The sequence below is a fragment of the Sphaerodactylus townsendi genome, linkage group LG01 (assembly GCF_021028975.2).
Source record: "Sphaerodactylus townsendi isolate TG3544 linkage group LG01, MPM_Stown_v2.3, whole genome shotgun sequence".
Classification (NCBI taxonomy): Eukaryota; Metazoa; Chordata; class Lepidosauria; order Squamata; family Sphaerodactylidae; genus Sphaerodactylus; species Sphaerodactylus townsendi.
The window spans coordinates 73,672,924-73,961,281 of record NC_059425.1 but is presented as its reverse complement, the minus strand read 5'-3'; the positions used below and the strand labels follow the sequence as shown (position 1 = coordinate 73,961,281).

The 288,358-nt window shown below is 43.1% G+C and overlaps 2 protein-coding genes across 5 annotated transcripts; one reads left to right on the top strand and one right to left on the bottom strand.

The window, feature by feature from the left end:
- Positions 1–182,302: 182,302 nt before the first annotated feature.
- Positions 182,303–201,845, bottom strand: MRPL14 (mitochondrial ribosomal protein L14). Of its 2 annotated transcripts, none has more exons than XM_048483429.1 (3): positions 201,740–201,845; positions 194,428–194,521; positions 182,303–183,635 (listed from the first exon to the last, which is right to left on the bottom strand). In XM_048483429.1, the coding sequence occupies exons 2-3, from the start codon at positions 194,499–194,501 to the stop codon at positions 183,269–183,271; spliced, it is 441 nt and encodes a 146-aa protein (XP_048339386.1). In that variant the 5' UTR covers positions 194,502–194,521; positions 201,740–201,845; the 3' UTR covers positions 182,303–183,268. The 2 variants fall into 2 exon arrangements, with proteins under 2 accessions (XP_048339386.1, XP_048339375.1); XM_048483418.1 differs by having other exon boundaries at positions 201,703–201,835.
- Positions 201,846–201,958: 113 nt separating this feature from the next.
- On the top strand, positions 201,959–286,772 carry TMEM63B (transmembrane protein 63B). Of its 3 annotated transcripts, none has more exons than XM_048483393.1 (24): positions 201,959–202,121; positions 241,355–241,553; positions 242,187–242,266; positions 248,992–249,030; positions 257,380–257,470; positions 260,921–260,958; positions 261,733–261,875; positions 263,920–263,971; positions 264,160–264,268; positions 265,513–265,583; positions 265,936–266,016; positions 266,851–266,974; positions 267,613–267,746; positions 269,319–269,456; positions 269,802–269,955; positions 272,145–272,251; positions 273,744–273,830; positions 274,005–274,070; positions 274,710–274,872; positions 278,369–278,474; positions 278,852–279,019; positions 280,425–280,540; positions 281,761–281,844; positions 283,815–286,772. In XM_048483393.1, exons 2-24 carry the CDS (start codon positions 241,377–241,379, stop codon positions 283,977–283,979), a joined length of 2,493 nt encoding a protein of 830 aa, XP_048339350.1. In that variant the 5' UTR covers positions 201,959–202,121; positions 241,355–241,376; the 3' UTR covers positions 283,980–286,772. The 3 variants fall into 3 exon arrangements, with proteins under 3 accessions (XP_048339350.1, XP_048339343.1, XP_048339359.1); XM_048483386.1 differs by having other exon boundaries at positions 283,812–286,772; XM_048483402.1 differs by lacking the exon at positions 248,992–249,030 and having other exon boundaries at positions 283,812–286,772.
- Positions 286,773–288,358: the final 1,586 nt, after the last annotated feature.

Genomic DNA, 288,358 nt, shown 5'->3' with positions numbered 1-288,358 from the left:
TGGCAAATGCAAGTTCAACTGCAGCAAAATGTAAGAGGTGATGCACATGAGGGCAAAAAAATCCAAACTTCACATACTGCGCTACAGGGTCCGGTGCTATCAGTCATGGTGACCAGGAGAGGCGAGTTTGGGCATCTTAGTTGATAGTTCCATGGGAATGTCAACTTCAATGCATGGCAGCTGTGAAAAAGGCAAACTCTATGCTGTGGGGATCATTATGGAAAGGAGTTGATAATAAAACTGCAAGGATTGTCATGCCCTTATATAAAGCAGTTGGTGTGACCACACTTGGAGTACTGGGTGGTTCAGTTCTGGTCGGCTTAAATCTCAAAAAGCGACATCGAAGAGATAGAAAAAGTGCAGAGAAGGGCGCAACGAGGATGATTGAAGGATTGGAGCACCTTCCTTATGAGGAGAGGCTGCAGCGTTTGGGACTCTTATTTAGTTTGGAGAGGAGACGTCTGAGGTGGGATATGATTGAAATCTATAAAATTATGCATGGGGTAGAAAATGTTGACAGAGAGAAATTTTTCTCTCTTTCTCACAATACTAGAACCAGGGGGCATTCATTGAAAATGCTGGGGGGAAGAATTAGGACTAATAAAAGGAAACACTTCTTCACGCAACGTGTGATTGGTGTTTGGAATATGCTGCCACAGGAGGTGGTTATGGCCACTAACCTGGATAGCTTTAAAAAGGGCTTGGACAGATTTATGGAGGAGAAGTCAATCTATGGCTACCAATCTTGATCCTCCATGATCTCAGATTGCAAATGCGCCTTTAGCAGACCATGGGTGTGCTCAGGAGCAGCAGCAGCAGAAGGCCATTGCTTTCACATCCTGCATGTGAGCTCCCAAAGGCACCTGGTGGGCCATTGCGAGTAGCAGAATGCTGGACTAGATGGACTCCGGTCTGATCCAGCAGGCTATTTCTTATGTTCTTATGTTCTTAATTTCTGCTGAATGCCAGCTGTCGAATATAGTCCAGTGTTGATTACCAAAATGCCAGCTGTCGAATATAGTCCAGTGTTGATTACCAGAGTCAAAATCTTAAGATGTCAAATACTTCTGCCAAATAGTCAACAAATATTTGCACAGCCAAAGAATATGTTACAGTATCTAAAATACCTGTACACATCTTGAGAGCAGACAAGTAGATCAAACTGATCTAATCTGACAGCTGCTCCTCCCAGCACCTTGTCAGAACCAGCTGAAACCAGTCAACTGTTCTTCATTATGATTGGTTACTTGTTATATAAAAGAAGTGCTTGCTTACCAGCACTAGCTCTTAGGGATTACCTATTGCTGCAGGGCATGCTGCCCGTTTGTTGTTCGAGTTCCTGTATGCACTGTAAATATCTGTACTGTTGATAAAGTTTTTCCTCACAGTAAAACTTCTGTGTGCAGTGGTAATTGCTTTCAGCTGTGCTCAGCCAGTGCTTAGCCGCACCTTGCTGGCCTCTGTAACAGGCTTTCTCTAGTGTAAACCCAACTCTGTGACAGAATATTCACCAACCAGATTCACAGAGAAGAATTCAGGGGGTCAGTTTGAACTGCAAAGTATGTAGAGAGATACCTGCAGAGAGCCAGTGTGGTGTAGTGGTCAGAATGTCGGACTGGGATCTGAAAGACATAGGTGTGAACCTTTTGTCAGTTACACCCGCTCAGGTCCCTGTTCTCTCCAGTTTCCACCCCCAAATCTCCAGGAGTTTCCCAGCCTGAAGATGGAAACTTTACCTCCCCCATCCTCCGGGGGGATCTCGCAACCCTATTCATAGGGTTATTGTGAGGGTAAAATGGATTAGAGGAGAACAGTGTAAGCTCCTTGGGTCCCCAGTGTAGAGAACAGGGATCTAATGTTACAGACAAGAACCTGGAAATCAAAACATCCAGTGGTAAAAATATAAAATATAAAGGGAGAAAAATGTGACAAATCAGCTTCATCTGCACATTGTGTAGACCATTACTTACAAAAGGAGGTTAAAAAGAGGGCCTGTTGTAGGCTTGGGGGAAGCGTGTGGAGTCAGAACTTTCCTTGTTTTTGCCCCGTTAATTTTGAGATGAACTGTAAAAAGTTTTACAATTGAACAGCACCCGTGCCAACCAAAGGAATCAAATCCAAAACCAAACACAAACCTTGTTTGCAAGTTAGGACTCAGCCCTAAATCCTTCCAACGTCCACCCAGTCTTCAGACATTGTTTTCTTCTAGTCTGAGAAATCCAAACATTTACCATTTCCCCACACAGATGGTCGGTCTCTGCGGTAGGTCTCTGGGTATTGTTTCTTGTTTTCTCCCCTTTCCCCTCCAAACCTTAACTTGAATTTCGCTAGATATCTTGTGCATGTTCAAATCTTCTTGCTGGCCCAAATGACTTGGAAGATCCTCCTTATGAACATTGCTGAATGTTGTTTATTCCTTTGGAAACAGGAAAAGGGTTATCTTGAAAGCACATGAGGATGGAGTTCTGTACTAAGACTGGGGAGATGAGGGTTCAAATCCCAGTTCAAGCACCTTGGCTCAATATTTCTTGGCCTGATCCACTTCATAGGCTTGGACAAAATAAGATAACTCCAGGTACATTGAAGGAACGGTCGAATCCAAGTGTGAGGGGTTGATTTTGTCATTATTATCTCCTGCGTTCCAATGAGAAATTTTGAATTTTGTGCACATAATGCACAGAAGACATAGTGTGATAATGCACATGGTTGTCTGTGGACGTATTAAATATATTTTTAAAAATTCTCAGAATCAAGAGGGAGAAGAACATCACAGACATAAAAAATAGAGAGGTCCCACTAAAACATCGAGGATCTCAACACAGGAGTTTTCAGCAGCAGCAGCAAACTTTTATTGGCATAGAGAACACAGGAGTTTTGATTTCAACAGATGCTAATATCAGACACTTTTACTTAATGGACTATTGCTGCGGACATGTTTCTTAAAAATCAGGCTGTCCTTTGTTTCTTTCTGCTGAATGTTTAGCATGTGCCACAGTTTTAGGGCAAGTTCTGTCACCATGATTTAAACAATGACAAATCCTTAAAAGTTGAATCCCACAGAAAAGTCACTATCAAATATTGTGACTGTGAACTAACTGGTGGCAGCTCCAGCAAGGTCACAAGCTTGGCAAAGTACCATGGAATGTTTCAGTGACAACACAGATGCACTTATTGGTAAACAATTCAGTCATCTTTTTGTACTGATAGCAAAAAGCTGACATTGCCAAGGATATTCTTTTTCAGAAGTACATCCACATTCATGTGTCTTTCTAGAATAGGGAATCCCCTGAAGCTACACAAAGAAAACACAGACATGTTTTGAGTAGGTCTTTTTAATTTCTCCATGATTTTTTTTTCAATAATCAAAAGTAACACGTATGACCTCCCCACAAAAGGAAACAATTTAAAACATTTAAAATCACCATAAAATAATCTGTAGTACAATTAAAATTATGCTGTATTTATCAAACAATTCAACAGCTATTTAGAAGCCTTCTGCAATTGGGATCTCTCAACTTTTTGTGGAAAGCCTGAAGTGCCAGCCTCACTTCCTGAATGAAAGAATTTCTTAAACTGGGGGGGGGGGGGAGGTGGCCCTCCCACAAGTCTTGCCAGTCTTACCTCAGACAAAGTAGGTTCCTACAGGAAGGTTGCATTAATCCAGGGGTAGGGAACCTGCGGCTCTCCAGATGTTCAGGAACTACAATTCCCATCAGCCTCTGTCAGCATGGCCAATTGACCATGCTGGTAGGGGCTGATGGGAATTGTAGTTCCTGAACATCTGGAGAGCCGCAGGTTCCCTACCCCTGCATTAATCAATCTCAGGACTACATAGTTGTTACAGAAGGAAATGATTTCTCAGATACCAGGGACCCAAGTAATCTAGGCCTTTAAAGCTCAAAACCAGCACCTTCTTTATAATATACAGATGTGTGTATTATAAATAAAGATGTTTGTATTCAATGTAATGTGCACATTTGTGCCGGTGTTTGTAAAATCAATAGCACACTCACAAAAGCACCTTAACTTGAGCTCGGAAGAAAACTCGCAACCAATGCAATTGAAAACAAACAGGTGTTACCCATGCAGGATGATGTATTTCAGTGAGACCCCTACCTAGCTGCTGTATTTTGCACAATTTAAAGGTTCTGAACTGTCTTCTTGGGAAGTCCCACATCAAGAATCATGCAATAGTCCAGTGGTGGCGAACCTACAGCACGCGTGCCAGAGGTGGCACTCAGAGCCCTCTCTGTGGGCATGCCCCACATACCCCCCCCACACACATATATCTAGACTGGCCTTGCTTCTGAGTAAACCCTCCTAGGGTCGTGATACACCCATTCAAAGCATTGCACAGTTGCTTCACCAAGCTTACTCCTGAGTAATGCGCACCTTGGAGCAAACCATTTTTTCTAAACTAAAACCTCAGTATTTAGGTTAAATTGCCATGTTGGCACATTGCAATAAATGAGTGGGTTTGGGGTTGCAATTTGGGCACTCAGTCTCAAAAAGGTTCACCATCACTGCAATAGTCTAACCTGCATCCTACCAAGTCATGTGGGCAACTTAGCTAATGAGAGCTCATGGAGTCAAAACAGAGCCATTTGGCTCACTTCAGCTCCAGTTGGTTGGCATCATTGCTGGATTATCTACTCTTTTTGATGGGTGGCGCATCTCAGTGTCATGTTCTTTTGGTGTCAACCTGAATGCAAACTGTCTGACCTCCTTCACAGTTCTGCCATTCAAATGCAACTTTTCAGTCATTACTGAACATTTAATGGGTTAGTGTCTCTTTAGCCTTTTATTAGCTCTATTGTCCATGGCAGCTGAGCAATACAAGATCTATTTAGACCCTTGGTAAACTGACAACAGGTCTATCAAGTGGCTTGGCTCTGTGTTCCTGTTCTCTCAGTATCTGGGCCTGTGATAAATGACTTAGGGGTGGAAAATCTCAGAAGTCCAGCCACTTAAATTTTTCAATTCACCCTTTATCATTAAGTAAGCATCACTTCACATTGAGATGCTCATGCACTTGCCAAGCGTTGGCAAGATGCATTGGCGAGAGCCCTTAGATTTCACACTACAATCCTGGGAACCAGCAAACAATTTGTGTTGTGTAATCAAAGGTGTGAAAGTCTGTTTTGGCCAGACAAAAAAATTTTAAAAAGGAAAAATGAAAAGAATTCCTTTTGACTGCGGTGTTCTGGAACAGTGATATTGTTTAGTTTGTACATATCTTCCATGCAAAGCACTGTAGATGCATGCAGGGACTTCGCAGGCATATAGAACTTATCTAGCATGGAGTGACTTGTTCAGGGCAGCTGTTTAAAGTTCAGAAACTCATGGCTCTGTTCCCACAGCCTAAATAATCAGCTAATCCAACTCATGTTGATCCCAGTGGCAATTTTCATGGATTTCTAAAAATGAAAATGATGAAGTGATAAAGGGCTCTAATTAATATCCACCAGGAAAAGGGGGTTTTTTTTGTATCAACTGACCTTTCCCTGGTTATCATATCTGATTTGCTCCTTCTCCTAACCCCATTTAAAAATTCTTGCAACAGCTGTACAATCCAGCCCTGACTTTAATTCAATCTGGCAGCAATCATCTTTCCCAGAATTGTGCAATTCAAAAAGAACAAAAAACCCCTGCAAATATTCCTGGTCGTTGGGTAAGTTAGGATTAAACAGGACCAAAACAGGGGAAATGAAGGGATATGCACTCATCTACAACAAGGTAACATCCTAATTCTGCAGTAGATCCTCTTGGCCTGAATCATATAATCCCTTGGTTGTAAATATCAACTACCAAGAGTAATTCAGACCAATCCTGCTTCATGATCCACGTGAGGTAGTTCACAAAATAGAGAGTAGGGGATGAATTCCACATTATGTGTTCATGGTCCATTTTACTACCTTTTAAAACTTTCTGACAGCACAGTCACTAGAACTGTGAGAAGGGGGGGGGGGTCTTCAAGCCCTTTAACTCTGTTTCCATGCTAGAACTAGTTCTAATTTTTTTAAATCATCTGGTAAAAATCTATGAATACACTTAAGATTTTTTAAATATACGTTTATTTAATCTTTTCAATCATTACAGTAAACTGATTAAATTCAATCTTTTTAGTCATTACAGTAAACTCATTAAATTCTGTACAATCAAATCAGTATATCTTAATTACAGTATGTAAGTACATATATGAATTATATACAGTGGAACCTCGGTTTTCATTGGTAATCCATCCGAAAAGAATCTATGAAAACCAAAACCGAGGAAAACTTTTCCATAGGAATCAATGTGAATCCAATTAATCCATTCTAGGCACTCCAAAAACATACCAAAAACACATTTTGGGTGAATAAACATAGTGTTTAATGCTGAAAACAGTAACAAACAATAACATTAGGACCAGCTTCAGAGCCAGTGGACCAGGGTCCAAAGAAGTCTGTTTCTGATGCCTCTTTAAGATTTGTCTGAAATGGGGCAAGACATTGTCATTAGACAAGTTGTAGACACGGCCTGTAACAGCTTTGTCTGGGTGATTTTTCTCCACAAACCCCTGCACCTTACTGCAAATCGATGAAAACCGAGGCAAATCGATGAAAACTGAGACAAATTTTTCACTGAAAAAATCGATGAAAACCGAAACCGATGAAAACCGAAGGCAAGGAAAACCAAGGTTCTACTGCATATGAATATATAAATTATAAATGCATTACCATGAACAAAATTGAAATGAAGGAAATCAAAAGAAGGAGTTATCTTGCCATTAAAATAGTTCACCAAGTCATGTACATTAAATCCAATATTCCATAAAAAATATACACTTTGTAAGTGTCGACAACATTTCGCAAACCAATTATATTCCCTTGTTTATTTTAATATTTTATTAACAAATCCCAATTTTTATTAAATTTTTCAGGATTGTTTCTTATTTTCCAAGCCAGTCTGTCAAAAGACATTATGGATGTTATTTTCTTTTCCCATTCTTCCAATTTTGGTATGTCACTTAATTTTAATATTTTTGCAATCTCCACTTTTGCAATTGTTACTAAATAGAAGAATAAGTTAATGTTGCTAATTATTACTTTGTAACTGGACATCCCTAGAAGAATCGTTTCAGGATGTCTTTCTATTTTTGTATGAAATATTTCATCTAGAATGTGAATTAACTTATTCCAAAAGGTTCGTATTTGATGGCATTCCCACCACATGTGGATGAAGGAGCCCACTTTCTTTTTGCATTTCCAACATTTATTTTCCTCTGTTTTGTTAAATTTGGCTAGTTTAGCAGGAGTGTAGTACCATCTATGCGATCAGCAGAGGCGAATCTACTGGAGATCCCTGGCCCCTTGATGACCCGGCTGGCCTCCACACGGGCCAGGGCCTTCACAGCCCTGGCACCGGCCTGGTGGAACACATTACCACCAGCTATTCGGGCCCTGCGGGACCTTGGAGAGTTCCGCAGGGCCTGTAAAACCGAATTATTCCACCGGGCCTTTGGAGAGTCCAGCCGCCGATAATGCCCCGCCCCCCCCTGCTAGTAGGGTCCCCTAACATCATTGGGACCCCTCCTCATTTTTGGAAGAGGGTGGTATATGGGTCTCGCGGGCCCTATTGTAGAATGTACCTGTTTTAAGATTTTTATGTTTTTTGTATGATTTTATGTTGTTCACCGCCCTGAGCCCTCCGGGGATAGGGCGGTATAGCAAGTTTAATAAATAATAATAATAATAATAATCTATGGAATATTTTTATAAAAATCTCCTTTAAATTAATAGCAAGGGTGAATTTGTTATGTCTTTCCCAGCATTTGTTTTATTCTTCTAGTAATATTGGCCCACTGCAATATCTGTGGCCCACTTTATCATTACTTCCTTTACTGTTTCATGTTCTGTTTTGTATCCTAGTAGTATTTTATACATTTTATTTATCAATTTTGTATCATTTTTGCATAGCACTTCTTCAAACTCATTAGTATTTCAATTGAAGTCTTCTACTTTTAATTTTTTTGTAAATTCTTCCTCTAACTTTTTGTAAGTATTCCAGTTGTTAAGAATACCTTTGTTTTGTGATTCTGTTTTATCCTTCATTAACGTCTTACCATTTGAACGTCGGAGTAAATCTCTGTAATTAGGCCAGTTTTCTTTTTCTAGGAAGTCTTCAATTTGTAACGATTCTGCCCTAGATAACCATAGTGGTGTTTTGTTGTAAAATTTGTCTTTGTATGTTCTGTATATTCATTTTCTGTATATTGAATTTCTGATTATGTGTCTATTTAGTGGTGATGTATTTTTTGTTGTTCATTTGGCCAAAGGTAAGCATGCCATCCTTTGTTTAGATCAAATTTTTCCAAATTCATTCATTTTTTTTTTCTTTTAAAGTTATCCATCAGAAGTAAGTTTCTCATCAGAAGTAAAGGCAGATTGGGAAAGCAATTTTTAGCAGGAAAACATACTGAGAAGAAAGATATCCCACCACGTTAGTCTGTCTGTTAACATTCTAGCAGATGCAGCATAAAAAAATCTAACATTATTTTGAAATGATAATTCGTTATAGGTGTGTTGTAGTAATATGCTTGCAGGCCAAAGGGAATGCTGCTAGAGAGAGCAGAAACACCTTGACAATCTGAAGTCACTTTGAATGCAAGTTTCTCCAAGAAGATATATAACTTGGAAGCCAGACCAACAGGGTTCAAAATACAGTTTTGATGGGCAAAATATTTTATCATAGTTATTATCTTTCTTGTGTGTCCACACAATCACTGATTAAGGTAGGTCAGCCTCATTTCCAGCTTCACCCTGCAAATGGCAAATGAGAATTAATGATGTGCCCAGGGCCATATGCACACTCCTATTCCAAAACTGACAACTACCTATAAAAGTGCTAATTGGATCCATGAATTCTCCAGTGGCAGATATCTGGACAGAGCATTCATAATAGGAACAAGAACTGAATTCTGGTCTCCCTTAACCCTCCGCTTACTGGTTGGTAGCCTTACCTTTTCAGGGAATTAGGTGGGGAGGTATTACAATTCTGATTCAAGCAAAGAGGAATTGGAGTCAGTGCAATGTGCTGCTGAGCTAGGTTGCACTGTGTTGCAAAGAAGTATGTTCTCCTACTGCCGTTCCCCCTTTTCATTGCTTTGATAGTAGCCAAATTCAGACTCACCTGACTCAGGAATTTTGATGGAACTGCATAAATAGTTAAATGGTGACAATACTAATAGCACACAATCATAGTGGCACATGCTCTCAAGTTGCAGCTAACTCCTGATGAACCCTCATGAGGTTTTATGGCAAGAGGAGAGGTGGTTTGCCATTGCCTTCCTCTATATAGCAACTCCAATCTTCCTTGGTGATCTCTCATTCAAGTACTAACCATGACCGCCACTATACTTGCATCCTTGAAATGTTAATCCCCAGACACTGACTAGTCTCAGCCACCTGATACTTTAAGATGATAGATGAGTGGATGTTCATCCCACTATACCTCAAAATTCATAAAATAATGTGTCATGTGGACTATCCATGTGGAGGCCCACAAGCACAAAGGCCTAAATTCACGATATTTTTGTCCTTCAAAATGAGAAGTGGAGAGATTCAATGAACTGGGCCTCCAGACATGCAGCTCCTCAACAGTCATGACACATTTTATTTTAGGAGATGTGGGGGGAGGGGCATTCAGTTATTTGTTTGTTTATTATTTATTTAAAGTGTTTATTAGCTGCCTTTCTTCCTTGAGGAGCTCAGGGCAGCTTACAATATAAATAAAACATTATAAAAACACACAATAATGGAAGTGAACAGTTAAACAACTCCAAATAGGATTGCCAATAATAAGAGCTAAATCAATTGAAATGTGGTCTGTCATGAGTCTGTATGCCGATGTCTCCTCAAATGAAGAGGAGTCCAAGACAGCTGGCCGCTGCCCACAGATGCTGCAGGAATACCCACCACACAAAGAACTGTCTTCATCAGGTGCAGAAAGACAGTCCTGGACTGAAACCCACAAACCACACCCCCAGTCCTACATCCCAGGACCTGAAGCAGAGATCTTGTAGCCACCAGCATCATCCCCAGGCTTGATGGGCCTGGCACTGTAGTATGCAGCTGGCAGCGCAGCACCACTCATCCTCTGCCCATGTGTTTGAGTCATCACAGGATCAGACTGCCCCCATAGGCTGCTCAGCCATTGATGAGCTGCACTTGTCTCTGGATGACTCAGCAGGTGAACCTGGTCCTGAATGAATCAGCAGGAATTTCCTGATAAGAGCAACCAGAAAGAGGCACACCAGCGTGGAAGCAACTGGTCCACAACTTTGTGTGTGTGCTGTTGTGCTATGCTTGTTCCAGATCTCAGTGTGTTTGTTGTGGTGATCTGGCTTGTGCTCTTTGGATGTGTACTTTTGGTTTGATGCTTGGACTTCTGTATACCTGTGTTTTAACCCTGGACTGTGTTTTGACTATGTTTGCTGCCTCTTGTCTTAGGTGCCTGCCTGACTCTGGGCACAGTCCTCAACAAAATTGTTTTCTACTGCCTCCTGAAGATTGACAGTGAGTGGGCCTGGCATATCTCCCAGGGGAGGTTGTTCCATAACTGTGGGGCTGTCATGGGAAAAGACCTCTCTTGTGTACCCATCAAATGGGTGTCTGACTGATGAGACAATCAGGAGAGCAATCTCCCTATGATCTTAATTCCTGGGCAGGAATGTATGGGTCTCTCATATACCCCAGTCTCAAGCCATTTAGGGCTTTAAAGAACAAAACCAAAACCTTGAACTGGGCTCAGGATCAGAGCTGTAGGGCTCAGGATAATTGCTGCAGTATTGAGGATATATGCTCCCAATAGCTACTCTGAATAGCAGTCTAGCAGCACCATTCTGCATTAGCTGCAGCCTTCAAGGGAAACCCCAAGTCCAGCAAATTGCAATAAGCCAGTTTAGATGTAACTAAGGCATGGATCACTGTGGCTAGATCTGACTGAACCGGAAACAGATGCAGCTGACATCCCAGATGGAGTTGGGCATAAGCACAACAGCCACAGCAGCCACTTGGTTTTCTAAGATGCCTGCTGGGTCAAGCAATACCCCCAAACTGCAAACATGGCTTCAGGGTGAATAGCCCTATCCAATACAGGAGATAACTGAAATCTTTGCTCTGCCTTTCTGTTAACAAGAGAACCTTTGATTAAGTTAACCCTTATCCAGGCCATTACTGATTTCAGGCACCAATTGAGAACATTAGTGGCATCCTCAGAATTAGGTGAGCAAGAAAGACAAGAGCTGAGTATCATCTGCATGTTGGTGATGCTGTAGACCATACCTCCTGACTTCATATAGATATTAAAGAGCATGGGGGATCAGATAGGACTCTGATGAATTCCAGAGATCAATAGCCAAGGGGCAGAGAAGGAATCCCCCAACACTATCTTCTGCGATTGGCCCCCCTCCCCAGATAATATGGTGCCTCTTAGTCCGAGGGCTGATAGGTGGCTCAGTAGGATACTAAGGTTGATAGTATCAAAGGCTGCTGAGAGAGCCAGCAGAACTACAAAGATTGCATTCCCCTATTTGATTCCTGATAGAGGTCATCAACCAAGGCAACCAAAATAGACTCTGTTCCAGATCCTAGCCTGAAGCCAGACTGAAATGGATCCAAAAATCCAGTCTCTTCCGAGAGCCCTTGGAGCTCAGTGACAACAGTCTGTTCTCACACCTTGGAGACTTGCTGGCAATTTTCTAACATATAGTAGGGTTTGGGGATTTCCCCCCCCCCTCAAAACAGGTAAAATCAATGTCTCCTTGAGCACAGGTGGCACTTTTGCCTATTCTGTTCTGAAATCTTCATCAGCGAGGAAAAGGTAAAGACAGATGTACAGATAAAGAACGCTCATAGCATTTCCCCCAGCTGTGGGAGAAGCCCAACTCTGCAATGCATTGTTTATATGGAAACCAATAAATGAAATGATATAGTGGTCAGTCTGGTCTCTCCTCACATGCTTTGGATGAGAGCTCTACTTTTTATTTCTAAAGTGCTTCTTGAGTATTCATGCATTAATTCATTCCATCATTGTCCTGTTGATTTTTTTGCAAAAGAAAACTGTGTTTTTTAAGTGGAAAACTACTTTGGGAATAGATAGAGTTTCCTGGGACATTACCAGTGGTGGGATCGCACCACTTCAGCAGAACCGGTTGTTAAAATGGTGCTTGTAAACAGCCAGTTGTTAAATTATTTGAATCCCACCACCAGAACCGGTGGTTAAATTATTTGAATCCCACCACCAGATATTACCAGTGAACAGTGAACATCTTCTGAAAAAGTTTTTAAAATTTCAGCATTTTCTGGATCACTATAGCATTTTAACATTACAACCGTCTATTGCCATGATCTACTAGTTCCTCTGAAGTCTCAGCTTTTTAAAAGAAGGTTTCAAGTCCTATTCATTGCGCAATAAAAAGCACACACAACTCCTATGTGGAGGCGACATATGTAATAGTTGGAATTATCATCCTGGAGTGTCAAAAACTGACTGCTCTGATGAACAGTGTGAGGAAGAACAGGAGGCATGAACAGTTTGCCTCATGATGAGAGAGACAATCCCAAATTTACCACAAGAACCAAAGCAGAAACAAAGAAGAGAGTGGGAAACTGTTATGAATATCCTGTCAAGAGGAACAGAATTTTGCTGGAGGCATGAGAGGTGCACAGGTGGAGGTGATGCTGCGCCAGGGAATCAAAGCCAGAATAAATTACAAATTCAGGATGTTAACACCAACTGGTGCCCTCTTCCTAGGGCCTTTTTCACATGAGTCATTTACTACATATCTTGCTGCCAAATGTTTTTTTTTCCTTTAAATTTCACATATTTTTTTCCTCTGTTTAGTTCCGGAAATACTTTTCCTTTTCCTTTACTTTTCCTCAGTTGTTTTTCCAAACATTTTTGCCATGATTGTTTTCCTGTTTCCAAGCCAGTTTCCACTGAGCATGTGATCACATTGTAATGGTCTTTATCTCTCTGCCCCACCAAACATCTTATCCACACTCTGTGTAGTCACCCTCCCCCTTCACACATTTTCTCCTCTCCCTCCTCCTTTGTTTTGAAAAGAATTTTTTTTCTCTTGTCATATCAAATATGTAATGGAACCTTCATGCAGAGAAACAAACGTGAAGTGTCAATTTTGCAGGGAAGGGGGGGGCTATGATGTAAAATTAGAATAAAGACATAAGTCAGGTCCATTTTACCAGTTTTGTCAATTTCATCTTGAATTAACATGTAACAGTAAGGTGAAGGATCTGTGACTGCATTTTAAAAAATGACGTGGAGAGTTGCTTTTGCAGGAGGAAACTGACAAAGGGACTGCTATAGAAGCAATCATGTGTTACTGCAGCTCTAATTTGGCCAGAAAATATGGTCCTTTGCAGGGAGGCTACATATTTCTGTTCCTCCAGGAAACTGCACTGTTCTAGTAGGGTTTTTAAAAAAACTTTCATTTTATGCAAACACCTGGCCCTTATCCACACCCTGTTGGAGTTGCCCAGCCTCCCCTTCACTCATTTTATCCTCTCCTCCATTTTCAAAAGGATTTTTTTAAAAAAATTGTCTTTGCCATATAAAGCTAGTGATGCGATGTTGGGGCACAGAACAATCTTGACCATGGGGCAATTGAAAAGAGTACTTGGAGTAATAGCTGTGTGTAACTGGGAACTGCTGCAGTAACAATTGTCCATTACTGAATATCAAATTTGGCCAAAAAATGTGGTTCTTTGTGTGGGGAGGGGAGGGATACATGTTTCTGTAGTGGTGCCTGCTCCAGGAGTTGTTCTGGCTTCCATTTTGGTAGTTCTCAATAGTAGAAATGGAAGCTGAGACATTTTTGAATGGCCACTTCAAAATGTAACTTGCACAGTAACTCTAGAGCACCTACACAAAAGAAAAAAGGGGAGGGTTGTTTTGCATAATGGATCACATCCCACCACCGTGAGGAATAATACATTTTCAGCAGTACCATGTGGAATAAATGCAACTGAATTGACAAGGGGGAAACCATTGTGGGCAATAGAAGTGTGTAGAATGATTTCACAGAAAATGTTTCCAAGACACAGTGTTAGACCACTGGGAAAATCTGTGGTAAGCTGTGCATGCGAAAAAGACCTAGGTTTGAAATTTTGCAAAATGTTTTCATTATTATCTTTAAGAACCACAGAAGTAGACATAACATGGAAGGTAGAATTAGCCTAGAACTTTCACATGGGGAATGAATACACACTTCGTGGAGAAAACAAAATGGAAGTGTTATGATTTAAAAGTTAAATGTTATAATAAAGCAGGGAGGGAATTAAGCTCTGGCAAAGGTTCTGAAACATGCATAGTAAAAGAAAGAAATTAATAAATTCCTGCCTAATGACATAACACTATTTAAGCACTTATAGTCACAGAGGATTTTAATTACACTTCCCACATCTGAATCTGGAAACACATATTGTTAAACACAGGCCCCTGAGACCAGCCCTCCCCCAACAGTCCCTTTCCTTCCTTGGAAGAGTTCAACACCATTTTCTAATTCAAAGCTCTGAAGAGACCAAGCATGGCATTTGTATTAGGGAAACAGTAATGGGATATGGAGCCTTTCACCTCAGGGGTCATTCTGTACTGACCCCAAGTTATTACCATCTGATTGCTGTTCACAACTTCTGTGTAATGAGGTGGAGGGACTTGGACCAGCTCCTAGTGCCCAAGCACCTAAATATATCACAGAGACACATCACCACAATAGGCACTAATTAGCCCCCTGCCTGACAGATATCCTCCACAGAGAGGCCAAGGACGTAGTGAACCATGGAGAATGAACTCCTTTCTGCCTCAGTCCCTCAGGGCTCTGTCTTTGGGCCAGATTGAGAATGAGATACACAGTAATAGTTCAGCCTGTTTTGCCACTTGAGGAGTTGAACGAGGACATAGCAACAGGATAATTGAGTAATTGAGAGCCAAACTACACATTACAAAGCAGAGCTGGATTTTCTTTAATCTTGTGGAGGCTAACAGCTTGGTGGAGGAGAGAAATTTAGATTGAAAATAGAATAGAGGATTGACCCCTCCCACCCTGGTATAGTCTTTGTGATAATACAGCCTGATGTTACAACATGAATACCCATTCATCAATATAACTTGGAGAGTGGCCTGCCACACACATGTTGTCTTCAGGCATCAATGGGTTACAATGCCCTGTGAGGCATCTGAAACAGGGAGGAAGAGCCATATTTTTTCCTCGGTTTTCAGAACCGATGAGTAGAAAATGCTACACTGATGATGAAAATGCTACACTAATAAAAACTTCGTGTTAATTAAGAAAACTTGATGAAACCTCCATAAGTGGAAGTATGCCTTGCTAAGGAACAAGTAGTGGGGAAGGGCTGCTGCCTTCATGTCCTGCATGGGGGCTTCCAGAAGTACCAAGCTGGGCATTGTTGGAAAAAGGGTACTGGACAGCTGGTCTGACCCAGCACACTCTCCTGATATATATATTTTCTTAAAAGTGAGGATATTAAATATAAAGATTGCCACCTGTCCCTTAGAAGAAAGGCAAGTCTTGTTTCTTTCTATCAAATATTTATTTTAAGACAACTGAGAAAAAATACTAACACATCTATTAAAGAAGTTACAAAATTACATAAAAGCAGCCATAGCCCAAATAACCATTTTTATCACACACTATTAAACCCTAAATAATAGAAAAATATAATTGCTTTTGCCAGGCACCTAAAAAATCACTAATGTAGGCATCAGTTGGACAGATAAGAGGAGAATTTTATACATCCGACACCACTTCAAAAAAGACCCAGTCCTTGATAGCCACCCACCTAAATCTCAGAAGGCAATGGCTTGCAGAAGAGAAATGTTGTTTAATTGCTGAGCAGTTGAAGTTTCTAGATGGTATAGCATGCTGTAATAATATAACTTAGATGTCGTCAGAGTACAGATAACTGAAACCAGATCCATTATTTTCCAGGAAAGACTAACTGGTGCATCTTCATGGATTTACTAGAATGTAGGACTTGGATGTGAACATTACAGGTTCCTATTCTAACTCAGCTATGTCTAGCCTTAAGTAAGTCACTGTATTTTAGTACTCCCTTTTAAAAATAGAAATAATAACCTCCCTTACAGGACTGGTGTGAAAATGAGCTCACCATCTGGCTAAGTAGTAAAAACTCAGCCACCTGATAATTCTAACAAGATTTATTCATGACAACCTGAATGCAGCTTGCAAGACAAACCAGAGGCATCAGTGGCCTCACTGGGGATCAATGGACTTAACCTGGTTGTTTTAATATGTATTCTGTATATGAATTTATAGGCCAGATGTTACTGTGAAGATGAACCGAACATCCCTGATGGGTCTTTACAGAAGCCTATAAAGCCTTGGAGGAAGCCAGAAACATTTGTCTGCTCCTTCTCTGTAGTGCCAAGATTGTTGAAAGTGCAGCATCTTTCCTTCACTCCTGGGAGGATTAAGGACTGGTTGAAGGGAGGGGTGGGAAAGAGAAAACCTATACATTGTGCTCTCTACCTCTGAGTCACATTAGAATTCCATCTTCCTGCCTTTCACAGAAATGATAATAAGGGGAATGGGGGCAGCAAATAGGACAGAAGAAAACTGCTTTTTGCCTTTCCCCTGAATGTATTAATTTTTCTCACACAAGATGAGGGGGTGAATGTACATTCTCCGCCTACAGCCGTGGTGGAAAATGGTGACCCTTTTCCATTCCCTCCGGGTGCAGCTGTACCATTAAAAAGACAGGAAAACACTCCTCCTCATTCACCAGCAGACAAATGCAAATTGCTTGCCTTGGGGCTAGGCTGCATCATAATTTTGTACCACTAGTTCATACAGGCATCTCATCTGTGTAGAGCTGCCTGCATCCATCCCACTCATACTTCTCTACATTTCCAACTTTCCGAGTCATAGTTCCACAGAATTGGGGATGGTAAGAAAGTGTTATTCATGTGTAATGATGAATGCTTTATTTAAAAATCTCTTTCCTCTGAACTCATGTCTTTCTTAAGAACTCTACTTTCTTTTCTTCTTACCTGCTAACTCCAGTATTTAAATATTTATTTATTTGCAGGACACTACATTTAGTTGGGGGAATTTGTGCTGTTGGCAAAGAATGTATGTAGGATCCCTCCCCCTCCCCAAAAAGACTGTACTAGGACCATTTGCAGCCCAAAGGCCCACATTTATTTGTAGACAAAATGAGTATATTTATAAAAGGATCTGGGAAACTCAAGTTCAAATCTCCATGCACAGCATAGATACTTACTGGGTGACCTTGGGCCAATCAAACACTTTCAGCCTCAACCTTGGGAAATATTTGGATGGGAGACCTCCAAGGAATACCAGGAGCATGAAGTGGAGGTAAGCAATGGCAAACCACCTCTGAACAATGGAGGTAAGCAATGGCCTTGAAAACCCCACCAGGGGCTGCCATAAGTAGCTGTGACTTGATGGCAAAAAGGTCAGATTTTCTCCAAAACTCCCCCCCCCCACATTACAGTGTGTGTGGTGTGTATGTGTGGTCTCTGCATGTGGGTGTGCGTTTGGATCCATTGCCCCCTGTGCCCCACAAGAACCTGGATTGATGCCACTTTATAACATTATAACATTATCTTGCTTACAAATAAAATGTTGAATCTTGATGTTTAGATGGGCATGAATACTAGTTAAGTCCAAGCCATTACAAATACTCCTTGGCAATGGCACTAGTTTTAAAGATATTATTCTTTGTTCCTTTAGATTCAGCATATGAACTACAAACCTACATAAAATTGTTCTAGTCTCAGCCCATTAAAATCAGTGAGACTTAACTGAAACAATTCTGCATATGTTAGTATTGTTAATTGCTGTCCCATCCACATATGGTGAGTGGAGATGGTGACTTGCACAGCATCAGCTGTCAGAAGGAAATTCAACTACAGTAAGCCCTTTTACTCCTGCAATTATCTGTCACTTTTCCACGTAGAAAAAACCACCTAGGACCTTAGCAACTATAAAGATATTTTATTTATTAATTTACATTTTATCTTTATTTCATGCAGTGTGGATGTGTATTCTTGGTGTTACTCCACTCTAGCTTCATAACAGCCTTGTGACACAGATGAGCCTCAGAGACAATGACTTAACAATGTGTACTGCATGAGCTTCATATTTGAGAAGGAAATTGAACTTGGTTTCCCATGTCCTAACTCCACCCTCTAGCCACTGTGTGACGTCAAATAGCAAAATGATGGCAATTCCAGATTTTCTAAGAGGGCTGGACTGTAGCAAAAGCTATTACAGTAAATTATAGTTTCTGTGTGATCAACTGCATGAGTCAAATGATTGCCCATTTTGTGTGAAGCAGTTACAAGGACTGCTCTTTCTCAATTATTTATTTATTTTTACTTCCCTTTATTGGGTGACTAACAGTGCCATGCTAACCAGAAATTACACCCTTCTTAGTCCATTGAGTTCAAAGGACTTAGACCGTAACTGTGCTCAGGATGTTATTGCAAGGAAATGATCCTAAGCAGGTCTCCTCGGAAGCCAGTCCCATGTTTGTCAGTGGGTCTTACATGGTCCCAGGAAAGAGTCTTCAGGATTGCAGCCTCAATTATTCTGTGAATTGAATGAAACCTTTAGTAAAGAGTATTTTGTTCACATCAAACAACCCATAGATGGTTAGCATGTTATGTGGATGTGATTTAATGCAGATTAAATGTGATTTAATCTGTTGTATGAATATGATATAATTCATGGATGTTCCAAGGCAATGGAAAAGCATTGCAAGTATAACTGTGGGAGGGGTTGGGTAGGAGATGTGTCATTGTAAGGTAATGCAGATGTCGTGGAAGGGAGGCAAAACGGATGGTTGTTGGCATTTCCAGAATCCCCCTCTCCAAGCCTTGGGGTGATGGCATTAATGCCAGTGCCCTCCTTGCCCTTCAGCTCCAGCTAGTTGATGCCAAATTGGTCATTAATAAAATATAAACTACCCCTGAACCATTTGGGGATGAGGTTTATGAACTGATGTATCCTGTCAAGCTCTAGCTGAATGAGATCTAAAAGTCAGTGTTAAACCACAAGCATTTGTGTGGGCACAGTGCAGCATTGAATGCATCTGAGAGCCACTGTGGCATAATGGTTAAAGTATGGGACTAGGAACTGGAAGGCTCAGGTATGAATTGTCACTCTGCCATGGAAGTTCACTGGGTGACCTTGCCCACCCCCCTCTCTGCCTAAGCTTCCCTCCCCAGGTTGTTCTGAGAGTAAACAAACAGGAAGGGGAAATAATGTTGTCGAATGCTTTTTGTCCCAACTGGGGGGGAAACTGGAGTACAAATATCTAAATAAACTAAATAAGCACCAGCATAGTGAAAGCACATAGGGAGGAGTGGGTCAGAAAATACTATATCTCCTTTTGTATTATTCCATTTTTATCATCTGGCCATTCACAAAAGCATGTCAACAGAAATAGGCTAATTTCTGTTTCAACCTCTTTGCTTCAGTCATCTGCAGCACTAAGTGTGCTAACTCTCAAATAAATCTGGACATAGAATTGCACTCAAATGACTCGTTTGGGGGAATTTCAGCAATCAAGTTGAATATTCTTCTCTAGTAACGCGGTTTACAACTTCAAAGTTACCATGATGGCTATTTTTAAATGGAATGGTTTGTTTCTGTTCCAGAAAGGTTGTTGTATCTGGATTTTCTATCTGGATATACAGCTGTTATCTCCTCTCAGGAATCTCTTTCAGGTTCCATAAGCTGTGAAGGTTTCAGCAAATTCCAATGATCCATGAGGATTTGGCACTGCAACAGGTAGCTGTGTTCAGGTAAAGAGCCTCCAGTTTTTACACAGCATGATTGTGCTAAGTTGTCACAGGAGATCTCTTCAGATGTGAGGCCTGGCTTTTTGAATAACTGAAGAAGCAAGAGCCACTGGAACATACCAGAGTTTTCTCATTTAAAGACATAATGTACCTGTTTACTATAAACTTAGCTATACTGCAGAGGAAACCATAAATTTGCTGTCAACTTATGTTTGCAATGGACTGGACCAGTTCCAAGGTGGAGGGGGCTGGGCAGAGTGTTCAGGGCCCCCACCTCTACTGCCATCGTCAATGCCACTCCTTCCCATGCAACTGCTCCCCCACTTGGATAGCCCTTTGCCACTGTCCAGTGATGTGTCCTTCCCCTGTAAGCCCTCCTGCCAGTTGCGCTCTCAGCCATATGCATCACCTGCATGCCCTTTCCTCAGTGGTGCTGGGCAGCATGTGCAGCCATGTGGCAGTGGGCCCTGATGGAAGGTCTGGACATTGGCCACTTCCCCACTCTTGCAGATGTAACCTCTGTTTGTGGGTTCTGTGGGGCAGAACTTGGAAGGAGTTTGCAACAACTACATTTTAAACAAAATGGTTTACTTTTCCTTAACATATGACACTTATCAAACATTAACATTTAACCTAACCCTTCCTGTTCAGGTTTCATTCCAAGTCCTTCTAATTACAGTCTGATAATGCCAAGTCCATTTATTCCTGCTGGTGATTGTCTCATGAAGACTCCAGAGGTTTGGTGAACTGGATTCGAGATGATGAAGGTCCCCAAAAGAACTCTCACCAATTACACACACAAAGCCCTGAAACAATAAATTCCAACGTTTACAATATAGCCAAATTAAAAATCTCCCTTCCCACTAGTTCCCAACAACATTGCAGTTACCTTAAACAAGGTGTTAAGAGCTTATAATAATATATCCAGGTCCCAGCCTGGTAGCCTTGCTTCCTCCAACCTCATGAGTTCTGCAGCCTTCTGCTTCTTTCAGACTACCCCTTTCTGGGTCATCCCATTCTTAAAATAGGGGTTACACAGACTGCATCTCTAAAGAAAACTGTATCAGTGTCTTGCTGACCCAATATATGCTGGATGATATTTAAGATGCAGTGAAATTTGCTGCAAACACATCTGACAGTTGAATTTATATGGATCAGTAGCTAGAAATAAGGTGAGCCAATCCCCAGATTTGTTCACTTTGACATCAAATGGCTCAAAGGACAACTAGCTTGCTACTGCACATTAGCTTCATCTGCTAGCATGTATTTGCTTGAGTATGTGAATGCAGCCAATCAGAGCAGTCCTTGCTGCTGATGCAATCTTTTGCTTAGTAGAAACTAAAATGTGCAAGAAAAGGCTTGTCCAAAACAACCAGTCTTCTATTATTGTTGTGCAGCAGTTTTTTGTTATTGTTTTACCCAGCGCAGTCAGGGTACCCTGCTTTATATTGTACTGCGCTTTTTTGTTTTTACAATTTTACTTCTTTTTTTAAGATGTGAAAAAACAAATACAAGAGGGAAACTACAACTTCTGCAATACTTTGCAAAACTGCAAACGTAAAATGTTCCTAATCCAAACAGATCAGCAGGCATGGCCATCACTAAAGGAATACAGAAAGGAAGACTGAACTTTACAACTTTAACAGGAAAAGGGGTTGATTTGCCAGTAGTTATATGCTTCATGATTAATTTAATGCTATGTTTTAGTTGTGGAGTGAAGCAGCATGTAACGCTGACTGGGGGAAAGTTCCATTAGGCTGTGTGACAATGTGCATGCATAAAAGACAATCATGCTTTATTGTGCTCTGTTGGAAGGAGTACAGAAACCCTTTTATCAGTCACAAATGAGTCACAAGAAGTCAAATCAATAACTGAAAAATCAGCTGACTGCTTGCATCTGATTAGAATTGATCCAAACTGGCTGTTGTTCAAGTATTCATAGTAATGTGCCTCATTGCTTTGGGTGTTCTCTGAACACAAAAGCAGGAAATAAGTTGTGTAAATAAATGAAAATAATTAAATCTGCTGCATTTGGTATTTTGCACTTACCTGGAACTGGGTAAATTTCCATTGTGGCTTTTCCACTTCCTATCCACTACTCATAGCTGCCAAGCTCACATCTGTGAATCCTGATAATTTTTGTCGGGTGGAGCCTAGCAGGGGGAGATGTCATAAACACTGTGATGTCATAGCCTGCCCCCTACCATGACAATGTAGGGATTCCCCTAATCTCTATAGTACAGACCACAGAAATTGAAGGGATTCCTAAAACATTGTGGAGCACTGTGATGCTGTCCCCCCCCCCCCCCCCAATTATTCTGCAACTCATCTTCAGTCTGGAGAGAAGTGAGTAATGCACTTTCCCCTGTGGAGTGCCACAGGGTTCTATCCTGGGCCCAGTGCTATTCAATATTTTTATCAATTACTTGGATGATGGAACAGAAGACATGCTAATCAAATTTGCAGATTACACCAAATTAGGAGGGGTAGCTAATACCTCAGAGGACAGGGTCAGAATTCAAAATGACCTGGACAGATTAGAGAACTGGGCCAAAACTAACAAAATGAATTTCAACAATGTAGGATGCTACGTTTAGGCAGAAAATAATGAAATGCACAGATATAGGATGGATTGACAACAGTACACCTGGATTGACAACAGTACCTTGACAACAGTACCCTGGCTTGACAACAGTACTTCCAGGATCTGGAGTCTTAGTAGATCACAAACTGAACATGAGTTAGCAGTGTGATGTGGCAGCCAAGAAAGCCAATGCAATTCTGGGCTGCATCAACAGGAGTATAGTGTCTAGATCAAGGGACATAATAGCACCACTCTGTTCTGCATTTGTCAGACCTCACCTGGAATACTGTGTCCAGTTCTAAGCACTGACGTTCAAGAAGGATATTGACAAGCTGAAATGGGTCCAGAGGTGGGTGACCAGAATGGTAAAAGGTCTGGATTCCATGCCCTATGAGGAGTGGCTTAGGGAGCTAGGTATATTTAGTGTGGAGACGAGAAGGTGAAGAGGTGACATGAAATGTTTAGATATTTGAAGGGATATGCTGAAAAGGGAGCAAGCTTGTTTTCTGCAGCTCCAGAAAGAAGGACAAGGAGTAATGGATTCAAAGTACAAAGAAATTCCACCTAAACATTAGGAAGAACTTTCTAATGATAAGGGCTGTTCGACAGTGGGATACACTGCCTCAGAGGGTGGTGGAGTCTCCTTTGGAGGTTTTTAAACAGAGGCTGGATGGCCATCTGTCCAGGGATGCTTTGATGGTATATTCCTGCATGCCAGGGGGTTGGGCTTAATGGCCTTTGTGGTCTCTTCCAATTCCATGATTCTATGAAATTTTCCTCTTTGTGCACATAGAAGTTCCCTGCAAATCCAAACCATTATATGGTAAGGACCATTATTCAAGACTCCAGAGACACTAAGGCCGTTTCCGCACGGCCCTTTAATGGCGCCCTAGGGACGGGATAAACGCCGTCCCAGGGAGCCATTCACACAGGCGGCGCTGCTGCTAAGCAGCAGCGCCGACCTGGCATCGCTCCCCCTTCCCCAGGGCAGCGTCAGGCCGCCCTGAAAAACAACCCTTTAAAGGGTTGTTTTTCCCCCGACAGCGTGTTCCCGGCAGCGCGGTGCAAACAGCACCGCCGGGAACACGCTGTTTCCCTTCCCCATCCCACTCACCTTGTCCCCGTCGTCGGCCTGCTGGTTACTCTGAAACCCCGCCGAGCTGTCCTCCGGCCCCTGGAGGTCGGAGGGCAGCGTGGGGAAGAGGCGGCTCCATGCGGAGCCGCCTGCTGTCTGCCGGCCTCTCCGGAGGCCGCCCGCATGCTTGCATGCGAACGGCCTCCGCCTCCACGCCGGCAGAATTCTTGCCGGCGTGGAGGCGCCTCGACGGCCGTGCAGAAACAGCCTAAAACTATATAAGAGATAAGCTGATTAACATTGTAAATTCCCAGGAAAGCCTGGATTGTGGAAATTTAAATTCACCAGCTCTAGTCACTTTCTTGTTGATCAAACTGATCAACTTTGGAACAGGGAACTGACTTGGGCCAACAGTAGAATTATGCCTATTGGAAAGCTTCTCGCCTTTTATAGGAAACTGACCTATCCCCTAGCCAGGACAATAGCTAGAACATAAGCACAGAAATTTCATGCCACATGAAGTAAAACATGACATAGAGACCTTATTTCAATGTAACCTTCAACTTCCTGTGAAGTTGTTCCTGTAAGGACTGCAGGATGAAGTGAAGGAGTGAACCCCTTGTCTATTTTAGCTCTTTAAAAAGTGGGAGATGCAATGATGAATGTTATGTTGTCACTCCTAGGATGCTCAAACCTGTAGTTTAGCTCACATCCATTCACTGTTTGCAAATAAGAAGCTGTTATTTTTATTGCGTGTCAGGCCCCTTCCGCACATGTAGAATAATGCACTTTCAATCCACTTTCAATGCACTTTCAATCCACTTTGCAGCTGTCTGAACGTACATCTGATCATCATATTTCACCATAGTCCTTTCTAACAATGCAATCTGCCTTTTGCATATGCACTTGTGTCTTAGCTGAGCAGGCAATCATTTAAATAGACAGTTAAATCAATCAAAAACCATACAAATCAGTCATAGATAAACAGTTGTTGTTTTTCATTCCACCTCTCAATAGACACCTAGGTAAATTAACCTAGGTTAATGGCTGCCAATCTATTTAGGTTGGCAGCAATTTTGTGCAGTTTTAGGAAAAGGATATTAACCTGTTTCTCAGTGTTCGATCTGTTCATTGCCAGACCCAATAGACCAGGTGACTGGCTCATTTCTGGTCAGCATAGTTGAACTTACTAAGTTTGACTGTCAAGCATATTTCATATGACAAACTTAGTTTTGTTGAACACTGCAGATAAACTGAATGCAAATGACAGACAAGCCCACACTTATTTTACTTGTTCAGATTAACTTCAGCAGTTGGCTGAGGTAGCTCAAAGGTCCAGTTTTATAAAATCTAAAATAAATCAGAAAAATACTTTGATACAGTATCCATTGTCAAACTACAAAAGCTGATAAGTGACTATTCTGAATGGTTCTGAATGGTTCTATTACTAATGTTAGATGTATTCATCACAACATTTATACTCCATCTTTCTGTCCCCACAAGGGCTTTCAAGGTGGTTAACAAATTACAGCATACATCACTAAAACCATTTTAAAACAGCTCCCCACACACAAACAAAAACACATTTATTAAAACAATAAAGACAAAGACAAAGACATAAACATAACAATTGGGCAGAAAAGAAGGATCACTGAGGGGCCCTTTCTGCACAAACCTTTTAAAATGTTTTGAGGCAGGAAATAAAATGTTTCCTCCATGGAGTTCTGCATTGTTATTTCCCTTTGGTTCTGAAAACATTTTATTTCCAGGCTCAAAATGGTTTCAGTGAATCCCCTTTTTAAACAATTCTTTATTGTTTTCAGGATGTTTTCCCTTGTTGTGCAATCATATTTACTTCATTTTATCTTTCCTGCTGCTGTTTTCCATGCCTCTGTGCCATCCCTGAACTTCCTCCTCAGCACCATTTTATCATGACCCTGAGCTTACTCCATTCCCCCTCACCTATTTATTTTTGTGGGGTTTTTTTATTTGGGGGGAGGGTAAAATCTTCAAAGCATTGGTTATACTTTCCTATAGAGAATCACAGCTAGGAAGCATTTAAGCACATTCTGATTCTACAAATAACTCAAAAAGTTGGGGAGACCTCTCATGGCAGCCATGAATTGTTTTGAGGGGGTGAATGCAAACAAACATTGTGGGTAAAGTGGGGGACTGAAAACTTTTTAGGTGATTTGTGAGGAAAGAGCCCAGGGAACACCAAATGAAACAAAAATGTCTTCACTCACTGGCACAAGAAAGCAACAGAAGGGAACAGATGAATCTTTTTGGGGAGAGAGTTTCAGAATTTTAGTGCCATGACCAGGAATCCCTCTACTGAATTGTCACCCACCTCATTTCAGAAGGCAGAAGCACCCAAAGCACAGCCTCCAAAGATAAGTATAATGCTTTGAGGGATTCATAAGAAAGTAGGCAGGACTTCAGGTATGTTAATCCCAAACAGAGGTGTATCTATGGAAAATGTAGCCCGGGGCAAAATCTGAGTTTTCCGGGGGGCTGCCCCCCATATGGATGGCCACCCTCCCCCACCACGACCAAACAATGATTTTTTTGCACCAAGTCCTCTCAAAGTCACCATTACATTATAGAACATGCTCCAACTCACAAATCTGAACACAGCAATGGTTCATGCCACACAACGGAAATAAACAATGTTGACAACATTTTCAAAATGCTTTCAAAATTTTTATTACTGCTGTGAAAACATTTTATGGTGTTATATCCAGCACACCCAATTCCCCCCCCCCCATTGGAAACACAGCACAGAGCGAGGGAGGGAGGGAGGGAGGGAGGGAGGGAGGGAGGGAGGGAGGGAAAGGACAGGGACAAATTTCAACTCATGTTTTGCACAGTAGTTGCACACATTGAATTTTAATACTGACAATATAAGGCACTTACTGACATGAACTCACAATCTTTACAAAATAACTTCCCTTGTAATACTCAGAATAAAATACAAAGATTTCTGTAAGATAAGTTAGAAGTAGTCTTCCATGATATAGATTTGTTAAAGTCACTTGCCCCAACTAACTCAGGAAATATTTTATCCTTTGTGAACTCTCTGAGATCTGAAGATCTCCAGGTCTCCAGGTCTTCTGAAAATGCCAGCTTTCCAGAAGCTGCAATTCAGCTAGAGGAACATTTTCATTTCATCCCCAGTCTTCCTGTGCCATCTCCCTTGTTTTTTCATCACCCTGGGCTCCTACACTTAAGAGTGCATGTTAACTGCCCAGGTTATTTCATCATTCCAGAAATCAACCAGGGCATCAGCAAGGGCACCAACCTTATCAACAGGAAAATCTCCTAGATCAATCAGGAAGGTGTTCAGATTTATCCGATACCCAGGGAGATCATTTTAACAGATCACCCACCCCTGTAGAATCCTGGTATCCCTGTAACTGAACACCAAAAGAATCATGATCTGGCCATGAAAAAGGAACCATTAAGTACTCTTACTTTCAGATCATATTCTTCCTGCTGAGAATAAAATACTAGATCAAGAGTGTGACCCATAGAGTATGTGGGGTCTATTGTTACCTGACCCAGGTCCATGGTTATGATGGAGGCCATGCAATCCTGAGCTGGTCCTGGCAAGACAGCCTCAGAATGGTGAAAATTTCCATGACAACTAGCCCTGGGGGTCCTCAATATCACTCCCAAGACCATCTCTGTCAATTCAGGTGGGAAGACTGTTAGGTAGTGGGGAGGGTAGTTGGTACACTAACAGAATTCCAGTTCTGCCTCTCAATCCCAACATTAGGTAAACAGCCTCAAAATCAGTAGTGTCTTGGATGGGGCACCATGCCAGGGAGATAGAATCCTTATAAACTGCAGCCACACTGCCTTCCCACCAGCCAGACCTATGCTGATTAACACCGAGTACATGGAGGGCACTTTACCTACATTGTCCCTCTTGTCCTCGAAGGACCAGCACAGTGGAAATACATAGTACATTAACAGTGCAATTTAAATAGTTTCAGAGCATAGAAATTGTTATGCCTCCGGAGAAGCTTTTATTATTTTCTTATTAAGCATCAGTTATCCCTATAGTTATAATGGCTTAGTTCCTTGTATAGTATTCTAACAGAGGAATTTTTAGTGGACCCTGTCCCTTTAAGAAATCTCACTAGAGGCAGTCTTCCTGTTATTACTCAGTAATCCCCCTGGTCAGTCAGTCAGTCTAAGGTGCCTAGGGTAGTTGGAAGGCTGCAAAATATGTTACATCCAAAGTGTATAGAGATAGCATAAAGTTAAGGTGTACAGAAAGTAGAATGCAGATAAAGGACACTCAAGGAACCCAGAAGAAGCACAGACAAAATGGACTTTCTTGGAAGCAGTCAAAGAAAGAACAAAAGTCTCAAGCTTCCAGTCAAGCAAGTACTTTATTTTAATCAGACCCTGGGACGAGTTAGGGTCTCAATTCTTCTAAGCAATAAACCTTGTTTTTGAACTTTTACACCTTGCTTGTGTGTCTCCCACTCTGTTCCACCCAAGAACAGGGCACTTTTACTTGGGGAACAGACCAGAAATATTGGTCTGCAGTTGAACAGTTAGATTTGTGTTCAGTAGCACCTTAGAGATTAAAAATATTTTCAGGGTATTTCAAGAGTCAAAGGTCCCTTTGTCTGACACCTATTTAACAGTTTTAAACAGTTAAATTTGTTTAAATCCATTGAAGGCAACGGGTTGAGAAGGATGTAACTCTGTTTAGGATTACACTGAGATTACTACAACTAAAACATTAGAACAGGTTTCCTGTTGTTTGTCACTCTGGCAATAATAATTCATGAGCACATGGAGGAAGAGACCACCAGAGCTGAAAGAAACAGCAGCAGCAGCAGCAGCAGCTATATATGACTCTCAGTCTGGCATCCTTAAGCAAGGAGTAAAATGTGTGTGTTGCCAGAATTCTGATTGCGTTGTGGCTTGCAAGAAAAACTGGGCTCTCAGGACTATGCTTAGTTTGTTTTTGGACTGTTTTTGGAACCTAATTCTGGCTGCTACCATTCCTTCTCATGGTTTATATCTGTAAATAAACAGATTAGAAAGATACCATAAAACTTCAGCATCCTCTTCTCTCAAGAAATTTAGCGAGCATTCTGTTGTATTCTAGCGTAGTGTTAACATACTCTAGTCTAGTCTATGTTCCTTCAATAGAATGACAGCTAGGAATGAGACATCTGATCAAAAGTAACAGGATCTCAATAGCATGGAACTGTTAACAGATACATTCAGGGTCCAGCTGCAGGTCTGTTTCTCATTCACATCCAAGAACCACATGGTGTGTGTAGAATTACCGTGTGTTTTTTTCAAACAAACAAATTGGGCTCTTTTGGGGGCAGCATAACAGCTGGTGCCATGCTGACCAGCTGTTTGGCTTTTGGTCCTCTGTAGCTGGGAACAAGACCCAGGGAACATTGTGTCAGAAGTCCAGAATCTTCGAGATTCGTGTCACATAAACTTTAGATTGATCAAACACATGCCATATTTTGCCTTTAATGTTTCTGATGGTCCCCTGTGCACATGTTTCTCGGGATAGCTACATCAGTACTTTATGGGATAAATGGCTTATAGGAAAAGGGAAAGCACCATTCTTCTTACCCCCTTTCCCCTCAGGCTGCCATTAAGTTTGTTTGCCTGTGATTCCTTCCAGCTGACAGAGCCAGTCTGTTACCAGTTAAGCTAAACAGAGCTTGTCCTGTAATAACCTCTGCTTCATTCTGCTAATTGGTACCAGCACCCAGCCCATGCCTTGGCCCATCCTCCAGCTAAGAATTGGTTGAGTGTAGTTCTAAGATTGCCAGAGAAAACTCCTCCTTCAGTTGCTGAGCCAAAGCCCATCTTTTCCCTATTGTTGTTTCTGAGGCCAAAGCAGCATGTTTGGCAGTGGATCTGAGCCTGCGCCAAACAAAGCAATGGTAAGGGGCACTTTTCAGCAAACAAGAGAGTAATAAATTTAAAAAATAATCCCCTACAGAAGTGGCATTGCCAATAAAGTTTAGCCCACACACATTTTGACCATATAGTTTTCTAAATAGTTTAAGTAAAATAGTTGACTGTCTCTTAACCATACCTGGTCCCCAAGCCAGTCCACAATACAGGGTAAAAACAAAAGCAATACACATTTATACACCTTTAAACATCTCCCAGTATTTAAAAGAAAAGTCACTCGGTATCAAAGACATTTCAACCAAAGTCTAACTATATGCTACAAACTGCGTGCATTTGCCATAGGGACTTGCAGTTATAATATAGCTGCTAGTTCCTTGTGGCAACTTGTGAGTAGACAAGCAGCAGCTTTGATCCAAGTCAGGCCAAGTTATGCATTACTAACAGTGACAGCATAGCTGTATAGTCTTCACGGCAAACTCATGCAGTTTGTACCATCCAGAGAACGTCCTGGTTTAGAAGGTCCCAAGAGATGTAATCATTCTCAGCAACCCAAAGCTCCAGTCTCTAAAGAAAGAACAATGTAGGAGGGAGTGTGGAGTGCTTCTTTATCCCATTTACTTGTTAGAATGCCACTTTCAAATACCTTTCTCAGTGGTGGCGAACCTTTGGCACTCCAGATGTTATGGACTGCAATTCCCATCAGCCTCTGCCAACATGGCCAATTGGCCATGCTGGCAGGGGCTGATGGGAATTGTAGTCCATAACATCTGGAATGCCAAAGGTTCGCCATCACGTCCCTAGATGCTTTCAACCCCTCACAGGAAAAGAAATGGATATACCATAAACTGAAAGCCAGTTCCTGTTCTCATGCATTAAATTATTCTTCAGTTAAGTCCAAGTTGAAGAAGTGTGGTCACTTAATTAGATCCACCTACATTAACAATACTTATTTTTATGTTGTCATTGTTTCATTAATGCAGCCTACTCTGAACATACCACCATTAAGAATTGCCTTGCCAGATTAGACCAAGATCCAATTATCCCAGTATTTTGTTTCCAACAGTGATCAATCATACAGCTTTAGGATCCTCATAAAACACATAATGACAAAAGAAATCCAAGTCTTTATTCCCAACATCTGCTATTCAAGTGTATGCCATTTCTAAACATGAACTTGCTATTACAACTAATAGCCATAGATATAGCTATTATCCATGAATTTGTGTAATCCTTTTCAAAGCAATCTAAGCTAGTGACCACATGAAAGTCAAGAGAGAAGTGCTGTGATTTAGTTCCCATTTCCACATATTTGCAGGGGCAACACTCTGCAACTTTTGTAAAAATGGTTGCTCCACTTTAACCAGCAGTGAAACAGCAGTATTGATCTTTAGATGTCATGAGCATGCTTCAGTGCCAATTTTTGATGCAATACAATACATAAAACATGACTGGGACACTCCTTGCCAGATCCTGCTTCTTCTAAGATGTTTACAGATTCAGGGCCAGACTACATGTGACAGCAGTCTGCATCTTGGAGTGTTGCTCTTCTCCTATAACATATGAAGTGGTTGATATAGTACCACTGAAAACAAAAGAGTGGCACATCAGAGAAAGGGTACTGAATCCAGCTATCAGTGCCTGCCTACAAAGCCTTCTTTCTTAGCAAGACTCATTTCTGGAATTGGAAGCCAGAAGCAGCACAAATTATCTTGGAAAGAAGATAAGTTATTTTCTTTTGTATGTCTCTGCTAAATTATTTGCCCTCAAGTTCCCTACTTTGGCTTTTTGAAGGCACAGTCTTAAATTTTTGTTTGTGTCAGTGTCCTATACTTCAGAGTTCATCCTCTCTTCCTTGACTCTCTAGGTTGCGCCACTGAACAGGGAATCAAAGTGCCTTACTTCTCATAGTCACACATATGCATTCATGTACATGAAGATCATGTGCCATGCTCAGCATGCCATTTCCCACAATTATTCATTTAAAACATATCGACCTTTCCACTCACCTAGGGTCCTCAAGGTGGCAAACATCAAAGCATTAATATATTTCAAAACATCAAGACTTCAAAATAGCATTTAAAGTATGGGTGTGTTTAAAATATTTAAATAATTCAATAAACATAAAAATGCAGAAACACACATAAGAACACAGCTAGGGAGGAGGGTTAATAACAATTAATGGAGGATCACTAGACCAAACAAAAAAGTCTTCATTCACTGGTGGGAGACAACAATGCAAGGAGACAGATTAATCACCCTGGAGAGGGAGTTCCAAATTTTGGGTGCCACAACCGAAGAAGGTCCTTTCTTGGGTTGCCATCTGTCAAGCCTTAGAGGGCTGGAGCACCTGAAGCTGGGCTTCTGAAGATAACTGGAGTGGGCAAGTAAGTTCATATGGGAGCAGGTGGTCACCTGCATTACAACTACACAGCTATAGTTTGGCCTACTTTAGGATACCTATGTAATTATAACACAAACCAAAAGACCAAGCACTCCCTCTTCTGGAACGCTACTGATGGCAAAATAAATGAACTGAGCATACAAAGGGTAAAATAGAACCTCCTGGAATGTATAGTAGTGGTAGAAGGGGGAAACCTTGAGCAGTGGTATTTGATATGAAAATTGTGATAATCCTATTGTACCCCTGTTTTGTCTGCAAATAGTTGGAGCGTATACACATCAGCTCAGCAGACTTCTCTGATTCAAAAAGATTCAGGTCAGTGACATTCAAAAGGTGGTCTTAACAATCCTAATAATAAGATGCCATTTTAAAAAAATGTATTTAAAAGTCAAATTCAGATAAGGAAGCAGTTTTCAAAACAAAATCATCCCAGAAAGCCACAATATCTATCTGTGAAGAAAATTGGAATACCAGCAAACAAATATTGTCGGGGTGGGGGAGAAGGTTGTACCTGATAAGACCTACAGGTATCAAGCAGAGCCCCGATAGTACTGCCAGCACCTCCCCTTCCACCCACCTGATGGTTGTGTGGGCTAGAAACAGTGAGGTTGTACTCACTGCCATCTTTCACAAATGTTGGTCCCAGAAGCAATGCCAGTGCCTCAAGAGCTTGCCTTCGTCATTTGGGCAGAGAACTGATCCTTCATGCTGAGCAACACAGTCTGACAAGCTGCTAGGGTTGCCAGATCCAGGCTAGGAAACTTCTGGAGGTTTGGAGGCAGAGTCTGGGGAGGACAGAGACCTCAATGGAATGTATCCAAAATATCCATTTTCCCCAATTGAACTGTTATTTGTAGTCTGGAGATGAACTGTAATTCCTGGAGTGTAGCATTCCTACAAGCCCTTGTTCAGTCCCCATGCCAGGGCTTGCCTGCCCCTGTACTTTCCTCACAAGGGCCACAAGAAAACCAGAATTAGAGAATAGGAAGAGTAAGTCTTGATCAGCCTTTTCTGGACAGGCAGCAAACAAAAGACATAAATAAATAGTGGCTAGTAAGGGGAGACCTCATATCTGAGTGGTGTTTCAAATCCTGCATGGTTTAAAGCCTGTTCTTTGAACTGGCAGACTTCCCCAGATAGAGATTCCTACTTTTTTTTAATCACCTTGTACCTAGAGAAATTGGAGCTCTTGTTTCCAACTTCAGTTCCCAGCCATTAACTCTATTTGACAACCACAGGAAAGAAAATTACTCGATCCCAAACATGAACAGGCTGATGTGAAACAGATCTTTATTGGCCTGCTTTATCTCCAAATTGTTATAAAGCATAAAAGGAGGGAGCGGGACGCATAAATAAACACAAACTCAGTAAATCCACATACAAAAATGCTGCTGGAATTATTCTTTGCAAACTATTTGGCAAATTTAGTTCTTGTTTATTAAATTGTTTGTGGTTACATTGAGGGTTTTTTTTCCTGTGTAGGCATCATAAGAAATCATTCCCACACATGGGAATACATTCAATGTTTTGCCTGTTTCAGGACTAAAATTCACTGTGACAGGACACATGATGGGGTATGAACAGCACCAGCTTTCTATGGATCATCTAGGTATAAATCATACAGAAAATAACTAGTACAGACTAAGCCTTGGTCATTGTTTTGATCGATGACTTCCTCAAAGTCTTTTGCATTAACCCCTAGAAGGCCTTTCCAAGTTTAACAACAGACCTGTAAGCCCTGTCCTAGAACAAAACCTATTATAGTGAATGGGGATTGTTCCAGAACCATGTGGGATAATGGGTCTTCAGGTTTTTTCCAGTTTAAAAAGATATTGGGAAATAGCATCTAAAGATATTTTTAAAGCCTTGCGGGGGTGGGGGGCACAAGCAGAGGACTGTCATGCAGAGGCAGCCATTTATTTGGCCTTTCCCACACAAGCCATATCTTGCCGCCAAATGCCACAGTTGTTTCTTTGAATTTCACATGATTTTTCCTCCATTTGCCGGTAGTTATGGAAATGTTTTCCCTTCAATTTCTTTTCTGTTGTTTTTCTGAGCACTTATACTGAGAATTTTTTTTCTATCAGTTTCCAAGCCAGCTTCCCTTGAGCATGCAATCATGCTGAAATGGTCTCTATTTCTCCACCCCACCAAACACCTGCCTCTGTGTAGTTGCCCAATTTCCCCATCAGCCATTTTCTCCTTGCCCTCCTCCTTTGTTTTCAAAAAGATTTTTTTAAAAAACATCTCTTTGTCAAATCAAACTAGACATGTAGAATGGAGGCAAAGATACAAAGAAGCTGATTTGATAACATTGATAGGATCAGCTTTGTCAATTTCATATTGAACTAACAATGCAATGTTACAGCAGAGAGTGATTTTGAAGCAGATGGCAATTGCATCAGCAAAAGAACACTGAGACCCTGGGGTGATTGAGAAGAGTACTAGGAGTAATTGCTGCACATAATCAGGGTCTGCTGCAGTAATAATTGTGCTTTACTACAAATCAAATTTGGTCAAAAATGTGGTTCTTGTTGGGGGGGGGGCTGCATTTTTCTGTTTCTTCAAGTAATGGCACCTGCTCCAAAGGTTGTGCTGGCTTCCATTTTGAGTTGGTAGTTCTCAAGTGCACAAATGGAGACCGAGACATTTTTGAATTGCCACTTCAAAATGTAACTGCACAGTAACTCTTGAGCGCCTGTGCAAAAGAAAAAAGAGGGGGAAGATTGTTCTTTTGCATCACAAATGACAGCCCATCACCATCAGGAATAATACGTTTTCAGCAGAAGCATGTGGAACAAATGCAACTGTAGAGAGAAGGGGAAAAACACCAAAATAATGAGGAGAAAAGAGCTGTGCAGATAAATTTCACAGAACATGTTTCTAGGACACAAGGATTGACCACTGGGAAAATCTGTGGTAAGCGGTGCTTGAAGAAAAGGCCACGCCTGGTGATTGCAGAACTGATCTATATTGATGTGCAAATATAAACTCATGCATTTACACATTTTATTACTCTGCTAGTTGTACCAGTTGTACCAACTGCACCATTCTGTCTGGCTGAACTTCAGGACAAAAAAAAAATTGCCATTTAAGACTGCATGACAAAATCATTATGTAAAAGCTACATAAGCGAAACAAGTATATCCAACCTCCCACAAGGGACATACATCATGCTCTGCACACCACTGTAATATGCTTCTGTGCTTTATGGCCAGCTACTTTCAGGACACCCCTCATTTCTTCAGGACAAATGTTCCTCAAAGGAATATGAACTGCAAGCATTCAATTGCATTTCCATTCTATTCAGCACAGCTCAGACCTCAGCTAGAGCATTTTACTAAAGTTTTACTCCAAGAAAAAATACAAGCAAATTGGCAAGCTTTTAAAAAAGCAATGAAAATGATAAATTGTTTTTTTTTAAATAAAATTTATTGAAATGTTAAAAAAAGGTGGTTTACACAGATATGTAACAAAAACTTATACCATATTTGGTTACAATACCACACAAATATCTAACATTATAACTCATTTTATACAACAAAATTAAAGGACTTCCTTGCTGTACTTCAGGAGTAATTTTCCTTTGATTATTCATTAATCCTTCCTTAATGGATAAGTTCTTTGATCAACTTCAATAGTATTGTTACATTCTTAAGTGCTTTATACATTTGTATTTAACCCTTTCAATTTTATCTTTAAACTTACTTCTAAGATTAATTAAACTATTACATATCTATTTCCTAATTTCAAATATAAAAAGTATTGATGTGTTTAAAAGAAACATTCAAAATTAATTGTTATTCTTATTAATATTTTTAAATTAAAAAATTGTGTACATAAAATATATATGTCAAACTATAACAAAATAGGACATCACGTTCTTAGAGCGCCTTTGCTTACAGAGTGACAAAGAAAAAAAACCCTTCCCTTAATCTATGGGGTTTGTCTATTCAGCGCGTTGTATAGACAGTCTGATTTTTAGTGATTTCATTGTGGCAAAGAGGAACAAGAACAGATTAATTTTAACTAATTTTTCCATCTTTTCTCCAGGTATAAGTTGAAGTTCTTCCAGGTTTTTTCATATCTTGAGAGTGGTAAGTCTTTCAGGTGAGTGGAGAGTTTGTCTATGTCCTTGTATTCAATTAACGCCTCTATCCAGTTGTAACAGCTTGGGCCTTTTTTGTTTTTCCACCTTTTGGCAATCTGTATTCTTGCTGCCGTAGAAAGATATAAAAATAAATTAATATTTCTTACTGGTGGGGTATCCTGAAATATACCTAGTAGGTAGTTTTCCGGCTGCATCTTGAATTTTTCACCTAATATTTTTTGTGGTTTTTTGTGTATTTGAATCCAGAATTTCTTGATCTTAGGACAGCTCCACCAAAGGTGGAAATATGTACCCACACATCTTTTACATCTCCAACATGTTGAAGAGCATTTTTTGTCAATTTTTGCCAGTTTTTGAGGAGTTATGTACCACCTATGACATACCTTATAAAAATTTTCCTGTAGGTCCGTACTAAGGGTAAATTTTTGGTGTCGTTTCCAAGTTTCCTCCCATCTATCCAGGTATATATTTTTACCAAGGTCTTGTGCCCATTTAATCATGGATTCCTTTATGATTTCCTGTTCTAGTTCAATTTTTAGAATATGTTTGTACAACCTACTGATCATCTTTTTTCTGGGGCCCAGTATAATTTGGTCAAAACTATTCGGGGATTTTTCTAGTCCTATTGTTTGTTGGTCTTTTATGAACGCATCTCTCAGTTGGAAGTAGGTGAACCAATGACATTTTGATTCACCTATTACTATGTGGTCACGTGCTTTTAATTCAGGGCATCCCTTGTTCCACATAATTACATCCTTATACCTCAACCAACCACCTGTGTCAGCAGAATCTCTATTTTGTATATTTTGCAGGGCTTCTAATCTCGATACCCAAGAGGGTATTTTTTGATACAATTTTGGTCTATATTTTTGCCATATCATAATTAAGGCTTTTCTAATTGTGTGCTCTTTGAATCTCCCGATCTCTTTGTTGTCTTTTGGCCAGAGATATTGGTGCCAACCCCAACATTTGTCTTTACCTTCTAAGTTAAGAATTTGGTCTTCTTCTAATAGGATCCATTCCCTGATCCACAACAAGGCACTGGCATCATGGTAGATCTTTAAGTCCGGGAGAGCAAGACCTCCCCTTTCTTTTGCATCTATTAAGGTTGTATATTTAATCCTGGGCCTTTTATTTCTCCATATAAATTTAGAGATTGCTTGTTTCCAATTTGTGAAAATCTTGGGTGATGTTATTATGGGGAGATTTTGGAATAAATATAAAAACTTGGGCAAGATCATCATTTTCACCAATGCTATTCGCCCTAAAAGAGAGAGTGTTAGGTTATTCCATTTATTTAAGTCCTCCTTAATCTCACTCCATAACTTTTCATAATTATTCCTAAATAGGTTCTTGTTCGATTTTTCTAGATTTATTCCTAAATATTTATATTTTGACACTGCCTGGATCCCTGTTCGTTGTTCTATTTGTGTTTCTTTTTCTTTTGAGAGATTAAGGAGAAACATTTTAGTCTTACCTTTATTTAATTTATATCCCGCTTGTTCTCCAAATGTTTGTATTAAAGTCAATATGTTGTCTAAAGATTCTGTTGGGTTTTTAACAAACAGGACTACATCATCTGCAAATGCTTTCAATTTGATATTGTTTTTAAGGATTTTAATACCTTCAAATGTACTACTTTGTCTTAATTTATTAAGTAGTACCTCTAGTACAACATTAAAGAGAAGGGGAGATAAGGGACAACCCTGTCTTGTGCCCTTGGTAATCTTAAAGCTCTGCGTCAATTTACCATTTATTTTCAACTTCGCTTTTTGATTCTGATATATGCTGTCTACTACTTTACTGAATTGATCACTGTTCCCATTTCATCTAGGAGCCTCTTCATAAAGTCCCAATGGATGTTGTCAAATGCCTTTTCGGCATCAAGGAATACTATTGCTAATTGGTCTCCCAGTTTATTCCCTACATTTTCTATGATGTTAAGCACAGTGCGTACATTAGTGTACCCACTTCTCTCTGGGACAAAGCCCACTTGGTCTTTATGTAGATATTCCGTCATTACTACCTGTAGTCTTTTAGCTAATATAGCTGTAAAGATTTTGTAGTCATTGTTTAGTAGAGAGATGGGCCTAAAATCCTTGGGATGTGGATTAGGTGCTTTTCCTTTAGGGACCAGGGTAATATATGCTTCCTCCCATGATTCTGGTATTTTGCCTCCATTCCATATCTTATTTAAAATGATTAACAGCTGTGGCGCTACAATGTCACTGAACACCTTGTAGTAAAGAGATGGAAGGCCATCTGGCCCAGGGGATGAGCCTCTTTTAGCACTTCTTATTGCTTCTAAGACTTCTTCTAAGGTTATTGATTTATTTAATATTTCCCTTTGCTTATCTGTTAAGGTTTTTACTTGTTCATTTTTCAGATATAGTGGAATTGTATCTGTATTCACTTTCTCTTGGTCGTACAATTTTTCATAAAAAGCTTTTAATTCTTTTTGAATTTTGGTTGGATCTGTTGTTTCTTCTTCTCCTAATTTTAACCTGTTTATTATTCTTGATTCCTTTTCTCTTCTTATTTGTGAGACCAACCATTTCCCTGGTTTGTTTGCTAAGACAAAATGTTTTTGTTTGATAAATTTCAATTTGTTGGTGAGTTCCCTCAACCATTTTCCTTGTATAGTCTTTTTAATAGATCTATTTTGTCTTTAATTTGCTTATTTTTAGGTGATCTTTGGAGCTGCTTTTCCAATATTTGTAAATCCTTAACTACATTTTCTTCTTCTTTCCTTTGTATCTGTTTAGTCTTATTTACCTTTTGTGCTAGTACGCCTCTTGAAAAGGCTTTGCTAGCTTCCCAAATTGTATTGACATTCTCTACTGTATTTTCATTTATTTCGAAAAAGTCTTTTAATTCTTTAGCAATTTCACTTTTTATATCTTCTCTTTCCAATACCCATTCTTTCATTCGCCATGGGAAGTCCTGTTTTTGAAATTGTGACAGTGTAATTTCCCAAGTTATGGGGCCATGATCTGAGATCGTTTTGGGTCCGATTTCAATTTTTTTTGTTCTTTCTAACATCTTCCCATTTGCCCATGCCATATCTATCCTGGAAAAGGAGTTATGCCTTCCTGAGAAGAAGGTGAATTCTTTAGAGTTCCCATTTTTCTCCCTCCATATATCTTTTAGTTGTAAAATTTCCATTAGATCTTTGAAGGACTTTGGTACTTGTCCTGTTCTCTTGTTTTTACCTTTTATTTTTTTAATTTTACTTGTGTACGAAAGTTTATCCAGGTTGTCATTTATCACTCCGTTAAAGTCTCCCAGAATTAGAATATTATCATATGTATAGTTTAATAAAAGGTCTGTCATTTTTTTGTAAAATTCTGATTTTTTATTATTGGGAGCATATACTCCCACTATTAACATCGTTGATCCTTCCCATTGTATTTCGATCCCCAAAAGCCTGGCTTCTATATCAGCAAATACTTCTTTGGGCATTAAACTGTTTTTTACATATATCGCTATACCTCGCTTTTTTCTTTTAAAACAGTTGTGGAAGCATACTCCAATATTGTCTTTAATTAAGTATGGCTCATGGTCTTTCTTGATGTGTGTCTCCTGTAAGCATACCACGTCATTGTTTAATTTTCTCAAGTACTCAAAAACTAATTTTCTTTTCTTTGGGTTGTTAAGCCCGTTTATATTGTTTGAAAATATTTTCAGTGACATGTTTTCTGATTATGGTAAGAGACTATGTTTTGTTTGCTTTCTTTTCTTTCTTCCCCCCCTCTTTCTTAGTTGAATTATTTCTCTGAGATACAGTACTCACTACTGGAACCCGTAAGATACGATGTCAAGATCCTCATTAGCTGCAGGGGAGAAGATAAATTGTTTGACATAAGGGACCTACATGAAGGTGTTTAAGGATTTTAGCATACTTTGCTCAGATTAGAATATATGAAGCTGCACTATACTGAGCCCACTTTTGAAAGCACACTTTAATGTTATGAAGGGGTTTGTGTGTGTGTGGGAGCAATATTGTAACAGGTCTAGTCTCTGTCAAAAGTCTCCTAGCAGAGGTACTCAAGATAGAATGGTCACAACCAGGGGTGTAGGTATAGATTTTTAGGGGGGGTTAGGGGGGCACACACCCACCCACCCCTAGGGCATGGCCACGCCTCCCCAAGCCTCGCCCCCGGCCTAGCACTTATAAAAGCAGCTCTCCAAGGCCGGGGACAGCAGACTCCCCCACCCTGCCCTCCCCTGCCCCCCACTAGCTGGGCTCCCAGCCAGCAGTTGGCAGTTCCTTCTGTCCTCCCCTCTGGGCAGAGGCATAGAGGGAAAATGGAGCCTGGTGCAAAAATCTGAGTTTTGTGGGGGGGGGGCCCGCCCCCCCAGGCAGCTGCTGTGATGCTGGAATCCATCCCCAAACAGCATCACTTTCAATGGTGTTTAAACTAGAGAGCCCAAATTCTCCTTTTAAATCCACCTTAAAGGATGAATCTGGGGTCCCCAGTTAAACAACATTGAAAGTGATGCTGTTTTGGGGTGGATTATCCCCCACCCTGAAACAGCATCACTTTCAATGTGGCGTAGTGGTTAAGAGCAGGTGCATTCTAATCTGGAGGAACCGGGTTTGTTTCCCCGCTCTGCCGCTTGAGCTGTGGAGGCTTATCTGGGGAATTCAGATTAGCCTGTGCACTCCCACACAGGCCAGATGAGTGACCTTGAGCTAGTCACAGCTTTTCGGAGCTCTCTCAGCCCCACCCACTTCACAGGGTGTTTGTTGCGAGGGAGGAAGGTCAAGGAGATTGTAAACTCCTTTGAGTCTCCTACAGGAGAGAAAGGGAGGATATAAATCCAAACTCTTCTTCTTCTTCTAAATTGAGGACCTCAGATTCTCCCTTTAAATCCATGCCAAAAGGAGTGGATTTAAAAGGAGAATCTGGGGAAATTTGGGGGAGTGCCTGCTGTCAGGGTGCAATTGTTAAGCTAGCAGCACCAAACTTTTAGGGTATCTTTAGGAGACTCTCCTAATGATACCACCCAGGTTTGGTGAAGTTTGGTCCAAGGGGCCCAAAGCTATGGACTCCCAATGGGAGCTAATAGAAGATGGGGGCTACACCTTTGAGGGTCCATAACTTTGGACACCCTGAACCAAATTTCATAAAACCTGGCAGGTATCATCAGGAGAGTCTCTTATTGATACCACCCAGGGTTTGTGAATTTTGGTCCAGGGTGTCCAAAGTTATGGACCCTCAAAAGTGTAGCCCCCATCTTCTATTAGCTTCCATTGGAAACAATGGAAGATGGGGGCACCCCCTTTGGGAGTCCGTAGCTTTGGACCCCCTGGACCAAACTTCACAAAACCTGGGTGGTATCAATAAGAGACTCTCCTGATGATACCTGCCAGGTTTGGTGAAGTTTGGCTCCGGGTGTTCAAAGTTATGAGCCCTCAAAGGTGTAGCCCCCATCTTCTATTAGCTCCCATTGGAAACAATGGAGGATGGGGGCACCCCTTCATAACTTTGGACCCCCTGAACCAAACCTCACCAAACCTGGGTAGTGTCATCAGGAGAGTCCCCCAAACAATCCCTGAAAGTTTGGTGCTGCTAGCCTAAGCAATGCGCCCCCTGCAGACCAGAAACCGCAAAACACTAAAAATGTTTTTAAAACACACAAACGGGTGGGCGGAGCTTCGGAAATGAATGGGGGGGTTTGAACCCGAGGGAACCCCCCCTTACCTACTCCTTGGTCACAACTGAGACACCACACTAACATGCATCTACCAACCATTAAGGATCAATGGCCACAATCGCAGAAGAGAACAGACAGTTCCAGTGATGATGGAAACAGAGGAATCTTTAAAGGGTAGCCACTGGGCAGCAGCAGTAGTGGAAGGTGACTCTGGTGGAAGATCTTTCTTAGACAATTGCAGGGTCACAGCTAACCCTGGTTAGTACTGGGCAGAAGGTAGCAATGGTATACCACTTCTGACCAATCTTACCTCAAAAAGCCTATAATGAGACAATCCAAAATGGAAAAAGATATAGTGCTGGAAGATGGTATCCCCTGGTCAGATGGCACTCAATCAGCTACAGGGGAAGAGCAAATGACAACTATGAGTAGCTACCCAGTAGCTAAGCTTTTAATTATTCCTCTGCCCCATCATCTTTGGAACTGTCTGTTCTCTTCTGATGTGGCCTTTGATCCCTGGAGTGGGCTGGGTTAGGACATTTTCAATCAGAAAATTGCAAAGTTTTTTACTTGGGAAATGACAAAAACAGAAGAAATTGAATTGCTTTAATAGTGAGGTGAGATGTAGTACAGGCATGTGGATAAGGGGGAACCAGTGAACATTGTCTACTTGGATTTCCAAAAGGCTTTTGACAGAGTTCCTCACCAAAGACTATTGAGAAAACACAGCAATGAAGGAATAAGAGGGGAAGTCCTTCTATGGATTAAAAACTAGTTGAGGAACAGGAAGCAAAGGGTGGGTGTAAATGGGAAGTTCTCGCAATGGAGAGATGTAGGGAGTGGTGTCCCCCAAGGATCAGTTTTGGGACCAGTGCTCTTTAACCAATTTATAAATGACCTGGAAGTACGGGTGGGTAACGTGGTGGCCAAGTTTGCGGATGATACCAAATTATGTAAGGTGGTGAGAACCACAAAGGATTGCGAAGAGCTCCAAGCGGACCTTTATAAATTAGATGAGTGGGCTAAGAAATGGCAAATGCAATTCAATGTAGCAAAATGTAAAGTGATGCACATAGGGGCAAAAAATCCAAACTTCATATACACGCTACAGGGGTCAGTGCTATCAGTCACAGACCAGGAAAGGGATTTGGGCATCTTAGTTGATAGTTCCATGGGAATGTCAACTCAGTGCATGGCAGCTGTGAAAAAGGCAAACTCTATGCTGGGGATAATTAGGAAAGGAATTAATAATTAAACTGCAAAGATTGTCATGCCCTTTATAAAGCAGTGGTGCGATCGCACTTGGAGTACTGTGTTCAGTTCTGGTCGCCACATCTCAAAAAGGATATCGAAGAGATAGAAAAAGTGCAGAGAAGGGCAACAAGGATGATTGAGGGATTGGAACACCTTCCTTATGAAGAGAGGCTGCAGCGTTTGGGACTCTTTAGTTTGGAGAGGAGACGTCTGAGGGGGGATATGATTGAAGTCTATAAAATTATGCATGGGGTAGAAAATGTTGATAGAGATAAATTTTTCTCTCTTTCTCACAATACTAGAACCAAAGGGCATACATTTAAAATGCTGGGGGGAAGAATAAGGACTAATAAAAGGAAACTTCCAGATCAACTTCTCTGCAAGCATGCACAGAACGACTCTACGTAGAGACGAAGAAACGGGCGATTAAAGCAAAGCCCTGTTTCTGCGCGTCTCCATGTAGTCAGATCCACATGGATATGACATGTAGTACTGCTTTGTATTGCCTTCTACTCAGTCATTCAGTCAAAAACGGCCCCATGTTGCTTCGTATCCACTTAGATCTCCAGTCCACGAAATAAAAAAAGGCTGTGTGCACATCGCACACAGCCCACTGTGTTCTTATTGGATGGGAGCAGAGGTGGGATCCAACCAGTTCTCACCACTTCTCTAGAAGTGGTTACTAATTTTTTCTGAGTGCCGGGAAGGGGTTACTAAAGCAACCTCCCTGCCCAATAGGGACTGGAGGTGCGTGTGTGCGGCGGCGCCACTGTTTGAATCCTACCATCATCGGAACCCGTTATTAAAATTTTTGGATTCCACCACTGGATGGGAGGCTCCACATCACTACCAGCGGCGGGAAAAATGAATCCAGATTCACCACCACCCCCAACTTCCCCACCGCTCCAGAATGCCCACACGTTTTTTGAAAAGGTCTACTTTCTTGTAGGTTCTAAAATAACACATGCTTGGGAGGGAGCAACAGAAACGGGATGAAAGTGTGTTTGGCGCTGGTGAAGTGGGGAGTTCTGCTGGAAACCTGGATATTTTGTGTGACGAGCAAGCATCTACTCCTCAGTGGGGAATCAACCAATATCAGACTTCAGGGAAAGCTTATCAATATTCATTCATTCATTCATTCATTCATTTTTATCCCACTAATTACCCAAAAGGCTGGAGGTGCTTACAAAATAATTAAAACATAATAGAATAATTTAAAAAATACAAAAATATAGAAATATATAAATGTTAAAACCAGTTTTAACAAGACGGCAAAAAAATTCAAAAGCATGAAAAAGCATGTGTGTCACATCCAGCTGGAGGCCAGAGGATGATTTTAAGAGGAGAAATGCCTGGCCAGCCAGACTGAAAAGGCCCGGCGGAACAACTTCTTATTACAGACCCTTCAGAACTGAGACAGACTCCACAGGGCCTGGATGTCATTGGTGAGCGTGTAACCGCTGTGTCAGAATGGGATGACCCAGAAAGGGGTGGAGTCTGAAAAGAAGCAGAATGCTGCAGAACTCATGAGGTTGGAGGAAGCAAGGCTACCAGGCTGGGACCTTGATTGATTTTATTAAGCCCTTAACACCTTGTTTAAGGTAACTGCAATGTTGTGGGGAACTAGTGGGAAGGGAGTTTATTTTTTTGTGCTATATTTTAAATGTTAGAATTTATTGTTTCAGGGTTTTTGTGTATGTAAATGGTGAGAGTTTTCTGGGAACCTTCATCATCTTGAATCCCATTCACCAAGCCTTTGAAGTCTTCAAAACCAACCACCAGCAAAGAAGAATTGGACTTGGCAATATCAGTAGACTGTAAATATAAGGACTTGAAATGCAAACCTGAACAGAACCTTGAATTGTAAATGTTAAATGTTGATGTTTAATGTTATTTGTAAAGAGAAGTAAACTGTTTTGTTTAAATTTGGTTCTTTGCAACTCCTTCCAAGTACTGCCCCACAGAACCCACAAGCTGAGGTTACAAATTGGCTCCAACCAGCGTGGGGCTTGGAAGTGAGATTGCAAATATAAATTGCTTGCAATGGAAGTGTGCAATAAGTTGGGGTTTGATCCCCATAAAACTGTCTTGTTATGTGACATAAGTTCAAGGGATGTTAATGAGGATATTCAACATACTGTGGAAACTTATGGTGCAGTTGCTAAAATGCACAGGATAAAGGGCAGAGGGAAAGACATGTTGCTGTGTGAATTTGAAACACATAATTCTGTTTGCAAGATAGTCAACCAATGTATAAACTGTAAGTTGCAAGGGAAATGGGATGTAATCCCTATTGATGCAGAGTTTGCAACAGTTAGTTGGGAAGAAGCAAAAACCTGTGCACAGGGAGAAAAAGGAACACTGTTTGGCAGTTCCATGAAGGAAGGGATTCCAGTTGCAACCTCTACCCCTTTTGCAAGCTCATCCTCTGGATTGCAACAGCTTCTAGAAAGAGTTTTGCAAACTGCCAGTACAGCTAAGTTTCCAGCAGTAGATCTGGAGTTGCAATTAAAAACATTTTCCGGTATTTTACCTAAACCAGCAGGGGAAATAGAATACTCAGTTTGGCGAGTTCATGCAAGAGAATTAATTGCAGATGACAGTGTTCCTGAAAATATTAAAAGAAGGAAAATTATAGAGAGCTTGCTGCCTCCTGCATTGCCCATAGCTTTGGGAGCAGGGAAGGATGCTCCTGCAAAACAATGTTTTGCTATTTTGGAAATTGCATATGGCAATATTGTCTCAGTTTCTGAACTGAAAGCTAAGTTTTATGAGACATATCAGCACATTAATGAACCCCCATCGGCATATTTAAATCGGTTGCATGCTCTGGCTATGGAAATATTAGAAGAAGGAGGGATTGCTGATGAAGAGCTTAAGTTCTATGTTCAGGAACAATTCTTTAGGGGATGCTGGCATGAAGCATTGTTAACAGCCCTCAAAATAAGGAACATAGAGTGCAGTAGTGAACTAAAAGAAGGTCAATATGTTGCTCTCCTTCATGCAGTGAGATCCTTAGAGAAAGAAATCTCTAGTAAACAGGAAAGAAAACTGAAGCAAGAGATGAGGGAAAAGGGAAAGCCTTCAAATAAAAGGGTGGGACTGTTTGATAAAAATACAGAAAAGGCTGAAAAGAGTGGTACTAACAAAGAGATAGACTGGAAATCTAAATACTTACAATCTGAGAGGGAGGTGGCTAAATTGAAGACTACCCTTCATCAAGCAAGGGATTGTAGCAATTCAAAGCCTCAGTTCTCCCAGGGTCTGAGAGAAAGGAGAATGGTAGCCTCTAAAGACCCCAGTAAGGTATGGTGCTTTAACTGTGGATTAAAGGGTCATGTTAAACGTGAATGTGTCAATCAGCCAAATCCAGAATTGGTTCATCAAATATTACTAAATACAGTTGGTAACCAAGAAAAAAATTGTTTAGATGGACCATCTAAAAACAGTATAGCAAGTCAGTGGGCATCTGGAAAGCAGACTATAGGTATGGGTGGAAAGAAACAATTGCAAGGTTTGATAGGACCTGTATGCTATGACTGTGTATATTTGGATGGAGTGAAATGCTGCTGTTTAATAGATACAGGTTCACAAGTGACATGCATTTGTGAGACATTTTATAAAGCCCATTTATCTCATCGTGAACTGCAGCCTATTAGGGATCTATTGGAAATAGAAGGAGCAGGAGGTCAGACAGTGCCCTATTTGGGATTTATATTTCTAGAATTGCACATTCCAATTAATACTGAAGGTATAGAAGAGAAATATGAAATTTTAGCTCTAGTGTGCCCAGACCAACGCATGAATCAACAAGTTTCAGCCATTATTGGTACTAATGTGTTAAGACGTGTGACTTATGCCAATATTGATTCAGATGGGATCAGTTTTGCAGCTAACGAAGACTTGCCATATCGTTGGAATGAAGCTTGCAGCTATTATTTAGAGAGTCAAAGGAAGAAGGGTGAAGTGGAAGAGGGAAGTGAAGTATGGCTGCAGGGTGGAAGGCCTGTACATGTCCCAGCAGGAAGAGCATGCACAGTGACAGGTGTGTTGCAAACTTCACCACAGAAAATAGGAACAACAGTCCTTTTAGAAGACCCAGAAGTGGCAGCTGGACCAGGAGGGTTATCCATCTTTCCACAAATAGTAAAACCTATGGTATCAAATATGAGAATAGGGGTCTGTGTCAAGAATTTGACACAAAAGGATATTGTATTGAAGCCTCATACAGTAGTTGCTAAAGCTTCTGAAGTAGAATGGACAAGAGCTCTAGCCCTGTCAGGTTTGGACCTCACAAATATAAATGGAAATGAATTCCCAGTTTTAAATTTTGAAGCTTCAGCATTAAGTAAGTCAGAACAGGAAAGAATTTCACAACATATAGCAACAGAAACACCAAGGGTCTTTGCAATGCATGATTTAGACCTTGGGAGAGTTTCAGGTGTCGCCCACAAAATTTATTTAAGAAGTGATGTGCCCTTTAGAGAGAGAACTAGGCGAGTTTCACCTACAGATTTTGAAGACCCTCTGACAACATTTGAGGGAGTTGACTACACTAGGTGTAATTGAAGAAACCAACAGTCCATATGCATCACCAATAGTATTGGTAAGGAAGAAAAATGGGGCTCTTAGGATGGTAGTGGACTATAGGAAATTAAATAATTTAACAGAAAAGGATGCTTACCCTCTGCCAAGAATAGAAGAAATTTTTGCATTACTTGCGGGATCACAGTGGTTCTCTGTCTTAGATTTAAAGTGGATACTATCAGGTGCCAATGGACCCAGCAGATTGCCAAAAGACAGCATTTACCACCCCATTTGGTAATTGGCAGTTCAAGATGATGCCCCAAGGGTTAACAAATGCCCCCTCAACCTTTCAAATTTAATGATGGAAAATGTGATGCAAGGCTTAAACCTTACTGAAACGATTGCCTTTTTTTAGATGATTTGATCATATTCTCTGCAACTAAAGAAGAGCATGAAGAACGTCTCCTCAAGGTTTTGCAAAGACTTCAGACATATGGATTAAAGTTGGCCCCTTCTAAATGTAAATTATTTCAATCATCAGTGAAATATTTAGGTCATATCATATCAGCCTCTGGAATAGAGCCAGACAAAGAAAAGACAGATGCCATTACCACCTGGCCAGTGCCTACAAACCTCAGTGAACTTCGGAGATTTCTTAGGTTTGCTGGATATTATAGGAGGTTTGTGTCAGGATATTCAATCATTGCTAAGCCATTAAATTCATTGCTAGCAGGTAGTTCTAGAGGAAGTAAAAATAAAGGAAACCAGTCTCTCAAAGACAAATGGGATGTAGGCTGTCAAGAGGCCTTTGAGACTTTAAAGTTAAAGTTGACCACAGCACCAGTATTGGGATTTGCAGACTGGAAGTTGCCATATATATTGCATCACGGATGCTAGTCTCGCAGCATTAGGTGCAGCCCTATACCAAGTGCAAAATAACTGTCTCCGTGTCATCGCGTATGCCAGTAGAGGTTTAAGCCGTAGTGAACGCAATTATCCAGTGCACAAATTGGAGTTTTGGCATTAAAATGGGCAGTTTGTGACAAGTTCCATGATTTTTTTGTATGGATCAGAGTTCAAGGTAATGACTGATAACAACCCACTGACTTATGTTCTAACCTCTGCCAAATTAGATGCTGCAGGGCAGAGGTGGGTGTCAGCATTATCTTTATATAATTTTGAAATAGTCTACAGGTCTGGAAAAGCTAATATAGATGCTGACTCACTTTCTAGGAGACATGAAGAGCTCACTGAGGATGAGGAAGGAGATAAACAACTAGAAAGAATTTCTAAAATGCTCCTAAAGATTCAACATGATCCTAATGCACTAAAGTCATGGGATGCTGAAGTCTGTAAGGCAGTTATCCAAGTTCATAGTGTACGCCCCAAACATCCAGTAGTGCCAAGATGTAATGAAGTGGACCACAGTTATATTGAGACCTTACCTTCCTCTGAGAACAGTATTCCAGAAGAATTTGCAAATGAAGGATGTCATATTAAATCCCCTTCTGATCAAAATGATGAGTTTCCTGACTGGAAGAAGTTGCAAAGAAGGGACAAATATATAGCTAGAATAATACACTTTTTGGAGAGAAGGCATAAACCCACCTGGGATGAAGTAAGAAAAGAGGAGTATGAAACTAGACTGTACTTGAGAGAGTGGCCCCAACTTTTTCTGTTAAATGGAGTTCTATATCGGAAGGTTCAACGAAAAGGAGAAGATGTAGAGCAACTTGTGATCCCTTACACTCATCGGAAGAGAGCTCTGGAAGGCATTCATGATGAAATGGGTCATTTTGGAATTGAAAGAACTTTGGAATTGGCTAGGGATAGATTCTTCTGGCCTAAAATGGCACAAGCTATAGAACAGTAATTGTGAACGCTGTGTAAAGAGGAAAGCGAGAGTAGAAAGAGCAGCTGAATTAGTTAACATAAAAACATATGCTCCTTAAGAGTTAGTCTGTATAGATTTTTTAACTCTTGAACCTGATGTAAATGGCACCAAAAATATTTTAGTAGTTACTGATCATTTTACCAAATATGCACAAGCATACCCCACTCGAGATCAGACTGCAAGAACAGTAGCTACAACTCTCTGGGAAAATTTTATATGCCATTATGGATTTCCTAGAAGATTCCACAGTGATCAAGGAGCAGCCTTTGAGTCGGAACTGGTTACAGAACTGAGTAAAATTGCAGGGACTAAGTCCCATACAACACCATATCACCCAAGAGGAAATCCTGTTGAGAGGTTCAATCGTACCCTTTTGGACATGTTGGGCACATTAGAGGTAAATAAGAAATCTAATTGGAGAAAGTACATAAAACCATTAGTTCATGCTTATAATTGTACCAAAAACGATACTACTGGAGAATCTCCTTATTTTTTTTAATGTTTGGAAGACAACCATTACTACCAATTGATTTGTGTTTCGGGATAAAATCGAAGGAGCAAACAGAAGTAACTCATCAAGACTATGTAAGAGACTTAAAACGCATGAGCTAGTTATGCATATGATTTGGCCACTCAGGAAAGTGAAAAGCATCAGCAAGCCAACAAACGAAGATGGGATATGAAAGTCATCAAATCAACCATTTCAACAGGAGACAGAGTGCTAGTTCGTAACTTAAGCCATCGGTGGAATGCAGAAATTAGCTGACCGATGGGAACCTGTTGTGCATATAGTTCTGGAGCAACCTGATGAAACCCTTCCTGTATACAGAGTCCAATCAGAAGATGGCAAAGGTGTTGTTCGAACTCTGCACCGGGATATGCTGAGACCATGTGGTTTTATTTCCTCCTCTGAGGACATGAGTGATTTGGACAGTCCAGAGAGTCCTATTAGTGGCAGGGCCAGAGACAAAAAGTTAGCTGATGTGAACTCAGTAGGAGAAGATTTTGCATCCACATCTAACTCTCTTCCAGACCTCAATCCCATGGCAAGGGAATTCACACCAAGCTCCCCACTCTGATGAGGTTACTCCAGTCCGAAACCCTTGTAAGAAAACACAACCGAAAGAGAAGGTTGTGCTGTCACATTCACCAAATGTGGTTCCTACCAGTACAGGGATCTCTGGGAAATTAGTAACCTACCCCCTAGACATTAGAAGAGTTAGAACCCAGCCTACTAAGTTAGCTGATTATGTTCTGAATTTTTCAATGGGGTTAATTGGAGTCTACACTCCTACTGTAATATATCATTGTTCAATCATTTCAAGAGTTAAATTGTAAATACTGTCGGGACGACAGAATTTTAGTGGGGGAGAATGTAACCCCTGTGTCAGAATGGGATGACCCAGAAAGGGGTGGAGTCTGAAAAGAAGCAGAATGCTGCAGAACTCATGAGGTTGGAGGAAGCAACGCTACCAGGCTGGGACCTTGATTGATTTTATTAAGCCCTTAACACCTTGTTTAAGGTAACTGCAATGTTGTGGGGAACTAGTGGGAAGGGAGTTTATTTTTTTGTGCTATATTTTAAATGTTAGAATTTATTGTTTCAGGGTTTTTGTGTATGTAAATGGTGAGAGTTTTCTGGGAACCTTCATCATCTTGAAACCCGTTCACCAAGCCTTTGAAGTCTTCAAAACCAACCACCAGCAAAGAAGAATTGGACTTGGCAATATCAGTAGACTGTAAATATAAGGACTTGAAACGCAAACCTGAACAGGACCTTGAATTGTAAATGTTAAATGTTGATGTTTAATGTTATTTGTAAAGAGAAGTAAACTGTTTTGTTTAAATTTGGTTCTTTGCAACTCCTTCCAAGTACTGCCCCACAGAACCCACAAGCTGAGGTTACAAGCGCATTCCACCAGGCCGGGACTGGGGCCGTAAAAGCCCTGGTCCATGTTGATGCCAGCCAAACATCCCTGGGGCCAGAGGTGGGATCCAACCAGTTCTCACCACTTCTCTAGAAGTGGTTACTAATTTTTTCTGAGTGCCGAGAAGGGGTTACTAAAGCAACCTCCCTGCCCAATAGGGACTGGAGGTGCGTGTGTGCGGCGGTGCCACTGTTTGAATCCCACCACCATCGGAACCTGTTATTAAAATTCTTGGATCCCACCACTGCCTGGGGCCTGATACCACTAGCAAATTCCCCTCTGCAGACCGGAGGTGTCTTTGAGGGCAATAAGGGGAGAGGTGGTCTCGCAGACATGCAGGTCCAAAACTATTAATGGCCTTAAAAGTCAGCAGCAAGACTCTGAAGACAACCTGGTGCTCAATAAGCAGACAGTGTAGGTCATTTAGGACAGGTGTTATATTGTCCCAGCTAGAAGCTCCCATTAGGAGCCTAGCAGCTGTGTGCTGTATGAGGTTCAGCTTCCAGCTCGACCTCAAAGGTAGGCCAACATAGAGCAAATTACAATAGTATAACCTAGAGGTGACTGTTGCATGGATTACCCTGGCTAAACAGGCCTGAGAGAGGTAGGGAGCCAGCCACCACACCTGGCATCTGGGCCATCTGGGCTGTCTTTGTCTCCTAGTCTTCCATCAAAAGAATGGAGTCCAGAGTCACACTCAGGCTCCTTACCGATGAGGCAAGACAGAGAGTTGTCCAGAGTCAGCAGCTGGAAATTCCCCAGCCAATCCCACCCCCAACCAAGCCACAGAATCTCCGTCTTCATTGTTACCATTCCCCACCTGAATATTTTACTGCAAAACTGACTGATTTTGTTCCTCTGCCTGTCAATCATCATCTTTCCAAACTGTGCTGCTTTTCCCAGGACACATTCCCCCCACCCATGGGCTGTCTCTGGACTTTTACATTTCGTTACCTTTCCTGAAGCTGTTTACAAATGTCCTCCTTGCAGAATACAAATTTCTTCCTGATTGCTCCAATCCATTGTTCATGGAACAAAACAGAGGTACTGGCATGGCAAAATATTTGGGGGATGCTTGCTGCTCTAATATTTACACAAAGAGGCATGCAGGTAAGAATTGCCACGTGTGATCCGCTCAGGGGCTATCCTGATTGGCTGCTGCGTTGTGCTGGGGGGGGGGATTTTTTTAAATTTTCAAACTGATGGATCCTTGTCTCTGCGAACATGCGCAGAATGACCCTATGAGGGAATGGGGAAACAGGCGATTAAACCAAAGCCTCATTTCCACGTGCATTTCCATGTAGTAGTTTTTAAGTGAATGCAAGGTAGACACAAACACACTCCCCCACCACCCTCTCCACAACTACAAAAAGATTAAAGTGTCCAGAGGTGGGGATTTATGCCTGAAATCATGAATGTGGCGCAGAAGGAACTGGACTTGCTCCAGCATTTTAAGGGGCTAAAATAAAATGAAAACAACTTGTCCCTTGGTGGGCTCAAACTAGCAACCTCTTACCCAGCAGCCCAATGCTCAATCTACTATGCCATAGAGACACTGCTGGCTTAAGGGTGTGGGAAATGCAACTAAAGTTTTCTTACACAAGTAGAAACAGGGAAATGTGCCCTCTTGTATTTGTCTTTAAGTGAATGCAAGATTTACTGCTGCCTTGTGTTGCTATGTATGTCTTTAGTCAGAAAACTGGCCTCCACTTTGCCTCAGATCCAAGTGGATCTCTGGTCTGCGAAATGTAAAAAAAGGGCTGCGCACGCATCGCGCACAGCCCACTGCATCCTGATTAGATGGGAGTTCCACATCACTCGCAAGGGCGGGTAGTTCAAATCTGGATTCACACACGCACACCTCCAACTTCCCCACTGCTCCAGATTGGCCACCCATTTTTTGACAAGGTCTACTTTCTTCCAGGTTCTAAAATAACACGTGCTGGGGGGGGAGAAATGGGATGAATGAGTGTTCAGCACTGGTGAAGTGGGAAGTTCTGCTGGAAACCTGGATATTTGGAGTGACGAGCACGCATCTAATCGTGAGTGGGAATCGACCTATGATTAGTTAGGGACTATCAAACTAGGATCAGAAACAATGTTTTAAAGTTGGTTTATTAACAACAATTAGTCTTCACTATGACTTTGTGAGGTGTACAAATGTAGAGATTCTGGCTTGTTCCCTAGAGGTAGCCTTGCATATTCCCCAACCTGGCCAAAGTAAAGGAGATGAAACTAGAAATTGTCCAGCCAAATCAGGATTTAAATTATTGAACTGCAAACCAACTTCAAGACATACTTTCAAATCCTGGCTTGATAAACCCCAACAAATCATAATTGTTAATGTAGGCAGCATTCTATGATTACCCTAATCATAATTAGTTTTCTTAAACCACGGAGTCATATTATGTCTGAACAGAGGCCTGGTGTATATTACCTTACCTATCATAGAATCATTTGATTTGGAAAAAAAAGAAGTGATACAAGTATAAAATTGAGCTGTTGGACCAGCAAAATAGAAGGTATTATTGAATTATCAACTTGGAAGCATCAATTAACTCCAACAGTTTTCTTGAAGGATAGCTCTTTTTATCTCATGCTTTTAACCAGCAAGCACTTAGTTAAGGCTGTTTGATTTGGCTTGGCTGACTGAATGATGGCAAAATTTCTTCTTGGACTCAGACTATCTGGCAAGTCTCTCCTATGGACATCTAACGCTATTCACTATACCATGCCAGCTCCCAAGGCTGGGGAAAGGGTTCTTTCTCGGGTATCATATCATACTTCAGAAATACCTTGTCAGGAGCCCTGAAGTTCATATATTCCACCATGAAGCAGTACTGTTACAAATGACAGTAAGTCCCAAGAGGTACATGCTCCTCTAAAACTCTCTGAATTTTTATTTAACATCCCACACACTATGCCACGGGAGGCCTCAGGCCAAGGGTTGACTTCTCTGAAATCTGTTTCATTTCTCTAATTGCTGTGTGCTCAATGTCACATGACATACATCCTCCTTATTATCAGACTTCAAAGGCAGCAACCTTGGCAACTAAGAGTCACATGCTACCACTTGCATTCCACAGCAGCACCTTGCAAGAAAGTAAAGGGACAAGGGGCCCTTGGCATTTATCCTAGCCAAGGCATTCTAGAGAAAATGGGCCAATAGCTCCTCCATTTGTCCTTGAAAGTTAACAAATGCCATTGTCTTGTCCTTCCACTTAACTTCATCCCACCCCCTTAGGGATGCTGGTGAATAATTATACGTGTCATTGACAAAATCTATTCTCTTTCTGCTTTCCTTTTCCATGTTCCTTGGAATCTTCAGCTCTACACTTGTTAAACTGTCCATGAACTGTGACCGTCATATACTAAATAGCAGGCAACAAATGGATCAAGGGGGAAACTGAAATTTGGGAATACTGAAGTGAAAATTGTGGTCATTTATATGAGTGTGAAGTGGTAAAGATATTACATGGGCACATTTCCATTTCAATGTTTATCTGGTATTGTATCCTATATCTAATAGCAAAGTGTGTCACAATCTGCAAATACCTAAACCCACAAATTGTGGCCATTTACAAAGAAATAACATGTTTTAATAAACTTGAGGGAACTCTCAGGTTTGCAGATACATTTGAAAATATTTTTAAAAGTGTGTGTGGGGCGGGGGGGGGGGGGTCCCAAATCCTCCAAAGGACAAAAACTTCATCTGCACAGAAGCACACCAGCACTCCTCCTGCTACAGGTTAGAAGGGAAGAAGTTGTTGCTGTGGGCTGTTCAGGGGCAGTTTGAGGACAGGAGGAGGTGAGAAGATCTAAGCTTCATTCCTGCTGAGAGAGAAGTAGAAAAGCCAGGCACCTGTCCAATCAGTATCTTCCTTACCCTGCCCTCCCCCCCCCAAAAAACGCTCCCACATTCTCAGCAGGAGCCAACCCAATGTGGTTGCTGCAGAAGCCACAGTGCCAGGGAGGGAGGGAGGAAGGGAATGGGAGTGGGAATGCGGGGACCTGCCTTGCAAAGGGATGCAGAAGCATTGAGGTAGCTGAGTTGTAGCTGAGGGAAGAGAAGCTGGTGGTGTGGTGGGGAAATCACCAACTGTCATGCTGTCAGAAGAGGAGCCACGTTTGAGCTATGGCCTTGTCAACACAGGGTCGGGGGGGGGGAGAGAAAGAGGGGGAGAGAGAGAGAGAGAGAGAGAGAGAGAGAGAGAGAGAGAGTGGGGAAGGAAGAGAAAGAAAAAAGCAACTGCTGTAGAAATAGAAATAGAAAAAAAAACACAGAGAAGGAATGGCAGTAGCTGGGGGAAGAGAAGGAATGACATTAAGCTTGAGTGAACTGAAAAAAGAGACATACCGGTACATACAAAGAGTAGACTGAACGTAAGATATGGCGTGGTGACAGGAGAAACAGAGGCCCTTTCCACACGGGCCAATAACAGCGCCCTAGGGACGGCAAAAAACGCCGTCCCTAAGGAGCTGTCCAAATGGGGGCGCAGTTGCATCACAGCTGCGCCGGGCCTCCTCCCAGGGCGCCAAGTCAAGCAGCTTCCCCAACCTCGCTCCCGAAGCGAGGTTTTGGGAAATACCGAAAGCTCTAACCGCTGCCGTCTGAACGGCAGCAGCTGGAAGGTGCCATTCCCCCCCCTTTCCCAAACGCCTTACCATGTCCTCTGGCCTCCGGTATGTCGCACAGGCCAGGGGACACGCCCCCCTGCCCTGCAACTTCCGAGCTGTCGTGCAGGGCAGGGGGGCGTGTCCCCTGGCCTGTGCGACGTGCCGGAGGCCGGAGGACATGGCGTTTGGGGGGACGGGCGAGCTCCGCGTGAGGCTGCGCTTGTCTTCCTCATCGCAACCAGGACCGCTCGCGCAACGGCCTTAGGGGGCTGGGTCGGCGTAATGTATGCCGACCCAACCCCCAGTGTGGCCATGCGGAAACGGCCAGAATCTGAGAGTCTGAGAGAAGAGTTGAGGGTGAGAGGAGGAAGTAAATAAGGGGATTACTGCCCACACAGAATGGGATTACTGCCCACACAGGTTCCTAGTGAATCCATGCGTTTTTTGCCCTAAACATTTCCTATCACAAAAATGAATGCAATATTTACTGGTTTTGAAGCCCAGTATAGTCATTTCTATAGCATTTTGGGAGTGATTAGACCAAAACTTCAATATCTAGGCCACCCGGAATGACATTAGTAGGGTATGGGATCTGCTTTGAGGTGCCCTGCAGGATTAAACTAGTGGTTCATCTACATCAGCCTCTTAGCCCATACAGTGGCTAGGCCACCCTCCTGCCCCAGAAGGCCAACAAACAAGATAGAGTATGAGGGATCCTCATGATGCTGCTTTCTTGGAAACTGGATGGATCAGTTACCGAACAGGCAAAAACATGTGTGTGCATTTAAATGGCAGTAAAAGGACTACCTAAAATGTCAAGTGGCCATACACATGCCTCTGACAGATTCTTTAGCAGGGCTTTATCCACCCTAAATTGTTAATCTCCAGCTTCTGGTACATAAAGAAATGTGTCCCTTGAAGGCCCTGTTTTCCTTATAATTGTCTAATCCATTTACAAACCCATTTCAGCTTCTTGCCACCCAACACCCTATTGAGCTGTTTCCCTTAGGCTGATCATGTGTAGAAAGCTGTCTGTTTTATTTATTAATTTATGTAATTATATGTATTTATTATTTATACTTGTATCTTGCCCTCCCCCTGTCTCAGATGTGCTGTTTATCAGTTTTAAGAAGACTGGATGTTTTCATATTTTGTGAAAATGCTAATAATTTCTTTTTCTATCTTCCCGTGGCACTCATAATTTTAGAAACATCTGCTGTGTGTTACTTCAATAATCCTTTTTTCTGAGATAAAAGCCCCAAATGTTTAAGCCTTTCTTCCTGAGGAAGATGATTCATCCCCTGGATCCTGTCAGTTGTATATCTTTTAAAACACTCAAGTGGAAAAAACGCCCCGGAATAATGTTATATGAGAGTAATTCTCTAGTCCAATCAAGAAAACATGTCTCCTGGTTACAGAATCCGGAATTTTCTTAATGCAGAAATTAAGGCCCCCGAGCATCAGGGTGACACAGAATGGTTCTTGCTTCACTTCATTTTCCCAAGAAAATCTGATCTAAAACTTAAAAATTATAAGATAGCTCAGCGTGGTTGAGGATCATCATCTAGTTTTGTCTATTTGAGGATTGTGGTGTAAATGCCAGCAAACATTTTGCAATAAGCCCTGCTTTTTCAGGGCATTCTTTTGGTTGCAATTACTTCTCAGCAAAACACCAGCTATGGAAAGTACCATTACACCAACAGGTAGGAAAAATACTCCCTGTTGCTTAAGAAAGACACCATGCATTTATAGATTAACTAACTGGGCCCTTATTTTAAGTGCCAACAGATGCAAATACAATCTTTTCATTGGTATTTCAGTGCAGTGTGTAATTTTCTTTTTCCCATTCAAACGCAGTTATATTGAGTCAAATATTTTTATGGTCCAGCAAACTATTTCCCATCAGAAAAGGAGAATCTGAATTAAGCAGGAACAGAAATATACAAGACTGAAACGACAGAAGAGGCAGGGGAAATGAAGAATTTAAGCTGTGCTGTACAATAACTGGGAGGGAAGGTAGCATGATTGTCTGATCTCTTCAGACATCAAAAGCTAAGCAGGGTCATTACTTGGATGAGAGAACAGCTAGGAGGAATCTGCAGATGAACAGCTAGGAGGAAGGCCATGGCAAACCACCTCTGGTTCTCGCTTCTCTTGAAAGTGCCTTGCTGGGTCACCATATGTTGGCTGCATTTTGATGGCATTCTACATGCACACAAATGTAGAAACTGATGGTTTTGCTATTTGCCATTTTCCTTGTGAAAGGACCTCCTCTGAACATAAATGCATTTTTCACTATTTTAAATTAGTATGCATATAAGCTGAGACAATTTGCCACCAGGTTATGGAGAAGACATTCGATGGTGGTAATTGCTTTATATAGATGGTGGTGTCACAGTAAACCCAGCAAAATAAAGCTAACATGGGAACAGTACAATGAAGAACTCTACAGAAGAGATGACAGGATAACAGATTCCCTTTTGAAGAAGAACCTACAGTTTTAAAAGTGAAATGAAAACTTCAGTGAAAGCTACTGGGAGACACAAATCACCAGGAGTAGATGTGGTATCCTATGAAAAATTGACTTAACTCCAAAAAAAGAAGACCCTGTCCTCTTGTCTACTGGAAACCTACCTGAAATTTGGCAATGAGGTGGGGTACAATTCCTAACAATGTAGTCCTAATTGAATGGGAGGAAAGTTATAGCTGAAAAACTGTTTCCTATTGAAACCATTGGAAATGAAAACCATATATAATAAAGTGAATGCACCATGTATAATAGCTCTAATAATAAAAATGATAATTTTAGAAGACTAAAATGAGCCCTAAATAAATTGTTTTGGCAGATTCCTACTTATACCAAAACTGAAGAAGGAAAGTTTGCAAAGAATTGTGTTTTTCAAAGTTTTGTTTTCCAAGTCATTGATTTACTAATAACAAACCCTTTAGTTATTAATATGTTCCTGCATTTAAACACTTCATGCTTACCAATGTACTTATATACTCTGCTGCACTTTTATTCAGCTTTTTATTTATACTTTAAAATCAAAATCCAAAGCATACAGAAAGACAAACTTTGACTAAGTATTCATTTCATAGAACCAGTTTTTTCCGCAATGAATATTAATCCTTAAAACCTAAACTTTCAGCATCTGGCCATTAAACATCAAAATAAAATAAAATCTTTAACATCATTATTGATTTTAAAAAACCTTACTTTTTTCTATTGGATCTTGTTTTAGCAGTCCTTAACCTCAAAACCACTAGTCATCATTTTTTTCTATTTTGTCTAGATATACTATCAAGGGCTCAATTGTCAATAAGTTATTTTCTTTAAGTAACCAATTTAGCCATCTTGGTGAGTCTCACAGCCCAATCCAGACTGGGTTTATGGGCAGAGATGATGCCCACCCCCTTCCAGAGGGCTTTCCCACAGCACAGGAAGACCAAAACGTTTTTTTTAAACCTACCTGAAAGTCCCCCGCAGGAGAAAGTGGAGATGCACTGCGGAAAATGTGGCATATTTCCGAGCATGAGCCTGCCAGTGTAAGGGGGCTAAATGGGCAATAGAGACTGACTGAGATTGGCTCCACCCTCAGAAATGCCCCTGCCATGCCCCTGCCACACAGGCACAGCTTGGGACACTGTGGAAGTACTTATGGAGAACTGAACAGTGCGGCCAGACGTCCCAGGACCCCACAGTAGCTGGCCACCAGTAGATTTGCCCCTCCATAGGGCTAAGTGTCCTGGGGAGGGCAAATCGGTTGACATAAACCTGCACTGCCTTCAGAGGGGGATTCACCCACCTATCCCTTTGCTGGACTGTGTTGTAATACTTTCCCCACCATTCTTCAATTGTAGATATATCTGGAGTTTTCCAATTCTGTGCAGACAGTATTGTTGCTCCTGCTGTTATACATTTAAAAAGTTCCATGTTTTCTTTCCAGAGATCTATCCATAAGTTCCAACAGAAAAGCCTCAGGTTTCATTTGCATATTAGTCTTTAAAATCTAAATACTCTGTTGTAAAAGGCCTGTTAGTTTTATTGTTAGACATAGAAGCATTCCAGATGCCTAAAGCACATGGAACTAGGAAGGCCATAATGTGACCAAAGTATAATAGTTTAGTTGTTTTTATTTCTAGGGGGAGTTTAGCCTTAATTTGTTCTAGAACCTTACCAAAGATTATTATTAATGAATTTACCATTATCTAGACCAGGGGTAGGGAACCTGCGGCTCTCCAGATGTTCAGGAACTACAATTCCCATCAGCCCCTACCAGCATGGCCAATTGGCCATGCTGACAGAGGCTGATGGGAATTGTAGTTCCTGAACATCTGGAGAGCCGCAGGTTCCCTACCCCTGATCTAGACTGTTTGGAAAGGAGATCAGTTGATTGCCCACAGATAAGGAAAAACATTTCAAATAAGACAAACGGACTTTACTAACTTCTGAAGTTCTAAAAGAACAGTAAGTGTGTCAAGCATGCTAGAGTCACTGAGCCAGCAAGAATGAGGCCTGATCACAGAATTGCAGGCCCTGATCTTCCATGACAGCCAAGAAGTATCCAGGAAATGCCATGGGGACCTGTGTTGTACTCCTGCAGACAATTTGAATGGTTGAAAGTGAAATGTAGCTAGAGATCGGGGAGTAGATCCTGAGGAAGGCAGGGTTTGAGGAGGGGAGGGACCTTAGCAGGGCACAAGTGCCCTACAGCCCATCCTCCATAGCAGCCTTTTTCTCCAGGGGAATAGTTCTCTATTGTATGGAGATCAGTTGAATTGTGGGAGATTTCCAAACCCCACCTGGAGGTAGCACAGAAATTTCATGAGATCTGATCTCTCTCTATCTTCTATATCCTAAGGTGAAGAGTAATCAGAAGATAATTCTTCTCCCAGTAATATATCAATTATATTTGATATACATGGAAAATATACTTTGGAACAAGTATCTTATTGGAATCTTTGGAACCTTTGGAACAACTATCATTAGATCAAGTATTTATTCATATTAATCATCTGGAGGCAGGAAAAGGGCCTATAGATTCAGAATGAACACAAACATTTATGATTTTGTAATGTATCACAGCCTGGGACCAAATCCGATTGATTCATTGACTGCAAAAGCAGCACACCAGACGCAAAATGAGTGATGAAGGACTCACAGGTGCACAGTCGGAACCAACTGTGTTTAGCTGTCTGGGAAGGAAATGTAGCAGAGCAAGAAGTGTCAAGAAGGGCCCATCAAGCACTGTGGGTTGGCAGAGTCTGACACACCCCACAAGTAGTCATTGATTAGCCCACTGAACATGAGCCATAAATTCTGATGCAGACTTTCTGCTCGAGAACCTGAAGTATTACTGCTTGTCATGTTAGGCAGCAGGAACTGCTTGGAACCCTGATCTAACATGGCAGCTTCTTATGTGTATCCCACAAGTGAGTGTCCATACAATGCCTTGCAGATAGATATAGATATAAAAGCAGCCTGGGATGCATTTTTTTTTAATTCAGGAGAACTCTGAATTTTCAGTACTCTCAAATGCCTAGTTATTCATCGATCATGTAAACAAGGCCTACCTTTTTATTTACATCTGGTATGTATTAAAATTGCATTCACTATGCGCAGTCTAAATGGGATTTAACAAAAGGAATAAGACTCATTCTGGACTCCTATGCAGGGCGCTCTCCGTTGCCAGAAATGGCAGTCCCATTTACACCTGGAGGAAATTAAATCTTGCTGTTTTAGGCTCAATGGGAACAAGACATACCAGCCATAATTCAAAACTATCAATATGCCTTTATCCCCTAATCTAAAACATCCTTTAAGAAGCTTCTTCTGGAATGTCCTATGTTTTTTAAACTAAACTGTTACAATTAACATCCTTAGATCAAGGATCCAGAACTAAAAGAGCAGGATTTGGCAAATGCAAGGACACACATTAAATTGTGAACATAATATCATTAAGCTGCTATTGTTTTAATCTATTTATTGTGTTTTTAAATGGAATTGTTTTATCATTGTTGTAACCGCCTTGAGCACTTTTGGGAATGGGCGGGGTATACGTTTAATAATAAAATAAAGAAATAAAAATAAACTCTCTGGACAGAGCCTGGGGCTACCCATGGCTCATCCACATTTGTATAATTAATGACAATGGAAAAAATACAATCAATGCACAACTGTAATAAGCAAGTTTCATCCAGATCCCTTCAGAAAAGTATACTAAAAAAAAACCCTCACTTTTAAAACCAAGCCATATTTCTGTACAGCAGAGAATTAACAATGTTCGATTGCAATAATATGTGTGCGTGAGAGAGTTCAAGCCATGATGATTACATACCACTTTTCCAAGACTGAGTGTTGAATCTCGCATAGTATGCAAATCAGCTGATATTTTTGTCAATTAAGCACATTAATATGTCTGTTTTCTTTGCCCACCACTTTGTGTCAAGTCCCAGCAAGTATCTCAAGAAGTTGGGAACTTGTCTTGTTGTTTTCTTATGTCAAAAAGCAGCAGGATTTCTCATCTGTTTTGACTTCTTAAGAATAGGGTTGGAGATTCAGATGAAACAAGTACCAGATTTGGCCCCAATTGGGCGAATCTGGGCATATTTGGACAAAAATTGTGTCCTGCCCAAATATGAACAAATCCAAATGCAAGGTATTCGGGCTTTTTTTTTTTGTATTTTTGGGTTTTTTTGCATTTTGGCCTGCAGGGGGTGCATTTTTAAAGCTAGTGGCAGGGTATCATCCGGAGGCTGTCCTGATGATACCACACAAGTTTGGTGAAGTTTGGTTTGGGGGGGGCAAAGTTATGGACCCCCAAAGGGGGTGCCCTCATCCCCCATTGTTTCCAATGGGAGCTAACAGGAGATGGGGCTACCCATTTGAGGGTCCATAACTTTGGTCCCCCTGAACCTAACTTCACCAAACTCAGCTGGTATCATCAGAATAATTACCGAATGATACCCTGAAATTTATGTCACTAGCTTTAAAAATGTACCCCTGATAGGCACCCCAAGAAATTTGTCCAAGATTATTTGTTCTGCAGTGCCTTGACTCCATTGTAGCCAATGGGGAATTTCTGAGTGTGTAAGCAGGCTGCACATTTTTAAAGATAGAGGCACCAGACTTTCAAGGTGGCTCCAGGACCCCCACCCCCCTTCCCCGGTAATAGCATTCAGGCTTGGTCAACTTCTGGGGGTTCAATTTTATGGGCCCCCAAAAGGCTTATTTTGTTTCCCCACTCCTGCACGTGAAGCGTGCTGGCTGAGTTTTCTCAGAACTCTCTCAACTCATGCCCCCCACCCACCCCCAGAAGCAAAGCTCACCAAACTTGGATGCTATTACCAGGAGGCCTCTTGGAATCACCTTGAAAGTCTGGCGCCTCTATCTTTAAAAATGTGCAGCCAGTGCTTACACACTCAGAAATTCCCCAGAATCTGCCAGGCTCATCAGCAAGTTCTATGGGGGGTGGGGAATTAGTTTTCCCACCATAGACTTCAATGGGGCTTTCTGTTATGCTCAGCTGGCTCTGTGGTAGAGGTTTCAACAGGAGGCCCTCTGGTGGGGGTCTTGCTCTGGGTGGGGGCATTTCCTGCAGGGCTGCTGGTGTTAGTCTCCTGAACAGAACCAGCCAACTTTGCTAAAGTTTGCTTGGGAGGGGCAAATGCTGTGGGCATCAGGTTCACCTTCAACTGGGTTGAGTTATGGACCACACAATGGGGGATGGGGCACCCCCTTTGGGTGTCAATAACTTTGCCCCCCCCAAAACCAAACTTCACCAAACCTGGGTGGTATCATCCAGATAGTCTCCGGATGATACCCTGACATTTTGGTGCTGCTAGCTTTAAAAATGCGCCCCCTGTAAGCTGAAATGTGAAAAACACTCCAAAAATACAAAAAAATTTGAACGGACCCAAATTTTTCAGATATACCCAAATTTTTGGGTATATCTGAATATGTTATTTGTCTTATTTGGGCATACAGATAATTTTATGCCCAAATAAATCTGAATCTGAATTTTACATAATGTTTAGGGTATTTACCAAGCCTACTTGAGAATATGGCCAAATATTTTGGTGAAGGTTATTGTATCCTACTTTTTCAGGCACAACATGGTTTTTTGCATCTCATTCTCTCTCTGAATTTGCATATATATAATGTGTCCTCCCATAACTTGGAGAGGTCTCTCAGGCAATTCTTTCCTCTACAAGACATCACAAAGGGACACAATCATCCCTTGTGATCTCACCAATTCTCCACAATATCAGTTACACCTATAGCAAAGTAGATGTACACCTAAACATCTAACAGTTTGCCAATTTTAATATGATATAATCCCCCTCCAAATAAAAAGTTAAATACATAAATGAATAGGGTTTAATCTGTATGTAGGTCCTTTATGCAAGCCCCAGAGCACATTGAATCTGCATGAAGACGTTCACATGTGAAAACATCCCAAAACTTTAAACCAGGGGTTCCCAATTTTTTTTAGCCTACGGGCACCTTTGGAATTCTACTTTGGGGTGGTGTGCACAGCCATAAAATGGCCACTGTGGGAAGTGGGTTACAAAATGGGAGGAACCAATCACACCACAAGACATAACTTTCCAGATATCATGACATAAAGGATCAAGAGGCTGAAAGACAAATGTGGATCATCAAATGGTACACTTTTTCATCAGTGGTGGGTTTGTTCAAGAATAAAAATGTTTTGGACACAAATTCATAAAGAAGTTCAAAGAATGCTTAATATATCATTAAAATGTAAACCTGAATTGTACTTGTTGGGAATGTGCAGTAAAATAACAGACAAGAAGAAGAGTTTTCTATTTCAATACCTAGCTACAGCAGCTAGATTCTACAGCTCGCAAAGAACTGGAAAACCTCAAACATTCCAACTATATTTGATTGGCATTTGAAAATGTTAGAGTTAATAAAGATTGCTCAAATACAAGGGAATGAAGAATTGAAAAAAACTTATAATTTAAAAAATCAGTGCGATCAATGGATTAAGTATCTAGAACAAAAATATGCTGTACAAAACATGTATTTCGGTTAATAATTTTATTTGACTTTGGAATATATATGGGAACAAATACAATTAGAAATTTTGACATAATGTCAAGAAACCAAATATGGCAAGAAAAACAAAAAGATATGAAGTGGATCTGGACTATAATACAAAGACTGGTTAAACGAAATTGGAATCACAGAAGAAAACTGGAAAAGACGATTAGAAAGAATGGACCTGCTGCTGCACATTTAAAGAAGAAAAGAAGAAGGGGAGGAAAGGGGGTAAAAGGATATGGAAGATGAAATATAAAGATGTATAACATAAATCTGTAACAATCCAAAATATCAATAAAAAAATTTAAAAAAATAATTTTATTTGACTGATAATAAAGTATGTACAGATAGAAGACAATAAATCTTAGTTATAAAGATGTTAAATAGTCATATTATACTGCTGTAAGAAAATGTATGGTGGAAATTAAAATTGAATTTTTTTCTTTTCTCACTTTTCTTTTCTACTTTAATTTTGTAATTAAGAAATATGAATGATAAGAACACTGTAATGTTCTATTTAACTGTATTTTCATGAAATCCCAATAAAGTAACCTTGAAAATAAAAAAGAGGCTGAAAGACCTTGATACACAGGTTGTCATTTCATCTCTCCTATCATTTGAAGAACACAGCACAGGGAGGGAGGGAAGAATTGGGGAGGTGAAGAACCGCTTTGCATATGGTGCTGCCAAGAATTCTTTGGCTTCTTGAACCATGGTCTGCGGTTTCATGAAGATAAACTTCTGGCAAGTGAATTGTTGTGTCCAGAATGGCACACAGTATTCCAGGTGAGGTCTGACCAACACAGAATAGAGTGGTACTATTACCTCTATTATTTCCTTTGATCTAGACCAGGGGTAGGGAACCTGCGGCTCTCCAGATGTTCAGGAACTACAATTCCCATCAGCCTCTGTCAGCATGGCCAATTGGCCATGCTGGTAGGGGCTGATGGGAATTGTAGTTCCTGAACATCTGGAGAGCCACAGGTTCCCTACCCCTGATCTAGACACTATACTCCCATTGATGCAGCCCAGAATCGCATTGGTTTTCTTAGCTGTCACATCGCACTGTTGATTCACATTCAGTTTGTGTTCTACTAAGACTCCCAGATCCTTTCGCATGTACTGTTGTCAATCCAGGTGGCAGAGGGTTGGACTGGATGGCCTTTGTGGTCTCTTCCAACTGTGATTTTATTATTCTAGATCAAACCACACAGAGAGGAAGTCAAAGTGCTGGGGACCAGAGGAGTAAATTTATAAAATTACACTTGGAAAGGATAGTCAGAAAGAATAAAACCAACACTGTGGTGATAACTGTTGCTGAATTGTTATTTTCATCTGCACAGCCAATCAGATCTCCAATGGACAATCAGAAGCCCTACTGGGTAGGAGCTGACCTGGCTCCACCCACTTTCTAAAAACACTTGTTGGGCACCAGGAAAGCTGTTGGCAGGCGCCATGACGCTACCAGTCACCACACTAGGGACCCCTGCCATAACCTAATGTGCACAATAGATTGAGGGAATAGCAGCTCAAATGGAACAAGACAAACTGAAAACAGGCCCACTGATTTTCCATCAAAATTCATTCACTCAGTGTTTAGTGACTGGAACATAAAACTGAAAACCTCTAGACATTTCCTTCTCTCTAGACACAGCATATAACAGTCTTCCCTCTGTGATATACCACTGAAGATGTCAGCCACAGATTCAGGCGAAATGTTAGGAACAAGATCCACCAGACCACGGCCACACAGCCCGGAAAACCCACCAGAACAAGTTGAATCCGGCCATGAAAGCCTTTGGCAATACATTGAAAACCGAATGCTTTTCTGCAAACCATTATATACTTAAAAACTAACTTCTGATATTGTTGTGTGATTCTTTGACTAGGTGATCTTCCTTAAGAGTTTGTGCCTGTTGACTTCTGCACAAGTTACACCAGCTCATGTGGTTTGCGGTTCTTACAGTTGCGCATGTTTACGTCCCATTGACTTCAAGGGAACAAAGCATGCATAACTGTGGGCTGGACTTCAGCCAGCATCTGCATACAGCTAAGTCTGCTGCCCTTGGAGCATGGCTGATGTCTGGGACATGTATTAAAATGCTGCCACTGAATGCTTTGGTTATGAAAGCAAGTGACACCAGAACTCAAATGCTCCTACTTAGAGATGTCACCGAGTATAAATAACATGCAGGGTAAACAAAGCACTGACAATTACAGGCTGCAATTCCAGCCTTAGCATGTAGACAACTCCTGTTAATAGGCAACATTTACCAGCTTATTTATTTCCTTTCAAAACACGAAGTGTTTACAAAGATAAACCCCAGAATGACAGATTGATTATTTTAGGTGAAAATGTTACCCCTTAATGAACACTTGTATATATTTTCATAACCTACTATCCTGTATTTCATTCTACATCTTTCATTCCAGTAATTCTCTTTAAGACACAGCAACATACCAAGGATGCACAGAGGCATTGCTTCAAATCTGAGAAGATAATAAACACACATGATATCCGTTCATTGTATTATTTTAAGCAACTCATGTGAAGGTATCCAGCAATGGAACACTTAAGAATGCTAGGAACAATGCTAGAAGAAGATGCAGCTTTAGGCTCTCCAATCATTCTTATGGAGTCTATATACATAGACAGTTTGTATGCACTCAAGCCAGCGTGGTGTAGTGGTTAAGAGAAGATGGATTCTAATCTGGAGAACCAGGTTTAATTCCCCACACCTCCACCTGAGTGGCAGAGGTTTATCTAGTGAACCAGATGTGTTTCCACACTCCTACCTTCCTGCTGGGTGACCTTGGGCTAGTCACAGTTCTTCAGAACTCTCTCAGCCCCTCCTACCTCACAAGGTGTCTGTTGTGGGGAGAGAAAGAAAAAGGAGCTTGTAAGCCACCTTGAGTCTCCTTACAGGAGAGAAAGGTGGAGTATAAATCCAAATCTTCTTCTTCTTCTTCTTCTTCTTCTTCTTCTTCTTCTTCTTCTTCTTCTTCTTCTTCTTCTTCTTCTTCTTCTTCTTCTTCTTCTTCTTCTTCTTCTTCTTCTTCTTCTTCTTCTTCTTCTTCTTCTTCTTCTTTCAAAAGTTATGCTGAATGCATGAAGGAAGAAGGATGGAGCTAGCAGGGGAGGTCATGCCCATCCCTTACTTGATTCATTGTACTCACATATAATGTTTAATATTCTTCTGCAATTAGTTAATTATTTTAATGGTTTCTGCTGGCAAATATATTCAAAATGCATCATTATATTATAACTGTACTTCATTGGCTGATGTGCTTTTCCTACTATCAGTGCAGCCTTTTTCATTTTCATAGCATTTACCTGCTGAGGGTAACTAGAATTGGCCCCATAAAAATGTGTGTGACTTACCCCAGATAACAGTGTACATGTGGTCTGCATGCAGTTTGCCTACACAGCAATGATATCCCAGCATAAGACTGCTGTGTGTGAAGTGACCTTATGGAGCCTGTTCTGGATAACTCGAGACCTTTTGTTCTTTTAGCTTTTCATTTATTTCTTGCTGTTCCTTACCTTTGCAATGATAATTCAACAAGAACTTTGTTGTGTAATAATTCTCTGTTGTTATTATTATTGCCTGGCCTGACTGGTAGGAGGATGAAGAAGAAGAGTCTGGATTTATACCCTGCCTTTCTTTCCTGTAAGGAGTCTCAAAGCGGCTTACAAACTCCCTCCCTTTCTCTCTCCACAACAGACACCTTGTGAGGTAGGTGGAGCTGAGAGAGTTCTGAAGAACTGTGACTAGCCCAAGGTCATCCAGCAGGTCTCAATGTAAGGGTGGGGGCTAGTGCGCTCACCCAGTCGACTCGTCCTTGGCACATTTCTCGTACTGGGCTCACTGCCCGGAGTATTGACCTTGCTATGCTTATGCTTATCATGTATGTTTGAAGCTCACTCTTGCTTTTCCTGTGTGAGACTTTGCTTGAGAACTGTGCAAGGGGGAGGGGCAGTGTCTTCGTCTGTAAAAACGACAGTTCTAGCCGAGGGGGGTCAGTTCTCGCATGGCGTGTATTGAGACCGTTGAAGTTTATGGAATAAACGAACTGATTTAAGTTGCTTTGTTTCAAGTCCTTCTGAAGTTCCTTACATTATGCGAGAACTCACTAATCACCACCCAAGTCTGGTATGAGTTTGAGCCTCCATACTCAACCACTCTGTGAATCTCTGGTGTCCTTCAACATGCAGAGATTGCCATTCAACGGTCCGTTGAACGATGAGTACGAAGAGATTGCGGTAGCCCCCATAGAGGGCTCCCTTTCTGCCATCCATCTTTTTTACAAACAAGGGTGGGGGCTTTTCCTACCCCCCCCCCCGACCTACGTGGACTCCTGGGGGCAACTGCTGGACCCACCAAGGATTCGCAGCGGGGTTCGGATTTAGACCCAGACAATTGGGAGGAACAGCGCGCAGCTCTGGCCAGAGCCAAACAGGACTGGGAGCTGGAACGTGAGACTCTTGAAAGGGAGCGTGAGGCTCTGGAATTGGAACGGGAACAGTTTCGCCGCGAACGCAACGCTGAAATAGCCCAGGAGAAAGAACTGCTCCGAGAACAATTCCTGAAAGACCTCGAACGCTCCCGCATGGTTTTGGACCACACCAAACAAGACCTTGAGCGCCAACGCGAATGCGTAAAGGCACTTAAGACCCAGGGGGAAGTCGAAGCGGCCTTGCAACGACAGGAACGCGAGAGGCTCCGGCAAGAACGGGAAACCCTTGCGCGCTGAGAGAGAGATTTGGCGGACAGGGAAAACGCTACTTGACGTGATGTCAGAGCACCGCCGGCAACCGTCCCCAGGACCGACGGAGCTGCTCGCCCACGCTCACCCCTTCCTCGCCCTTCAGCTGGGCCTGAAAGGGGAGCCCCCGTGCCACAGCGAAGAATCCTTCCCCCGCCGCAGCTTCCGCCGCCCGTGTTCGCAGCCCAACCGCCTCCCGCACCTGCCCCGGTTCCTGCGCCCCAGGCAGCCCCGATTGCTGGTAGAAGCCATCCTCGACCCCACATTCCGGCACGTTTTGATGGCACTGCTTCCCGATTGCCCTATTTTATACTGCAATTGGATGCACACATGCTCGAGTTTGATGACCTTTACCGTTCCGAGGCGGAAAAAGTGCGGGACATCGGATCGGTATTGGATGGAGACGCTGCTGAATGGTTTGTGGAACTCCATGAAATGGAGGGAGCCCCTGAACTTCAAACTGTAGCCGCCTTACTCCAAAGTCTTAGACTACGTTTTCAGGACCCCGAAGAAGTAAACAAGGCCAGCAGGACTATTAAAACCATCAAACAAGGGAACAGACCCTTTGCCGAATTCGCCCGTGAGTTCCGGTTAGCGGCAAATAAGCTTCCAGACTGGCCTGAGCGTATGAAATGCGAATACTTTCACGATGCAATCGATCCTGAGATCCGCACCTGGGCAGACATGGTGCGCCAGCCCCAAACCATCGCTGAATGGATTACAACAGGTAACTTCATTGCATCCCGACTTAACCGATCCAAGACGGGAAAAGCCCCACCAACCAAGCCAACAGGAAAACCCGCAGCAGCCGCCACCGCCTCTCTGCCAAAAAAGACCACAACGGGACCCCCCTCCACCGAGTCCATATCCGATCGTCGCCGTCGTCTTGGCTTATGCTTGTATTGTGGGGGCCAGGGCCACTTGGCAGCCAACTGTCCAAAAAAACCCAAGGCTCCCGTCCCCGCGCCACGAAGATCCACAGCCAGGACCCCCCGTAAACCAGGTCCGAAAGAGCCTCAAGGAGCTGCCCGCAGCCTGGCTGATGACGACCAAGAGGACAGCGAAGGGACTGACTTTGGAGGAGTAAGCCTGTCATCAGGCCCAGCTGACGAAGGGACGGCGCCTGACGCGGTGAGTGAAGGGGGGGCCCCATAACCATTATGGCCACTTTAACTAATTCAGCGAAGCACACCCATATCTTGGCCCGGGCTTTAGTGGACTCAGGCTGCTCTCACTGTCTAATGAGACCTCAGGTAGCCGAACAGTTAGGACTCGAACGGATAGCGCTAGCCAAGCCCATCCCCTTTACTCAGATGGATGGCAGCCCCTTGGGAACTGAGGATCCAGCTCGTTTCAAAACCCAACTGGTGCTTCTACGTTGTGCCGAGCACTGAGAGAGGCGCAGCTTCATATTGGCTCCAGTCGCCAAACACCCCATCGTTTTGGGAATGCCTTGGCTCCTGTCCCATGAACCCACCATTCTCTGGGGGCAACGCATTGTTCGATTCACGGATCCACCTTGTGGGGGTCATATGCATGAGGGGGAACCACCTGACGAACCCCTAGAGACCCCAAATTCACAAAATTCGCTTGCCCTTGAACTTGCTCCGAGCCCTGAACTGGCTGGGATCCCAAAGCAATACTGGGATCTGGCCAAGGTTTTCGAAGAGCGGGAATGCGATCAGCTTCCCCCCCATAGAGACACAGATTGCAAGATCCTCTTGGTCCCGGGGGCACAACTGCCAAAAGGAAGAATATATCGGATGAGTCCCACCGAACAAAAGGAGCTCCGTGCTTTCCTTGATAAAAATCTTGCTAGGGGTTTCATTCGGCGGGCAACCAAAAGCACCCACGCTGCCCCGGTCTTGTTTGTAAAAAAGAAAGATGGTTCCCTTCGCCTTTGCACCGACTATCGGGGTTTAAACGCCGTCTCACTTTCCAACAAGTACTCCTTGCCTTTAATTAAGGATTTGCTCGACGCTCTGGGTACGGGACGCATTTTCACCAAATTGGACTTACGTGAGGCTTACTACCGTGTAAGGATTGCTGAAGGTTACGAACATTTAACAGCGTTTAATACTAAATTCGGACAATATGAATATTGTGTAATGCCATTCGGATTAGCCGGAGCCCCAGGGGCTTTCATGTCTTTGATCAATGATGTTTTGCAAGACTTTTTATTCAAGGGAGTAGTGGTATATTTGGATGATGTTCTGATATACTCGCAAACAGTGGAAGAGCATGAAAGGTTGGTCAGGGCTGTGTTGCAACGTCTTCTTGACAATTCTCTGTTTGTCAAGTTGTCAAAATGTGCGTTCCACCAGACATCCCTGGATTATTTGGGTTATCGGATATCGCCCGAAGGACTAGAAATGGACCCTGCCAAGGTAGCAGTGGTCGTTGACTGGCCCATCCCCACCACTCGTAAGGAACTCCAATCTTTTCTGGGTTTTGCCAATTTCTATCGAGACTTTATTCCCCAGTTTGCTCAGCTGGCCCTGCCATTAACAGATCTGCTACGCACCAAAGGAAAAGGTCCTCAGGCATCCAAACCCGGAGCTCCCCTTCCCTGGACTGAGGATTGTCAAGCTGCCTTTCAGTCCCTTAAGGTTGCATTCACTACTGAGCCCATTTTAAAACACCCGGATCCCGACTTGCCTTTCATAGTACATGTCGATGCTTCGGATAAAGCTTTGGGGGCTGCCCTCCTGCAGAGAAATAAAGATAATAAACTTGTCCCGTGTGCTTACTTGTCAAAGAAACTTTCTGGCCCTGAACTGAACTGGACGGTGGGGGACAAGGAGACGGCCGCCATTAAAGAAGCTCTTTCTACTTGGCGGCACTGGCTGGAGAGGGCTGCCACCCCGTTCCAGGTATGGTCCGACCATAAGAACTTAGTTGCCTTGTCTACCCCCCTCAAAATGTCGGCTAAACAGCTGCGGTGGGCCGATTTCTTCTCTAGGTTTGCGTTTACAGTCCATTTCTTCCCAGGCAACAGCAACAAGTTGGCCGATGCTTTGTCCCGCCAGCCAAAGGGGGTGGACACCTCCTTGCGTAACACCCCTCGGACTATCCTTTCACCCTCCCAGTTGGGGCTGGCGGTCACTCGATCCCAAACGGCTGCCTCCCTGCCTTCCCTCCCAGTAGGTATTCCAGACGTGGTTTCGCCGTTTCTCTGTCAGTTAGAGGAGGAGGGACAACAGGACATTCCGAAAGGGGAGTCGGACCCTCTCTTGCAGTTGCGAGGCGGAGTTTGGAGGCGGGGTGGCTGCTGGTACGTGCCGCCTTCCCTACGCAAGCAGGTTCTGCTGGCGGGGCATGATGCTCGCCAAGCGGGGCATTTTGGATTTTTGAAAACCCTACACCTACTTAGGCGGCAATTTTGGTGGCGCTCCATGCGCAAGGATATTGAGTCTTACATTAAGGAGTGTCCCAGGTGTGCAGAAGCCAAGGGAATCCCTGGGAAGCCCCATGGACTGTTGCATCCCATCCCTCCAGCTGCCAGACCGTGGCAGATCATATCCATGGACTTTATAACAGATCTACCTGAGAGTCATGGGAACACGGCGCTCTGGGTAGTGGTAGACCTTTTTTCCAAGCAGGCTCACTTCGTTCCCTGCCCCACCATCCCGTCGGCGCCTAAGCTAGCCAAGTTGTTTATTCAACATGTGTATCGTTTGCACTCAGCTCCGGAGAGAGTAATTTCTGATAGGGGTCCCCAATTCATCTCTAAATTTTGGAAGGCGTTTTTGGACATTCTGGGAACCACCTCAGCTGTCGCCGCCCCCTACCACGTTCAAAGTGACGGCCAGACCGAACGGACCAACAGAACATTGGAACAATATCTACGTTGTTACACCAATTACCATCAAAACAACTGGGTCGAGCTGCTCCCCTTCGCTGAATATGCTTACAATAATGCGGTGCACAGTAGCACCAATAAAACGCCTTTTGAAATAGTGTCTGGTCGCTCGTTCCCCCCTTTACCTGAACTCCCCGACTCTGCGTTGCAGCCCCCGGAATTTGGAGACTGGATTAAGTCCCTAGCGGAGGGTTGGAAATCTGTTTCCACCTCCCTTGCTCAAGTGCAAGAGGCTCAAAAATTCCAAGCAGACAAACATAGGGTTGATTTCCCTTTGCAAGTGGGAGCCTGGGTTTATCTTTCTACCAGAAACTTGAGAGATGTGCACAAATATTCCAAGCTAGGCAAGAAATTCATAGGGCCATTCAGAATCTCCCAAGTAATTAACGGGGTGACCGCGCGTTTGGAACTGCCTAACTCATTAAGTAACATTCACCCTGTCTTTCACTCTAGTCTACTCAAGCAGGCTCCCGCTTCAGATGCCTGGCACGACCCAACGGAGGTTCCCCGCCGGTGATCGTTGATGGCCACAAGCATTACGAGATCGACGCTATTCTGGACTCTCGTTATGTTAGCAATCGGCTGCAATATCTGGTCTCCTGGGTGGGATACCCCTCTGGTCATAATCAATGGATTTACGTGGAAAATATTGATGCCCCCCCCTTTGATTTCTGCTTTCCATAAAGCCTTCCCTCGCAAGCCTGGGGGGAGGGGTTTTCTTAGGGGAGGCGAAATGTAAGGGTGGGGGCTAGTGCGCTCACCCAGCCGACTCGTCCTTGGCACATTTCTCGTACTGGGTTCACTGCCTGGAGTATTGACCTTGCTATGCTTATGCTTATCATGTATGTTTGAAGCTCACTCTTGCTTTTCCTGTGTGAAACTTTGCTTGGGAACTGTGCAAGGGGGAGGGGCAGTGTCTTCGTCTGTAAAAACGACAGTTCTAGCCGAGGGGGGTCAGTTCTCGCATGGCGTGTATTGAGACCATTGAAGTTTATGGAATAAACGAACTGATTTAAGTTGCTTTGTTTCAAGTCCTTCTGAAGTTCCTTACACTCATCTGTAATAGTGGGGAATCAAACCCAGTTCTCCAAATCAGAGTCCACCACTCTTAACCACTACACCATGCTTCCTCTCTGGATGCACACATTACTACCTTTTGTGAAAATCTTTATTGCAAGCTTTGCAAAATGCAAACTGTTTACAGTACCATCCTAAGCACAGCTATACTCTCCAAAGTCCATTGACATCAGTGGCTATAGAAGCAAGAGCTTGACTCTGCTTAGGGTGATGGGGTGTGTGTTTTAGTGGGACTATTCCACAACACTGCTGTTAGCCCTTATTCCTGATCAAAACCCTCTCCTGATTTAGCTTTGTCTTGTTCATCACATGTCCCCCTCCAGTTGCCCTTCACTCCTATTCTGCTGCACCTTCTGCTATTCTAGATTTTGTGTCTAGCCCTCCCCTTGATTTGGCCATCTTTACCAGTCCCTTTGCATTCATCACATTAAAGAGAACATTTCATGGCCATCTCTTTTATGTCCTTCAACTGAGCACTTAATCAGAAAAAAATGCTTTCAAGTTGCTAAATCAAGGCCAGTGGGCAAAGTAGGACTGACAAGAGACATTTCCTTCTATCATTAGTCTGGCCTAAATAGTATTAATTACACAGGCTGGCCTTTGATTGTTGGAGTGTGGAGTGCATTGGGGCTGGTGGCAAGTCAGTAAAGACTACAGCTTGTCGTCTACCCCCACCTTCACTCTCTTCAATGCCAATCTCAAACTATTTGCTTCTATCATATTTGGACTTCAGAATATACCCACTTATCTCCTACTGCTTCTTGGCTTCAAGTGAAAACTGGTTCAGTAAAACACTGACTACTCCAATAAACCTAATTCTCACAGAGGTGGCCAAACTATATCCATGTTCAGATTGCTAGTGGGGATTACATGTTCCTCCATTCTGGAAAAAAAAAATCCCAGCTCAAGAGCAAATGTCAGAGAGAAAAGCTCATTTCTCCTGGATCTGTTCATGGGTGTCCCAATAGGCTGTTTCACTTTATTCCTTTCTAACCATGCAGTACAGTGCAGCTGGCTTTTTGTGCTTGCAGGTTCTCTCGAAGCCTTGTTGAAGTCTGCTGCCTCCCCTTTCTACATAAGTGCTCTGCTGAACAGGCGATTGTTTCAATAGGAAATTGGATTGCTCACAAATCATATAAATAAGTCACATAAACCAGTCATCAATAAAAGTTATGTTTCCATAATATCCTATCCTTTAGTGTTCAGCTAAGAAGTCCTTACTCATTCTGATGGCTGCCAACCAGTTTGAATAAACAGCATCTTTGCACATACATACAGTGAGTTTGACCATTGAACTTGTTGGAAGCAAAATGCACAGCATTCCTAAACTATTTTAGAAACAATCTTGTGGACATGAAATGCTACGTAGGAGCTGTTTGCATACATTCACTACCAGAGAGAATAATGCCCTGTTTGAATGGGAATGTCAGCTTCTGGAATGCAAACTCCAAGTGTGATCTGGAACATCAGATACTTCAGGGATTCCTTTTACAGGTTCCAGAAAGTCGATGCTACATTACTGCTGATTCTTTCACTTCTATAGCTGTCAATAAGAAAGTACTAAATTTAGATAAAGATCTGATCCTTTCAGCTGAAGCCAATATTTTAAATTTTACAACCATCTACTTCTAAACAATCACGTTTATTTCACAGGAGTGCTGCCAAGGTTTGAAGACTGCAGGTTTTCATTCTTCTAGCACTGAATGGCTCAAGACAATGTGTTTGGATGAAGAAAAAAGCTCTTAGTGTAGGCTTCTATTCCACCAAAATCTGGAAGGCAGCAGAAGAAAATAACTCAACTGGTCTGAAAGGGAAACAAAATAAACTAAATATGTCGGTCATTTTTGTGGATGAATGACATCCACCCATACTAAGACAATGGCATTAATACTTATCTTGCATTTCTGAAGCATGCCGAAAATTCCATTAAGGAGCTGCAGCCAGCAAAGGTTCCTTGTATCTGGTTTGTTGATACAAGATAGGCAACATGCTCTTCCTTATTATTGAGCCATTCTGTTCTCCATACGGGCCAATTATGCATGAATTACTTACCATGCACTTTAGAAGTGGTCAATTCAAAGTCTTTGATTTGCAGTGTGTGGGGTTTTTTTTAGCTATTTGAGGCCATCAACACGCATTTACACCAAACACAAACACACCAAACCAGCAAAGTACAGTGTTCCTGCAGGCACCCTCTGAGAGTGAGCGTTGTTCGATGTCTGTGGGCTGGAGGGAGCCAGTGACAGCAGTGCAATTGCCCCTGTTTTCAACAACTAATGTAGTCCCCAGTTCTTTCTCCTCCCCCATCAAGCCAAAGAAAACCTGGGTCTTCTTGGAACAGGAGCAGTGGCATCAGTTCTGAGCACTGAGGAGCATCGAAACATTTTGCATGTTTGAAGGAATGACACCTCCATTTTTTGTATTTTGTATTTTTCCCTTCAAATGGCAAATTTCATTCTTTCCAGCCAGACACTATCTGTTGGATTGCATGCAGTTACCACATTTATTCTTATAAAAGAAAATCCACTCATGTCTAAGTAAAGGCAACCTCTGGAAACAGGTTTTGGTGCATGTCTCTGTATGTTGGAGGGGGGGTTCAGCAGCAGGCATGTTTCCTCCAGTTTTCCCTCATTGGCATTCTTGGCTGATGTGACCCTACAGTCACCATAATCCTCATAGTCATTACAAGTACTTTGAAGCAAAATACTACTTTTAGAGCAGCTTTTGTCAATTTTATTACCCATAGGGCATTAAAACTGTTCCTACTAGCCAATAATCTGTTCAGTTAGAGGGTTAGATATGAAATGATTGGCTAACTCAAATCTGAACTTCACTGGCCCCTTCTATCACTCATCCATTAACCATGATGCCTCCCAATAGAAGGGGTATGTTCTGGCAGTAGGCCAAGGTTGACCACATGCTATGATAGATTGAGTGCAGAGGGTATGCAGAGAAGCTTATGGCCAGTGCGCACCTTGAGAACTTAAGGCCAACAGAGTTTGGATAGTAGTTTGGATAGTAGTATAAGGCCAATTAGGCACAAGTTGTCCGCTGAACATTGGGGGCAAATGTTTGTCATGGCAAGATTTTATGTACAGATGTATTTCCTCAAGCCCTGCTTTCAATTTCCATTGTCTCAATGACAAGTGAGACCATTTCTAGCACAATTTTAATTTGTTTCGCTGCCAGAGTGGGACAGATTTGCCTGTGATGACAGCTTTGCCCCAGACATCTTCCCTCTGCCCATGGTAATCTTTCCCACTCCCTAGCATCGCCATCCAGGCCTTCCCCTTCCCCACAAACTTCCATGTTGCTGGCTGCTTCAAGTCAAAGAGAAGAAGTTCACTTACACAGGCTAAGCCAAAACACACCAATCTCTCATTCTCATATTGATATATCGAAACAACAACAACAACAACAACAACAACAACAACAACAACAACAACAACAACAACAATAATAATAATAATAATAATAATAATAATAATAATAATAATAATAATAATAGAGAATGCTTGGAAATAACAAGCCTCTCTGTCCTCCAGTGGCAGCAGGAGCAGAAGCAGGAAGTGTGTATGTGTGTGAATGGAGGGAAGGCGAGGGGAGGTGGAGAGATTATCAGCTCTAGGACAGTCCAGGGGTCCAGGGAATTGCTTTGCCTCTTTCATTTGGGGGGGGAGTTATTTTTGGAACAGTAATAAGTGCAGCTTAAGTGCAACTTTAAAGGCTAAGCCAGCAATCTTGAGATCTATAATGAGGTTTGTGCCTTTAAGGATCAGTTGATGGGTGGAGTTAAGGGTACCAGGCTCAGGAGAGTTCTCTGCAGAAAAGCTCCTTGTCAGGAATACCTCCCATTGCACAGAGAAGAGCTCCAAGGTAAGTGTTCCATGCATAATGGGCTTAAGTTTCCCTGAACTATCTATCCACACTGCCTCAGCTTTCCTGCTGAGCCATTATGTATGCAAATGGAACCTTGTAGCAGGAATCTTACCCCGGGGCATCATTTGCTCAGTGCTGCCAAGCAAACCTTGACCTGCATAGAGTCCAGCTGCCCGAACACCAGTACATGAATTTTTGTTTCTTGGACAGGGCTTTGGCATTGTCCTACACATATCACAGGACCATCCTCAGGCCAGATGCACACATCTTTCTGAATCCCCCAAGGTACCTGGGTACCAAAATTCAAGACATTTGTCTGATCTTTCCCATAAAATCTGTTCCCTTGCAAACAACCAGAACAAGTCACCATATCGAAGTCTCTACCCCTCGCACAACATAGCACATGAAATCCTAGTGTGAATTTCAATTTGGAATCCACGCAAGACCTCTTGTGAAACACTCTGTTCAGTGAACACTTTGGTGGCCAATGACACCGGGCCAGGTTGTGCGCAGTGACTTGGAAAGAACACAGAACGTCTCATCATCCATTAATCGCAGGCAACAAGCAGAACACCAATACATGGTACGCCCCTAGAAGAATTATCATGTGATCAGCCATTTGAGAGCCACCTGGACCACCACCCACATTGCTGCTGGGCTAATGCCATAAACTTCTGTAACAGCAAAATCTTGATTACTTGTACAATTTCCAGTCACAACAGCACTTGAGTCCTGGCAACTTTCTCAACTCGACAGCCACTGCTTGGAGAAGGGGGTGTAGCCACACTCCAGGAGGAGGCCAAAGCCCTGGAGGAGGGGGTGTTGCAGCAGGAAGCAGGTTAAGAGAGCCCTGGTACCACCTCATGGTACATCATAACAACATCCTGTGGACCAGCTGTCTAATAGGCTGCATACACCACTGACCTACTCTTTTTGATGTAACGGTCACCATGTAGAGTGCTGTTGGAACATTCTACCTATGCCAACCTCTGCTTAATGATCACTTTCTCTGTATGCTTTGCAGCCTTGTAGACAGCAGCCTACCCAGCCCCCGCCAACCCTTGCTCAGATGAACTGATTGGAAGCTATGCAGCATTTTCAGTACCTGGAGACACTTCCTCTCAACAAGTGAGTATTTCTGTTGACAGAAGAAACATAGATGTTCCAAGGTGTGAGAAGGAGCAAACACGGCATTTCCTATCCAACACATTCAGTGTGCACCATGATGTGCTCCCTCAGAAGATTAGAGCATGAACTCTAGTGGTAGAGAAATGACATAACAATAGGGGTGCAGCAAGGGGACTTCTAGTTTCATGCATAGTTTTTTGTGTGCTTTCCTGGGTAGGTGTTGGGTGGAGGGTCACAGGTGTTCCTGCAAAATTGTTATCTTATTTGTTGACCAATAAAAATTATTCAGCCATTTGCAAATGCATCATTGAATGGTAGATAGCATAAGGGCAGGAGGTGGGACAATGTTCAATCAGGCCAACTGTCCAACACATCACAATATGTTGCAGGGTAGTCAAGGCCAAATTGCCTGTTAAAAAACCCTTTTGACCACAGTTGACCAAACTAGAATGGAAAATAAGGGCTGGGGTATAAATTCAAACTCTTCTTCTTCATTGTAGGTCTTCCAGAGGCCACATTAAATTGTCCTGTACTAGACTAGACCCATGGGACACTGCTTGGCTCTCCTTGGTTAAGGCATTAGGGTACTACACTTGCATTGAGGCAATTGTTTCATTTTCCAGGTTAGTCTCTGACCCTTTATTTAACCAAGGGAATGTCTTTGCACTACTTTGCATTCAGTCCTTTGAGAACTAATGTTAAAGGCAGGATGGGCAGAAGCAAATACTTTTACCAGTAAATTACTAGTAAATCTGCTGTGGATCCAACCTGGCTCCAATCTACAGTAAGTGGTCCTGAGGGAATAAATACCCAATCACTTCCTTTTTATACATCTGGGGGTGCAACATCTCCTGTCTCCTGCAACATTGACCTTTGGAGGCTGGGAGAGGGATGGCACCACTGCTGTGTTTCAGTCTGGCTCAGATGCCAGCCATGACCCTGGGCCTACTGCTGCAAACTCCCCAGGAATTGCAGGCTGCCCAGAAAGGCCATGGTTCTGAGACATGGCCAGGAACCCTTACATCTGGAGGTAAAGGCAGGGTGGCAACTATGCAGGGCCTCTCTAGAGGCTAAAGAGCCAGTGATAAATAGCCCCAGCAGGCTGGAGCTCCAGAAAGGAGGTGGGTGTGGCAGGATTGCCATGCTCCCACAGATGGCAAGGAGGAAGTAGAGCATGAGTGCAGGTGCAGTTACAGGACTGGAATGGGTGATGGGATTAGTTAGAGGAGAGGGTAGCAACTGGAGGAAGGGGATAAAGGGAAAGGGAATCACCAGTCAAGGAAGAGAAGGGAGCATGGAGCAGCCCAAGTTGCAGAGCATAGAGACGCAGAGTGGAAGGTGATTGTAGAAGAGAAGAAAGGGGATGTGAACTGCATGGTGTGGAGGTCAGAGTATGACATGATTCTGTCTCTTGAGGAGGAGACACAGGGCAATAAGTTCAAGCTGCACTGGCAATATCCTGGTTAGAATATGTGCAAAAATGTTTCTCCACATATTAACAAAACAAAAACAGTCCTCAGAAGAGTGAATCATCTCATAGATTCTGGAGCATGTGGGTGAAGGATGGACCCTATTTAGACTCTGTGTGTCACTTCATGCTTCCGTGCACCCACTGAGGCTGAGCTGAGGGTTTGTAAAGGAACCACAGCTGAAATGTAAACAGCAGCAGTTCTTCATTTGCAAGACTATTCACTGAGGTTACAGCTGGGAATCGGATGGAAAGGAAGAAAAGATGTCTGAAGGCCAGACTAGAGGTGTCTGTAGGCTCAAGGGCAGCAGAGGATATCTCTAGTCTGTTCCCCTAACGACAGCATATCCCCACAGGCAGTTGAAAGCTGGCCTTCTTGAATGTATGACCTATCTTATCTAACCTAGCACGGTATACTTTGATGAGCAACAACTGCCCAGGTCTCAGGAAAAGAAGGGTTTTTCTAAATACTATGTCAGATCCTGAAACTAGAGATGGCAGGAACTCCGAATTGTGTCTATGGTTCTCCCATTATAGCAGGGATGGAGCGAGAGGGAACTACGCCCAGGGCATGCCTGCATCCAGCACCCCTGCCACACACACCCCACTCCCACTCCCACCTGCCCCTGCCCCTGCCCACCCCACCCCCAGGATTCCTCCAGAATGCCCACGGCCCTGCACCGGCACACGCCCACTGCATTGCGCCCTACCCCATCCCCTTGGCGCTACACCACTGCATTACAGTTTCCAAAAACCTTGTAAGGCAGATTCAGTTAAATGAAAATGATTTGTCCAAAGTCACTCAGTGAGCTCTGTAGCTGAATAGGGATTTGAACTCTGTCTACTTGGCATGCCAGTCATTATATCACACCGGCTGTAACAGGCACAAGAAAGACAAGAGCTGCCATCACCACCCCAATGCATGTCACTTTATTTCAAATATCCCATGTTCAGTGTTCTGAAATAACGCTGAATTTGCCCAACTTCAACTATTCATTTGCACACAGACCAACACTCACACTGAAATCACTGTCCCGGTGAGTGCCAAATGGAAAGGAAACAGGTGACTCTGGAGCTGGGGCCATGTCACAAAGAGAGTTGTGCCAGTTCAGAAACAAAACCCACTCCCCTTAAAAATGATTAAACAGAATCAAACTATCAAGTCATCTGCAGATATTTGTGCTAGATGAAAGAAAGAATGATGGCCAGGAAGATGGACATTTTTCCAGACTATGCATGGAAATATTTCCTGAATATGAGATGCTTTGATTCAGTTTATTGGACATCTGGAATTTTCTCACTGTCATACATACAGACAGACAGACAGACACACAGACACACAGACAGACAGACAGACAGACAGACAGACATAGTGCCTATCCCAATATTGACTCCTGCTAGAACATGTGGAAGACTAAAAAGCAGAAGGATCACAGCCAAAACTCTGCATTAGCTAGCATTATTATTTACTCCCCATTTCCTGAAGTGATGGCACATTCTACGGGCAGCACTACAGGAGACTGATAGTATCCAACCAGAGCACAAGTGGAAGAAAGCAGTCAATTCCGTACCTGAAAGCAGATCTTTAGAGAGCTGCTCAAACTGAATCTCACATTAAATCAACCCCAGCTTGATACTTTTATGTCTCTTTCTCTGTCCCTTTACCTCTATCTGTTCAGTGCTATAAATGGCTGTTTCTTACTGGTAAGTTACATATCACATTGGGGATCCGTGACAGTATTCCTTAGCATGAAATTTGCTCCCCGAAGTGGTCATGTGAGACCTGATGTTGTGGAAGGTGTTGGGTTTTATTATATATATATATTATCAGAGTAGAACAGAAGAGACAGATTCTCAGTTGCTTTTTATATGAGTTTACAAACTATAAAGGGAAGGTTTCATAGAGATAAAATAAGAACTTTCTTTCCTGTTACACATCTACATTACTGTACGCTTGGTCACATCTTGGCAACTATCTGCTGTCTCATCCTCATGGTCGGGGTGATGGTGGTGTTGGTGTTGTGTCTGCTCAAACAAAGCAACAGAGTTAACTTTATAACTTTCAGATGTATGGGCTCACTAACATGTAAGACATGCGTATCTGACTGACCAATAGCTAATCAATAGATCAGGTCATAAACAGTGACTTCAGCAACTTGTTTACATACAAACAGTTAACCCTTTTATAACTGAGTTGTGACAGACACTTGCAAAATCATGCCATTTCCCTCCACATGAGGCTTTAAGCTGGAGGGAACACAATATGGGCATGGGTTTTTTTCCCCCTCTTAGTGCTAAAAGCAGCTAGTGCCATTACTAATTGAGGAAAGGGCACAGAGGAAGAGAGAATTAACCTCCTTCTTCCTCAAAGCCACATTTGCAGTTTGACACCCACACCCACATCCCATCTCCTTACGCTTTCATTTAAATTGCCCATTGTATAAGTACTGACTTTCCTTAGCTAGGGGATCAAACTCATAACAAAAAGGCCCACCCTTTCTGATGAAACACTGCATCACTCAACTCTTCATGTGGTAAGTCTTATTTGAACAAACCCTACCTTTTGTATGAAGAGTAGCACAGAACACTATTCAGATCTAATGTGGCTGGTTCAGGCTGGGAGTGGGGTTTTTTCTCTTTCTGTCTGAAGCTTACTGAATTACTCTTCTCCATAGTGCCAAACTGTAGAGGTCTAGAAGCTGCTTATTACCATATAGATCCGTGCAGGTGTCTATGACATCTGCACTCCAGGAGTGCACTTCTCTAGGGACTGTTGGTGCTGCTGTGCAGCTGCTGCATGTGTTTGGATGGACACAAACAGGATGTTACCACTTCCACACCAAAGGAGAAAATATTTTAGTGGAATGTAATGGAAGGAGGAAGCCATGCTCATACAGGCTTTTGCCGACAATTCCATATGGGGTGACAACATCAGCTTCTTATGCTGTTTTCAGAAGCAGATTTCACAAAAGGAAAATGGCATTGATATGCTCAGTAAATAAACATTGCAAGAACTTGGCAGAAAGCACCATTATGGCAAGCTGTTTCCAGAGGCGTATCTGCCCGGGCGCAACCATTCCGCTCACGTGGGGGGTGCAAAATCGGCTCCCCACATGACCAGAGAGTCGGGCCAAGGGAGGCAGAAGTCTGATGAAGCTTCGGCCGACCCCAGCCCCGCCCTCATCATCCTCTTTGACACTGTGGGGTGGGGCTGAGGGAGGATGAAGTCTACAAGAGAGCCTCCTCAGACTTCGGCTGCCCCCCAGCCCCGCCCATGTCATCCTCTTTGATGACGTGGGTGGGGCCAAGGGAGGACAAAGTCTGACGAGGGAACCTCCTCAGACTTTGCTCTCCCTCAGCCCCGGCCCACTGCATCCTTGTTGCTGGGCCGAGGGAGAGGGTGGGCGACAGCAGCCTGCACCGGGCTCAGAACCTGGCAGGCTCTGAGTCTGATTCTAGCACAGGCTGCAGCCAGGCTTGCCCTCCCCACCTTTATCAGAGGCCCTGCAGGGTCTTTGATGGAGGTGTGGAGACCGCTGCCAGGCCGGCTCTCCCCCCTCTATCTGAGGTGCACAGATGTGGGAGGGTCGCCCAGAGAGTGAGTTGTATCCGGGCACCATTCCCTTCCCCCCCTCCCCCCGCGATACATCTCTGGCTGTTGCCAGTACATATCCCACCCCTGCTGATAGTTTTGAGAGACATGGACCCAGGCTTACTCATCAGACCCCCATCAGTACTTCTTAGCTCTTCAATCTGTAGTTCCCTTTACAAGGTGATAACTCTTCTTTATTCTTCTACCTGCAAAAATTCTATCACCTGCCATAGAGAGTTAATAAAACTGCAGAGTCCTTTCCAGAGTTATACTCCAAGCGTGACCCACTTCTGAGCTTCTAGGAGTCCTTCCAAAAGAATTTTCCAGTTTGGAGCAGCACAAAAGCTCAAACTTAAAAGACTGGCCAAATCTCAAAGACCCGTCATCAGGTACTTGAAGATCAGTGCACAAGTTCTGAAAATAAAGAGCCCTTGCAAAATTTAATACACCATATATTTCCATTAATTTCCAAAGCATTTGAATGAATTGTGGGAGGGGGGCTTCACTTTTGAAAATGAGCAGTATCTCAAAAGGGGAAATAAAAGTACTAGGATTGATGGTTTTTTTTGGCATTGTCTGAGTAAGAGAAATGCATAAACAAAGCAGTCTGCATCAGAAAGAGATTCTTTCCCCTATATACTTATTTATTAATGTTATTTATAGTCTGTCTTTCTCACTGAGACTCAAGAAGGATTACACAGTGAAAGTCAATACAGCAAACAGGATGGAACATCCAATAAACACTGCAGGATGATTTGGATTTCAGAAACATGAAACCAAGCAGAAATCTGGAAACAGAGCTGAATCAAAGCATAAGCATTAATATGACATGCTAAATGATGCAGAAATTAAACAGTAGGATCATACTTACAGCTACAGACAGTATTTTCTATACACATTAGTATAGCCCACAGTCCCTGTCCCTTTACCAAAGCATTAGTATGAACTATGTGACTTTTTGCAGTACAGTCCTATTACCCGTGTAAAAAAAAGTCCTCCTGAATCATTTAGGTTTAGCAGAATGTTTAGCAGAATGCCAGGACAGTGGGAGCTTTCCTTACCTCACCAGGCAGGCCATTCGATACAGGGGAGCCACAGAGTTGCCAGACAACACAACTGGTGGGACACCAGGGGCAGGGACATGAGGATGCCATCTGTGACATCACATTTCTCTAGGTATCTCCAGAAACTCTGTGGACAACCCATAGATTTTGTTGCATTTCCTACAGAGGATGTATGTTACTTCTGGGCTTCCCCAGAAGTGATGTCATACTATCAATTTGATAGTGATGTTTTGTTTATTTGTTTTCTGTTTCTCCTACGGTAGCAGGAAAAAAGAGTTCCCAGCAGGAGGTCTCCCCCATATCAAGAGACCTGGCAACCCTAACTACAACACAGAATGCATACGTACAGGCAGTTGTTGCTGTTGTATGTTTGCAGGGTGTCCACCTTCAGAAGGCCCTCCTCAGATGAGTGAACACAGGAGGAGAAGCAGTCCTGCAGAGATGAGGGACCAAGTCCATGAAGGACTTTTGAGTATGATAGCCAACACCTTGAACTGAACTTAAAAAATATTGTGCAGCCAATGGAATGAGCACAGAATGGAAGTAATATGTATGCACTGCCTAATTTCTGATAATACCCTGAACAGTGGAACTCTACATAGGTCTTTCCTTGAAGTCAACACAGACACGCCAGTTGATGCAGAGTGCATTACAGTAGTCTAGACTCAGTTTTATTGTGGTATGGATTTAGGCAGCCAGTGGAAACATATCAAGGTAGGTGGTAGACTGAGTTGGAAGAAAGTGATCTCAGCAGCTGCATTAACTTGCTTCTTCAGCAATAATGAGCAGTGTGGTGGAATGGGACCCCCAATTTAACCACTGCACCACACTGGCTCAATAGTTGTCACTAATTTTTAGTCCTGTGAGCTGGATGGAACATCTATATTCGGAAGCGGTATCCTTTTGATTACCAGATGTTAGAAACAAACAACAAGAGAGGATTGTTCCCTTTATGGCCCACATAAAAGATTTCCAGAGGCATCTGGCTGACTGAATATATAAACAAAATACTGGACAAGATGGATCTTGGGTTAGATCCAGCAGGGCTCATCTTATGTTGTTATAGCACTATGGGGAAACCAATTTTATTTTATTGTCTGGAAAAACTCCATGAAGCCACCTGCTTAGAGAGTGCACACACATACACACGCGCACGCACTGCAGATGGCAGCGTTGATGGGCTGACATTCTCAGGTAGCTCAAGAAGAAGCCATCTGAGTCAGCAAAGAAATGAGGTGACTGTTGAGAGCAGAGTCATAGGACCGCTTGGGTTGGAATGTGTGAAAGAGGCCCCCTTGCTTTGCAAAGGGGACTGAGAGATGGTTCAAGCTCCCAAATGCAGTTAAATAGTCTATGCTACAAGCTACTCTTGTGCTTCATATGTCAATGGCCAAATCTCACCCACAGCAGGGGTTGCCATGGAAAAACTCAAACTTTGAAGTGAAGAGTAAGAAGAAGCAGAGAATTCTCATTCCCAAAGAGTGGAATACCTATATCCCATGTCAATAAATGTGGGATATTTGAGATCATGAACATTTATAAGGCATCTTATAAGCCTGGTGCCAACATCATCATAGAAGCCGGCGAGCCAACAAAAACCTTTTCTGAGTAGCCAGTGTTATGGAGATTGCTGCTCCAAATGCAATGGAGGGACTGCAACCAACACTTCTTTGGACTTGTATAATAAGGACAGTAGATTATTGTTCACCCCAGTCTGGATGGTTCAGACAAGCCTGGCCTCATTAACTCTTGAAAGCTAAGTAGTGTTGACCCTGATTAGTACTTGGATGTGAGACCACCAAGAAAGTCCACAGTCATTTATGCAGGGGCAGCAAACCACCTCTGTTCATCTCTTGCCTTGAAAACTGTATGGGGTTGCCATAAATCATAGAATCACAGAGTTGGAAGAGAATCATCTGCAATTTAAGAATCACCTGCAACTTGTAATCACTTTACACACAAATAGATTATAGTTCAGATAACTGAGGATTGAGTCTGAAAGCTGCCTAACAACATACTTAGGAAACCTGAATTCACCAATATTTTACCACTGAATTACCACTCCTTGGCAAAGTATAAGAATCCCCTAGCCCTGTGTCAACTAAAAGCTTAGAGAACCCTATGGGTTCTCCCTTTCCAGTATTCCAGTTTACAATAATTTTAAGCAACATAATAATTTTTTTTAAATTGAAGGCAAGTTAAAGAAAAATACCCTGCAACAAATAGCAGGATTTATATTAAGAATCTTTCCCTCTTCCAAATCTTGGTTGAAGGCTCAGAACATAATTTGAATTTAGCCTATGCTTGATATAATTTCATGATCAAAGGCTGGAACTAGAGGATATCTGACTAGAAATACATGAGCCTAGTGTTTGCTGAAACTTCCTTCACTACAGGCCTCTTTGGATTAGTATGAATGAATTAACACCTTCTTTGATCAACTGAGGATTGATTCATCAGTGTTCATCTGAATGATGTGATATTTTTGAATTGGTGCTGTATACATGAATTAATTATTAGGCTGATTTGATCTATACATGGGTTGAATTTTTGGATTAATGAATGCATGATTAACAGTGCCACCCTCAACAGAGTTACATCCTTTTAAATCCATTGAAATTAATGGGTTCAGAAAGGTTTAACTCTGTTTAGGATGGCACTATAAATTGGTCTGAATTACACTTTAATAACATTTTCCTTTCTTTTCCTGAATTTTTCACTCATTTGAAATCTAGTAAGAAGAAAATGAATTGAGGGGTCCTGAGTAAGGGTTGATGCCCTCCATTGCCTGCAATGTTTACTACTGGTGACAGTTCTAACATCCAGGAGCCACCAATACAATTGATGAACTCTGAAATGAAAGGGACAGAACAGAAGCTGTAGAGAAAACTTTAAAATTTAAACGTTTTAGGGTGCTGTCCAACTTTACTGGGTAAACTGCTTTAAGGGCTTTTAATTGAAAGAGATTATAGAAACACTGTAAATAAATACAAGAAATCAGTGGCACAAAAATCTGGACCACTCTGACAACCGTTATGTAAAACTACACAGAGAAGCCATTGAAATCCACAAGCACATGGACAATTTTCAACAGAAAGGAAGAAATCATGAAAATGAACAGAACTTGGCTGCCAATGTTGAAAAACACTAGAGTCAAGACAGTGACTAATCAGCTCCACACAAACACAGAATGACTATAGACAATAAACAATCAAAGGGAACAAAGGCCAGACTACTTCTATTCAGATGCCCTCACCTATTGACCTTGTTATCTCCATTGTTACTCACATGCTACACTTCATTGTTACTCACTTGCCAGGCCACTCCTATTCAAATGCCCTCACCTATTGACCTTCACTCACAGGTATTTTTACTCCACTTGCTTTCCTTTCCAACTATCACATCCTCTGAAGATGCCAGCTACAGATGCAGGCGAAACGTCAGGAGAGAATGCTGCTAGAACATGGCCTACAGCCCGGAAACCACACAGCACCCCAATACTTACACCTATCTCACCTGGTCCAATTAACAGCATCTATATACCTGTATGAGTATCTTGCCATGCTAATATCAAATAGCTCAAGGCGCATCATATCCACCACAAAATAAATACATTCCCTCAATCCAAAACTATACAGCTCACACCTGGGAGAAACCACTGAACAAATCATTCCTCCATGATTCATTAACAAGTTCTTAGAACAAACTCCACAGAAAAAACCAGTTTAAGTATACAAAGGTTTGCAAAACAGACTTTCAAACTGTCAACAGCCAATCACTTTCCTCATTCAAGCCTTGAGATCCAAATCGTTTCCCTTTTACATAGAATCTAATCCAGCTGGAGTGTTGGAGTAGACACCTTTTCTGTCATCCAGGCTCTTAATTGTTTGTCCAAATACTTCAGGGCCAAATGTTTCACTGGAGGAGATGGACTCTTTCCAGTACACATTAAGAAAAGATAATGGTCACATTAAGAAAAGATAAGAATCACTGGAAAAGACAATATTGCTAGTGAAAATTGAAGGCAACAAAAAAAATAGGAAGATTCAATGTGACAGGGACAGGCCAGTGAGGGAACCCACTTGCTTGAGGTCAGGAGGGGCACCCCATGAAGAAAGCCCTGAGGCATGGCTGGAAGCAAAAGTGGACAAACAACTCTGAGAAGTCCACTTGGGAAAGAAAAAGCAAGTTTCAAATGAATACATATTTCTTCCTCTCAGGTTTCATAGCAAAGATGAATATCATGAATTATCTTGATTTTGGTTTCCAGCAATGCTTCCTTATCATGAGCACTATATATACAAACACAATGATAAACCAAAATATATAATATAATATATATTGGTTTCCAGCAACATATATCTATATCTATATCTATAGATAGAGAGAGAGAGAGAGAGAGAGAGAGACAGACAGACAGACAGACAGAGAGAGAGAGAGAGAGAGAGAGATGATATAGATAGAGATATATAGAGATATATAGAGATATATAGAGATATAGATTGGTCATCTTTCATTTTGAAAAATTGAGTCTGAGTCAGTTTCTTTAAGAAATCCCCCTTGAGTCTTTGTTAGAAAGGCAGACTGTAAGTGAATAAATAGTGAGTACTGTTGGATTTAAAGGCAATCATATCAATCCAATATTGGATCCAATATCAATATCAATCCAATATTTTTATTGGTTCTGATGGGAAATTAGGAATATGAAACATTATTAATCAAGATCCAATCTGAATGACACCCATTCACAATTGCAGTAAAACAATCTATCAATGGCCATTTCCCCACTGAGAATTTAAAGCCGGATACAACCAAGTTTCAAAAGGAACGGCACCTTTTCATCACAGTTTCACCTTCCCCACTGCAGCATGTGTGTGATGAGGACATCTATGTCTATCACAGTTTCAAATATTGCAGCACTCCCCTCATCCTGATTGGCTGTTGTGCTGTGTTGGGGCGGGATTTTAAAAAAACTTGTGTGCAGCTACGTCACCATGCACATGCATAGATAGAGAGATAGCTGTTTTTCGCGCTAAGCTACATTTATGTGCCGCTTCAGCACTCTTTACCCAGGCAGCTGTGCTGGCACAAAAGTCTAATTTTAGCTTACAGTTGGCACAGAAATCACATTCCATGCAGCCACATTTCAACATAGCCTCCATCGGCGCAAAACAGGGGTGGAAAGGCTGCACGTGCTTCGCGCACAACCCACTGTGCTCTGATTGACTGGAAGGCTCCACCTCACTCCCAATGGCAGAAAAACAAACCTACATTCAACCCCAGGAACTCCCCACCGACCCATCTTTGGCGTGTTTTTTTAAAAGGTGCACTTCCATGCAGGTTCTTAAAAACACGTAATAAGGGGGAGCAGGAGCACCAGAACCGAGATGAATCTATGTTCGGCTGTTGAGCAGTGGAGAGTTCTTGCTGAAACCTGGATATTTCGCGTATCAACCGATTAATTGACCATGGGGATTCCATCAGCTGTAAAGAATGAGGGGGGAGCATTTCTATGAGTGTTTGGGCTGGAGTAGAAATTACTCACCATCTTTCTCTCTTTTTTAAGCTGTTGCAAAGCTGCTTTCAACATTCTACTCCTGGCATCTTTTCTGTCCTTCTCAGGCCAGTTTTTTAGTTTCTTCCCTTTGGATAATTTAGAAAGTTGTCTTTTTCTGCGTATCTGGAGAATCACCAAAGGAGATAGTCACCTGACTTGTCTGTGGCCCCTTCCACACAGGCAAAGTACAGTGGGTTGCAGCCAGGGTAAAACAACCAGCATTACTGTCAGGGCATTTGCATGCCTCCATGCAGGAAGCAAACGGAGCCCGCGAAGACAATGCAGGCTGCCACCACGCCCTCGCATGGAGGCGCAGTTTTTTCCCAATCACCTCCCTCCACTGCATAGCTACAGGGCCAGGCAGGTATGGACCTCCACAGGCATGCTGTCACCCCTGTGCCCTGTATAGCTTCACAGCAGAAAGGCGGGGACTGGGAAATAAAGGGAAGCGTGGCCAAGTAAGACGCTTCCTGGGGCAGCCGTTTGTTCACGAACACCTACTACCGGCATTAAAACAAAAGAAAGTGTGATTCTTGAAAAATCCAGGGTGGGGAGAAAAGACAGAGTGGACTTGCAGAGCAGGACCCATGCGAAGTTCCCCCCCAACACGGGTTTTTTCCCGTCCCCAGCCCGGGTTTACTGGCCCATGCGGAAGGGGCCTGTGAGTGGCTTCACTTTGCTGCTTTTGTGAATGTTATGGCGACCAGTCACTTTATTAAAAGATTCTAGTAGTAAAGCCCATGGGGGGGGGGGGAATGGAATGGCTTCTAGGAAAGAGGGGTGAGCAAGCCTTTTCCCGTGTAAGGGGTTTTAAGACTGGGGAGGAGACCACACAAGTTCCTGGCCAATCTGGAGGCCCCCAACCCTCCTCCCCATCCCATGCCCTCTTCCATCTCCACCACCACTTCACCTTTCCCCCTCATGATTCTTCTCAGGGTTCAGAGGCTGGGTCTTAGTGGCTCTGGCTCTTCTCCTTCCAAGGTTTTGGTCTTTGTGGGTTGGGAGATGGCAGGTGGGGGAGTGGGAAGGTTGGTCCTGGATCATCCATGCCCCACCAGGCTGGCTTGGTCTTTTAGAGTTGGTAGAGGGCAAGTGGGGGAATGGGGATGGGGGTGCCAGGGCTGGTGGGGTAGCAGGCACCAAGCTGCAGCTGCCCAGCAAGTTGAGCTTGGTATTTGGGGTGAGGGGAGGGTGGGTGGGGGAATGGGGAGGGTGATGCTGGGAATAGTAGGCAGCAAGCTTCCACTGTCCCACCAGCCCAGCTTGGTATTTGGGGGGAGGGGAGGTGGGTGGGGTAATGGGGAAGCTGTGACCAGTGAAGAGGGTGGTCTCCTGCTGCCCACCCAACTCCTGCCCAGATGCTCCTGCATCAGGGAGGAACACAGACGAGGATTAATAGGGCAGTGAGGGACGCACTTCCCACCAATCAGCACACTGGACTCACTTCCTGGAAGTGAGCCCTGCACACTGATGGATGTGAAGTGAGTCACTGATTCATTCCATCTCTTAGTGAATTATGTCTAAGGGTAATGATGCTCCAGATGACAGTCAGGGATATTATTCAGCCAATCTTTCCACTTAACAGGATCATCCTGATAGGCACCTCTGAATGCAGTGATTTCACTTTCTAGCAATCATTGGCAACCACTGGATGGGCTTTCTGGTTTTTTATAAACATAGGCCCTGCATTTGTAAAAATAATGTAACTGTTTGATAGTGAGAGACAAAAACTTTGTTTGTAAAGCAGGGTGTATGACTGTTAAAACTGGAGCATGAAAGCAAAGACATTAAACCTACCAATTTTTTTTTTTACAACAAACAGGATCCATTCTTATCTGGGATCAGAAAGGTCTCCTAATGACTGAGAAAATAAAAAGGTGGTTAGAAATGTGATGTGCCCTTATAGGCAAACAAGGACAATCCTGTTTGGCAGGAAGCTGTTCTGGTTGGATTGTGTTCCTGTCAGGCACATTTCTCCTGAGGAATTCTTTCACTTTGCTGACCCTCCTGCTGCCTGGGAAAGTGCAAGCAGACAGTGAGGCACCAGAATAATCATCAGATTGGAAAGTTTCCAACTGTTCATGAATATTGGATTTTTTTTTAATTTGAAGCATTTATTGTACTGAAGCGTGAGAATAGTTCCAGCTGGATCTAGATAAGTAAAGTTCTGAATGCCCTTTTTCCTTATCGGCCATTTTACAGGCCAAGAGAGGTGACTAAACCCACCTACAGACCGTGTCCACGAGGCATGGCATCAAAACCCAGCCTAATTTCATGCTCCATGCTTAGAGCCCACACCAGTTCCCTGGCCTTTTTCCTCCGTTTGCCTCCTGCTCACTTCTCATATTCAGTTTCAAATCAGATAATAGCCCCATTCCTATTGGTGCACTATTCAGTTAGCCTCTCATTATAGTCCCAATGACACTTGTCATTTAAATTTTGCATTAATTACCAGGAGCATGCGGCACTAGCGATGTGCAAAGCATTCATATATCTTCAGCAGTGGAGGCTTTTTACAACCAGGATCAAAGAGTTCCTCCTGTGCTCTTCACAGATGGCTTTAAAGAATCCATTCCAAGGACAATAGAAAGAAGAACTCTAGTAACCTTTCTGCTGTGGAGACCTGCCAACTCCAAAGAGCAGTCAGTCTGGTGACCATTAAAGGGGATGCCTCTTTGCTTTAGTTTCCTTTCCAGTCTAATTACCTTTAACTGGCTGCTGCACCTGGAAGCAGAACACCAAGTGCTCTCCAAGGATCACCGTGTCAGAGCGGCTTGCACTCAAAGAAAGATTGCTGCTTCAGCCTTTTCCCATTTTCAAGCACTGAAATACAATAGCTGTCGTGATCAAAAGATAGAATCCTGAAACCATGCACTGCTGGCCCTGAGGTTTCTTGGCACATGTGCACATCTCACCATCTAGAACCTTCTGCCAATTCCCTGTACAGCATTCATGTCCCTCTCTTCCAGCTCCTCATATACCAGTAGAACACTCTCTCTCTCTCTCTCTCTCTCTCTCTCTCTCTCTCTCTCTCTCTCTCTCTCTCTCTCCATCCTCTGCTCAGCTGTCCCCAGCAGGGGTAGCATTACCATGAAGCAAATTAAAGCAGTCACTTCAAGCACAAATTCCAGAAGAGGTGCTGTTTTCCAACTTCCATTTTTGTGTGCCCTTTCAGAAAAAGTGCAGAAGAGGGGTGCTGATCTTTACTATTTAGATCAGCATTGCTCTTCAAAACTGTCCGCACAAAGTTGAGGGCTACTGTACACATGAAACTGCACTATACTGAAGCATAGTCTACTCATACTGACACCAGGGTCTTAGGAAGAGGCTTTTGACATCACCTGATACCTGATCCTTTTGACTAGAGATGCCAGTGACTGAACTTTTAACTAGAGTTGCCAGTTACTGAATCTTCAGTGTGCCAATCAGTGAAACATTCCCTCTCCCCTACCATAATTCAAAGTAATCCTCTGGTTTCCAATCTCAAGGCAGGGCCTGATTTTCTTCTGGAATTACAACTGATCTATACACTACAGGGGTTAGTTCTCCTGAAGTCTAGGATAAAGAGATGTCCTAGAATGGTTACACAAGAAAAATGCTCCATGACTTTCATTTCTTCTAAGAAACTTTCATTTCTTCAGAGAAACTGAATGATTGTCACTGGTAAAGATACCAGAGGCTGGTTGGGTTTGAGAGAGTTATGGTACTGTTGATGGCTGGTATCCTTTTATGGGCTTTCACAATGGATTTTTTCCCTTAAAGCTCAGATAATCCTGAAGACAGTTTTAGTCATTTCCACAAGATGTTTTTGCTCCAGTGTGGCTCTTAGGAGAGCAGCAGTGGCGTAGAAGGTTAAGAGCTCGTGTATCTAATCTGGAGGAACCAGGTTTGATTCCCTGCTCTGCCGCCTGAGCTGTGGAGGCTTATCTGGGGAATTCAGATTAGTCTGTACACTCCCACACATGCCAGCTGGGTGACCTTGGGCTAGTCATAGCTTCTTGGAGCTCTCTCAGCCCCACCTACCTCACAGGGTGCTTGTTGTGAGGGGGGAAGGGCAAGGAGATTGTAAGCCCCTTTGAGTCTCCTGCAGGAGAGAAAGGGGGGATATAAATCCAAACTCTTCTTCTTCTTAACCACATCTTTCCCACTTAAACTTAAGTGGGAAACACACAGTATTATTTGCCTAACATTGCCTTGCCAATTTCCTCCCAACTTTTCCTTGTGCTCTTTAAGACCACCTTTTCACTGAAGTTTCTGGAAGGAATGCACCTGAAGCATTTTTACGGCATCTCTACAGTTTGCTATACCTGTAAAGATCTGGCCCACATCCAACCACTTCCATGCCCCACTTCCTAGCCACCTGCTTCCCCCCCCCACCCCCACGCCGGATCTGCTGCTGTTTTCCCTGGCAATAACCACCATTTTAAAAATTCCTTTCAACTATGTTGATATACTTCTGTAAGATTACCATAGACTGATTTTCTTTGGGGGAATGGGGGTCTTGCCTTAAAATAGAATGGCATAGGAGGTTAAGAGCTTGTGTATCTAATCTGGAGGAACCGGGTTTGATTCCCAGCTCTGCCGCCTGAGCTGTGGAGGCTTATCTGGGGAATTCAGATTAGCCTGTACACTCCCACACATGCCAGCTGGATGACCTTGGGCTAGTCACAGCTTCTCTGAGCTCTCTCAGCCCCACTCACCTCACCCCACCCACCTGTTGTGAGGGGGGAAGGGCAAGGAGATTGTAAGCCCCTTTGAGTCTCCTGCAGGAGAGAAGGGGGGATATAAATCCAAACTCTTCTTCTTCTCTTCTTAACCATTAGTTTTTTCTTTGAAGGAGGAAGAACTGATTTTTATATCCCACTTTTTTCTACTTCAAGGAGTCTCAAAATGGCTTGCAATCACTTTCCCTTCCCTTTTCCAAGCAGGCACCTTATAAGGTAGATGGGGCTGAGAGAGTTCTGAGAGAACCATGACTAGCACAAGGTCACCCAGTAGGTTTCATGCGGAGGAGTGGGGAATCAAACCTGGTTCCCTAGATCAAAATCCCCCCTCTTAACCACTATACCATGCTACTTTAATGTGCTGATTGATAACAGGCTGCTCTGAGCAAATCAGGCAAAGGTGCACTCATGAGTTATCAAACATGTCGGGGAGGCAGAAAAAAATCCAGCTTAGCATTGTTTATCTCTTTCACTCACTTACCAACACAATTCCCAGTTCTCTGGCTGACATGGCTGGAAAAGGGGGGAAGTAAGAAGGGATCCCTTATACCAGTGGTAGCTACTGGAACATTGAATTTCAATGCAAGTGACTGGAGGGACGGGGTTCCCCATACCTGGGGATTTCAGAGTTCAGAAGGTGAGACTGGAGGAAGACTGTGTGATATGGTGTTTGTGTGTAAGTGAAAGAGAAACCAAAGCATGATGTTGAGTCTCCCCCACTCCTTCTGTTTTAATAGGGGTCCCAGAAAGCCTGCACCCGTAAATTGCTTTTGGGGGGCTAGGCTGTATAAAAATGCTGTCTCTGGGCTAGAAATGATGGAACTATCTATTGGTCTGGGGAACATCACCTCGCATTGTCCCGCTGTGTCAATATAGCACATTTGAGAAGAAGAAAAGAAAAAGGGATCATGCATTGCCACTTTTGCAGTGACAAAAGCGCTGACAGAACTAAAATGCGATCCTTCTCTAGATCACATACAAGGGAAAGGCTGACTACCCAACTTGAAAGAAGTGAGGAAAACAACCCATCAAGTAGCAGACTTGTGAGAGCACTTTGGCTGGAAGCACAGTGGCAACAGAGAAAATACAGAACAAATGTTTGGTGTAGAAATGGCCTTTGCATGGTTTTTGAGGCTGAGTGGAACATAGCTGGATAACATTGCCCTTGAATCAGATAAGATGCATTTGAGTAAAAGAATAATTGTGAGCCCAAACATACTCTCTTGGTTGCTGTAAGATGAGAATGTGTAGCAGGCATTTTTAAAACTATTTGTTACATTTTAATACATTTATCCTGTGTGTGCGGGAAGGGGAAATACTTCTAATATTGCCATAGGCACACATGATAGAACATCGGAGTAAAAGGCAAGGAGAAGTGATGCACAGTGGAAAATTCAAACACAAAATTTGAATTTTGGTGGGAAGAAATGACCTCACAGGAAAAGGGAGCTGGAGGAGCTGATATTTGATCTGAACATCACCTCATAATCATAATCATAAGATTTCCCACAGAGCTCCCTACTATTCACAAGCACTTACCCAAATCCCGAGGAATGTCTCAGGCTGTAATCAGCAAGCCTACCACTGTTATACTAAGATGAAGAAGACCATGTTAAGTTAATTGCAGATGAATGATCAAAGTCTAACAAACCAATTGTTTGAACTTATGAAAACATTAAGCTGCCTTATACTGAATCAAACCGTAGGTCCATCAAGGTCAGTATTGTCTACTCACTCTGGAGGCAGCAGTCCAGAGTCTCAGGAGGAGATCTTTTATATCACCTACCACCTGGCACTTTTAGCTGGGCATTGAACTTCACAGGGCAAAGGAAAAATACCAGGGCATTACCGGGGCAGACCCAATACAGCTTCAGGAACCATGCGGGGGTCCCGGCTGCACAGAGATATTTTCTGTACTCACCCCAGGATCTTTTGACTGTGTGAAAATGGTCCAGGTCAACTTTTTCCAGGAATAAACAAAACTCTCAAACCAGTCTAATCTTGTAAAAGGTGCCTAACAACATCCACAACCTACCAGTTTGACATCAGCAAAGCATTCAGACATACTCTTAATCTTTAAATCTAATCCACAAGGGTTTATGGGATCGTGGGAGTGCCATCAATGTTGTTTACCTGGATTTCACTAAAGCTTTTGACATGGTTCCCCATGATGTTCTGATGGTAAACTGGAGGAATGAGGGATTTTTCATTTCATTTCAATTTTAATTTTATACCCCACTGAAGGGCTCAGGGCAGCTAACAACATGATAAAGCAGTACAATATAACAGAATAACCAATAATAACAATAATAATGCATTAACAACTAGAAATAAGACCAAAATACTCAGATGGCGACTTAAACATAGCAACAGCAGCACTAAAACAATACATCAGACATCAATATGAAATCCCTACCATAGCAATACAGCAATATGTTAACAATAATACAATAACACTAATAATATATTAACATATGAAAAAATCAATACATGGACAGTCAAAACATTTACAATAAATCAATACATTTAAACAATATGTTTACCAATGCATCAATCCATTTACTACTCTGATAGGACTAACTATTAGCACTACTCTGATAGGATCATTAACACTACTCTAATAGGACTAAACTACTACTAGGACTAAAACTTCCCACAATATAGCCGTAGCTACTCCACTGTACTAACTAAGAATAGACACAAAATTAACCTACAAAGGGTACAAAACTAATCATACAAACCAACTAACAACTCTACTGACCCCAGTCACAATCCTTAAAATAGTCTCACTAACCCTATCTATGCCTATTCTAAGAAAAACCCTATAGGTTCCTATAAACACAGTGCAACGCAAAAGGTACAAGTAAGACAAAGGCAGCGGAAAAGGGGAGTAACCCAAGTAACAGTTTTGGCTCTCTCACAACCAGAGTTGAAATCTTGCCCCTCTGCTTTCTCACAGCCTGCATGGCAGTCTCACTCGATCTCTTCCAAGATGTTTCCTTCGCTTTCCCCGCACACACACTTCCCAGTCCTGAATGGTGGTCTCCCACTCAAATAGAGTGGCTCTCTCATTGGCACTATGGTCTCTTGCAGTTGATAAAGAGGTTCTGAGCACTATGCAGATGATAGAATAATCCTGTGTTCTCGCAGAGCTACCACACTCTCATTCTCAGTCTGCTGGCATAGTGGTTGCTCCCAGGGCGGCCCTCTCTCAGGCATGATGGTTCCTCCCAGCTAGTGTAATTGGATCTTCTGGGGCATTCTCTCAGGGTGGCTCTCTCACCGTCTACCCCCCCCCTTCTCATATAGCTGGCGTGGTGATTTCTCTTAGGTTGGTGCTCTCAAACCCCCCCCCCCCAATTTTCACACCAACAGAGTGTTGGTTTCTCCTGGGTGCTCTCACCACCTCTCAGCCCTTGCAGAGTTTGTATAGTAGTCCTTCCCAGAGTAACTCTCTCACTGCTCCCCAGTTTCCTCATGACAGGCATAGTGGTGGCAGTCCTTCCTGGGGCAACTCCCTCTCTCTCCAACTCCAACTCAGAACCTCCGCCATCGTCCCCAGTATAACCCAGCCATCACCGAGCTTGGCTTTCTGGCAATGCTCTACAAAGGTCCAAAAGTTTAATTTTGAAAACACAGAGCCTATTGACAGCAGGCTCCTCCAGAACTAGTTCTAAGCCTAAGTTCGTGGGTGGCTGGTCGTACTGATCTCAAAGAGAAACTGGACCCCTGCAGACTTATCAGAGAGTTTTCCATAATCATTTGGGCAGCTCCATCCCTATGGTTGATTTAAGAAATGCAATTGGGACTTAGAGGAGGGTGTCACTTAGAGGAGGGGGGGAGCTGCCCCTCCCCAGGGATAGGACTCACACTAATGGGTTTAAATTATGGGCAGAAAGGTATTTGCTAGTTATTAGGAAAAAATGTTTACAGTAAGAGTAGTTTAGCAGAGAAATCAGCTGCCTAGAGAGGTGGTGTCCAAAAAAAGCCAATAGCCAAACACACAAGAGTTTGCCAAATAGCCAAACACACAAGAGTTTGCCACAATAGCCAAACACACTGGCCAAAAATGTCCAAAAGCAAAGAGTACAAACAAGCCTAGCAGAACCAGTTTCAAACCAGAGAATCCCAGCAGAGCCGCAGGCCAATGTGGCAAGCACAACACAACCAATGTCAAATCAGTGAATCCCAGCAAAACCAACTTAAGAAAAGGACACTGTTCCAAGCCCAATGCAATCAATGACAAGCCACTAAATCTCATCAGAACATACAAACAATATGGCAAGCCCAACAGAACCAACATACCATCTTCACTGCTGTTCCTGTTCCCTCTGTTCCCTCTCACACCTGTAAAGAAGAAACTCTACAGCATGCAGCATGCATGAAATTCTAGCTGCTTTTGTGGGCTGTTCTTTTGCTTGTTTTAAATTGAGATACTTATCTACTTTCCTAACTTATCTTCTTCCAGTGATATTTTTACGGCAGTGGCAAGAACAATATTTAGCACCATAAAGAAGTGCTCCCCGTAGCATTGTTCCCTGTTGCCTGGGAGAGCTGCTTCCCTCCCCCCATATCTTCCTCTTCCCAGAAAACTAGTAAAAGGGGGGAGGGGACAGGGAACCTTAAAATGCCAGCCCCAAATATTTCAGGAATTTTTCAGGAATCGGTATCCAGTATTCCTAACAACCTCAAATATCATCCACCCAAATATATATACACACACCCAATACTGATAAGGTGTTTTTCAAATATATATTTAGTTTGCACATGTCAGAATCTTGCTCAGCACAGCAGCAACAACATAAACTGCTAATGCTATTCCCCCTCCCCAGAATTCTGCCTGCTGTACACGGCAATGAAAATTATATGAGTGACATGATAGGGCTAGCTGGAAAGCTGGCAGAGGGACTGGAAGGCAAACCCTGCCTCCAGCAACAAAAACAAGATCGTCAAGGAAGCAGCAGTGACATCTTTCACTCTGGGGTTATTTTTAAACTGTTTATCAAAGATTCGCTACTGTTGGTATTTGAGACCACAGGCTATTTGGAGCAGATGTTTCAGCAACTGTCTGTAGAGGTGACCTGGCATTGGCCCACTCCCTTTGCTCTTCCTGACCACTGAACAATCCAGTATTGTGAGAGATCAGTGTGTTACTTTCTTGCCACTGCATTTATTTTGGTATATTAACACAGAGAGACAGTGGAAAAGTGGTGTCTGCATCCCAGGGCATTTCACTGTTCGGTAAACTCCTTTGGCCTTTTGTTAAATATGGGAAGTGGAGACAACACTGAAAGGTGAGTTGCTATTTCCAAGTATGGCTTTGGAGATGTCAAAGAAAGTCAGGCTGCAATCTTTTGCATTCTTGTCTAGGAATAACTAGAGCCGCGTGACCTAGTGGTTAAGTGCTTGCACTGCCACTCACACAGTCAGGAGTTCGAGCCCCCTGTGGGTCAGATATCCTGGCAGCTGGCTCATGGTCAACTCAGCCATCCATCCATTCCTTGGTTGGTAAATGAGTACCTAGCTCATAGCTAGGGGGTAAAGAATAGCCGGGGAAAGCTATGGCAAACTACCCACAAAAAGTGGCTTGCCTATGAAATCACTGCTTGCAGTGGTACCCCAGGGTCGGACTCGATTGAAGGGGAAACTTTACCTAGGAATAACTGTAACATTTTGGGCTTACTTTTGAATAAACAGTCTTAATCTCGTGTGGTTTTTGCATGACAGTCTTTCCAGGTAACCTTCACAAATGAAAGTCAATAGCAGAACTGGACCAATTGATGAACAGCTACAAACTATTATTGTATGATCCAATAATTATTATTTTGTTCCTGACATTTGTATCCCACTAAAGAGCCTAGAGGGTTGTCCCACTTTATCCTCACAATCATCTTGAAAGTTAGGCTTTGGGGTGTGCAACTGGCAGAGTAAAATTTAAAAAACCCTGACAAATATATTATTTGTATTTTTCAGGAAGCGGGGTTTTCCCCCCACAATAGCACCAATTTCAGGAAGTCAAAAAGTGGATCCTAAACAATGCTTTTTTTTTTTTTGCAATATTCAGGCTGCTTCAGCTTGCTGCCATTTTTTAAAAACTCTCCCCTGCCCCTTTCCCATCACTTACATGTTGGCCGGGTCCTGGAGGTGGCAGGCAGCACAGAGGTCAACATTGGAATCAGCCAGGCCTGGCATTCAGCTCTGCACCACATCCAAAGTCCATGAGGGCAGCAGGTGGTGCAGAACTCAGCTCTGAGTTCTGCTGTGCACCACCTGCCACCTCTGAGCCCACGTGAACTTCAGAAGCAGCTGACAGTTTTGGGGTTTGGATTTAATGACTTTTTTTTAATTCCTGAAAAACTGGCATGAGGATTTGTTTTGTTTTTTTCTGGTTTTTCAAGAAGGTACAAGATTGCTGTCTTAGTAGGTCAGGCTGGCAGTAAATTGTCCAATAATTTATTTTGAGCTTCATAGCGGTACAGGTATCTAAGCTCAAGTCTCACTAGTCTAAAACCACATTTTTTCCTACTATCTCACACTGACTGTATCAATGGCAGGTGATGTGGTACGTGTGCCAATCCTGTGGATCAGTTAACCAGCAGCAGAGCAAATAATGATGAGTGATGCTGCAGCTGAAATGCCATTCAGGAAACCAGTGCTTAGGAGGGAAATTAATTATCATCTTCCCTAGCACCACTGATCCAATCAAAATTGGAAATTCTTGCAACTGTTTTAAAGATTTAAAAAGTTGGGAGGTTCAAACAGGGATCTCCCAAATCACATCTCTTTTGGCCTTAAGTCTGAAATGAATCAGTGATAGGATCTAACACAAGGTCCACATCCAAAGGTATCTTCCATTATCCTTTCATCCACTCTGAAGAAAAGCACTGCTAATTCAAGAACTGGTATACTAAATTGTGAGCAATGCTCATCACATAAATGCATTATTTTATACAAGCTGTCATAAAGTTATTGTATCTTGTGATCATGGAATTGGTCCAGGCTGAAATTTAGGAATTCAGACTGTGAAACGTACAGTCTGATCCCTCCTAGGCTGAGTGTGTGGGTGGTTTTGTGGCCATGCAACACACCTGGATGTGGAAAGTATCGCTATTCCCCACTGAAGGATCTTTCATTCAAAATGACAAGCCAGTCCCATTCTCATCCTCTCTGCCATATCAGACAGACCAAAGCATTTGGAGCTCCTATACTTGGCTGAGATTCCAGAGTCTTGATGGCCAGAACATCTCTCTCCAGACAGACAGCTGACTCCCTTCATTGAGTTTTCTTTATGTTTCCGTCTTGGCAATCCTGAGAATTTTGGGGGCGAGGAGAGGGGGAAGAAAGAAAAATGCACACTGGCTGCCAGTCAGATAAGAAGAGGAAGAGAGACGTGGCTGGCAGGGCCATGATGCAAACCATTGCCAAGGCCTCCGTGGGGTATGGGGCACGTACGTGCAGTCAGTAGTGTGTGCCACTGCCAAATGACACACATCTCTTTCTCAAAATGGCTCTTGCTGGCAAGCCAGGAGAAAGTCAGCTGAACTGTCTGTATGCTCGCCAGATCAGCTGGCAGGGAGTGAAACAGACGAGGGCAACTGCTTAGTTCCTACCCTCCCTCCGTCAGGACTGCACCTGGCCTTGATGCCTTTGTGCTTGGAAGCCAATGAGATGGGTGCGTGCTTCCCAGCACATTGGCCTTGGCCTTCCCTTAATGCTCTCCCCCGCCTGTGCTTATGCCACAAGCCTTGAATTGGCAAATATCACTTCCAGTGGGAATCAGAACCTTTGCCTCTCCCAAACATTCTCAGTTATTTGAACAAAGCAGTTCTCAACTGGTATTGGATATTATTAACCAGTTTGGATAGGTCACTAGGCTACCCTTGGGAGCAAACCTTTGGAGTGACTGGTAGAGGCTGAGCAAAAAGAGAGTTCTATTTGAAGAGCCCCTGAATTAAATTGGCAGGGAACACAGTCCAAGTGGAGTGTGACACTTCTATCCCCAACTGACCTTCCTTTCATTACATATTTAAAACATTTCTATGCTGTCTTCCCACCCAATTCAGGCTCACCAAGGCTGTGAACATGAACACAAAACATTAGAACATTAACCCATTTCAGGTTCTAAAAGGCATTTAAAATACAAATGTATAAAATATATTTAAAACAAATGAAATGCAATGTAAAAAAGCTGAAAAAAGTCTTCCTTTGACAAGAATAGAGGGAGACATGAGAGGAGAGAGTTCCAAAGTTTTGGCCCTACTACTGAGAAAACCTTTTCCCAGGTTGCCACCCACCTAGCCTCAGGTGATATAGCCTTCTGTCTTGAACAGGTGTTTCCTTCCACAATGAATCATGCTAATACGGCTGAATTCAGTCTGGTTTCACATTTTCTAAAAGTTCTAAACTAAGGAATTGGGGAAAACATTTGATGAAAGGAGTTTGATGCACCTGTGTGAAATCAAATCCACGGGCTACAATTTTGCATATTGCCATTCAAACATTCATCATCATCATCAACTGAAAGCCCAGAGAACCAATCAGGAGTACAAAAAAATTGATTAAAGTGAGGACTGAAAGCTGGCACAACAAAGCATTGCAAGGCCAATTTCTGGAGAAGATCAAGGACAAGGTGAACAATGAAAAGATCTGGTTGTGGTTAACAACTGGAACTTTGAAAAAGGAAAGTGAATCCGAGATTTTAACTGCTCAAGAGCAGGCAATCAGGACAAATAAGATCAAGGCCAGAATCAAATAATCCTCAGATGATGCAAAATGAAGATTATGCAAGGAAGCTGATGAAACTGTAGATCATGTACTCAGCTGCTGCAAAAAGATCGCCCAGACTGAGTGCAGAGGCACAACTCAATGGCCAAGATCATCCACTGGAATTTATGCAAGAATTACATTAGGACAGCTAAAAACTGGTGGGAACATTGTCCAGAGAAAGTCACAAAAATGGGAAGGTCAGGATCTTGTGGGACTTTCAAATCCAAAAGGACAAAGTGTTGGCACATAGTACACCAGACATCACAGTGACTGAGGACAAGAAAGTGACCATCATCAACATAGCAATACCTGGTGACTGGGAATCTACAAGAATTTCAGAGGGGTACCCCAGACTATTTCTTCTTTCCTCCTGGCAGCCCTTAGATTTTTACCTTTACCTGCTTCCTTCTCTCAGTCCACCCACCCACCCACCCACCTACTTTTCTGCTGGTGAAAAATAGATGAGAGGATTCTCCATCCCTGCCAAAATCTATGGCAAAAATTGTGGGACTTGCAAGGACAAGTGCTATGTGAGTCAGGACTAAAGGAATAAGCTCAGTGAAACACAGCAAACAAGCTGGCTGGATCTAATTCCATATAATGGACAGAGAGAAGTCAAAATCTTTAGTGAATGATCTGACGGGCCAGATTCCTGTGGTATTGCAGAGATGCAGAGGGAATTTATGAGAGGAAGGAAAAGTAAGTTTGCTTAATAGTTTTTAATAGCACTGAGTGGCTCTGCTGAGTTTTCTCTACTTACTCCTCCACTTGCTCCTTTTTTCTGACACTGTATTAGCTGCAGGAATCCACTAAATTTGTCAGAGGTAAACTTCTAAATGAATGTGTATTTCAGTTTGATCCAAGCACATGTTTGTCCTGAATTATTTTCAGCCATCTTTCAGCCCTGGACTTTCTACAGACTATTCAGCCAGTGCCTTGACAGTGTCCTAAAGCAACCCGTACAACTCCAGATCTCCTCTGTGCCATCAATAAATTGTGCAGTGTCTTTGTGATACATCGCAAAATCAGTGGCATTTGTTCTATTTCACAAGATGTTTATTTGGGCATCAGATCACTTATTCTGAGAGTTTAAGCACAGACAGTTACTACTGCCTTGCCTTGGCTTCTTCAGGTCAAATGTAGACTAAGACCCAGGTCCTTTAGGACCTACCTGAAACATTTCCTACACATGGTGATCAAACCCACTTTAAGTATGAATTTTCAGGAAACAGCTGTTGACGTGAGGGGAGGGGAACTCAGAGCAAATTCTTCTCTGTGGAAGTCACCCCAGACACTCATGATAACGTTCATGTCATGCTTATCATGAAGGCATTCATTGTATCTGCCCCTGCTGCTCTGAAAGGCTGGTTTTTCCTTTTTCCATTTTAAATAACAGCTATGTCAGAGTCATGGTATAAGGAGAGCAAGATTTAACATGTGCCACCATACCAACCTCTAGGGTTGCAGGTGCTTGTATGGAATCTGTACAACCTCCTCCACCAAGGAAAATGGGGAGGGCAACTGAGATAAGGCAAACAGCAAGGGACAGATGATTAAACCCTCCTCCCCAACACTGTGGCCTGGATCCAGATCAGACCACAGAGACTACTAACTGCTTCTTTAAAACACACACTCACAGTACACCAAATGGTAGAGCTTGGTCCCAGGAGACAGGAGCTGTCGGGCAGCCCCACCCAAACCCAGAGACAGTGGGATGCGGTGCCACTGCGACAGCACCCTGCTGCCTCCAATAGGGCTTTCAGGGAGCTCAGGGAGCTCAAAAAGGCCCCGAAATGTTCCCTGCTGCCAGAAAGCCCCATAGGATTTAAAAAGAACCTTCCTTCAGCATGGGGCAGAGCACCAGTATCTAATCAGCCTTGGTTTAGGCTGAGAAGATGGACAAGAGATCACCGTGGCAGTCCTTCTCCCTAGAACTGTGTCTTGACAAATATTCTCCTTTCCCCAAGTTGCTGTTCCACCAAGCTGCTTTTCCCATCCCAAGGCCAAAACTTCGCACTTGAGGATTCCAACTCTATAGAAAGGGTTGAAGAAGAAGAAGAACTACTTCTACTACTAGTCATAGTAGTAGTAGTTGTTGTTGTTAATAGTAGTAGTAGTAGTAGCAGTAGTAGTAGTAGTAGTAGTAGCAGTAGTAGTAGTAGTAGTAGTTAAGGATCACAAAATCCCATTGGAGAACTCTGAAACTGTAAGCAAAAAGGACCCTAAACAATAAATATAAAAATCCCAAAATATATTCTGGCAATTGTCCATTATATAAAAATCCTCATAGACACTATATGCAAGTGTCCAAGAGGACCTACCCTTTTTTCTTTTCTTTTTATTGTGGAACTTGGGCCATTTGTCAGTGTAATGTCACCAGTGGTATCTGCCCAGTCCCTGTGACACTTGCTTAATCACTGTCCACAAATTACTCACTAACAAAATAGGGAAGGGGAGAAGAAGGGAAGAAAGAGTATATTTTCCCTGTGACTAAACTGCTTGTAATCTGTTACTTCAGCAAACGATCTGGATGTCACATCCTTATCCAAATGTGACAGAGGAGGAAAAACATCCTGCAAGGTACAAAGGTACAGACCATTGTGACTCACACTTTGGGAACCTCTGTGCAGTTGGCATGCCTCCCCACACTTCTTGACGTGTCTCTATTACCTTTCAACTCATGATATCAATGACATAATTGCCAACAGGAATAGAACATTTATTGGGTTGATGCAATGGATACTACTATTTGTTGGTTTGTTCACTAGCTGGGATTTCCCCGTGCTTTCTCTACATGCTGCCAAATCATTCTTACTTGCACTGGGAAGGGCTATCTCCAGCAGCAACCAGTGACTGTATCACTGTGGTCTGTTGGAATTTCAGAAGTGTTTCACAGTCGCAACTGAGATCAAGTCCAGAACCATATGTAGAGGATGAAGGAAACTCTGCCTCAAAGATCCTGCAGATTAATAAAGACAACAAGCAACATATAAAGAAGGGGTGTGGTAACCTTCCCATACACAAGGAATCCTTATCAAATGTTCAAAGTCATAGAATAATTCCTTTTTTACCATCCTGTTTAAATAATAATTTCCATGCATAGCTTGATAGCTTTGGAAGGGATGGCGTTGGCAGCTCAGCCTGATCCCCCTTCTGCCACCACTCACAGGAGAGAGCAGTGGGGGAAGGTACACTTTTAAAATCATTCCAATTTGTGGATGTGTCATGGCTGCAGTCAACAGCTAAGCATACACTAGATATCATATTCTCCTGCTGACATGTATGGAAATAACTGGGCAGAATGTGGCATTGGTTGGGTTCTATATTCCGGTAGTCAGCCACGCTAGGTGTTTGAGCACCGGAGCCAACAGTTACCACAATAAGCAAGCCCTTGAAGACCTTGCCTACCTTCCAGCTGGTTAGTGACAATCTGTCTGCTGCTTAACCGTTTGGCAGTGAACAGCCCACTGTGCTGATTGACAGTGGTCAGGGCAGAAGGCATGCCCTGCTCACTAACTGGCTAGCCAGTGGTACAAAATTTGTACCATTTTGCTTGCCATTCAGCTGGTGGGTAGTACTCAGTTTAAGGCTGGGAGCTGACATCCAGGAAGGCCAATGGGCAGTTTCATGCTAGGCTGGCCCCCTCATGGGAGCTGGGGAATCCAAATAGGACTTGTGCTAAGTGCAGTATGGCCTTCAAAAGAGAAGAGAAAGATGGCCAAGGATGACATGCTAGCTCTTGTTTCAGGTGGTGGAGGAACAGTGGCAGAGAAGAAGAGGAGGGTGACCCAGAGCCCCCTCTCCTTTTTATGCTGAAGCCACCAGGAGCTGGGCAAGGGACCTGAGATGAGGGGACCATAGCAGGGCCCATGCCACCCAGTCTTCATAGTAAATTACTTATTGCATAGTTGAGAAAATATCAATTCTACTGTTGGCTATGCGTGTGGCTTTACTAGAACAGGTAATACAAGTTCCTCCAAATTCCAGCAGCCACGTTAGTCTGTTTCACCAAAAACAGACAGCAATCAGAAACATGAGATTACATAGTCTAGAATACACCAAAGATTGCGGAAGCCCCACAGTTCTTGAGAGGAGGGAAACCCTGATGTTTTCCCTCACTTCTGGGTTTCTGCTCCCTCCATTCATTCCCCACACACACACACACACGAACACACACACTCCTCACAGGTATTTCCAGGACATCAATGACCAGCATTTCTCCCCCCACCCCACCCCAAAAAATTAATAAGAAGCCTACACAATAACGATTTTTAAAATGTTGATATGAAATTTAAAGGGCTAAAGCCATCCATCAATGGGGTGCCATCTGGAAGTCAGGGCAGGCAAGCTACATAAGCCGCACAGCAGGCAGTGGGGCACCTCTCTGCATGTAAACAAGGAGACCCGAAGAGACCTCACTGTGAGCACACTGCAGAGTAAGGAGCTTTGCAGAGAGTGCTCCATGCATAATGGGCCTTAATTTGAAGCATGTAGTAATGTATTTGATAAACTGCAGCCTACAACTTTGAACACATGCCTTATACTCTTAGGCCCCTTCTGCACAGCACAGGGAGAGCGGATTGCAGGCAGGATAAAGTTATCTGCTCTCTTGTTTTCCCATTCCCATCCCTTTGTGCAGACAGCAACTGGAGGCCACGGAAACAATGTGGGTTGATCTCGCACCTTTGCACACAGGCATGGATTTTTCCCCCTTACCTCCTTCGCTACGTAGCCAGGGCCTTTTCTGCACAGGCCAATAAAACCGGGATAAACCTGGTAAAAAACCCATGTTGGGGGAGAACTTTGCATGGAACTTGATCCTAATGCAAATCCAGTCTGTGCCCCCCCCCCCCCAAAAAAAACCCTGGGTTTTTTTACAATTGCGTTATGTGTGATTCTTTTGTTTTACCGCAGCTTGCAGCTGTGGCAGAGCGAACGGCTGTAGCTGTGAGCCGCATCAAAACAAGAGAATCACATATAACATGATTCTCAACAACCCCTTCCCCAACTCCCATCTGTGGAGCCATGCACAGGAAATGGGCCATCTCATGCCCCAAGCAGGGAAACAAAAAAGCCAGGCAGGGAAGAAAAAATAAAGTGCCTTCATGCAAAGGTGCATGCCCTGGCCAACCCGCCCTGGCCACGGGACAGCCAGCTGTGCGAAGTGGTCGGGGCCAGGGCAGGTTTGTGTAACCCACCTCCCTCCACTTTTATTGGCCCATGTGGAAAGGGCCCATGCAAGGAGGCTGGCATGGACCCTCACAGCCATGCTGCCGTCCCTGCCACCCCATATGACTACGCAGCTGCAAGGTAGGGATCTGTCAAAAACAGGAAGCACAGTCAAGTAAAGCACTTCCTGGGGCAGCTGTTTGCTTGTGAGCAGCTGCTACCCACATTAAAACAAAAGAATCGCCAACAGTGCAGTTCTTGAAAAACCAGTGTTGGGGGAGGGGGAAACACAGAGCAGACTCACGCTAGGAGCGGGACCCATGTGAAGTCCCCCCAACACCAGTTTTTTTCCAGTACCCAGCCTGGGTTTATTGGCTCATGCAGAAGGGGCCTCTGTTAATCAGTCCATGTTGTCTGCTCAGACTGGTAGCAGCTCTCCAGGGTCTCAGGCTGAGGTATTTCATGTGACCTATGACCAGGTTCTTTTGCCTGGAGATTCCATGGATTGAACCTGGAGCCTTCTGCTCCATTACCGAGCCATGGTCCTTCCCACTGGTCTTTAAGAAGCCAAGGTTTCTCCACAGGAGGCCACAGGATCTATGCAGCAGGATCTGGAACTGAGGAGGATCCCTAGAAATGGCAGGTACTGTTTCTCTTCCCCACACCCCTACCAACTTCACACTGTACAGCCAATAGCATCCCACCACTATTCTGAGCTATGGAGACAAGGAACAAGCCCAGTTCAAGAAGTCCCGATCTGTGCACTTCATGCATTTATGCAGTGCATCCAGTCCCTGAGATAAGCACTTTGTGTACTCCAAAGCTTATTTGTTTATCCTGAAAAGCTATTATCATCATTCGGACTGTGTCCTGAGGCCACACGGTGCTTAATGCATTGTGAAATATACTTACCCTGAAACTTTTCTGTCAGGCAAAAAAAAAAAAAACACTTCAGAGACTAAGGGTGTGCCTGTTGTTGCCAGCAAGCATCATCCATCAGGTGATTTTTCTGATTGCTAAACAGTGTGAGAGACTGAAGTGTCTCCTCAGTTCATGAAATCAGGAATGGGGGGAAATAAGGCAAAGAGCATAAAAGCCTCAAGTGAAACTTGGGAAGAGCAAAGTCTAAAGATGATGGAGGCATCAGAGCTCAATTCGGAAAGGTGTTCTGAAAGTCTCCCTCTGGACTTTTATGCCCTCACAAGTGACCCGTCCTCTTCAGCTCCACACTGAAACAGAAAATATGGACATTCTTCAGCTGACCAGAAAAACCAACCTGCCCATTCCTTATGCCTTTAATAGCAGTACAGGAAGTTTATTCCATAATATGGAAACAAACCAGAGTCCAGTCAAAACATGTAGCAAAAGGAGGTGGCAGAAAGAGCTGACATGGGAGAATGGAGAGAGCCATTTCTATGTGCAGGTCAGGGTGGGGGTGGGGCAGGGACCACAATTGTGAATGCTCCCTTATGTTCTTGCAGAGAGAAAAGAAGCACAGCAAGCAAAGGGTGGGGCTGAAACCTTTCCCCCTAGTACACTATTTTTAAACAATTTCCAGAGCTCATTGGCAGAATGAAGAGGTGCAATTGTCAACTTTTTCACACCGGTTATTTGTGCTGGGGTGGAGGCTGTTGAAAAGCAAGAATTCTGTTCTAGCTCCCCATTGTATTTGTGCACCTCCGGTCATTTTACTCTAGTCTTTCTTGAATTTGCATTGCTGCAAAGTTTTAGGAACAATCACACCAAATCCTATATGTGCAGGAAGTTCCAGATTTTTCTTTCACTAGCTACCCCTGCCTGCAAGCTTCCCACATGCCACTAGGGCCTTTTTTGAAGATTTTTCAAAATTTCAAATTGACTGACATACTGAAATAATTGCATAACACTGTGTCAATTACCAGTTTTAAAACTCCTCAAAAGGCTCATGAGGAAATGAATGCTGCAGCAAGTGTGTATGTGGGGGGTGGGGGGAATTCAGAGAAACTGGCCCCCTGGAAGCCCTGTTGCCCCTGGACTGCATTGGCAGCTACATCAACAGTGGGGCTTCCAAAAAAAAGTGTCACCCATGGAACAGCCCTAGGACTACACTTAAACAGCCAGGTGATGCAGGAGCAGCTTCAAGGGCTGGTCTACTTGCCAGTAAGAAGAAAGAAGAAACTCATCACTTTCAACTGCGGGTAGAGCAGCTCTCTGGGGGGCTGGTCTACCCACTGTTTAAACGGGGGAGGAGGAGAACTGGTAGACCTGGCCTCCATACAGACCAGGGGTACCTGCTATTTTCAATTGTGGATAGACCAATTCTCCAGAGAGTTGGTGCCCACCATTGAGAAGACCTGCCCTCTGTGGCAGCAACAGGTCTACCCATTGCTTCTTAATGGTGAATAGACCAGCCTTCCAAGTGGTGGCAGTTTCCTTTGCAAAACAAATGAAGAAAGAAAATGAAAGCACCAGTGTATTTAGGGTGGGGCAAGCCAGGGTATGAACTCCAGGACTTTTCTTCCACAGATTAATAATAAACCCTGCAAAACTTCCCCATTGCTCCTCAGATACCTGCACAAAAGAGCTCAGATTCCCTTTGAACTAACTGTATGTTCTTTTTGTTTACTTCCTTCTCTTTATTATGGTATGATTTCTTTCATCTTTGTTTACCATTTCCTCTTCTCCCCCACCCTTGTGCCACTGGTTTATTTCAGATAATATTTTGTAAAAATGTAAAAGCATATGATACAATGACAGTTGCCAGCCATTGATAGTGGCACTGCTTCTGCACTTTTAACAAAGCCTTGCATACAGAAATACAGTAGCGGAAGCTTTTCCTAATTGTGATGGAGATGAAGTCAAGAGAAAAGATTTCCTTGCACAGTTTCAGCATATAAGGCTGCAAAGGTACAGCAATAGAGCCAGGAATAAATCTTCCAATCCTAGATGTAGCTCAACTGTCTGAAGATCACAATGCTACTAAGTAAGCATGCATAGGGCTATGCTGTAATAATCCCAACAAAGCCTTCCATTTTCAACCGTTTCTCCTTTCAAAGAACACACAACAGAGATTGAGAAGACTGGCAAAACTTTGCACGATGGGAAGCCAGATGAGTATCCCTGGCAAGGCCCCTGCCCATACAAATTTCTACACACAGCTGAGGAAACCAGGAGCATTTCCGTTAGGTTCCCACAAGAGCCATGCCTAGAATCACGTCTGCCCACACACAACAATGTTTGTATAAGGCTGGAATAATGGCTATTCAGTGGTGACTAAAACTGCTAGCATCTGGCTCTTCCTCTAGCAGATGTGTGTGGCTGTAGATATCGGGTATACAGAGCTCTAGCAGCTGTAGGAAATGGGCAAGGTAGAAGTGATGCATATTAAGAGAGCTATAGTTACATATACCCTATATTACTAATTATATTTATTTATTTATTTATTTATTTATTTATTTATTTATTTATTATTCCATTTTTATACCGCCCTCCCCCAAAGGGCTCAGGGCGGTGTACAACATCAACAAACCATAAAAACAAAATACAAAGTTAAATTAAGACTTAAAATGCAGCATTCAATTATCAAAACTAATTCAGATTTAAAATAGATGGCATCCAGCTATTAAAACTCTTCTTAGAAAGAAGTGTGTTTCTCTTCAAGTGTGTTTATCTGCTGTAAATTACTGCCCATGTGTGGCTCTGTGTATGGATGTTTCATTGGTAGTACTTGGATTTTCTTATGTCAAATGATATGCTAGGGCTTAAATCTACTTGAAGGTTGAACCCTCTGACTTAGAAACCTTTTCCATCATCCTATTTTTCCTCTCTCTCAGGCTAATTCTATTCCAATTGTCAGAAAAAGGAGTATTGGGTTTCCCAGATGGTTAGTTATTAAGAGGTGAAGAGAAAGTACTCTGCTTATGTTTAGAAGCTCTCTTCAGTTATGCCCTGCATCTGACCCCAGAAAATAGTACCGAAGTTATACCTTGACTCAAGCCAAGCCGGGTAGACTGATATTGGTAGAACAAAGTAGCTTTCACCTTCTTAAAAGATAAAGATATGGCTTGTAACTCCTTGACAAGAAAGAGAAAGCATGAAAAGTGGGAGATAAGAGGACAACATCACGTGAATGCCAAACAAACAATGCCATATGATAGCCAAGATGAAGAAAATCTTGAGGTTAGAAGTGGATCCTTTGAAAATCTGGAAAGCACTGCTCTTACTTTCTTCTCTTGGCAGCAGCACAGCAAGAAGCTAATTGAAAGGCTGACTTGGGTCGATTCCCCACTCACGATCAGATGTGTGCTTATCACTCCAAATATCCAGGTTTCCAGCAGAACTCCCCACTTCACCAGTGCTGGACACTCATTCATCCCGTTTCTGGCACCCCACCCCCCACCCCCTCTCAGCACGTATTATTTTAGAACCTGGGAGAAAGTAGACCTTTTCAAAAAAAATGCGTGGGCAATCTGGAGCAGTGGGGAAGTTGGGGGGGGGGTGAATTCAGATTCGAACTACCCACCCTTGCGAGTGACATGGAGCCTCCCATCCAATCAGGACGCAGTGGGCTGTGAGCGATGCACGCACAGCCCTTTTTTAAAAAAAACGTTGCGGACCAGAGATCCACTTGGATCTGAGGCAACGTGGGGGCCAGTTTTCTGACTAAAGACATACATAGCAACACAAGGCAGCAGTAAATCTTGCATTCACTTAAAGACAAATACACGAGGTTTCCCTGTTTATTTATTTTTATTTATTTATTACTGAGTTTTGTATACCACCCTACCCCCGAAGGGCTTTCTACTTGTGTAGGAAAGATTTAAGTTGCATTTCCCCCAGCCTTCAGCCAGCAGTGTCTCTATGGCACTGTTGATTGAGCGTTGGGCTGCTGGGTAAGAGGTTGCTAGTTCAAGCCCACCAAGGAACAAGTTGTTTTCATTTTATTTTAGCCCCTTAAAATGCTGGAGCAAGTCCAGTTCCTTCTGCGCCACATTCACAATTTCAGGTATAAATCCCCACCTCTGGACACTGTAACCTTTTTGTAGTTGTGTGGAGGGGGGTGGAGGAGTATGTTTGTGTCTACCTTGCATTCACTTAAAAACTAATACACGAAGGAATGTGGAAACGGGGCTTTGTTTTAATCACTCATTTCCCCGTTCCCACATAGGGTCATTCTGCGCATGCTCGCAGAGATGTGGATCCATCAGTTTGAAAGTAAAAAAAAATCCCACCCCAGCACAACGCAGCAGCCAATCAGAATAGCCCCTGAGCGGATCACACTTTTATTTCTAGAAGAGAAAGGGCTGCAGATTTCTGTTCTTAAGAAAACAAAGTGTGAAGGAACAGTCTTGCCAACAGTCTTGTTCCTGCAGGTTTGTCCCCACACGGTCAGAGCCCCACCCCAGCTTTCCCAGGTCTCTAGTACTTGGTATCTATGTTGCAATTTAGAGGATCCTTATAGCAAATTCCACTTCACTTCCACAAGCTAGCACAAAGAAGACTCCTCACAACTTTGTGATTTTCCTGGAGCTAGCATTCAGACAGCAGGTATGTTTCCAGTTTGGAACATTCAAAATATAGAAAAGTTTAATAAATGAATAAAAATCTTACATATGTTCTTTTCAATCATTCAAATTGAGCAAGGATACAAAGAAAAGATGAAAACATACAGTTCACTCTCCCTACATTTGGTACTTATTCCAAATGATGCTTAAATAGAATAGGCTTGGTTTACCTGAAGTTGCTGTAGTTTAACATTCAGCAACACCTTAGATCTCACAGTTAGAGATCTCACAGCTAGGACTTCTCCTTTTCCTTTGCCACATGAAGTCCCAAGGTAAAAGCTTAGCCCTTTATGGCTTGTGCTTCCCTGGCCAGAACTAAGATACTTCTTTGTGTCCTGAGAATTTATAATATATCTTGGGGGGGTTATCCACCTTTGAGCCCCGTGCCATATCCGGGAGCGCAGTTGCCACAATGATCTTTACCCTGCTGTTAATTTCACACTGCTCCCCGACTCTCCTCCACTTGCAGCGTGAGATCTTCAGCAATTTCTTCTAGGCATGCGCAGGCAACCTCTGTTTCCCACTTTCTGATTGGCTGAATCTCCCCCCCCCCCACTCCCCCCACTCACTTTCGCCAATTTAGTTGACTCTGCATAAACAGGTGCTGGGAATCGGTGCCCTCCCCCCATCTAAAATCCCTGCATGTGCAAGGGAATTGCGGTACTCCAACAATCCCCCCCCCCCGGTCTAAACTCCTTGTGTGTGTAAGGGAATCGCCGCCCTCCCTTTCACAGCACTTTCACACGCCACTTTTCTGCAAGGTTTCTCAAGGTTTTGCAAGGTTTCTCCCACAGTATTTTTTATTCCACTGCAAGGGGGGGAGGCGCCCATTCATTGGAGGAGCAGGCCAGAGTGGTGAGGCAAGAAAAAAGGCCTTGTTCTACTGTCGAGGAGTTTTTAAGGCAGCAGAAGCCACTGGAGCAACAGAGGGGCCTTCCAAAAGGTCCTCAACCTTTGCAGTTCTGGAAAGTCCTGTAGCAAAGCCATTACTGCAGGGCAGCATCAGGGCAACAGTGTGGCGGACACGCTGCAGCGCCGGGTGCTGTGGGGAACTCCCCATTGCATTAGGGCATTCCCCGTGCCAACAACGGGGCATTTTTAACATGCAAAATCAACCAGAATACATTTTAGCAATCCGGCTCTCTGCCCCTAGGGGCAATTCCCCACGGTCCAAAAAGCACATGATACTCACACTAAAAGTCCCAGTTTGGGCGAGGAGTCCCCATAGCTTCAGTGCCCAACTTGGCTCCATCCTGGCTCTGGCACGCGCTCTTCCCCTCAGCCCATGTTTTTCAAAAACCAGCAAGAAGGTGCACCTTTTTGAAAAACACAGGCTGAGGGCGCATTGGTGGCAAGGCAGCAGAAAACCAATACGGTTTATTTTTCCTGGCCTAGGAGGCATTCACCAATCAGAGTACAGTGGGCTGGACACTTTTGTTTGTTTGTTTTGTTGCTGGTCATGGCTTTTGTTAGTTTGTTTTGTTTGTTTGTTTTGTTGCTGGTCATGGCTTCGTAGGCATGAACCTGCAAAGAGGAGAGCTAGCGCTGAGTGTGTATGCCAACAAAGCTGCACAGCCAAAAAGTTTTTAAAAAATAGAATTTCCTATGTTCCTACAAAGCTGCGCAGCCAGTAATTTAAAAGAAAAACTTCCTCAAGCAGAGGGGAGGGGCTGCAGGGTCACGTTCCTGCCCCAACACAACAGCCAATCAGAAAGAGCCGCACAGCAGATTGCGGGCTCGTGGGAATAGTTACAATTTTTGATCCTGGGATTAACTTTGACCCCCTCAACAGCACGCAGCAGTGGGGAGGCAGAGTCAGGGATGAAAATATGCTCTATTTTATGGAACTGGGGGGAACAAGGTTTATTTCCCCAGTGGGATTCGCCCTCGGTCTCTGAGTTGTGAATTATTGTCCTGCTTTTGCCATAGTCTTTCTAACGCATACCAAAGAATGTTCTGCTCTTGGAGCTTGATGGTGTCTTCCTCCAACGCTCTCCTTTCTGCCAGCTATGAATTTGCAGCTAAATTCCAGGTCATGGACAGAGTGCAGTCCCAATTGTTGAAACATTGGAGTGAATTCTTGTGGAGAGGGCATTTCTCCATATTGAGATTTTAGGAAAATAACATTAGAAATAGAAATAGAAATAGAAAAGTGATAATAGATCATTATTAATGTTACAGTACAGCACAACAGCAATTTCATTTTTTAAAAACTACAAAAACTATGTAGGGTCCAGCAGGAAATAAATTGTGGGAAAATAGTTCTGGCAGGAGGTGAACAGAGGGAAAACTGTGTCAACGTGGAACAGAAAAAAGGTATAGTATTCCTTCCAGGCAACACAATAATATATTAAATAGGATTCTTTCAAAAAATATCAGAGTACAACAGATTTGGAAAAGAACACATTGAAGGTAGGGAAATCTGAAAAGAGGATGGTTACCGAATGTGTGTTTAAAGTATCATCAAATTGCAGCCAATTTATGGTGACCTAGTAAGCAAGAGATTGAAGTGGTTTACTGTTGCCTTCCTCTGCATAGTGACTCTGGAATTCTTTGGTGTTCTCCTTTCCAAATACTAATGAGGGCCAACTCTATTTGGCTTCTGAGATCTGATGAGAGGAGGAGGAGGAGGAGGAGGAGGAGGAGGAGGAGGAGAAGAAGAAGAAGAAGAAGAAGAAGAAGAAGAAGAAGAAGAAGAAGAAGAAGAAGAAGAAGAAGAAGAAGAAGAAGAAGAAGAAGAAGAAGAAGAGTTGGATTTATATCCCCCTTTTCTCTCCTGTAAGGAGACTCAACGGGACTTACAAACTCCTTTCCCTTCCCCCCTCACAACAAACACTCTGGCCGCTTCCGCACGGCCCATTTATGACGGCCTGGGGGCGCCAAAAAAGGCGCCCCCAGGCCGCCGTTCGCACAGGCGCCGCTGCTGCAACGCAGCAGTGGCGACCTGACTCTTCTTCCCTCCCCCCAGGGCGGCATCAAGCCGCCCTAAACAACAACCCTTTAAAGGGTTGTTGTTGGGGAGGGAGCGTCTTCCCTGCGGCGCGGTGCGAACCGCGCCGCCGGGAAGACGCCCCGTGCGGAGCCGCCTGCCGCCTGCCGGCCTCCCCTTCGCCTGCTCGCACGCTTGCGTGTGAGCAGGCTCCCGCCCCCACGCCAGCAGAACTCCTGCCGGCGTGGGGGCGCCTCCTGGCCGTGCAGAAACGGCCTCTGTGAGGTAGATAGGGCTGAGAGAGCTCAGAAGAACTGTGACTAGCCCAAGGTCACCCAGCTGGCATGTGTTGGGTGTGCACAGGCCAATCTGAATTCCCCAGATAAGCCTCCACAGCTCAAGCGGCAGAGTAGGGAATCAAATTGGGCTAGTGTGGGCCATCCAGGTTGGGGTATAATAACATATAGAATATTTTTAACAGCTCTTCTATTTTGAAGCTTAGGTGATCAGCCTCTCTGTAAGGAAGCAGTCTAAGAGAAAATGATTAGCCCAAGGCCACCAGAGTGGGATTTGAACCTACCTTTCCCTGGTCCTAGCCTGACGTTCAAACCACCATAGCTGCTGGCTATCAATATACTTTAGCAAAGTCCTATTTGAATGTTATGTTTTTGTAGCAGCAGGCATGTGGTAAGCTTGTGACGACAGGGTATGCTCAGTCATGTAATTAATCAGATCAGTGCTGTTGCAGAAATAAAAATCTGCCCCACCTCCAGAGTTTTAAATTACCAGACACTGGAGGGTGTGTTCTTCAGCTGGCTCTTATTAAGAGTAAAGCCAGCCACAGAGGGTGGATGGAATAAATCTCCAGAACGGATCAGAAGATTCACAACTTTGTGCCTTGAAATTAAGGGGCTAGGCTGAAATGTTTTGTTTATTCCCTTCTGTGGGAAAAGAGCGAGTTCACAGGCACAGGGCTATTTTCTCTACCAAGGAAAAAACTAGCCTGGTGAGCAGATCTTGGCAAAGAGGAGCTTGTTTGTTTATCCCTTTCAAATAAGGAAACCATCTTATTACCTCCCTGAGACTTTGGTTTGTTTAGTTGGATGAACACAAAGGGGGACCGTTAGTTTGTTCCCAATCCCTGGAGATTAGTGGGAATTATTGGTTTGTAAATCCTCAAGGGAGGGGAGAATCATGTGGAGGAATCATGTGTTTTTCTTCAAGTCCTACCAAAAATGTTATAGGTTGGTGTTCCTGAGTGTTTGCTGCCAGACACACTTCTCTGCAGCAGTATAATCTGATTATATCCTTTCTTGGACAAACAAATATTCACTAGGAGGAAATGGAGTTACAGTAGGTGGTTTAAAATAGCAAACAAGGGAAGGGATTTCTAGGGTTCTAGGCTTCTGTGTTCTGCCCCTAAACCAGGAATACTACCTGTCTCCTGGATGGAGGCTCTATGGCTTGAAAAATGTGCGGGGTTCTGCCGTCACTCTATACTGGGACAAGTTTCAGCTGCTGATTTCTCCCTGTAGTGCAGCTGTTGAGGACAGGAAAAATCTGTTCCTGAGAAATGTGGTTGTGGCAAGCTTACCTTAACGCTCAAGACACATCTGTACAGCAGATGTTTGTATACCTAGTTTGGTGGTTTTGTGGCATCCACATACAGCCATTTGAATTAAGGGAAGAAAGGATTCATGTTGAATTTTAGACCTCTGTTCCACTTATTTCTGTTTATAGTGATGGGCAGTCTAAATTATACCATGTATTTCCTGCCCAGTTTTGATTGGCACCTTGATTTCAGTCTTCCTGCTGGGTAGACCTCATCCTTAGTCACTATTTCTTATAATTCCATTATTTGGCATCTATCAGCTATTGAGCAAGAGTTCTATAGCAGGATCAGTGAATTAATAGTGCTTCAGAGAAAAGCTGATGCACAGAGACCATGTCATTCAGTTGTTTCCTGATCTGCACAAATTTTGCAGAATGTAATTAGTCCCTCCCATGTATTCTGTTGAAACTGGGAAATCCATTGTGTTATGAGAATATAACTTTTAAAACAAGAGTTCACCATAGAACAAATGTGGTGTACATTAACATAATCATAACAAAGGGAACATTGACTCTCAAAAGCTTATACCCCAGAAATCTTGTTGGTCTCTAAGGTGCCAAGATGATTAGGGGGTGGAGCACCTTCCCTCTGAAGGAAGGCTAAATAATCTGGGACTTTTCAGTTTGGAAAAGAGATAGCTAAGGGAGGAGATCATAAAGATTGATAAAATTATGTATAGGATAGAGTTGACAAAAATATTTTTTCTCCCTCTCCCAAAACACTAAAATTTAAGAAAATCCAATCAAGCAGATGGGCAATAGATTCAGGGTGCACAAAAGAAAATATTTCTTTACACCATGAGTGATTAAAAAGGGGAAATCACTGCTTAGGGGAGTGTAGTGGTGGTCACCTCTGCACAGTCTTCCTTGATGGTCTCTCAAGTTCAGACAGCTTTAAAGGATTAGATAGATTCATGGAGAATAGGTCTATCAGTGACTACTACCCATGGTGACTAAAAGGAACCTCAATATTCAGAGGCAGTCAACTCCCAATAGCAGGAGGCACTATCAGCAGAAGGCCTCAGCCTCTATGCCCTGTCGTTGGCTCTCCAGAAGACCTGATTGCCCACTGTATGAAAGAGAATGTTGGACTCAATGAGCCATTGATCTGGTCCAGCAGGACCAGTGTATTAGAATGGGTAATGCATCTCTATTAGTCCTTGTGTATTATACAGTTATGCATGGCACAGTCGGAATTGGCTAAGGTTGTCTGCCACTGTGTCATGTTTAAAATAGCAGCACCAGTGCCTGTGATATATTAATCATAGCTCTGGATGGCACCTGCTGGGGACTTTCTCTAGTGCCTCATCACTCAGGCACAGTCCGCTGTATACAAACTCTTCTATCAGATTGAGTTGCATCATCTATCAACAGAGATGAGAACTGAGGGGCTTATAGGACAAAGAATCAATTTATAAAAAACCAAACCAACATAGTGAAATCAAATGAGCCATGCCACATACTTCAAGGGAAGGGTAAAAATAGGGAACCACCACCAGTCAAGGTCACAAGCCTTTAGACCTGGGAAAAAAACTGTTCCCATTTAATCCTAAACATGCACAGAACTTGAGAAAACAGCTTGTTTGTTGAGCTTCTCCCTGAGCACTAATGCTCTCAGGTCTTGAAAGGCTGGCTGCTAAAACAATAGCAGAGATAATGGCAGGGAGTTGCTGACTAGACAAGGAAAAAAATATTGTGGTTGACTTTAGAGGTTAGCTATTTTGTTAAAAAGCATTGATGAAAAAGGGGGTTGTGTGTGTGGCAGATTCCGCATGGGCCAAAAACAGCAGTGTGAAAACAGTGCGAAAACGGTGTAAACCCTTTTGCGCATTTTAAACCATTTTACACCATTTTCCCACCGCTGTTTTTGGCCTATGTAGAATCCACCTGTGTGTGTGAGAGAGAGACTATAATAACATTCAGTTCAAATATTTAATTCATTCATAATGTCTAAAAGATTCAGAGGTTCAAACTGAATGGTGAAGGTACATGTTTAAATAACCTCTGGTAATTCAGAATAAAAAGTAGCTGATTTGAAATTATATTTATTTAAAAATCACCCAAGGTGCTCAAAATAATAATAGAATCAGAACGATTAAAATGTTAATTAAAACATTAGTATACAACCCACGGGAGCATTGAGTAAAATTATGAGCAAAATGGCACTGAAAGAAAGAAAAAATACAGACCCCAGAAACAGAGGAAGGCGGGCATTCAACTGCCAAAAGCTCAAAGAAGCAGGACAAAATGTGCCCGGCTCCTAAAAGAACAGAAAAGGTGTCAGATGACAGTTCCACAAGAAGCCACTGCCACCTAGATTTTAGAATATGGAAACCTACAAAAGAACTTCTGATTGTGGCTTCAATGGCTGGACAGCTTTGTGTGGGTGAAAGTGGAACTTTAAGCACTCTGGTCTCAAATTGTTTGGCACTTGGAACTGTAACTGGAAACAGAGGAAAAATGAAGAACAGTGGCAAAATGCATTCACTCTAGGACTCCTGGAGATTGCTTGACATATTTTGGACCAACTGACGGGTCCAAAAGTTTCTCAGAGGTAACCCCACACAAATAATCTTCTCTAGATGATATTAAGTTATGGATTATTGAGGCAAGATCAACCTTTTATGGCTAACATAACAAAAGTTGGTACAAAATGATAGTTAGGTGGTTAATGGAAATGCTTATTGAAACACTTATCCAGTATGGTTTTCTAAAGTCACAGAGCACATAGTGCTCAGCAAGTGGATCTAATGCTTCTGTTCTCTACTATAGGATCAGCAGCAAGGGACTATAGGATGCTGGCTTCAAGATTTTGCAGAAACATAGGCCAAAGTGAAGTATGTGGACCATTTAAGCACAACCCATACCTGTTGCTTAGAAACCTTATGCAAGAAAGCCAAGCCACATGTCAAAATCTTTCTTAAAAAAACTTTTCCCGACTGAACATGGTAACAATTTGACCATTTTCCCAGGAATAGTACTATATAAATATTGTCCAAGTATTTCTGTTCCATCAACCACTTCTTCCCTTGCACCAGCACAAATCTGAGATATTGCCTCATCACAGCAGCTTGGCCCATAAGTAGAAAGAGAGTCTGGATTCTGTTTTCAGCAAAACAAGGCTGACAGGTTCCTACAGACCACTTACTGGAGTCTCCTTTAGTTTATTCACTTCATCTGTGGTTGCCTGACTAAGATTCCCCTTCCCGTCCCCACACTGTTCTTTATGTAGCATATTTCCCTCAAATGAGCATGGAAAATCTCTCCTCAGCTAATATGGCCCTTGGGTGTTGTTCCAGCATCATTCATCTGTGGCTGGAAGTGACAATGAGATGAAGCTGTTAGCGGCTTCCATTGATTACCATATGGTCTGCACACATACCAGTGACCTTTTTTAACCTCAAAGGATGGCCAGTGAGAGAGACTTTACAATTGCTCCACTCAGTTCAGCTAAATGGAAAACAGTAGGAATGCTAGTCAGCCATTCCTGCCTGTCTCACAATGAGGCATTTTACTCACAATGTTGACTGGGATTTCCTGACTTCCAAGCAGATGAATATGGATGACCTAACAGAGTGCAATGGCATCATCTCAACAATAAGGTGACTGAAGGTTGGAAAATAAGCAATAGTTATGAAGGTACAGAAAGATGTGTACCACTTCAGGCTGATCTTACTGTTGAAATGCCCTGTAAAGCAGGGGTGTCAAACATGTGGCCCAGGACCAATCTGGCCCCTTGAAGGGGCTTATTAGACCCGTGAGCTAGCTGAGGTAAACCCTTCCTCCCTCCCACTGGGCTCACCAGGCCAGCTTGTGTGTGTGGGGGGGGGGGTGCCTCAGCTGGCTGATGGGCCTGATAAGCCCTCTCAAAGCAGCCACCCCTTGTGGGCTCACCAGTCCAGGCAACCACCACCACCACTGTGGCCAGGCAGCATTTTCGTGCTGATTGGGGGGATGAGCACAGCGCTGCTGCAATGCAGCAACGCCAGCTGTGCAAACAGCGCCCCAGGGACAGTGTTTTCTGTCCCTAGGGCACTGTTTTCTGCCCTTGCGGAAACAGCCATAGTAATAAAAATGCTATGACTTCGAGCTTAGCATATGCAAGCATTTTTGTATTAATATCCTGATTAGACATTTCCTTACCAAAGTGCCATCAAGATCATGTGTACATTTCCATCAAGACTTAATACTAGATGCTGCTCATACATGTATTTTAGCATGCTAGTTTTTTTTCCTCTCAAAGCATCATGAGGTCATTTTGTACAATATTTTTGAGACAAAGGCTTTTTTTTAGTATTTCTTAGTATTTAGTATTTTAATTCATCTATGATACTCAACTATGTTGACTTGGTGCCTCCAGAAACTGTGTCCCAAGGTAAGTTACTATGAGATGATATACACTGTTGTGTAAGGCTGCCAGAATGATTTGATGAAGAAACAGCCGTGGCGATGAGTATGCGAGAATTCACCTTGAACAATACATGAAATTTGCTTCATAACTCTTATTGGACTTGTGTTTAAGTTTTCTCTTGATTTTTCCTTGCCAAGGTATTTCACACATAAAACTGTCATCATACAGCTTTATACTAGTCAGGACCACAGGATACTTCCTTGCTGTACTTTTGCAATGAGGCTTCTGGATTAAAAGAATCCTGCCTCTCCACCAAGTTAAATATATACTTTCCCTCAACCCTGCTATCTTTGCCAAGTGATCAAAGCCTGTACCAATATCACAAGAATCTTCAAAAGAACCTTGGTGGCTTTTTCTGAGTTCCTGGAAAAATATAGGAAGGCCATGCATTATTCTGTTTTATTTCTAAATAGGCTGTTAGGGTGTGTCATGAATGGAAATTACTTGTAGACACTAAGACCGTTTCTGCACAGCCAATTACAGCATTGTGCCCTCAGTTTTATTGGCAATGCTGCAGCAACGAATCATTTGCATGGCTGGCTGCTCTGTGGACAGGAAGCGCATCGGCTGAACCGCCACACTTCGCATGGCTGCACTTCGCAAATGGTGTTCTTTTTTCCCCAGGGAGACATCACGGGCATTCAGTGCCAGCATTGGCCAGCATGGGCCACCATTGTGGGGGCGGGCTCTGTGGCACCAATTCCTGGTGGTCACTTCGCATAACGCTAGCTGCACAGCGCCGTTGTTGAAAAGATTAGCTAGTTTAGCAATTTTCAAATACACCATTGTGGGGCCACTGGAGCATTGCTGCATCGCTGCAGTGGCACTTCTGCAGCAGCAGCCGTGTGAAGTCTCCGTCCATAACGCTGTCTCTACCATCGTTTTACCAGTTTTTCTTGCCCATGTGGAAATGGCCTAAATTATGAATCCTGTTGTCATTCATTGTGGAAAAGCTGGAGATATCAGCCTCTGCCTCCTAGTTTGCTTCTTTTATGATTGATGAACAATTGAAATTAAATAGGAGGTAGCTATTTTAATAAAGATCCAATACCATTTCATTGACTGCTCCCTTTGCTGAAGCACTGTGCACTCCCCCCCCCCACACACACACACAATGTAATACTTTAGACCAATCCTCAAATAGCAGCTTATGATTATTCCCACATTTACAGGTAGGGTGGTAGTAGCATGTGGCATATTTCCCCAGCAGCCATTATTTATGACTACTACAGAGGTGAAATTTCAACTTTTAGACCTGTGTAATCATGCAAAACATCCAAGAGCTGGCTGGCTCCCATGTGGTATCAGCAGTGGTATGATCCAGTATCATCCAGCACTTCATAATTCTTGATTTAGGAGAAACAGTCTGCCTGTTAGTAGTTTGGAATAGGAAAAATTAGGATTTTGAATACCAAGGAAAGAAGATTCTTCCGCTTTTATCGTCATATTTTAGAGTACTATTTCTCTTCAGTTTCAGTATGCAAAAGGCAGAGAAGACATTTGGAGAATTCTCTCACATCGGCTCCAGGCTCCTTGGGTCACCCCTTGCAAAGTGGAAATGGTAGAACTCTTTGCCATTCTTGGGGCCTGTGCACATGCCCAGTTTTATGCCTTTTGAAGCTGGCTACCTAATGTACAGGTAGTGGTCATATAAATCCTCAGTTCAGCATACATAAATATTGGAGCACTATCAAGTTCAGGGGTTTGGATAAGTACGTGGAGTGAACAATCACTATCAAGTCAGTTTGGTCACACTTCCTGGACACTGTGGGGGATTAATGATGCTGAATCTTCCTCTGTCTCAAATCAGAATTGTATTGGCTGAAGCTATCAGAATCCTGACACATCAGCTTATTCTCATCGTCACAAAGTTATTAAGGGGAAGGAGATTAGTAAAATGGTCCACTTACAGGATATTATGTAGCCAAGCTTTCTGCAAATTCACAGCACCTCCCCACAGCCTAACAGAGTGTGTGGGGCTGCCAGAACAGGGTCAGGGCTTCAGGGCACTCCTCCTTCTTCTCATGGCATTGTCTGAGATCACTCCACAATTCTCTGGTACGTCATTGGCCACTGAGAGCTGATACCATTGCAGTGTCATTCAGATCTTTCCCATGCAGGTTATTAAAGTATAATGTATAATTCTGTGCCTGACTGCTTGGGTTGGTCATAATTTGTGCTGCTTTTTCTTTTCATCCGCTGTCCAAGCTTGCCAGAAGATCTGCCAGAAGTAAGCTGTTTCACAGAGGAGCCTGAAGAAAGGGGGAGGGAGGGAGTGAATAAGAGCACAATACGTTTCTATAGCGTCTTCTACAAGAACTTTTCCTGGTGTTAAGAATATTTCGATTTTTTTTCATGCTTCTAGCACAATATCCCACCCCTCTTCAGGGAATTGGCAGAAGTTGCCTGTCTGAAGAAGGAAATACTCTTGTGGTAGGAACAACCTTCTCATCGTTTTTACTGAATTATCAAGATGTGCACTCCACCACCCAAAAGGGATTTTTTAAGGTTTGCAAAATAGCAAAGCCTTGCTGCAAGGAAAGGCTCATGAGACTTGTTTATGTTTTTAAAAGATAACAATTCGTGGGATCTTCATTCAGGTAGCAGGTGCTGGGAACGATGTTAGTCAGCCTCTAGCAGCTGCTAGTCATACAGTGCCAAACTAGACGTATTAGTGGATGAACCTGACATAAGGAATTTTTACATGTTCATCAGTATTGCCATGAGAGTCATAACACCATATTCTGCACAGGAATCCATACTACAATGAATAAATTACTTGGGGGGGGGGGCGTGTAAAGGATAAAGGATACGCGGGGAAAGAGAGAGGCCCTTTCAAACTTCGAGACCCCTTTGGGAGAAGAAGGAGGGCGAGAGATATGTAGATTTAAAGGATCCCCACACTATCCTTCAAGCTGGGGTAAAGGGATCTTCTTATTTTACTTCGCTGCCACCATAAAAAGAAAAGAAAACTAGAAATCCCCCAAACTGCTACTGGTTTGCCAAAACATTAAGGATGCCACCTCACATACACACACTTGGTCTGAGGGGAATGTCCTTCAGAGACCCTTTAACAAAAATGGAGGGAACTCAAAAACTGGCTGGGAATCTAGTTACGCAGACAGGCACACACAATCCTCTCACACATAAACGCAGGCTGGCACAGGGGTAACTTAAACATAGAAAATAGAATTTATTTTGAGAACTAAAGAAAGGTTTCTTAAAATACTGACTCAAAGAGGTTCTTACGCTTAATGGTTTCAGAGCTTAAGATGTTACTTCAGATTCATATGCACACCGACACACACAGGTGTCTCTTAAGGGAAGATTTAGCTTTGAACTAATAAATTCCCTTACACACAGAGACACTATTCCTCACTGCTCCAATACCCACTGATCACACCCAAACACACAGTCCAAGCTCAGGAGATTCTGGCACACTTGGCCTCCCTCTCTCCCACTAGTCCTAATATGGCTTCACTGCCTCTGGACTGGCTTCTCCCAGACTGGTGATTCTGGTGATACACACAGGGGCAAGGCAGACTAGATAGGTCTGGGCAGTTTTAAAACCGCCAAGCTCCTGAGGGGCGCTTCAATCTGCACCCAGTCAGGCAGAGGTGGGATCCAGCAGGTTCTCACAGGTTCCCGAAAGTAGGTTACTAATTATTTGTGTGTGCCGAGAGGGGGTTACTAATTGGTGATTTTGCCACATGATTTTGGCCTGAGTTACGCCCCTCCTCCCAGCAGTAGCGCGCAGAACTTGAAGCCTGCGTGCATTCGTTTCCCGCCTAAGGACCGGCATAGCAGCTGCGTCCTTGTCACAGCCCCGCCCAGGAATGCCCCGCCCACGGAATGCCCGGCCACGCCCTGTTGTGCCCCGCCCAGCCCCATTGGCGCTACTCCACAGTTTGAATCCACTACCATGGGAACCTGTTACTAAAATTTTTGGATCCCACCACTGCAGTCAGGGCCTCCTCTCTCTGTCAAGCATACACCGCTTAGACAGGGATTGGACTTCTGTCAGCCAACTCTGCTGAGACAGAATCCTTTTCTTCCAGAGCTGACAGACTCCTCTCTGCCAGACTCTGCTCTGCTCTGACTGATCTTCAGTCTGGACTGCTCTCTGACAGACTCCGATCAGAACTGTCCTCACTCTAAGTGCTGTAAGCACACTAGCTCCCCCTAGCTTTGGCCAAATGTTATTGGTCCTTTCCCAACCAATCAGGTTGGTTCTCTGCTTGTGGAGCCTTTTTCTCTTACTCTGGCTGTTGCCAAGGCCTTCTCAATTAGGCCTGTTGTACGCCAGCCCTTCAGGGTGGGGCAAGTTCATTACAGGGGCATATTTTCTTAGTGATAAAATATACCTTGAAACTTTTCAGTGGAAATGCTTCCTTGGAGAAAGGTGCCCAGATCTCTCAAGAACTGAGTTGAAAGTAACTGGTGTTTGGTAATATAAAAGACCTCATCCTGAGACTCTGGAGAGCTGCTGCCAATCTGAGTAGACAAGACTGACTTAGAGGAACCAGTGGCCTGATTCAGGATTAGACAATTTTATGTGTGTGAGAGAGAAACAGCTATATATTAATAGATTTAGCTAAGGGCCAAACTACAAGGAATATAGAAAGATTCAGGAATGAGTCTCCTGATAATTTTTTTCCAAAAATATAGTTGAAGGAAATAAATATAGATCAGGGCTGTAGCACAAAGGGGACAGGTGGGAGGTATCACTTACTTCCCCAGGATGTTGCCAGCCACAGAGCTGATTTGCTTCTCTGGAGGAAACACGTAGGCTGCTATGTAGGAAACACTATAAACCAAGAAATTCCTGATCCAAACCCCAAATTATCTAGAGAGTCTCGAGATCAGGGTAGACAACCCCCCAGCACATGTGCCAAACAATGGCATGTCAGACTGCTTGCTCCTATTATTTCTGGCCAGTACCTTTGTTTGCCATCACATCAACATCTACACAGCTAAATGCTGAGAGGGTTCTTTTGGGATGGGGGGGGGAGAGGTTGGCATTTGGGCAAAGAAAGTTGCATAATTGTTCTGTGGGTACTCAAAAGCAAGTCACTTTTGCCTCAACCATATCTTTCCAATTGCACTATGGGATTAAACTGAATATTGTAAGAAGTACAAAGTGGGTATGGCAAAGGCCATAGATCTCTACCAGTCTGTAAAAGGTAAATTGTAGGCTGATCCACAATTCATATCAGGATCTCTAGGAAGGGGAGAAGGGATTTAGTCTTCAAACCCTGCTCTGTTTTGCTACTTGAAAACTGGTTCCCTGCTCATTAGCATTTTAAAGGAAAAAGGCAGGCTGATGTGCCTTTTTCCTTGAAAATTCTAATAATGACACAGCAAGTTCTAAAAGCAGTATTTTGTGGTTTGGACCCCAATCCATGCAAAATGTGATGTATTCACTATTAAACTTTTAAACTGCAAAGCCTCAGAGATTAAAATCCTAAACATACTTACTTGGAAGTAAATTCTATTTAAATCAGTGTGATATATTACCAAATTTGTTTTCATAGAATTGGAGAATCGCAGAGTTGTAAGAGACCACAAGGGCCATCAGGTCCAACCTCCTGTCATGCAGGAATATACAATCAAAGCACTGCTGACAGATGGCCTTCCAACCTCTGTTTAAAAACCTCCAAAGAAGACTCCACCACACTCCAAGGCGATGTATTCCACTATCGAACAGCTCTTACTGTGAGAAAGTTCTTCCTAATGTTTAGGTGGAATCGCTTTTCCTGCACTTAATCCATTGCTTCTTATTGTCCCTGGAGCAGCAGAAAACAAGCTTGGTTCCCTCTTCAACATGACATCCCTTCAAACATTTAAACATGGCTATCATGTCGCTCCTTAACCTTCTCCTCTCTGGACTAAATGTACCTAGCTCCCTAAGACGCTCCTCATAGGGCATGTAACAGACCTTTCAGCATTTTGATCACCCTCCTCTGGACCTGTTCCAACTTGTCAATATCCTTCTTGAATTATCGTGTCCAGAACTGAATTGTCCAGAATTTGTTCAGAAGGTTACTATGTCAGACTGCACAGGGAGGCCACTGAAATTCACAAACACCAAGACAACTTCAACAAGAAAGAAGAGACTCTGAGAATTAACAAAGCTTGGCTACCAGTACTTAAAAACACCAGAAGCAAAGGCCAAGGGCATGCTAAGTTCATGGACAATGGACTCCACACAAACACAGGATTTGCATTGACCAATACTGCTGCTGCAGCAGGGAATGCAAATATGAATCACTCCCTGGACTGAAAAACCCCACCTGCCATACTATACTATCAACCACACCTTTGCATAGCAAGTTCCACCCAAACACTTACTGATTGGTTCCCCACCCAGGGACATGACAATTTATACCCCACTAAAACATTCCCTTCTCTCTGGACACAGTGTGTAACAGACTTCTCTCTGTGATACACCTCTGAAGATGCCAGCCACAGATGCAGGTAAAACGTTAGGAACAAGATCTACCAGACCACGGCCAGTCTGGAAAACCCACCACAATAAGAATGGGATGTAGCAAAGTCATTCAAATATTGACTGTTTTGTATTTAATGATCACTGACAATTACATAACACTCTGGATTCTACTTTTGAAGGAAATATATCATTTTTCTGTACAAAGACATTTATTGAATTTTTGTTAAATTGATACATTTTCTGTTTATTATTTATTAATTGTTCTTCTTGGATAAACTTTTGTCTTGTTGTTGTTTTTCTGCTGAGATATTAGAGTGTAAGTCAGAAACCACTTTGTGAGCTGTATAAACAAGAGGTCCATTTCGCCTGCAGCCACAGAACAATTTTTGAGATGTAAAACCATTTTTACTAGTATGGTATGATAGAATCATCTGCACATGCAGGAAATGTACAAGTACAATCAAGAATGTGTTACAAACAAAGAAGGCAGCCTTCCCTACAGTAATTTAATCAGGTTCAGCAGCTATGCTATCCCATCACCACCAAAGATATACCCACTATGTGTATAAACTGTGTCTTGCCCTAGATGGAATAGCTGACCAAAATTATCTGTTAGTGGGGTTTCCAAAATTGCATGTTTCTGATTAACAGTAGAGGATATATGCTCAAGTAGGATACAAACACAAACCAAGATGAAAGAGTACTGTAAGTGTCATGGGGTACATTCAATACTGCGCTAATGAGTTTTGTGGCTGAGATTTACCCCTCAATCCAGTGTGGTTCTCTGTGCCTTGCATTTCCTGGGTATCGTATAAACTGCCGTGCTAGAAAGAACAAATCCATGAGGTCGTAAAGATTTTTCAGAGCGGAAACATTTTTCTTTTGGTGCAGATCGGATCACACCAGGTATCAAGTGTTTCAAAGAGAGAAGTCCAAAAATTCCCCAGAGAAACCTCCAGACCCATCTCAGATAGCCAAGGATCACTCCATCATCTTACTCGAGTTGGCTAACAAACTCAAAAATGCCCTTTAAAGCAGTTTATTAATGTGCAGCGCAGTTCTTTGGCTTTAGAGAAAGATGTTTTTCCTTTTAGAGGAAAAAATGTTTTTAATTCAATTTCAAAGAGGCTCCTCGATTACTCTGCAACACAACAATTTTTTTTGTCTGAAACACATAATAAAGGCTAAAACAGTAAATCATAGCTGGACCATTTTACTAATGTGCATTTTCCTACAAATCTCACTTCTAAGTTCATTCAGAGAGAAACTTATTTTTTAAAAAAACTCCATTTGTAATCTATACCAAAGGTGGCCAACTTGTATACTATGGGATGAGGGGAGGAAATAATATTAATTTAATACAGGCTGGAGAAACACTATTAATTTAGGTTCATACATGTGTCTGTGTGTGTGCCATCAAGTCACAGTGGACTTGTGGTGACTCCATAGTAAGGTTTTCAAGGCAAGAGACCTTCAAAAAGAAGTGTACTGTCCATTAAAAAATATTCCCAATCTGTAAAATGCCCCCCCCCCACTCCCACTCCATACACTTCACATAGATCTGGTTACTAAGCAGTAAATTGTTAAGGATTTCCAAAAGGCTTTTGACAAAGTTCCTCACCAGAGACTGTTGAGAAAACTCAGCAATGAAGGAATAAGAGGGGAAGTCCTCCTATGGATTAAAAACTGGTTGAGAAACAGGAAACAAAGAGTGGGTGTAAATGGGAAGTTCTCACAATGGAGAGATGTCGGGAGTGGTGTCCCCCAAGGATCCGTTTTGGGACCAGTGCTCTTTAACCTATTCATAAATGACCTGGAAGTAGGGGTGGGTAGCGTGGTGGCCAAGTTTGCAGATGATACCAAATTATGTAGGGTGGTGAAAACCACAAAGGATTGCGAAGAGCTCCAAGCGGACCTTGATAAATTAGGTGAGTGGGCTCAGAAATGGCAAATGCAGTTCAATGTAGCAAAATGTAAAGTGATGCACATAGGGGCAAAAAATCCAAACTTCACATACACGCTACAGGGGTCAGTGCTAACAGTCACAGACCAGGAAAAGGATTTGGGCGTCTTAGTTGATAGTTCCATGGGAATGTCAACTCAATGCATGGCAGCTGTGAAAAAGGCAAACTCTATGCTGGGGATCATTAGAAAAGGAATTGAGAATAAAACTGCAAAGATTGTCATGCCCTTATATAAAGCAGTGGTGCGACCGCACTTGGAGTACTGTGTCCAGTTCATAGTGCACGCATCTCAAAAAAAAAGGATATTGAGGAGATAGAAAAAAGTGCAGAGAAGGGCAACAAGGATGATTGAGGGACTGGAGCACCTTCCCTATGAGGAGAGGCTGCAGCGTTTGGGACTCTTTAGTTTGGAGAGGAGGCGGCTGAGGGGGGATATGATTGAAGTCTACAAAATTATGCATGGGGTAGAAAATGTTGACAGAGAGAAATTTTTCTCTCTTTCTCACAATACTAGAACCAGGGGGCATTCATTGAAAATGCTGGTGGGAAGAATTAGGACTAATAAAAGGAAACACTTCTTCACGCAACGTGTGATTGGTGTTTGGAATATGCTGCCACAGGAGGTGGTGATGGCCACTAACCTGGATAGCTTTAAAAGGGGCTTGGACAGATTTATGGAGGAGAAGTCGATTTATGGCTACCAATCTTGATCCTCTTTGATCTGAGATTGCAAATGCCTTAACAGACCAGGTGATCGGGAGCAACAGCCGCAGAAGGCCATTGCGTTCACATCCTACATGTGAGCTCCCAAAGGCACCTGGTGGGCCACTGCGAGTAGCAGAGAGCTGGACTAGATGGACTTTGGTCTGATCCAGCTGGCTTGTTCTTATGTTCTTATGTTCTTAAGGTATTCCCCTCCATTGTTGGTTCTTTGAACTAGACCTAATGCCAGAATTTTTAGAGTCCCTCATAACGTTTCCAAGTCAAAAATCTCAAAAATATTTTTATTGTGGCGCATACTGTTTATGTGTTGTCTGAAATTCTATGGTGGTGCTGCTGTATCATGCAACAACAGCAGCTCAGCAAATTCATTTTAAAATAAGAGCCATCTGGTGACTTGTGTTCCCAGATTTTCAGGATCTCACAAACTGAATGGCTTGCAATACATAGAATCATTCTACAAAGCTATGCTGTCATTCTGGTTTGTTGCTTCATTAAATCATTTCCAGCAGAACTGTCTATTCCCAGTTTAGCTCTAACACTGAGCAGCACTGTGGAAATTATTATTGTTAATATAAGTTCTCACTCTATAAAAATGGAATTACAGTTAATTTCATTTATAGTGGGCATGCTATACTCCTGTGCAACAGTCCAAACAGCACAGTTGTGTGGGATCCTGACCCTTCAAGGATAGTTTGTCTATTGTTCAAAATAATTTTTACATGGATAGCAGCTGGAAATCTGGTTAAGCTAAAGGCACTCTTGCGGACCAGACTGCAGTAGTCAAGTTCCCTTTACATAAGTAGCAAAGATTAACATGGGCCAATGCTAAGTCCCAACCCGTTTTCAATGTGAAGGAATATATGTGTAAATATTAACAAGAAAACAAGCACTTCTGAATATGCACAGAATTCCTTTCACTACTAAACCAGCTTATTCAAAGCACTTACAGGAGACAGGAGGCTCCCTAACCCACCTGTATCTGCACAGATCCTGCACACACCATTAACCAGTAAAGAGTTAGCCCACTCTAGCGTGTGCGTGGTCTCAAATGCACGTGTCGTCGGAAGGGTCTGCTAATTAGACCGTTTTAAAGGGGAAAAAAATCTGGGATTGAATCCTAGAAGCCTGCTTTCCTTCCTATTGCCCCTTCTTCACGGTTCGGCCGGTCTGTCGCCTGCTCTATAAGCGGCGGCAGCGAGACACCATCGACCAAATCCCGTCTGTGGTCACCTTCCCGCCCCCTCAGGTCGAGCGTCGCCTGGCTGCAAAACCATTCAAACGAGATGCTCAGCAGTGGGGAGGAGCAAGCTCCGCACTCTTGCAGTCGCGAATTGGCTGGCTGGCTGGCTGGCGGGCGGGCGGGCGGGCGGGCGGGGGGACGAAGGGCACCCCACGAAACGATGCAGTTTCCATGCGCGGGGGGGGGGGAGGGAGGGAGGGAGGGGGGGCGGCCTCCTCCTCCTCCTCCTCCTCCTCCTCCTCCATTTGCTACGTGCGGAGCTGAGAGTCCGCACTGGCAGTCGGCAAAGGCGAGCGAGGGAATAGCTGTCAGTCTCCCAGGGGGGCGGGGAGATGAGGGGGAGGGGCAGCCCTTGTCCGCGCGCGGGAAGCAGCTGCTGCCCGGGCGAAGGTGCTGCTCGCGCAGGAAAGCCCAATAGATGGAGGCGAAAAGCAGGTGGCGGCCGCCTCAGCCCGTGCCAGGGAGAGACCGTAGCTTTACGGCTGCTGCCAGACCGCCTGCCTGCGTTCATAGACATCCTGCTATTATTGTGTCATCTTGGGGATTTTTTTTTTTTTTTGCAATGGCATGTAACGCCGTCCATCTCTGACAACCCCCCTCCCCGAGCAAACACAGTATTTCGGGGCTAGACACAGGTAATGCAAATATGTCGAGCGTAGACAGCAGTGTCTTTGACTTAGGCAAATCACTGTTACTGATCTACACCCTCTATAGTTACCAAGGCCAGTCCCCCAGTAAAGTGTGTCCTCCCCCCCCCCCAGGTTTTTTGTTGTTTTGAGAGATAGTCTATTAAATAATGGCCATGCATTCTTATTTTTTTCCCCTAGAGTTCTTTAGCTGGAAAGCAACTACCGGATATATAAAATAAATTATGCCAATTCCATATTATGGCAGATGCCATTTTTCTTCCCAAATAGCCATACTTTAATTAACACAGTTGGAAAGCCAGTGAGATGAAGCAATGAGGAGGGGGTGGTTGACATTTTCCCCTCGCCCACCCCCCAGTTTTCTTACAGAATGCTAAAGTGCCTCTAGTCTTCAAACAGGGATAAATGGGATTGCAGAACTATATACATACGTCCCCAAGAGTTTGTGGCTATAAAATATAGAGGGTCTGATCCCTCCCCTTAGTTCCTAAATGCTTCTCCAGCAGTGAGCTGGGACAGCCAGGGAGACAAAGGAAATGTCTAGAAGCACATAGCTTTAGTCTGACTTGTAAGCACTGTGGGAATCACATGTATTTATTGGATTGAATTATTTTATGTTTGTGTTGTGTTTTGATTGGTTTTACTGTACACCGCCCAGAGCCCTTCAGGGGTGGGCAGTTTATTAAATTTAATAAATAATAATTGTAAAAATGTAGGAGCAGAGATGTTGGTGTTATTAGAGGGGGAAAACTATGATAATTTTGTTTCAAAGCAGGTGACCATCATTTGGACATTCTCCCTAGTTCTGGTCTGCTGAAATATCGCTTCACACCCCTATAGCTTTTTTCTTTGCAGTGCACAGCTGTTGAGATACTGATCTCTATACCAGCCATTTCCTGGGAATGTGTGGAACTGTCCTGATATAATCTTGACCTTTGCAGTAAAATGCTGTGCTTGCACAACTTTGATTTTTTTTCTTGAATCATTGTGATCAAAAGCAAAACCAGAGTATGGGATGATGATTGCTGTGATTGATAAAGCCTTGATTTGTGTATATCCATACCATCTGCATTCATAATAGTTCATAAATAAGTAGAAAATCACTGCTATGAATTAGTTTACGGGTTGACATTTTGAAATATGGTGGAAATAAAAAGTAAAACTTAAGAATAGAATTAGAGACCAATAACTCGTTTTTATGTCTTCTGACAGTGGCCAAATCCAGGGATTTCAACAAATGTTAAGAGCGATTCAATTCCCTGCTGCTCATACTCACTGTCCAAATTACTCAAGTAATAGATATAATTGTTTAAGTATTAGGAACAGTGTCCTATACATCCTGCTAAATAGGTGATCGACATTTTAAAATGTTCCAGTCTCCCCAAAGCCATTGCAGACGCGTGTTCAAATTCTAAAAAGATTTCTAGAAACTTGTAGTTTAGCAGAATACTTTATGTGGTGACAATATTGAAAAGGCAAAGACTAAGTTGTCTGGCTGTCAGACTATTGAATCAGGAAGGATGGTTCATAACACCTTTATCCTTTTATTTCATGTGTGTGCGGTGGTGACAAGGTCATTTCTTGAACTGAATGTGGTATAAGAAAACTCATGCATTCAATCTGTGCAGATCTCATCATCATACAGAATGAAAAGGAAACTGAGGATTCAGATAGTTGTTTTCCTACTGCAAGATAAATTTGGCAGTGAGTTACCTCAGTGTTGTGAATGGGCTGATCACATGTCTTTCTGTCTATCTAGCAGTTAGCAAGTAAGGTCTCAAAAGTACTGAGTGACTCCATTGTCTGAATTCTTAATTAAATCTCTAATATTGGTAGATAACTTACAAATATTTCTGTAAATATAAGACATTTAATTTTCTTTCCATTTTGCTTAATGAAGAATTCAGTGTGTTTCACATTATGTGGAATTAGAGTACAATGGAAAAACAGTCTCTCTTTCTCTCTTGCATGTCTACATAGATTGTTGGGCACCCACTATCATAGAATTATATGGCTTAAAAGCTGTAATGTGGTCCGTTGTTAGGAGGTTCTGCTACTGACTCATAATTGAACTTACCTCTGCCAGATGACCCCAGCTGCATCTTATTCTTCCAGAAATCGTCCCAGTTTATTAGCAACAGGCTCATGGTGCAAAATATTCCTTGGACTTAGGTTGAGATATCTCAAGATAAATAAGAGTACATGAAGCCAGACTAGTCAAAAGTTGATTCCTATTGGCCACTTGAATACAGTAGCAACAAACAGCAGGATTCTTCTTATGAAGTCTATCAGATGTAAAATAATCAATGTACAGACAGCTGACAAGCTAATATGACTTTTTTCAGTACCTAGGTCCTTTTGAACTGGCATTAGACTGGTCCATTTTGGTCAAACTTTTGTTCCCTTCAGTCTGCAGCCTTCTCTGCTATAATAGCATCTCTGTATTTGTAGTTCTTCTCCTAATTGTGCAAGAAAAGCTCTCTGTATATCCTGAAATAGCTGTTTTATAAGGACTTTATTAATCATTGGTGTTTAAAGCCTTCTTTAACACTTCATGTCTCTAAAGACCAGAAATTAACCAGAAAAATGCAGAAATTTCTACTATATTCCAATGAACAGAAGCGATCCAATATTTTGATGAAAGAACTATTATTACAAAAGTTCTGCAAGTCTGTGAAATTCTGGACAATCACCTAGAGTTTGGTTGAGCAAATATTCATTGTTGGTAAGAAAAAGTTTCCAAGATAATCCTTTTATCTTCAGCTCGTTGTTGGCAAAGACAAGATGCGAAAAATTGTGGAAAAAAAGACAAGAGGGAAATAATAACTGTTCAGCTAGAATGCTCCTCCCATTAGGCATCCTTGTTCTTTACAAGCCTTTCTGACCCTCCCCTTTTCTGTTTCAATGCTAGAACAAGAGGTTCATGCAAGAGGTGTAAAGTAAGCCAAGAACAGCTATAAATCTAATCAGCATTGCCCTGACGAACAGGCATGCACATTTGAGAGATGAATATGCTCTTTTCCAGGGACAAACTGACATCAGATGGAACAAGGCCAGTTGGGGCTAATGATTCATACTCCCTGATCTCAGCGAAGAGCTTAAGAACTTGAAGCATCATGAGATGACAGAGGTCCTGCTGGGAAGTTTCAGATTGTGTTTGTAAAGGCTGATTCACATGAGTTATTTTTGTGTTGGTTTTTAAATTGACCAGAAGGGAAAAGTCCTGTTTGAAACTGCAGCTGGTGATCTGAGAAATTCAAGATGAACCAATTCAAGATGAACCAATAAGTCCACATGTTCATGAAGAGGTATGTGAGCTCAGAAGACCAGTTCACCAGGTTATATTAAAATCATGTTGACTTGTTCAATTGAATCAGTTTAGTCATTTAGTACAATGCCCAAACTGAGAAATCTTCTTCCTTCATGGGTGTGGATCCACAAATTTAATTGGATATGTTAATTATTGAACAATAACAATGAGTATCACTTTTTGTGATAAAGACAAAGTAGCCAACTGCCCGAACTGTAGACAAAGGGTCATGAGACAAATTCCAAAAGCCTAACCATGTTGGTATATTGCACCTAAAAACAAAAAGGAGCCTTGTAGGATTTTACATAGTAAAAGATTTATTGATTAATAAACAATTGATTTCTAGAGAGGAGTGGAATCTCATTTATAAATAAATATACAATGGTTGTGAGGAGCAAAAAGAGAAACATTGTGAGCAATTGGTTAAAAAGCCAAGAAGTTATATTTCTTTGCAAACCTCAAAAATATATAACAGTAATCTTTCAGAACATTTGTAGTTGGTGATAACATTGACTGTTTAATTGTGTCAAACTGTTTACCACCTGTACAATTTAAGAGAAGTGTCAAATCTGGAAAGTCCTTGATAATACAATTAAACCTATTGAGATATTTTCAGAGGCATAGCTGGGCCATACTGTGCCCTGGTGCGCACACTGTGCTTTCCGCCCCGCCCCCCCTCTGTGGCGCCCTGCCCCCCACCCCGCTTCACACACACTTACTTTAGTGAAATAGTTCAGGCTGGAGAATTGGCCTGTTCCCTTCAGGCTGAAAACAACCTGGTGGGAACTACACTTCCCAGGAGACCTTGGGGCTCGCAAGGTCTTCTGGGAAGTATAGTTCCCACTAGGCCGTTTTCAGCCTGAAGGGAACAGGCCGCTTCTGCAGCCTGCACTGTTTCAATAAGGTAAGGGGGGCGCTGCGGGGGTTCAGGGGTGATTCCCCGCCCCCTCTGCCTCTGGATATTTTAATTAAACTATTTCTCATCAGAGTCTCCATTTGATGATCCAAGAGAATGAAACTCCATGAGAATGATATCACTGTACAATAAATTCTGAAAGAAGCGGGTGGGGGGGCATTGCTTTGTTTTGGTAGACCACTTTAATATGTACGATCTCCAGACTATGAAAGTTTATCCTTTATTTTTGTTTGCAAACTGACCTGTGTGCTTAAATATTGATCTATATGTGTTTATGGTATTTATCTATATGTGTTTATGGTATTTGATCTATATGTGTTTATGGTATTTGATCTATATGTGTTTGATCTATATGTGTTTATGGTATTTATCTTTATGTCATTGCTCTAACATAGAGAGAGAATATTTTCCTCACTAGCATGATGGGGATTCAAAGAATGTAGAGAGAAATCCCAAGCAGTCTACTCAGAAGCTTACTCATGTCAGTTAAATGGGAAAAATATTCTTCGATTAAGTTAAAGTTACATATAAATTGGAGGCAAAACTACCTCAGCAACATATAAATTGGAGGCAAAACTACCTCAGCAGTCTCCAATATAGGCAAGAACCAGGCAGATACTCTGACCAAAGAGTTCCACTTTTCAGCCATTTTAAGACAATGGAATATAAGTGGACCCCAGACACACATATGCAAAATGTAAAGACACATATCAACGTTTTTTTTTTCCATTTTAGTATCATTGTTTGGCCATCAGGAAGATTATTTCTGTTTCTCAGGTATTTTCCCCTTGTAGCTTTTCCAGTTAACTGATCATAGAAGTATTAGACATTTTACATTTCCTGTTTTGCTGTGAATTACCCAGCATGACCAGATGAAAATCTCTTTCAGCAATGAGGGGAAAATGAGAAACATGCATTCTTCCTGTTAAGGAGAAAAATGTAAAATCCTGAGCTCTGACACAGGACTCAGTGGAGGTAGCTATTCCAGTCTCCACCTGCTTGAGCTCAAGGACATAGATGAGGAAGAAAATGTCACAAAGAATCTTTCTTCTTCTTGCATCTTTACCCTTTGAAAAATAAGATTATCCTTTTGGCAGTGTTTTGAAAATGAGTTTTCCATCGTACGGGAACCGCAGATCCATTGACTTTTCACACAATCTTAAATTAATTTGATTCTTTGGGACATACTTTTATCTTAGATGGTTAGTGATTAGGGCCCAGATCCTTAGCCAGTGCAAATCAGTGCAACTCTATTAACTTCAAAGACAGCAACATTCCAAGTTCTCAATTCCATACAAATCTCTCGTAAAAGAGATCAAACAGTAATTGAAGATGTTACCAACAATGAGGAACCAACTACTCTGATGCGGCAAAAAAAAAAATTCCTTGGAGATCTGACATTCAAAATGCCTTCGCCTATTATGGGAGAGAGGGGTTGCTTTAGTTCTTTGTGGTGATTTTCTGAGTAAAAATTTCACTGGCCATGTCTCCATTTTAATATGCAAAAGCTATAGGAGATTAGGATAATCTATGAAAAATGTTTAGCTCATCAGCCTCTCTTCTTACAGACCAAAAATGGTCATGCTAAATTAGGCTTTAGCACAAATGCTCTTGGCCAAGGAGACTAACAGAGCAATGCAGATGCAGTGTGGGGGGGAGTGCTGTGGTGGCCAGGGATGGTGCAGAGAAGGCAGCACTGCACCTTCTCCAAAGGGGCTTCAAGCGGCATGGAAAGGAGAGAAATTTGTAAATCCCCCTGCTGCCCAAACTGCCCTGTAGCCAAAACATGCATAAGTCTGCAGTCTCCAAGGGTGGCATTCTCAAGCTGGAACTCTGGTGGAAGCTGACTGAATTCATCCTCAGGGACTTCCTGGTCCACTACCCCCCTTGCACCAGCATCTGCTCAGACACCTGTGTAGCTTCACAGCAGCACCCACTTCTGTGTTAGTCTGCCATAGAGTTGTGGGGCAGCCAGATGCTAGCATCTTTGCTCTTTCCACTAGTGCTGGTGCCCCTTAAACTGGCAGAGGGGGCAGATGTGTTCGTGTAGCCCTCTGGCACTCCCAAAGGCCATTCAACCCCTCCCTCTATTTGGTTTGGGCTTCCTTCAATTCAGAAAATTCATGTTCTCTACAGATGAATAAAGAAATTATCAGTGGACTAGGCTGTATATACTGTTTTCACATAAGACAGCTCTTTCACTTTTCGACAATTATTCCAATCTCCGTAATACAAAACAATAAATCTACTCCCCAAAATGTATAAGAATGTAAGCAAAATATAAAAAGCATGTCTGTCACCTAATGTGCTAGAGCAGGGCTTCATTGAAGAGGAATATATAAAAGAATGAAAATTGTAAATACATATATTATTTAATATATTATTCAGTTTAAGTGTACTGCTGCTATGTGTCATTTATGATAGCAGTAGTCAGGAAGCTAGAAATTAAGCTGTAAAGAAATCAAGTTTGTGGCACTTTTATCTATTTATTAGGGAGAGTATTTATTGATAGGGAGAGTAAATGTTGTTCCTACAAAGTCATGAATGTTTCTTGGCTACTGTTCTACTAAAAGTCATGAAATATTTTTGAAATAATAACCATTAAAATCTTTAATGCAAAGACAGAAGCACAATTACTATATGGAGTTCCCATCTGGTTACAAGCGGTTGATGATTCCCTGAATTCAGTTCAATCTAAATTTTTCCGTAAAATTATGGGACTTCCGAACTGTGTCCCCTTTGCAGCCCTCTGCTTAGAAATAGGTCAAAATTCATTAGTTTATAAGGCCTGGTTGAGAGCTTTTGACTTCTGGCTCCATTTGAATTTTTCACAAAGTGAGCATTCTCTGGTTTACCTATTTTTATCTGACATCTAGGCTAATCCATGGTTTTCTTGAACTGAAAGAAAGATCGAATCATTTGGTTTGTCTCTCGATTCTCTTTACCCTTTATCTAGACTAGAATTTTATAATTTATGAAAACTCTTAGAAAGAGAATGGATCGATTTGACCATGTCTGGTAGGAAGACCTGTTCACCTCTACACCTTTCAGTTCCTTTCCACCAAAATAGGATAACATAGAAATGAGCAAAAGGTTGTGCTCTTGTAATGAATGACAAATTGAAACTTTGATTCATCAATTGTTCTGTTGCCCTAAGACTGAAAAAAATCTGTCTAAAATATTCCAATATGTTTTCTCTGATACCTAATGAAATGCTTGATTCACATAGACTTCTTTTCCTGTTGGATAACTCTGATCTCACAATTTGTGAATTGGTAGTTATCTTTTTATTAGAAGTTTTGAATAATCAATAGTATTTTTCGTTATATGTTTCTGTATGTGTATACTAATTTTATTGTAAATTTTGTATTTTATGATATGATTTTTAACTTAATTTTATGCCAAATAAAGGCTTTTTTAAAAAAATAACCATTATTAAAGTAGCTTTATATGGCTAGCAGAGGTTATATGTAGTGTTATTCTCAAGAGTAAGGTGACTGGTTTAGGAGCCCATGGTACAGAATGGTAAACTGCAATTCTGCTCTCAAAGCTCTGCTCACAAGCTGAGTTTGATCTTGACAGAAGTTGGTCAAGGTTGACTCAGCCTCCCATCCTTACGAGGTTGGCAAATTGAGCTTGGTAAAGTGTAGACAACTGGGGAAGGCAATGGCAAACCACCCCGTAAACACACTCTGCCTCGTAAACGTGATGTGACATCATTGTTCCGTAATGACCCGGTGCTTACATATGTGGTACTGCAAGGAACACATGAACATTCCTCTGTTTTGACTCCAGTCCAATAATTATCAAGATGTGAGGAAACCGCCAATAAAAACCAGACTGAAATCTAGCAAATAACTACAAGATACAGTTCAAAATGTGTCATGCTCATAAATGGCGGTTCAGCTCTTCTATATAGATAGGGTAAGGAGGAAACATTTCATTCTCAATTATCTAATTGTAGACACATGCATTTGTAATTACTAGTACAAAGCAATTAACATAGGCCAGTGCCATAACTTGGATACATATGTGGCTTAGCTTGAATGAACTCTTTCAAATTGCTGGAAGGCAGCTTAAACCCAAGGAAGGAACTAAATGAAAGCTGTAATACTTGCAAAAGAACAAAGATTAAATTAAAATTATTATGATTTTAAAGCATGTCAATTACTATACTAGCAACCCCAGAGAGACTGTGTGCTTGAAGAGGATCTTCTCAAGCACTATCATGATTTCCCCTGCAACTGAATGTCCAGTACTGACCAGAACCTGGGGGTCGGGACCCCTTTGGGGGTCGAACGCCCCTTTCACAGGGGTCTCCTAAGACTCTCTGCATCAGTGTTCTCCATCTGTAAAATGGATAAATGTTAGGGTTGGGGGTCACCACAACATGAGGGTCGCTGCATTAGGAAGGTTGAGAACCACTGCTCTAGTTCTTGCCAACTACTTCTTTATCAGTATGATTAATGGTCAGTCTAGTGTGGGTCATAGGAGAGAAATGTTCAAACATTTTACTACCAAGTTTTTGTATTGACCTGTCCAGTGGGTTCAAAATTGCCAGTTAGTGGAATAGCAACTCAGAAGTGTTAAGCACTTTAATTTCACATGTGGGATTGAGAAGTGGGATTCATATTTTTTGACAAAAGGGATTCATTTGTCAAAGGTGAAACTGCAGCAGCTGCACTATCTGTCTCTGAGGCTGGTTCATGGATACTTCCCCCCACCCCACCCACCCCCCCAAAAAACATAACACTATGAGGAAGGCACTTAGACTGCAGAGAAACCTGGTAGGACTTTCTTTTATAATCTGAATGTGGAAAATGTGTAATTCTTTGTATGACCCATTCTCACAAATTAAAAAGAGAGAAAATACTCTGTCTCTGAAAGATAAGTGTTTTGGGTACAGGCACATGTGTAGTTGCCCTAATGGAACAAACAGCAGCTGGTGGGGTTCATTTACAAAGGAAAAATAGCTCTGGTAAAAGGATTAATGCTCCCCTTACCCAGCACTGGAATTCCCATTCAGCATACACACATCATGCATGCACACAAGGCAGTTACTGATAGTTATGGAAATATAAAGGAATAGAAAATTTGATTGCACCTCTCTAACCAATCTTGAAAGTGCTTAACTTTCACTAGATTGTACTCTTCAGTATATTGAAAAACGTTACTCTACTTGCTGTTTATTATTATTTGAAAACATTTGTTTTCATGTTAGAAGTTCCTCTGGTTCCACATTAGCCAGTTGCCAGCATTTATTCATTCATTTTTAAGGACATTCTGAATGATGCCATAGTGAACTTTTATATCCCAGTGTTTTCTGCCATTTTTTCTGTATTATTTTCAGACACAATTTGTGGTGCTGCTTTATTTTTTTTAAAAGCAACCACAGCACCAGGCTGCCCCATGTGGACACTTGAAGCACTGTTCAAGTTTCCAGTGGGACCACTGTCTCTTTAAAATCCTTCTCTTTTCAACCTACTTCATTACTCCCTATATTCTGCTATCTGCCCTCTCTCTGTAGACTACCTAAACATTTAATCTATCTCTCCCCCCGGCCCCATTGTCTTCACAAACACTCAGTTAGCAAAAGTTATTGAACCAATGAACTACACTACTGAGCAAAGATTTGAACTTAGAATTCCATGGCCTTGTCTAATTAAGATATTTTTCCCCTAGGAACTAGCCAAGTCACTGATTTTTTAAAAAATCATTTCTATGGTATAACATATTTTAATGATGGATGATGATTTTGGCTTACTACAAAGTTTTAACAAATATCTAACGCCCCTCCCCCCCCCCCCCCGGCCATTAATAACCATTCATGAGCGCCACCAGGGTAACAGCCAGCCAGAAGAGAACAGGAAGTGGGCTAAAAATGGAGGGGGCGGGGATGAGGACCTTTACTAAAGATTTGCTCTGTACAACAGAATATTGACCTTGGGGGAAATAGCAGCAAAAAAATTTAAGGAAAATATAAACTTTTGTCAGGAACTTTGTCATACTCTTAGTGTAGTTCAGCTTACACTTCAATGCAGATGAAGGGCACAAAAAGGTGGTCATGTAATGAGGCCTAGACTATTAAGCTCCTTTCAATCACTCCTGGTCAACAATCCCTTCAGTCCAGGATTACAATGGTAATGCCAATAGATAGTTATGTATAGCATCTTTATTGTCTATTACTACAAAGAAATGCACATTACCATGCAATGTGATCAATTAACCAAGTTATATAGACTTGGGAAGACATCAGGAGTTAAATGAATCCCCGGTGACTCCTTCAGTGTAGATACATGTATATCTGCAGTTATATCAAGCTGTGGAAAGGAACAGAGCCATGCCAGGGGCGTACTGCCCAGAGGGACATGTGAGGTCACATGTCTGTGGGTGCCACCCATTTACTTACATGTGGGGTGCAAAATCACCCCACACACTCCTCCAGCTGAGATGCATACCCACCACCAGTCTCCTTTCCTCTCTCCTTTTATCCCTTTCCAGCCTTCTTCTACCCAGCCCCTCCCTCCAATTAGTATGCCCTGACCTTTGCTTCCCACAGGCTCGACCAGCCGGCACTTCTGCCGATGGCTCTTCTGCCCGGGCCCCGATGGGCCATCTGGAGTGGGGAACAGCTGCAGCCTTGTGTTCTGCCAGCTTCCCAGCCCTGCACTGTGGCAGTCTGTGCCACCCTCATAGCTCTTCGGCTGCTCTTTGCTGGCCTCCTGGGGCTCTGTTTGGAGCTGGCCTCCTCTTCCTCCCCACACCGGCCCCTGCAGCCAGCTCACCCACTAGAGGTGAGTTGGCACCAGGTGCAGGGAGCCGGGCAGCAAGTTCAGGGTGGGCAGTGGAGTCGGAGAGGGCGCAATTTCGGTTCTTGCCCCGGGCCCCATTTCCTATAGGTACACCACTGAGCCATGCAGTTTTGTTGCCGACAAAACTTCCTTTCCAAGGAGCCCTCAAGCCCCCCACACACTCTCCTTCTTTGGAGCAGTCAAGAGCCTTAACTACTCTGGTTTTGGGGCTTAAGTAGGGAGGACTCAAGGCACATTCCCTGCCCTCTGTACAACTCCCTTTTCAATTTAGAGTATGTCCTGCTATATGTCTTCCCATCTTAGGATTGCCACCCGGAAGCCTCTTGGGGGTGGGAATGTTTGGAGGGCAGAAATGGGTCAAAACAGCATGTGGTGCCCTGATGTAACTTCTATGTATCTCCAGATGATGTCATAGCATGTGGCACTGGTTAGGAGTTCCCCTAATATCTATAAAAATTCCCCCAACCTATATCTCTAGAAAATTTTGGAGCATCACCCAACATCATGACAACACTCACCCAACAGTGATATCACAGCTTTGCAGTGTCATCCCTTCCCCCTCCCCCCATTTTGCTCCCACCAGCTGACTTGCGGGGAGGGGTGGCAGGAAAATGACAAGGATATCACTAGCCTCCTAGTGTGCTACAGTCACGCACTGTGCACTTGCAATTGGTGTCAACACATCTCCAGGGTTGCTCTGGTATTTGCAAAACTCTATTAGTGCTCAAATGCCACAGCATCCCCAGCATTTCCAACAACATGCTGACATCACTTCTGGTAGGTACAGGAGGTAATGTCAGTGCATTGCCAGCGAGGCCCCCAAGCACCTACGAAGTCTTCCCCACTCCTCACTGGTTGCTGGTGAGACACAGCAACCTTAACATCAGGCAAACTGGTAAGTCTAACCCAGGAACAGCAGACTGAATAGAAAAAATAATTTATTAATCACATAGTATACAAATAAGTTCATTTATCAGATTTCTATACCACCCTTCCAAATTTCAGGAAAGTTTACAATACAATAACTACCACAACAATATAAAATTAAACCAACACGTATCACAATATTACAGTATTCAGCACTGTAAGTCAGAGGCATCAAAGTGGCCAGCGGTTACACGAAGCATAACATACCAAAGAGGGCCAATGAAATGATCTGGACCTAAAACTTAACATAAGTTATAAAAACATAAGTTATAAAAACTCAAGCTATAAAAACTGAGCAGAATTAATACAGGATACACTACAACACACAAGGAAACTGACATGGAAAAGAAGCCAGCTGCAAAAATAATAAAGCTCCCTAATGTGACTGTTTCACTGGATTCCTAAGTATCTTGGTGCTATCCCCTTCAGGTTAGATTCACCCCTGCCATTGGTTGAAGAATCAGCTGCCTCCAAAGGGAGTTTCACTGCTGTATATTTTCAGGGGTGTGAACATCCACTATATGTACAGTCTTAAATGCTATCTGTCACAGCTCTGCCTCTGGCTCTTGCTTTTCCCTCCATTTCCCCAGACCTGAGGCTTGGAGGATACCTAGGAAATGTAAGCCTGCAGAAAAATGGCAGCAAGTTCTGAGGCCTGTGTATAACATATGCTGAGGGAAGGTTCTCTTGACATATACGGGCCATTAGAGTAGCCAATCTCCAGATAGGACCCTGAGTTCTCCTCAACAGATCTCCAGAGTACAGAGAATGGTTCCCCCTGGACAAAATGGTACCTTGGGAGGGCAGATTCTATACCACCACATCTCGGCTAAGTAGGGATGTCTGCCTTCAGGTGGGACCTGGGGATCCCCTAGAATTACAACTTATCTCCAGACTACAGCGATCAGTTACCCTGGAGAAAATGAAAACTTTGGAGGGTGGGCTCTATGGCATTGTGCCCCACTGAGGTCCCTGTCCTCCCCAGCTCCATCCTCAAATCTGGAGGAGTTTGCCAACCTGGATCTGGCAACTAGAATTTCTCCAGGTGAACTGATCACTGTCACCAGGAGATCAGTTGTAATAAGCAGGAGATTTCCACCCACCATCTGGAGGTTGGCAGTACTAACTTCAAGGTTCTTGCAGGGAGGGTCTCCAAACACTGGCTCTTGCCTCTGCTTCTTCAGTGGCTCACAGCTTTCTTTCTTTCAGCGGCTCACTGCCTGCTTTCCCAGCTGAGGTCCTCTCCTGGCTGCCATTAATCCGAGTTTGGCCAACCTGTCAATTTATAAATTGAATGCTGTCCTTTTGTTGATGGTGATGCGCAGCTTCCAGTTTGGTCACTTTTACTCTCAACTGGGCAGAGAGGCCTCTGGCCACAGACCAGCCCCTGCAGAACTATCCAGTCGGTCACACCACCTTTCCTCTTGATTCAAGGCAGATTATAATAATAATTAAAACATCCCCTTTCCTGGGATGTGACTCATGCAGCATCAAATAGCAGGGCACCCAAGCAGGGCATTCAAAGATGATTACAGTGGATGGCTAGGTTAAATTCATATGACAGTAGGCAGTCAAGTATGGTGGCACCAAGCTAGGTGGAGTTTTACAGGTCAATAGCATCACTTTGAATAGGGCCCAAAAGCAAATCGGGAGCCAGGTTGAACAAGACTGTAATGAGATAGTCTTTATGGCCCACTCCAGTCAGCATAGTATTTTATTTATTTAAATTACTTACAGCCAGCATTCTCACAGGAACTCAAGGCAGGTTACACACAATGAGTCAGTATAATCAACAAAGTGGAACATTCAAGAAACGGTGTGTCAGGATGTCAGAAATTTGGAACCACTAAAAAGAACTGAAGCATAGCATTAAGTATTAACATTATATATTAAGCGGTACAAAAATAACATAATAGGACAACTTACAGTAAGCTAATACACAGCAGTATAGACCACAGTCCCTTATCATTTTTTCAAGGGGCAGCCCCATCCAAATAGGAGGTGGCAGGCTGCAGCACCAATGCAGTGCCGCCCTGCTGCTCCCATAGAGGCTTCCCACCAGTGTGGGGAAGAGCACAAACTGAAAAGTCTCCCCACCACCAAGAAACCTCAATGGACCACAGTGGACTTGTGCCACTCAAAAAGGAAGCTTAAGCCCAAACTGCAGCCTGCTGGCATAGGTTGGCAGACTAAGCTCGGCTCCTCCCCTATCCACTCCACCAGCCTGCTACGCCTGTTGCAGCAGGGCCCTGGGATGCTGGCATGGCATCCAGCACTGTGTTCCAACTCCGGGGGTGTGGCTGCACACTGGCGAGATCACCTCTGGGTCGTGGTAATTGCCCTGGGGAGGGTCAATCTGCCCGCAAAGCGGTGCACTGCTCCCAAAAGCAGATTCTCCCCTATTCCCCCCTTGTTTATTCTAAATTTTCTAAATAATCCCTAACAAAGATCATCAAGAAGAACCTAACTTTAAACACCCTCTCTAAAATGGATTATTCTCTTTCTGTAGGGATAAACATTAGAAACGCAAGTCCAAGAGAATGGAGGGTTCATACACTAAATGGAGCCATGAATAAATTCATATAGAGTGTAAAAGAGTTCTTGTCCTGGTTCCACCTAATTCTGCTCAAATGGCCATTCTTTTGCACTGGCATTACCTCGCCTATTTTTTTCCAAAGGAAAAGGGGGATAAAATAATGACATAATTTTTTTAAAAAAGCAGACCCTGCTGCAGCATGGAAAAGCCTGAAGGAGAACATGAGAGTGCATGGTTCTTTGTTAATGTTGCCTTGGCTATAGAATATAGTAGATGAAACATTTAGCTCTGAGTGCCTCACATTTGGTCATATGGACTGCCGAAAGCTTTTTTAAGGTGGTTCCATACATCTGTCTGGCTCTTGCATGGAGCAAAGATTCCACCTGATGGAACCTCCCCCCTACCCCGCCGCCTTCTTTCCCTAATCCTTATTTACTCCATGCTAATGCATTCACAGCACATAAGCTGGATCAGGATTTTGGCAGAAGTATAGATGGTCTGCGTTATGTAGTAACTAGGAATTTGGCGCATCTCTTTGGAAAGTGGTTTCAATTTAAAGAGGATATTTTAAGAAATAGATACTTTTATTGTTCTTATAGTCTATAGTCCCACCGCAGGCCCTTTGCCTGGGCATGATGCAGACAACAGCCTATTCCTGCCTGCTGCATGAAGTGTACATATATCACATGTGGCCAGTGGAGGGATCCAAAAATTTTAATAACAGGTTCCGATGGTGGTGGGATTCAAACAATGGCGCCACCGCACACACACACCTCCAGTCCCTATTGGGCAGGGAGGTTGCTTTAGTGACCCCTTCTCGGCACTCAGAAAAAATTAGTAACCACTTCTAGAGAAATGGTGAGAACTGGTTGGATCCCACCTCTGCATGTGGCTCACATTCATATACACAGATGCATCTTGCATTGCACTTGCAAACTGAGCACATTTGGCAGGGAAGAGAGGCAGGAGGAAAAGAGAGATTGGCCCACAAATTAGATACCATTTGAAGATGTTTACCAGCTGATTTCAGACTTCTACTGTGCTTCTATTATTTCTTACTTACATACATACATACATACATACATACATACATACATACATACATACATACATACATACATACATACATACATACATACATACATACATACATACATACATACATACATACATACATACATACAGGGTTTGGAGGCTGGCAGTCCACATTCAAAGCCCTATTTCGTTATGGTGCTCACATAGATGAGTCAATCACAGTCCACCAACTGGTTGTGGTGGGTTTTCCAGGCTATGTGGCCGTGGTCTGGTGGATCTTGTTCCTAATGTTTCACCTGTATCTGTGGCTGGTATCTTCAGGTGTATCACAGAAGGAAGTCTGTTACACACTGTGTCTAGACCCAGGAGTTGTGATGGGTCTGGCAGCACCTGGGTGCCACAGCAGGCCCAGAAGAAGTCTCATGACTCCAAACTTGTCATTTATATTTGCTACATTTCTGCCCCAACGTGCTTCCAAAAAGTTCACAACATCATTTATGGGGCGATCTTCTTATGTCTTCACTATTAAGGTGAGAGAGAGTAATTAGCCCAAGGTCACCTGATGGGCCACAATGTTTCAGGTGAAGCATCTTGCCCACTTGTATGACATACATTGCCCATCTCACACCAATTTGTAGAATCCATTAATGCATACAAGGAGACACACAGAGCAACTACATCAAACAATGTCCTGAAAATAGGCATTTTGGAAACTCCGAAGAGAGAGATTTCATTCTTAAGTGATCCAAGAATAGACAAGACGATGAGTTGTTCTGTTGCTCCTATAACGTTACTGCAGATTTTAATTTAGTAGTCAACGTAGATTATTTTTTTCCTGTACTTGTACTACTTTCACTGTTGGAAAGCCAGCATAGTGTAGTGGTTAAAGACAGTGGACTCTAATCAGGAGAACCAGGTTTGATTCCTCATTTCTCCACATGAGTGGTATACTCTATTTTGGTGAACCAAGTTTGTTTCCCTACTCCTACACACAAAGCCTGCTGGGTGACTTTGAGCTAGTCACTGTTCTCTCCGAATTCTCTCAGCCTCACCAACCTCATACAGTGTCTGCTGTGGGGAGAGGAAGGGAAGGGGTTTGTAAGCCACTTTTGAGACTCCTTACAGTTGAGAAAAGTGTGGTCTTCTTCTGTTTCAAAGAAATACATTTTACGCTCTGGGATAAATCAAGGTGGACAGTTGCCTTTTTATTCTGTGGAAGCCTCATCTTTGGACAGGCCATGAAAGCCATTTCTGAAATGAACATGTACCTGATTTTTCCTTGATAGGACTAATAGCAGTTTTAAGACACATTGCAGAAAATATACCCTCTCCCTTAGGCACCTATTTATCTGATCAAAACCAGACTATCCCCTCAGCTGGTCTAAAGCACGAAACAAATTAGAACATTCAGCCACAGATTTCAGCATTTTTAGTCTGAGTGGTTTAGGGTGATGCTGAGTTGCCCTACAGGGCTTCTTTTTCAATTATGGGGAAACAGTGAAGCTTGACTGATTATCCTAGATCAGGGAAGGGAGGTCTGCTGATCTTAACACACTGATTTCAATTTTAATTTTTTTTCAATTTTTTTCAATTAAAAAAACTGTCCCTTAGGACATAATCTTTTCTTAAGAGAACAGAATTTCATACTAGGTGTGGTGGAGGTAGTTTGAATATGGATTCTTTGCCCTTGAATGAATCATCTCTGTGTTTTTAAACCATTCCCTCCACACTCCTAAATTAACTGTTTTCACCTCCAGGAAGATTCCTATCTATGACGCTGAGTCAGCTCAGAAGTATCATATTTAGCTACTGATATCTTCTGCTTTAATAGCAACACAAGTTGAATAGTTTGACTTCAGCAAATTGACTAGAAGCTGTTCTACCCAGAAACAAACTGCCAGTGCTGGTTCAAGAGCTCTGTTCTCCGAAAAGTCTTCCTCGCCCATGGACCACTCACCAGAGAAAGAAAACCAAACATCCCGTTCAAAACTGCCAAGTCAGTGAGATGACTTCCATGCAAGTTTGATTGCTCCAAGTGATTCAGAATGAATTTGTGAGGAAGCCAGTGACTGAAAATTTGTAGTTTATTTGGGAAAGGTGATAAGTCACTTATTGAAAGCCCGGGGTATTTGTGTATGAAGCCTGGAAATCACTTTCCTAGATTAAATGTGGTTGAATGGATAAAGTAATTCTGGAGAAGTTTGGCTGACCCCATGTTCCTATAGGCCGTAAGCCTTTGGCGATGATATGCAAATCTTTCAGCCTCAACTACTCATCTGCAAATGGCAATACTACCAACCTATCCTGCCAAGCTCATGCAAGCATGAATACAATAAATGAATTAAACCTGTCCACCACTTAGGGAGCCAGTCAGACCCAATTCCAGAATGAGGTACGTCTGATCTAATTACGTGAAGAAGGAAACTTGATCAAATTCTCCCATAATATTGAACTCTCCTGGTCTCTTTAACAGAAGTCACCTGATGCCATATTCCCCACTTTTAAAACTCTGCAGGGAAACCTTCTAGTAGTTTATGATGGAAGAAAATCTCAAATAGGACAGGAAAGCTTCTAAAGGAAATACATACCTATAAGATTAAAGGACCCTACAGTTTTCATCATTAGTGGAAAGTAGTAACAGCTATACAACATAACATAAGGTGGGCCAGAAAGGGGGGGGGCAGTGCCAACACTCAAGATCTCAAGGGCATGCAGAATCAATTAAAAGGATTTATCCAGAATTTGTTCAACATAGAACCAGGCAATGGCTGGTTAAACCATTGGTGTCTGAAGCAGGAAATCCAAGTGGTCCCCATAATCTACAAGAAAGAGATAATAAATGAAATGCAAGGGACAATACCATTGGCTTAGTGGTAAGCTTTGTACACAGGAAGTCCCAGTTTCAATCCCTCATAAGACAAAAAAGGATCTCAGAAGCAGGTGTTAGGAAAGAATTTTCCTATTTAAGACCCAGAACAGTGTACATTATAGAAATACATGGATCAGTGGTCTGATTATCCATTGAACAATCTTTGGATGGCACTTAAGATCTATGGTCTGAGGAGACCATGTCACTACATAATGATTAAGCCAGGGTGCATGTGTGGGGTCAGAGCCTACTGTTTGAGAGCAAGGGTTGGATAATGATCCTAGATTTATGTGTCTATTTATTGATGTTGTATGCTCTTAATGTTGTTCAATTGAACATTTTCTAGTGTCCTTAGTCACCCTGAGTCTGCTTGTTCTGGGAAAGGGCAGGATAAAAGTCAAATAATATAAAGTTATTTTAAAAGTAAATGTTTTCCTCTGCTCATGCTGCTATACTTCCAAATGGGATAAACGAAAATCAGTGACATTCCCACAGCTATCAGAACAAGAGTTTCAAGGAATGAGCTCTGGACAGTCAAAGCTCCTTTCGTCAGCAGAAGAAGAAGAATTAATTCTAACCACTCAGCCTCTCGGTGGGGGAGAGATGCGGCCATTGTCCTGCAACCAAATTCCTCGCCATTATTAAATTCCAAGTCACTTCTTGGTCTTCTCGAAAGCACGCTCGCGCGCACACACGCCCCAAATTCACTGAAAAATAATCACGATTCTGATCTTCTAATGCAGGTGAAATTGGGAAGGGAGACACCAGCTTTGTTTTCACCTTTGTTTGTTTCCTGTCTTAACAAGCAGCTTCAAATGGAAGCCGTCATGCCACAACTTAGCCTTGTCTTTCCTTTAAAAAAAATCTTACGTGGAACAAATCAGCGCTCCAGGTGGCGCATTGCAACCACCGCGGCTGCGGTTCTTAAGGAAGCGCAAGGGCGCATTTGGTCTCTTCGCTGAAGCAGGGCACCGGTCCGGGAAAACTACCGGGTGTGGGGCGGGGAGCCATAAAAGAGCAAAGAGGCGTTTCGTCCTCCTTGCAAACGGTCCCTTCCAAGCCAAGGGCAGCCGGGGGCTACTTCCCGGGAGGGAACCGGGACCGCCACCAGTTCCCTTTCCCGAGCGGCTGGGAAAAGGCAACTCGAAGGAGACACCTTAAAACCGGCGGCTCCGCTCGGCCTCTTCCGACGCTCCCAAGCAGCTGACTCGCTGAGCGGCTGCCAAGACTGCTAACTGCCTGGATCATTGCAAGGCAACGTGCAGAATGACATGCAAACCTCCCCCGCCTTATGCTAATTCCCGGGGGAGGGGCCGCTTCTCCTCCCGCAGACCCGGCGATAGACCCGCGCTCGGCCAGACGCTCCATTCATAAAAACTGGGCAGCCACTGCCACCTAGTTGAGACAGGACGAGGCGACGGCCGGGTCTTGGCTGGGGATGGCCTCTCTGATCGTCGAATTGGAGGGGGAAAGGGGGAACTAGCCGTAAATCGGCCCCTCAGGAGGGCAGCTTTTGCGGCTGCAAATCCCTTGAAGGGCGTACCTAGCACTGTTGAACATATACTGCGCAAAAGTTTCACTCTCCGAATGTACACTGTGTAGACCCACACATTACACAAGGGAAATGTGCCCTTACTGCTGTGTAAGTACTTGCGGGGAGCCAACGCCAGCCCTATCTCCCTGGCATGTGCCTGATCCATGCAACTTTTGAAAGTTATGTTTTAGTTGCACTTGCAAGATTTTTATAATTGTCCTTAAAACTTACGTAGAGCTTCCGCATGGATCCAAGAAACATTTCATGTTTAAACGTTTTCAAAAGCTCCCCTCTACTTTTCAGTACATTCCAGAATGTTTTAAACCCAATCACACTTTTGTCTCTGTTTCTCTGTACACACATACAGTGGCACTTCCCTGACAAATGGTGCACTTTATAGATGTTCCCTGGGCAGGCCTGCATCTTGGCACCTGTGCATTCTGGAACAGGGGCACACATGTGCACATATACCAACAACCAGGATTCTTTCAAGTGTGGTATCTGGCAATTGCAGCTGGAGGTGATAATAATAACCCAGAGTCAAGGGAAAATATGATTCCTCTGCTCCCCCTCCCAATTTCCTTTCCTCAGACCAACCCTTCTACTGCACTCTCCCTTCTTTCATGCCCTTCCCTCCTCCTTTCCAGCCATTCCCTTTCAATGTGCCCCTTTCTGGCTTGTGGCCAAGTCTTTTTCTACCATACAGATATTCTTTTCCCCCACCGCTCCTGTGCAGACTTCTCAGACCGTTGCCTCCTGCCTCGCAGTCTTCTTTTTTTCACAGCTCTTGTGATTCTTACGCTGACAAAACTTTGACCTCCCCCAGTATAGAAATACTGCCCCAGTCCCACAGGGAATTAAACGCCCCCCACACTGCCTGTCATGAGAACAGGGCTTTCGATTCCAGAATCTACTCCAGTGAGATCTGTATGGCCACAGTTGTTCCAACTGCACACTGACTGAAGCATTTTTCCATTTTGGATGGTGCCTTGAAATGGCACAGTTCTTTTGGAAGTTATACATCTTTTTTCTTTCTCTCAGACTTGAAGTGAGTAATACTTTTTCCTTTTCACACCAGTTCAGTTACTAGTTTTTCTCCTCCCATATTACCGAGGAAGGAAAAGAGCTGGTGACTGGGACCATGGACAGCCAATAGGCTGGGCTGCAATTTGCATCCCATACCAAAGATCTTGGGAATCCCAGAGAATGATCTAAGGGCAGGAAAGCAGATCACTGCCCTCCCTATATGTGGATGGGGCCTTTGTCATGTCATGCAGCTGCATAAGGATTGGTCAATAATAATAACAAATGTAGGTCAGCAACTATTTCTTTCTGAGCAGTGTAGAAAGTGATAAATGTGCAGGTTTTTTAAATTTCTCTCTCTCTAGAATCCTGTTTTCACAGGGGTGAAGGATATTCTACAGCAAGAAAAAGAGATATAAATTCAGGAGTCATCCCTTTCTTCTGACAGGTAAGTAATCCCCAAAGCCTCAGGGTATCATAACCCTAATCCTCTCAGCATTCACTATAAACATGTCAAGATCCCCATTCTTTCTCTTCCTTCAGATTTCCTCACTCAAACATACACACATTCAAGAAGGGTGGTGTAAAGGATAACACTGGGAGAGTCTGCCCTCACCTATTTCAAAAGCAGAGGTAGAGCTCATAAGTCCCTTTGAGCAAGCAGATCACTTCCTCTGTGCCTCAGTTTCCTCCTCCTGCCACCCAAAATCATGCCTGTGTGAAAACTTGTTGGCACACACACAGACACAAACGAATGACCTCCAGTGCAGGTGCAGGATCTGCCAGTTTGTTAATTTGAATGGAACACACTGTCTCCCTTTGCATCTCTGTTGGGGAATAGAAACAAACCCTTCTGTGAGTGCAGCGTGTATGGAATGAGCTGGCAGGAAACGGAATAGCTGGAGGATAGACAGCATCTGTACGTGAGGCAGAGCACGCAGTGCTACACCTGACTGAGAGACAGCTAGCTTCAGCATCACAAAGGGAATCGTGATTGGCTGACCCATCTTCCTTTACCAGCCAGTCAGACAGCTTACCGTGGCAGGAGAGGCCCCAGAGCAAAGATGGAGTTTCCCACACCTAGAGCCAGAGACAAAGAGATTTCAGGGAAGGAGACTGCTCATAGTTTCTGTAAGATTGCTAAGCAGCCTCTATAACAGGAACACCCCCTACACACACACACACACACACACACACACACACACTTGCCAACCCATGATGCTTTCATCCTTGTTGAGATAACCCTGTGCAGAATATGACTTTTCTTACAGGGCCCATGTGACGGGTTTCCCCCCTCTGCCTAACTTGGACAGATGAGAAGAGTGGCCAGAATGGGCACATGAAGCTACCTTATACTGAATCAGACCATTGGTCTGTATTGTCAAATTGGCAGTGGCTTTCCAGGGTCTCAGGTAAAATTCCAGGTGAACTCCAGGCCCCATCTTAAAGTTGGTAACCACACCTGCCAAGGGCCAATACCTGAGAGCCAGCTCTCCTCCACTGCCCACAAGAGCTCTTCTTGAGCTAACTGCCTGATGCAGCTGTTCCACGCTGCTGGTTTGTTCCTCTCGTACAACTGACAGCTGTGCTGAAATATCATCATTTGCATTGTGCTGTGGGACAGGGTCACTGCCATTGGCTGAAGAGTGCTTGAGGTCTAGCACAACTCGTTAACTGGTAGCAATCCACAGACCCAGAACAATTAATGTTTGATTTCCAAGTTTGATAGCGGACACCTGCTCAAAATGACTTGCTATCTCTTTCATTTGACAGTTTCTCCCAGTGATCCCCATGTCCTGAGCATCCCATAACTTCCTACAAGTCCAGTCCCAAGAAGATTGGTTGGCATCCAAGCCTGTTGAAATTACAGGATTTGGGATCATCTCTAACTATTCTTTCTCTTTCCTCAACCACATGGCTTAGCTTTCTGGGACTGAATGCAAATTCATGTAAAAACCCAACACCACAGTGACACTCTGTGGCTCTTCTAAGTTCTGCAGTTGTTACTCCACAGTGACATTGATTGTAGTTACCTGCTGGTGTTTCGTGATATGTATTTATTTACTATATTCATAACCCGCCTTCTTCACTGAATCTCCAGTTGGATTACACAATGTAAATTAGTGCAATCAATATGATGATACATGTAATAGAAGACATGTAATATAGAATTACAGAAATCTGAAACAAGCATAAAGAACTGATTCTCTCTGCAGTTTAATCCAATAGAACTGGATTGACCAAGATACAGGTTGTGTTTTTTAACAGCCCCATGCATAATCACATGTAACACTACCAGTGGTGGGATCCAAACATTTTAATAACAGGTTCCAATGGTGGTGGGATTCAAACAGTGGCGCTGCCGCACACACGCACCTCTAGTCCCTATTGGGCAGGGAGGTTGCTTTAGTAACCCCTTCTCGGCACTCAAAAAAAATTAGTAACCACTTCTAGAGAAGTGGTGAGAACTGGTTGGATCCCACCTCTGAACACTATTATAAAACATCAAGACTAGACTACTGTAATGCCTTCTACATTTGGTCTTCCCTCAATATCAACTTGGAAAATCCACCTGTTCCAGAATGCTGCAGCTTGGCTTTTAGCAGGAGCTAGGTGGAACGTGTATATTACGCCCATTCTACAGACACTCCATTGGCTCCCCATTTGTTACGGGGCTAAATTTAAGGTATTACATATGAAGCCCTCCATGGTTGGCCCCTCTCCCTGTGCTCTGCACCAACAACTTTGCTCATGTCACCAGGGCCTTCTGCAGGTGCCAGCCTGCAAATGGGCAAAATGAACAACTGCCTCTACATGCCGTTTCTCCATTGTGGCTGCCGCCTTATGGAATGGCCTGCCTGAGGAGGTCAGGAAAACTAAACACACTGCAAATAGGACTGAAGTGTACTAAATAACAATGAACAATGAACAAAAAACACAGCCAGTCCTGCTGCTTAAGAACACAAATACACAGACTTCGATACTTACTACTGATTTACTAAGTGAATTGGAAAGTGAAAATAAGTGCACTGTTGCCTATTGGGGTGTTGTGTGGTTTCCGGGCTGCATGGCCATGTTCTAGTAGCATTTTCTCCTGATGTTTCGTCTGCATCTGTGGCTGGAATCTTCAGAGGACCACAACTGTAGTCTATTGTCCAAAACAGCTATGAATATACATAAATGCTGAAAGTTACAAAAATACAAACCACTAACAATACATGTATACAGAAAATACAACAGTATGCGTAAGGACAATTATAATCTATGAGTTCTTTTTGTTTTGTTGCGTAACGAAACATAGATAATTATAGTCCTTTCTGTCAGGATACATGAAGGACTTGGTTGGTGGTTATAATAGCTGTACACCTTCTTTAGGAGTGCAAAAATCCAGAATGAGGCATTCTAAACTGCCATTTGCAATGTTGAGATGTTATCATGAGCTCTTCCTCAGTAGAATGCTGTGACCATTTGGTACAGAAGTAGTTCTCTGCATTGTGACAATAGAAAGCAAAACTAAATTGTACAACATTCCAACCATAACATAGAAATATTACATAAATCCATGCACGTGGACATACATTAGGTAATTCAATGCCACATCAATGCAGCAGCTTTCACAGTTCCTAAAGCACTGAATACAGGACACAGTCAGGAGCTTTCATAAGGCATTGGCAAGCAGGGCAGAAGTGCCTACAGTGACGCTATTATTGCATAAAACCCAGATGAGGTTGAATTTATGCTTGAGTCAGACCCTTGGGCTATCAAGGTTAATATTGTCTACTCTGGGTGAATCTCCAGAATCTCAGGTAGAGGACTTACATACCTACTACTTGGTCCTTTAACTGGAGATCAAACCTTCTGCATACCAAGCAGGTCATTCCCCTCCTCCCCTCCAATTTCTCCAGGTGAGAGACAAACGGTAGAGAAATGGAGCAGAGCTCTTGAAGATTTCAGCACCAAAAACTGGTAGTGGAAACTGGTATGGTCCTGGTCTCCCTTTTCAAAGGCATTCTGCAGTATGTACTTTCATCTTTGTTCGCAGTGGACAATAGCCTGACCTACCATCCCTATTCTCACAGAAGCAATGCTCTGTTATGAGCGAATGCATCTCTTCATTTTAACAGGCAAATGAGACCCAATCTAGACTAACTTTATTTTCTGACATTCATCCATCCATTCAGTCATGCGCCAAGGATGAAAAAACAAGTTTTAATAAAGCAATGTGCATATGTACAAGCCATTACTGCAGATGCTTTTGGGGTGTTGCTCAGCAAGTCTGGAAAAGATAGAATCCCACTTTCATGTTAACTAATGCCATGTTCACTTATACACACACACCAGAGCAGGTGCAACACATGCAAAAAAACTGCCACAAATGAGCAAGTAAGACACGAGGCCACCACAGAAGGGTAGCCCAGGCAGAGCCAATCAGGGGGAACACGCAAGCCATGTGGCCTGAGGGCCTTCAGTTTAGAAACTGTTTTGACATTTGATAGGTTTCACAACTTGTTTTTCTGCACATCATGTGTCCTCATTTTTTATTATGGCCAGGGGCCTCAAAATCTGGAAGTGGTTCAGGCCTCTCTGGGCCTCTGAGAAGTCCTGGTCCATGACTTAGAGTGCATACAAGGCCTGTATATGAAAACAGCCTCAGTGTGAACTGAGATGCAGCCTAAAGGAGAACTAGGAGACCTAGGTGAAGAACACACAAAGGCAATATTGGGGAAGGGGGTTAGATAAGTAGAATGCTTGCTGCAGGGTACTGAACCAAGTCAGATTTGGGAACAGAATGTCTGGGATAGGCACTGTCAAAATAAAATAATTGATCATTATGAGAAACATGGAGCCAATGCCTAGAACAGCTGCTTCTGTCAAGCCCCCTTCTACATAATGTGTAGCACAGCTTGGCACATGTCCTGATATGATCACAGCACACATTTTCCCTGACAGCAGCATCAAATCAAGTGGAGCAGGAAAACAAAGAAACAACACAGGGCAAAAGATAACATGTACTACATGATTACTGAAGGGGGAAACAGCACCCAGCTGTTGTTTAGAGTGACAGACTTAGGTTTCTTCTAACATTTAATCCAAAGGGCTTGGGGCAGCAGATGAGTCTTACCAGTCAGAGGTTTCTACATTTTTGCTGGTAACAATCTAACCACACCAGGGATTAAGAAGATAGCTCCTAACCATAGGACTCATCTGGAAAATTAGGTCTATGAGGCTAATTATACTGGGGACATGAGCTCAGAAAATTTCATCTGTTTTGGGGGCCAAACAACAGAGCATGCATTGAGGTGTGTGGACCATAAGGAAAAAGACGGCAGTTTAACAGGCGATATTGTGCTTTGCACACAGAAAATCCATCCAGCCTCTAGCACCCCCAATTGCAAGATGTTGTGGAATTCACTGCCAGTGGAGGTAGTGAGGTGATGGCTACAAACATGACTGGCTACAAACAAGTGGGTCAGTCTGATTCAGAAGGATATTTCAATCAATGGCTACTAGCAAGGGAACCTTCATATTTGGAAGTAGTACTCATCTTCTGAATGCTAGGAGGCAACATCAGGGGAGCCCTATCCCTGCCTTGTTTGTCAGTCCTCCAGAGTAACTGGTTGCCCACTGAGTGAAACAGTATACTGGACTACATGGACTATTTGTCTGATCCAACAGGGCTTTTTATGTTCTGCTTCAGATCCTTGGAGCTGCTGCATGTCAGAGTGGACAGTAGTGTGGAACCAACAGCCTGATGCCATATAAAGCAGCTTCATTTGAGCTCCTCCTGCAGCAGGTCCCAAGCAGAAAGATTGTCTTGGAGTTTGATATCACACCCATCCATATTCCTCCCCCATAAACTTCCACACCCCCATGCCGTCTGGCCTTGAATCAAACTGCCACCATGGAGGCAAGTCTGTTTTGCTTGGCATTCCATTCCCTGAGAGCAAGCCTCTCTTATCCAGACGGTCCCCAGTAATGGGAGCCTGACTGTGTTCAATCAGCATTATTTCTCTAGTGGGAAAGCAGTCTCTCAAGCTGCCTTTGGAATGCCAGCAGCAAGGGATTACTGACTAGAGCAGCCAATCACAGACAGACAGGGCCATTCTTTGCTGAGAAGGAAAAGTGTTTATTGCTTTGATGTTCCTAGGTTTTACTGGCTGGTTTTGACCAGTTGTAAGTTCTAATGATTTTATGTTCTATGGGGCACTTCTATGTGCAGTAGTCATCTCAAGGCAGGTCTCTGAGGTGGCAGCATATGAGTTTTAGACAAGACAGTCTTCTTGTTAGAAGCTGAAGAGCTGAAAAATGGATCTGGCTTTTCACTTGTTTTCCTTTCTAGTGACTTATTACATAGAGCAGGTGAATGAAGTGCAGAAAGATGTTTCTTCTGTTTCTTCAAGTTAGAGGGGAGCTGCACTTGCTGAATGACTGCTTGTTACACTGTTGCCAAAGATAAAGAGCCTTTATCCATACTGTGTGGAGGCAGTAGCTATGTTTGAACCCAGGCAGTGCCAGAGGATGTTAAAAGTCTTCTGAACAGATATTAAGAACAGAATAAGGAAGCAGGCCCAAAGACAGCAAAAGGGCAAAGGGCTTAGGGTAAAAGGGAATAAACCAGAGTCCTGGGAATTGCAGCATCAGCATGGAGCAGGAAGCAATGGATGGCCTGTTGATCCCAAAAGTTTGGAAGATCTCAAGTAGGAATAGATTTAGGATGGGTCTGCTGCTGCCTCTCAAAACATCTGGAAACCTGAAAGCTGACCATATCCTACCATATATAGTACAATTCGAAGCACAGTGACGTCAATGGATTTGAAAGAGTGTGTCTCTGATTAGGATCACATAATTAGCCTGCTTTGTATCTTCTGCGCATTAATGAAATATATGTCACAGACCATCTCAGAGACTCTAAGTTGCTTTAAAATTGGCCCTTCAAATAAACAGAAAGATCCAGCTGAGATTGATACATAAGAAAATAAGATCGAAACCACTGTCAAGGAACTAGAGGGGAAAGCCTCAAGCTTTCTTAGAGGAATCAGGCACAGGTTAAGCATAATTCATGTTTGCTCTAGATTAAGTGTTGAAACTGAAGGACATTGTCCACCAGAGCTCTCTTTTCCAGGCCAAGTTTGATGAAAAACAGAATGGGTTTCCTCTGCTAGTTTATACCCAACATGAGGATTCTATTGCGTTTCTCACAGCGATGAGGGAACTGAAACTAGATGCACTGAAATTATTTTCCTGAATATTAAAAGGACTTGTTCATTTTTGAAGCTGTTTTGGCTTTGGCAAGTTAACATAGTCAGGAACCTTCTATATTTTGAAGGTGATGAAAAAGAAAATATTAAACTTGGCCTTTCTATCCAAGCAGAAGCTGCACATTACCGTAGATGCAAGAAAAATGATGCAATTCCTTCCATGGCTTCTAAAATTAAAAAATATTAAAGGCTGCCGCTAGGCAGAGAAAGCACAACTGGGCCTGTTCAAGTGCTTTCAAAGCACTGGAGAAGCAAGCATGTTAAGCTTCCCACTGTACAGTGCAAATACTATATGATGGAAACATCTGTGCATTATACCTCTGCTACTGAAGGAAGCCCTGCAGCCAACTCAAAAGTTGGAAAGCCTGATTAAAAACCAGATTATTAAACATTAAGAAACATTTTATCACCTGAAAGCCCTCTCTGGCAATATAGATGACAGTGGAGATGCTTACAACGGAAAAGCCTGGCTCGAGGATGTTCACTGGTTTTCCTGATACCCCAAGTCACTATTCACTTCCTCTGTACCCAAAGTAACTATTTCATTTACAGCTAACCAAGCAGATCTGTAGTGTGATTGTTAGCTGGGCCTGAGGGAAAGAAGTGTAAAGTCTGAGTGCACCTGCCTGGGTAGTGAAATTCCAGGAGCAAGTCTGGATTCTGGCGTACAGCACACCCAGGCAGAGCACCCCCAAAAGCTAAGAGCAGCCAGGAAAGGGTGCAAATGAGCTACGTGATCTTTCCCAGGGAGACCCAATCTTATTAATAAAAGCTGCTCCTTCCCAAGGCCTTGATAATCTCTCCTGCTGCAGATTATTTACAGCTGTGGAATTTAATACCCTTATGAACAAAGCTTCCCAAGTCAAGCCAGAGAGAGAGAGGGGGAGCTGCATGTTAACCCTTCAGGGCACTTGCTGCTTCCAGCTGAATCACAGGGCCTTACGGCTCAGCTGAGGCCACATTTGGATGGGTGGCTGAAACTCAGAGCCTGGGAAACCTTCAGATAAGGGGAAGAAGCACATCCCCAAACTCTTCCGTCTGGGCACATAAAGAAGAGGCACAGAATCTCTATCCCATACAGTCGGACAAGGTTAAGTCATGTTCCAGTTTCATGGGTCTTGGGGGCTAGAAGCAAGAGTGGGACTCACTTCATATGCTTCAGAGTAGAGAGTAAAACATGTGTTTAGAGATGATTCTTACAAAGAATAATGGGGAAAAAAACCTCTGGAGAGCCATTGCCAATCTGTGTGGAAAATACTGGCCTTAATGGAGCCCAAGGGTCTGATTCAGTATAAGGCAGCTTCTTGTGTTCCAGAACCAGCTAATGCTCGATTTGTAAGTTATCAGTAATTCAGTTACACTTCAAAATATTTCAGCTATTCTTTCATTTTCTCGCAGAGATCCTGGCCCTTCCTTCCAACACCTTCACGACCAGCAGAAATTCAACAGGAAGGCTTTTCCCACCAACAGACTTCTACGCTGAGACAAATGTCACCTGTTCAATAGCGTTGTCAAGGAAGTACTCTAGGAGAAACATTTTTGCAGGGTCATGTTGTTGTTTTCTGCTCTCAAGATACATCCCTTGTGTAATCTTTAACAATGGCCCTGAAAAGTAGGCCATTATTATTAACCCCCAGCAGGCAGTTAATCCTCCTTAAGGCCAACTAGAGAGTTCATGGTAGAACTGAGATTTAAACCAGGGATCTCCAGCTTCACAGCTACTTCTCATAGTCACACAGCTACAGCAGCTACAGCTGAGAACAGCACAAGGTTGGCCCAGATTGCTGAAGCCTTTGTGTAAAATTCAGTTATGCTGAACAAGATGGGATGGCTTTAAATACAAAATGAGAACCAGGTGTTCAATGAACACTTTCCCAGACTAGAAGTCAGTCAGGATTTCCATGCCGTGGGTGTTTGGGGGAGAATGCCACAACGCACAATTACCCATGTGCTCTCACGTGGTCAAACCCCACCCCCAACTTCTTTACCCAATATAACTGGGAGGAGAGATAAGAAAATAGCCCATAGAGAATCATAGCAAGTGCAGTTTTTCATAGCTGCAGCAGCTGAACTTTCTGCTTCTACACAACTATTAAAGGCAAAAAAGTGCTATCTTCTTTCTCATCTAGTCATCCTAGGAGCAAGAGACTTGTGGTATTTTGTCTCCTGGCCAACAGAAAGAAAACTGCCTTCAGTCTTTTCAAGAATACAGACGTGGTGCCTCATGATCATTTTGTGTGCATGTTTCCTAGAATAATACCATTTTGTTCAAAATGTTCCTGCATGGCAGGGGGATTGGACTTGATGGCCTTTGTGGTCTCTTCCAACTCTATGATTCTATGAAAATGATATTGGCCTAGAGCCACTTATCTTTTAAAAAGTGTAGCTCAGTGCAGAAAGTTTGGGGTTCAATCCCCAGCAATTCAAGTTAAAAATAGATGATGTGGAGGACTTCCAGTCTAGCAGTGGTTGAGCTCAGACTTGTCCTGGGCTATGAAGCTCATGTTTGTGGTTCTAAAGGGGGCCATGTGCTTCTCCAGATGGAGTATGCCAGAGAAAGCTTCTTGTACTCCTGAGGTGATCTCCTCTGGTGGAGATCATGCAGATCTTTCTAAAGGTATGGAATGATGAATAAAATGTAGTGTCCAGAAAAGAGTTAAAAAGAAATCCTATTAAAAAGAGAATCTCAAATGAGAAGGTTTCAGGGTGGGATAGTTGTTTAGACTGCAAAATATCTGAAGCTTCTCACTCCTCCTGTTGGCGAGTTGCCAGAATAACACTGGAAAAGAAATGCTATTTAGAAAATGTCACTAAACCAGAGAGAGTGGGGAGAGAAGTTCCTGAATAGGATATTGAAGACTCCACTAAATAGTGACATCTAGTGACCATTTGGTGATACAATGGCTGCATCAGTTTCAATGGAGATTGGAGAGATCTCTGGCAACATGAAAACAATATCTACCAGTATGACTCTTAAATCTGAATTAGACTCTTTAAAAGACAGTGTTGAAAAAATATCCCAACAATGATGCCTGAGCTTATGTAAGAATTTAAATAACTTAAGACTGATCTTTAAAAGTTGGTACAAATAGAAGATGATCAGAAAAGAACCAAAGAAGAATTTAAAACCTTAACGAACGTGGATTCTGTTCAACTGGAGCGTAAAGGGCATGTTCAGGCTATTCTTCAACTAGAATACCAAATTAGAGAGAAAACTTTGAGGTTGAGGAGGATACCAGAGGATCAAGATTCTTCAAAATAGAATATTAAAAAGAAAATCTCCTTGGCTTTGACCCAGTTTTTTAAGAGAGAAGAAAAAGAAAAAATAGAATTATATATGAAAAAGATTTACATAGTCAACTCAAAAAAATCTAAAATTGAAAGAACTGCCCAGAGATATTGTTATATTCTTCTGTACAATAGAAATAGCAAACCAAATCTTAGAAGCTCACAGAAAATCAACGTTTAAGATGGAAGATCATCATAATGAAAGAAATACCATTAAGAGTCTTACAGGGAAGAAAAGACTATGCATTTCTGGTTGACATTTTAAGAATGAAGCAGATAAGATTTACATGGCTCAAATGAAAAGGGATTCATTTATAAAGGTCAACACCAGAGGATTGCTTCAATAACAAGTGCTGAGAAGTTTCTCAAGAAGAACAAGGACCTAACTTAAGAACATCTACATGTTTAACTGAGTGTACCAGTAAAATGGTGAAGTGAGTTAGGTTATTAGAAGAAAAAGAATTGGATTTATATCCCCCTTTCTCTCCTATAGGAGACTCAAAGGGGCTTACAAACTCCTTTCCCTTCCCCCTTCACAACAAACACCCTGTGAGGTAGGTGGGACTGAGATAACTCAGAAGAACCTCTTAACCTTCTCTTCACCAAACTAAACATATTCAGCTGGGATGTAGCTCATCAGGGCCTCGAGATTTGAATTTGTTTAAAGTAGTCAGGTGTTCCTGCAGTAACTCCTGATGACACTCCCCAAGTTTGGTGAAGTTTGGTTCAGGGGGGCCAAAGTTATGGACCATCAAATGTGCAGCCCCCATCTCCTTAGCTCCCATTGGAAACAATGGGGGATAGGGGCTACCACTTTGGGGGTCCATAACTTTGGACCCCCTGAACCAAACTGCACCAAACATGGGGGTATCATCAGGACAGTCTCCTGATGATACCCTGAAATTTTGGTGCCAATACCTCTAAAAATGCACCCCCTGCAGGCCGAAACGTGAAAACACACCAAAAAATAAAAATGCAGGAGCATGCCCTGCAAAATTCCTGAGCCCTGGGCAGCTGCCCACTTTGCCCAATGGACATTACGCCACCAGTCATCTGTTCCAAGAATGCATCATCCATCTCTTCAGACTGGCATGGAGGTCTATAACAGACCCTCACAATGAAATTTGTGTTGTTTCTCTCCCCCTCAATATTTACCCAGATGCTCTCAACCTGGCCTGCAGGATTTAAGCCATGGACCTGCTCACAGCTGTAATAATCTTTTACGTATAATGCTCCTCCTCATCCTTTCCTATTTGATCTGTTTCTCTGAAGTAGGTTACTCTTCAATTCTTATGTTCCAGTCATGAGTCTCATCCCACCAGGTTTCAGTGATACCTATTATATCACATGTGTTTTGCTGTGTTAAGAGTTCAAGTTCACCTTGTTTATTTCCCATGCTCTGTGCATTGGTGTAGAGACATGGAAGGCCATTGCGCATTTCCTTTGGCTGCTTTTTTAAGTTTTTTCCCTCCTGCTGTTGGCTTCTTGACCTATTTGCTCAGTTCTCTCTACCTGTGTACTATCATCATTAGCACTTGATGAACTCTTCTCTGCTTGAATGCTGTCTCCCTCCCCCATATAACTCAGTTTAAAGCCCTTCTGATCAGGTGAGCCTCCTGGCAAAGATGTTTCTACTTATAGCATGGGAAGGGATAGACATTCTTGAACCAGACACCATGTGGAAAGAGCACCCTGTGTGAGATGCTGGCAGCTGCTGGCAAGCATCTTCATCATACCCACCAAAATAACTGGTATGATGCAAGGTCTCAAGAGAGAAGTTTTGAACCAGGGGACAAAATAAGAACATAAGAACATAAGAACTAGCCTGCTGGATCAGACCAGAGTCCATCTAGTCCAGCATTCTGCTACTCGCAGTGGCCCACCAGGTGCCTTTGGGAGCTCACATGCAGGATGTGAAAGCAATGGCCTTCTGCTGCTGCTGCTGCTCCTGAGCACCTGGTCTGCTAAGGCATTTGCAACCTCAGATCAAGGAGGATCAAGATTGGTAGCCATAAATTGACTTCTCCTCCATAAATCTGTCCAAGCCCTTTTTAAAGCTATCCAGGTTAGTGGCCATCACCACCTCCTGTGGCAGCATATTCCAAACACCAATCACACGTTGCGTGAAGAAGTGTTTCCTTTTATTAGTCCTAATTCTTCCCCCCAGCATTTTCAATGAATGCCCCCTGGTTCTAGTATTGTGAGAAAGAGAGAAAAATTTCTCTCTGCCAACATTTTCTACCCCATGCATAATTTTATAGACTTCAATCATATCCCCCCTCAGACGTCTCCTCTCCAAACTAAAGAGTCCCAAACCCTGCAGCCTCTCCTCATAAGGAAGGTGCTCCAATCCTTCAATCATCCTCGTTGCCCTTCTCTGCACTTTTTCTATCTCTTCGATATCCTTTTTGAGATGTGGCGACCAGAACTGAACACAGTACTCCAAGTGCGGTCGCACCACTGCTTTATATAAGGGCATGACAATCCTTGCAGTTTTATTATCAACTCCTTTCCTAATGCATAGCATAGAGTTTGCCTTTTTCACAGCTGCCATGCATTGAGTTGACATTTCCATGGAACTATCAACTAAGACGCCCAAATCCCTTTCCTGGTCTGTGACTGATAGCACTGACCCCTGTAGCGTGTATGTGAAGTTTGGATTTTTTGCCCCTATGTGCATCACTTTACATTTAGCTACATTGAACTGCATTTGCCATTTCTTAGCCCACTCACCTAATTTATCAAGGTCCACTTGGAGCTCTTCGCAATCCTTTGTGGTTCTTACCACCCTACATAATTTGGTATCATCTGCAAACTTGGCCACCACACTACCCACCCCTACTTCCAGGTCATTTATGAATAAGTTAAAGAGCACTGGTCCCAAAACGGATCCTTGGGGGACACCACTCCTTACATCTCTCCATTGTGAGAACTTCCCATTTATACCCACCCTTTGTTTCCTGTTCCTCCACCAGTTTTTAATCCATAGGAGGACTTCCCCTCTTATTCCTTCATTGCTGAGTTTTCTCAACAGTCTCTGGTGAGGAACTTTGTCAAAAGCCTTTTGGAAATCCAAGTAGACAATGTCCACTGGTTCCCCCTTATCCACATGTCTGTTTACACCCTCAAAGAACTCTAGTAAGTTTGTAAGACAGGACTTGCCTCTACAAAAGCCATGCTGACTCTCCCTCAGCAGGTCTTGCTTTTCTACATGTTTAATAATTTTATCTTTAATGATAGATTCTACTAATTTACCAGGAACAGATGTCAAACTGACTGGCCTGTAATTTCCTGGGTCCCCCCTAGACCCTTTCTTAAAGATTGGTGTGACATTGGCCATCTTCCAGTCTTCAGGGATGGAGCCTGATTTCAGGGATAAGTTGCATATTAGTGGGGGGACATCAGCAATTTCATGCTTGAGTTCTGTAGGAACTCTTGTATGAATGCAATCTCAGACCAGGGGATTTGGTAGCATTTAGTTTATCAATGGCTGCCAGAACTTCTTCCTTGTCTACCACTATCTTCGCTAGTTCCTCGGTTAAGCCTCCCTAAGAAGCTTGGTTCAGGTGCAGGAATTTTCCTCACCTCCTCTTGGGTGAAGACAGATGCAAAGAATTCATTCAGCTTCTCTGCAATCTCCCTGTCATCTTTTAGCACACCTTTTGTTCCTTCATCATCTAATGGGCCTACTGCTTCCCTAGCTGGCTTCCTGCTTTTGATGTACTTGAAGAACTGTTTGTTGCTAGTCTTGATGTTCGCAGCCATGCGTTCCTCATAATCCTTTTTTGCCTCCCTTACAGCTAACTTGCTTCTCTTTTGCCACCATTTGTGTTCTCTCTGGTATTCTTCATCAGTTAAGTTGGACTTCCATTTTCTAAAAGACATCTTTTTTTTCCTAATAATTTCCTCAACCTCCCTTGTTAACCATGGTGGCTTTCTTTTTGACTGAAGCTGCCTTTCCTAACCTGTGGAACACATTCCAGCTGAGCTTTTAAGACTGTGTTTTTTAAATAACCTCCAAGCACCTTGGACATTTTTGACTCTCTTGATTTTCCCTTTCAGCTTCCTGCGCACTATCCCCCTCATCTTTGAGAAATTTCCCTTTCTGAAGCCGAATGTAACTACATTAGTAGTTGTCACTTGTTCGCATGCAGAGATACTGAATCTGACAGCATTGTGGTCGCTGTTCCCTATTGGCTCAACAACACTGACTTCCCGCACCAGGTCCTGGGTCCCACATAGAATTAGATCTAGGATCACATCTCCCCTGGTTGGTTCTACAACCATCTGCTCTAAGCCACAGTCATTTAGCATATCCAGGAATGTTCTCTCCTTACTATGACCTGAACATGCATTTTTCCAGTTTATGTGGGGATAGTTAAAATCGCCCATTACCCCGACATTTTTGCTTTTGTTGGCCTCTCTAATTTCTTTTTCCATCTCAGAATCCTCTTGTGCACTTTGGTCAGGGGGGACGATAATATATTCCTAATGTTAAACTATGCTTCACCCCTGGTATTGATATCCACAGTGCTTCTGTAGAGGAATCAGCTCCCCCTGCATTGTCTATTTTATGTGACACTATGCTCTCTTTGATGTAGAGGGCCACCCCACCCCCAATACGCCCTGTCCTATCCTTCCTGTAGAGCCTGTAGCCTGGTATAACAGCATCCCACTGGTTCTCCTCATTCCACCATGTCTCTGTGATGCCCACTATATCAATGTCCTCCTTCAAAACTCTGTACTCCAGCTCCCCCATTTTAGGTCGAATGCTTCTACTATTAGCATAGAGACACTTGTATACCCTGTCTCTGTCCCTAACCTGGGATTTATGTGATTTGCCCTCTAGCCTTTTGTAGACACTATCACTTATCACATTGCTATGCTCCTCGCTTGTATGTGGTTGATTTAGAAAAACCTCCCTCTCTGTCTGCATCCCCATGGACTCTGTATTCCGAACCGAAGTCACCTCAGCTCCTGTCGGCTTCCCCCAAGGATCAGTTTAAAAGCTGTTCTGCCACCTTTTTAACGTTGAGAGCCAGCAGCCTGGTTCCTCTTTGGTTAAGATGAAGCCCGTCCCTTTTGTACAGGCCTGCCTTATCCCAAAAGGTTCCCCAGTTCCTGACAAAGCTGAAACCCTCTGCCTTACACCACCTTCTCATCCACGCATTGAGACCCTGTATCTCCGCTTGCCTAGCTCGCCCTGCACGTGGAACAGGTAGCATTTCGGAGAACGCCACCTTGGGGGTCCTGGATTTTAACCTTTTTCCTAGCAGCCTAAATTTAGCTTCCAGAACCTCCCGGCTACATTTCCCAATGTCATTGGTACCAATGTGGACCACAACTGCTGACTCCACCCCAGCACTGTCTAACAGCCTATCTAGACGAAGCATGACATCCGCAACCTTCGCACCAGGCAGGCAAGTCACCATGCGGTCATCACGCCTCTCACAAACCCAACTCTCTATATTCCTAATGATCAAATCACCCACTACAAGGAGCCCCCCACCTCCCCGAGGGGTATCCTCAGTGCGAGAGGATATCTGACCACCAGCTAAGGAAGGGGTCCCATCTAAGGGAGCATCTTCCACCACCTCAGACTGGCACCCTCCGTCACCCAGACTCTCATTCTCCATGACATCTGAAGAGATGTCACCTTGGGAGTGGGACCGGGCTGCTAGGTCCCTGAAAGCCTCGTCTGTTGCCCTCTCTGCCTCTCTCAGCTTATCCAGGTCTGCCACCTTGGTTTCAAGAGAACGCAGATGTTCCCTGAGTGCCAGGAGCTCATTGCAGCGAGGGCACACCCACAACTTCTGTCCTAGTGGCAGATAGTTGTACATGTGACACTCTGTACAAAACACTGGAAAGCCCCCACCCCCTGCTGGCTTCCTGCCTTCATATCTAATTTTGTTTAGATATTCAAATATTGATTTTAATTAGTGCCTCCCTCTTAAGGTTTCTATACCTTCTACTATCCCTTAAAATATGTTCTTATTTAGTAAAACACCTGCGCGCGCCGTTAGGCGCGCGCCGCTGGTTCCAGAGACTAACTGAAAAGATTTAAAAATGTGAGAAGCCCCACCCCTTCAGCACTAACTGAAAACATTTACAAATGTGAGAAGCCCCACCCCTTCAGCAGCCTCCACCAATCAGCAGCCCTAGGACAAGGAGAAAAAAAGAGAAACCCCCTGTTTAAAATACACTGTTTAAAAGATGTGGCTTTGAGAAAAGCCCTCTGTAAAGAAAAATCAGAGCTCCTCAGCCCTTTCTGGCCCACTTCTCAGCCCTTTCTGGCCCACTGCTGTTCTCCACTGCTCCTCTTCTCTGCTGGTTCCAGAGACCGAGTTGGTTTTGTTGGTTTTGTGACCTAAAAGGGAAAACAAAATGCAAACCACCTTGTCTTTTTACAATTCTGAATTCATACTTTGTGAACGTGTTCCCTGGGAGTGATAAAAACAATCTATACCATGTTAATATGTTAAAGCCCTACTTTGAAAGAAGTCAAATGGTACTCCTGACTTGTAAAGGGGGTGATGCAGGGCAAGTTCAGGAGGGATATGGAAAAAACTCATATAGGGTTGGAGTTGAAAGTGTAAACATTTTCTCTGCTTTCACTGATGAACAGCTGGTATAGGTGATGGTTGTCTTGGCTGAATATGATGGGCTGTTTTCCTTCAAATCTGCCCATTCAACACAAAATCAATACAGGTGAGACATCCCCAATAGCCACAACCCCATATAGCAGTGGTGGTAAACCTATGGCACTCCAGATGTTCATGGACTACAATCCCCATCAGCCCCTGCCAGTATGGCCAATTGGCCATGCTGGCAGGGACTGATGGGAATTGTAGTCCATGAACATCTGGAGTGCCATAGGTTTGCCACCATGGCCATATAGGATGACAGCAGTGGTGGGATTCAAATAATTTAACAACTGAGTAAAACCACCTGTACTGAAAAAGAAATCAAACCAATGCCGGACCTAGGGTGATAGTGCCATTAGAAAGTGCAAGGTCTGTCCTAGTTCAGGAGCCTGACCAGACCATCAGATTCTGCATGGACTACAGGAAATTAATCAAAGTTACAATCTGTCATACCCCAAGTGGATCAACAGGTGAAAACCCTGGGTGCAGCAAGGTACATTACTACCCTGGACCTTATCAAAGGATACAGGTGAGACATCCCCAATAGCCACAGGTGGAAATGGTGCCAAAGGACCAACCCAAAACTGCCTTGACCACCAAGACTAGTTTGTTGAATTTACAGTTCTCTTGTTTGGGCATAGAAATGTTGGAGCTACCATCCAAAGGTTAATGGATGAGATGTTGGAGAGCCTGGGTGGAAAGCCTGGGTGCTCTAGCTTACAATGATGTTGGCATCTTTAGCAAAAGCTAAGCAGATCATTTAAGCTAAGTGGAACATATAAATCATTGTCCATTGTCCATTGTCCTACACTGACAAGAAAATGCCAGGTAGTCCTATGATAGGTAAAATACCTTGGACAAAATGTGGGAGGAGGAGTAATCAAACCAGAGTGGCAAAAGTTAAAAGCCACCAGAGAATGGCTGGTGCCCTTGACCAAATGCCAAGTAAGATCCTTGATGGGTTGGGTTGACTTTTATAGGCGATTCACCCCTAATTTTAGTGGCATCGCAGCTCCATTGTTGGGCATGACTAAAAAAGCTCTATCAGACAGTGTGAACTAAACACCAGAATGCCAAATAGCTTTCCAAAGGTTAAAAGAGTTAGTGACATATAAAGTTGAGGTACTGGCCACTGACTTTTCAAAACCATTCATTGTAACCACAGATGCTTCTAATATGAATTTGGGAGCACTATTGAGTCAGTGTGGCCCTGTTGGAGAGATACACCCAGTATTATTCCTGAGTAGGAAACTCACATCCAGAGAACACCTTTCAGCCATGGAGTAGTAATGTTTGGCTGTTGTGTTGGCTCTAGGGAGGGCCTTCTGTATGGGGATGAAAGTGTACTCTTGCACACCAATCATTCTCCACTACACTGGCTCCACAGACTAAGGGCAGTAATGGTAAACTGCTTTGATGGAGTTTGCTTTTACAAAACGTTGATTTTTTTTTACATCATTCATGTCCGTGGGCGTGAAAATGTGGTAACTGGTCCTTTGTCCAGAAGGATGTAAGTTCAAAGGTGTTGTCTGTACCAAAAGAAACTAATAGTTTGTAAATACATGTAAATATGTAGTGTTACTCTACCGCTATTTTTTATTCTGTTCCTGTAAATAATTTATATTGCTTTTTAATATCACTGCTATATAATAAAGAGTAAGCTTGCCTCATTGACCAGGCAGACACCCCAAAAAAGTCTCACTTGTGTCAGAGTTTCCAAAAGGAGACTGTGTGATGAACAGGAGGCTGCCCTGCCCCTGAGGGAAAAATCAGCCACTGGTGGGCCTGTAGCTGCTCCAGCATCCAGTCACCTTTGAGAAGTGGGAGGAGATGTTGGAGGGTACTCTGAAGAAGATGGGAGTTGAGTTCTGCTTCAGTGAGAGAGCAGTGGTAGCTCAGGTCTGGCTCAGAAAAAAGGCAGACAGATGGAGGAGATTGCCTTATAGTGCAGATTGACTCTATCTCAGGGAAAGAACAGAGTGCCTGTCTCTAGTGATGAGCAGACCTCATCTGACTCTGGGGAAAGACTGGTGTTATGGAATCCTGTGTGAGAGAAAGGATTCAACCTAGTGGCTAGTCAATAAAAGTCTGAGTCTGAAAGCATTGTAGAAAAGTATAACCATTCTCTCAAGTCATAACCCATTAAAAATTTTGCGCCTCAGCCAGATTTCTACTTTGTGTTTCTGGAGACCTTTGCTGTTGGTTTGTTTCTTTAAAACCAACCAGTAAGTAAGTATGTATGAGTGTATGTATGTATGTATATTTATTCTCAGTTGTTTACATATCAATCCAGCCTGAATGATCTCAATAATCTTGTGCGCCCAAAAACTTCCCTCAAAGCAGCAAGCCCAAAACCTTCACACTCACTACCTGTAGAACACCTGGAAATTGAGGGGAAGGTTTATAGTTCAATACAAATGTAGAGCCCAGAAATCTAGGAGGTTCTGTGTGTTCCCTCAGTAGGAAAAATAAAAGGCTTTTCACACTCTCCTTAATTCTTTAACTCAGTTAAGCAAAAATTCCACCCACCAACTTGGAAGAGGGGGAGAGACTGTACATTATTCCCTTGTAGATCTGCTCTGGTGGTGAGGGAGTCCATCTGGGTGAAGGGTGGGTCCAGTGGAGGAGCCTGGCATGCCATTGTAGCCCCGAGGGGCGAACTGGCAGCTGAGAGAGCCATTTGCACCCAAGGGGCTGTTTGGGGCCTTTTTTGTGGTGCATTTATTAAGTGCTTTTATTTTGGGCAATGGCCTTCCTGGTTTGCTCTAGGCTAAATGTATAGGGGAGCACTTGCTACAAGAAACAGATGGCAGGAGAAGATGGTCTGCGTTATTCTCAGAGAGAAATGCATCTCTTTCTTGTCCAGCCAAAGTCTCTGGGGTTTGGGGTCCCTAGGACCATTAAGAGGAGAGTGATGGAGAAAAGTTGCAAGGACAAAAAGAAACAATAGAGCCGAAAGGAAGTATGTAAATGAGGTGTGAAAAGAGAGAAGCTGTAGACGCTGAGGTCTAAAATCGCTCTAGGAGAAAGGCAAGTAGAAAGAGGCAAGGAGCCTATGTTGCACTCCCTGGCAAGAGAGGAAGCAAACTGAGCTAGGTAGACAGGAAGTTGTTAAAGCTGACCCTCACTCTCTGAACATTTGGTGGCAATCACTCATATCAAAATGCCCTCCTCCTAAGAGTGAGAAATTCCTCTCCCCACATTACCCTATGATAATACCAGACTATCCTGGCTCTTTGCTCAGCTAGCCTGCAAGTAAAGACTGAGTAAAGAAGCTTTTGCCAAGAGACTGGATTAGATTGCCCCTTGACCTGCTTACCACACTCTTCCTCTTAAACTATCACCCTCCACATATGCTCAGAAGTCTTCCCAGTCTAAGTCAAAGTTTCAGCCCCATAGACCTCCACTGTTTTGTTCTACTGGGTTGCCTGTGGTTCGGGAACGTGCTGACAGAGGAAGATTGTAACGATTTAGTGTCAATCAGGCTTAAATAACAATCCCTGGGAGCTGCTCTGCCACTCACACAGAGCTGTATCCCTATGCCTAAGCTGCCCTCCAGTGGTAATAATAGGCTTTTACTACATTTTCTCATGAATGGATGCTTTTGCTCAGAACAGGAACATTTTCAGAAGTGACACTAAAACTGCAAACAGGTTTTTCCCCCGCCTTGGTAGCAACAGAAATGACGATCTCCTTACTGCCGCACTAGTCCCAATCCAGCACTGTACAAACCTGTTAGAAGAGGGATGCCATCATACCCCTTTCACATCGTTTTTGCAATTACTGGGAGGTTATCTCACCAAACACAAGCATTATGTGGAGAGAAATTCATTACTGCATACATGCTCCCCTGGTGTGGAAAGCCAACAGCAGAGAATTCATCCCACAAGATAACAAGATTGGGGCATGGGCTTAGATCTAGAGGAGGCGGGGGGGATGGTCCACTGGCCTCTTTAAATAAAGGCATCATCCTTCTCAATGGGCAAAGCATCCTGGAAGGGTGAAAGTCCAACTCTCTTCTGTTTCCTATCACAATCACCGCACACTGAGCAAAGTGAAGCCTCTCACTTCCCTGGAGACTTCTGCGGCTGGGGGAAGGAATGGGTAGGTTCTGCCACTAGGCAGGGTAAAGACACTCATTAGAAAGCAAATGGTATGGCACCATTAAAGGACAGCAAATTGTCAATTTATTGTATTTTGATCTGCAGGAGCATGGCAGATCATGGTTTCTCCATCTTTGGCACCAAAATACCCAATGCTCCTCTCTGTCAGCGCAGCCCAGGGTGGAACACATCTAAACTGAAAACACATCCTAGAACAGTGATGGTGAACCTTTTCGAGACCAAGTGCCCAAATTGCAACCCAAAACCCACTTATTTATCACGAAGTGCCAACATGGCAGTTTAACCTGAATACTGAGGTTTTAGTTTAGAAAAAATGGTTGGCTCAGAGGCGTGTGTTACTCGGGAGTAAGCTTGATGGTAGTTGGTGGCTTTGCTTTGAAGCAACCGTGCAACTCTTCCAATGGGTGAATCACAACCCTAGAAGCGTTTACTCAGAACAAGCCCCATTGCCAGCAACTCCCAGGTAAGCCTTCGGGGATAGGGCGGTATACTAAATTTAAATAATAATAATAATAATAACAACAACAACAACAACAACAACAACAATAATAATAATAATAGATCACGCTTTAGTTCTTTGCATGCAAATCAGTGGGGTTTAACAGCACTTAACAGGGTTACCTACACTGCTTCCCCAAAACTAGGTCTTAGGTTTAATGCTAATAATTGAGCCCAGCGGTTCCAGGCCAGCCTGGATGTGTGTCTGGGGCGTGGGGGCGACTCTGTTTGCCTGTGCCCACAGAGAGGGCTCTGAGTGCCACTTCTGGCACCCGTGCCATAGGTTTGCCACCACTGTCCTAGAATTACATTTCTCAGACTGAGATCCAGAGACCCTGGTAGCCTGTGAGAATATACCAAGGAGTCTTCAGTTCTTGGTAAGGACAGATGCCCATCTAACAGTAAAATGGTACCTTCTCAGTTTTCTTGGAATGGGGAAGGACTGCCCCCCCCTCACACACACAGCATTGGCTTCCCCCTCTAGAGAAGACCAAGGGCTCATACAGCAATAACCACCTACAGTCATCTAATTCCAGATCACCTCAGAGAACTACCCAGGAAATACGCTGGTTAGTCACTGTGGACTAGTGCAATCACAGTTATTTCCAGTGAAAAAACAACCCTGAACTGGATTTCACTCTATGTACTAGTGCAGGCCATTTCACCACTGTAGTGCCAGTCTGCATTCACAGATGGTAACAGCTCTTTTTAATGAAATACCAGAAGTTCAAGTTTTGTGAGACACTAGCCTTTTTCTGAAAGTTTCCCCAGACCCCTTTTAATCACTGTGCAGGTAGGACCTCCAGCTAGGAATTATTAACCAGGAAGTACATTTCTTGCTGTCACAAGCAAAGTCCCCTCCAATCAAGGCGTGAGGTTCAGTCAGGGCCTTTCAAGCTTTGGGCATATAGAAGCCACTGACCTCAAGATCTGACCTTGCAAGCTTTACAAACATCTTGATTAAAGTTGCTTCTAGCTAACACAGTTCTCACAATATTGTTTTGAGGATGGAGGCCTTCATGTGGCTGTGTGCATGTAGCAAAGGTGGTGTTCAGCGCATGGTTATCACCTATAAGAATATGCTTAGGGGGGTCCACAAAAATTAAAAATGGTGGTCCTTAGGTTTGGGAACCATTGCCCAAGAAGTTTTCCGGGCATTCTCTCAGATCTAGGTCCCTTTGGTATGGTTGGGATATCATACTAATGATACAGGATTGAACTATTGTAACATTAAACATCTGCAGAAAGATCATTACGTGAAAAATCCTTTGACTTGTCCTTGAGATCTCTCCAAAATACATGTCAGAAGCCTGTCCCAATGGTTCTCAGGTATAGGCAGACCAGTCTCCTTATTAGATCCTACTAAGAAATTATAACCACCTCACTGATGAGAATTTGCAATTTTCTCCTCTTCTAAGGGGGTCATTTATTTATTTGCAGACATTCTCCAGCACTATACCTCTTTATGAGAAAACCCTGATAAAGCTATAGGGGGGTCCCCAATAAAAAGAAAATATTTGCTGAGCTGTCTCGGTATGCCTACTTAAACTAAGCTCTTAAGAAGAATATCTTTATTCAAAATGTTACACATAAAATGTCTGACTATGCTAGGATTAAAGCATTTTCCTCTTGTCTTGTCTGTTTCCTTTGCTCACCAGCCCTACAGGAGAGATATAAGATTTCTGTGCAACATTTAATATACCAACAGCAGGAGCTATTTAACTCCAAAGAAAACATAGCTCCAGTACTGAGTAATGACATGGCAAAATGTACAGCTTCCTTCTTCAAAACGCAGATCAATTCTGAGTTTCCTGTACTAGAAACAAAAAAAGCATGGATTTTTAATGATTTGTGCAAGAATGTTAAAATATTATAATTATTCTTGTAGCTCAAAATTAAGGAATTCTTGAAATGACATCACTACCATTCCATTTGGCACTTAGCTTTAAAAAGAAAGGACAAGGAAGTAACAGCAAAAAAAAAAGGATTTATGTTTACAAGGCCCAAGACCCATTCATATGTTACAGAGAAAATCTAACCTTATTTTACCACAGTATGAAAACTCACTGGGTTTGAAGTGACTTACATGTGATTGGACTGTGTGCACTGCAACATTCAAGAGTGTTACTGAAAATGTCTTAACTTTGCTCTGGTTTGCAGAGAGGTGACACTGCAGTCATCAACCTTAAGAGTGGCCCAACAAAAACAAAATACTGTCATATTTTAGTCTAAAAAGATTAATTGCAACTTCTATGTACTTGGATTCACAACTGATATACATAAAACCTTCCCTTCTAATGTGTACCATTTCACATTTCATGTATTTGCTTTCATTAGGAGACCTCCAACCTTTGCTTGTCTGGAATTTACCAGGTTGTTTACTCAAGGGGCTCCCCAAAGGAATCATTTAGAGCCCAAACAAAGTGAAGAGGGGAATGTCCAAGATTCTGGAAATCTGAAATGACCCAACATGCTGGAAATGCATGCTTAGCATTACAGTTACTTTGTTTTAACATTATAGGAAACCTTGGAAAGGTTAAAAAATATTTCTGTGCCACCTAAAAGTGAGTTACACTGTCCCATAAGCACAGGCCATTTCCGCACGAATGCGGAAGCGGCCGGGTCGGCGTTTCCGACGCCGACCTGACGACGCTGGGACCGTCCGCACGGACGGTCTTAGAAAGAGCTGGGCAGCCGGCGCCGCGAAGCGCCGGCGCCCGGCCGACCTGGCATGTCCCCGGGCCTCCGGCGCGTTGCCGAGGCCTGGGGACACGCCCCCCTGGCCCTGCACGCCTGCTCCAGCAGCGCAAGGGGAAGGCATCGTCAAACCTCGGCGGCGCGAACCGAGGACAAATGAAGATGCCGAGGTGGGGAAGCGTCTCAAAGCCGCTGCCGTTGGCTTCGGCAGCGGCCAGTGTTCCCAACAAGGCGCTTCCAGGCTCCTGGAAGCGCCCGGCTTCCACGGCGGTCGGTGGCAGCGGCTCGCGATGCAATGCGCCCTGTATGCGAATGGCGGACCTGGAGGTGGCGTTTTGCGTCTCCAGGCACTCGGCTCACCCGTCTTGAAACACAGTTGGTCCACATGATCCATCTTAAAACCATCAAGCCTTTTATCAATCCTTTTTTAAAAAGCCAAATTTTAGCATTTTAATATACATTTTAGATTTTTAACATACCAGAAATGGAGCTACAGTAATGACCAGAGATGCAAAAACCCAGGAACCCATCAGTCACACGCTTAAAAAAAAAGTGTTCCTGTGAGTAACACATGGTTTAATGTGGAGACCCTTCTGGTCCTGTATGCTTGGCTGTTTGTAGGACAAGGCCCACTTCTTTCCTCCTCTTATTCAAGTCATTCTCTTCTTAAAACTACAAGTGTTGTTTCGATTATTTTGGCAAGTTTTAACCCTCAGTTTTTAAAAAGATTTTTGGACTTTTCTGCAAATTCGAGACTCCTTCAGGTTCATAGAAAAATCCCTCCTATTTCTCTCTAGCTCCACTGATCAGTCTGGTTCAGAATTAGATATATGTAAGGAGAGCACCCACCAAGAATACAAACAGTAAAGAAGCAGTCTATTGCTCAGGCTGCTGGATATTGAGGCTCAAACACAAAATGTTAACAGCATAACCCTGTACATATTTATGCAGAGGTAATCCCTGCGGTTTTTAGTGAGACTTACCACTAGGTAAGCCAGCATGCAGAGTACTATAAGAATGAAATGTGGGATCCTTCAGATGAACTACTTCCCAAACTCCCATGCTTACATTTCACAATTAAAATAAATGAAACTTCAAACACTGTGACCAACATTTTTTTAAAGGAACACAGACTTTGTGGTAAACTGCAAGGCATCGAAGTATAAAACTTATCTTAGAAGAAGTTTTAAAAGATGGATAGTTTCATTTGGCCTTATTCACAGGCCCTGACAACATTTACTACTAAAAAAAAAAAAGGCTTAGCACACTCTTAATTCTCAGGGCCTTTGTCAGCCCTTGCAATGAGCCTGGAAGGATGCTATTCTCAGTAACAAGAACAGGCAAAATTTATATGAACTGTTTAGGAGGCTATTTTATTCACAATAGGCAAATGTCTGAGGGAGCAATTAAAAAACATTTCCCATACAGAGGTTTTATTGATGATTATCACAGAACTTACTATGATATTACACAGGTAACAAAGAAAACAAAACATGGGCACCTATAGGCTACCACTAGATGGCACAATGAGGGAGAAAATCTTCTTATCATAAAACACCTGAAAGGCAGATTGTTCATCCTAGGTTTTCACACATCATTCCACCTGGACACTCTTATTAGTACCTTGGTAACAAGAAATCGCAACTTAATTCTGACATCTGTAGATGATATTGTGACACAATATGTGGAACACAAGTAGTGCATAAGGAATTATTCAGATTTTAAATGTTATCCCCTCCAGACTGGGTGATTTAAAAACATCAGTTCTAATTCATGCTAGTGGCAGTATTTCATGGACTTTGGAATGCTGTAACAAGAACTGATGAAGGGGAAAAATATAAACAGTGGGAGCAAAAAGAACAGCCAAGAATTATTGTGCTTTCATGTATTCTTTGCCACGCCACCTATGTTTGTGAGGTGTTTTCCAAATTCATGTAGACTAGAAACCTTAAAAACACACTTACTAAGTTATCCACTATTTCTGTAGTGGCCTTATGCATGGGGTGACATAGTCCTACAAATGCATTATTGAAACAATAAAAACTGTCACTGGGAAATGAGTTACAATTATTCTCTGCCCTTCTCTGCCCCCCCGCCCCCCCCGGCACAGCATCAGTTCTGGAAAACAGAATTGTACATTAACATTCTGAACTTTAATGACACAACATAATAATTGACAGAAAAAAGACAACGTAAGTTTATTTTAAGAAAGTAATGGGTTTTCCTTCATAAGCAAAATGAAAGACTTTGTTCATGTTTCTTCTTCCTCAGATCTAGTAGCAGAAAGGAAACAGTAGGCTATAGGATATTTAAATAGTTTTCATACAAAGTTCTGGGCAATAGCCAACACTTTTGAAAATTCTCCTTGACGTTTCCTCAGGAAAGAAGGTATTGGGGTTTTAATTCTTGTCCCTATCGGGTTTCCATTATCTTCAATGAGTACCACGTTGTTGGAATCAAACCTGGGAGTCATGCGAGGGCCAGGCATCCTGTGACCAACAATCAAAGCCTTTCTCTTTTCCCCTTTGATAGCCAGCAGGATTTTGTCCCCCACTTTGCCCACTCCACTTTTGTTGTACACGTGAATGCACTTTGGTGGCCTGTGATATGGTGTGTTTCCCATGGTGCTGTTATCTACTACTCGCACACGGGTCATCTTCTGTATCGCACTGCATACGCTGCTGGTGCTGGCAAAAGAGAAAAATGAGATTGATGGACAAACGTCTATATTCAGAAATGGGGCATTATACCAACCTTTCACATTGAAAGTTTCTTTAAAATTACAAGAAATGTTTGAGAAAAGAAGCAACATGGATACAGTTCTGGTGCCTTGTAGACTTACAACACAATCTAAGCAGAGTTATACTCTGCCACATCTTAGAAGAGAGTGACTTTGCCTCAGAGCCCCATCCAAAGTGTGGGGGGGATATCTGCTTCAGGGTGCAGTGTGTCACCGCACTGGCAGATTTGCCCTCCTTAGGACACATCCCTCCACCAGCACTGAACATCGCCTCAGCATCCCAGCCCCACTGCCGGTGTAGCAGGGGCAGGCTGAGGAGCAGAGCCACCATTAGTTGGCTCCCTCCCAGCCTCTGCCAGTGGGCTGCAGTCCACACTGAAGCCAGCCTTTTGGCTGGCAGATGTCCTAGCGGGGGGAGGGGAGGGAGGGGTGGCATGCAAGGGAAGGGGAGGGAATGGGAGGGGGCCTGGCATCTGACATGGCCCACCCACCCTAGTGGAGGGAGGGGAAGGATGAAAGGGGAGGGAGGGGGCCCAGAATCTGGACCTGGCCCACCCACCCTAGCAGAGGAAGGGGGAGGGGAGGGTGGGGTGGCATGCAAGGGAGGAGAGTGAAAGGTGGCTTGCAAGGGAGGGGGCCCAACATCTGGACCTGGCCCACCCACCCTAGTGGAGGGAGGGGAAGGGGTGGCATGCAAGGGGAGGGAGGGGGCCCAGCATCTGGACCTGGCCCACCCACCCTAGCAGAGGAAGGGGGAGGGGAGGGAGGGGTGGCATGCAAGGGAGGGGAGAGAGTGAGAGGTGGCTTGCAAGGGAGGGGTGGGGGCCCAGCATCTGGACCTGGCCCACCCACCCTAGCAGAGGAAGGGGGAGGGGAGGGAGAGGTGGCATGCAAGGGAGGGGAGAGAGTGAGAGGTGGCTTGCAAGGGAGGGGAGGGGGCCCAGCATCTGGACCTGGCCCACCTACCCTAGCAGAGGAAGGGGGAGGGAGGGGTGGCATGCAAGGGGAGGGAGGGGGCCCAGCATCTTGACCTGGCCCACCCACCCTAGCAGAGAGGGGGGAGGGGAGAGAGGGGTTGCATGGAAGGGAGGGGAGGGAGGGGTGGCATGAAAGGAGGGAGGGGCACATTGAGGCTTCTTGGCGGTAGGGCTGAGAAGTTTTTTACTTCTCCATGTTGCCAGGAAACCTCTTTGACAATGGGTCGCAGTCTGCACTCAACACATCTTTTTGGCTGATGTATGTCCAGTGCAGCCCATTGAGGCTTCTTGGCAGCAGGGAAGCTTTTTGATTTCCCCATGCTGTTGGGAAGCCCTTTTGGGCGCATGGATGGGGCTGTCCAACTGCATCTCCAATAAGGAGGGCTCTTTACTATATTGATGTTCAAACAAGAGGATACTGCTGATCAGATACTAGTAAGACAAGGGATATTTTTATAGCAGGGGCAAGGAATCTTGTACCCAAGAAGAGCAATAGGATTATATAGATGGAATCTAGCCAATGAGACATTAGGGGAGCAATTCTCAGCATATCTACTCAGAAGAAATTCTCATGGCATTCATTTGAACTTATTCCCAGGAAAATATGCCTTGGGACTGCAAGTTATGAGTGTCTTGAACGAATACCTTGAAATAGTTTTGTTTTACTACAAGATAAATTTAACACAGGTAAAATGATCTTTTAAAAATTTTATCACAAGATAAAGGAACAAAAACGTACTCTATCCCACTGTTCAAATCTATTGTATTTACAGCATTTTATTTTGCACTCATTACCAAACTGTTTTCAATGAAGTTCACAATCCAGAATGATACAACAAATAAAATGCACAAAACCTACATTCAGACCATCCATGGGAATAACAAAACACGCTGAATGCCACAACTGAATGTATGTTTAATGAATTCATTCACTGTTTTGTCTCTCAGAAGCAACTCATTCATAATCCCATTGTCCAACAATGGGTACAATATATCTACTTTAAAGAACTAAATTTCCAAGACTATGATTAGTGCAAAATTATATTGCATTACATTGAATCCATACATTCAGGGGTGTAACAAGGCAGCCCTGGGCAAACTGTAGCCCTGGGCAAAACCTGAGTTGGATGCCCGCCCCCCATGGGCGGCCACTCCACCACAATCAAATTTTTTTTTTGCACCAGGACATTGGTGCCTACAGGGGGTGAAGTTTTTAGACATATCAGCACCAAAATTTCAGCATATCATCAGGAGACTGTCCTTATGCTACTCCCCAAGTTTGGTGAGGTTTGGTTCAAGGAGTCCAAAGTTATGGACTCCCAAAGGGGGTGCCCCATCCCCCAATGTTTCCCATGGGAGCTAATAGGAGATGGGGGCTACAGTTTTGAGGGTCCATAACTTTGGCCCCTTGAACCAAACTGCACCAAACCTGGGGGGCATCATCAGGGCAGTTTCCTGATGAGACACTGAAAGTTTTGAGACTGTGCCTTCAGAAATGTCCCCCCCCTCCAGCCTACAACCCCCATGGACAACAATACAGAAAACTCAATGCAGAACAAAGATTCTTGGGCAAATTTCCGGGATGTTCCTGCAGGGGGCGCATTTTTGGATGTATCGGCACCAAAATTACAGGGTATCATCTGGAAACTGTCCTTATGGTACCCCCAAAGTTTGGTGCAGTTTGGCTTAGGGGGTCCAAAGTTATGGACCCTCAAAGGGTGCCTCATCCCCCATTCTTTGCTAAGGAGATGGGGGATACCCTTTTGAGGGTCCATAACTTTGGACCCCCTGAACCAAACTGCACCAAACCTTGGGGGTGCCACCATGATAGTCTCCAGATGATACCCTCAAATTTTGGTGCTGATACATCCAAGAATGCCCTCCCTGGAAAACCACTAAAAATATCCAAAAACGAACCCAGCATTTTAATGCCCCCCACAAGGTGATGCCCTGGGCAGCTGCCCACCTTGCCCAATGGGCATTACACCAGTGCATACATTGATGACATAGTTCCTCACATATTTTCTCAGATTACTGCTGGATAATTTCTAGAATATTTTGCCAGCAGTTTTTATATGTCAGTCTAGCTGAATTTTACACAAATGATAGGTTTTTATGACAATTCTTCAGGGGACTCCAAGAGAGCAATCCCAATCAGGTCTACCCAGAAGTCTACTGAAGACTACTGACTGGGGCATCCTGCTAGTATTCTTGGGAGGCAGAGACTTTGAACTTGCAGAACACCCATTGGGCAGAACTGTAGCCCCACATGAATTGTACCAGAGCATACTCCTTTAGGCTATGCGTTAAAACAGAATTTGACATGTCTTCTTTCTCTGCCATTAGTGGAAGCACAAGCCACAGGATTCCTTAGAATGTAGGATGAATGCAGGTTATGGGGGTGGGGAAAGTCTCTATACTTCATCTACTGCAGACAAAGTTCGTGCCTTCTATGACAACTTATAAAGATTCCTCAGATCAGCAGTTCTCACTATATAGTGGGCTTTAGGAACATGCTGATCATGTACTCTGTATTCAGATCATGTACTCTGTATTCAGACAATCATATCTTTTTGTGGGCAGGAATTGCATCCTTTACACTGACTGGGTTAGCATTCTAATTCCTGACCCTTATAAGTCAAGACTGAGGGATGTGAATGCAAATGAGCCCCAAAGCTCAGATTTGACAGCAAAAAAAGCAAATGAGCTCCAGCACATTGGTGTAGACAGCGTGGTCTGAGGGTGGTTGAAATAGTCAACTTCTGCTGCTGTCCCTTTTGGCTTCATTAAATACAGGAAGATATAGACATTAGAGGTATATTAACACAATTCTTAAAGGATAGATTTTGAACATATAGAGGCCATATATGCCACATAAAAGAGAGGTACAGGTTTAAGAGGCATTTTTCTCATTGATTTTTAACCTAGCAGTGAAAAGTACAAGGTATTAGTCCTTGAAAACCACTTACCATGTACTTAGAAGTACACCACACCTGTGCAAACTAAGATCAGCAAAAGAAGGCTGCCTGCTTGCCATACCTCAATGCCTGCACAGTTCCAGTTGCTGGACTAGGTCTAAAGGCAGTTTCTCCATTTGTTTGTATTGGCCATTCAAGTAGAAAATGCACAGTCAGAGAGGGCTCTCCCTACTCAGGAGCACTCTCATTCTCAAAGCATTTATTATGGAGGAACCGCAAATGTCAAGGGTCTGTGTTCCCTTTTGAATTGGAAGTTATTTGATACTCTGCTCATTACCCTTACCCAGAGCTGTACGACAATGGAGGAAGGGCACATATTTTTCCCTCATTAAAACCTCTAAAAAGAACATTGTCTGCACATATAATGATGACACATTTATTGCATTTTAATCCTGTCCTTCCTCCAAAGAACTCTACACAAATCAATCACCCCTTGCTCCATTTTGTCCCCACAAAACTCTGTACCCAGACTATGCTGGACAAAAGTTATTGGGAGAACAGTGCATTAACATACACAAATCTTTCAATAGTAGCAGAAACCACTGAAGAAGCTGGACTGCCCACATAGTCTCACACACATGATGGAATCACAAAACAGTAACTGTAGCAGGATCCTTGCAGCCTAGCACAATCTATTCAAAGTGGCAGAAGTTCTCCAGAGCCTCAGACAGACGTCTAAGCATTGCTACTTTAGATATTTTTTCTAAAGAGAAGTTACATACTGAAGCTACCATGTTTCCCCAAAAATAAGACATTGTCTTATATTAATTTTTGCTCCCAAAGATGCGCTATGTCTTATTTTCAGGGGATGTCTTATTTTTCAGTGTTCTGTTCGTCAGGCATGCTTCCAAACAAAAACTTTGCTACGTCTTACTTTCAGGGGATGTTTTATATTTAGCACTTCAGCAAAACCTCTACTACGTCTTATTCTCAGGGGATATCTTATATTCGGGGAACCAGGGTACCTATTTTAAAAGAACATGGAGATGTGGAGAAAAAAATTGTCAACACCAAATTGAGCATGTATAAATGCAGTCAAATCTCTCTCAATCATTCCATCTCAATGTCAGGGAAAAAACTCATATCCTAGATCTCTGCCCATCTGATTGTTTTCTAAGGGCAACTAAAAATTCTTTACATACCTTACAGATACCAGTATTGGGAGTTTCACTAATTGGTGTGCAGTCATACAGAAATACAACTACTCATAGGCCTATTTGCTTGGTGTAAAGCAATCGGCTCCAGTGAGCAAGCAGTAGTCAGTGACCAGTTTCTTATGGCTGCAGCAATGCTCCTTCTTTGGACCAGTAACAGCAGTCTGGTTCTATGGTAGCTGCCCCTCTTGGCCTAGCAGTGCTATTTAGAGTGACTCCAGCCAAAGCTCACTGGGTTCAAAGGCGTGATGCCAATAGTGCCCTGAGCTCGGAAACCCTGCGTGCAGATGTAATTGCAACCAGGAAGAGGGTTTTCATCCTTAGCCACTTAAGCGGTATAGCGCGTATGGGCTCGAAGGGTGGCTTCGTGAGAGCCCTGAGTACCGTGTTGAGCTTCCAAGAGGGAAAACGATGAAGAGTCGGTGGTTGCTGTTGCTGCACACCCTTTAAGAAGCGGATGATGTCTGGGTGCCTAGAGATCTGGTGCCCTTGAGCTTTGGGCCATATCGTCGCGAGGGCCGCCACCTGTCTGCGCAGGGTCGCACTCCGGAGTCCCTTCTCATAGCCTGCTTGTAGGAACTGGAGAATCTGTGGAACCGAAGGTCTCACCGGGTCGATGAGAGTGGCTCTGGCCCATTTGACAAAAGCCTTCCATGAGCAGTTGTAGATGTTGGTTGTGGACGGCCTTCTAGAGGCTAGTATAGTGTCTGTGACCTTGTCTGAATAGCCCTTCCTCTTCAAAGCCTGCCGCTCAAGCGCCAGGTGGTCAAGCAGAACCACTGAGGGTTGGGGTGGTGGGCCGGTCCCTGGGACAGAATGTCTGGGGGACTCGGTAGGGTGAGTGCGGGGGCAATGGATAGTTGTAGAATTGAAGAAAACCATGGTCGTCTCGGCCACCATGGTGCCACCAGAATGATTTCTGCCTGTTCTGCCCTCAGTTTCTTCAGAAGTTTGGGGATGATTGGGACCGGAGGGAAGGCGTACAGGAGGCCCTCGGGCCAAGGCGAATTCAGAGCATCTGTAGCTATCGCCCGAGGGTGGTAAGATCTGGTCATGAAGGTTGGCAGCTGGTGGTTTTCCACTGCTGCGAAGAGATCCACCTCTGGCCTTCCAAAGTGAAGTGCGATCTGTCTGAAGATCTGTGTGTTGAGTTTCCACTCTGCCTCGGAGATCTGTTGTCGACTGAGCCAATCTGCCGCCGTGTTGAGGCTGCCTTGGATGTGTTCCGCTGTCAAGGATTGTAGGTGGGCCTCCGCCCAGACCAGTACTCTGCTCGCCTCTCGGTGCAGTGCTGAGGATCTGGATCCTCCTTGATTGTTGATGTATGCCTTTGCTGTGATATTGTCTGTCCTCACCAGGACGTGTTTGTTCAGCAGCTCCTCCTGGAAGTGATTTAGGGCCAGGCAAATTGCCCTGGTCTCTAAGATGTTGATGGGCAGTTGTGTCTCCATGGTCGACCACTGACCTTGTGCACATTTGCCCTGGCTGTAGGCACCCCAGCCGCTGAGGCTGGCGTCCATGAAGAGCTGTCCCTGTCCTGGGGCAGGTAGATCTTGCCCCCGGCGAGGTTGGATGACTGAGTCCACCATGTGAGGCTGTCTTTGAGTGACTGGGTCAGGGTAAGAGTTTTGTCTGTCTTTGCCATGATCAGTAACTGGTGTGGTCGCAGGAACCTCTGCAGCGGTCTCGCGTGCATTCTGCCCCATTGCACCATGTCCACTGTGGATATGAACAATCCCATCAAACTCGCTAGTTGGAGTAGGGAGGCCCTGCTGGCTATGCGAAGGGCTCTGGTCAGCCGTTGTATCTTGCTGATCTTCGCTTGAGGCATGAAGAGGGCGCTCCGGGACGTGTCTATCACCGCCCCCAGGTGTTCCATCCATTGTGATGGGATGAGGGAGCTTTTGGCCAGGTTTATGAGGAAGCCGTGTTTGGTCAGGACTTCCTGGACTCTGTCGACCTCCCGCTGGGCCCGTGTTTCTGAACTCAACCGAAACAAGATGTCGTCGAGGTAGGGATGGACGTGTATTCCCTCCTGTCTGAGCGCCATGATGGGGGCGAGGAGGACCTTGGAGAACACTCGCGGGGCCGTTGCTAACCCAAAGGGTAGTGTATTGGTAGTGTGTTCCCCCCGCTGTGAACTGTAAGTACTTGCGGTGGTAGTGTGTTCCCCCCGCTGTGAACCGTAAGTACTTGCAGTGCCTTGGGTTGATGGGAATGTGGAGGTAAGCCTCTGTGAGGTCTAGCGACGTCAGCTGGTCCCTGGGTTGAAGGTTCTCCATGATGGATCGAAGAGTTTCCATCCTGAACCTGTACAAGCGCATGTGCTTGTTGATGTATTTGAGGTTCAGGATGGCGCGCCACTCCCCGTTTTTCTTTGGCACGGTGAAGAAGTGGGAGTAGACTCCTAAGAATCTCTCCATAGATGGCACTGGTTCTATGGCTTTGATCTCCAGCAGGAGTTGGATGGCTTGTTGTGTCCTTTGGAGTTTGTCCAGTCTGGAGTGGCGTTGGAAAGTACGGAATCGCGGCTTTGGCGTTTTGGCCAGCTCCAGGAGGTAACCCGTCTCGATCACCTCCCTTGTCCATCGGTCTACATGGTCGCCCATCCATGCATCTTGAAAGTGAGACAGGCGCCCGCTGACCGGAATGCTCTGGTGGTCAGCTGCGATTCTGGCCACCCGGGCGATAGGTCTGGCCAGCCTTGCCTCCAGGGCGGAAATTGGGACGAAAGGAATTTGCCGCGTTGTTGTTGTTGCCGAAGTTGCCTGGTTTCCGAAAGGACTGGTGTTGATGCTGTGTCCTCCGTCCATCTCTAGGGGCCCGAGGCAAGGCCCGTTGGGTTCTGAAGTTGGTGTGCGATCTGTAGGAGGAGGAAGACGTGTCCCCTCTGATGTATCTAGGTAGGGTCTTCCTGTTCTTGTTGTCCTTTGCTTCAACTAGGACGTTGTCCAGCTCCCGTCCAAAAAGTCTGTTTCCGTGGAAGTCGTAGGTGGCCACCACCTGTTTAGAGTGAAAGTCGGCAGCCCAGGAGCGCAGCCATGTGTGTCTGCGAGCCACCGTTGCCAGTGCGGAGCCACGGGTCACCATCATCATGGCGTCGAAGGTGGAGTCGGCTAGGTAAGATGTAGCGAAGAGGACCCTCTCAATGCCCTCCCTGATCCTCTGATCCTCCAGAGGGATCATGTCCAGGAGCCTCCTTAGCCACAGGATGGAGGCACGAGCAACAGTTGCTGATGGTGCCAGAATCTTGGTGGCCTGGGCTAATTTTTCGTGCGTCTTTCTCAGGAAGACGTCTATGCGGCGGTCCGTGGGGTCCTTCAGGAACCCCTCCCCGTCCTTTGTCACCAGCCCCCCTGACTGGAGAGTTGCAACCGGGGCATCCACCATCAGTGTCTGCAGCATGTGATGGACGTACTCAGGGACTGCGTACAGTTTCTTGAAACTGGAAGGGAACCCCTATTGGAGCCTAGATCCGACCATTCCCTGCGGATCCTCCTTTCGAAATACTCTGGAAGTGGAAAAACCTCCTGAGGTTTTTCCTGTCTTGGGAAAATGTCCTGTTTTCCCCTGGGGCATCCCTTGATGGGTTTGGTGGTGGTCGGGGCTGGGGCTGACGGGTCCTCTGCATCAGCTGCATCTTGCAGTTCCAGAGCAGAGATAGTCTTGGCCATTAGTGCAGAGAGGTGTTCTTGTTTGAAAAACCTCATAAAGCACTCACTGGATTCTATGGGGGTCTCCTCGGAATCAGAGGAATGGTCCGACTGATCCCCAATTTCTCCCTCGCTGTATTCCTCAGAGGTGTCCCCCGGGATGGCCAGGGGATTCCTCTCTGCCACGGGGCTGAGGGACCGGGATGGGGACCGGTGCCTCCGTCTGAGTTCTGGGGGCAAGGGGGATTTGGCTCCTGCTCTTTGGCTGTGGCTTTCCCTGCCCCTATGGAACCTTGTAATTTCTTCCCTCATGGCCTCTCTAAAGAAGCCCATGAGTTCCCGTGGAGAAGCGTCTCTCCAGGAGCCAGAAACCGCCATGTTCACAGGCGGGGGGGGGGAGGTTGCCCTGTCCTCCTGGCGAGAGGTTGCCCTGTCCTCCCGATGGGAGGTTGCTCTGCCCTCCCGGGAGGTAGCTCTGCCCTCCGAGGGGCCTGGGCTGCAGCTTTCGCGTCCCACCCCCCTTTCCCGGTCTTGCCTGGCTCCAGAAGAGTTGTTCTGGTCGTCTGCCTCCTCTCCGGTGGGCGATGCCTCTCCAGAGGAGGGTTCCCGCCACTCCGCTCCCTCATCGGCCCTGCATGGGCCGGAATCACGGCACGGCTGGTTGCCTGTCGCCGGGGAGCCATCACGCGGCCGTGGTGCAGGAGCAACGCCCTCCGCGGCCCTACATGGGTCACTGGCGCTCCTGTGGGGCGATCCCCCCGGCAGCTCGTCCCAGCGCGACTTCTTCTGCCGCCGGGGCCCGTCGTTTCCTCCCGCCGCCGCGGCTGCTGCGGGGGCTGCCGTCTTCCGCGTTGTTGCTCCGGAGCTCTTGCTGGCTCCGGAGTTCTTCTGGGCGGCCTGACTCCCTTTGCGGATGGCCGCCCTCGTCCCCTCCACCGCCGACTTGTGGAAGGAGTCAGGCGGAGGTGAAAAAGACCGGTGAGCCATTTATGGCCGCCGGATGGGCTGAGAGAAAGCAAGGAGAGACTCCGCGTTGGCTGGAGAATCCCTCGCAATCCGGTGCAGCTGAGCTTAAGGCGATCACGCTGCGCCCAGCCCCTTGTTGCCTAGCTTCCAAACTATTTAAAAAAGGCTAAATTTAAAGGAAAAAACCTAAACTGGCTGCAAGCCAGTGAAAGACCTGCACTCTCTGCGAAGGCAGGAGAACTTCTGGGGAACCAAAATGGAGGCCAGGGACGTCACAGGAAGTGGAAAAAATCAACATCCTGCCTCTCTGGACAAAGGAAGGGAATCACCCGGCCAAGATGCCCTAAGTCGCCTCCAGGAGAATGAAAGTAAGCGTCACACTTTCCTATATAGAAATTAATCCTGGATCCAACTCAATAGAAGCAGCAAAGTGAGAATGAGTCACAGTTTGTTGTATCTAATATAAAATACAATTGAACCAAGTTCCTTCAACCCGTATCTGGAACATCAAAGTATGGAATGGCATGGAAAGGGTTAACAATGTTAGGCTTGTATTAAGCAGATGGTGGTATTATGTTTTCAATGTAAATGGACTTTCATATTGCTTTGAAATACTCATTTTTGTCAGTAGAAGTGTTATCAATACTATATATTCATGAAATATGGTATTGTCACTAGTTTATTTTAGTGAAATATTTTGATGTAATTTTAATGGATATTGTTTTTATCTTTATCTGGAAAGGTGGCATAAAGTATCCAAAAACCAAACTACCGGTATTAATATGTAATCTAGCAATTATTGCTGCTCTAGAAAACAGGAGGAAAAATCCTACACAGGAGAGGAAAATGATGCAATCCGCTTTGGGTTCCCACTGGGGAGAAAGATGTGTTTCAAATGAATTCAGTAAGAACTAAATTGAGCTGGCTTTGCCTGCTGATTGATATTTTTAAAGTAAGATTCTCTGAGTAAAGACAGCTTCTCTACTCCATTAGTTGCACTGGATTAAATACCTGAAATTCTGCTGATAAATTGCTCTTCTTACTTGGGTTAGGAATAACCTTGAACACTTTTCCAAAACAGCCATCAGGATTCTGATAACAAGCCCTAAACAACAACAACAAAAGAATGGTTATTGACCAGATGCATTTTTTTATAAAGACAGAAACAGAGTTTGTCATAAAGACATATCAGGGGCGATGTTTGTTCTGTGGTTTCCTGAAAGCCCCCAAAGCACACACTGCACTGTTAACCATAGCTATATTTCCTGCTCAAGACAGAGTCAGTGGTGGATTCCACACAGCATTCCCACAGCACAGGAGAACACAAATGTTGCCAGCCAAAATGGATCTTTTTTTCTAACCTGCTACATGGAGCCCTTGTAGGTTTTACTGCTGCACCTGCAATTTTGTGCGCTGCTGCAGAGATTCTCCATGCCACCAACATTTGGTTAAAGTTTTCCACAGAGGTTTCCTCTGCTTGTAGTTTATCCACACATGATTTTGCTGTAAAAAGTAGATGAATAAAGATTGTTTTGCCTAGCAATCTCATGCACTTGTCATTTTTCCTTTTTTTGTTTTAAGGGGGATGTCTGCAAAGCATACTGCAGTTTCTCTAATAACGTCACTGTAGCTTCATAGACATCCCCCTCACAACAAAAAAGGGGAAACGACATGTGCACGGGATTATTGGCAACACAAACTTTAATCATCTACTTAGGGTGGGTGGTTGAACTGCAAGCAGAGGAAACCTCCATGGAGAAGCTTCACAGAGAATTTGTCACAGCACACAAAACTGGTGGGTGAAAGTGATGAAAATTAAAGTAAGAGGTTTGGGCAGGAGACATAAACTGTTTCCGGCCTGCGTTATATTTGCTCAGCAGGCAGAAAAATGTCTTCAACCCGGGTTGGGGGGAAAAGGTCACTATTTTAGTGATTTTTGAAAAATCCAGGTTGAGAGAAATAAAACGGGCTTAAGTAGTTTTGCAGAAGAGAGCTGTGCAAAGTTCTTCCCCAAAACGCTTTTAAAATGTCCTAAAGACGTAATATTTATGCTGTGTGGAATCTACCACTGTAGCTCAGTTACATGTAACACAATGGTATTGTATTTTTTTAAAAAATCATGGTACTTAAGTTTTCTTATAAGCCCCCTCTGTAGAAGGACTCTCCTAGTCTATGATGTGAGCACATCAAGCATATCTGGGCATGGACACAACACAGACACCTACCTAATAGCAGGTTACATTGGGCTGCTTAACTGCTATAGAAACCACATATTTTTAAAAATATCTATGGTCAGAAAATATCAAGCCAGAAATATCAAGAGCCATTAAGAACAGAAAAGCCTGCACCATCCAAGGGGCCAGGTGGCTGGCCACTGTGCCACAGTGGAACTACCCTGCCACTCCCTCAGAGGCTCCCTGGCAGTGGGGGGAGGCTTGAAAAGCAAAAAAGCCTCTCTCGGGCTGAGAAGCTCTCATTGGGATTTAACAGGCGGAAGCCCATTGATGTCATCTCCTCCTCTGACTATGCCCCTGCTATGCCGCTGACAACAACAGGGCACTGAGACACTGGTGCAGCACCTGATGCAACATCCCAGAGCCGGGGAGGGGAGCGGCCACACAGCGGCAAAATCCCCTCCACCAGGGCAAGTGCCCCAGAGACGGCAAATCCACCATCCTGGCACTGCCCCTCTCCCACAGGTGGATTTACCCTCACCCTTTGGATGGGGCTATAAACTTATTTGCTGCAATGATCTGCAGGAATCCAGCATAAAACATTTAACCATTTATAATACACACAATTTTTAAAAGCTGTAGTGTTAAAATTGATTGGGGGGGTGGGGTTGCATTCCTTAGGCAAGTTTCAATACAAAAGCACACAGAAAATGTAATGAGTATTTTTTAAAATATGCTTAAAATTAGACACTGCCCACTGATGTCCCCGGAACAGAAATCACTGACATTCCTGAACTGATCTATGAACATGTAGTGCATCATTATGTTTTCTGAAATGCTTCTTGCAATTACTACAACCGTCTCCTTTGACACACACAAAGTTGTTATGAATTCAGCATATTAAACCTACAATTATTTTTATAATTTGGTTTAGCCAAGTCAAGACCACTGTGTCTTCAGATACCTGGAACTTTTTCTAACTCTTCACTCCCCTACATTTCTATGCCTTAGAAGTTGATAAAGAGTTACAAATATACCATGCAACAAAATTGCTCTAAGAAAATTCTATTTAAAAATATACAAATTTCATGCATCACTCTTTCTTCCTATGTCTTCTGTACAATTTTTGCTTTGGCTAGCAAAAATCTACGGATGCCACCAAACACCAGGTCCCTCTTAGTTTCATGAAGCCCACAAGAGAGAAAACATTGGGCATACTCCTATTAGTAATCACAAAATCAGAGCATTGACCAAAAGAGAAGATAAATTAATTAAATGTGCTTTTTCCTTAACCTTCAAATATGATTGTGATCTATGTTCTGATGATACATGTGTGCTATACTTAAAACAGCTCTCCTTCTTTGCCCAATTCTCTCCAATGACCATTTGAACTACTCACCAAAAAACAGTCCTTGCCAAATGGTGCACTAGAAGATATAAGGAATGCCCGAGATAGCAAATAGGAATCCTTTCCTTTCCTAATTATACTCTTCTAATTCAATCATTTATGATACACCATCTTTTAAGATAATGACATTTCAAACATTTTTGTCAAACCCACTGAACAAAAATAACTGTTAAGTCAATAATCCAATTCATATTCAGCGTAAAATTGACATGCTGAAAAGTGGTTTGTGACATAGAGATAATCACAACACACTTATTGTACATCTGTAGTTCTTGTAAATGGCAACTATACAAACAGTTCTTTTTCCAATTTATGCCATGATTGCTGCATTTAATCTTCAATAGTATTTTTTAAAATGTGAATTTAAACAAATCACTCTGAACACTCTAAACAAAGAAAATATCATCTTATCTCACTTCCTTCCATTTACCAGGAATTATTTGGCATCAAATCCAATATGAACTGCACAAAGGATAAATTGCACCAAGCATACAAAGAAAAATCTGTTTACTCAGGTCATGGCAGGATTAGATGCTGTGAGGACTCCCTTCCAAGGTAAATGTACCTCCTCCATGGACATTTTCCTTCCCCAGCTAAAATCAAGTCCTGCTGGGTGGAGAAAAGAGTTGGAGGCAACCTGAGGGAGAAAAATCATTGACCACCAGTCTCACCAACCTGCAACCACTCCTCAACCTGGCAAAATATATGGTTACTAAAACAAGATATAATTCCACCCTTCCTATAGACCAGGGGTAGGGAACCTGCGGCTCTCCAGATGTTCAGGAACTACAATCCCCATCAGCCCCTACCAGCATGGCCAATTGGCCATGCTGGTAGGGGCTGATGGGAATTGTAGTTCCTGAACATCTGGAGAGCCGCAGGTTCCCTACCCCTGCTATAGACAGTTCATTTTTGAGTGATGGGACGGCAACAGAAATCCTTCCAAGGATTCAGACTTCTGTCCAAGCTACAAGGAACTCAGCACATTGCACAACTACAGACTACTGCTGGTTGAACACCCTTTCCTCTGCTTCCCCCTCCTGACGGTATCAACACAGCTATCGAAACTGCCGTTTATAAATGGCTGAGCAACTACCGCATGTACCTACTGGACAGAGCTTGGTTATCACAGAGGGCAACAGAGAATGGGTTTTCCAACACTACACAGACAAGCAAAAAGCCTGTGCTTTTTTGGCAACAGGTCACTCTCTCTTTCTTCCAATGGTAGTCACTTTACAAATTTAAATAATTTAAGTTGCAAAAAGGTAACTCCTTTCCTAACAGTTTTCCTATTTTAAACCCCTTACCAGCACAAATATACAATGCTGTTGAACTTATGGTACTATTCAGTATTTAAAGAAAAAATAACATATTCCTTCATCGCTCATCTGAGAGAGCGTGAGTTGGGGCAGATCTGCAGCTGGGCAAAGCAATGGGAATGCAAAGGGAGGGAAATGCTCTCAAAGAAGTCATTATCTGTCAGTTCTACTTTTTATTTCACTCCTAACTTTTACCTGTTCTACCTTTTATTTCACTGCTAACTTCTAAATAAGCAACCATCTGCTACACATTCCATACCCATGTCCCTCACATTGTTAGAATTTCTTTAGGTTCACTATACTAGCAGTGCCACCCTAAACAAGTCTATTGAGATGTTACTCAGGTCTATTCAATGGGGCTTATTCTTGGGGAAGTGTTTTTAAGATTGCACTATAAGTATGCTTTCCTCTCCACTCACACAAACAAATCTAGAACACTTCTTGGAAGTTGCATTCCAGGAGTAGGGCACTCAAAATATTTCAGCTATACATGCTTATGCGAGCACCTACTGTTTTTCCACTGGCTCTTATTCTGAGAGCTGCCCGGATATATTTTAATCAAAAAAATCATAAGCGAGCAATTGCCTAACATTTTTATTAAAGATCAAAAATGGAAACAAGCAAAAAAACGCAGAAACATCAAAAATTTTAAATGGTCAAATGTTCTGCTATTATTGGCAGGGGATGCTGGAGAGAAATGCGGTGAGAGATTAAGAAAGGATGATTTTCTGGGTCAAAAGGCAGGACAAAGATTCCACTGCCAGGTGCTTGATACGTATTAGTAAACTCTGAATTAAGTATAATCCAAGCTATGAAGGGCTCTAAACTGTAAACAATCAACTTCTCAAGCTGCAGTTTCAGTCACCAACCAAGATAGACAGTACCTGAAAGTCAATTCAAGTTTGACCAATACTATGGAAACACTGCATATCTGTGTCAGTTTGCCATCTAACAAAAGGGAATATTAATTACTTTTCATGGACTTGAGAGAACAAAAAAACACAATAACCCTCCCATCTTGCAAATTAAAGGCATTGTACTAGTATCTATCATATTTCTATCCTACTATTCCTTCACAAAACTTGAGCAAGCATACATGGTTCTGCAGCCACACATCTCATTCAAACAACAGTAGGTGAGTTACAGGCCCAAGGGGCCTCCAGATGTTAATGGACTATAAATCCCATCAGCCCCTGCCAGAATGACCAATTGGCCAAGATCATACTGCAGAACCCAAACCTGAGTTTGCTAGTCCGGCCTACCCCATACTGTAAACTCTCTCGCTATGTCCCCTGAAGATCACTCTGCTCAGCAAATGAAAACCTGCTGATGGGCTCTGGCCCAAAAGATATCCAGTTGGCCTCAACCAGGGCATTCTCAGCCCTGACCCCAGCCTGGTGGAACATTCTACCTAGTGATCCCCAAGGCTCTGCAGGACCTCAAGGTCTGTAAGATGGAGCTGTTCCACCAGGCATAACATTGAGGCAGCTATGATTTTCCATCTTGGCTTCCCACACCGCCATTCTCCACCATTTTCCATTCTTTATTAGACATAATTCCACCTTTTTCCCTTGGTGGTTCATAGTAGTCAGATACAAATTTAGTAAACTGTGTGTTGCATTTATTGATTTTAAATTGATTCCGTATTTTAAATGTTGTTAGTCACCCTGAGTCCATGAGGGGAAGGGTGGGGTATAAAACTAATAATAAATAATTTTTAAAAATTGAATCTTATATTTTCTGAAAAGTAAGTTAAATTGAATTCAACAGGGCACACTCCCATGAAAAGAAGGCATAGCATACAACAACTGTCACAAGCAGAGCAGCACTCTAAAACACATTTACTTAAAACTGCTGCTTAATTCACCAGGACTTACTGTTGTACTCAGGCATAGACTAAACTGGAATCTAACTCTTCTAAAGTCAGGACTGTCTCATTGTTGTATGTCTGTTCATCACAACAGTTCCTTCAATGCTTTTTTTTTTTTGCAATCCACAACTGATTTATGGTGACCCCTCATGGGGTTGTCTAGGCAAATGATGTTCAGAGGTGGTTTGCAATTTGCCCGCCTCCGCGTAGCAACCCTGGCCTTCCTCAGTGCTCTCCCCTCCAAACAGCAACCAGAGCTGACCCTGCTTAGCTTCTGAGATCTGACAAGATCAGGCTAGCCTGGTCACGGTGCTAATAAAATACTTAATAAACTGCCAAATTAAAATTGTAAAGAGGAGCAACTTTGACAGCCCTATGGCAGGAGAAATGCCCCATTTTTTCTCACCAAACCTTCTTCATGAGGGCCTTGTTCTTCATAGTCTTAACACTTTCAGCTGTAATAACAGCTCCCCCTTCAAGTTCCCTCTGTTCACCTACTTATGATTTACAGCCATTGCTTATCTTCCTGCTTCCGTGTTGTCCCTACATGCCCCATCCTTATCTTTTTGGCCTCTCACGTCACTGCAAACCAGGCTGAAAAGATAAAGATGCTGTTTTCAACAGCCTGCCTCATATTAATTTTCCTCTCTCCTCCGTAATATTAAATGTCAGCTTTGGAAATTCATGTCACTACAGGTGCAACTGCAATACTGTGAAATAAAGAAATCTACACAATGTCACATGCAGCTACAAACTTAGGCCATTTTACTTACACATGAATACAGTCACTTGAAATTAAGGCCTGATTCAGACATGTAGCAGAATTAGCTAGGCTGAAGGCTATCAGAATACAGATAGAAGATGGGTGAGGATTCAATATTAGAAAACTTCCCGACCAGGAAAGCTCCCTTCAAATAGAGCTCTTTTCTGGCTCCTATACACAGGGAGCTTTTAATACAAAGGAATATTTAAAGGCGGAACTTGCAACGTACAGCCTATGGGATGCAGTCCATGCTTTCAGAGCAGTAATGCCTAAGATATAGGACTGGGCTGTCCGAGTCCCATGGCGTTGAAGGAGACTTACTCCCTAATAAATGCGCTGATATTGGCTGATAATGGCGCTTATTCTAAACGAAAAGTTGCTTGTGTCCTTGAGAGGAAGTCCCGCGGAATTTAAGAGCGAGTTTGCAGCCCATCTAGAAAGCCAAGATGGTATCAAGGAAGCTGATTCCGTTTACTTCAGGCATTCCCAGCACAATCCTATGCAGTCTACACCCATCGATTTCAGACTAGATTCTGCACAGGGCTGCAGTTACTCTTGCGATTCCGTTCGACCGAACTCAGTGGGGTTAACATTTACTCCCCTACCACGTTGAGACCGAAGCGACCCAAAAGCCTCACTACAGTTCGAGGTAAGCCCTGAATACATGTTCCCAACGCCGGTGCAGGAAACAACAAGATTTCACGCACCACCTACGCCATCCCCACCCGCTCTGCTGGGGGAACGAAACAAACCTAAGGAGACAGACCAACGACCTCCCCGGCCACTCACTCGCTTCCCGGGTCCAGGAATTTTTCCCAGTACGCGTGCGCACGAGCGAGCCTTTGCAGCAGGGAAAGACAACCTCCTTCCTTCTCCGAGGGCGCGCATGCGTAAAACTCTGGCGAGAGCGAGGCACAAATTCCCCACCCCCTTTCCCGGTCTCCTGCCTGCGCTGGGCAAAAGGCCACGCCCCCTCTCTGCCCCCGCCCTCTCCTTTTTTCTTCAGGCTGGAAGCCGGAGTTGGCAGACGGAAACTCTGGAGGAGAAGAGAGGGTTGTTTGGGGGTCTCTCTCTGAATCATCTTTTCCCCTTGGAAAGGGGGCGCCGACCACAGCCCGCATCACAGACCGGGGGAAAGGCTACGAGGAGCCAGTCTGCGTTGGACACTGGGGTAAGACACCGGGCTGCTGTGAGTCACATTGCAACGCCCTCCCTTCGTCCTCTTTTTCCCTCTGCCTTCTGCAGCAATACCAGCTCCCAGGACCTGTTTCCAGGGGAGCCTGAAAAGCCTCAAAAGCTTGAGGAATGGCTTCCTGCCTTTCCTGGACTACCTGCTTGTTCACAAGGGATCTGCGGGGGGGGGGGGGTGCGTGTCTCTAGCTGCAACAATGGCAGCGGAGGTACCAGCGTCGCCCGAGATCCCTTGCTAGCCGCCGGGCACCGACAGACACCTTGCCCGGATCTGTCTCTTGCGTGCGCGCATGTCTGCGTCGTGCCCTCCTGCGGCGCCCTGCGGAGGCTAGATCGTCTCCATCTCCGCCTCCTCTCTGGCTTGATAAGACTCTTTTCTCCCCTGCTGAGTCGGACACAAGGACAGTCATTCACCATCCTTCTCCTCCCCTCCCTCGCGCCGCCCCGCTGGTCCCTTTCCTGCGTCGTCTTGCAGTTCCCTGGACCGTCGGGCGCGATGTGCAAAGGGGGAAGGCGGGCGAGAAGAGGCTTTGTTCGCCACCAGTCACTAGTCACATCTCTCGTACTCTGTAGGAATGGGTGGCTTTGTGTGTGTCCGACATGAGGACGAAAGGCGGCGGAGGTGTCTTTGTGCTGAATCCCATCTTTGTTGGTGTGGTCGCCATGGTGGCCATAGTGGTTGGCGATGCTGCTGCTGCTGCAGTCAAGCCCCTTCGTCCTTTTGTAAAAGACGCGGTAGAGGGGGAAAGGAGTGAGCCTTTTCATATGGCCAGTTTCTCTGCTCACTGGCTTTTGCTTGAAACATTCCTTTGCACCCTTCCGAAAACGCACCCAATGCTTCTGGGAAATGGGCCGAGAGAGGCAGGAACAGAGTGGTACCAAATCCATCTCCTCCCCCTTTTCCAGGGATCTTTCTCTGATTTTGTTCTGAGCATTTCCCCTAAATGAAGCACTGTGGCAGGTTTCTGTGAGACATGGCCCATAGAAACGGGGCACAACCCTCTTCCCTGTGATTATAATACAGCCATCTTTTGCATTACCAACTTGGCTACGAGCCATTCTAAGCTTCAGCCATCATGTGTCTGTGTGTGTGTGTCAGAGAAAGAAAATCTAGGTTAGAGTTGCTAAACCCCTTTAAAAAAATCTGCTCCTTTCCTGAACTCTGTTGTTTGCTTCTTCCCTGATTCTTTCTCATTCACCTTGGATCATTTCTTGTTTCTTTCATCCTTTCACTACAGCCCTATTCTCCACCTTCTTCTATTGGTCCTTCCATGGTGCTTCTACTACTGCTGGGATAATAAATAAAAAGTTAGCTGGGGTGCAAAAGAAGGCACACTGGAAAGCACAAGGGGGGTGGGGAGTGCATCCTCTAGTATTCCGGTTTATTACAACTGTGTTGTGTATTTTTAAAGCCTTGTTTCCATTTATGCTAATGACAATGGCTTCCTCTAAGTGTTGGTCTGCTGTTGTGGGTGGGACCGAATTTCTGTGTATCACCATCTAATGAAAACCACTGGAGGTGTCTTGGTTGTTGTTGGTGCAGCAGACTTTGGAATGCGGAATATTTTTTTGTTAGACAGCATAAAGCCTGCCTCTAGCTGCAGCTGAATCTGGCTCTTGCATCGGAAGGTTCAGTTGGTTTTGGATGTTAAAAAATGCTCTAAGGCTGGTTGTCTAGTAACCAATAAATGTTGATAAAGGAGGCCTAGAGTGATCTTATTCAAGCTGCATCCTAATTAATTTTTCTTTTCACAGTGGATGGTAATCTGCCATCAATCTCTGCCAGACTAAAGTGGACTATAAATGAATTAAAAACATAATTTCTAAATCATTAATGAACTGTTACATATACTGCTGCTTGTCCAAAGTTGCCCCCTTCCTTTAAAGTTTTTAAGAAGGATCATATTAGATCGCCATCTTTAGAGAATTTGTCAACTTATATCTTTAGAATGGCATTTACTAACCTGAGATTCCAGGCCATTCCAATGGCAGTGTATAGTGCACGATGTAGTAGTGTGCTGGTACCTAACTACAAATGTATCTGTGGTAGTGACGCAGATGAGGACATTCTGCACTATGTTCTGGAGTGTCATCTTTATGACAACATAAGGACCAAATATATGAAAGGGTTTTTTTCCAATTGCGGGGGATACTGATTACACTGGGAAATTGATTTGTCTATTATCGGATGGTGATCCATACATTACCAATCGAGTAGCACTTTTTGCTCATGCTGCAAGAAGAATCAGGTTAAGTATGGTGTAATGATGTTGTGTTGTATTATTTGATAGGGGTACTTATATTAGTACTAATTTAGTCTATTTTAGCTATGTCAGTATACATGGGGTGTTTTTTGTGAATGCTTTAATTTTATGATGTTGTGTATGAGGAGATTATGAAGGCCTATGGCCAAGACAGTAAACTTATTACTACTACTATATACTGCTGCTTGACAGGTATTTTTGGAAACACCCAAAAGATGTACATAATGAAAAACTGATCATAGAGTTATGTTTGTTAATTACTGGCTATTTGTTATTTTTATAATGCTTTTAATTTGCAGACTGCTTTACTATCTGGCTATGGTTATCTTCACAACAACCTGGGAGGGATGTTACACATGGGGAGCTAAGCCTTAAGAACTGCTGACTTGCCCAAGACCTCAGTGCCGGGTTGATCGTGGGACTCAAAGACATGGTCTCTGAGATCTGACTAGTGATTGGTTGGTCTGAAGGCATGTCTAGATAGCAGTGTCTCTAATGATTGATGTAGCATTGCACTGCATTGTTCGAGCTGAAGGGCCAGAGGAAAGAAATTAGAGTTAACCACAGGATTGCATGCAGATGTGGACATTGGCTTTGGAATCTGGCTAGTCAACTAATCTTTAAGCAGTGATTTAGCTGTGAAGGACTTTGTGGCACATGGTTCTTTGTTAGAAGTTGGGTAAAAGTGTGACCTGATCTGGATACTCCAGGCTAGTCTGATCTTGTCATGAAGGATTATGACAATATCCTTGTAGATATATGCACTGTTTTATTAATATATATTGACACTTAGTAGTATAAGGATATTATTGAATATGCACCTGTTGATGGGCAGATCGTATTGTGATTTATACATATTTATTGTTAGATAAGTAAAAGAATATATTTGTATGCCAATTTGTAGCTTTAGTGTGCTACGTATTGTTTTTCGTTTCAGCATATATCCATGGTTTCATTGGCATACTGGTTTCAGACTTACTGATGAGATCTCTTACTGATGAGATCTCAGAAGCTAGGCAGGGTCGTTCCTGGCAAGGATTTGACAGGGAGACCTCCAAGGAATTCCAGGATTGTGACATGGGGGCAGGCAATCACAGGGCACCTCTGGACATCTATTCCCTTAAAAAACCCAACCAGAGGTTGTCATAAGTCAGATATGACTCCATGGGGAAAAAAAGAAGTTTATCTGTCACTTTTTAAATAAAAGTTTTGCCATATTTAGTTACTGGCAGTAAATACCAAGAAGGAGGGTTGGATTGTTTACTGAGCGTAGACATTACCCAAAGAGTTAGCCCAGCTCTACTTCAAAGGGCTCTTTGTAGCTTAGCAATCATAGAAGTACAGGGTGGAGAAATATTATCAGTTGAGTTATTCAAGTCATGAAATGGCATACTTTGATATGATTAATGTGGTAACCACGTAAGTTTTTGTAATGCCATTTTATTTCTAGTATAAAAGGAGAAGTGGTTGTTTCTCATAAGATTTGGATGTCAAGTAACTGAGGACAATTTGTCAGTATTTTCCTTCATTGCCTAAAAGAGGAACTAGTTTAAGATGAATATTGTACATAATATATTTCCAAAAGAAATTCAAAGCTACATGCACAAATGCTTGTTCTAAACTTCACCTAAAAACAATGTGAAAATAAAATTTGCAAATCAGTCCATCATTATAAAGAATTTTAAAAACATGGTTTAAACCATAATAGTTAATAAGAAATATCTGTTTTATATGCTGTTATCCCAACTCTACTGAAACAGCTTGTGCCTGATCTTTCAATTTTTAAGGCAAATACAATTATTGTCTTTATTATTAAAATTTAAGCAAGAAGACATAGGCCAAAAAGTGAAACAGTTCAAAATTGATGCTTGATTCTAGGTGCCATTCTAAGAACACTTTCCTGAGCATAAGACCATTGAGTAGCCTTTAGTAGGATTCTGGGGAGACCTGCTTAGGATTGCTCTCTAAGGCCGTTTCCGCACGGGCAATTAATGGCGGCCTGGAGACGGTAAAAACGCTGTCTCCAGGCTGCCATTCGCACAGGGGGCGCAGCCGCATCGCAGCCGCGCCGCCCTTGCGCCACCCGCCCGTCGCGAGGCCGGCGTTTCCCCAGAGCGCTTCGAAGCGCTCTTTTTGGGGAAACGCCGCCTCGAAGCCGCTGCCGAGCGAACGGCAGCAGCTTCGCGACGCCTCCCCCACCCGGCACTTACCTTGTCCCCGGGCCTACGGTGCATCGCCGAGGCCTAAGGACCCGCCCCCCTGCCCTGCCCCGCTGGAGCAGGCGTGCAGGGCCAGGGGGCGTGTCCCCAGGCCTCGGCGACGCGCCTGAGGCCTGGGGACATACCGGATTGGCCGGGCGCCGGCGCTCTGCGTGTGGACGGTCCCAGCGTCATCGGGTCGGCGTCGTAAACGCCAACCCGGCCGCTTCCGCCTTCGTGCGGAAACGGCCTAAGACAGTAAAAAGGATTTAAATCATAAATAACATGGCATTATATAAATGTATGGGTTAATCATATTGGGAATACTTTGTGGTGTCTTAAATGCTTATTTTAAAGCTGAAGAAGGTGCAAAAAAAGGAGCAGCAGATCAAGGGTTTTCTTACTGGTAAAGAGACCTCTGAATTTTGAGAAAAGGCATCTAAGTAGAGATATAGTAAAAGTGTCTAAAATAATGAGAAGCATGGGGGGGGAGTAAAACTAAAACTTGGGATCTTTTGATGAAATTATTGGCAGTCGTTTTGAGAATGACAATATATGTGTGTGAAGTGCCTTCAAGTAGCCTCCAACCTATGGTGGCTCTAGAACATTTTATTTCCCTCTCATTGAATGAAATATATTCTCTCAAGAGGATTTGATTATTTCTAGTTTTATTAGGGTTTTTTTTAGGGTTAGATCTGTAAGATCTGTAAATAGTTATTTAACCATGAGAACTTAATTCATCCCAGTGTTCAGATACCGATACTGGGGAACATACTTCAATGCTGCTTTTCTTGTGAGCTTCTGGGGTGGGGTGGGGGGTGTCAATGGACTAATGGTGTAACCCAGCATAGGCAGTTCTCATACTCTTTTGTCTCTCCTTTTTTTCACCTTCACATTTTGTTTCTTATGAAGAACTAGGCCCAGGCCTTTGCTCTTGTACACACATTATATCTGTGGCAGAGATTATTATCTTAAGAGAAACTGCCTTTGTTTAAATGGTCACATAAATCATTCAAATATCTTTCAGTTCTGAAGAGCAGGTTACATTTTTATCCCACTTTTTGCTTTGTTTGAAGCCTCCAAGGCAGTTGGAAACTCTAAAATAACATACCACTATGCATCAACTATTAACAGCATTTAAAATAACAATAGCAAAATTATAACCATCATAAATATGAGCAAATAAGATATCTAGTTCCCCTTTCAAACTGCAAATGGAAAACAGGAATATCTTTACTTGTTTCTGTGCCTTTTCAGTTGTCATGTGTAGAAAAGACATTGTGTACCTTTTGATACGTACTGACCCAAACTGAAACCTAATGTGTGAGCACACTCTTGGTGTTTTGTTCTGCTGTTGATAGCCTGCTATGTGCACCATAGATGCCTAAATGCTGAAATAAATAATGCCTTTGAGATGCAGCTGCAAACAGCCATACTTTGGGGTGGACTAGGTGGGCATGTAAAATCTTTCTACCTTTTCCTGATGCAGAGCTATACAAACACAGTATCTCCAGGAGGTCTTCATATTCTGCACTGCAGAAAATTTAAAAGCATTACCACTAATAATGGCAATAAGGAGACTTTCTTGACTATGAAAAAACTTTTCAGCCTGAACTGTGTAAATTTATTCCCTTTTGGAGGGGAAGGGCTCTTTTATACTTTAGGGATCAAATTTGTACCAGTTAGGAGTCATTCACATTATTTCTAATAGGGCTATAATGTGACATTTGCCTTCCCATTGCATCCTGGATTGGACTAAAAATAATCTTGTTAATCAGAATCTTGTTTGCAATTTTATTAATTTGGAAGAACAGGTTTCTGTTACCATTTTAAGAAACGACGCAATGCCTAATTAAAATTTGGCAGGTATTTGTAAGTATCTTAAATTAAAAGTTACAAAGTCTCTCTATTAAAATACTTTCTAAGCAGCCAAGTTCCTTATACTGCCATGGTAATTTACTGACCACGTGCAAAGCTATCTCAAAGACGTATATGTTAATTAACTGTTAAACAACACTGTCCATAATTATGGATAATCTGTGTTACGTCTTAAACAAAATTAGTCATTTCCTCATTTCTTCACATTAACCCATATACTGACCCATTCTTTCTTCTGTATTCAGTTTTCTCACTGAATTTTTATTCCAGCTACCCTGAGTCGCTGCAAACATCTAGAGATTCAAAGATGAAAAATAAAATTTAAAGCTTTTATATTGATGAGGATTGGATTCTGTTACTATTAGCATTAACAATTTTGACATGTCAGCAGCATTCTAAGAGCTTGTTGCAGTCTTTTTGGGAGGAAATATGTTTCCTAATATTTTAGTACATTTAATTTTTGCCTTTAACAAAACTTTTTAAAAATTCTGTTATTCATTCAAAACAAAAATATTGCTGATTTTCACTTCATCTGTAATGATCATAGTACTTCACTACTTTACTGTAGTATATCCGTGGGAAGTTGAACTATAAATGAACAAACTATATTGCTTTAACTGTTGAGGAAGCAGTGTAGCTGGTAAGAGTACATATCACAGCAAGCAGGTATGCGCTTGATGCAAGAAACTGATTTGGTATGTTACATGCTGGGATACTTACAGTGCAAAATACTACTGTTTAACTGTGTGCCATTTGGATACTGAACTGGGGGAAGGGAGCAAGGGGGTGATGTATAGCCTTGGTTTTAATATCAAAGACAAAAAGGAGGTAACAATAGTATGGCTGCACAATAGAATACATTACTATAGGCAAGATTCAAGTTGCTCAGTGCAACCAAGGAAGATTTGGTTTACATTTCTTCAACAATAGCCCTATCCTACCCCAGCTGCTGGTTGTGTATGTAAATAGCAAACTGCTTTCAAAACTGAGCTGTCCGATATAGTTTGAGATTGACACTGGAATCTCCCCGCTAAAGGAGGGAAGTAAAAAAACAATACCACCCCCCACATGGACTCATGATTAAACTAGGGTTTATTTGTTTTTGTTTTTTAAATTTCAACTTGTAAATATGTAACAGTATTACAAAAGAAAGACCAGGAGCAATAATACAAACTTGAGTCACAGGCTAGTCATAACAGGCCAAGTCTAATATGTGTATACCAACACCTTCAGCCCATGAGAGGATTACAAATCTATGAGATTAAAAATGACCCTGATCACAGAGCAAGAAAGGTTTAATTGAAGGGGTTCAATTTTAATGACAAAGTAACTAGTATATAAAATCCCCAGCCTGCCTGTGGTTTACCTACCTACCAGGAGCAGCAGTGGCGTAGGCGGTTAAGAGCTCATGTATCTAATCTGGAGGAACCGGGTTTGATTCCCAGCTCTGCCACCTGAGCTGTGGAGGTTTATCTGGGGAATTCAGATTACCCTGTAAACTCCCACACACGCCAACTGGGTGACCTTGGGCTAGTCACAGCTTCTCGGAGCTCTCTCAGCCCCACCCACCTCACAGGGTGTTTGTTGTGAGGGGGGAAAGGCAAGGAGATTGTAAGCCCCTTTGAGTCTCCTACAGGAGAGAAAGGGGGGATATAAATCCAAACTCTTCTTCATAATTCGAAACCCAGTTCTTTCCCCTGCTGCAGTCTCTAGCGCTGAATCTCTCACCCTCCCCTTTGCTTTAACAGCCCTCCCTAAAAATGACATCTTCTCTTTCTACTGTGCCTTCTGAGGGTAACTCTGCATACACCCATCAAAGTTGGATGTGGCTCAAGAAAACATGTGCCACAAAATTCTTTGTTACATTGAGAAGAACATTGTTAAACAGTAGGCCTAGGATGCCATGAAATGTAAAATGCCTGTTGTACTTCTGTGCAGAGTGAAATATACACAAAATAATGCGACTCATTTAGAATTAATTGGTGATACCTTAGCTGTACTAAAGTAACCTTCCATACTAATCAAGACCTAAATGAATAGAATGAGATATGCTGATACACCCTTGTTGTATAATTTCATGCTGGAGTCTCCCTTTGAAGTCTCTTTGTAAAAATACAGTCATACTTTGGAGGATAACTTTCCTCCCATTTTGGTTTGCGTCTGAATATTAATGTGCCATAGCCCTCGGTTATCTGGCATAATTTGTCAACATGCTAGGAAGTTTGGGATTACATTCAACATTTGGGAACAAAGAGGGCCTAAGAAGGTGCTATTATTTGCATTTAATGCAAAATATGTATTGTCGAAGGCTTTCACGGCCACAGATGCAGGCGAAACGTTAGGAACAAAATCCACCAGACCACGGCCACACAGCCCGGAAAACCCTCCAGAACTAATGTAAAATAATTTGAGCATTTAATGGTTAAAACCTCCTTAACAGCATCAGGCTCTCAGTGTGTATAAGCACACAGCCACAGCCATGACAGAGTGCTGGGCCTTTCCCCCCTAACCTCTAATATTTGCAAACAGGCCTTTCTGTAACAAATATAAGAACGAGCCTCGTTTTAGGATGTGTGTGTCTTCTTTTTAGTGGTTATGATACTGTAAATCATAGTGTAGTATGTCTAGCACCTATTTTGAAGAACTGCTTTGAAGAACTGGGAAGGAGAAGCAAAGTCAGGATTATGTTTCTAAGAGGAGTTGAAAATCATGATGGATGGGAATGGGAAAGGCCTTGGCAAGTTTCCTATCTTGCGTTCTCTGAGTCTGGAAGTAGGAAATTGTTCATGCAGATGACTGCTGGAATCACCAGGCATCCTGTGAGAAGGTAGGAAGCTAGAATAGGTACCCTATGGACAAGATAGCTACATTCTGCCTAGCTGCGTTATTTACTGACAGATGCACTTGCAAGGGGAACAAGGGTTCAAGTTGAGTAGTTACTATTTCTTCCTTATTATGTATTAGCTTCTTTATTGTCTAACCTGCACAGTTCCAAGTTCTAGTGATTCAGAGGAGATTAAATTGCTTTGCAAACAAAATAATAAACCCCTTTCCCAGTCATTTAATAAGGGAACCAAATGCTTACTGCAATCTCATACTTAGATTGCTACAATGTGCTCTATGTGGGGCTGCCTGTTAAGACAACCTGGAAATTACAACTATGTGTCAGTCTATTGTCAGGAGCTAGCCACTGGAAACATAAGTTGCCCATTTTGAAAGAATTGCATTGCCAGACTGTTTCCTTTGAAATTCAAGGTACTGTTTTTGACATTTAAAGCCCTTCATGACCTGGGACCATATATGTACAGGGCTTTCACCTTTCATATGTCCATGTGGGCTAGCTGCAGTTTTCTGGTAGCCATTTGTTGACTATTTGACCAGTTAGAGTAGTTCATCTAGCATCAACCAGAGCCCAGGCCTTTTTCCACTGTGGATCCTGCTCTGTGGAATGCGCTTCCTGAAGAGGTGGGGGACACACACACCCCGAAGCTCTTCATTTGCACTACGGCTTTTGTTTGGTGGAGGTATTTTAAGGGAAGAAGGAAGGGAAAGATTTGGGGCTTGTCATTGCATTATGGTTTTAATTGGAAGTATTTTAAACTATTGTTGTAAGTTGCCTTGAACTATGAGGATTTTTAAAATTTATTTACTTTATTATTTATATACTGCTTCCCCAGTAAGGCCCTAAAGCCGCTTATATAGATCTCCTCTCCTCTGTTTTATCTTCACAACAACTCGAGGTCATCCAGCTAGCTCCCATGGCAGAGAGTGGATTCAAATCTGGGTCTCCCAGATCCTAGTTTGATATTCTAACCACTATACCATGCTGTCATATAAATGTTTTAGTTAAATCAATAAGTAAAGCACACAGCCCTCAATAATTTTAAAATATTTGGAGGAAAGGAAGCAAAAGATTAACAGAGTGTTAATCCAAGTTCACCATTTTTAAGAAGAGTACTCTGTACACATTTCTGACAAGCACTGACTAGACCTGTGTAGCTTCAGCAAAGTTCCTTCCAAGCACACTCCATATTTATTTTATTTCATTGGTTTTGTATGCTGCCCTTCCCCTCATAGACTGAGGGGGGCTTCCAACATTTTATATTAAACAGTAAAATCTATTTAAAACAACATATAGAACAACATATAAACTGGTGGCTGCAGTTCATTTAAATTACAATCCTGAACCCGCTAAGGAAAAAGGGTGGAAGAAGATGGAAGGTAAGACAAAGGGAGGCTGAGATGGAAAAACTGAAGCTGCCTCAACCACATGTCCGGTGGAACAACTCTGTCTTGTTCTGCATCAGGTCCCGCAGGGCCTGAGTCTCACTGGGCAGAGTGTTCCCTAATTTGGGGGGCAAGGCTGAAAAAGGTGAGACAGACATCTTTCGGACCAGGGATCACCAGCAGATTTTTCTTTGCTGAGCACATCCATCTGGGAGGGGGGGTATACCAGGAGAGATGGTCTCGTAGGTATGAGTGTTTCAGCACTTGACTAATACTATGATACAATACTTATCCTCTATATAACAGAAATGCATACAATTTAATATTGAAAACAACAACATAGAGCAGTGTTTTCCAACCTTTTTGGTATGGTGACCCACAAGTTCAATTTTTTAAATATAGTGACTCATCCAGGACTGGTCCGAGGTTTTTTTGTTGTTGTTGTTGTTGGCACTGTTGGCAAAGTTGGATATTGACATACACCTCAACCTCCCCTTCTCCTCATTGAATATTTCCAAATCCCCCAGTCCTTCTTTGTAGGGCTTAGTATCCAGACCCCTGACCATCTCATTGTTCTTCTCTGCACCCACTCAATTCTGTCCACATTCTTTTTGAAGTGAGGCCTCCAGTACCGCACACAATACTCCAGGAACAGCCTGACCAATGCAGTGTACAACAGGACTATGGCATCTTGCAATTTGGATATTATACCTCTGTTGGTACACTCCCAGATTGCATTAGACTTTGTTTTAGCTGAATCACACTCGCTGCTCATATTTAAGTTAATGGCCCACACATATCTCAGGATCTTGTTCACACATACTGCTACCCAGAAGTGTATCCCCCATCCAGTACGCATGTTCCAATATGTACAGCGCATATATATTGTACATTTGATTGCCCTTTGTGTGTGTTGAGTAATTCTCATGTCACAATTTATGTATGGTTAGCTGTAACTTGGCAATACAAACCCCCCATTTATCCAAGTACTGATCTCTAGTTTCATTCATAAAGTGAACACAGGTTAACTCTCGCAAAGAGATGTGCAAGTTGGATGTATGCGTATGCACTGTAATATCTGAACAGGGTTGGATTATACATGTGTTCGTTCTCACTAGTGAACGAGGCTCTTGTGTAATGGTTGAAATGGGGGTGTGGATTCAAGGAAAGAATATGTGTCTCCAGGGGTCTTCCTTACACAAGGAGAATCCTAGTTCCAAAAAGAAAGATCACTGAGGCTACTTTATCAAGAGATCTGGGACGGCTGTGTAATTTAATGCTCTGAAAATAGCCTTGAAGCTGGAACTGATGTGGAATGGCATGGTAGTGTGAGACCCATTCCAAGAATGAAGTTGTAAACATTTTCACCTTGACCCCATCAATCTATCCAACCCTCATCCTCAACCCTGTGGCAAGGCAGGCATATTTTCAAGAGGAAGTGTAACTTGAGCTGCCGTCAGCCCAATGAAAGCAGCATGTTCTGGAAAGAGGTCAAGGGTTGCCTGGATACACCATGCTAATTTGGTATGGAGATCAGGGTATGAAATGATGATTCTCTCAGCTTTAAGGCATGGAACAAACCTTCCCTTGCAGCTTTCTTCCCCCAAGTTAAGCTGGACACACAAACATGATTACTTTTCACATAATTTGAGGGGGCTTGAAATTGGAGGCCCACTATAAATAGAGTTCACACAGTTTTGCATGTGGAGCTGTTTGGTTGAGAATGGGAGTTAAAGAATAATAACAGTCCAGGCACAATTAATAAAATGCATGTACAATATGGAATGTGAAGTCTCTCCCCAACCACTTTCTGTTCTTTCAAAAACTATCTGCTGTCTCATGCCCAAATTACAGCTTCTTATGCTTCTGGTATTGCAAATCCTCAGAGGAGACCAACATCTTATATTTGCTGCCTCCTGTGTCTGTAGCCACCCCTTTAATTCAAGAGTTCAACTTCTATTGGAAAGAAAAAGCACATATAATATGGCAGTATTCATTCTGATTCTACCACAAAGTGTATAGAAAGCCTCCAAACATTCTCCCTTAGACTTAAGCGTATTCTCTGTAATATTCCAAGCATTATATTGAGTAGTGTTAGTATAAACATGTAGCACATCTAGGAAGACACTGTAAGAAACATTTCCTATAGGTGATTATACATGCTTGGTTTACTTTTTCCTCTAAAAGAGAATGTGTAGCTTAAAGCGTATTGAGAATTCAGAAATTTTTGTCAAAATGTTCAAATTCTTTCAAGAAGTTTGTGTTGCTTGTTTCTTTGTGCAAAGGTTAACATTTCCATTTCCTTTTGAATTAGATGTGCAGTATTTTTTTAACTTTTCTACCTCTCAGTGGATTTAATGCACAGCAACATTTCTGCAAGTGCAAGGACTTCTGCACATGGAGCAAGACTTTTTTTCCTCTGTCTCACAATAGCACAATATCCCACCCCCCCAATCCTGTTCCTAGGGGAGAGGGAACCTCCAGGAACAGGATTTCAGAGGCCTTTTGAACTATCATAGGAGATGGTACTCAAGAAAGTTTTGTTCCACATGGACTTGCTGCATGAGATTCAACATGCTGTGTTAAGCTTTATGCAGAGTGATACTTTCAGACTGGCAATTCAAATCCATTGCAGGGCAGAGCTGATTGCAAGTCTGATTATATATCCCCACTTATTAGGGGTTCTATTTGGAGCCTTTAAGAGATAGTTTATCAGGGAAGAATTAAGAACATAAGAACATAAGAACATAAGAACAAGCCAGCTGGATCAGACCAGAGTCCATCTAGTCCAGCTCTCTGCTACTCGCAGTGGCCCACCAGGTGCCTTTGGGAGTTCACATGTAGGATGTGAAAGCAATGGCCTTCTGCGGCTGTTGCTCCCGAGCACCTGGACTGTTATTATTCTTTAACTCCCATTCTCAACCAAACAGCTCCACACAAGCCTCTAAACTGTTGTTTATCAAGGGCCTTTGCATGCTGTAAGGTCCATGGGGTGGGGGGAAACCCAGAGAAATGACTGTCCAGTGGCCAGCAGGGCTGAAGCATAATTTCTTTCTCTCCATAATAAGTTCATAATAGCCCATTCCCACGTATGCTGTCTTTTGAATCATGAAATGAACGTCTCTTTCATTTTTGAAAGGACGTAAATGGTGCCTTGCAGGCTGGATCTCTGCCTCATGCTTGATGCCTGAGCTCTGGTGGCCAGACTGATAAATTTTGCTCCTAACATTTGTCCTGCATCTATGGCTGGCATCTTCAGAGGCATGTCATGGTAAGATGTATTTCTCTCTGAAGATGCCAGCCACAGATGCAGGCAAAATGTTTGGAGCAAAAACTACCAGACCATGGCCTCACAGCCCGAAACACTCACAACAGCCCCATGGGTGTGTTAGTTCTGAAAATAGACCAGATATCCATTGCTCGAAACCCACATAATCCTGGAATGAGGTTTCATGCCATTTGAAGAATGGACCAATTTGGGCACATATTTATGTCTTTTTTTTACTCTCAGTAGGCGTCCTTCTTTCGTGGTGTTCACTATATCTTATCTTCCCATTTCATGTATCTTGTAATTTCTCTTTCCAGACTTCTGAGCACTGGGATCATGATGGTCACCTATGTCCCTCCTCTTTCAATGGTATCCATCAATCACATGTATAGCTGGAAGGATCAGGGAAACAGTGTGCCCTTCCCTACAACAGGAATCTAGGCTCCCCTTGATTCACCCCACATCAGCAGCCATACACACCTTATGAGTTCACCTTCCACAGCAGTCATGTACATGCACATTCATGCCTTAAGTGACTCAAAGGATCATAATGTCCAATGACTCAGTACTGAGTTCCATATGCAGCAGGGCTTAATTATTCCAGTAGTATTAAAATGCAAAGTATCTTCAGTCACCATGTTCAAGATTACTTCCATCTTGCTGGCTTGAACTAAATGAGTGAGTATGAATGAAGCTTGTTTGGTGAACAGCAAAGCTGACCTTTCCAATTACAATAGTAAAGCAATATTTATGATCTCTGGAGATTTTAAAAAAATGTCTCTAAACTGATTATTTGTAGATCAGAAAATTGCATCCTTTACTTTAAATATGACAGGATTGCCGTCACCAATGAGATCTGATCCTGTGGCGGTAGACGAAGTTGTCTAGCTGCTCCTGTGCTGCAGCAGGCCTAGGAGGAATTAGAAACAGCCTGCTTCCTTCTGAATTGTCACTTTCATAAAGCAGCAGCTTAATGCGTCATATTCTGGAAGGTGAGAGGCATAGGCAGATGGATTGAAAAAATCTGGTAGTTACTGGTTTGCAGTTTTTAGAATCTGCCTTTTTTAGTATATGTTACATCTTTCGTTAAAATACATAAGATTAATTACCTCACAGTACAAATATATAAATGTATATCAACTTTTGTGTAAGGTAGAATGTTTTCATATGAGGGAAGTGCCATTTAACGATCTGGTTAAATGTAACCATGAGTCTACAAACACATATCTGATTTCCATCTTGCTTCTTCTACCTTTGTATATACAAAGCCATGAGTGTAGACTCCCATATCACCTAGCACATTGACCTCTTGTTCTTTAAATAGGTGAAATCCTGACTAGTTTCCAAGACTTGACATATGAGGCTTTTATAGTTTGATTATATGAACTACCAATTTCCAGTACTTTGTTGGTCACAAAAGTAACAGTCGGTCAGATCTTAAATATAATCCTTTAACTTTGTAGGCAGTAATTCTTATGGTTTTTTTTAAAGGGCTTGGCAACCACAGTATTATTTATAATGAGAAGGTAATTCCTAGGCTAAGTGAATTTTATACCAGTGTTTTAATAGACTGGGGATGGGGGGAGGCTGACAAACTGGGAAGGCTGAAAAACCAGGCTGCACCTGGCCACCTGAACCACTGAAGTAAGCACCAATGCATTCCCCCAGGATGACGTCCTCAGGACTGCAACCAGTGTCAGAGTTCCACGCTCACTTATTATCCACAGGGAGATCAGCTGTGATGGGTGGAACCTGTCCCTCTGCTGGATCATTAGAAAGAAGGGAGGGAATTGGAGTTCTGATTCTGGGTTCAGGCTCTGTTCTCTCCCTGCAGAGTACAAAACACGTTCCCTGCAGGCATGGAAGCAATTGATTTTATGGAATACTGCTGTGGTTTAGGGACAACACTGGGGAAGGTTGCCAATTTTTTCAGAATTCTAGCAATGCAAAAAGTAAACTTTTAGAACTGGGAGGGGGACATACTCTATTCCCATAAAAGCTGCCGTGGATACAAGGCAGAGATTTTGTAAAGATGTGGCCAATTTTTTTAAAAAAGAAATCTAGTATAGCTTAAAAGTGCTGTGGCAATTTAACTAGAGATTTAACTCATTAGGTGCCAGGTTTTTTTAAAAAACACTGACTGAATTTTGTTCTGTTACCCTAGAGATAGTTAGCTGGTTCAGCACCAAGGGCCACCCCTAAATTTTTCATAAACCAGAAAGCCACATCTAATTTGCATTATTCATAGAATGATAGATCTGAAAGAGTCTTTATGGCTATCTATTTAGTGGAAGCATCTGCTCAGTATTAGAGATCCATAACTGGAGCATATTTTGCAGATTGCTGTCCAGCCCAGCTTGAAAACCTCCAAAAAAGGAGAGCCCGCCCACCCTTTAGGTACTGACTGCAAATAAATGACAATAACTATTAAAATCTGACCAGCAATCTTCCTGGGAAGAACATGAGGCACTATAATATTTGCTTATCTTAAAAATCACAATTTTTGAACATGATTAATTTTACTGTAAAGTTTATTTTTCTCTTCCTTGTTAAAGTCATTTTGTAATACTTTGTTACAGAACTCATTTAGACTCTTCTTCTAATGACAGAATTCTCCCAATTGTTAAAGTATCCCTGAATTGGTCAAATGCAACTCTGTTAATTATACTGCTTGTAAGTAGAGCTGTTTAGGACTTTCAGATGCTATATCTGATGGAATTCATAGTTGGCACATTCAACTTTCCCCATAACACAATAAGACAAAGCCATAGCTGATAAATTCTCCCTCCTGTACAGCTATTAAAGACATAAAAGTCAATCTGGTGACTTTCTAATGATCTCTCTCATAGCCTAAGGTCTGAAAACATATTTGTCTACATGTTTTTAATACTCGCTAGTTGTATATTAGTGTGTTGGGGACAACAGGCAGCTCTACCAAAGCCCCTTGCTAGTCCTCTATTTTCACAGTGGCCATTTTGCTGCAGAAGAAATGTCACTTTTCACTTGAGTAGCCATACTTCTCCCAGGGGACATTTGACTGGTTGAGCCTAGGTGTTTATTTGGGGCAACATGGCTCCTCTGTTGGGTATTAATAATCTGGTACTGGATGGGAGAAGCAATCAGCCTTGCTTTAAATGAAATATTCCCCCAGTAGCACTGCAGAAGATCAGTGATAGCTCTGGAAATCTTTATGACTCATCAAAAGGACGTGTCAGCTAAAGCAAGATGTTCCTGTGTCATCTTAACTATAGATCTCATGAACAGTTACTATACAAGTAAACAAAGGGGAATCCCCAGGCTGAGCAATTTGTCTTATTGACCCTATCCTTGTAGTTAAAAGGTTCCAGTTAAAGCTACATCTAAATCTGTCATCCCTTGACTTAAATCTTCCTGTTTGTCTTACCCTTCTTAGCAATGCATAACCATTGTATTCGGCTTGCTTTGGGTTTGGAAGCAAATTAAATATGTAGAATTCCAGCACTGAAAGAGACCTGACACACCATCTCAATCAAGTGCCATGCCTGAAACGAACATATCAATTTCCTAAAAGCAGCTCTTTCTTTTTTAAAAAAAGGTATCAAAAATAGCTGGATCCTATGACCTGACTGAATTTGAATATATTTGTTTATTTTTTTGACAATCTTCTACTTTCAACCCATCATGGAAAGTGGAAGTTGAAACACAAGTGATGTACCTCTGCAACTGGAAATCCTGTTTAGACTTCTTCATTGCCCATCCATACCTCCCTGGTTTCTGACCATATGAAATAACTTGGTATTGTGGGGATTTTGTGCTATGTGACCTTGGTCTAGTAATGGCCCAGAAAATCCACAACACCCAGTTGATTCTGACCATGAAAACTTTCGACAGTACATATGAAATTACTTTATACTGTCAAGACAATTGGTCCAGCTGGCCCAGAACTGTCCATTCTGACTGGCAGCTCTCAAAGATATCTGCAGACAGAGCTTTCCTAGTCTGTGCTACCTGAGATCCTCTTCACTGGAAATGGCCAGTGATTGAAACTGGGACCTTTTTCATACAAATCAAGTGCTCTGTCACTGAGCTCAGCCTCTCCCCAAGGTTTCGTCAGGTTACTAACGTATTTTCCATAGCCTTAAATGCCTGAAACTTTCTTTTTAAGATGATCCTCAGTATGCCCAGTGCCAGGCACAAAACCAGTTTCTCTTCTTTGCACAATGTAATCAATTTTTAAAATATTTTTTAAACTTTACCAACTGAGGAAATACAGAAACAAGAAAGAAGTTAGAAACAAGTAACCATAACAATTCCAACACAACTGGGGAAAAAGAAAAATTGTGAAAGAAAAAATTGAGAAAATAAGGAAAAACGAACAAAGAGAAAAGAAAAAGAAAATATATACAGGAAAAGGGGGTGGGGAGGCAGCTTCTAAGAGCTCATAGGTCAGTCACCCTTGCTGATCCCACATTTTCTCAGAACTAGCAGTTCTAATATCGGAATGCTTCTAGTTCATCTGTCAAATTTAAAGTCCCCAGTATCTGGGGAGTTGAGAGCTGAACATACTTGCTCTACAAGCCAGCAAAATCACCCCTGTCAGCAGTGTGTGGTTGGGAGCACTCAGGAGCTCAGCTGAAGTGAAATAGCCTTTCCCCCAGAAGTCCGCAGTTCACAGAGCCCTTTGATAGACTGTTGGCTAATAATTTCTTGAAAACCTGGAAGACAGGCAATTCCACAACATGCTGTTGCTTAGTGGTATAACATCTGATTGGCATGGAGAGGGTCTCAGGTTCAATCCATGGCATCTCTGGTTAAAAGGGTCAGTTAGTCAGTGATGTGGAAGACCTCAACCTCAGACCATGGAGAGTCCCTGCCAGTCTAGTTAGACAGTACTGATCTTGAGGGACCAAATATCTGATTCAGTGTAAAGCGTCTTCATGTGTTTATTCTCCACCCACCATTGCTGAAATGACTATTTGAGGTTTAAGTTAAGCTTACCTGCTTAAGTGTTAAACCAGCGAGTGCTTCATCCTTTGTAGATAGGCTGGGCCATGGTTTCTTCTTTAATCTAAATTGATAAATCCTCTCCATCCCACCTTTTGTTGTAGCTATTTGTAACTAGTTCATTTGATCATTGTTTCCCAATAGCAGGAGCGTTGGACTCTCAGCTTGGAATGACTCGGGATGGACTCCCATCTTGAAATGGTTTTGATTCAGATTCCAGGGGTCTGCTGGAAGAATGATGGATGGCAAGGGATGGCATGTTATTTTGTTAATGCTGTATTGTGAACCAGTGGTATAGTGGTTAAAGCAGGCATCTCGAGTGGGGCTCCAGGCAACACCTTTCCTGGTTCCCACCAAGTATCTTTAGAACGTAGATGGGGCCTGGTGGGACTTTGCCCTGCAGAGCTTCTGACTGGCTGTGCAGATAGTTAAAAGTTGCTTTGGCAGCAACTGCCACTATAGTATGAAGATCTTTATTGCATGACTGATGGTAAACAGTGAATGTACAAGAAGATATTTTTAAGCAACTTGTTCATTTTAAAGAGCATCAAATTAAATAACTTTATGGTCATAGACAAGCATTAAAGAAATAACTTCAGCAATAAGATTTCTGCATATAATTCTGATACACATCAGATACATAAGGTGCATGACGTATAGCCTCAGTTGGTAGACGTGTATTCGTATGTTCAGTTATCAGAATCTGAAAACATCAACAGCAGTGTGTGAAAATACAAAACAGAAAAAGTGCTGATTTAAAAAGCGCTTAAAATTCAGTCATATACTAGACAATGCAAGATCATCATTCACATCTACAATATCTGTGTTGACCCTGTGCCCCTACCTGTCTTACCTTTTTATTTACAGTCTCTGTCAGCAAGGATATATGAAAGAAGGGTCTTCCTATTTCTTCCTGGAAAATGAGCCACTGTAGTGTAAAGAGCATCTTGTTAAACAGATCTTCTGATGCAATTTATGAAGAGTTACTATTAGAATTATGCATGACCTTACTCCCTGACATGTTGTGATTGGTTCTACCTCCTGCAGCAGTCATTTCATAGTCAGTTCTGCCTTCTGCTGCATCCTGTTTTGTGTTTGTGTCCACCACCCTTTATCAGAATTCAAGAGGCACCCATAGGCTCAAAAAGTTTGGGAACCCTAGGTAAACTGTGAGACTAGGATCTCTGCCATGGAAGGTTGCTGGGTAATCTTTGGCCAGTCGCACACTCTCAGCCTAACCTACATTGCAGGGTTGCTGTGAGAATAAAGTAAAGGAAAAGAGAATGATGTAAGCTGATTTGGGTCCCCGTTGGGGGGAAGTCATGGTGTAGATGAAATCAATCAATCAATCTCTGTTCCTTCTCAGGCTTCCAGCAGCTCCATGGGAAGTTGTGGAAACTATGAACAGGTGCCTGGAAGCAGTTTTGGGATGGATAAGAGCTAACAAAGTTCCAACAAAATAGAGGTGCTACTGGTAGGCAGAAGGCTTGACTCCGGTATCAGAATATCTCCTGTTATTCATGGGGTTGCACTCCCCCTGAAAGTGCAGGTTCATAGCTTGGCTGTACTCCTAGTCCCAGGCTTCCCGTTGGATAAACTGGTGGCAGTGGAGTAGCTCTGATGCATGCCCTGGTAATTTCTAGATTAGGTAACTGCAGTGTTCTTTATGTGGGGCTGCACTTGATGACTCTCTAGAACAGGGGTAGGGAACCTGCGGCTCTCCAGATGTTCAGGAACTACAATTCCCATCAGCCCCTACCAGAGGCTGATGGGAATTGTAGTTCCTGAACATCTGGAGAGCCGCAGGTTCCCTACCCCTGCTCTAGAACAGGGCCCTCTAACCTATGGCCCTCCAGATATTCATGGATTATGATTCCCATCAGCCCCTGCCAATTGGCTATGCTGGCAGGGAATTGTAGATCATAAACATCTGGAGGACCATAGGTTGGAGACCCCTGGCCTAGAAGTTTCAGATGGTCCAGAATACTGCAGCCAGAATGTTGACTGGAGTGGACCATAGGGATCAAATCAATCCAGTCTTGTTCCATGTATTCTGACTCCCAGTTTGCATCCAGGCTCAACTCAAGATATTTGGATTGACTTTTAAAGCCCTTTATGGGTTGGGCCCATCATAACTGAAGACCTTTCCCATACGGACCTACTTCAGTTACCTTCAGTCTGCCATTTGAGGCTGGACTGGTATCATCTCAAGAAAGGGCCTTCTCAGCCGTGGCACCAAAACTTTGGAATTTGCTTCCCATGGAGATTTTTCAGTCTCCCAGGCTGGTCCGAAGGTAGTGGGTTATTTCAATTGATTGTTCACAATTAGAGTCTCCCAATACCATTGTTTTCTGCTGCCTTTTTTGTTTGGTGTGCCCCCATTGACTGTTGCTGGTTGTGCTGTGTTTGTTGTTGTGTTTTGATATTTTTATTGATGCAAATATTTTATATATACCGATTTTACATGCTGTTTTAATGCTTATGTTTTAATGTTTTGTTACTCCCTGTCTTGGGGACTCTAATTGGGTGGAAAAGCACCACAGAAATACAAACAAACAAAGGTGGTTTGGTAGACTAATGGTCCAGGAGCCTACGCCTTGCTTCATTTAGCATTGAGGTACTTTATCTTCTGTGGGGCATCTGAAGTGTACAAACCTGTATGTGCTGTTCAGCAGTGCTGCTCCCTTCTGCGCCTTAGACACACTGTTTTCCATCATTCTCAGCTGAAATGGTGTTTGTGTTGCACCAGTAGTCTACTTATGATTCATGGGCAGCCTGCATGTGGTATCCTTCTCAGGCCCATCTTCTTGGAATGATTTTGAACTGTTAATAATAATCAGGGATGTTTTGAAAATCAATTACAGATCCCGATAGTAGCTGTCTTAACTCCACAGATTTATTTCTGGAAGAATTGTACAGACAACAGTATTCTAAGAACCCTTACTGAAATAAAAATGATTTGTGTTTATGCAGTTCCAGTAGCAATTAGGCTGACAAAGGAACTAATTCATTGGGCATGATCTGTTTGAGCTAACCTGGTGTGGCTACAATCTATATTTAGCCCTGCTCAGTTACGTTTTGAAAGACTGATGAAGTAAAAATATCAACGACTCAGGCTTTAAGAAAGAAAAATTAATGTGTTATTCACAGGGCGGTCTCTAAGAGAATCACACCCAGCTAGACAAAGACCTTCATCTTTTATAGATACAAAGATTACATACATCACAATTCAAATCCCTCCTCTTTACATACATACCCAGTATTATCATGTTTCTCCAAGATCCAGCCCTCATGAGGTAAGCTAAAATTAAAATGACTGGTCTGCCTTTCTGAACAAAGACAGCATGGTGCCCCCCTCCCCTTCGGAGTGAGCTAAAGGGTGTCTGGCTTTTCTCAAGACAGACCCCTGAATTCCTGAGAGAAGAGCATATCAAGAGGGATACTTCTCCAGTGTAAAAAGATTTAACAGACATATCTTATTCATTTAAAATGTTAAAAATGATTATAAGAATATATGTGATCCTACTAGACTACATCTATGCATACCTTTCATATATCTCACTATCATTTCAGTGTTCATTAAAATATAGAAAAATACAATTTCACTGTTCCTACAAATTTTGTCTCCTTTGACTTCTGACCTCTGAACCATGTGCCACGCTGTACCACACATTCTTTAGTGGTGAGCTTTTGCCAACAACTAACTGCTAATCACTTGGCCTAGAGAGAAAACCTTTTTGAATCTTTGGTCACACTCGTTATATAGATCCATTATATATATTTGATATCAAATACAATTTTTAGGCATATTCTCCTATACCACACTGTCATGCAGAAGTGGCATGAACATCTTCCAGATTTGTTGCTAGTAGTAAAATGATGCTAACTGGTCTGTAACTTGGTGGAATTTCCTCTATTCAAACCATCCCCCCTTTTAAAGATAGAAACTATATCTGTACTTGTTTGCTTTTCTGCAACTTAGTTTATTTTCAATGAAGGAATAACCATTTTTTAAACTCCAAGGTTTCTTTGACTCCTTGTGCACTGTAGAGTCCACTTAACTAAATTCTGTACAGAAGTTAGTTCAAACTGGTTTGATAGGTTTTAAGTGCCTGATTTAAAGATATGATATAAATTGTAATGCCAATGTGCAACCCTAAATATGTTTGTTTGGATCTTTGCCTTATAATCAAGCAAATCAGGGCTCACTTGCATTTTCTGTGGCATAATTCTTATTACCAGAAATAAAAGTACCAGACAAAAGGGTAAATCTGAGTGTGCTGTGCAGGGTCTTTGGAAGTACAGTCTCAGTGGAAATGTGTCCAAGTAAGCATAGTTTGGATTTATTTACCTGTTAAACACAAAGATTACCATATCCTGACATCTCACTCCTTCCTACATTCTAAACAGCTTTATTGGATTATTATTTTTTTTGCTTTTAAGTCACAGCTGCCTTATGGCAACTCTGTAGGGTTTTTAAGGGAAAAGACTGGGAGGTGGTCCATGTCACAACTCTGGTGTTCCTTGGACGTCTCCTATCCAAATACTAGGTAGAGTCAGGGCTGAGAGTGTGTGACTGGCCCAAGGTCACCCAGCAGGCTTTTATGGCATGAGATGGGATTTGAACCTGGGTTTCCCAGGTTCTAGTCTGACATCACTACATCACGCTAATTAACTTTGGATTAATCAGTGCCTTTTCCCCCTGTGTGGCGGTTCCACCTTGATACATCCTGACATCACAAAACCGCTACAAAACCTTGCAGATGAGATATGTGTGAGTTCTTATTCACTGTAAAACTGGGGAGCACATCCTGCCTTGCCCCATAACTGTCATGGTTTTAGTTAACAATCTAATTAGAGCCTACATAAATGATGCATAATTGGCCCTGACCTGGATAGCGTCAAGCTAGCCTGATCTTATCTAATTTTGGAAGCTAAGGAGGATCGGCCCTGATCAGTATGTGGAGGGTAGACCACCAAAGAATACCAGGGTTCCTACTCAGAAGCAGCAATAGCAAACCACTTCTAACTTTTCTTGACATGAATATCCTGAGGGGTCTTGACAGCAAAAAAATAAATACAAAACTGCACAATGGATGGACTCTGCCTTTTGCAGAGAACACCCATATAAATACATTCTTTCTAAAGCTGAAGCCTGGTTTGTATCCTTGGCTTTCAGATAGACTTCCATCCACAAGAGCTGTCTGTACTTTTCCTTCCTATTCCATTTGCATCTTAAGAGCTGAGCCTTTTAGAAGGCTAGTGTGTCTCGGCTGTGAACTAGGAAGTCTGTAATTCAGATCTTACTTCTCTAGGCATAAGCATCAAGCCTCTGTCTCAGTTTCAGTGCGCCATGTGCAGTATGGAGATCATTTTTACATAGATGCTGCAGAACTGCTAATATAGAATATGTAAAGTTCTTGGAACTTTCTGCAGGAAATATATTACATGTTTTATTGTTGTTCTTTGCGTTTCTCAGCTCCATTTTTAGCACTATAAATCCAAAGGCAGCAATTCACAGGCCCCTGATCCAATTCCACTGATTTGTAGCCAGTGTAAGTAATTGAAATCAATTCTAGTTACTTTGATGTCTTTGACATGTCTATACTGTATATTTGCACTAAAATTAACTCCTTGCTGGAGTATTCTTGGCTGGTATTACTTAAAACACTGGAACTGCATCACACGTCTGTCCTATATCACATCTTAAACCTGTGCATTCATTTTCCCCCTCTCCTGTTTGCTTTCTTTGCTTTCTGGGAAATATTTAATATTTAGCAAAATTTGTAAAATTACAAACCTGTGCATAGCCAACATTATCAGAACTGACTGACCAGTGATATTTTGGCAGCATAATTCTACCTTTGAGCAGAATCATTCAAAAATAAAATGTTTTCCAATGCACTTTTGTAAGCAGTTGCTTAGCATTCAGTAGTGAATGAAAATAATGTTCCCAAGGATTCAGAGGCCTTTGCTGAAGTGGCACCTAGCATTGCATCAGAGGAGTTAGATAAATTTCTTCAGACACAAAATCTGTCATTTGTGAAGGTATGCTAACTTGCTGCCGTGCACATGTGAACTAAGCAGGATCTGTGCAAAACATTTGCAAGGAAATATCGCTTCTGTGATTTTTAAAAGTATGTGTGCCAGCCACATTTTAATTCATATGTTACACTGTGTGTACACAAATCTCAAAAAGCTGGGACCCAAATCCAGCTCACTATTGGGCAGCTGAGTCACTTGGCACCTTCTTCTTTAACTCCAAAGTGTGGTCCAAGCTTAGGTAGTCTTTTATGGATGGGGAGGGGGGAGAGTTGTCATTTTTAATCTGATGATTTCTGTGCTGAACACTACCAACCTCAGACACCTTGATAGTGTGTAGGATGAGCAGATAAGGTCATTGAACTCTTGTCTTGACATCTTGCTGAATATGCAGGCACATGGGCAGAGAACTTGCATGGAATGGAATGATATTTAAGAACTCCCTGGTCTGAAGCTGAAGTAGGAGGTTAAGTTTGCAGCCCTGGTTAATGTTTGACTTTCCTCTCAAGAGCAGTTCCTCCCACCCCCCACCCCCCTTTGCTTTGCTATATGCTATGCACACATATTTTCCGGGTGACTCTTTATACTGAATAAATCATTGCTTCTTTTTCTTTTGAACTGAATGTTATAACCTTGGGAAAGTGCTGAAGAGTTAGGGGATGAGTATTTTGATTTGTGTTTTTTATTAGGTATAATTGAAGCACAGGATGCTTTCACACATGCTGAATAATTGATTTTAGTCAACTTTTAATGCACTTTAATGATAATTTGCAAGTGGACTTTGCCATTTTACATACTAAAAGTGGATTGAAAGTGGATTGAACGTGCATTATTTGGCATATGTGAAAACACCGACAGTGTCTTACTTGCAGCCAGTTGCTGAAGGTGGAATAACATTCTTCTAATTCTGAATGGCCAGTCCTCACTGGAGTCTCTTAATTCAAATACTTTAAAGCCAATGCATAATTTAATCTCTATACTTTTCTCAATGATTGTGCTGTTGTGGATGCTGCATGTTTACATAAGTAAGAGACTGCTATTCAGAGCACGAAAGTGATATCCTGTGTAGAGTACTAGTCTGTGAGTAAATTGTTTTTCCTGTCCTTTAATATAAATATCCATCACAGCATTTTGAGGCTTTGGTGGCAGGCCTGGGAGCATGTGTGTGAGAGGCAAAGGAGTGAATCATCCCCAAAATGGGTAGGTAGGTGGAAGAGTTACAGGAAGCACGAGGGACTTCTAACAGCAGTCAGTCAGGATTAATGAAAAATGTTTTTTGAGGCCTGCAACATGAGATTTAAGTGAGATTTTTTTGTATTGATTTTATCCTGTCATTCCCCAAAAGTACAGTTGTTTTTGTGAGATTTTTCCTTTTTCAGTATTAAATAAAGATTGTGCATGCCTGGATCTCCATATGTGAGGATTACCTTCCTGGAATCCAGTTTTTATAGTATGTTGCTTCTCTCTGTGTTCCTTTGGATTGTCTCCCCTCCACTTTCATTGTTAGCAGAGAATGGAATTGTAGTGGTTGTTTGGGATAGCTAACCCAGCTAGCTTTTTGTACTCTCTTCCTTTCTCTTCCTTCTCTGCTTCCACACAGCAACAATTCTTCATGTAGCTGTTGTTCCCTTGGCAGTGGAACATCCAGATGGCAGTTTCCCCTCACATTTTTCATCTCAGCCCACTCCCTGGGGCTGCCATTTCTCCAGTGCATACCAGGTGGCTCTTTCTTAGGCTTTAAATAAAATAGAAGTTGACATATTGCTGTGAATTTTGCTGTAGACCTTTCATGCAAAGATGCAAGAAGAAAGGCAAATCTCTGCAATGAAAAGAACTGGAGCAGAGCTTCCCAACCTTGTTGAGCCCATGGTGGGCACTTTTGGAATTCTGACACTGAGTGGTGGGTGCAGCCACAAAATGTCTGCCACAGGAGATAAAGCCACATGCACACAGGAAACCCCAGAGCATGGGAGAATTAAAAATTTAAAAATACACAGGAGAAGAGGGATGGGAGAGAATAAAACAAGAATACACAGGGAAAGAAAGATGGGAGAGAATGAAACGAATACTAGGCTGCTGTCACTGAAACAATCTGCAAAGTACAGTAGGAGCCCCCTGATTCTTAACTTTCTCTGACATAGTACCTAAAAGTCTCAAATGCTGGCACATGTTTGTCCTGTTGGCCCTGATAGAGGCTGCCCCCTCAGAACCACCTTAGAACAAAACCAGTTGGCCTATTGTATATTTTCTTTGTAAAGGCATTTAACCTAATAGACATTTTTCTGGCGTGTGTGTGTATATATGTATATATATGTATGTGTGTGTGTATAATTATTGTGAAGGCAACTGTGTATGTCTGATATTGTGTACTGTATAAAGGTAAAGGTAAAGTTTCCCCTTCAGTCGTATCTGACCCTGGGGTACCACTGCAAGCAGTGATTTTATAGTCAAGCCGCTTTTGTGGGGTAGTTTGCATTGCTTTCCCCGGCTATTCTTTACCCCCTACCTATGAGCTAGGTACTCATTTACCAACCAAGAAATGGATGGATGGCTGAGTTGACCATGAGCCAGCTGCCAGGATATCTGACTCACAGGGGGCTCGAACTCCTGACCATGTGAGTGGCAGTGCAAGCACTTCACCACTACGCCACACGGCTCCTAGTGTACTGTATACCAGTGAGTAAAAAGCAGAAGACGTTTAGAAATTTATTTTTGGAATCTGTAGGGTGTTTTAATCTTTTAGCTTTCAGGTGCAGAGTGGTGTCATTATTACCTAATGGTACACCAATCCTCATAATTGTGATGGTTAGAACAAAACCATTCATTATTATTCTTACACGTCCTAGAACACAGATGTCCTCAGCATCCCTGCACAATTTGCTTCACCACTCAGCCTCTCTTTAAGACAGGAAATTTCCTTCCTACGAATCTAGATCAGTCCCTCCTGCAATTTAAGATTTTTTTTTGTTGTCCTTTAGACTCTCTGATAAACTTTTTTATGGCAGCCCTTGAACTAATTAAAAGGAATGCTCTGATCCTCTAATCCCTAATATCAGGAGTCCAGATTCCATTCTTGTACCTGCTCATGAAAGGATCTGAACTCCCTTGAAGTCTGGTGCAGCAGTTGCATCTTCTTCTAGACTCTATAAGCAAGGTACTGCTGTCAGAAAGGGCAGTCAGCCAGGTGTGAAATTCCACCCCTTTGCTTGTTCATAAGGCTGTGGTAAGATTAAAGTGACAGGAATAGACTGTAAACAAACTAGGCTGGTTAGCATCGCTCTGCCAAGTGGAACTAGGGAAGACTGGAAAAAGGACCTCCCTTTAGCTTGGATGTTGTATTTTTCCATATCTAAGGTCAGTCACTCTTAATATAGCCCACGATCTACTTAACTGTCGGTCTGAATTTGACGTCTATCCCTATTTAAGCTGGTGCTTTTTGCCCGAGCTGGCCAGTTTTCCTGTTGCCTATGCCAGGTAGTTCTCCTCACTGCTTCCTGTTTCCACTGCTTCAGAAAACAGAGAAGCTGAAGTAAGAATGATTGTCCAATTATAGCAATGTGTCGTAATTGAACTCTGCATTTATGCTGGGCCTTGCTATACCATTTCTAGTCACAACTCTGCAGAGAGTTTAAGAACTGTCTATGCCATTTCATTATGAGGAAAGCCGCTCTGAGATACTGCTGAATAGATCAGTTTGTGCAGATGAACCGGGCTAGAGGCTGAATATATCCTTCACTAGAGGCTGAATATATCCTTCATCAATTTGTAGAAAATTGCATGTGCATCCTATAATTGGGAAAAAGTAAATAATGAAAATATACAATTGCTATGAATTACCCTTGAATTATATTCATCCATCAAGGAATTCAGGCTGGCAGGTCAGGAGTTTATCTCGCTTTATTACAGATCTTGCTTTTTAGGGTGTGCTTAAAGAGGGTAACTTGCTCAAGTGAGTTTCTCAAGAGGGATTTGAACTTAGGTCTCTAATACTACAAAAAGAGAAAAGAAACTGGGGTACAGTGTGACCAGTGCAAAATGAAAAAGAACCACCGCCCCCTTGGCTGCTGAAAGAACAACCCAAAATCTTTAATGTTGCAAGAGTATTTTAAAGTGCAGCAATATATAAAAGTGCAGTGCAATAAAACTACTTACATATAGTGCAATAAAACTACATAATACTATCACAGTCTTGGCAGCATACAAATAAATGTGCAAAGAAGCATTTAGCACCTTTACACCATATTGTCTCTCTATAAGCGATTGTGGGAAAGTTACTGGTTGAAAATTAACCAATCTATTCACTGGTCAGAAACAAGCCTTCGACAGTACAACAAGCCCTTTATTTCTGTTCTTCCTCGAACTTCTCCATCTGCAAAATGGAGATATCTCCAATGTCAGCAAGCAAGTTATATTAGAAAGTCACTCTTCTCAGTTAGTAAAGGGTTGGTTCTTTTGACCCAAGGCAGCAAAATTGAAAATAACTAGCGGGCCCGGCCACGCGTTGCTGGGGCTGAGTCTGGTGAAGTGGAAAAGAAAGAAAAAGGGAAGCGAACGGTTCAAACATGTGTCATTGCACAATGATTGCAAGGGAGGGGAGGGGCAAGGGGCCCCTCGCTCCCCTCCCTCTCTCCCATTCCCTTGCATGGCAACCTGGCCGGTCCCTCCCTAACATTCCCCTTCCTCTGCTAGGGTGGGTGGGCCATGTGCAGGTGGCGGGTCCTGTCCCTTTCACTCCCTTCCCTTGCAGGCAAATTATCTAGCGTAAAACATGCTGGGAGGCATGAGCTACGTTGTATTCAAATTTCAGAGCGTTTGGTCCAGCAAACCCCCGGACCTGGCCCTCCCTCACCTTCCCCTTCCTCCGCTAGGGTGGGTGGGCCATGTCCAGATAGCCCGCCCCGTCCCTTTCACTCCATAAGGCAGTGGTTTTCAAGGAAGGCATGGTTGGTTCCCTTGTATCAGAGGGTGTTGCTTTGACGGCCAGCAGATAGCGCTGTTGCGAAACAGAACTGTGGTTCCAACTGTCACAGGTGTGGTATGTACACAGTAACTGGCACAGTTGTGGCATGTACACAACAAGAGGTGTGGAAACAGTATGGGAACCTGGCCGCACGTGAATGCGACGTTGTGTGAAAATTTCAAAGCAATCGGTCCAGTAGTTTGGGAGATTATCTGTCAGCAGAAAAACGAACTGATAGATTTTTATATATATATAGATTTGCTTTATTTTTATAATTAAAAATAGAATGAATGGTGTCTTCATCTGCAGATCATCCCATTGGGGTAAAAAATGCTTTAATGAAGAGGTAATGGTTTCCTAAAAGGATGAAATCAGCCAGTCAGATTCCCCAATACTAATCAGAAGCTCTGTTGGGCAGAAATGGTGTTGGGGGTGCCATGGTGCCCATGGGTATGAGGTTGTGACCCCCTGGTAGTAAATCTTGCATCATGTTTAATCCTCTCTGTATCAGTCATGGCATACTTAAAACAAAACAAAACATGGATTGAACTTTCAAAAGAATTGTCTGGATTCTTCCTCTCCAAAGAAAATTTTTTTAAAAGTTTTTAAAAACACCAGTTGGCAACTCCAGCCACTTGATAGTTCTTCAGGTAAATCTTTTGATCCTTGCTTATGGTGGAAGAGGCAGAATGTTACAATAGGGTGATAAATAAGGCAGTTCCTCTTAAAGTTCTCCTCTTGCAGGGAAAGGCCCTTGAGAACATGTGCTTAGACCTTGTCAGCCTTCTCTGGTGAGATAGCAACAGAAATTGGTAGATCCTACTGTCTCCTTGTCTGTGGTTCCTCATAGCACTTTAGAGGAAGCGAAAATAATCTTCTTTTAAAGCAAGTATATTTTTTGAAAACCAGAAAAAGCCACTGGCAAAAATAAGGCAAAGGTTATATTTGAATATTGGCTGCAAAAGTTTAAAATAGCTTGAATCCTGAAGGGATCACCTTCTCCTATACGTCCTGCTGGAGTATCTGCAGTTGACCAAGAATCCTTTCTTGACCATAATGTATTTGCACTCCCAGAGTGAGGCCTTCTGGGTTGTTGCTCCACAGTTGAGGGATTCCCACCTCTTGGAGACATTCCAGATCTCAATGTTTGAATACACAACAGCTTTACTTCAAATACAGGAGAGAAGGAGGGCGTCTAGCTGAGATATAAATTTTGTTGATGGAGACTTGAAATTGTAAACTTGTTTGGGGGTGCTAACCTACCCTATGCACAAAGTGGGCTAGAAACCCAAATATGCCCTCACATCCCTCCCCCCCCCCAGTCCATATACTGACTTGTTGTTTGGTCGAGGTGGGGGAGGGCAGCTGCCCATATGGGGGTGGGGGGTGGAAAACTCAGATTTTGCATTGGGATACATTTTCCCTAGATACACCTCTGCCTCCCTGCTGATGTGACTGTATGCCAGTTACTCTCTCTCTCAGCATGTTTCACAGGGTTTTTGTAAAGATAGTGTCGTTTACCACCCTGAGCTATAGAAGGAAAGAAAGGGGGGAAATGTGATAATTCCTTGGAGAAGCCTCTGTTCCATAGCCTTGGAAAAGTATTCTTATCTATTCTCCTCTTGAATCTAGCTACTTTAGACTTGGGTTTGATAAGTGTGGAAGCTTAGGGATCAGTTAGTATTGATAGAATTGTGGTATTTATAAGCAGAGTATCCTATACAGGATACTCAGGAAAAGCTCTTGAAGATCATGGCAGAGATTTTTTTTTCTTCCTTTTTCTTGCCTTTTAACATTCAGCCTGATGAAAAGTTCTGAAGAACTGAAGCTTGGATATTGTGTCATTTTATTTTTGGTTGGCCTTACTAAAAGGAACAAGAGCCCCAAGGCACAGAGTGGTAAGCTGCAATAATGCAGTCAAAGCTCTGCTCTCAACCTGAGTTCAATCCTGACGAAGTCAGTTTCAGGTAGCCAGTGCAAGGTTGACTCAGCCTTCCACCTTCCAAAGTCAGTAAAATGACTGCCCAGCTTGTTGGGGATAAAATGTAGAAGACTGGGAAAGGCAATGGCAAACCACATCATAGTCTGCCTGGTAAACACCATGATGTGACGTCATCCTATTAGTCAATAATGACCCAGTACTTGCACAGAAGTTTACCTTTACCTTTTAATAAGGAACTTCCATGATATTTGTTTCTGGACTTTGCTGTGCACTCTGTCCTAGGGATAGTGATTTCTCTGCAAGGTAAAACCATTGCTTCTTGTCTGCTCTTCAGTATATAGTGGGTTTCTCAAACTTCATGAACACTTTTCAGGATCAGGTTGGAAGTTACCTCCATGCTACTTTCTCACTCCATAAAGTGCAAGAATTCCCCCTTAGTTAATACTGAACAAGTTTGGTTTTTTTCTTTTTTCACATTTAGTACTTATAAATATGACATTACCAAGCGTGCAACAGGTGGTATTTCATGGCCACCTTTTCTCTCCCCACAACAAGCATCTTGTGGGGTAGAAGTGGATGAGAGTGCTCTGAGAGAACTGTGATTAGCCCAAAGTCACCCAGCAGGCTTCACATGGAAGAGTCAGGAATCGAACCCAGTCCTCCAGATTAGATTAAGTGAGAATGTTGACTTGGAGGCCAGTCTTGAACTTGTGGAGGGCTGAACAAGACTCCTTTCATGAATCACAAATATCAGAACAGTATAAAAACAAAAGCTTATTCTTTGAATCAGTTCCATTTGCTGGCTTACTTTCATTTGATATTTCCAGCTGATTAGCAGTTATTCAGTTTTTGCATTTTGCATTGTGCCCCCTCTGCTACTCAGTTGGAACTTGATCATAGATTCTGACTCCCTCAGAGCCTTTTTTAACATTACTGTTGTGCAGTGGTGCTGACTCTCTGTATTTGCATAGTATTCCTATTCTGTAAGCTCTTTTTTTTTCATGCCTATGGTACAATATCTCATCTCTGCATAACAGGTAGAAGAAGTAATTGTGTGTTTATGTGTGTTGAAGGGACAATGCTACCCCACCTCTCATGAAAATGGACACCTGGCTAAACATCTCCTCTGGCACTGGGGAGAGAGCATGTGTAACCACCAAAAGAAATTGAAAATGGTGGTATTGGAGCTTTTCAAGATGGAATCAAATGGTGCACAACATCCAGGCAAGAAAATACAGTTTAAAAATACAATGTAAATACAAGTTTGCGAAACATGATAGAGTATCTCATTTTCCTCAGCTCTGATTTAATCACAGGAAACAGCCAGTGGAAGCCTAGAGCAACCACATTCCTCACATTGCTCACTGGGGAAAGAATCCCATTTCCACAGAATTGTGGTTGGTATGGTTGGGAAATGTGTGCTCCTAACAGAAGCATGTGGAAAGGCACATGTACTCAGTACAACAAATAAGAAAAAAAATGCACATGCATTATCAAATAACTAATAGATTAGAGATGAGGTTCCCATAAAAGTCTGGCAAACCTCTTCTTGCTTCCTTAGCTATGTCATCGGTGAAATTGCTTCTGCTCATTTATTTTGTTTTTTTGGCCATCAACTCACAGTTGACTTATGGCAGTGCGGGGCGGGGGTGGGGGTGTTTCAAGGCAAGAGACATATGGAGGTGGTTTGGCATTGCCTGGCTCCACACTACAGCCCCTGTATTCTTTGGTAGCCTTCCATCCAAATACTAGCCATGGTCAGGTCTCAGATAAATGGTGATGGAGCATATTTGGAGGCTTGTGTTCAATATTTTCTATCCATATTTGTGGTCAAGCTTAATGCCTGAAAATTAATCCCACAGAATATTTATGTTGCTGGTGAGAAATGCCTGGTCTTTCTTTAAACCTTAGGTAATAGTCAGCATTTCTAGATAAAATCTAGCTGGCCAAGTTTCATGTTGCAGCTTCCTTTTGTAGTAGTTTCATTGAAAAAGGTACATTTTAAGGTGGTAACAGAATGATCATGGTGATGAAAAATTACTTTTAAAGAACTGTTGTAAATCAATTGTAATACATTTAGGACTTGCTGCAATGAAGAGGCAAAATTGGCTCCCCCTTTTCTTTCAGGAGGCGCTCCATTGGCACAGAAGCCATGTCAGTCAGGGCCCCTCCCACCCAATGCACCTGCCTTTTCCTTTGTTTATTTTATCCATGGAATTCTTGCAATCTTTGGTATAAGTATTTCAAATGTCAAGCAGGGGCAGAAAAGAAACACATTTCACATGCATTCAGTAGGAACTAGGGTATTATTAGTAGTAGTAGTAGTACTAGCAGCAAAGCCCATTGCAGGGGAGATGCAATGGGCCCTAGCAAAGGGTTGAAGAGGAAGCATCTCCCCCTGCAATGTGCTTTAGTGGGGCTGTAGCAGGTAAAGCTTGGGATGGGAGGATGGTTGGAAGGTGGGTATTAAGGTGGGGGAGGATGGCAAGGTGAGGCTTGAGATGGAGATTGAAAAGTGAATATTAGGGTGGGGGCAGTTGAAAGATGTGGCTAGGAGTGGGGAGAGGGGTTGAAGGTGAGTATTGGGGTGGGAAAGATGGAAATGTGAGGGTTGGGGTGGGGGCGGGTTGAAAGGTGTGGATAGAAGTGGAGGGAGGGTGGCAAAGTGACCTTTGGGTGAGGGAGGGTGGCCAGGTGAATATTGGTGTGGGAAAGGGTTGAAAGATGTGGCTAAGGGTGGGGGAGGGTGGAATTTAGATAGTTGGAGTGGGAGAGGGAATCTTTGCTGGGCCCTCTGAGGGTCCGGCTGGACTTGTGGGGATGGGGGACAGCGGGAAGGTTTTCTTGATTCAATGTTTTATCATATCAGTCGTTATTTCCAGTTCTTGCATTTGTTTTTTGTCAGTACAGTTCTGAAAATTTTTATCCATCACTCCTTCTTGTTGTAATCCTTCTCGTTTTCCCATCGATCTTTCCAAAACTGATGTGTTGCATTTTTCTCTGTTTGTTTGTTTTGTTTTTGCTTTCAATATTGATCTTAATGTTGAGCCTTTGGTCTGATTGAAATTGTTTATTTTGTCTGTACTGGATGTTTCTTGCTTCATATCTTTCTTTCTTTTTCTTTCTTTTTTTTTTGCTGTGACTGTTATTGTTTGGTGATCTCCAGGATTTTTTCAATTGTTTTAGTGTCTAGCCAGTATCTTCTAATTAGTTCTTTCATGATCTTGCCATCTTTTAATCTTTGTTCCTTCATATTTTTCAGGTGATCTTAATTTTTTGAGCCTCTGTTACAGTCGAATTTTCCACTTTGGTTTTGATGTTTGATTTATCTTGGGTTTAGGTGTTTCAATGCCCAGTTCTCGTCTGACCACTATAGCCGTACTGTATATGAGCTGATTAGTTTGATGAAAGTCATTTCAATTGTCGTCTGTGCCTTGTTCACATCCCTCATTATGACTTTTGGGGGGCATCGTTTTCCCTCAGTTCTTTTTGTCTTTCAGTCCGTTCATCAGTTGCTTCCTTTGGGAACTTTCTCTGGTAGTTGCACTATCATTCCCTCTCCTGTACTGGCATTTTCATCTGGTAGTTCTACTACTATATCTCCTGATGTTTCCAGAGTATGTACTGTTCTTTCTTCAAGTGTTACACTTGATTTCTTTTCACATTTTTCCGGATTTCTTCCAATTCTGTCTCCATAAACACTTTATTCCATATGATTTGATCTGCCAGTCTTGGCTCAGTGATATTCGAACCTGGGTGTTTGTACATTGTACACAGTTTGTACATTCGCTTCAGGTATCCTCTTTTTTCTGGCTCTGAGTTGTAGTAACACGCCATGATGGCACAATTTTCTTGCACACTATACTTTTTAATGGTTGGTCCACTTTTAACCCACTTGTCGACCCATACACAGGGACCTCAGCATGCGACGCAGCCCTTGCTAACCCATGTGACAAACAATGCAGTATGAATTTTTTTTATTTGTTTCACCTTATTGTATGTGTTGGTGGACAGTTTGGTTTCTCAGGTGAGACCTGTCTCACTTGGGAGACTCTTCTGGTATTATACGTCCAGCATAGCTCTCAATATCATCGAAGCACACCAAGAAACGAACACGAAGGGATCTTTGCTTGATTGGGATCCATAGCTAGTGCTTTGTTATAGTATGAGAAGAGTATGAGCTGTTTATCTTCTTCATTTATACCCCATCTTTCCTCCAGTGGGAACCCTAAGTGGCTTACATCATTCTCCACTCCTCCATTTTATTCTCACAACAAGTCAGTGAGTAGTTTTGGGTGAGTGTATGTTCCTGGCCCAAGCTCACCCAATGAGCTTCCATGGCAGAGTGGGGATGTTAACCTGAATGTCTCAGATCCTAACCCCATACTCTAACCACTGTACTACACTTCCTATAGCCCCAATTCAAACTTCTGGGCGTCTTTAAGTAATACAGTCTCTGCTTTCCATCTGTGCTGAAGGTCTGCTAATATTGCACTGCCTTGCAGATCTATTTAAAGATGACTGGGAGTGCATGAGAGGTGCTCTGAGCAATTATTCAATGTGTTATATAATTAGGAAGTATGATAAAGATCTCAATGAGTTCTATTCTGTAAATATATTCATCCTGTTCACTGACCTGAACTTTATAAAAATTCTTTGCAGTTCCCAGTAGGATGTCTGTTCCATATCCCAAAGGCTCTAGTCCATACCTATATGTCCAAAAGGAAAAAAGAAAGGATAGTAGTAACCTGACAGTTATGTAAAACGGAGGCCTCTACAGCAAAAGATATCATGAGTTGGTTGTAATGGGGTGGGCTATATTTGCATAGTACCCTCTTTCTATATGTGCAAGAAGAAGCAAGCCTAATAAATTGAAATGGGGGGGGGGGGGTCCTGAGGTGGAAAATCCAGTTGGCATCCCTGCCGACCCTTTTACACAACCTCTCCATGGGCCATTCTCTTTCACATGATTAAGGGTTGCTCAGGAAATCCTTGTAGTAGAATGTGGGTCAGACTTGGCTAATGCTGGGTGCCAAAATCTGCATCCCATAAATGTGTCCCTCATAGTTTAAAATCACTTCTAGAGTCCTGAATAAGAGCTTCTGAGAATTCATTCTGGCCCTGGTGGTTCTCCTGTCTCATCAGAGGCTCCTTCTTGCTGTTAAAAAGCTGTGCCAATTCCCATCTCTCCTAACTTGCTGTCCACCCAAACCACTCACAGATTCTGTGTCTCTCTGGCTTCCCACTGGTATCTGCCTCATTATTTTCGCCCAATGGAGTTTGCGGTATTTGCTCCCACTTGCTGGCTCAAAGCTCATTGCTGCTGTTCTGCTTTTTTGTCTCATCATCCATCTATAGCTACGGCAGCATCTCCCTCTCTTTTTGCTTCGTCTCCTGAATTTAATGTAATGTGCTTCATGGCTCCCTTCCCAGATCCTTTGTGTCTCCTATTAAATAAGTGAAGTCCCGAGCTTGTGGTGATTCCCTGAAGGCATCACTTGCCAATCAATATTCTGCGTGGCTTTTTGTTTATCATTCTCTGCCAGCTTGAGCCCATGTGAGCATGCCTCATTCAAGTCCACAGAAATTAACTTCGGAAAGGCAGAGAAAAGGTTGTGTGATATAACTGTACAGGTTCTGCAGCAAAGCATAAATCATTACCAACCAGAAAATTGTTCTGTTGCTGTGCTGCTGCTGCTGTGGTTTTCAAGCTAAATAGAACTATGACCGAGTTTTTATTTGGGCGGGTGGCTTTGTTTTACTAGGCATTCTCCACTGTTCAGTGCGAGAGCTAAGCAGTCTGTTTTCCCCCTTTGATCTGCAGTTAGATTTAGATGTTAAGTAGGCTTCACAATTGTTTTAAGAAGCACAAATGTTCATTCTTTTTGTTCTCATTCCCTTTGACCTGAAGAAGCTGTTGCCTTCTTTTTTGCAAATAATTTGCTGTCCAATTAAAGAAAAGAAGAAGCTGTGACCCTATATCTTGTCCAGCTGAGCAGCACAAATGGTGCACTTGGCTAGTGTTGGATTTTTTGCACTAACACAGAATAATTTCAGCAAACACTTGGTGGGGCAGGGGGTGAGGTGCATTCGAATGGCAGGATAAAGATCATTTCACATTCTTGGTTCAGTACAATCAAGCAGTAAAGAAAGGAGCCAAATATCCTTTGTAGATCTTCTGTGTGTTTCCCAACTAGTGAGTCATATTCCACACAGCATGAAAAACTGGTTTATATATTCTGTAGGGGGAGGGGGGTTTCAACTACTTGGTACACTGCAGTTTCACTTGCAGTCTTCAGCATGCTAATATATTCCTTTTCATATTTTATACTGGCCAACTGTGAATATTTGAATCTGTAGGGTGACTATCAAAAGGAAAGACACTTGGGTTAATGCTATGGCAAGCTCAAGTCAATGAAGAAATATGGGAGAAGAGGCTACAGAGAATGAACTTGCTGCTGTTTGTGTGACAAAACTATGAGGAAGAATGCTATGGCAGAGGAAGGACTTGTCACATATACTCTGCTGTCAGGCAACAGTGAGCTTGAGTAAATTCCAGATATCTGATTAAGCAGAAACTTCGTATTTCAAGAATATACCACTTTTCATTAAGTGTTAATACCATGTGTAAATAATTTTTGAAGTAAATATTCCCTAGCCAGTTATTACCTCTCCCATTTGGGGGTTCCTTGGAGTTCTCTGACTGTCATCTCTGCAAAATAGGGTGCTACCATGGATGTACAAACTCCAGCCTGTCTCCTTGGTTGTTTTTCTTTAGCATAGAAACGAATTTCACTGTCTTCAAAATCTTTAGTTTTGTTCTATATTGTGCCACAGGAGCATGGTCATGAACACATTCTTACCAGATGCATAATTGATTTGTTTGTCTCAGTTTTGTTTGTTTCCAGCACTGAAAGGATGTCCTCTTGCACCAATGGTTGACAGGGTTCTCAATCCAGTAATCTGTCTCCACTTCCTTTTTAAGTTAAACCAAATTGTGCCAAATCTAAAACAGACAATCAATATCTCACTTGAGCCCCTATAGCACTGAAGATACCAGAGGAGCTAGGAGATGAAAGTGGGAGAAGTGGTCCTTCAAGAGATGTAGGATGGTTAAGAGCAGTGGAACTGGGTTTGATTCCTCACTCCTCCACATGAGCAGCAGACTCATCTGGTGAACTGGATTTTCCCCCCACTGCTACAGATTAAGCCTGCTGGGTGACCTTGGGCTAGCCACAGTTCTTCAGAACTCTCTCAGCCTCACCTACCTCACAAGGTGTCTGTTGTAGGGAGGGGAAGGGAAAGGAGTTTGTACGCCTCTTTGAGATTCCTTGTAGCATGGAAAGGTGGGGTTTAAATCCAAACTCTTCTTCTTAATTGTCCGTGGCTTTCTTCCTCTCTGAGGTATCAAATGGGCGGGGTTTTGACTGCTTTTTCTCTTCCTTTGGCAGGTAAGACGATGAAGCAATAGAGATGCTTCCCTTTCTGATAGCCATCCTGGGCTCAGCAGGGGCCAGCTGCAGGTCCTCCAACTGCAACAACAGCACCAAGGATTACTGCTACAGTGCCCGCATCCGCAGCACTGTGCTGCAAGGCTTACCCTTCGGAGGGGTGCCCACTGTCCTTGCCCTTGATTTTATGTGTTTTCTTGTAAGTATGCCAGCATGATGATACCCTGAATTGAATCAAGATCCCACTCTTAGCCAGCAACAAGCCAAAAGATATTTTGGTACCTGAGGCAGAAACCCCACATATGGCACCTTATATAGTTGTAAAAACATAACAATAAACTGGTTAACAGTTTGTTGCCCTTAATGGAACCCCAAAATCTGCTATCTAGGGCAAGTTGCCTCACTCTGCCTACTTTTACCTTTGACTCTCTAACTGCATCTTCAGTGCCATCATAATGCTCATTGTGAGAGGTACAATTCCCAGGGATAACCTCGCGACTGGTGGGAGATAGTCCCTCACAATGACAAAAACTTTTGGGCAAATTCTAGGGTACATCCCCAGCATGGTACCAAGACTTCAAAATCACTTTGGAAAGGATGTCCTCATGCAGCAATGGCAATCATTCCCCCCCCCCAAAAATATATTTGGCCAGCCTGCAGTTTTCACTGTGTGCAACTACTAGTAATATTCTGCAAAGTGGTTAACTTCCTTTTTAGCAAATAGACCAAAAGAGCTGATAAAGCTACCTTCACCTGTCCCAACCTTTGGGCTCGGTGGAGGACAGGAGTGAGGGGGACCTTGCCTTATTTCTCTTTATTTGCCTTTCTGCAGGTGCTGCTGTTTGTTTTTTCCATTCTACGTAAAGTGGCCTGGGACTATGGTCGCCTGGCTCTGGTGACTGATGCTGACAGGCAAGTACAGCGATTTCTTTTGACTAGATGGTGGGGAAACATCCTCTTGTGTGAAATGGCCACTGGGGCGAGGTTAGAATTTGAGCATTCCTGAAACAGAAGATCTAACAGGCCCTACAGCTTAAGACTTTGAATCAGAATCTCTTCTGGCAGCCTAAATGTATGCCCCTCCTCCTTATATACTAACATAGACCTAAATGCGGTTCATAAAGGGTTGTCTGAAAGAGTCTCAAGCGAAGACACTTGACTCGCAGGAGGCTCTGTAATAGGTATCCTATTGGGCATTTCAGGTTTCTGCTGTTTAGGAGCTCACTGTGCTCCATCCCAAAGTTCCTTGTGTTGTCAGCATCAAATGTTCAATTTCTAACCCACCTTATCCTTCAGGTGACATTATAAAGCAGCACAATGAGATCCTTTTTAACATTTATTATTCTTGGGGCAGAAATGAGAGGGACAAAGGTGCACGAGAAGTGGTTGTGGTGGGTTTTCCGGGTTGTGGGGCCATGGTCTGGTAGATCTTGTTCCTAACGTTTCGCCTGCATTTGTGACTGGCATCTTCAGAGGTGTATCACAAGGGGATACACTGTTACACACTGTGTCTAGTGAGAAGGGAATGTTTAGTGGGTATATATTGTCCATGTCCCAGGGTGGGGAACCAATCAGTAAGTGTTTGGGTGGAACTTGCTATGCAAAGGTGTGGTTGAGTGCATTGTATTGTGGGTGGGGTTATCAGTCCATTTACATTGTTAGTCACATTTGCATTCCCTGCAGCAGCAGCAGTATTGGTGAATGCAAATCCTGTGTCTGGGTGGAGTCCATTGTCCATGAATCCAGCATGCCCTTGGCCTTTGATTCTGGAAGGTTTGCAAAGTAATTTTAAGGAGTTTTAGATCTCAAAATGATGGACTGGTTTCTCCAAACTTCTGTGATCATGTTCTCCTGCCCAGATAATAAAACATTATTTCATGGTAGCGAATTGCATCACCTGTATTTGGTGGGAGAACACACTGGCCTGGTTATTTTTGTTCAGAGAGTTAAGAGGGAGCCTTGCACTTAAAGTTCACAGAAACTGACTTTGCCTGCCTGCCCATGTTTATATGTGTCAGTAATTTGTGGTACTCTGATGCTTGGGGCAGCTGGGAACAGAAGGATAGCTAGAAAGAAACTAATAAATGCAATCCAGGTGGCAAAACCTGAACTTGAAGGGAAAGAAATGCGAGGGAGAACCATCATAGCTACAGCTGGCAGAAATGCCAGGCTTTTCTAACACACCACCCTATGCTGCATGGTAGAAGTGACGTGATCTACTTACTTTCATCCCCACCCCTGCCCCGATCCTCTTTTGGTGAATCCTGGAAACATACAAGCACAATCATAACACTGAGATCCAAAAAGATGACCAAGGTTTTTGTGTAAGGGTAGGTAGTGTTGGTTGTATTAATTTGCTAGTGCAATGGAACCTCCTTACCAGCAGAACAGAGGGGAAGATAGATCTGTAACCGTCTGTAATACTTGCTGCTGGAACCTTTCTAGATGATACAAGCAGGAGACTGCAGTGTTCTACAAAAGGAAGTTTACTAAACACTTCAGTTCTTAAAGAGAAGAATATTACATAACTGCAACTGTACCCTTATTTAATTTCATTCCTATCTTGTTTTTCTTCCTGGAAGCACAAGGTGGCATACACAGGGTTTGAACCAGACTCCGAGCTGCGGAATGTTTGGTGTGTTTGGCACTAAAGAACAAGTTAAACCAAGAGCCCCATGCAGCCCATCTTACTTTTTCTACTGCCCCACCATTACAGTCCCTCTCTTTTTCACAATTTGTATCTATATGGTCTCAATACCAAGTGAAATCTAGTTTTGATTTTTCCTCCTTGCTAGAATTCAGGAAAAGGAAGGGTACTGAGTTTCCAAACCCCACATTCATTCTTAAAAGGGAGCCAGTGTGGTGTACTGGTTAGGGCACAGGTGTCAAACTTGCAGCCCTCCAGATGTTATGGACTACAGTTCCCATCATCCCCTGCCATCCCCTGGACTAGGCTCTGTGAATCTCCACTTGGCCCTTGAAGCTTCAGATGACCTTGGGCTAGTCTGACTGCCACACCCTCTCATGGTTGTTGTGATGATAAAATGGAGGAGAAGAGAGCAATGTAAGCCGCTTTGTGTCCCCACTGGTGAGAAGGCAGGGTATAAGCTTCTGACACTTTTCCTTCCCATAAACTAACAGCCCAGCTGACTTCTTTTTAAACTCAGAGTCCTATTCCAAACAGTCAGTGATGGGCAGCTCATCCTGTGAGCTACAGAAGGCTTTGAGGGAACAGAGGACTGGATTACCACAGAGCAGTTCAGCAGTAGGAAGCATCCAACTCCAAGAAAGGAAGAAGCATCCAGAAAAGGCTGAAGACATTCCAGGAAGAAATACTGCCTTTTACCCCTGCTTCACCCATGGAGATTCTATCAGCTGTAGTCAGGAGAACCATTGAGGCCCTTTCTCAGCCCGGGACTGTGCTGCATATTTTTACAGGATGTTCCCCACAACCACATCTCTCAACCACTTGTTGGATAAATCTTATTGTAAATTCTCTAACATTATGACACTATTCCTTCTTCAGTGCCAAGCTCAAAAACAGCATCCTATGACTTGCACAGTTTTGCTTAGAATCCTGGACAATTGGATGCCAGTAGCTCCGTTATCCTGATTCAGATAAGAGGTCCAAAATGCACATTAAAATCCCCTGTGACTTGCAGCAGTTCTTCAGGATCTATGTTACTTGAAAGGCTTTACACTGAAAATCAAACCTGGTTTCTTCTATCTGTAAAGCATGTTCCTTTAATTGCACTCCCCCCCCCCCCCAAGCATTTAGTAGTGCTTGTAGTGGAAGCATTTGAGAGTACTTTGCAAAATGTATTCCCTCAGGTGCAAATGGAAGCATATGATTGACATATGAAATTCTCAAATGGAGAATCTGTTAGGAGCTTCCAAAGAAGTACATGGCAAATTTCCCACACATCTTACCCCAGGATGGCAATTACTATATAAATAGTGAGTGTTTCTTAGTGGCACCAAGGGCATCAAGGAAGAGCCCTACCTTGATGCTAATTGATTCTGCATTAGTCAAATGTATCCAGAACAGCAATTTAGTCTTTTAGAGGGCTCATGGATTGGCCAAAATGCCACAGTCCTTGCAAAATCAGTTCTCATTGGTTTCTTGTCAGCTCAAGGTATTAGGAAACCTACATAAACAATAAGGGAACCTTTAATGCTGTTGATGTTTGGAGTAATTTTTCTTCCCCAGGAATGTATCTGTCTATGATGAGTTGAATAACGTTTACGTGAAAGCCCATTGTTTGTGGCAGCCTTCGAACAACTCCAACACTTTGGTCTTCCCAGGATCAGTTTTACTGGCAAAAACTTATGGGGTACTTTTTTAACCCCAATATATTGCATTGACTGAGGTTAATAAAAGACCACAATGGTAAAATCAATAGATCTCTGGAGCTGTTTTATGTTCTACTTATTTTTTTGGTGTTTATAGAAAGAAAACAATTGGTAAACGGAGGACATTTTTTAGCAATGTGCAGGTGACAGTGTCCTAGAAGGCCAATGTTGTAGCAGAGCCTCTTCTCTGTGTAATCTGCCCCTCCGCCCAAAATGACAACCAGGGTGATGCACAAAGATTTTAAGATGATGACATGGTGGCCCGGGGGAACCAATGAGACCCAGTGGTTTGCTGCAGTTCAACCAGGGAATTGCAAAGCAAGTTATATTCACTTTGCTTCTAACGTCCAGTTTTAAAATATGCTGTTGTGAGGCTGACTGTCTGGTTGCCAAGAATTCTGAGGCTATAGCTTCCTTTCACCCTGACTGGCAATGATCAAAGTATATGCCATATAGTGGTACTCCTGTTCTGGGTCAAGGCTTCATGTCTACGCTCTGTCCCTGGAAGAACTAGTGGTGCCATAGACATTGCCACAAATGAGTTCACCAGGTGAATTTGCCATAATTGGAGGGACCAAATCTGGTGAGCCTATCTTTAGATTCCTGATGAAGGAACTTAAAAATAGGCTCACCAGATTTGGTCCCTTCAATTATGGCAAATTCACCTGGTGAATCTCCTTGCAAAGTTGCCAATGGTAGCAGCTAAAGACAATGAACCTTCTCCTGCCATGGCAAGGGTGCCAAGAAAACAAGGAATGGCTCACAAAAACCAAGTGATGGGGTCAAGCACAGCACCTGAAAGGAGAATAAGATGCAAACCTCTTTCTTGGGATTAAGTCTCGTTGAATAAAATAGGATTTATTTCTGGGTAACCAGTTTAGGATTGAACTTCCGGTCCTCATGGTATGGAATGACAGTCCCTGAACTAGAACTGTTTGTCCCTGGGATAGGAATAAGTGCCTCCCAGACCACCACTAAACTGGTCTACTCAGATGCAAGTTCTCTTTTAGCCAATGAGCTTCCTCCCAGGAGGAAGGATTATATCCTCATTCTATTTACAGAGTTCCCTTATTAGAATCATTCCCATGTTTTCCATTGCTGTCAAGGACATATGCATAGAATTGCAGTCTGAAACTTTTATTAGCAAAGTTTATTACAAAAGAAAAGTGTATAATACGCTGTTTTTAATGGGGGCTTAGAATTTTAATGTGAATAGAACCTATATATTTATTTATGGTTGTTGTTCTATTTAACTGTGCTCTAATTTGTTGTGCACCTCACTGAGCCCTCCGGGGGGAGGTGGTCTATTATAGTAGTAGTAGTAGTAGTAGTAACAACAACAACAACAACAACAACGCTGGGCACCATCCCAAAAACACTAGGGTAGCACTTGAAACATCTTTGAATTGACAAAATTAACATCTGTCAAATTCAGAAGGCAGCCCTGCTGGGGTCCGCACGAATACTATGCCAATACATTACAACTTCCTAGACTTCTGGGTGAGGCTCGAATTGTAATGAAGGCCAACAACCAGCTAAAGATCTGGCAGCTGTTAAATCTACAACAACAACAACAACAACCGCAGAAACAGAAGGCTAACTGGGTGGTATGACCTAGTGATTGGAAGGTTGCTATTTTCTGCTTTTCTTCCAACCAAAATTATAGGGTTGAAGTTTGGGGGGATCCTTCCAGGAGTGTTATGGTCTCCTGACCCATATGAAGGACCCAGGCTTGTCCTACTTAAAGAGACTGTATTGAAGCCATTCCCTTGTTTTTCAAAACCCATACCTAGTTTTATGGGTAACTGTAGCTGCTATGCTGAGCTCCTTTGCAGCTAAGTTGTAAGCAATAAAGTCATGTTGCCTGCTAATGCTCAGAATTCATTAATGAGACCAACAAAAGGTAGAATCTACTGGAAAACTAATCCATTTTGAACAATAGTGTTAAACATTGTTGCAGAGAAAATAATTATGTCTGTGTGCCATGGTGCCATCAAGATATAAGAGACTACATTCGTACCTGAATCACTGGTGCACACATGAGCATGTGCAAATGTTTGTCTTGCATCTGCTGTTGTTCAGATGAATACCTGAGATGGAAACCACCTGGCAGCAAGGACTGAACAAGAGTCTGGCCAGCATTGTTCTTCCCACTGCAGATGAGGCCTCCCTTGGCATTCCTTCCACATGGCTTGGATTCCATAATGGTAGTGGCTTTACACAAAGAAATGGACAGTTCAGAGAACAGGGAAGCAAAAGTTTTCTCATAGCTGTGGCCTGTCTTGTTGTTTAGTGTGCCATCAAAATATGTGGCATCTTTCTCAGTAAGAGAAAAAGGGAGGTTTGCTCCAAGGTGTCTGAATATAAATTTCAAGAGTGGAAGGGAGGATGTATAATAAAACAGGAAAAGACGGGAGGAGGAGGCAAAGGGGACAAGGAGCAGACATGACCTAGTGCAGTTAACAGAACTGCCCTAAGTAGAGTTACTGCCCTAATGTTTAGAATGGCACCGTAAATGAGGTATTTCTCCAGAGGCCAATGCTATGTATCAGCTAATCCATTTCCTCAGGATGGCTTTCATCTACATCTGTGATAACTTACGGTGTATGGTGCTGCTAAATTGGCACAGTCTTACTTCCTGGGGAGTACAACCGCATTTGGTTTATCTTTCAACAAGAAGGCAGATGTTTTTCACAGTATCATAGGGGGCAAAATGGTGCCCGCGCCCCCATGCCTCACTTTTAAAAGCTAAAAGTGCAACCTGTTCCGGGCCACAGAGGCTGCTCCGGGCCATGGGGACAGTCTGAGGGGAGGGGTGGGGGGAGCGATTCTCCAGCCCCCCACACTTGGGCCCGGGGCATTTGTCGTCGTTTCCGACCCGTGGTAGCTCCGCCTATGATTTTTCAGGGGAAATGAATCCTATGTTTGTGTGTATGTGTGTTTGTGTGTAGGCGCTTTCTCTTTTGTAGTCCTTCCCATGTCTACCTCTGAATGCCTTCATGTAACAGCTAACAGTGAGGGAAATCTGATAGAAATAGATAACTGATTTCTCCCTTTCCTAAGCAGTGGGACTAAGGGAAAAGATGAGTCCCAGTTCTTTTGAGCCTTTTTTTGAACTATCAGAAAGCCACAGGAGTATGGCTATTTTCTTCCTCTAGTCAGATTTCCTCAAGGGATTCCTCCCCAGGACCTTGAAAGACCACTCAGCAACAGAGGACCATCCTACTGAAGTTTCAGTTTGTCTGCAAGTCTCTTTTTTATTTTTATTTTTTCTCTGTTCTCAGGAAACGACGCTGGCAGTTGGAGCAAGAGGAACGGGAATAGTATGTTGTATTTTTTTCCCAGGGAGCTCTTCCTCTCCCCGTTCCATCCATCATCTTTTTTCCTCCTGTTTTCTGCTTCTTCTTTTCCAGTGCTCTCCTGTTTGCTTCTGGCCTAATCTTCACTGGGGAAGCAGGGCTTTCACTTTTTATGCAATTTTGATCACTGCACGTTGTTACTGTCTTACGCTTTGGTGTTAGTAGGGAGAGGTGTTAATAAGCAAGGGGTCTTGTGTACAGCATCATTTGGCCTATTTGTAGTATCACAAAGCTGGCTAGAGGTATATGGATGGGATTAGGTTGGTAGGATTTTGAAAATGTTGAAGCCATGGGGGATGAGCCTTTGGGGTAGGGGGCAGAAAGGCAATTTCTGGCTAAATTGAAATATGTACAATTTTTTTTCTCTGAGTTATATATATATGCTTTTTAGATTGCTCTGCTTTGTATATTAGTGAAATATATACGTAGTTTCTTTCAGACAAGAATGACTAATATCCCTATCATTAGAGATGAAGCAGTCGGGCCATCCTAAGGGTATCTTAGAGTTTTTTCCCAGTTAGGAAAACAGGGAGAAATAAGATATAACGTATCCAGGAACAGAAGAAGGTCATATTTTGAAAAGGAATACATGGATTTTTAGGGATAATTACGGCTTGAAATGAACAGATGTGGAAGAGCTTTGAAAGAGCCTTCACTTTCCATAGTGTACAAATTGTTTTGTGACCATCTGACAAAATCACAAAATATTTTGAGAGGAGAGTATAGAAAAGCTAAATTCTGTAATTTAAAAAAATCACATTCAGTAAGCAGAAATGTTGAAAAGTTCTGACAGGATGTTAGAGGAAGATGTGCTACAATCCAAACAGTTGAAATAAATCCTAATGCATACTGAGTAAGAGGAGTGATGCAATCCTACTTGAGGAAGTGAATTCCATAACTCATAAACTTGATATCCTGTCATATGCTCTCACCCATTGTGATTCTGAAACTGAGGATACATGAATGACCTACATGTACAGGAAAGTGCATATGGGACAAGGCAGTTTTTAGTAATTTTTATTTTATTTTATTGGATTTAATACCCCCCCTCCCCAGATGAATAAATCTTCAAGGTGACCAATTGCCATCATTGCTTGTCATCTACCGAGAATTATTGTGTGTGTAAACTGTAATAAAGTTGCAGCTGATTTTTGGAAACCCAGTAGGATTTTCAAGGCAAGAAACTAATTGAGGTGGTTTGCTATTGCCTTCCTCACTGAGAATTATTGCTACAGTTATTTTATTTCTAAGCCACCTGTTAGGTCTCACTTGTTAGGTGTTGATCAGTACCGTTTATTGATGAAGCATCGAAGCACCAAAGCTTGGCAAAACCAGTTCTGACAAACCTGGCCTTTGCCATCCCCTTTATCCCATTGCAAGTCCCCCCCTCCTGATTTCCCAAGAAGTTGTGAAAAACAGTCCCCGGGGCTGAGGTGCCCCAAGGTTGGCGGCAGATAGTAAGAGAAAGCCACCTGGCTTCCTGCCTCCATAAGATAACAGATGCAACTCTGTTTCTCATGGGACTAGGCTAGGGTGTCAGGGAAAGCCTAGTTATCTACAAAGCGTGTGCAGCCATAAAGTAACGATCAAGGAAAGAATGCTCCAGATGGCAGTAGGAACATATAGCAGGCTGGTTACATACGTCTTTTAGCAGCATTGATTTGTAGTTTTAAACAGTTACATTGAGTTAAGAATGCATCTCAATTACATAGATACAATCCCCTTGACACCACCTCTCCACCAAATTAGGTCCCAAGGTGGGAAACCTTATATGTCCTCATGATAAACAGAAAGTTCAGGATGACTCTGTGGGTCGACCTTAGCCTTTATTGCTGTAGTTTTTAAACTAAGGTGCAGGGAAACCTGGTCTGTTCAGAAACCTGGTCAGTTCAGAGGAACTAAGGAAAGAGTGGACAATATGTCTTCTGGCTCTGGTGGGTTTTCTGGGCTGTGTGGCAATGGTCCGGTTGATCTTGTTCCTAACGTTTCTCCTGCATCTGTGGCTGGCATCTTCAGAGATGTATCACAGAGAAAAGTCTGTTTCACAGTCTGTTTTGAAACTGTGAAACAAACTTTTCTCTGTGATACACCTCTGAAGATGCCAGCCACAGATGCAGGCAAAATGTTAGGAACAAGATCTACCGGACCATTGCCACACAGCCCAGAAAACCCACCACAACCAGTTGAGTCCGGCCGTGAAAGCCTTCGACAATATGTCTTCTGTTAAGGACCTTCTCTCACAATCTGCAACTTTAGGGGAGGACTGTGTATGTTCTTAGGCACATTCTCTCTTCACTTGGCATGACTGTGAGGTCCAACAGCTCTAGTGGGCACATCACACAAACTTAGCAGATGCCTTCTTCATGCCTCAGAATATTCTTCAGCATGTGGGGTAATGGGTGGTTCCTTAACAGGCAGATTGAGAAAAAAGGTTCCTGGTGAGAGATATTTAGGAAACTGCTGCTTTGTCTTAATCCAGTCTTTACCTTTTATTTTGGGCAGACACTATAATGCTGAACCTCTAAGAACAAAGAACTAAGCAAAGAACTCATGGGGAAAAACCTTCTTTCTTACATATTCAAGACACATTCTCAGGAGATTCCGTCTTTCTCCTTTTGATACTTCACTTCACACTGCCATTTAGAGAGTCCCCAGACCAACAGTTCTATCATATTCTGCCACTTTTATCACCGTGGAAACTTATCTTATGCTTTTAACCTTGTCTGCCCTCTCTGGTGACCTACAGCAGGATGTTTTCTGTGGGCTCCTCTGCAGGTGCTCTTGAAGCTGAAAAGGAGAGATGGGCCAGCTGCCAGATAAGCATGCCATTAATTTAGTGACAGCCCCATTCTATCACGGGACCCCAAGTCTCAAAAGCTTGGTTTTCTAATCAAGGACAAACTGTAACATCAGAGTTGACCCATGGGTTAGAGTGGGGTGGGAGCTGCAGATTGTATGTTTGAGTGCCTTTTGAAGGAAAATGGTGATCTTTTGTTCTGTTAACGCAGGGAGGCCCAATTTGGATTTCCCATCTAGGACAGAAAAATAACTTGTGATATTTTTTATTGATTATCCCATTCTTCTTTTAAGGACTCACGGCATATGTAGTACTCTCCACCTCCATTTTATTCTCACAGACAAAGCCCTGTTAGGTAGATGAGGCTGTGAAAAAGTAGCTGGCCCATAGTCACCCAACACATTTGTATCTAAACAGGGATCTGAACCTGGTTCTCCTCAGGCAAAATCTAAGAGTTTGTCCCACTACAGAACACTGGCTAATATGAGGGGGAAATAGAGTGTCACAGTGCAGTTGCTACTGTTAATTTCTGAAGAGAGGAATGTCAGTGCTCAACCCTGCTTGGAAGTACTGCAGATATTTCAGGACTTGACTATATTTACTTTCTGGGGAAGGAAAGGTACTCTGAATGTGAGCAAAGATATTCTTAATCATATTCCAGGGCTGAGCTTTGGTGTGGAAAACAGGCTCAGAATCGTCAGAGCCTAGCCATAATATTGCTTTATTTAAAATATCGGGAACCAAGCAGGTACCAGTAATTGTAGCATAAAAGTATAAAACAATGGAATTTAAAATATTTAATTAGATCTATAGTCCATTAAAGATCATATTAAAAACCAGTCTTATATTGCCCTTGGCTCAGGCTGCCACTAAAGTTTTATGACTTGCAACATAGCTGGAAATCCAGAGGGAGAGGAGATCCCCTGACCTCTTCTCGGAGGCTGTTTTACAGATATGGAGCAGCAACTGGAGAAAGCCCGGAGTCTGGACCATTGCAGAAGGTCTCTTAGGCAAGTGGGGGGAGGGGTTAGACCATGATGGGAAGAACAAAGCTGCCATATGGGAATATTTACCTTAAACGGTTAAGACTTCGCTATGCCAGTCAGTGGTGGGATTCAAATAATTTAACATCTGGTTGTTTACAAGCACCATTTTAACAACCGGTTCTGCCGAAGTGGTACGAACCTGCGGAATCCCACCACTGATGCCAGTACTGACTTCAGCGCAGAGCATGTTTCCCTCCATAGCACTTCTAGCCTCCTCATTGTCACAGACTGGAAGTTTCATCACAGAGCAGCTTTTTCTCTGTGCAGCCTCTTTGTCAGCCCCTCTTCTCCCCCTCTACGCCCACATTCACACAGGCACCTGTCTATGAATCAGCTGTTTGTTCTTTAACAAAAAGAGGAGGAAAGGGCCTATATGTCAGAGATCCCACCCCCACCATCTCTTAGAGAGATCTGGAGATCTTGCAGCCCAACAGGGATCCACACCCACATTGCAACATTTTACATCACACAGCTGCAAGCCCACTGTTTGAATCTGCCTGGCAACACGTTACCCTCTAGTTCCCTCTTGTGGGCCTTCACTCTCTGTGTTCGCTTTTGCAAATGCATAAATGCAAATGGCAGTTGCACAACATTAATGTTCTCTGAGTTAAAAGAAGGGACTGCTTGTTCAGTGTTCATGTTGATTATGTGTGGAGCACGAAGCCAATCACACCTTTGTCTTTCCAGTGGAAAGTGTTGACAAGTCACAGCTGACTGTTTTTATGGCAAGGCAAGCAAGAGTAGTTTGCCGTTGCCTTCATCTGCATAGCAACCCTGGACTTCCATGGTGGTCTCTCATCCAAATAGTAACTAGGTAACTTCAAAGATGGCATCCGGGCAGGAGCTCTGGTAGCAGAGCTCCGTTAAATTAGGCATTTTAGGACCTAGGATTAGGATTTTTCTTCATTATCCGCTCTATTATTAGTGCTTAGAACTGAGAAGTGAGAAGTTGAATCGTGAAGTTAGAAGTTTAGTGTTATTTAGAACTGAGAGGTTGAATCGTGACGGCGCTATCGGCATGAGATGGCTGTATTTCATTCTGTCTTGGGCTTGTATACATTCCACCCAGTGGGGCCTCCCATCTCGAAGGTTAGTGGAAGAGGTGGCTGCTCTTCCTCAAGCAAGGCATCTTCTCTGGCGAACCGGGAGGAGGGGGTTGGTGGCAGCCCCTCCCCATCCCAGTACCAACTACAAAATACACCTTACTCACCCGGAGTGCTGCTGGATGAGCCATGGGTGTAGAGAGAGTGGTGAGCAGCGTTTGTAGGGAGTGTGCCAGAGATGCTGAGAGTGCCACAGCCGGCACCAGAGACATTGGAATTGCTGGAGCCGCAGCAGAAACTGAGATTGCAGCCACAGCCAGAGATACAGCTGGTGACACGGTGGAAAGCACCATGACCGGAGCTGACGCCGGAGCCGCGGCTGGGAGCACTACAGGCAGAAATGGCGCTGGAGCCGGGGCCATGACTGCCAAGCTGCAGAGTGGGGAGGATTTGGGGGGCTGGGCCAGCTACACTCCCTAAGTCATCTGTGGGGAATGAGAAGACGGGACCCAGACCCAGAGATAATCAGTCCACCCCTGGCTGGGGGTGGGGTCTTTATGGAAGCGGCTGGGACCGGTGGCAGTGGTCCCTGGCCCATGTTTGTTTATCTGGGCCTTAGTGATCTGAGGCACCCCTATATTGGTGCTGAAACTGGAATCAGCCTACTGGCGGTATGAGAGTCGAGGAGGCTGAGACCAGAGGAGAATGTGTGAGCTCTGCAGCCCGGTGAGGGGTGCCAGTGGCAATAGCTCCTCAGCTCCACCCCTCTGAAGACGTATCATCCAGGGCGTCGAGTTACACTGACGGGTGGCATTGGGAGTGGGAGCAGCACCTCCGTGGTGGTGAGAGCACCAGTACTTGTGGCTCTCTTCTCCCTCACCTTGTGACTATTAGAGGAGGTCAGAAGCTGGTGGCAGCAGCTCCTGCGCAGTGTTCGATTGGCGCCCCTCCTCAGGTTACTGACATTGGAGCTGACACCCCCCTTTTTTGGACATTTTCCTCTCAGGCATCACCCGCTAAGCTACTACCATTCTGGGCGCTGCGGCTTGGGATTTCTAGCTGCAACCCCCACTGGTGGGACCATCAGAGAACACTGGTGGGCTGGTCTTGGAGGATCCTTTCCTCAAGTGAATTAAGTGAAACCTGCTATTTAAATCGTGCCCCTCTGAGGGTCCTGATATCCCCCACACTATTATCACTATAACCGATTCCTCTCCTTCTTAGTTCCTACTGCAGAGATAGAGTAGTTAGGAGGGTAGGTTAGCTGCAATTAAGGCTTGTGGTTTTTGCTGTTATTTGTTGTATTTTTAGTCTAGTGGATAGTTGGTTTATATAGTTAGTATTGTAAATATTTTAACAGGCTAGCTTTTAGAATTTGTTGTGCAAGTTGTAAGTTGTATTAATATATTAGTGGCTAAGTTGGGTAGTTTAATTATTATAGCTGTGGGTTGAGCTTCTAAGATTAGGTGTGTATTTGTGTAGTTGTTAGTGGTTGGGATGGGTAACTTACTAACTATCAAGTTGGATTTGTCCTAGGTTTTGTGATGGGAGGGCATTGTGGGGGCATTGGAGCGGACTTTTGGGGGCAGGAGATCCCAGTATTGACGGGACAGGGTAAGTATGATGGTAGGCAGAGGCCATATGAGAGAAGGCGGGTGACAGCCTGCTGCGGCTGCTGGAGGCGGCAGCTGACTGGGCATTGCAATTTCCCAGACTTATTGTCTTGGGGGATTTCAATGTCCATGTCGATACCGCCTCATGTTCAGCGGCTGCGAATCTGCTTATATAAAATATCAACATTATTCACATGCATGCAGTACAGTCCCAAATAGAGCTTCTAAGTCCAATTAGAACAATGAACTTATTGAGGGTATAGTTCTGTGTATAGTTACACTGTAATTAATTTATATCCTGATCTACAGCAACATCTGAACGAAGGAGCCAAATCTTTAGCAGTTTACGTCCTACAGATGTGAAATCACAATTGCCATTGGGGGGCATTAGTTCAACCTCTGTAGTCAACTTTTTTCCAAATGAAAAGTAAATTCTGCTTTATTGTCTGATGTAATTCCTGGCATTACTACTTTGCACATATCCATGCTAATAATTGAACTCTAGTTAGTGGCATGAATGTCCTCCAGTTAAATTTTCTTTCTTGTGCTTGGGGGAAGTAGTTTTCATAACTGCTTCTTTAGTAGCTATATGCTTTTGTATTTTAATAATTTCGTGTAATAAAAGGGGAAGCATGGGCCCCAGAACTCACCTGTTGTTTATTCCTGTTCCTCTTCTTTATTCAGCTTCTTCTGAAGCAGATTTCTTGACTTCTGTATCTTTCTTTATGTGTCTCCTCACTGCCTCATGGTAGAATAGTTAAAGGTCCTGCTTGCTTTGGTTCACACATAGGCACATTGGTGGTGTCTGGATTCTGGCATCACTGCTGGGGCCATGTGGTGACCCAGTAGGCTAGAAAATGGAAGCTCATAGTCCCAAATGACCTGTTGTCCCAAATGACCTGTTGTCCCAAATTTTAACAATTTGTTTCAATAGCACTTTTCAGGCTAGGAAATGCTCTGCACTGTATCATTTTAGCCTCAAAACAAACGAGGGAGATTGAAGCTGGGAAATAATAACGCCACTGAGAGCAACTTCATAAATTATCTTTTTTTCATGGAGCAACAATCCCTCTCTTCTACTTAATTAATTTTTGCATGGGAAACTATTATTTATTAACAGGGTTGTGTGTATGCCACAATTTTGGGGGTGGGGTGGGGAAATACAGAACGTAGACTATGATGTTGAATGCAGATCTTGCTGAGAATCTCTGCTTTTTGTTGGTTTTAAAATCTGAATTCTAGCTCTTATAGTTGCAAAGATATACACTTATATTTGATCTGAAAAGCGGAAATGTGGGGCTGAATAAGATTTCCAGTGGTTGGTGGGCTGGGGCTTCAGTGTCCTACTTAGCTCTTTGCCCCCCTGTGTAACTAGCAAATCTCAAATTATGCAAAAATAGCAAGCCCTGGAATAATTTATAACAGTTTTTGGGGGGAGGGGACTTTTTCCCAATGTTTGCTGATTTTTTAACATTACTTTTATAATAATGGACAGTACACACAATCCTGTTTATGAAACAACCTATAATCATGGGTGGACCACACCCAAACCCAACTCTTTGTCCATTGTAATGAGTTCAGAAACAGATTGGACTATGATGGACCTTAGTGGTATTTCTAGCATGAGGCTTTCAGGGAAAGAGAGGGACAGTCTTCTAATGGCTTTTTTCTCTTCCCTCTGGTGTCTGTGGACGTTTTCTCTTCATCTTGCCTGAGGCAGTAATGACTTAACCACGCTGACCTTCTGGGGCCTCTTCTTCTGTGTTCTTTCCAACATCTGCCTCCATTTAATTGTCTTCTCATTGCAATTCCAGTGTGGCATCTGCCCTACATTCTGACAGCCATGATCGTTATGAGCGCCTCACTTCCGTCTCCAGCTCTGTTGACTTCGACCAAAGAGACAATGTGAGTGGCAGCTAAGGAAAAGATTTCAGGGGGTTGTTTGGTGTAGTTACTAGCACTGCATCTAGGCCTTTGATTACAGACTATGAAATGGAGAAGCAGTGGCTTATGTGAGTCACAGAACAAGGAGCATAACTGTGGGCCAGAGTCGGTAAATGGTTTGTCAAAGCCACTAGCTAGGTGACCAGTGACTCCCAGAATAAAGGTAGTACAAATCCTGTCAATCCTACCAAACCATTCCCACCTCATCTTTCCTTGACTTCTTGTACCAAAAGCTCCTATTAGCTGTCCCACCCCAGCAAGGGGAGGAAAGTACTGAAATTCAAAAAGGAGGACACTAGCCAATCAGTAGCCAGCTCAATTTTTTGTTTGTGTTTTTTTTTTGCCCTTATGATGGTAGCCTAGATGGTGTTAAGAATGCTGGTGCTGGATCCTTGAATGGACTTCAGGAATCTGGCTCCCTCATCTGTGAGACCAGCTGTTTCTGTTAATGGGAAATGCAGCCCCCATTGACTTGTTATCTTACCTACTCACCAGAAAGAGAGCTGGTTCAAGAATGGGACTCCATTTTGGTCTTCTGCCTAATGCATGAGTTGGTAGGAGTGAATAGGGCAGTTTCGCTTAACAGCCTGTTTTGCCAGTCAGGAGTCTAGAAACTATTCCCCCACCCCCCAGTAGGATAGATACTACTGAGGAATTCCATGAATAGAGTGGGGAAAGGTTTTTTCCAGTTTCCCTCTTTTGGGAATAGGTTTCTCCTCTCGTATTGTTCCTGTGAGTCCCCTGTCTCCCAGAACCCACATTCGGGAGGAGTATTTTGGGATATATTAGGAAGGAGAAGGTGAGTAAGCTGCATACTGAGGGCAGAAATTCCTTCCTTCCGTAGAAATACTGGATTCATGCCAGTATTCTGAACTAGATAAGAATATTATTTGCAGAAGAAAATCTGCTGGGGGAAACATCTTGCTTGTCCAATGTAATGTTAACAACATAACAGCATAAAAAGAGCCCTGCTGAATCTACTCAGTGGTCCATCTAGCCCCGTGGTGGCGAACCTATGACACTCCAGATGGCCATGCCGGCAGGGGCTGATGGGAATTGTAGTCCATGAACATCTGGAGTGCCATAGGTTCGTTGTGCCTCACACAGTGACTAACCGTTATTCTGGGGAGTCAACAACAGGGCATAGAGGTCAAGGCCTTCCCTGGGGTTGTCTCCTAGCACTAGTATTCAGAGGTTTGCTGCTTCTGAATGTGGAGGTTCCCTTCAGTCACCGTGGCTAGTAGCCACTGATAGACCTATTCTCCTTGAGTCAGTCCAATCCCCTTTTAAAGCTACCTATTTATGTGGTCATCATTACATCCTCTGGCAGCAAATTCTACATTTTAATCATTTGTGGTGTGAAAAAGTATTTCTTTTTGTCTATCCTGAATCTACTGCCTATCAGCTTCACTGGATGCCCTTGAGTTGTAGTTTTTGGGGACAGGGAGGAAAAAGCTCTCTCTGTCCATGTTGTCTACCCCATGCATGATTTTATAAACCTCTATTATGTCCCCCTTTTGTTGCCTCTTTTCTAAACTGAAAAGTCCCAGCCTTTCCTCATAGTCTACAGCCCTTCCTTATAGGGAAGGTGCTCCAACACCCTAATCATCTTGGTTGCCCTTTTCCAGCTCTGCAATGTCCTTTCTGAAATACCGTGACCAGAATCATGCATAGTATTCCACATGAGGCTGCCCTATATACAGGGGCAATATTGTGTTTATTTTCAATCCTTTTCCTAATAATCCTGAGCATAAAGTTTGCCATTTTCACTGCTGCAACACACTACATTTATATTTTCATTGAGGCATCTACTATGACCCCTTTCCCTCTCAGTCTCAACAAGTTCAGATCCTTTTTATCTCTTACCTACCATTATCTCTTACCTAATACAGTAAAATTTCCCCATCCTTTTGCCAACAAGTATGTCTATGGTAAAGATCCTGATACCTTAGACAGTTAATTCCACCCTAAATTGACACTCCGCTGTAATCGCTTGCCATCTTGGGAGATCAATAGCAGCATTCAGACCTTCAAGTTGCTAAATCCCACTGCAAGCTTCTGATGAACTCTGTGTTGCTCAAGGATTACTTTTTCAAATTAGCTGCCACTGGAGTAGTCTGGAATCTTCCAAAGTTAAAATGGAATAGATAGGCAAAATTTAACATAGTTTGTTAGACAGAACCAAGGTGTTATGACAAAACCCAAAAGATATGGTTATCTGGCCTTGGGGTTTTGCCTTCTGAAGAAAAATCTCACAGGCAAGCATTGAAAGGGCAGCCTTTTATCTGCCTGCCTTGATAAGTTTCCATTCATTCCATTATGTACATTCCCTTGTGTCCGTCAAACTCTATCCTGAGGCGCCAGTATGTCCACTTGCTAGCCAGTGCCATCCACTGCTTCTGGTAACAGGTTGCACTGGCTGATCTGCTATGCACCAGCCCTTAGTCCCCAGGCAGATCAGGGGTGTGGTTCAGTGGTTAGCAATTCCATTTAAAACATCCTTTGAGACCTGAATTCAGTTTTGATGATTTTGCCAGAGAAATAGACCTGCATTGGCTAGCCTTTAAGAGAATAGGTGGCAGGTTTGAGAGCATGAGATTTGTGTTCAGTAGAAGAAAAAATACAGTTTTTGTAGTCAGTATGTTTATTGACTTCTAGCCAAAGCAGTCTTTCTGTGCTTTTGTCAGATTTTTAACTAAGACAACAGGAGGAGTTCAGCAGGTAATGTTTGGTTCTTGGATGCCAGAGGTCTGATATTTTTTAACTCAGAGTCACTTGTAGTGATGATTTGGTGACTTCTTCCCAGGGGGACTTACCTGTAGTCTTCCATATGTTAAGCTGTTTTGATCTTTGCCTTTTTCAGTTTTCTGTTGTCTGACACTTAGTTTCGAACCAGTGGGGTTGGACACCGTCACCTTTTTTGCTGGTAAACAAAGCATTGGACTGTCTAAAAAGTCTATGCTGAGAATCATGAAACTTGAATATACACAAGCTATGTGGGATGGGGGCTGTGGTATGGAGGGGAATTGGTGAGATTGAGTGAAAAGGGTGACTGGATCCAACCCAGTGTATTGTACTGATATGGGAGTCTAATTAGGACTGGAGACACCCAGGTTTGAATTCCCTTTTGGCCACAAAACTCACTGTGTTAAGTGACCTTAAGCCTGTCACTGTCTGTCAGCATAACCTACCTCATAAGTGTGAGGGTAACACTGGAGTAAGATGTTAAGCCTTTAAGAGGAAGGGCTGGATAAAAATGCAAGTAATAATAAATGTCATTTAAAATTGTTAGGGAAAGCTGGTCGTTAGGGGAGGACTCCTAGAAGAGGAGAGCAGGCTAAGTAGGGTAATCGAAAAAGACCAGCAATGACACAAATCAGTTTCATCTGGACTCTTTTTGTCTCTGCATAGGGCTTCTGCTCCTGGTTAACAGCCATCTTCCGGATAAAGTAAGTGACCTCATGTCTATTTTTTATTCAGCTAGTTCTCCATTCTAGCACTTAGGTGCTACCTGCTGCCAGAAGATATCAGGGTGAAAGGAGCCCTGACACTTTAGGGCTGTATGGCTAATGCTATTATGATTTGTTTCTATTTACTTATCCTTTCGTATTCCCAACCAATATCAAGGCCCTGGTGCTTAAGGAAAAGAAGGAAGGGTCTTCCACCATCCCTTAAATGAAGAAGGGTAGAAAATAGTGAGTTAGAGCCAGTGATTTGCTTGCCCAAGAATCACATCTCTCCCTCACTTTTTGCTCTCCCTGACACCTGTGAAGTTGATTCCTCAAAGTTCTTTTTCCTGTCTTTTCCCTCCACTGCAGCAAATAGCAGTTTCTGGTTAGGTGAATGTTATTCAGGAAATGGCACGGGGGGAAGGAGTAACTCAATGCCCCTGCAATCCAGCGCTATCTGCTTTTTACTGTTAATGGAAATATCCAGTAATGGGTCTTCCATCACTTGGTCCGCTGTCTCTAATGTTACAACAATCAGGTCTTCACAGTTCCCATCAAGAAGTATTTGCCAAGTTTCCTGAGGAGCAATCAGTAGGATTGATCCTCTACCACCCCTTCTGGAGAGAAGAGACTGAAGAGTCTGTCTTCAAACATTCGCAAAAATCTGTTCCCATGACAATCCTTTCAAGTGGTTTTTCTGGCATTGTGGTTGCAACTTGTCAGATGATGCTTTTGGCTAGCCAGTGCTTCAGCTACCTGCTTGTTCCTTTCCAGAGACGATGAGATCCGGGATAAGTGTGGGGGTGATGCAGTCCATTACCTCTCCTTTCAGCGGCACATCATAGGACTGCTAGTTGCTGTTGGTGTCCTCTCTGTGGGCATTGTGCTGCCAGTGAACTTCTCAGGGGATCTGCTGGGTGAGTGGTAGTTATTGTTTTCCAAACTCTACTAGGATCAGTCAAGTTCATTCAGTTTCAGTAATCATTCTAGTTCTAGCTGAAGGGGGCTAATGAGAATTTGGGTTGCCTGGATACAAGAGCAACCTTTCAAATCCCTAAATAGATTGTCATTACATAGGAAAGCAATTTGGGATTATAGGAGTAAAGGGAAGGAGTGAGAAAGGAGAGAAATAATTAGTGTAGCTCTTGTTAAATTTGGTTCTGGTGGGTTTTCCGGGCTGTGTGGCCGTGGTCTGGTGGATCTTAACGTTTCACCTGCACCTGTGGCTGGCATCTTCAGAGGTGTATCACAGAGGGAAGTCTGTTACACACTGTGTCCAGACCACGGCCACACAGCCCGGAAAACCCACCAGAACCAGTTGAATCCGGTCGTAAAGCCTTCTTGTTACATTGTTCATCCCTCAAGGGTCCTTCAACAGTTTCTCCCCAGCCAATAAGCAGGGTCATAATAAAGGAATGCAGGAAACTTTGGTTAACACTTCAGGAGGCCCTAATCTCAGAGAAAACATTATTTTCATTGGAATGAAGCCATAAACTCCTCAGCTTTCAGGCTGAGAAGAGATGCTTTTTCTTTTTGAAGCCAAATAGGCAGGATGAAGATGACCTTTTGCCCACCTGCCAGGGAGGGGCAAGATAGAGGCTATCTGGATGTCTTGAGTTTGGCCATAAAGGTTGTGGGACTGCATCTTGATTTAATGGGAGAAACAGTGTGAATCAATTGTGGGGACTCAAAATCCCATTTCAAGATATGTCAAAGTAAAACCCTCCAAGTTGGGACAGGATAGGTCTGGACACCCTGTCAGAGGCACACAAGCCAAAGATGGGGGAACAGGGAGCAATGGAGTGAAGTTTGTCTTGACTAGCCTGTATTTTTCAAAGTTCCAGGACGCTTGTGTCCATTCAAGGGAAGGGAATGCAAAGGTAACAAAACACCACTGGCTGTACAACCTAGTTAGCCTCGTGTGTTTATTTCTTAGTTCTGTAACACCCTGTAGTGTTTTTATATAGGTTTCCAGCTCCCTTGTGCTCTAGTAAATTGAGATTGTATTTTGGTAAATAAAGATCTTTTAAAGATCTCAGACTGTGGTAAAAGAGCCCACCCAGACTTTCTAACTTCTCATTCTACACATAAACCAGAAAATCCTGACTGGGCTGCAGATAACTAGCCAAAGGAAGGGGAAGGGTGAAGCAACTCACACACATGTGTGCACGTAGTCCTTGTATGTGCCTTAAGCTGCAGGTAAAAAAAAAGGAGAGGCAGAGCTTGGGTGGTGGCAGCTATCAAAGATAGGAAAGAAAGAGGGGGAGGCAAGTGGGGCACACACAGATTCCCCACTGCCTCTTGAGCAAAGACAGTGGGGAGTTGGCATCTGGGTCTGTTGCAGGGTTTGTTCCTGGATTTATCATTCTGTTGGAAGGTAAGAAGCTGTTTTAAGTTGGGGGACTGTCTGTGAGGAAAGGTCTGCCACCCTAAGGCCTGTGAAAGAGAAATACTCTTATATAGGAGAGGATGTAAGTCACTGATGAAACACCAAAGTGGTCTAAGTTTTGAGTTCTAGTGGAGTTATCTTGTAGCATGTTGGCTCTGAATTCCATTCTGGCTTTGTTGGTTTGCTCCTTCCTAAGTTGTGTAGCCAACTAGCAGATGTTTTGCCTCCAAGATTTGTTTAATGTATCTTCTGCTAACAATGGGAATACAGTTTTTAAGGCATTAGTCATTTTAACTTGACCCTGGATGGTCAGGGCTGCAATTTGAACCACTGGAAGAATGCACGCAAAAGTAAATGAATAGTCCGGGAAAGAAGCACCTGGAGAAAAATATACATTATTCCATTATTGTAAATCCATCTAGTTTTTTAATGATGCGCTATGTATTACTGATCACTTTGAGTCTCATTCCAAAAAAGAATTTTAAAATGTCCAGATCAAATCATATCTACTGTTACAACGTTCCCATTTTTGATTGTATTTAATGTATGTTTCTTTATCTGTTTCTTACCAGAGAACAACCCCTACAGCTTTGGGAGAACAACTATTGCTAACTTGAATTCAGGGTAAGTCTGATACTGATTGCCATTAAGGGCTCGTTTGTAAAAGGGGACCACATGGTGGTGTTAGAAGAAAGATTTCTCATTCGGAGGGATTTGGCTTGTCATTGGGCATGTGGTTTGTCGTGAGCCCCTAGTGCAAAAGGTACTCGGGCAGTGGCCGGGGCATGATCTCTCTCCTTTTTCTTGTGCAGGGATGACCTCTTATGGCTGCACACCTCCTTTGCCTTCCTGTACCTGTTGCTGACTGTGTACAGCATGCGCCGCCATACTTCCAAGATGCGCTACAAGGAGGATGACTTGGTGAGTCCAGACCAGCATCTTGTTAGGCTTGTCTGCCACCTCACTTTCATTAGACCTCCGCACCAGTTGCTGGGCCCACTTTCTGTTTATGGTGGGATTACAGCAGGACAGAGCTTTCTCAGACCCATGACATCCATTCAAAAATGAAGTACCCCATGTGTTTCTCCTTGTCCTCTCCACTGGCCTTTGTTTCTATTTAAATTTCTAGACCATTGTACAGTTAAAATTGTTCTCAAAACCCAAATTGTTCGCAAAACCCAAATAAGACAAATAAAAAAGTAAAAACCCTAGAGAGCAGTGTGTTAGCAGTGGTACATCATACAGTAAGACAAGAGACAATCCCAGTTTTCAGTATACTTTGATGGACAAAAATGTGTTTTCAAAATTTCTCAAGAATCATTATGCAGGCCTAGTGAATTTCACTGGAGAGGAAATTCTGCAGGACGTGTGCCATCACCCAAACATCTCTGTTTTGAATTAACAGCCACTTCTCTCACCTGAAGCAAAATCTGTCCTCATGTAGCTGGCGTTATTCTGAGAAAGTGTGTTGTAAGATCTCTGTAGTTAGCACCAGAAAATAAGCATGTAGCTGCATACTTGAATAGCTGAAGTTTCTGGGTGTCTTCAAGAACAGCCTCACACAGAACACGTTGCTCAGTAGTCAAGTCTTGAGGTTACTAGAAGATATGCAGCAATGTTGAAGGTTCTCTTATTTATTGGACTCAGTCTTTCTGACTGCTATTTCACATGTCCCATGCCCCCCCCCCCCCCCATCCCCAATCTTATTGCTAATGCTAGTGAATCTCTAACCAGGATGGGAACTGACACATCAAGGAGTTCCTTAGTTGGGTATTGCCATACAGTCGACTAAGAGCAATGTCAATATAGTGCTGTTTGAAGTATAATGACATTCTTGTATATCTGTGCTCAGGACTACACTGTAAGTTTCCTGATCCAGTCATACAGACCTTTTTGTTCTGCCCCTTTTTGCCTTTGTGTAGCATTTGTTGAATGGTGTGAGCAATGGTGAGATTTTTGATCTTTTTATTATTATTACTTCACGATTTTGTGAGACTGTATGTCAGGAAAGTTTTAAAATTCTTAGGATCCTGCCTTTCACACACACACTTCCCACCCCAGAGTGAAGACAAATATTGTCTCTATGGCCTGCTGCGGTTGCATATAAGCCAAAGGATGGCTCCTGAAGCCTCTCTCACTTATTCTTGACCTCTTGTCTGTTCCAGGTGAAGCGAACTCTCTTCATAAATGGCATCTCAAAGTATGCTGAGCCTGAGAAGATCAAAAAACATTTTGAGTGAGTCGTACTGGCTAATTAAATTCCTTTGTGTGCAGTCTTGTCCTCCAATACCCAGCCAATTCTTTCCCCACAGGTAACTCTGTGACCCAGTGCACTCCAAAGGAGGGTCAGAAGGAGGTGGCCACTATGCAGGAGTACCCTTCCTTCTCTTCAGTTGCCCTCTCCTTCTCCCCCTCCCCAACCTCCTTCAAAACTTTAACATGTCAACTTCTTTCCAAAGACTAAAGTGGCTTAGAGCACACCTTCGCCCATGTTCCTCAATCTATGCAATTACTTTTCTGGGGGTTTGCTCATCCTGCAGGTTTCTCATGAGCCTCTGCTGGTGGTGGTTGTTTGTTTTGTATTACAGGGAGGCCTATGCCAATTGCACGGTGCTGGAGGCTCGCCCTTGCTATGATGTGGCCAGGCTGATGTTCCTTGATGCCGAGAGGTAGAGTCCAAGGGCTGTGTGGAGTGGAAGCTGCTAACTGTACGAAGCCAGAGCAACCAAAAACTGTGGGCTAGGTTTCATGTGCAACCCCAAAATCACGTCTAGTTCCAGTACTCTTTTGTCTTGAATAACTGGTTTCCTGTTCCTGGGACTAGCAGCAGATGAGGTTGAGGATGTGATGGTAACATGGACAATGTGGGAGAGCTAATGGATTAGTTTCAGGGCCGCTGGCTGAGGCCCATACAAGGAAGCCAGGCCAGGACAGCAAGGACTCTTGGTCCTCATTAAAGGCAGTGGTAGAACTCTGTAAGGATGAACCTCTGACTCAAAAGCTCTTCATATGCTGGGCATGAATGAGCTGTGGTTGCTATTGCAGGTCACATCCTTTTCATGACAGTAAAATGAGAAATTGTTGTCAGTATCTCTATGTCATGGCAAGTTTAACTCCTGGCTCAGATATCACAGAGATACTGTAGCAGAGCAGGGGCTGGAAGGTGCATCTCCTAAATCCTGTTCAGTGCCCCCAGAACCCTGTCCCATATTCAGACTTCCCTTTCAGACCATGCATTTTCAGGCGAGGTGATCATCTGTGATGAAAGGGATGGTTCGTTGTGGTAACAAGGTATCAGGGGAAGGTCCCTAAGAGAGCATCTTATATTGACTCTCAGGAAACCTTCAGGATTGTTTTCCTGAGTGTGCCACATACAGGCATGCAGACAACCTGACTGGGTGCTTATTTCCGTCCTTCCAGGCCCTTCATAGCTTGCCATTCCTGACACTTATCAGGGTTAGTTTCTCTAAGTTTTGTCTTCTTCTGTGCATTTTCTCTTTCAGGAAAAAGGCAGAGCGAGGGAAGATCTACTTTACCAACTTGCAGGCCAAGGAGAACACCCCATCTATGATCAACCCTAAGCCCTGTGGTCATCTCTGCTGCTGTGCCATCAAAGGCTGTGAAGAGGTGCTGAGTGGGGAGGAGTTACAAAGGCCAGAAAGATGCTGCTAGGAAGCATGAGTGTGGGATTCTGGGAAGGTGCAGGCCCATTACCAGCGATGTTGCTGCTGTTCCCACTGTACTTTTAACTCATGTATGTGAAGAACAGTCCTGAGTCCCAGGTCACTTAGCTCAGTTTTCTGTTTGTGTTGCTGACACCTCTTCTCTTTTCTAGAATTTCAAAGAACCCTCTAGGGGAAATTTGGCCTTGATGCATATTGATTGCACCCTTTCTACTAATGGGCCTTAATAGTAAAGACGGTTATTTGTTTATCTGTCACAGTATCTAAAAGGTTAACTGCAGTTTTTTAGCGATCCTTTGAGGTGGATTTGATTAAGACTGACTTAACCTAAACTATATAAATAAACATCCTGACTGTGTGAGGACTTGAACCCAGTTCTAATGACAGACTATGGCATACTGAGCCTTTATAGAATATGAAATTGCAGGCGGGATCACTTCCTCTCACTGAGCAAGAGGAAGATGCTTAGGAAGTGTGACACTGCCATCCATTGGACTAAAAAATAACAGGACTAGGTCAGAGTAGTGTGGAGTGATTATGGGGTCGTGTGACTCTTTCTGTCCTGTTCCTGTGCATGTTTAGGTGGAAGCTATTGAGTACTACACCAAACTGGAGGAAAAGCTTAAGGAGGACTACAAACGGGAAAAAGAGAAGGTGAACGAAAAGCCATTGGGCATGGCTTTTGTCACCTTCCACAATGAGGCCATTACAGCCATGTAAGTACAAGGAGGTCAGGGAGGAGAAGCATGGTTTGAGTGGAAAGGGGAGGAGAACATAAAATCATTCAACTTGCCATGCTGGATCAAACCAGGGTTTAACTAACCTAGTATCCTGACAGTGGCCAGCTGGTGCATCTAGAAACCCTTATCCAAGAAATGGTAGTAGAGGTGATGGTTGTCCTTGAGAAATCAGAGGGGCTGTTGCCTTTGGAAGGGTGACAACCACGAATAACCCATTCCTCCATCAAATTGCATTACGGTATATACTCATGTATAAGTCGAGTTTTTCAGCACATTTTTTGTGCTGAAAAAGCCCCCTTCAACTTATACATGAGTCAGGTGTATTTTAAAAATATTTTAGGGTTTTTAATTTGTCGGCCACCAGGTGGCGCAGTTTTTAGGCTAGTGGCACCAAAATTTCAGGGTATCATCAGGTGATACCTGCTGAGTTTGTAAAGTTAAACCTGGGTGGTATCATCAGGATAATTTCTTGCTGATACCAGCCAAGTTTGGTGATGTTTGGTTCAGGAAGTCCAAAGTTATGGATCCCCAAAGTGGGTTCTCCCATCCCCCATTGTTTCCAATGGGAGCTAATAGTAGATGGGGCTACCCTTTTGAGGGTCCATAACTTTGGACCCCCTGAACCAAACTTCACCAGACCTGGGTGGTATCATCAGGAGGGTCTCATAAAGATACTCTGAAATTTTGGTACTGCTAACATAAACATTCATCCCCTGACAGGTTGTGTGAATGTTCCTTCTAAAATGACACCTGCCATGTGCAATTTTAAAAATATGGACACTAAAAATAATGAACTATTCTTTTAAAAAGCCGGGTAGTTTTGAGTCACAGTGAACAGGCATGTTCATTCCAGTTTTTATTGTAAGATCCATTGTTTAAAACCCTTCCTTACAAAAAAGCTATGGTTTTTGGGCTTTTAAAGTTATTGTTGATACCATATTGTTCTTGTTGACCCCCTTTTCCACTTACAGAGCTAGTTTACTGTTTTTCTTTGAAATAAATATTCAAAAACATTTAACCTACTGATGCCTCAATTAATATAATTTTATTGGTATCTACTTTTATTTTTGAAATTTACCAGTAGCTGCTGCATTTCCCACCCTCGACTTATACGCGAGTCAATAAGTTTTCCTAGTTTTTTGTGGTACAGTTAGGTGCCTCGACTTATATGCGGGTCGACTTATACACGAGTATATATGGTAATCCTTTACATTTTTAACAAATCATTTGAACTACCACTTCTTGTGGCAGGGCACTAACTTCATATGTTAATTATGCATTGCGCAAAAAAGTACTTCAGGCTATGTAATCTGAACCCGTGATCTTTCTGGCAATGAGGATCCCTCTGTCATGTGTGTGAGAGAAATATCTTTCTATTTGCCATTTCCAGACCGGTCATAAATGTATGAACGTTTATTGTCCCACCTTTGGGAAAAAGAGCATTTGTTTTATTTTGAGGAAGAGACATGAGTGGGACTTTTTATTGTGAAGGCTCCAGAGCTACTCTCAGGCAACCCTCATCCCTCTCTTCTTTCTGCTTCCTCACAGAATCCTTAAAGACTTCAACGTGTGCAAATGCCAAGGTTGCAAGTGCCGTGGGGAACCAAGGGCGTCCTCCTGCAGCGAGTCCCTCCATGTCTCAAACTGGACTGTCTCATATGCGCCTGACCCTCAGAACATTTATTGGTAAATGAAACACTGCCCATCATTGGCCTAGAAACAGAAAGCTCCATAAGGGCATCCAGCCTTGAATGGAATACCATCTGGTATACAGATGCTGAGAAGGCCGACCTTCCCTAATCTGCCTTGGTCAGGCCATGGGCTTGCTGATGATGTTGCATTTAAATGGAAGAAGTAACAGCATGGCTTTAAAGGAAGTTCAGGCCCATGAGGACTGGATTGCCCAGAATTTGCCAAGCTGCCTCAAGCATTTTTGATGGAAAGATCAAGGTAGAAATGATTGATGTAGATAAACACCGGTTCAGACTCTCCCACGCTTCAATTTGGCTTTTCACCTTGTCTTCCCTTCAGGGAGCATCTATCCATTCGTGGCTTCATCTGGTGGTTCCGCTGCCTCATCATCAATGTGGTGCTCTTCATCCTGCTCTTCTTCCTCACCACTCCTGCCATCATCATCACCACTATGGACAAGTTCAATGTCACAAAACCTGTGGAGTACCTGAATGTAAGAAACTGAACTGAGGGATTTCTATTGAGCTTTCTCCCTTTTGCCCAAAGGCATGGAATGCAAACAGCTCCATGAAAATTGCTCTTCTCTTCCATATCCAGTAGGTCTTGGCTCATTAGACTGACTGAGTGCTCCCACTATCCCATGGATTTGAGGTCTCTCACACAGAGGGTGGAATGGAAAGACAGTAGTAATGTTGTAGGCAATACTGATACATTTTAATTGGGACCAATGCAAGTGTCGCACAATGGTGATCAACTTTTCAAGTTCCCTAGAATTTTTCATTAGGATTTGGGTATTTTATTACCAACAAAAAGTGATGGTGTGAGTATGGGCTGCAGACAGAGGCGTATCTAGGCAAACTGGACCCGAGCATGAAACCTGAGTTTGGCACACACCCCCGCCCTCCGTATGGGTGGCCACCCTTCCCCACCACGGCCAAACAATAATTCTTGGACCAGCTCACAAAACACCTCCCACCCCCAGCAAAACATACATGTCTCTCTCCCCACCAACTCTCTTTCCTAATGTTGTCCTCACACCAACCCTATGAGGTAGGTTGTTAGCCTGAGAAACAGCTCCAAGCCAGTGCAAGTGGGTATTAAGCATGGAAATCTCTCACAAATCACACCCAGCAAAACATTTACAAACAAATGTCAGCATCATCTCTCACAAAGCACCTCCAGTGGAATCCACCCCCAAACAGCAACATTTTCAATGGTGTTTAAACTAGGGAGCACAGATTCTCCTTTTAAATCCACCTTAAAGGGAGAATCTGGGGTCCCCAGTTAAAAGAACATTGAAAGTGATGCTTTTGGGGGTGGATTCTCCCCTACCCTGAAACAGCATCACTTTCAAGTTTAAACTGGGGGCCTCACATTCTCCATGCCAAAGTGGGTGGATTTAAAAGGAGAATCTGAGAAAATTTGGGGGGTGCCTGCTGTCAGGGGTGCAATTGTTAAACTAGCAGCACCAAAATTTCAGGACATCTTTAGAAGACTTTCTTGATGATTCTACCCAGCTTTGGTGAAGTTTGGTTCAGAGGGTCCAAAGTTATGGGCCCTCAAAGGTGTAGCTCCCATCTCCTCTTAGCTCCCATTGGAAACACTGGGGGATGGGGGCACCCCTTTTGGGAGTCCATAACCTTGGACCCCCTGAACAAAACCTCCCCTACCTTGGGTGGTATCATCAGGAGGGTCTCCTGAAAAATCCCTGAAATTTTGGTGTTGCTTGACTAAAAATTGCACCCCCTGTTGGCCAAAAACTGAAAAACACTAAAAAATTACCAAAAACACACAAACGAAGCTGAAATTTTTGCACCCTCCACCGGGGCGGGCACCCAGAGACATAAAGTATCCCATGTTCCCTAGGTAAATACGCCACTGGCTGCAGAAGTAAATACGCCCCAGGCTGCAAATCCAGACTCCCTGTTAGCAAAATGGTTCTCACGTTATGCCTCTCTGAGGGGATGAAATATCTGGAGAGAGCATAGTCCCAGGATAGTGTCGGATTGTGAATCACCACCATCTCCCCACTCTTCCTGCCAAGATCTGGCTGCATTGACTGCCTTCGCTGTCAAAAGACCCTCACTGATCCACACTGGATCTCTCTTCCATCACTGTCCTGTCAATCTGATGTGATTTGGAAAGAAGGAAGCTCAAAAAGAACTTCAATTTCATTCTAACAAAGTTTCCTTATTTTTGATGGGGAGGGGGAGTCACTGTTGTACTGCCACTGTTGGAGTTAGAACTCCAAGTCATGAGTCCTTCCAGGGAACAACAAGCAGTATATATACAACTGTGTGTAAGAATCTTTGAGTGCTCGCCTGTGGAATAGATGCGTTGTGCATGATTAGGGCATCCAGAAGATTTTTTTAAGAAGGGTCGTAGTTTAAAAACATTGTACTGGTAGCTCCTATTAAGGTTGTGCCTGCAGGTCAAATGGCCAGAAATCTTGGCTTTCTCTCAGTTAACAGAAATCATTAATGAACTTTATGAACACCATGCTTTAGTATAAAGTTTGGGTATATATATTTCATTCTGCAAAACCGTGACTGTGGGGGTTGAACTTTGTATGGGAAAACTGTGCCATGGTATACTTCATATTTTGGTTTCTACACATTTGCCCAAAGTTATCCAGCAGTTCTTGAAACAAGTGATTTTTTTAAAATTCTTTTCTCCCGCCAGAATCCCATCATCACACAGTTCTTCCCTACCCTGCTGCTGTGGTGCTTCTCTGCTCTGCTTCCAACAATTGTGTATTATTCAGCATTCTTTGAAGCCCACTGGACCAGGTGAGGATTGGGTAGCGCTGTGTGCCCCAGCGATGGCCTGCCTCAGATGGCCAGGCACCTCGTTGTTGTTCATTTCAAACAGGTTTTACAGACTTCTGATTGCTTCTCCTAGCAGATTTGAGATAACCCCTCAGTAGCCTACATTCCAGAAATCTATATTGAAAAAATTAACAAAATATTTTCCAGTTTTTTCTTTTGCAAACAGAATGTTCCTTTCTGACTTTTAAACATGAATGATAAGGAGGGTGTTGTTGTTGTTGTTGTTGTTGTTAGACTTGGTTTTAACAGTATGTTTATTTCATGGTTATATTGTAGACTTTCTTGTGAAATTCCATTATAGGTGGCCTAGATATGTAAAACTGATAAAGTTAAGCAGGCTGGCCAACCCTGAATCCCATGTTCTGTTACCATATACCTCAGTGTGCACCTGCTAGCAGGAACTGGAGAGGATTCCAGCGGCACAGCCGAGCTGGCTGGCTGGTAGTCCAATATTTCATTAATTGTTTAGATATTTTTATATGCAGTTTATAAGAAGAAAGATTGCCCTATAGTTTCTTATGAAAGTGCCCCTACAATCTAGAAGTTGTGGAATGGTATAGTATAGTCTGATCTCAGAAGCTAAGCAGGGTGGGTACTTGGATGAGAGACCACCAGTGAAGACAGTTGCAGAGGAAAACAGTGGCAAAACACCTCTGCTTAATCACTTACACTGAAAACTCCCTTACTGGGTCACCATAAGTCAACTACGACTTGATGGCGCTTTACACAGAATCACCCTACAATCTCAAAAAATCGAATGTGCTTGGAGAGAGAAAAAACTTAACCTCTTTCAACTGTATAATACTCACAAGAAAGGTTCTCCATAAGAAATGAATGGAGAAAGTCACCGCACAGCTGAATGTCCCCTCACACAATGCCACCCTGTTCAGAGTGTGAGTAGAGGTAGCTTTCTGGTGAATGGGAACTACAAAAAGGGGCAAAGCCAACAGTGGCCATGTACTTTCTACTGCTGCTGAGCACCATTATTCCCCTTATTTTTCACCAAAAAGATGCCATAATGAGGGCAGGGCAACCACAAAATCAGAGTGTTGATAATAACTAACCCCACTTTGACATGGTCTGGTTAACAGCAAAGGGAGGGGGACACAGAATTGTAACTGTCAGGATGGGACCACAAAAGGACAAAACAAATTAACTTGTCAGCCCCCCCCCCCCCGTTTACTTTAAGCCTAAATAGTGCAGCTGAGAATAGTGAAAACTGAAACCAGACCCGCATACTGAACAGATTGCAGCCTTATTCTGTGCCTCAGTGTTGTATTCTGTAGAATGAAAAGGCTATTCTGTGAACAACTGTGAGGAAATATTTGTGTGAATTTCTTAGGCATTGTATTTCTGCTTCTTCAATCACTTTCCACTTGCCAGTCTGTTTCCCCAGAAGTGTTTAGAAGTGTGCCCCTCTCTGCACATGTGCTAACTTTTTGTGTGCTGACAGGTCTGGAGAGAACAGGACAACTATGCACAAATGCTACACCTTCCTCATCTTCATGGTGTTGCTGCTTCCATCTCTGGGACTGAGCAGGTAAATTCAGAGACAATGAGTTGGGGTAGTCTTACCCCAAGAAATGGTGGACCAACGCAGCCTGGTCTTGGCCAAGCATAGCATCTGAAGAGATGCCCAATGACAAAACATCCAAATCCCAAATACCACTTAGTAATCATACTGTACTTCTTGTTTTTATGTTTCTTTCCATAGCCTGGATGTGTTTTTCCGCTGGCTGTTTGACAAAAAATTCTTGGCTGAGGCGGCAGTGAGATTCGAGTAAGTGATGTCTTAATATGGAGGTGGGGGAAGGACAGAGAATGTGTCGTGCATAGCCTTTCCTGCGCAGAACAAGTCTATCCTCCTTGCAATCCCTGCTCACTCCACTTCCAGCTTTGCTGAACAGGTAGCTTGCAGATAATCCCTGGCCAACCAGTCCTCCCACGTGGGCTATATGAGCCCCAGGTTGTTCCACTCTCCTCCAGTGCATCTCTGTGGCCCCCAAATGGGATCGATTGCCACATTCCTTAAATTGCTGTCAGTGCAGAGAATAAAACCAGTGATCTGGTACAGAGGAAAGGATAGTCCATGTTAACAAGCTGAACAAAACAGAGGTGAATCTACCCAGACCTGAGAATGAATCAAGGCTATTGTATATAAACATTGTATACGCATCATACATGAATCCAGGAGCTATGGATTTGTGGCATGACAAATTGTCCCTTAAAGAGCAAGGACAGCCTACAAAACAAGCTACCTCAGTAAAACTAAGAAAAATCTCCTTTTAGAATGAGCTATGATAATCATACTTAGGGGTAGTGATATAAACTAAATATATTTTATGTTAACCTTCTTACTAATCCCTATGTGTACAGATAAGCAAACTATTTTTGTATTTCTGGCCTGTCTCTCTTCCAGGTGCGTATTCTTGCCAGACAATGGAGCCTTTTTTGTGAACTACGTAATTGCCTCTGCATTTATCGGAAATGCCATGGACTTACTACGCATTCCTGGCCTGCTGATGTACATGATCCGGCTGTGCCTGGCCCGCTCAGCTGCAGAACGTAGGAATGTCAAACGGGTATGTAGATCAGGCCAGAGCAGAGCACAGCTAAGGGTGCAGCTAGACACTGAAAATGTATAATTGTTAGTAGAAACAGATACAACCCATAGATTACCAGTGTAATATGACAGACTAGGCAAAAGGAATCCTCTTGTGATCTCTTCACAAATTGTTCTGGAATGCAACAAATCTTGCCTAATTGACTTTGGTAAGAGTCCAGTTTTTATCAGTGTCCTATTAGTGGGAAACTATGAGTTACATATTGTGGGAGGTACGGTCTTTGCCTCCTAGACTGTAAAACCTGAAAGTTTACTCTTCTTTGAGGAAGAGTTTCTTGACAAGAAAGAAGGGCAGTAATCCACAGGAATTGAAATGAACATTTTGATGAATGACAGATGAACACATAAAATTGCAAATAGACAAGAAAAAAGTAAAAGATGACAGGAACAGAATCAAGAATTCTAACTGCAGGAACAGCAGTCTAACTGCAACATTCCAGCTATTTGCACATAGACACCAAGGCTGATTCCGCATGGGCTAAAAACAGCAGTGTGAAAATGGTGTGAAAACAGTATTGTAGAGGAAGAGTGACCTACTCTCCTCAAACGTGGGTTAGGATTTTGAACATTCACACAGCTCAGGAAAAGGAGACTGTTTCTTTAAAACAAGTTCTTAAAGTTTATTGAACTTAGCATCATTCAACAAACGATAGTCAGATGGCATACTATGCATACAATCAATTGAATAAAAGCAAGCAGAGACAAAATTACTGAACCTACTAAAATCAAAATGTAAAACTTCTCCATTGCTTAGCAGGTGAAAGGAAAAATGAAGCAACTCTCATAACTCAATAGACAGCTTCTAGCCAGCGTGGAGGTAGCATTTTCATGCATGCATGGGGAGGAAAAGGAGGGGGGAAGCCAGGAAAAGTGGGGTGCCTCTCTTTACAATATGGAAAGCGCAGATATAGCGAAATTGCACATCAGGTGATCTTAATAAACCAATCACAACTTGGTGCCAATTAACTAAAGCAGGTGATGTAAATCTTCATTCTTATCAAGTGTTGCGGCTGAAAGTTTATTGAAGTTCCAACCGTTATCAAAACTTTGTGCAGCTGGGCCAAGACCTTCAATTAACTGTTACTCGGTACCAGGATGGGAAAGCTGGTGGGAAGCCAAAGACCGGCAATTATTTTCAAGAACTATTTTTTTGGATCCACGATAAAGGAGCCAGCAAGACCGTGGTAGTGATGTTGAACTATTACAAAGTTCACTAATAACGGTTACATTAATAACTGCATACAAAATGGCGATGGTTAAGCTAACATAGCCACTCTCTCTACAAGTATAAATCCTTTTATACTGTTTTAAACCCTTTTACACCATTTTCACACCGTTTTCAGACTGCTTTTTTTGACCCATGTGGAATTAGCCCAAGAGAACTATTATGACCTGTGTATAGAAATTGAAGAGAACAACAAAAAATGAAGAATAAGAGATCTGTTCCAGAAGATCCAAGAAATCAAAGAGAAATTTAAAGCATGATTAGGCATTGTGGAAGATCAATACAGGACAACATTAACTGATCAGAGAAAATGGACACAATATACCGAAGAATTATATAGAAGAGATGAAGGGATGAAAAGATGACAGATTATTTCCAAGAAGAATCTTTTGAAAGTGAAGTGAAGTTTTAGAAATTGAAATGAAGGCCACACTCAAAGCAGTTAGGAAAAACAAATCACCAGGAATAGATGGGATATCAGTAAGGCTATTCCAAGCCACAGAAACAGAGTCCAGCACGATCTTAACAAGAATATGTGAACAAATGTGGAAAATGAAACAGTGGCCCACAGACTTGGAAACACTCAATTTACTCCAATTCCAAAAAGCGAGACATTAAAGACTGCAGCAGCTATCAGACCATTACATTAATTTCTTATGCAAGTAAAAAGATGCAAAATTTTACAACAAAGACTGTTACCATATATGGATGAGAAATGTGAGATGCTTGAGCTGGATTCAGAAAGTTTTAAGCATTAGAGATCAAATTGCAAATTTGCATTGGTTACTGGAGCATACAAGAGAATTTTACTGGAGCATACAAGAGAATCATGTTAAGTTTCATAGATTACAGCAAAGCATTTGACTGTGTAAACAATGAAAAACTGCAGCTAATTTTGAAAAACTGCCAAAAAGACAGTTTTAGATTAAATCAAGCCTGAACTCTCCCTAGAAGTTAAAATGAATCTGCTAAGGTTATGGCACTTTGGTCACATCATGAGAAAACAAGACTTACTGGAGAAGACCATCATGCTAGGAAAAATTTAAAACAGCAGGATAAAAGGAAGACCCAACATGAGATGCACTGACTTAATCAAGCCCTCAGCTTGGAAGACCTGAGCAAAGCTGTTAACGAGAAAATGGCTAGGAGGACATTCATTCATAGGGTTGCCGTAAGTTGGAAACAACTTGACGGCACTTAGCATGTACACATATAGTATGATGGTACACATCCTATAATCCCCCCTCAGATGCTCCATATTCCTGATATCAGAATATCAATATGCCAGTACTCAGTGAAAGCTGATTGGTTTCACTTGTGGTTAACAAATGGCATTTCTCTGTAGGTCACGTGGAATTTACAGGTAACTTGAACTGTTTGGTTTGAATGGTAGCACTCTTGAGCCTTTTATCATGGTGATAGAGAAATACCATTTAAAACTTAGCATATTAAAAAAATGTATTCATTTACAAATTTTATATCTCGCCTTTCTGTCCACAAGGGCCGACAAGGTGGCTAACAAATTAAAATGTGCATAATAATATCAGATTTAAAAACCATTAAAACAATGGAAAACAAAGCTAAAATGTGTACAGTGACATAAAAACAATAATCAAGACTTTTGGAGAGAAAAGAAATTGTACTGTTTGGCATAACTACATAATTTAAAACTATAATTGTACATTCAGTACTTGAGAAAGGGTTGGAAGCTGCTGCATTCTATGATACTTTAACATATGTATCTTTAATTTTTCCATTTGGGAAGTAGGAAAAAATAAAAGTTGGAGATAGAAAACAAATTCTTTACTAAACAAAAGAAAATATAATAGGTAGGGCTGTAAATTTTATAACATTATAACACTTTTTAACATTAAAAACCCTGACCTAGTTAATAATGTGTTATTGGGATATTGTTGCCAAAATTTACATTTTAAAAAATGTTCTTGACTATGTTGCATGTGCCTACAATATACATAGGAATTATTTCCTCTAATGCTGTAGATGCTTACATAAACATTACTGCATAGTTTTAAGTAAAACTATGAAAGAAAAAAAATGGGAGGACTTTTGTCTTTTAATCTTTTCCATTCATTTCCCAGGCCTTCACATTTCTATGCTAGATTAAAAATGTATTGGTCTTCAAGGTGATTGCTTTGTCATAGCTGTCCCTCCAGGCATTTTGATGCATGTTTTACTGACAGAATGTTTGTTTTCTCTCTGTGTCCTTCAGCATCAAGCCTATGAATTCCAATTTGGAGCTGCTTATGCCTGGATGATGTGTGTTTTCACAGTGGTCATGACCTACAGTATTACCTGCCCCATCATTGTTCCCTTTGGTAAGCGCTGCACACATCCTTGGCCTCGCTTTACCAAAATTTAGTTAAAAAATAATTAACCATATATATATATATTGGTTCATTGAAACAAATTTTTTTAAAGTATATCTGGGTGATACAGGGCAATTGATTTTATGCCGAAAATTGTCAATTCAAGATGGTTTGATGAGCATTGCAAACCACTCTATCCTGGTTCATTGCTTACTGGAGCTGAACAACTCAGTTCCGAGGTGAAGAGGGCTGTTTCTTCAGGTCTAGCACATTCTCCCAGCAGGCAGGAGAAAGGGCCCTCCCTACAACTTAAACTGTGGGCCTTTATCTACTATTCAGCCAACAGTTCAACTTTTCTTTCCTTCTCCTTCCTCTTTTTCTGATAGGTCTGATGTACATGCTACTGAAGCATCTGGTGGACAGGTACAACCTATACTATGCTTATCTGCCAGCCAAGCTGGACAAGAAGATCCATTCAGGGGCTGTGAACCAGGTGGTGGCAGCACCTATTCTCTGCCTCTTTTGGCTCCTTTTTTTCTCTACTGTGCGCACAGGTGAGTGATGGAGATAACGGTTGGCAGGGTTGGTTTACTAGATACATTGGTGGAGTTTTATCCTAATAATTAGTTTGGTTTACTAACTTGTGTCTTTACAGTGTGTGAGTTTTTTTCACAGAGGTGTAACCAACATGCTGACTTGCACCCATCAACTTTCAGGCAGGGTACACAAAACCACCTTCCAGTCATTTCAGAGTGCAGTTAAAGGAGCTGAATTATTCTATTATTGTAAAGTATATTCATTAGATAGAGGGCATGAAGAAAGCAGAAGGGTCCAGTTCTACAGATTCTTCTTTAGAGTGCAGAAATATGGATGATGTAAGCTGCTTTGGATCCCTATTGGGAAGGATGGCTGGGTACAAAAGAAATTAATTAATTACACACACACACACACATACACATACATATACATACATACATACATACATACATACATACATACATACATACATACATACATACATACATACATACATACATACATACATACATACATACATACATACATACAAGTTGTACCATCTTACCCTCTGTCAAGGAAATCCATGGAATCTTTTACCTACGGTTTAGCTGGTTGAGGGCAGAAACTTCCCAGCTGAATTGAGACCTCCACGATACCAGATTTGTTTTTGAGTTTTTATGTGCATTATTCTGAGTTCCCTTAGGAATGTCACACATCATCTGCAGGGGGGGCATCCTTCCCTTTGCTCTTTCTGTACCAGATCTGTTGCTGGCACTCTGCACCTGATGTAATTAGCTTGCAACACAGTTTGCCCATTCAGCATCACTACTGATAGTATAAAAGGTCATTCAGCTGGCTGCCATGTTCCCTGTGCTGCTGTTGGTAAGGTTTGAGCAAAGTAAGTGCTTCAGATCATAACAAGGGAAGAAGATTACAACAAGAGTGTGCCTGGATAAGACTAATGATCCATTCTTGCCATCTGTTTCCCACGGTGGCCAATCAGATGCTACAGAAGTCCATAATCAAGGGCACCAAGTCCAAAACTTCCCCTTGTGGCTGCCCCCAACACAAATATTACTACTGAACATGAAGAGCCCATTTAGCCATTATGGGTGATCATAATCCATGGATTTGTCTAATCTCCACTTAGGTTAGAGGCCATCCCATGGGAGTGATTTCCACAAGTTAATTTTACTGTTGTCTGCCCTGATCTTTAGCCTCTTTGTTCCAGCTGCTGACAGCTACATACAAGCTACTGTTGCTCAGATGGTTGATGAGTGAGTGAATGTATTTGGCTGAGAAAGATTCTGTGCTTTCAGTAGTAGTGAAATAGGGTGGATATTCCAGGCCTCCACTTGTAATGTTACAGAAGGGCTAAAGTAGGAACAAAGAGAAGAATAATAAAGTTGTGCTTTGACAGTGGATCTTTGCCTCCTTCAGGGTTTTTGGCTCTCACATCAATGTTCACCTTTGTGGTTCTCGTCATCACTATTGTTATCTGCCTGTGTCATGTCTGCTTTGGACACTTCAAATACCTCAGTGCTCACAATTACAAGGTAATAGACTAAAATTTATTTTAGGAATGGGTGTTATAAAGTTAGACATGGGATTAGATTAATGATAGCTATCCCAAATACTGCTTCATGTGTGCTTTTCTTTCAGAGACAGAAAAAAATCCACATAAACCTCTGAACCTTGTAATGGGAAGATCATGTACTTGTCCATTTTACTTAGCATGCAGGCAGCTTTACAATCACCATGTATGAAGCAGACATAAGAGCATAAAAAGTGCTCCTCCGGGTCACATCAGTGGTTCATCTGTCCTAGCATACCTTGTTGCAAGCAGGTAACCAGAGGCCCTGGAGGACCATCAAACAGGGCATAGAGACCAAGGCTTTTACTTGATGCTTCCTCCTAGCACTGGTTTGCTGCCTTTGTATATGAAGTTCCTTTTAATCACCCTTTTGCTTAATTGCTCATTTAGTAAATGAGCTACTCCCTCCTCTTTTGCAATGGTCTTCATGTGTCTTCCTCATGTCATTGCCACAGAAGAGGGAAAGTTGCTGTGCTTCCCTGGGTCTCCCTGAGGGACTGCTTCCCCATAGCATCTTCCCAGGCTACTACAGTAGTGCATGGATGAAGGACCCATGTGGTCAGGGGAAGTGATTTGGTTCCTTCCCAAATGCATGCTGTGTGGGGAAGACAGCAGTGGCACACCATATATGGTCCTTTCATTGATTCCAGTCAGAAGCAATATCAGGAGAAACCAAGAAGTAGCTTCTGCAGTGAAGTGGTAATATTTGATCCTTATAGAGGTCTTTTGGGGAAGGTTGAGAACCTCCCTTTTCCATATGTAGAATATCTGAAGCTCAACACCTGGGAGTTCTGACAGAGGCTAATTCAAGTTGGGTAGCTGTTTAGTCTGCTGGAGCCAAAATAGCAGGTCAAGGTAAAGGTCCCCTGTGCAGTAGCAGCATCCTAAAAAAACCAATCAGTGTTTGCATCACAAGCATTCATTAATATAGAAAGTAAAGGTAAGAATGTTGCAATCCCCTTTGCATTCCTTTGAGTGGAGAAAAGTGTGGTATCTGTATGTTAAATATCTTCTATATGCTAAATAAATAGCCCTAGCCCACCTTGTCTTACGTAAGAGGCTGTCATCCTTTGCACTCTCCTAGCTGAACTATGCATAAACGTTCCTGCAGCTGTGCCAGGAACAGGATGGCAGGCTGCCACTTTTGCCACTTAGGGTTCATGCCTCTCTCTTGCCTTCCAGATTGATCACACAGAAGCTGCAGATGCTGTGGATGGAAGGGAAAACGGACGACCGGCCGCCAACCCACCCGCTCCTAAATCAGCCGTGAGTCTCCAGCTCCTCCATTTGCCTACTGAATCACCAGATGTTCTGTGTCCTCTTTTGGCTGAGGTTGGGGAGGAGGGAGAGGCCTGGACAGATTTCCTGTCAGACTCCCACCTTTTTGGCTATGCGTGGGCAACGTCCAAGGAGCATGGGCAGAAAACAGAACTCTCTGTTACTGGCCCTGTCTGAGATGATGGACCTGGACCCACTTTATTCCCCTCCTCATGCTATCTGTTCACTTTCTGCCTCTGCCTCTCAGCTGGACAATGAAACCAGACTGGTCAGTGCCCCTTTCTCTTCTGGGACTAATGTGTTGGCATGCGCTGTGAGTGCTGCAGAAAGAATTGGGGCTGTCTTCTCCCCATGCAAATTGTTCATGTTGGAATGGGAATACTGACTTATGGGAGGCTTCATGGTGTGCTCCTCCCCAGTAGTTTTCAGTAGCTTGTGTTTCAGCTACTGAGCGTTTCAGCTATTTTTTCTTTTTACATTACTAGCCCACCATATAATAGACAAGAACTTGGAAACAGAATGGTTGCCAAATGTATCAAAGACAAAGAAGACCATTCCATAATTATAACAATAGTAGTACATCATTCTTAATGTACAGAATTCTTTGCCATCTTTTACTTAATCCTAAGCGTTATGTTCCCATTCTTGCACAATGGAGCAAGAGGGTCCACACGACTGTCGTTTTGCATGCAGGGAGTTGCCCCTTCCATTGGAATGAATGGAGAAACCTTGCAGGTTTCATGGCTGTGTCCTTTTTTGTCTTTTCAGTATATTCAGTAAGGAAGGTTACCACTGTTCCTCTCTTCTAGATGAGGAAATGAGGCTCAAAGTGAGTTGCTCAAGCAGCCCCAGCCTAGTCCTTTGCTAAGGCAAATCTGACTACTGCAGATTGGCCAGGATTTGGGTAATTGTCACCATATTATAGAGGGGAATCATTTTTTTGATGAATGATCTCTTGCATTGATTTCTCAGTTGACAACCTTCTGTTGCACACAAGAGATTAGCCAACATGGAGTAGAAATGTAGGATTTTCCAAACTTTTGTAATCTGTTGGCCCAGCAGATGGATGGTGGCATTGAATCTTTTTGTTAGAGGATTTCTCCCTACCATTCCCTCCACCACCAAAAAAAACCTCCGTCACTTGCTAGAAGTTTTCAAGGTTATGGGCCTGCTCACCTGGAGAGCTACAGCAGGAATTCACTTCCTTAAGTTCTTTGCATCCACAGTGAGCAGTCTGTGTGGGGTCTGAGTTTAAAAGTTTGGAGATTACCAATCAATTCCTTAAGTCCTACTAAAGGAAGACAAAATGAAGCTTTCTTGATTTCTCTCAGACCTGAGAAATGTCAAAATTAAGTTCTTCAGTGCAAATTGTTGCAATCTGGAGGAGGTTTTTTTCAGGATCTTAAAACAAAATTGTATGTTTTAAGCACAGATATGCTTTAAAGAGAGATTAGACAGATTCGGGGAGGATGGGACCATCCATGGCTACTTGCCATAGTGACTAAAAAGATCATCTGTATTCAGTAGCAGTAAATCCCTGAAACTCAGCACCAGGAGACAACATCAGGGGAAAACCCTGGCATCTATGCTTTGTGGTTGGCCCTCCAAGGCAACAGGTTGGCCACTGTGTGGAACCGCGTGACAGACTAAATGAATCCATGGTTTGATCCCACAGGTCTCTTCTTATGTAGTTCCTAAATCCAGAAGGGAAAATGTTACATTGCAGGCAATGTTGCAAACACTATCCACTGTTTGAAACAGAGACTGTCAGTCATGTGACGCTCCTGCTCCTTCAGGCACTACTATTCCATACCATGTAGGGTTCCTTTCTGTGCCAGCATGACTGTTCTCAGCCTCCCAATTGCATGGCACTTTCCCATCATGCTCTGCTGCCAGGGGCTTACACAGACAGGCTGGACTTAACTGGCCATTCATTTTTTATATCCACTCCACAGCAGAAGTACATCGCCCAGGTGCTGCAAGATTCTTCACCTGAAGGTGACGTGGCTGAGTCTGAGGAACAGGGATCCCAAGACGAGGAGCTCATCAACCCCAATGGCATGAATGATACAGATTTCCAGTCTTGTGAAGACAGCCTGATAGAAAACGAGATTCACCATTAGGGACATAGGAGTGTGCAAAGGGACAAGGGAGTCCTATAAGCTGAAAAAGTTGCTGCACACTGTGTGTTGTGTGTGAGAGAGAGAGGCAGAGAGAGAGAGAGAGAAAATGAATGATGGAGTGCGACACAATGGAACTGGAGGAAAGGGCAACCCAAGAGAGGTACCAACCACTGCTCCTTCCCACCGACCTGGCTGCTGCATTTCTGCTCGTTCCAAGATGTGGGAGGGACCTTTGCATCAGACCTCCATATCCTGCCTTTCCTATCACAGTTCTCTCTCTGTGTACCCATCCCCTCAGGATGGAAGGGGAATTCATTTGACATGCTACCTACCCTTAACAACTGCTGCAACTTCTACCAAGCCAAGATGGAGCGGAGGGTGTGGCCTTGCTCCTTGCTGCTCCCACTGCAATGGGGAGGGAGCAGGAGCCAGCCAGGGCAACAGGAGTCTGGATGCTTCATAGGCAGCAAGATTCTTCTCCTCCCCCTGGGAGCACACCCTCTGCAGCCCACTCTGGTCTCTTATCCCCAGTCAAGAATCATGAACACTAATCGCTTACTAAGCTTAAAAGAGAACTGACCTTTACTCAAGGTTCTAGATTTCCAAGCTAAGTGTGGGTGGCTTTGATCCCAGAAGGGGATCAGTGGTTTCAGCCACACTCAGCTGTTTTTAACTTGTGTACAACTCTACTACGTGACTGTGCATCAGCAAGCATTCCCGTTCCGGTGCCCAAGACACAGCCTTGTGACAACCTGGTTCTCAGCCAGTCCTTCTCACTCTGTCTCTCCCAGGGAAAGGTTGCCCATGTGCAGTCTAGAGGCAGAGTTATTGTACGAAAATGGGCTGCTGCTGCGTGTCCAACCCAATGAAAGCCACAACTGGATTGTGCTGCCCAGTGTCAGAAATTTGCCAGTGAGCAATTGCAAATGGCAAAGCATTTCTGGTGGCAGGAGTCCCTTGCAGGGCAAGGGGTGAATAGGGTTAAGGCAGGAATGATTGACAGTATGACTTGTCAGCTTCCCCGCTTGCACGCAAACACACACCCCTGAACAAACTATAGTGGCCCATGTGGAGTAATGGTGTGAATTTTGATCCTGAGGCACAGTGATTTGAGCTACTCAGCATTTTTGCACATTTTTGTTTTACTTTTTAAAACTGATTAAAACCCAAATGTTCTCCTGATTCATCTAGCTTGTAGAGAAGAGGAGGGTTGGTTTGCTGTAAAGGGAGAGACCACTGAATCCCAGGTGCTGTCCAGCTTTCCGGCTCCCCCACATTCACCTCAGGATCTTGCACAAGGCTTCTTGGATGTTCACTTACTAGCAGTTCAGCTCTGTTTTACCAGCCCCTTTGCTTTGCATGTGACTCCAAGGAATTGCCTTCCAACTCCAGGCATCACTGCCTCATGAGCTTTGGTCCTAAAGAGTTGTTGAACCTCCCTCCAAACGCTGTCTGCATCACTTGCACAGAAGGCTGGGAATGCCCAGAGTTCAACCAATAGGGCTCTTCGCTTCTTTAAGATTGGCATGAACCAAAGCCAACTTCTATAGGCACTTTAGTATACCTATTTGGTATTTCCAACCTCACAGGAAAAAGGCAAATGGGGCAGTGGGCTTGATGTGCATGACTCACCCTCTGGGGTGGCTTGTGGAGGGAAGATGGGGAATTCACTGGACTCATTTTTCATTTCTGGTGACATGTGTCTTTTCCTGGGAGGTGCAAGGTCTAATGACTAAGGGGCGTGGGTTCTCTGTTTTGAGATGAATGTCTTCTCTGAGCCACCACCCCTTTATGCTCTTTTTCATGAGAAACATAAAGGGCACACATCCTGCTGTTCAGCTGTTTATAATTTTTGCATTCTCTTCCTCTCCTGTTTCCTGCCTGCCACAAGCAGCCTTTGAGCATTAAGAGGAAGCAGAGCAAATGATGCCCCCCTCCCAACCCCATACATGCCTCCAAACAGGAGATTAGTGATTTGAAGGCTTTTGTAGAGGTTATCGAACCAAGATCTCTTCCATTACTGGGCAGAGCTGCACAGGGAGGACACACCTCTGTTCTTCCACCACCGTCAAAGCAGAGAACTGAAGCACTGGAAGTGGATGAGACTCAGTCAAGGTTGTGAAAGTTGGGCCTAAAACCAAGAAGGCCTTGCTTGAAGCTTCTTGACCAAGATTCCCAGAAAACTGGGAGGAGGAGGAGGATCTGAACTTCATACTTTCTTCTGGGGGTGGGAGAGGCATGGGAGTTTGAGGAACCCAATTCATCCTTGGGAGATGGGCCACATTTGGGGGGGGGGGGTCCTTTTATGGTGTTGTCTGAGGGACAAGTTGAAGAAGCTGAGCCTGTATTTGGAACATCCCTTGTTTTCCCCACACACATGCACTACCTCCTCAACCACACTACAGCTGAAATGCGGGGAGGTTTTATTTTGTTTAATTGTTTCAAGATACTGTCCAGAAATAGTCTATTGTCCCATGCCAGGGTTTCCTATCTGTGCCCATACTGGTCCCTTGGCACCCTATTCCTAAGCCCAGCCACCACTGCCCCACAGCAGCCCCACCGCCTCAACCTGCCCTCGATGCAGCAAGAGCTGACTGTGATGGCTCTGATCTCTCTGTACATACAACTGCAGTGCAGGGCTGGCCTGCGCTGGTGATTGATGGATGTGTTGGGTGTGGACCATTGGTGCTCCCTTGAGGGGAGCTGTGTTCTAACTGGCACTGTGTCTGTGTAGAGATGTGTATAATACCCTGTATATATTTGTGTAAAAAAGCAAAAAAGGAACTTATCATATTTCTGGTCTCCATGTGCATTGTGTGGGGATGGTGGTGGGAGGGCTATCCCACTGCTTGAAGAACAGCCTCAACAAAGCTAGGCGGTATGTACAACTGGACACAATCAGGAAAGGGTAAATGGACGTTGCATACAAGCTATTTTCGTAGATTCCTGAGAGCTGCTTCTCTCTTTGAAGGAAGACCTACCAAACTGGTACTTTGATAGTTGCACAGCTGGTGCAGGGGGTGGGGGGAGCTTTCTTTTTCTGGTCACAGACATTTCCCCCTCCCTCATTTCATTCTGGTAAATAGAGCAGTGAAAGAGAGTAGACTGGTTTGTGGCAGCCTGCAATTTGGTCACAGTTTTATTTATAAGAGAAATTTGTTTATTTTTAAGGGCTGTGTTAATATCTAGTATATTTTTTTCCTTCCTCCAGGGAGCTCAGAATAGTGTGAATAGTTTTCCTTATTTTATCCCACAACAACCCAATGAGGTAGGTTAGGCAGCAAGTGCTAGAGGAGGGCCCAAAGTCACCAAGCAAACCTCATGGCAGAGTAGGGAATTGAACTTAAATCTCCTCGATCCTACTCCAGCATTCTAATGACTGTACCACTTCCACTACACGTACAACAGTTTAAGTCAAGAACTTTAAAAGATACGTTAGACATGAAACATGGGAGAGCTATTGATCTCTTTATGGACAACTTTGTTAAATTCTGTTCACTAAAATGCTAGATTCAAGTCCAGTGGGACCTTAGAGCCCTACAAGTTTTTTTTGATAGAAGCTTTTGAGAGTCCTAGCTCCCTTTGTTACATGCAAGTCAGAATGGAGTCCTTATATCATAGTCAGGTGGGGGCGGGGAGGTTGCAGAGAAGGAACTTGGTAAACTAAGGTACAATGCAATTGTAATCAGTTTGATTAGACTAGCGGAGAAATGCTTATGGACAGAAAATTAGCATCTGTAGAAAGACAGGAATTCTGTAGCCTTGAACTCAAGTTCAGTAATCTGTTGTAATCTCTCCTTGCAGCTTCTCTGTTTGAGGATGTGGAGAAATGGGCTCCTTCCTCCCCCTTCTCCTCTTCTCCAATCAGGTATCATAGATTTGGAGGACTTAAAAGATGCCAGAGGGACATCAGGAAGAGCTACCTAACCTAGGGGTTAAAGATATCTTGACCCAGCCTGACCAGGTCAAAAGAGGGTGGGGCCAGGGAACTGATAAAAGTGCTGGGAGCACAGAGGTGCAGTCTCTTCTCTTTCTCTTTCTGCTGGGTCACTGAAGGGAGCAGACTTCTTGCTGGAGCGGAGCAGAGAGCAGCCATTTTTTAACCATGTGCTCATCCAGGGAGCTCACTCAGCCTGCCGGGTAATGGGAACTCTTTGAGAATTGCAACCTTCTAAGCTTTAAGGGCCTGCTCTATTTTCAACAACTGCTAGAGTATGCTTAGGGAGAGGGACAGAGGATTTGTGTTTATATCTCCTTTGTTTTGGAAACTCTTGCTCAATCTGGTGCAGTGCCAAAATATACTTGTGACCATTTTATTTTTAATAAATACTTTTTAAACCTTAGATGTGGGGAACAATTTTCTGTACCACAAATGCCCC

Bases quoted from the DNA above. Each gene is read 5' to 3' on its own strand.
- MRPL14 (XM_048483429.1), bottom strand. From the start codon at position 194,501: ATGGCTGTTTTGGAAAAGTGTTCAAGGTTATTCCTAACCCAAGTAAGA. The intron at 183,636-194,427 runs GTATTTAATCCA...CTCTTTTGCCAG, and splicing joins ATTTATCAGCAGAATTTCAG to CACCAGCAGCGTATGCAGTG.
- TMEM63B (XM_048483386.1), top strand. From the start codon at position 241,377: ATGCTTCCCTTTCTGATAGCCATCCTGGGCTCAGCAGGGGCCAGCTGC. The intron at 269,956-272,144 runs GTAAGAAACTGA...TTCTCCCGCCAG, and splicing joins AACCTGTGGAGTACCTGAAT to AATCCCATCATCACACAGTT. The intron at 279,020-280,424 runs GTGAGTGATGGA...TGCCTCCTTCAG, and splicing joins TTTCTCTACTGTGCGCACAG to GGTTTTTGGCTCTCACATCA.